At 36.7% G+C, this 244,024-nt stretch overlaps 5 protein-coding genes across 16 annotated transcripts; all 5 read left to right on the forward strand.

Annotated features, from left to right (window-relative positions):
- The first annotated feature begins 6,396 nt into the window (after positions 1 to 6,396).
- On the forward strand, positions 6,397 to 23,860 carry stk17al (serine/threonine kinase 17a like). Its single transcript, XM_051887994.1, has 8 exons — positions 6,397 to 6,540; positions 6,757 to 6,911; positions 13,035 to 13,247; positions 19,115 to 19,259; positions 20,001 to 20,127; positions 20,454 to 20,502; positions 21,407 to 21,586; positions 22,326 to 23,860. Exons 1-8 carry the CDS (start codon positions 6,439 to 6,441, stop codon positions 22,579 to 22,581), a joined length of 1,227 nt encoding a protein of 408 aa, XP_051743954.1. The 5' UTR covers positions 6,397 to 6,438; the 3' UTR covers positions 22,582 to 23,860.
- A 15,721-nt stretch (positions 23,861 to 39,581) lies between these two features.
- Positions 39,582 to 74,269, forward strand: atp6v0a1a (ATPase H+ transporting V0 subunit a1a). Of its 4 annotated transcripts, XM_051886757.1 has the most exons (23): positions 39,582 to 39,748; positions 42,229 to 42,385; positions 46,762 to 46,840; positions 46,998 to 47,095; positions 47,626 to 47,754; positions 48,476 to 48,562; positions 50,951 to 51,033; positions 53,376 to 53,502; positions 53,665 to 53,747; positions 54,471 to 54,564; positions 61,215 to 61,427; positions 64,749 to 64,899; positions 65,043 to 65,182; positions 66,401 to 66,564; positions 66,845 to 66,935; positions 67,022 to 67,140; positions 67,223 to 67,439; positions 67,542 to 67,649; positions 68,686 to 68,793; positions 71,080 to 71,097; positions 71,546 to 71,663; positions 71,985 to 72,156; positions 73,135 to 74,269. In XM_051886757.1, exons 2-23 carry the CDS (start codon positions 42,269 to 42,271, stop codon positions 73,226 to 73,228), a joined length of 2,610 nt encoding a protein of 869 aa, XP_051742717.1. In that variant the 5' UTR covers positions 39,582 to 39,748; positions 42,229 to 42,268; the 3' UTR covers positions 73,229 to 74,269. The 4 variants fall into 4 exon arrangements, with proteins under 4 accessions (XP_051742717.1, XP_051742718.1, XP_051742719.1 ...); XM_051886758.1 differs by lacking the exon at positions 71,080 to 71,097; XM_051886759.1 differs by lacking the exon at positions 48,476 to 48,562.
- Positions 74,270 to 75,069: 800 nt separating this feature from the next.
- Positions 75,070 to 97,088, forward strand: cavin1a (caveolae associated protein 1a). The gene is made up of 2 exons (XM_051886761.1): positions 75,070 to 76,050; positions 94,613 to 97,088. The coding sequence occupies exons 1-2, from the start codon at positions 75,481 to 75,483 to the stop codon at positions 95,357 to 95,359; spliced, it is 1,317 nt and encodes a 438-aa protein (XP_051742721.1). The 5' UTR covers positions 75,070 to 75,480; the 3' UTR covers positions 95,360 to 97,088.
- Positions 97,089 to 103,888: 6,800 nt separating this feature from the next.
- Positions 103,889 to 136,335, forward strand: stat3 (signal transducer and activator of transcription 3 (acute-phase response factor)). Of its 6 annotated transcripts, XM_051889618.1 has the most exons (25): positions 103,899 to 104,115; positions 105,213 to 105,313; positions 118,947 to 119,080; positions 122,676 to 122,919; positions 123,150 to 123,242; positions 124,081 to 124,162; positions 124,263 to 124,363; positions 124,491 to 124,642; positions 124,723 to 124,881; positions 124,975 to 125,067; positions 125,149 to 125,208; positions 125,304 to 125,333; positions 125,629 to 125,722; positions 126,214 to 126,261; positions 126,367 to 126,450; positions 127,094 to 127,192; positions 127,274 to 127,409; positions 128,566 to 128,618; positions 128,738 to 128,832; positions 128,936 to 129,075; positions 129,176 to 129,394; positions 129,998 to 130,040; positions 130,972 to 131,031; positions 134,544 to 134,644; positions 135,032 to 136,335. In XM_051889618.1, the coding sequence occupies exons 2-25, from the start codon at positions 105,257 to 105,259 to the stop codon at positions 135,136 to 135,138; spliced, it is 2,484 nt and encodes an 827-aa protein (XP_051745578.1). In that variant the 5' UTR covers positions 103,899 to 104,115; positions 105,213 to 105,256; the 3' UTR covers positions 135,139 to 136,335. The 6 variants fall into 6 exon arrangements, with proteins under 6 accessions (XP_051745581.1, XP_051745578.1, XP_051745580.1 ...); XM_051889621.1 differs by lacking the exon at positions 105,213 to 105,313 and having other exon boundaries at positions 103,889 to 104,115; XM_051889620.1 differs by lacking the exon at positions 130,972 to 131,031.
- Positions 136,336 to 141,122: 4,787 nt separating this feature from the next.
- Positions 141,123 to 227,342, forward strand: stat5a (signal transducer and activator of transcription 5a). 4 transcript variants are annotated; one of them, XM_051889625.1, is made up of 21 exons: positions 141,123 to 141,347; positions 187,621 to 187,685; positions 187,879 to 188,006; positions 201,967 to 202,101; positions 202,198 to 202,354; positions 203,496 to 203,585; positions 205,452 to 205,626; positions 205,861 to 205,991; positions 207,230 to 207,381; positions 207,762 to 207,917; positions 211,104 to 211,283; positions 211,556 to 211,643; positions 212,004 to 212,126; positions 212,721 to 212,813; positions 215,262 to 215,468; positions 219,523 to 219,617; positions 220,646 to 220,788; positions 221,135 to 221,290; positions 222,225 to 222,276; positions 223,494 to 223,598; positions 225,397 to 227,342. In XM_051889625.1, exons 4-21 carry the CDS (start codon positions 201,974 to 201,976, stop codon positions 225,518 to 225,520), a joined length of 2,355 nt encoding a protein of 784 aa, XP_051745585.1. In that variant the 5' UTR covers positions 141,123 to 141,347; positions 187,621 to 187,685; positions 187,879 to 188,006; positions 201,967 to 201,973; the 3' UTR covers positions 225,521 to 227,342. The 4 variants fall into 4 exon arrangements, with proteins under 4 accessions (XP_051745585.1, XP_051745588.1, XP_051745584.1 ...); XM_051889628.1 differs by lacking the exon at positions 187,879 to 188,006 and adding an exon at positions 225,259 to 225,310 and having other exon boundaries at positions 225,397 to 225,578; XM_051889624.1 differs by lacking the exon at positions 187,879 to 188,006.
- The last annotated feature ends 16,682 nt before the right edge of the window (positions 227,343 to 244,024 follow it).

Genomic DNA, 244,024 nt, shown 5'->3' on the forward strand with positions numbered 1-244,024 from the left:
GTCTTTAAAGAGCTACCAAAAAGCCCAGATGTCTCCGAGGCAAAAACACACGCTCAAAGTCACATTTAGAGTGTTTTATGACTCTATTTAAATGCAGACAACTGTTATATTCTTGAAGTGTATTTCTCATTGGGGAAATCCCTTATTTTTTCATATGTGAGCCAGTTTATGTGGAGCCGTTACCTTTGAACCCTGCTGTCTGGTTGGATGCCTTTACAAATGAGGTTTTAAGCTGAAGGAACATTATACTTGAAGGTTTTCCCTCTCTCGATTTCAGACGAGACCCTTAGGAGCAGGCGCAGAGCATGGGAGCACTGTTTAGCTCCCTGTCAGAGTCTGCACAGGAAATCTAGGAAATTCCTGACAGAGATGCGGAAATCCGTCCGCTGTTTGGGGAGTTGTGTTATGCACACAGCACACACACACTTACACACACTCAAATACAAATACTTCTGTGTGAGGTGGGACACAGATCCAGTAGGATTTTTAAGGATTTTGCTATTGTGTGTGTGTACTGTGTACTGAACTTGAAAGTTATTCAGCTAAATAAAGGTTCTTTATCAGATCAAGTCATTCCGAGAAACTCGTTGAATGCCAGTGACTGCCTATATTTCAGTTTGTCGTGTGAACAGTAGTTTTTCCATATGTGCCCATGCCTCAATTCTTTTACAATTCAGCATTTAATCACATTTTTTACAGCTTAAATAATTCAGAAATCTAAACTCCAAACGTTGGAAGTACTGCTGTGTCCAAACCACAAAACCCTGTCCGGAAAATGTGGAGTTCACTGGCAGCCTCTTTAACCCCAGAAATCATGTGAGCCCTTTTAATTCTTTTTCGCCTGAGCTTTAAAAGTCTAACGTCACTTAAAATGTTATGGGAACAACCGTTTTTTAGCTAAATTGTTGCTAAAAAAGCTGCTGTTCAGAGGTTTGAAGTTGGTAAGAATCTTTAATGCTTTTGAAAGAATTGCTCACCAGAAGAATTTGCATTTTCAAAGAAATGCAGCCTTGCATTACTCCAGTTACTCCAGTGTCACATGATCCTTCAAAAATCATTCTAATATGACGATTTGCTGCTTAAGAAGCATTTATCATTACTATTATGTTGAAAACAGTTGTGCTGCTTCATATTTTTGTGGAAACCCTGATACTTTTTTCAGTATTCCTTGATGAATAAAAAGTTCAGCATTTATTTATTAAAAGTCCTTAATGTGTTATTAATCTTACTGACCCCAGACATTTGAATGGCATAGTGTATACAGAAACTGTTACTGGTTAAACAAAGTGGGCTGAGCTTGAACCAGGTGGAATCTGAAATTTTTTCTGAAAACACTGCAACCAATCAGTCACCAGTGTTGTAGTAAATAAAGGAAAAGATAATTATGAAATAAAGTTAAAATGAATACGATATATTATCTTACAATACAATATAAAGATAAATATGATTTAAAATTTCAATTATGACAAATAAAGTCACAATATTAAGTCGCAATTGTGAGAAATAGTCAAAATTGTGAGAAATAAAGGCACAAATAGCTTTTTATTTTTTGTTTACTAGGTGTAAATGGGCTTCAACACTATGTAAAGCGTTACAAAACATGATTACAGTCGTCATTATAATACTACATATTTTGGCTTTATATGGAAGAACTGATGCTGAATGACATACAGTGGAATCTTTTTTAAAGAATGTACACGTGTTTCAAAACACTGTTCCTCCTCTGTTGTATGAATCTTTTGTATCTGTTCTAATTACATTCTTAACTTGGCAACTAATACAATACTGGTGATTGTGCAACCATAAACACGCAAGAGCTTTTTGTCTGACCTAGTGTGACATTTATACTTTCCGTGTATCCAGAGTGTTTAGCTGCATATAAGCATGTGCATGTGCTCATCTTGGTAAACGTTGCACGCAACAGCAGGATGTGGACAAATCTGTCTCATGCTGCTACCTGTAACTGTTTCATCTTTTTTCTTTACACAATCACTTGCGTCCAACTTCTCTGTGTTTTTTTATGTTTCCTCCCACACAGCGGTGAGCTTCTGGCTGACTGCTCTCAGATGAACCTATGAAACAGGAAGTTGAGCGCTCTGTTGTCACTAACTCTTATCATTAAGAGAGATAACTAGGATTTTATAATTCTGAGCTATGATGTCATTTGCCTTACAATTCCAAACTTGATAAAAATAAAAATAAAAACTCCCATGATTTGTCATGAGCTGTTTCTGGAGATTCAAATTAAAACATAAATGTTGCTTACATGTGCAGTATGAGATTTTAAGTCCCATACACAGAGCAGGCAAAGTTGCAATGTCAAATAAAAACACATTTGGCCTTTCATCAAGATCAGAATACATGGACCATTAAATACGTTTCTGTTCAGAGAACTACTTTTAATGGCATCATTGCATTTTAACAACTGGCAGTGATGCTGTGTTTGCACATTCATTTAATAACTAAAGAAAAAGGTTTAGTGTCAACCTTGTGAAACAGTTCCAGTGAAAGCTTGTGTGCATAATGGGGGTGTAGGTTGGCTTTAAACAGTAGGCTTTTGTGGTTACCACTTTTACTGCAGAGACACTGCAGAAGTAGGTACATGAAAGGTGTAGCTGTAGAAATTGAAATAATAAACAAAAAATCCTCACTATGGAAAATGGAATTTTCCAAATTCTGATTGACACCGCAATGTGCATATAAACAATAGAGTGTAAATTGCTTCTGTATGTGCACCTATGACCTGAAGTGTCCTTTATATTATACACACACCAAAGTCCAAATGTTCTGAGAATCAATGATTTGATTCACAATTTAAACTTGAAAATAAACATTTTTAAGTTTGAAAATGTAAATAAATAAATAAATAAATAAATATTATTATATAAAATTTTCATGATAATTTAAAAGGGTTAGTTCACCCAAAAATGAAAATTAAATCATTAATTACTTGTTCCAAACCCGTAAGACCTTTGTTCATGTTTGGAACACAAATTAAGATATTTTTGATGAAATCCGATGGCTCAGTGAGGCCTCCATTGCCAGCAAGTTCACTTCCTTTTTCAATGCCCAGAAAGCTACTAAAAACATATTTAAAACAGTTCATGTGACTACAGTGGTTCAACCTTAATATTATAAAGCGACGAGAATACTTTTTGTGCTCCAAAAAAACAAAATAACAACTTTATTCAACAATATTTAGTGATGGCCGATTTCAAAACACTGCTTTATGAATCTTTTGTTTCGAATCAGTAATTATGATTGCCAAAGTCATGTGATTTCAGTAAACCAGGCTTCATTACATCATAAGTGTTTTGAAATTTCAATGGATCACATGACTTTGGCAGTTTGATACGCGCTCCGAACCACTGATTCGAAACAAAAGACTTGAAGCTTCATGAAGCAGTGTTTTGAAATCGGCCATCACTAGATAATGTTGAATACAAATTCATCTGTCACTAAGTGTTTTTTTTTTTTTTAAATAAGTGATTCCCTGGAGATTCGAGATTTCAACGTCCATGTCAACCTTTCTCACTCGTTGTGACAACTAACCTATGCCACTCACACCATACATGCGTCAAAGTAGCTGGAGCAACTTTTCTCTATTTACGGATATGACGAGACACACACATATGGAGCCCCTAAATGTACATGGTGAAAGAAAAAAAATAAGTCAATGCTTTTGCGTTCTCTCGCAAATGTTTTGTGTTTCCCCAAGAAACTTCGTGGTCCCCTGAGAAACTTTGAAAGCGAACGCAAAGTTTCTCAGCGAGGGAACGCAAAACATTTGCGAGAGAACGCAAAAGCATTGACAAATATTTTGTCCTCCATATCGTATTATTTTTCCTTCACCATGTCCATTTGGGGGCTCCGTACACACAGACGAGTGACGTATTACCTGAGAAAACCATCAAAATATAAATAGTTGTTACCATGAATCACTAAGACACATTTTGGAAGAAGGATTGATGATGGATTGACTCATTATTTCATTTTTTTTTCATTTAGAACAAAAAAGATTACATAGTGTACATTTAACATCAATGTTAACATTAATGTTCATGTTAATTTTAATAATATTTATATTAATATTGATGTTAATATTTAAGATTCTTTGTAATATTTAACATGAATCAAATAAGTTCATTCATAGGTAAATTCGTGGCATAGATCATGAGAACTCTTTGTACACAAGGTCAGTTCTATTGAAGCACAAGATGGATCATTCTCAGATCATGCTGGAGAACATGACCAACAAAATAATTAAATCAAAATGATTTTCTCCCCAAGAATCTTGCATGTTTTCTCACATGCTTAATCTTATGACTGAGCAGTGCTGATTAAACCTCAGTTCTCTCTCACATTCTGATTCCTTTTGTTTCCTGTTCCTTTGTCTTCATGTGTTCCAGCCAATGGATTAATTGAAAAACGATAGGCCTGTTGCGAATGTCTAGCGCCCGTCTTCTTTAATGCACTATAAGTTAGACCTCCACGTCATATAGCAACACACAGCCTGGTCTCCCCACAAACAGATGCACACATGCATGACAAAAGGTGCTTGCTCAGCTCAGACGTCACAAATTTGTGTCCCCTTGTGACCTTTCTAACTAATGTGCACACACACATGAATAGATAGCAAGGCCAAAAACGCAGCTGGAATCTCCCTGTTTTGCCAAAGCAGCCAGTGGATAGAAAGAGAAAGACATGCAATGAGTGCTCAGTCAAGGTACATTGGTCCTGCATGTGGAGCAAAACAAAGCAGCTGAGATTCCATCAGGCATTTCCCGGAGTATATAACCATTTAAGCAGTCAGATGTACCAGCAGATCAGACAGAGGTCTGTGCTCTGCTGGCACAGGACCCGCATCTTTACTTCTACAGCTAAACAATTTCTGAATTGGGCAAGAAACATAAGTTTAATTCAATTTGTATACTCCCTGAAAGCTGACCTTATTATCTTACACAATTTTAATTCTCAAGTAGGTTTATCTTGTTTTAAGGATGTTTACACGTTTTAAACAAAGAAAAGACTTGAATTGAAACTTGAAGGAACAACTTTAGGTCAAGCAAAACAGCCTTACATAAGCTATTGAGGCAGACAAACAAATGCAGGAATGCCCTTTTCTCATTAAACTCAATCTTCTCCCCATTCCATTCCCTTCTTGCTCTCCCACTTCTATTTATTCTGTCACACGGACACTTGGCTCTTTGGTTTTAATCTGATCATCACACATTTCTTGTTTGAAGAAACACAATCTGGACTACAGCGCATAAATACACTGACACAGAAAACAGAAATGAAATAAATGTGTTCTGTCTGTCTGTAAAAATATTTGATCACTAGTCTGCTCTGTACCACCTGATTACCAAAACTGTTTATGAAAGTTATTTACTACACACAGACACACACACCCAGTGAATAACCTTGATATGAAGCAATATCAAGGTTGAATGTGGCAACATCAATTATATCTGTTTTTTAATTGACTGAATTGGGTGTTAGACTACCAAGTAACAAGCAAGTCACCTAGAAACACAGGGGGAGAAAGTATGAAACCAAAAACACAGAGATTAGTGGCAGCAGGGAGTGAGAGAGGGTGTTGTCTGAAGCCAGCTGGTATGACAGGAATCCTGACACTCATTAGGTAATTGGTTTTGGCAGATACCAAAAGTGTGAGTGTGTGTGTGTGTGTATGTGTGTGTGTGTGTGTGTGTGATATGATTTAGCAAAGTATGAGGTAAGTCAAGGTAGGGCACGGTCTGTTTGGTTGCCATGTGACAACAAGGGAATCAACAAACTTCGAGTTGAAAAGAAAGTTTTTTTTTTTTTTTTTTTTTAAAGTGCGCCATGACAGATGAGGGACAAAATATTTTTTAGTGCTAATTTTCTCACGTAGCAATAAATTGGCTAAATAAATCTGGGGCCAAAATATATTTGAATCATATTAGGCCTACTATTTGTTGTAAATATAATAAAAAAGTGATATAAAAGAAATATGTTTTCCATATGTTGTTGAAACCAACCGTTAAATGTCAAAATATATTACAAAATAAATAAAGCTAGGCCCATTTTTTTATTTTTATGCCGAAATATGTTTATCTGGAAAAAATAATAAACTAAAATATTCTAAATACATACATATTAATGTATTTTCCATATATGTGTTTTGCTAAATGGCCGCATTTATTTTGTATGTAGTCTATGTAGTATTTTCCAGATTCGTGCTTTGAATGTAGTACAAAGTTGTTGTTTGTATGTGTGTGTTTTGAGGTACTTTTTCGTTTATCTGATGATTTCAGAGGGCTGCACATTTGAATTCGCTTTCTAAACTGGAGCCTATAAACTGAATTGCCAAGATACAAATTTGTCTATGAATTACCATGTCATTTCACAAATTCTACGCTCTCATTGGCCGCCTCTTTAAGGGCGGGGTTTGCGATGAGCCTTGTGCTTGGTAATGTTTGTCCGCATTCTCAAACTGAGTTACCGCTGCTTGGACGTAGGTGTACGGGTGATCTGTTGCGGTTCTCAACAAGTTCTGTGAGTTTCTTGGAAACCATACTGTAGTTTTACAACATTTGCACCACGTCGAACGCTGTGATAAACTTGTGGTTGCAAGGGAATATTTCGCTTTTAAAATTTTGCCTCTGCAACAGTTAATTTCTCTAAGCATCATCATTTTCCCCCATCGCAATCGGCTTGAATAGCGCTCTATGATATTGACCTGATGGACTGAACTTTTATATTTCTACTCAGTACTTCAGAGAACGCAAGGCACTATCCCGCAGCAGGACTGTAACGGCAGACAACACAATGATGAACAGGAACGGAGTGGTCACAAAGATTCGCACGCGGATAAGGAACGACCCCTTCAAGAACAACTATGACCTGGTCGGCAGAGAGCTTGGCAGGTAAAAACACTGTAGATTATCTGCCGTATGAACAAATTAGTGCGTTTAAATTGTCAAAATATGCACAAGACATGTAGTCATATGCCCGCAGGCAGTTTTACAAACTTGGGAACCGGTGTGAGATTTAATTGGGGGAGTGAATCACCGCCCGCTGGAAGCCAAAGAGATTTGTTTGGCTCCCGCACGTGTAATCTGAGGATCAGCTGGATGCATTTTAGCCCTTATTGTAGCTTGTCAATACTGCAAACGAACTACATAGATACAATAAACCAAATGTGTATCGCGCATTTGTGTTTATTAATAAGGGACCGTTCTAATTCGCTTCGTTCCCTTGCAGGTGATGCAATCAGGTGAATTAGTAGGCTATTGTTTTTCCTAAACGAATCGTTGTCGTTTATGCATATTTTCTTTCACCAAGTTTTGTGAAGCCCATAACTGCTTTACTGGCTTTTCCTCTCTGCAAAAACTGATTATAACGCAAATCATTATTGTTACTGAGCGAGTCGTGTTTTGAAATTTTATAATTACAGTATAGCTTGATGCCATGCATGGTAGTTGAAAAACTGACATCTCATTGTTGTCATTTGTGAGGGAAAAGTTTATGATGTTTGTTTTAGTCAGACTCATTTCGGTCATGAACGAATAGGTTGATTAAAAGATTCAATGACTCGATAATTACACACAAATTGGCTTGTCGCCACCTACTGGTAACACGTAGAAAAGGGACACTGAATGAATCATACCGATTCATTTAGTGAATGGATTCAAAACATTTGGTTCACTGTCATGATTCAAAAGTGAACTCTGGACCACCTAACATTCTTATTGGCATTTCCCAGGGGCGCCCCTCATGCCTGAGTATAAAGACTTAGATCCTTTCAGTGTATTTTCTCAAGTAAACGAAGAATTTGAAACATGTTAATTCAGAGCCGCGCAGGGCTCATGCGTGATGGATATAGCGCTGCTTGCCGTGACATTGTTCTCTAACGCTCCGCTGACTAATTATAGACAAGATGGTATCGTTTGACCACTCAAACTTGTTTTCTCTTGGACAGATGTGTTCATTTAGAGTTAAACATTCATGCTGTGCTTGTTGACAGTTGCATGGTCTGTTACTGCTGCCTTTAGGTGAACTTTTTCCAAATTTCTGGATTTTTAATTCTCATTGCCATTCCACATCATTTAACCCAATTTGATGGGTAATTTGTGGATTGGGTTGTAAAATGTCTCGATTTGGACTGGATTCAGTTGGTATTTGGTTCTCTCTTTTATTTTTGCCCCACACTACACAAGATGTGAGGATTCTAAGGCATGAGTAAATCCCAAGTTTTTCCTATAATTAAAGTGCCCAAAAACGCCACATGCGTGAGTCACAAGGCAAATCTCAAAGGCTTTTTTTTAAATAATGCAGTCTATCTGATTTGCTTACCGTAGTGGTGAATTGAATGAGCATTGGAGGAATGCAGATGTTGGTGGATATTGATGTTGAGATTAGGTAGGCAGGAGGCAGCGGTCACACAAATATCTTGCATTCCTTCAGCGTAACCTAATCTGATTTCATCCCTTCACATCTTTCTCTTTATCATATATTGACATATGTTGCTTTCATGTAAACATGTGACAGTAGCTTTGCAGCAAAGATATTTACACTGAGCTCAGCTTGTCTTGTGATTTTCTCTGAGTTTAAACGAAAATCTTTTTTTAGTGATAGGTCAGCTTTTAAATTCATTCTTTAGCTCTCCCGATGACCATAACACATCTGTTGGCCTAGATTTTTCTTTTAGTATGTGCACACTTCCACTCATCCCACTGGAGTCGATGGAGTTAGAATGTAGACTGTAGAATGTACCTTCCTTGTGTATGTGTGTGAGGCTGAACGCACTCGTCTTGCTGAATGGCCAAACCATCTGGCCCTGTTGTCAGCACTCCATTCATTTGATACAAAGCACCAACAGCAATTTCCGTATTATTCAGCTAGATCAAATCCAAAGTTTATTCCCAGACAACTTGTGTGTTTATTTGATGGAAGATCAGTTTAGTTATCAGTCGTGTTTAGGTCAGTTTCCATTTCCTTTCATTTTCTGCCCCATATTTTTGAATTATTCTGATTTATAACAATAGTACTTGTTCTCATTAATGTTTTGATTACCAAAAGTCGTCACTGGTGTGGAAATGGACAGTGTGAAAAAACAAAATGTGAAATGCTGAAATCTACCAAATAAACTTGTGTCCGTTCCACTTGAATATCTGCCGGTTACTTGTGGGTAGTGGATGTCCCAGTTTATTAAAGTTCTTATGGGTTGTGTCCCAATTCGGTGAGATTAGACGGTATTTTTAAGCATATCATCTTTGGAGCTCCCCCAGAGTATCCAAAAATGGCTTTAACCCCAACCTTCAAAATCCCATCTCAGATCATGCACCAAAATATAATCCATTTGAGGAACTACATCCACAGACACCTTCATATACAGCATCATCTGTCCTAGCATTTTTTCAGAAGCTTTCCGTTGACTTCATTCATGTTTTCAGCCTTTTTTTTTTTTCTTTTTCGTGAAACTCAACACTTTTTTTTTTTTTTTTCTCTTGCTGTGTGGCTGTTTTGGTAATCTGCACTTTTTATCCTCAGGAAGCCAATAAAGCTCATGAGTTCAGTTGAGAATTTAGTGATCCTCTATCCGAGGTGGTCTGAAGTGAGGAATGTTCTACTGCAGAATTCTGGGATGCTGACTGAGCCTTCTGCCATACCAGTAGCAGACAGGCCAGCTGTGCATGTGTTGCAGTCTTTCACTTAATAATGGGGTTGTACGATTTCCCTTTAATATTGGATTGAGATTGTATATCTTAGTGTCTAAATGGTCTTGTGTTTGTGTCTTCATGCACACGTGCATGCTCTTGGTTTTTAAATGTTTATACATTCTTTGACCCTCAAAGTAGACATGTTTCTACCATCTGGGCATGAGAATGAAACTGAGAGATGGAGGCAGATAGACAGTGAAAGAAGACGGTGTGATTTTTACACAGGAAGTTTAACCACCACAGTATCTGGGTCATCTTTAAAAATGAATGTTCGAGAGCCGTCGTTTTAGATGACTGACTGCATTCAGAAGTAGAAAAAAAACAGATGTTTCAAAGTGTTGTGGGAAATTTACTGGTTCTCATTCATCTTTGCTTTGTGGAGTGTTGAACAAAGTTATTTAATTGTGAGGGGTAAAACCGCAAAAATGTTTTTTTTTGTTTTAAATAGTTTATTCGATTTCTTCTTTTTTTTTTTTTTTTTTATATATATATATATATAATATTTATTTTTTTTATTTTTATAGTTTGATAACTCCCAACACTTTGGAGTCCGTCTGACCCTTCAAATCTGCTCTTTTACACCCCTCTGAGAAAGAGGGCATGAGAAATGTGAGCTTGGCAGAATTATGGCAGCTATGCGATGCCCTTTGACCTTGTCACCTCTCAATCTAACGCTTTTTTGGTTGTTTTTGCAATTCAGAAATGTGTACACTATTTAATGTCTGCACCTTTCAAAACAATTTTTTTTTTTTTTTTTGTTCACAATTTCCTCACGTGCTGAACATCAGGGTTGTTCTGAGAGTTGGCATCATCACATGCGGTTCTTGTACTCCATGTGAACTATGTATTCTGACTGTGTTTTGAGTCCATAGAGAGCTCAGACACTGGAACGTGCTCGCTTCACCTCGACCCTGCCAACCACACTCAAGTTTAGCGGGAAAACCACTCCAACGCTGGCAATGAATGCATTTTGGCTTGTATCCTTGGAAATTTTCAGAGGATTTTAAGAGGTCTACAATCATGGGGATTGTTAACACCAAGACCAAACAACAAAAGCATTTAAACACCCCATGAAATTAAAGTTAATGTTCTGTGGCCACAACAATATAATGTGTATTTAGTAGATATAGATATTAAAAGTCTTCTTTTTTTTTTTTTTTTTTTTTTTTTTTTTCTTATAGAAAAGTTGGCCAATATATTGCATTTTATGAATCTACAACAGTGTGCTCCCTGCCTGTTTGTTTGTCATTTATTTAATTTATGCGCATATTTTAGTTTTGATTTAGTTCATTTATATGGAAGCTTGTTTCTGCCACTAAATAAAAATTTAAAAAGGTAATTGCAACTTCTCACAATTCTGACTTTTTTTTCCTCAGAATTGAGAGATTTAAACTCGCAATTGCGTCTTATAAAGGTAGAGTTGCTCGATATATACTTTATATCATGCAATTCTGACTTTATAACTCATAATTGTGAGTTTATCTCTCAATTCTGAGAAAGTCAGAATTGCATAATATAAAGTATATTAAATTGCAATTCTGACTTTATAACTCAATTGTGAGTTTATATCGCGATTGCAAGCGGGAAAAAAGTCAGAATTGTGAGATTTAAAAAGTCCCAATTACCTTTTTTATTTTTATTTCATGGCGGAAACACATTTTAGTTTTTCCCCTATTAATTTTAGTGTATTTTAGAGGGTTAACCCCTTCATAAGTCCTTCCCTACTTTGTTCAACAGCATGTCAACACAGGAAGGAACGCTTGGCCATTTCATTAGGTCTTAGAGATGATAACTGGAAGCTCAGTCCTAAATCTTTTATTTTCCCCCTGTGTTTTAGTGTGTTCGTGTCAAACTTTTAAGTAGGGTGTTAATGGAGATGTAGATGGGAAGAGACAAGCAGTGGACAGAGGAGAGGTCACCCGGGGGCTGTATTTTGTTTGTAAGTGCCATGTTTGGTCATTGGCTGAACTAGACGGTGGCAGGAGTGGACACCATTGACTCTCAATAGAGGAGTGTTGGAAAAGTGGGTGGTCTGTCTGTTAGGGTCCCTACCGCACACACAAACTGGTGTTTCTTTATGATATGGCCTGAAGAGGAGGTGTGGTTAAGAGCCATTTGTCCCTCTCGCAGTCAAACAAGAGAATGCCTACGCTGACAGGCCTGTTCTTTCTGTGTGTGCAGCGCCCCGTGTGTCTTTTGACTGATAAATGAGGCGTTGGGAGGTCAGATGAGGGAGGCAGCAGGAAATCAGTGTGAATGAGCCTGTGTATGTGTGAGCAGCCTCGGATGGCTCCAACTGTCAGTCTTATCATTTAGGTGTCAGGCTCTCATTGAAAACGAAGAAGAGAGGGAGGGAATGATCATGAAAACTGTCAAATTGACGGGTTAAGAAAGAATACAAGGATGTTCAAATTTCATCATAGTAGGTGTCAACATCATCATTACATCATAAGCCTAATAATGAAATAATAAAGTTTTTCTTTGCATGTAGACATAAATGATAGGAATCACTTATTTGTTGCTCCCTTATCTTGTTTTAAACCTTTATGCTGTTATTTTTCAATAGAAAAGGAAGAATCTTCTATCTTGCAGCTTTTTGACCACAGCTGTTAAGCTCCAAAAAAGACCAAAAAACATGCTAAAAGAAAGCATCGTAAAAGTATGTGCCTATGACTTGCACATTAACATTATGCAATTGAAAATCATTTTTCATTTTTGTTGAAGACTTCCTTGTAAAAGGGGATTGATGACTAACTCATTCTGTGTGTCAAAGATGAAGCATTTTTTAAAAATAACAGATCAGTTGGCTTATCAGTCTGCAACACTCTGCAACCACGTCTTTATCACCATGTTAACTTTATGAACCAGTTTTACAAGTTTAGTACCCTCTGATATTTAATGAATGAAGAAACTCAAATTATTATATACTTTTATATTTAATATTTTTAAATTTATTAAACTAAATGTTTTGTTACCTTTTTTATTTTTATTAAATTTATTTTAATAAAATTAAATACAATTAAAATAAATTTTATAAATTATATTAATGCAATTAAATATAATATGAATATTAAATATACAAATGTGAAATTGTTTTATTTTTTTTTACTGTTTATTTATTTATTTTTATGAATATACCGCAGAATGCCTAATCAGAACAGATTATTCTGGAGAGCTGTGTAATAAAAGTTGTTTGTAATGTTTAATAGAACAACGTGAATGTCATTATTCAAAGTGTTTATATTTTGATTTCCTCATTCTCATCCCCTAAACATTCCCCACACAGTTTATTTAATCACTCTTGTGTGTATGTTTGTGTGCACGCAGGGGCAAGTTTGCAGTAGTGAAGAAGTGTGTGGAGAAAACTACTGGCAAGGAGCATGCTGCTAAGTTTCTGAGGAAAAGGCGAAAGGGTCAGGACTGCCGCAGCGACATTCTGAACGAGATCGCGGTGCTGGAGTCAGCTGAGGCGAATCCCTATGTGGTGGCACTGCACGAGGTCTACGAGACTACCACGGAGATCATCCTCGTATTAGAGTGGTAAGACACACTCGCAATTATGTAATGACATGCCCTGACCATGAAAGCTAAGCATAATGCGGAGTGTTTTATGATGACTTGGATGTTGCGCACCGTAATTTTGTTATTCCAAGTCACCGGCTTTTGAAGATTAGAATTACAGGCACAAAGAAATGGCACAGCGGGCAAATCAAAACAGGAATTTTTCATAACTTAGTTGTTTGAAATCACTTATATTTGGAGCTTGTGTTTGTCTGTACCTTTCTGTACCGCAGGCCACACTGAACTAGTTGTTCTTTTAACTGAGTGAGCTGAATGTTCCATTACAATAACCAAAAAGAAACGCATGTATAATTTCCCAAGTGAGAATGTGGTTGGTGTTTTGTTCGCCTCTCGTGAAATGTCAATTCTGAATGCTTCTCAGAAAGCACCCCAAAGCAAGTGCACTTTTTCTGACCATGCTGCAACTGCCAAAATAAGACAAAAGCGGTTTCCTTTGCCTTGTCATTTTCTGCTGAAGTTTAGCAGGCCTGACCAATAAATGTCAAGCTATGCGAGTTTCGCAGCTTTTAATTTAAAGCATTGATGACCTAAATTCACTGCATTACTAATCTACAGGATTACTTTAGCCAAAAATAAAAAGTCATAATTTACTCTGCCTTACATTGCTCCAAACCCTTATGGCTTTCATTGTGGAACACAAAATGAAGTTTTTAAAGCTTAATCTTCATTTATTGTAATTTAAATGGAAAAGAGCAACCAGCGCGTTCTTCTAAATTTTTGCTTTTGTGTAAAAATAGACTTAAAGGGTTAGTTCACCCAAAAATGAAAATTCTGTCATTAATTACTCACCCTCATGTCATTCCACACCCGTAAAGGTTGATTTATACTTCTGTGTCGAGTGTACGGCGTAGGCTGTTTGTACCACACGTAGCCTGACGTGCACCTCTTCGAAAATGTAACAACGCGTCAATTCTACGCGGACCGCAAGCGCTGTGATTGGTCTGCTAGAACCCCTCCCTCAGGTCAAAAAACTGGCACGGAACACTCGGAGAAGAGCGAGCGTTTCAGGGGACACATGCAGTCAAACTGCAACAAAAGTCATTACCTATTTGTCGCTTCTCTGCCGTTTCTATTTGTAAGCTTTTCTGACAACGTACATGACAAGCTGCTTCTTCTTCGACTTTTGCCTTGATACTCAACATGACCGTGGACACTGCCTACTAGTGGTCTGCATGCATGTCGACGCGGACAACGTCGCAGAAGTATAAATGAAAAAAGACGCATAGCCTATGGCGCAGAGGCTCCGGCGTAGGTCAGACGCAGAAGTGTAAATCAGCCTTAAGACCTTCGTTCATCTTCAGAACACAAATTAAGATATTTTTGATGAAATCCAATGGCTCAGTGAGGCCTGCATCACCAGCAATCACCATCACCTTTTTCAATGACCAGAAAGCTACTAAAAACATATTTAAAACAGTTCATGTGACTACAGTGGTTCAACCTTTATATTATAAATACTTTGTGTGGCAAAAATAACAAAATACCGGCTTTATTCAACAATATCTAGTGATGGGCGATTTCAAAACACTGCTTCATGAAGCTTCGAAGCTTTACGAATCTTTTGTTTCGAATCAGTGGTTTAGAGCACCAAAATCACGTGATTTCAGTAAACGAGGCTTTGTTACGTCATAAGTGTTTTGAAACTTCAATAGATCACGTGACTTTGGCAGTTTGAAACACGTTCCGAACCACTGATTCAAAACAAAAGATTCGTAAAGCTTCAAAGCTTCATGAAGCAGTGTTTTGAAATCACCCATCACTAGATATTGTTGAATAAAGTCGCTATTTTGTTATTTTTGATGCATAAAAAGTATTCTCGTCACTTTATAATATAAAGGTTGAACAACTGTAGTCACATGAACTGTTTTAAATATGTTTTTAGTAGCTTTCTGGGCATTGAAAAAGGGAGTGTTATTGCTGGCAATGGAGGCCTCACTGAGCCATCGGATTTTATCAAAAATATCTTAATTTGTGTTCTGAAGATAAACGAAGGTCTTACGGGTGTGGAACGACATGAGGGTGAGTAATAATGACATAATTTTCATTTTTGGGTAAACTAACCCTTTAATATGGGTTTCGAATAACATTTTTTTTTTTTTTTTTTTTTCTTCCCAAATGAATTATTAACGTTTAGGAATTCACCACATATTTGAGAAAATGGCTTACTGTATATTGTCAGCTGAAGTGTAATCACACTATTTTTAGTTTTTCCAGTAACACAGTAGCTGATAAGTCACTAATGAGGAGGAAATGACAGGTCGTTAAGTTTTAAATGCTTTTTCGTAAGCTCTGTGTATCTATCAGTTGAATCTCCTTTTTTTTTTTTTTTTTTTTTTTTTTTTTTTCCCTTAATCTGTTGAAGGAATTTCATGGTTTTTTCCCCCTACTGTCTGTTACTGCAAATTCTGCATAATATCAACAGCCTGTTTTTTTTTTTTTTTTTTTAAACGTGTCGTGTGCGTCAGTCTGTATGGCGAGGCAGGATGCTGACTGGTTGAATGACGGAGGTTTTGAGAATTGGTAGATTGCATCTGCTCTCTGTCTCAAAGGTAACTTGCCACAAAAAATATTCAGCCCACTTGCTCCACACCGCTAAGCCACTTCCTCTGTAGAGACAGCTGTATGTCAATCTGTCACATGTAAGCACGCACATTGGTATGCTTGCAGAGAACTAGTGGAGTAAGTTTACCTTATAAGGAAGGTAACGCTTCTTGTCTTTTGTTAATTGTTGTGCAGGTTCAGTTAAGATCTGTGTGAAGTCATGGTCTGGTTGATCTGTTTACACATTATATAAAGGCCTATATTATATTATCTATTATAGTATTATAAATAAATAAATATATAAATCCTGTTTATATAATAATTTATTCAAATAGAAATATATGTAATTATAAAATATTGTAATAAAAAAAATCCCGACTTTTTTGTTTGTTTTGCAAATTTGCATGTGTGTGTTAGAACAGTATGTCTGGTTTGGTAGGGAGTAATGCCTCTAATTGTTTTTGCTCTTGTTTTCTGTTGTTCGTTAAATCCTTAAACTTTATGTGGGAAGGTTTAGCAGTAGAAACCAGTTAAACCGAAGAGACACAGACAGAAAGAGACGCTTCAATTTCCATTTCCTGTGGCTTTTCTTCTAAAAGCAGAGCTGCGACTTACTCGCGCTTGCATGTGCAATATATCGCCACATCCTCTGTTGTCAGAAAACAAACCAAATTCTCTGCCATTTAAAGTTAAAACCCAAGCTATCGTAAGACTGAAAATAAAAAGGTCATAATTACATTTACCAAACATACAGACACCCCAGACAAACACCAGCATCGACTCTTACATAATCGCAGTAGCCACTGCTTTTACTAAAGCCACATGTTATGTGTTTTAGGTGTAAATTGGGATTATTTTAGGATGTTTTTGGGATTGGCTGGTGAATTAAAATGGGTCAGATCAAGTAACAGGCCTAACTATAAGTTGAGCAGCCAGGAAGAGGATATAATGCAGTGTTTATAGATCCTTCTTGTTTTAACTATTGTTTGTACTTTTAAGCAGTCTACATTTACACACTGAAGGATCTAGTGACCAGAAGAGAGACTTTAGGTGATGTCTTCTTATTTTGAGGCATAAGAACACGCTATCAACCATCCACAACACCACAGCACAGTTTATCACACACAAGTGATGGTCCTTGGAAAATATGAAACATTAGTTGAGTTACTCTATCTGTGGTAATCTGTTTTTCATTCCTTAAATGAAATGAGGCCCTCCCTTGCTCCGGAGTTTGACATTTATCTTTCTAGGAAAGCTCATGTAAGTGTCTTTGTTGCAAGTGTTCATTTTTATCACCTGCTTGATCAAACACCCTCAGAAGTCTGAAATGGACCATTCAGTGGCAGCTTAAGTCCTTTTGACAGATGCAGATGTACAGTGTCCAACTGCCTCTGGTTCAGCCTATTGTTAATCCCCCTACAATAAATCCAGAGAGACAAGACCTCTGGCACTTATGGAAATTTGACAGTTTTTGCTTTTTAAGACAGATTTTGAGCAACTTGGACTTTTTTTTTTTTTTTTTTTTTTTTTTAAGACATTGAGCACATGTTTCATTTGCTGTATGAATTTTCTGATGTTCCAAAACAATCATAATTATTAGCACCAATACCTGATACTCCATGAATTAAGGGATTATCAAGGGATATCAACCTTAAAACCCCTTAATTTATGGTGTATCTGGTATTGGTGCTAATAATTTTGTTTATATCCCTGTTACTAAACTAAAGGAGCTTTCTCACTAGAGCTTTTGGACCGGAATTTGTTTATCGAGTTTGTTTCCATTTGGTTGGTGCATAGGTATGTATGCAAGCCATCCTAAATCATGGAAGTGAATCACTATTTACTACAAATATGTTTCTTAGTTACTTGTCTTCAGATAAATTGCCTTTGGAGAGCATTCTTCTCATCTTTTGCAAGGCGCAAGGTTCTCATCTTCTCATAAAAAGGGAACTGCGCTCTTGGTGGTCTTTGTAGCGGATGAGCATATTTTTGTCCCCACTTTCTGTTCCAGAAAATGAAGTTTATTTGAGCAACAAATCTTTGCCTTTGCTCCACATTCTCATGGCTTAAATCCACTAAGTAAACTTGAAATTCATCTATCAAGCGTTCGGTTTTGGTTTTCATCGTCTGGATTACCAGAGCAGCAGTAGTTTGATCAGGTGAAGTGGATGAACATGGGACGTCAACATCACCAGCTTGTAAGCGTGCGATTTACGCAACCACTGCTCTTCTTGAGTCAGTCATAAATCTAAGTCAGTCCACGGAACCACTTTATAGATGCTTCAAATTTTCAGTCTCGCACGCACAACGAAACCAAAACGTGTGGGTTTTTTTTTTTTGGTTTTTTTTTTTTTTTTTTTGTGTCCATGAAAGGCTGTGAGGATTTGACCCTGCACATGTCTGAGCATTAACAGACCTCTTTGGGTTATGTTTTGCTGATGTTACGTTAGAAGATGGTGACTTCGGGGAATTGAGAGTGGAGGGTTTATTCCATTAGAGTGAAGAGCTTGAGTTGTTGTGATGTGTTTGATTAAAGGGGGCTGAAAGGTTCCCAATATCCCAGTGTCCTTACTTTATAAGCCTCCAGTGGCTCATCTGATTAGCGATACCTAGAATCCCCTATTTATACAGCTGGATTCAACTGTTATGTAATAGACACTACACACACAAATACATACAGACTCTCCACTGTAGATGAAAAGCATGTACATGAGTGTCTATGGGGGAGAGCATTTGTGTGCGGCCTGAAATTCACTACACATGGTCCTGATTTTCCCAGTCTTTCATTGCCCAAAGGAGTATCCGCCTGCAAATCCTCATCCTCATGGTCATGGTAACCCTCGCCACGGTTATGCAAGATGAAGTTCCACCCCCCTCAGCCATTACCCAAAAGTCTCCTCTAATTTAATAATTAGCAATCTTGTTGGAGAGGCCCAATTATAATGTGTAGAAATGAGCACAAACACCTGGCATAATTCAAACCACTCTGTGGGTGGTGTACCTATGTAACCTGTGTATTTTTATTATTATTTATTTTTTTTTTTTAATGAGGTTTTTTTTTTTTTTTTTTTTTTTTTGGCATCACACCTGCTTAGTTAGATGCCTGATATGAGATCACACCGCACCGTCATGTTTTTAGGATGTCTCTAACCATAGATGTATTTAATAGGATTTCTTTTTTTCGAGGTAAAACAACTGGAATCATCAATCAGGGCATGTTACATGTGAGAACGTAATATTTGAGATCTAAATTGTAACGCACTCGTGCTCTTTCTGTCTTTCAGTGCTGCCGGAGGTGAAATTTTTAACCAGTGTGTTGCCGATAACGACGAGGCCTTCACAGAGAAAGACGTCATCCGATTGGCCAGGCAGATTCTGATGGGCGTGGCCTGTCTCCATCAAAACAACGTAGTTCATTTAGACCTTAAGGTGAGTGTTGGGAATTGTACTATGTGCATGTTCGTGTCTTGAATGACATAGACTGCCTTACTTGAGGTCTAAAATGTGATTGCTGCCCATTTATTGTCATTTGAAGGTGTGTTAATTCAAATGTATTAATGTCCACAGTAATTAATTAACTTGCTGTATAATGTACAAATTGTATTCTGTTTTGTGCTACAGGAGCACACCCTGGATTTTTATTTATTTATTATTTATTTTTTTTGGTTTAACATTTATTGCGTAATAACATCAGGTGGAGGTCAGCGAAAATGTTAGATAACATCAGTAATGTGACTAAATTACTTTTTTTAAGATGACTAACCAGACCTGTTTAAACACACTCTGTTGTAATGATGGCACACACTGGTTCAAAATTAATTTCATCAAGTATGCCCATTCTGGTGACTAAAAGCTTTGAATGGCTCTAATCTGGCATCACACCTGCTAGTTTTGTGCCTCGGGATGTTAGACTGAATTAAACTCTTTGTCTGATTTTAGTGAACTTATTGGGTGTGTGCTTAAGGTTGAAACGGTTTGATAAATTGTATTAATGGGGCGTTAAAGAAGGGTACTGTTCACATGTAGCTATTAGATTAATTTTAATAGCAATTAAATGAAAGATTAGTGCCAGTCATTTTTCTTATGGCTTTTTTTTTTTTTTTTCTTTTTTTCTTCCTGTCTGAAGTGTAATTCAGTGTTTCCTTTCTCTCACACTCTTGTCTTCTCCAGCCTCAGAACATCCTGTTGACGAGCGCTCAGCCTCTGGGTGACATCCGTATTGTCGATTTCGGTTTATCTCGGCGGGTGGACAGTGTGACGGAGGTACGGGAGATCCTAGGCACTCCCGAGTATGTGGGTGAGTCGGACATCTCTCATTTGCAAACCTCAAACCCTCCCATGCATAGCATAACTGCTGCTGCAAAATAAAACGGATAGAGAGTAAAGGTGAAGACTTGTCAGCTCCGTATAGTGAAGAGGAGGTGTAAAGTGAAAGCTTGTGTAGGAAACCTCAGTAATAGAAAATCTGTAGAAAGATCAAACATGAAACGGTGTGTGAGCAGGATGTTTTTGACACTTGTATGGGAGCGCTGAGATACTGAATAATTATTTTTTTTGTGTGTGTAGCTGTGATGTGAAAGGTTATGAGACGTTTTTTTTTTTTTGTTTTTTTTTTCCCTTCAGCTCCTGAGATCCTGGACTATGAGCCCATCAGCACAGCTACTGACATGTGGTAAGTTGAACTTATTGAGTGTCCAGAGTTCAGACATGTGTGCGAGTATCTGTTCGTGGTATTTGACACACACATGAATGTTATATAAAGGCCATTTAACGTTGTGACGACATCTAGATAAATGGACCTATAAAAGCAGATACAAGTTGCATTAAGCATTTCTGTAATCTAGTAGTACAATAAGCGTCAGTGTTTATCAGCAAAGTCAGCGTGTGCAATCCCTTTACAATCCATTGATAATTTAGAACAGTCCCTAGAACATTTACACGCATTTACTGGATGGAAATGGTGGTCGCCTCGCACGCATTGTCTATATTTTTTGCATCATTCTGCTCTGCTTAAACAACATGCAGTTTCCTGTCTTTGATAATTAGAGGCAATCACTATTACTTTTGGTCATTAATTATTTAGAACAAACATCTAACTTCAAGTATGAGCAAAAATCTGAATGTAAAGATAAATAAAAATGATTTTTGCCTTAGTTTAGTCACAATGTAAATGAGCTAGACAGATCTTTTCTTCCGTATTGTGACACTGATTATCGAAAAGAAAATAAAGGACGGGACCTGGTTCTATCTTATTGGTTGTTGATTGGATGGAGGCAGATGTGACGCAAGTTCGCAGTTGATTGTAAGAAAGGGGCGGGGTTTAAAGAAAACATGCTTAAACCAGCCCAAACTTTGCTGGTCTTGGCTGTTTTAAGCTGGTCTCCAAGCCTGACCAGCTGGAGAAATGCCTAAAATCTATCTAAAACCAGGCTGGGAGACCAGCTTGGGGTGGTTTATTTTTTTTAAATTTACTTTTAGGTTTATGTTTACTCTCTGGTGATGAAACGGGTGATAAGTCACATTTGAAAGTGTGTTTATCCTCTATACTGATCTGTGTTGCTGCTTTTCCCCTACAGGAGCATTGGGGTACTGACTTACGTGATGCTGACAGGCGAGTCACCTTTTCAAGGAGAAGAAAAGCAGGAGACTTTCCTGAACATCTCCCAGGTCAACGTGGACTACTCGCAGGACGTCTTTCAGGGCATCTCTGACCTCGCTGTGGATTTCATCCAGTCACTGCTCATCAAAAACCCTAGGTAGGGGAAGTTGGCTGTTGTTCGTGAGGGTGGATGTGAAATGACTGTCCCACAGTTTTGTTTAGGCAAACTTGCATAACCTGATTGATGTAGTTTGCTCTGCCCCAGACATGTAATCTCACACTTCAATCTCTCATTAAAGCATAATGACCTCTTGGTTTAGAATATACAGTGAAATGATCCTTGCAGTCTTACTGGTTTCCCACATCCCCGGGCTCTTTTGCTGCAACTGACGAATGGCGAAAGCATTTTTGGGTCTGTTGGTGTAACTAATGGCAGTCCAGACCTGCCGCCATCACTGCTCTGTGGGAACTGATAGTAGCACAGTCTCTGATCCAGGACCATAATCTGCACCCCATAAAACTTAATGCTTGTAGATCATCTGCACTGAGAAAGCACGAGAGGGAAAAATGAGAGCTTAAAGCTATGTGGAAAAATTCCTTGGTGTGTGAGTAATTGGGGAAGGAAAAATCCTGGGAAACTAAACGACAGAATCCTCCATATTTGCAGAACTGATGAAGAAACCAAATGAGAACTTCAATGTGCTTTAATCATTGTACAAATAAGCACATTCTTTAATATGTTTCCACCACAGGGCTAAATCTGCAGTTTTTGCTCAGTGAACAAAGTGCTTGTATATTTCATTTTATTTTTATATTTAATTTTTTTTCATCGTCTTTTTATTTTTTAAGTATTTGTAGTGTTTAACACTTTTTGTCTTTCTTTTTTTCCTCTCTAGAAAACGAGCAACTGTGGAACAGTGTTTAAATCATCCCTGGTTAAGGGTTGACACTCATCACCACACTGTTGATGAGCAAGAAGCCAGCCAATCCGAATCAGAGCCTGAGAGTCCCGTCCCTTCCCCAGAACTTGTCGTCATCCCTTCGTATCCCACCTTCCCAGGTCAGGGAGAGCTGAAGACAGGTCGGGACACTTTCATTTTCACAGAACCGTTCCAATCCCGTCCAGAGATACAACAAGAGCTCATCTGTTAAGCGATGGACATAATCGCCCAATCAGAGGGCCTGTGTGTTAGCGACCGAAAGACTCATTCTACCGAACTGGTGCAGCCTAGTTTGGACTGGACAGCGGCGGTCTACTCGGGTGTTTGCAGCACCTTTGTATGTGCATGTGAAGTCTTTGTGTTGTCTTGTGTAGGATACGTAGCCGTCCGGGTCTGTGAATGCGAGTCAACCTCCCTTATGACCACAGAGGTGTGCGCGTGTGTCTACAACAGATCTAAATGAGATTTTATAAGCCCTTAATAAAGCATACTTAAGCTCTTGGTCAAGGTTCTTAACTCCTCAGTGCACAGCAATGAACTGTTTATATGTTGAGAGCGAATTGAAACTTCTCTGCTGTCTGTACTTGGTCCAAATCTCAAGTCAGAGTCTCCGCAGGAAGTGCCTGCTGCATTGTAGGAAGGAAATGGAAAGCTCTGATGAATCGACTGATGTTTTATTCACCATCTCTGTTCATTGGATCAACATTTTATGAAATATTATGAAGAACTGGCGCTGCTGCTTTCTTCAGAACAGTAGATTTGACATTATGCTTAAGAAGTGGCATCTGCATTTTAAAGAACTGATTCACAGACTACTTTTGTTCTAGCACTTTTGGTGGGAAAAAAAAAATGTATAGTCAAATTTCTCAACAAGCACATTTAAGTAGTTCAAGATGGCATGGTCGTACATATCTGCAACCACTGTTTGTTTGGTTTCTCACACCATTTCTGTATCACTTTTTCTGTTCTTATTCATGACAAGTTTGCTATAATTGCACAAATGTCTTTTTACCGTTGTTTTGTTTTCGAAGGGCATTTTTGCCTTGTTATAATATATTCTGTATGTTATTATGTCTGGTAGGGCAACATGGGTATCAGGAGGTAAATTTTCCAAGTCGTCAGTGATGGAGTGGGGCTTATAACTGAGGGCCTCTCAGAAGGTTTTCTGGGATTTGTGCGTTTCTGACAGTTGTGGGAGATGTTTGCATTTTGAGAAGAACTGAGCACAACATGACAAAAGGCTTTGATAAATGTGTATATTTTTTATTTTAAAAAAAGAATGTAAAAAAAAAAGTATTTTTCTACAGTTGTGGTATTTTATGATTAATATGAGAAAATTAAATTGTAATATTAATTTTTTTTTTTTTAACCAGTTGTGCTTATAAAACCTTTGCACTTGTGTCCAGTTGGACTACTTATATGTATTATTGGCATGCCTGGCAAGATATTGAAGAAAATAAATGATCATTTTGTATTAAACTTATAAAGAATCTTGTTTGCTTAACTTCTTATATACACTGTTCAAATGTTTGTGGTTGGTAAGATTTTGTTTTTAAAATAAGTCCCTTATGCTCACTAAGGCTAGATGTATTTGATCAAAAATGCAGTAAAAATGTTAATATTGTGAAATATTACATTTTAAAATAACTGTTTTCTATTTTAATATACTATAAGATGTATTGTAAAGCTGAATTTTCAGCAACATTACTCCAGTTTTCAGTGTCACATGATCCTTCAGAAATCACTCTGATAAATTGGTGCTCAAGAAACATTTCTTATCAGTTGAAAACAGTTGTGCTGCTTTTTATTAAAACTGTGGACAGCATTTATTTGAAAAATAACAATGTAAGAGTGTACTGTCCCTTTTGATCAATATAATGTGTCCTTGAGTAAGTATTAATTTCTATAAAAAAAAAAAAAACCTTTGTGCTTTCAGTACTTTAAATGTGTATATTTATTTATTAGATAAACCCAGCCATATCAATAGTTTAATCGATTTAATTTTGTAATGTAATAAGTTTTCAAGATTTTAGTTATTTTTAGAAATTTATATGATAAATTCTTGAGATTAACAAAAGAAAATGCACAAAATGATTCTTCATTGGACTAAGGCATCAAGTTTCCACATTCCAACCAGTAAGGTTTCAGGAAAATATGAAATATTGCTCTTCCTTGCAGTTTTCATAACCTTGCAAGGCTGAGGTAACCACTTGAAATGACTTTGTGAGAAAAATCCATCATTTTCTTTGAAAGGTGGGATTCTCTTTGCCAGTGTTCCTTTAGAACGATGCAGTAGATTCTGCATTTGGATGCCAAACTTACCATCACTATTAGTTGAGACATGAACTCCTCTTACCCTGAAGCATCTGGCATGCTTTAAACAATTGTTGGAAAGTGAAAACTAACTGGAAAATATTACATATTTTTATTTCAGTAAATTTGCTCTGACATGAAACTCATTCTGCCTGTCATTGAGAATGAACTCACTCTTATGCGCATCTCTCAGTTGCAGGCTGTGCACGATGGGAGCTTTGGAAGTACGTGCTGTCATGGAAAAAAATGGTGCATTTTACTCTGTGACATCCTACCGGACTCTCAAGAAAGTTGTTTTTGATAGCTAGCTTTTCATTACAATAACATGTGCCTTTTACTCTGAATATTCAAACATGCAAACAGGAAATGCCAGTCTGTGTTTAAGAAGAGAGCATGTTCCTGCATTCCTCTACACACACACACACACACACACACACACAGGTAGGACAACATTGACATCTGCCAATAATTCTTGTTTTAATGTGTTTTTCCTCTGCATGTTAGCATTCTTCCTGCACACACACACACACACGCACACACACACACACTTCCACCCTGGTCTCTGGAGTTCCCGTTTCCCAGGGGAATTAGAGGAACGCACTGCTGTTTTTCAGATCAGCTGATTCTCTTTCCTGTCCTTTCTTTTCGCATTCCTTCTGTCTTCACCTTCTAACAATGCTGCATTACTTCTGCTCACTCCCAATATAATATAATATTGATGTACATAATATAATGACAGTATGCATTATATTACGCAGATACATACAGATATGCATATAGAATTGTTGAAATGACATGCTGAAATGTACTGCTTTTTCATTATAAAAATGTTTAGTTATTAAAAAACACACTTAGAAAACAAAAAGTTCAATGGGGTTCAATTTTAAAGAACACTTTATGACAAAAAAAAAAGGTTCCATATGTCACGTTTAAAGGGTTATTTCAATTTTTTCTACTGATAAAGTGTTTATGAGCTGTTTAATTCATAAAATGTTATTAAAATTGATCATTAAAATAAATTAAAAAACTAAATCCATACACAGTAAAACCTCCAGTGTTAAATGAACACTGTTAGTGTTAAATTAACATTGCCAGTGTTTATATAATCCACACCGGATTATATAAACACTGGGTGACACTGGAAGTGTTCATTTAACACTGGATGTTTTGCTGTGTAAAATGATCCCATAATGGGAACCCCTTAAAGGTTCTGTATGATGTGGCTGACAGAACACTTTAAGGTTCTATATAGAACCTTTTCTTCTAAGAGAGTGTTTTCTCCATTTTTTGTAGGTACTTAAAGGAACTGTATATCTTTGATATGATGAAACGAGCCGCACTGCAACGATTGGCCGCTCTGTGTTTGTTTAATCTCTGAACCTTTCCTCAGTTTCTCTGCCCTCCCTCATACTGTGACATTATGGTGCAACTGAAACTCATTCTGAAATGTCATCTCTAATCTCATCCTCCAATTCCCCACAGCAGAGGGCCGCAGTAACAAGGAAAATTCCGGAAAGGGATCAGGAATTCAAAACATATGGGAACAAAGAGGAATGTCATAATATCCATTAGATCAGTGGTCTGAGCCACTCACCTCTGGAGTTACATAACCTGTGGATGCCAGAGGTGCATTATGAAGCTGATGAAGCATAACCTTTTTTACAAGTTCTGAAACATAGACAAAATAGTCTGTCGGTTTGGCAGGTAATGTTTTCAATCGCAGGTTTAAATAATATGGCATAAACAAAACTTTAGAGCTTTATTTTATTTGATTATATAATAATAATAATAATAAGGTGTCAAACCTGTCAGGAATAATTCATTCAAAAATACATATTCTCTCATCATTTATAAGAACATGGAACACAAACTGAGATGTTTTTAAAAAAATGTATCACTCTTTTCCATGCAATAACAATGACTGAATGATTGTGGAATGGAGCTTCAAACTTGAGCTTCAAACTTGAGCATCAAAAATGCAAAAAGCACTATGAAAATATCATAAAAGAGGTCCACACAACAAAGTTTTCTGAAGTCATATAATAATTTTAGATGAGAAACAGAATGAAATTTCATTATTCTCTGATAAACTGTTAACCCGAGAACTACTGCACCAGAAAAATCTTTGAGTCATTTTCTAGATGATGGTCAGTTCAATTTGTGAATAATCAGAATAAATTTGTGATTAGATCAACTAAAACATTTAAAATATTCATCAAAAGAATTATTTGTTCACTAATCGAACATCGCTACTTCTTTCATTAATGCACCAAAGAGAGTTAAAGCTTGTTCACACCTAGAACAATAATACAGTGCATCCGGAAAGTATTCACAGCGCTTCACCTTTTCCACATTTTGTTATGTTACAGCCTTATTCCAAAAGGGATTAAATTCATTATTTTCCTCAAAATTCTACAAACAATACCCCATAATGACAATGTGAAAGAAGTTTGTTTGAAATCTTTGCACATTTATTAAACATAAAAAAACGAAAAAATCACATGTACATAAGTATTTACATCCTTTGCCATGACACTCAAAATTGAGCTCAGGTGCATCCTGTTTCCACTGATCGTACTTTAGATGTTTTTACAACTTGATTGGAGTTACCTGTGGTAAATTCAGGCTACGTCCACACGAAGCCAGAGCTTACCCTATCCGATCTTTTTTTTTTCTCGTCTCAAGAAATACATGTAATTAAGAATGTAATTCTGCAATAGAGATACACTAAAAACAAAGAATAAGACTTGGAGCATGTGCATAAACCTTGCGCACTGTATACAAACTTTAGTAAAGCTTTAGGCTCGGTAGCTTCTGCAGCAGGAACACAAGCATTTAGTACGCTATTATTTTTGTTGTTGCTGTTTTGTGCTGTTAGCGGTGACTGACTAGGGTCGACACGTGGGGTAATGACATCATCGTTTCACAAAATATACGGATTGGCTGTACGCACGAAAACGCAAAGGGCGTCGTTTTCAGATTTATCCACTCTGGGACCCGGTTTCAAAAAATAGCGGTTTCACCTTCTGAAAACGCCGGATCCGTTTGGATGAAATGCCTATATGATACAAAATTTTTGCGTATACAGCTAAACTCTCCGTGTCTCAGTGTGGACGGGGCCTCAGTTGATTGGACATGATTTGGAAAGGCACACACCTGTCTATATAAGGTCCCACAGTTAACAGTGCATGTCAGAGCACAAACCAAGCCATTAAGTCCAAGGAATTGTCTGTAGACCTCCGAGACAGCATTGTATCGAGGCACAGATCTGGGGAGGGGTACAGAAAATTTTCTGCAGCATTGAAGGTCCCAATGAGCACAGTGTACATCATCCATAAATGGAAGAAGTTTGGAACCACCAGGACTCTTCCTAGAGCGAGCCGCCTGGCCAAACTCAGCGACTGGGGGAGAAGGGCCTTAGTCAGGGAGGTGACCAAGAACCCGATGGTCACTCTGACAGAGCTCCAGCATTTCTCTGTGGAGAGAGGAGAACCTTCCAGAAGAACAACCATCTCTGCAGCACTCCACCAATCAGGCCTGTATGGTAGAGTGGCCAGACGGAAGCCACTCCTCAGTAAAAGGCACATGACAGCCCGCCTGGAGTTTGCCAAAAGGTACCTGAAGGACTCTCAGACTATGAGAAACAAAATTCTCTGGTCTGATGAAACAAAAATTGAACTCTTTGGCCTGAAAAGCAAGCATCATGTCTGGAGGAAACCAGGCACTGCTCATCACCTGGCCAATACCATCACTATAGTGAAGCATGGGGGTGGCAGCATCATGCTGTGGGGATGTTTTTCAGCGGCAGGAACTGGGAGACTAGTCAGGATTGAGGGAAGGATGAATGCAACAATGTACAGAGACATTCTTGATGAAAACCTGCTCCAGAGCACTCTGGACCTCAGACTGGGGCGAAGGTTCATCTTCCAACAGGACAATGACCGTAAGCACACAGCCAAGATAACAAAGGAGTGGCTACGGGACAACTCTGTGAATGTCCTTGAGTGGCCCAGCCAGAGCCCAGACTTGAACCCGATTGAACATCTCTGGAGAGATCTAAAAATGGCTGTGCACCGACGCTCCCCATCCAACCTGATGGAGGTTGAAAGGCCCTGCAAAGAAGAATGGGAGAAACTGCCCAAAAATAGGTGTGCCAAGCTTGTAGCATCATACTCAAAAAGACGTGAGGCTGTAGTTGGTGCCAAAGGGGCTTCAACAAAGTATTGAGCAAAGGCTGTGAATACTTATGTACATGTGAGTTTTTTTTTATTTTTTTTTTTATAAATTTGCAAAGATTTCAAACAAACTTCTTTCATGTTGTCATTATGGAGTATTGTTTGTAGAATTTTAAGGAAAATAATTAATTTAATCCCTTTAGGAATAAGGCTGTAACATAAAATGTGGAAAAAGTGAAGCGCTGTGAATACTTTCCGGATGCACTGTATGTTTGGAAAAGTTACTTTTAATCATTACAATATTGTGTAATTGAGTTACTTAGTTACTTTTTATGGATAGTAATGTGTTACATTACTTTTGCATTACTTTTTCTTACCTGGGATGGGCTTGCTTGTTTTTTTTTTTTTTTTTTTTTTTTTTTTTTAATAATAATAATTCAAAAAAACAAAAACAAAGGCTCTTTCACATCAAAAGTGAAATGAATAATCCTCAGGCTGAAGGAAATGCAAGTTCACGCCTGTACAGTAGATGACGCAGCAAAACAAACCTTTCAGCTGTGCAGCCATTCTGGAAAGTTCATCACTCTTATACTTCAGCAATAAAAACAAAAAAATTAAACACAATGAGATGTTTATCTAAAGTCATTTTTGCTTATTAGTATGGTCAAATTGGATCTTCAATAAATGTATTTGTGTTATTTAACATATTTAATTATTGCAGGTTTGTGTATTATTCTGAGTTTGCATTTCAGTTTTTAATTTTGAAGAATACTGAATCTGTTTTTGTGCAAGTGAGATGAGTAAATGCAAACTTATATTTAGACTAGAACTACAATAACCATCATGTTTACACAGCGCACGCTTGCATTACTTTGTTGTAATGTTTCTTTACTAGTTTCTTTAAAAAGTAATCTGATTACGTAGTTGTTATAACACTGACGATAAGTGTCCACACCAACGAACAATAGTGTTTTGTTTTTTAAAAGCTGTGTTTATTGTTGTCTGCTACTTGAAATGCTTGAGTTCTTTAAAGTTGTGTGGATTCTGATTGGCTGTCAATGTTTTTTTGTCATTCATCCGTCAGAAAACGTCGTTCTGAAAGTGATTCCAATGAAATTGTTCCAATGTGTCATTATCATTACAGCTGGTGGATCGAGGGTGAGTAAATAATCACAGAATTGTCCTTTTCTATGTTATTAAAATTAATGAAGCGATTATTCGATGCAAATTTGCTTAGGCAACCTCCTGCTTTCTCTTTGTCTCCCCTGACTTTCTGTGACTGTGACAAGCCTCCTTTCTCACCGTCTCATTTTTAACCTCTGTGACTTTCCCTGGAGGCAGAGGCGAACTCTTACATAACCAGGACATTCCTTTACGCTTCTGACCCCATTAGAGCTCATTAAGGTGAGACACACAGTGGAAAAGGAACAAGAGCGAGAAGTGATCATGGCGATGATCACATTAATGAGCACTGAAAGATAAAAGGTGGGAGCCATCTTTGCTTCAAGTGTTCATGATGTATGTGTGTGTGTAAGTTTCCGTTGTCATGCATGAGGCAATGAATGTTTCAAATTACTTTTCACAGGGTAAAATATCGTATATCTTGATGGAATATGAGTTTGTTTTCTGAAACCACTGCCTTAAGTTCATCGGTTTTGACATATCCTCCCTTTCAGATCAATATCACTGTAAACCCTAACACTCAAAATAATTAATTGGTTAGAGTAGGACAAACTTAAATTAAACAAATTAGTTCAGTTAAATTAACTGCTGTTAGTATTTAGAACTTTCTTTTTCTTTCAAGTTCACAGAACTGATATATTTTAAGTAAACTGAAATGTTTCATTGTTTTGAGTTTTATGAACTTATTTCTTTTAATTTAGACGAACTTAAGTTTAACTGAAACTGGGCTGGGATTTCTATTTCCCAGCATGCTTTGCCCATGGCACTCGAAAGGGAGAGTAAATGCTAAAATTAAGTGTTAAGTAATGTTTTTTGTGCTAGCTAATTTTACACTAATAAAAATGTTTACATTGGGGTTACATAATAATAAGTTAAATGTATGAGTGTACTCAAACATTTCAAGTTAAGAACAATTAAAATGTATGAGTAGTACAAAATAAAAATGTGCCAGTTCTGCTTACTTAAACTTTGTATTTCTTAACTTAAAATATTTAAGGCAATTAATTTTTTTTGAGTTTTGCCAACTTATTTGGGTTTACAGTGATTCTAAAAGCAGATGTTTGCTGTATACTACATGTCCTTTCATAACAGTGAATATTCTTGCCATCCAAACTATCAACTTATTTCATGCTCTGTTTATGAAGTATTTAATGCATCGAGTGCAGAAAACAACTTCATGCAGGGCTCAACAATAATAATATATTTTTTTTCTGATGGCCTGTTGGGACCAGTTCAGATTTGCAGTTGCATTGAAGTTTTTCGTTTGCTCACCCACACAAAAGCAAAATATTATGTGTTATATTGTTATACTGTACATGTATATAGTATATTTTCCATTAAATTTTCAGGATTTAATTTGCATAATAGCAAGAAAGTATACAGCTATTACTGCATGGCAGAAAATGCAATTGGTAGTTTCATATGGTCATATATCATTTTATTATATCAATCATTAAATGTCAAATGAATGTATTATGTAAGAAAGAAATTTGTTGAGTTGTTTCTGCCATATCTGTTTTGACTAATGGTTTAGTAATTTGCTGTACGGTTGCCCACATAAACAGGTTCCTTTCCAGATCTGTTTCAAATTAAACAGTGAAAACTATTGATAACACTTGGGAGTGGAAAGAGGTGTGTTTACTTATTGTTTGCTATATTTTGAGCTGTAAAAGTGCTGTAAAAATAGTTTAATGACTTATATGTCATGCTTTTTTTTGAAAAATAACATTGAAAAGTAAAGCTTTCGACATCATCAATCTTCAAAGCTTTTAACATCATCATTTTTTATTATCAGCAAAACGGTTTGTGTGAAGTTTAATTGAAAAAATATAATGAATGTCATATTTAGTATGACCTTTTTTGCTTGAATGACAAAACTGATGATCATGTTCTCCAGCATGATCCAGAGAACATCTTGTTATTCAAAGGGAGCAAGAACATCTGACCTTCAAAGGAATTCACATGCTCAGTCATACATTCTTTTACTAGTTTAAAATAGAAATAGTTTCATGATTTTCATGACATATTTCTTATTCAGTTTACATCATAATCTTACTTTGTTTTTAAAACACAAAACTTTGTGTATTTTTTGTTTAGGTTGCGTTAATTGTATTTTGTCCCCTGTGGTACAACCACACTTTCCCACAAAACACAGCTATTTTTGTTCTCACTCGGCTATTTATTCTACATTCTACAAAAATGTCTAAAAGATCAAAACACACTTGAACTATAGACTTTCTGCCTGATTTTTCCTTGCCATTTTCTTTATCTCAAAGTAATATTTGTTTTTCTTCCTTTGTAAGGGCGAGCAGATGTGACATCGAAATCTAGATAATCATTCCAGGATCATGCCTGAGAGAATCTGTGTGTGTGTTTATGTTCCGTTATATCTGATCTATTTTATATGGGATCATGCTGTGTCTGCATGCAGCATGAAGAATTATAAAGGTATGATCACTGTTTTGCAGCTGCTTTATGGAAAATGGATCTGAATTACTCCTGCAATTCTGAGTGCCAGAGAGAATTCATTTGAAGCCATTCGGCTTTGTGCCTTGCCTGTACTTCAAGCTTCCTTAAGATTATGCAATTCATTCTATGGTTCATTGATGTGTGTGCGCTTGTGTTTGTCTGTGTTTATGAAGAATGGGTGGATTTGAGAGTTTCTGCCAGTTTTTCACATTTCTTTGAATACTTCTCGCTGTAATCAACTAAATCTTTCACCATCGAAAATAAACGGACATGTACATATTATGAGAACAATGGAAAGGGGATGGCAGGTCATAATGATGTGTGTGAGAAACAATGTTATCACTGAGGCAGGGCCACTCACAAGGCAGATAGGAAAAGGTGTAACACAATTGATTACCTTAGACCACCTTTTATTCAGAATTACCTTGAGTAGCATTTGTACAGCTGTACAGCATGAATCATGACCACACCCTCTCAAATATAAGTCATGTTGGAAGGCCACGCCCACTCATTTTCTTTTAGGGTTTTTTTTTTTTCCCCCTCACATTTTTACTTGTAGCCTACATAAGAATGATCACCCATTTGGGTCTATTTTGTACCAGCTGACTGTACATTATCCATTTTACTAATAATATTGTTTTGAACTGAAATTATTTAGCCTACATGTACAAAACCGCCTAGCAACAAGATGAACGCGGCAAAAAATTCACAGTCATGTGAATACAGAAGTCCTTGAGTCTATTTTACAATTAATGATAACTGATAGCGCACAGAAGAATCATGTTTAGAAGTGGCATTCCTGGTGAAAACTACATTTCTGCAAAGAAATCTCGAACAAATAGAGAATCATGACAAGCAAATTCACCAAAAGAACACTTTAGCGCCCATCCACTCCTGACGTATTTTGCAATAAATGTCAGATATATTGTTTATATATCAACATCTTTAATTGTCATTCGCAATGCTTCAAAAATCATGCGATTGTCTTGTTGGGGAGTCTTACCTTAGCCTTTTTGTCCGATTTTCAAATACTTTTTTTGCTACAAATCAAATTTTGTAATGTGATTTACCTTGTAGTTGGTTGGTTTGGTTAGTGGCTTATAACTCTTAAACAAAGACTTTTTTTTTTATAAATACCTATGGGGAAAATGAATGGGAAAACAGCCTACTTTCAGAACCAAGGCCACTGAAATAGTGGGACTGTTGCATAATGAATGTGCATATGTATTGTGATAATCTGATCGTGATAAAAGCCTGTCTGAACAAGGCTGGTTGGAGCTCTGAACTAGAGAACTGCTTTTGGCCATAAAATACTGGATGTCTATGATTTAAGTGACAATCTCTGTCAAGCGGAATGGATAGGCTACTTTATAATAAATAATTATTTTTATACTACACTTTTAAAAACGTTTTTCTTCGATTAATTTCCTTGAAAACAAGGCCTATATTGATTAAGAAAATTATTTTGCAGTGTAGTTTGACAAGACCACAATTACATTTTCTATGCTTCAAAGTATTATTAAGTACATTATGAAGTAGTCATATGTAACGGATGCCAGCTAGTAGTCGCTGTGCGAGTAAACCTCACTCCTCTGATCTCAAAAGATGCCCTAGCGACTGACGCTAGGGGTTGCAGCCTTTAGCCTCCTTGTTAGAGCGTCCGACTCCCACGCCGGAGACCCAGATTCGAGACCCGCGCAGAGCGGGGCAAGTAGGACCTGGATAGAGGGGTTACGCATATATAGGCTACTACTTATATTAGGCTATAAGTATAGTAATGACTTGACCAGTTTTTCCTGTAACCATTTACAAAGTCGACAAATGTATGATGCCTAGTGTTTTAAAATCATTTCAGATTTTAAAAGATGTGTAATGTGTTCCAGTTTTAAGAAGCAGCAAATAACATCAATATTTGCATAGACGAAATAGGTCACAAGCAACTAAAAATGAGGGAACACAAACTTCCCACATTCTCTCAGGCTCTCGTCTCGTGCCATCCGTCTGGAGAATTTCACATTAATGGAGTTTATTTATTTAAAGCTCTTGAAAGGGAGCCCGTAGAATTCAATACTGCTTTATCGGACGGGTGATCATCTGAGCTCTGTTCCAGCCCACAGAAATCATGACAATCACCAGAAAATTCTTGTGTGTGTGTCCATAAATAAAAGTATTATCGTGTCTTTTTCAGTTTATCAATCCTTTGATTAAATTAGTAGTGGTTCCGTTGAAATATGAGCGACCTAGGTGACGCAGGATACAGCTCTTAGACTAAACTCGTCTCCAGTGGGTACTAAATCACGACGAAGTTTGAAAAACAGATCGATGGAATTCTGAGCCTTCGAGCGAAGAATGTGAGAAGGAAGCACGTTTTCTCAAACGCGCGCTCTCGCGCTCGCTCTCGCTCTTGGCCTGTCAATCATAAGGATGTTGAAGAACAGCATGTACAATCCAGTTGATGAATGTACTGAATGTAATGAATGTTATAGACTTTTTTTTGTTATAGACATAGCTGGGCATGTTGTCACTATAACCTGCCATTAAACAGGCTTATCAACAAAACTGTAAAAAAATTACACAATACAAAAACAATTCAATAAAGAGCAAAAACGTAAAAGACAACTTTCCCGTGTGACAACTTGCCCCAGCAAGTCTGGCTCTCTAATAAACTAGATTCATATTATCTGAAATGTTTAAGGAATGCATAACAGATCAAGTGCAAAAGTGTTCGTTTTACAATTTAGCATATTATAAGCAAGGAAATAGAGATATACAATGAACCTTTCAGTAATCAGTTCTTAAAATAACCTTTTTAAAATGAATATTTTTAAAATGTAAAGAATCATTTTCCACTATAAAGAGCCATTTGTGGAATGGAAAGGTTCCCTGTATGTTAAAGGTTCTTTATGGAACCATAGATGCCAATATATGTATAGTATGAGTATCAGACTAACTAGAATATATGAGACTGATACACATTAAAATAATGTTTTTTTTTTATTATTATTATTTTTTATTGCCATCTATGGTTCCTTGAAGAACCTTTAACATTCATGCAACTTTCTATTACACAAAAGGTTTTTATATAGGTTTTTTGGATTATTAAACTGTTTTTTCACACTAAAGGTGATGATACACAGGGCAACTTTTTGAGCAATGTTGCCAGCGATGTTGATTGGGCACTTTCCCATTGAGAATGGCCAACAAATTTCGATCTAAAGTATCCAGAAATTTGTTGCCCATTCTGAATGGGAAAGTGCCCAAGCAACATTGCTCAAAAAGTTGCCTTAAGAAAACCTTAAGAAACCTTAAGAAAATAATGGTTCTTTAAAATAAGTGTTCACGGAGAGGTTCTTTGTGAACCAAAAATGGTTCATATATGGCATTGGTGTGAAAACCCCCTTTTGGAATCTTTTAAGAGAGATACTGAAATTCTAGGAGACTGATAGGTAACTCTACAACAACAAAATGTGCAACTCTTACACAAACCAGCTGTACCTCATGCTTCTGTCACATGGGAACCATCAAATTAGATCAAAAAGCCTGAGGTAATGTTATGAAACCTGAGGCTTCTGCAATAAGAAGTGCATGCAGTCTCTTGTGGGACAGCACATTGACACATTTCTTAAACCCATGCAACTAAAAAGCCACACAATTTAAGTTTTTAGCCCTAAAAAACCAGTAGGACATTATTTTTTAACCTTATTAGGTCTTCTTCCACGTGTTATTATGCTTCCTGTGGCATTCTTACTTCACAAATAAACACCACAGCACACGCTTGCTTAAGTTCCTCTGAGGTTTATTGAGCTATATTAACCTCCTGAGTCCTGTACCCTTTTTTGTGTTTATATTATTGCTCATTTATAAGATAACTCAAAGTCATGCTCATATTTTTTTTTCATAAAAAGGATTTTATAACTGTGCAAAAAGTCATAAAAATCTTCGTAATAATAAGAAATTTATAAGAAAACATAAAACAGGCTAAAAAGTTGGCAAGAGAGTAGAGCTTCTGGCAGTTTGGGAAATTATATCTCACCATATTTCAAAGACAAAATAATCTCACTGTCAGTTAAGTGAAATATAACATGAAAAACCTCACAGACAGGAAGCCTGGTTCGTGCAGCCTGAAGCTGTTTTTGCACGGTTCATTTCCCTAGTGCCGGCTAGGTGTTTTCTTTGCACTTCATATAGGCTATTTCATTTTTAATGGACTTCAAAATTTCACATTATACTCTGTATCTTGGGAAATATCTGATAAGTCCTGGGCCCATCTTATAAAATGCTTTATTTCAGGCATCACAGTTAAATTTGTATAGTTCTAGGCCAGTGAGATAGCATCAAACCAGAACTCAAGTGTCCTCCTTTTAAAAGTGTTGTTAGCAACACTAGTGTTGAGCAATTATTCCTGATAACCAATGAGTCTTTAAAACATCTAGGTATGTTTTTATTTTTCACAGCACCTCAGGTAGGGTAAGGTTGAAGTTTATTGACCTGTGCTAATGTGTTGTTCTTTAGTGCCTCCTGGTGGTTGAGGGTGTAGTGCATGTGCCATCACGAGCCTCTAGAGGGAGCGCTTTCTCACTTTATCTGTTAGAGGCACATGGGCATGCGCACTCTCCGCACTCGAAATGAAAAAGGCGCAGTCAGTTTATGTAATAGATTTAGAAAGCATTTAACAAAAGATAATCATGGTAATAAATAATAATACTTTATAACTGTTCACACTCTGTTCACGTGTCTCTGACACGCTTTAACTCAAAACAGTTAATAAGACTCGCAAAGAATGGTATCAAGTGCTCCAGCATATGTACAGTTCAAACACATCAATATGTGGGCTAAAACAGTAAGAATACCCACACATGCTGCAGATCTACAAACACTTAATAGAAGAGTAATTTCCACATAGCTCTTCCATATAAGCCCTCAAAGCTGACGAACAGGACAGTAATCCATATAGGTGAATGCCATTTTTTTTTAAATCTGAGACTGAGAGTAATTTTTGCAACTTATTCATAGCCTGCCCTGCACTAACACATTTAGGCCTCAAGTTACATGTTGAGGAGGACCATGGCTACTATGAAATTATCTGTAGCCCTATATATACTTGTAAGATGCCCTTTCATCATTTATCATTCAACTCTTGAATGTGCTTGTTGCTCTTTTCTAAGCAGTTACAATTAATGAGGGTTTGGAACTTCAAAAAGGATACAAAAGCACCATTAAAGTACCCTAAAAATAATCCATACTACTTGAGATCTGTATATTTTTATGTATATGTGTGCTTTGGAAGAGAAAGAGACTGACATATAACCCTGATATAACCCAGAAACTGTTGAGACAGTAAGTTATTGAATCATATTGGCTTTGTGAACCAGATAAACATATAATATAATATAATATAATATTTAAATTATATTAAAAGAAGTTTAAAGAATAGATGGATATTATATTTTTTCTCTTTTTGTGCTATAAGCAAGAAAGAATGTTGTATAGGTTTGGAATGACATGAGAGTGAGTAAATGTTGACAGAATTTTATTTATTTATTTGTTGTTTTGGGTGAGTTACTCCTTTAAAGGGATAGTTCACACAAAAATGAAAAGTCTGTCATCATTTATTCACCCTCAAGTTGTTCCAAACCTGTATGAATTTATTTCTTCTGTTGAACACAAATGAAGATATTTTGAAGAACGTTTGTAACTAGGCTGCTTTGGGGCACCATTGACTTCCATAGTAGAAAAAAAAAAATACTATGGAAGTCAATGGTGCCCCAAAACTGATCAGTTTCCCACATTCTTCAAAATATCTTCCTTTGTGTTCAGTAGAAGAAATAAATTTGTACAGGTTTGGAACAACCTGAGGGTGAGTAAATGATGACAGAATTTTCATTTTTGGGTGAACTATCCCTTTAATGATATGTCCAGGAAGAACAAGCCTTATTTATTTTCATTTAATATGATTTTTATTGTGAATTTAGGTAAATTGGGCCACTTTTTTTCAAATTGAGATTTTATCACATTGAGTTAACCTTCTTTTAAATCTAAAACATTCCTTAATAGCTTCCATAACCCATTTTTGCCTCAGGCCATATTATCGGGTTAAATGATTTGAACTCTCTGATTTGTGATTTGTTAGCTCACAGCACTTTGTAGTAGTCCCGTCAACCTTGTGACTCTAAATTTTCACAATGGTGCTAGTTTACCAATCCTCCTCTGTGTAGTTCTTCTCTCATTAAAGATGCAGTGATAGATTCTACAGACAGTGACCTCTTGACATTAGAGCTCTCAAGATCAAGCCAATGTTTGAGAATCTCTGCTGTTGAAAAATTAATATTGGTCACTTTTAAATTAAAAACGTAAAAAGGTTTCTATTTTGAAACTTCAACAGTTTTCTGGGTTTGTGAGGACAAAAAGACTTCTATTCTATTCTATTCTATTTATTTGCTCTGGCATCAATTTAAGTCCTGGAATCATAAGCACACCATGTTGGTTTGTTTGGCCAGAGGAGTACTGGTCCCCTGACTGAGCCTGGTTTCTCCCACGTTTTTTTCTTCTTCTCCATTTCAGTTACCAATGGAGTTTGCTTGCCACTTGCTTTGTTTGGGGACATAATATTCAGCAATATTATTGATTTGAGTGTATACTGACACTATTGGATGAGAACTGAACTGAGCTAGACTATGACAACACTATTTTCCACAGAGCTGCTTTATTTAGTGACTAGTCCTGGAGGATCAAAGGCCCAGAATATGGTCAATGTTACTGAGACAGGCACAGGAAGTGGGCTTACCAAGGTAACCACCGTCATACAAAAAGCAAACCACAGATACCAAAAATGGAGTGAGGAACAGTGAAAATAGTGAGAAAAAAAAGGACACAGATTAAAGTATACAAAATGTTTAACCCTTGAGAAAGTCTTCACTGTAGCACTAAAGTAAACAAAGGGATAATACCTATAATTTACAATTCAACAGTGTTGCTGGGTAAAAGTTAATATTTAACGACATAATAAGAATTATGCCAAGTAAAGAAATAAAAGCACTAGTTCACAAACAGATACCCTCCCATTTCCACCTTCACTGTTCTCGGAACCACCCTTCTCCTCTGTCCAGGTAGCCTCGATCACGTGACCAGGTCTGGGCTGTTCATGACGTCATGTTCGCTCTGCCTCGTTCTGGTCAGCTGATGCTTACGACGCAGAGGATTCAGAGACTGCAGCACTCCAATTTCAACCGTTTAAACTCAGTAAGTTACATTGTTCTTACTAAAATAACTTTAAACTCATTTATTAAGTATTTTGAAACGCTCAGTGTGTTTTATTTAGTACAGAATAGCGTGTTTTCTTTCAGGTTTTTGTGATGCGTTGTTGAGTGTTTAAGTTCTCTGAGGTAACAACCTGTCGAGGAGGATCATTAGCATTAGCGCTTTAACTCTTTAATATTGCCGCTTACGTTTTTTTAATGTTTAATTTGGAACTTAATAGAAGACCCCTGGCATCTTTCACAGCATAATACAGAAGTGAATAAAGTGCAACTTTGCCCCACTACTTGTTGACGCATAAGCTTGGGTTGACAGCTACACTAATGTCCTCTGTCAGGCTAGTTAATAAGCCGGTGTCTGTGTTTACCCCCTTCTTACAGTTCAACGATAAAAAAAGAAACGTTTTTGCACCGTGGGAAGTCATTTCCGCTGGGTATTTTGTGTAGTACAAGTCTAAAAACAAGGGTACAGAAAATTTTGATCGTTCACCATTTAGCAAAGCTGCTAATATACAGCTAATATAATCTCTATTTATAAATGTCATCTATTTATGACATTCTGTTGTGTAGGGAAAAACAGTAAAACCAATGTGAAAATAAATAAGTTTAAACATAATAAATAGCCAATATTAAAATAAAACATTGTATTTAAAAAGATAATACATCAAACATTGTATATGTAACGTAATAGGCTTTTTAAGTCTTAGGGTGGGTGTTTCTTTAGCGAGGATGATCATAATTGGGGGTCTGAGGCATCTAAAATATTGAACCCCTGTTGTGCTGATATATCAACATTAAACTGAATTGAGCTGAATATTGACACTATTATCTTGATTACTTTCCTGTTTATTACTGTGAAGCTGCTTTGAAACCATTTCTATTGTATAAAGAGCTATATAAATAAAGATGACTTGACTTATGTTGGACAACTGTACCTTCAACATGGTTTGTGTAGACTTCTGTTTTATTCTGTTGCTCTGGCGGCTTTGATTCAGTCAGTCAGATAGCAGTACAAGTTACTCAAATATAAACCTGATTAGACGTCCTCCCGCAGGTGTTCACATTATTAATATGCGGTCTCAATGTAGGATCTGTTTTTGAAAGACTGCTTTGGTCCACTGCACTGATACCTGATGATGCTGGTACAGCTGTATGTCGTTGTACTGGAGAGTGGAAAAAAGAGAAGGATACACAGAGACAGCTGAAAGAGTATCTGCATCTTGATAATTCCCCAAAGTGCTGCATTATTCAGCACGTGTGGAATTACCCATGAAACCAAGACTGCTTTTGACCATTTGGAGCACTTAAAAGTTGTAAAATGGGCCTAACAACGGCATTACATGGCTTTTTGTGCTCTATCGATTTTATTTGTATCTTAACATGCCACAAAGTGCCTCTCTGTTGGTAATGTTTAGTACAGAGAGTCACATGGCGCAGCTTAATCCTTAATCCGCTCCCTGTGAGTGGAGTCCATCATACAATCGTTCTTAATGAATCGTAAACTGAGGGACTGCTTTGAAGAATGTGCTACAATTTACAATTCACTCCATTGAGTGGACCAGATGCATTGCACTGAGAAGATAAGGATCTGCCCTAGGAGAGCGCATTCCATGCAGTTGTAGCAGTAGGTCCAGTAAAGTAAAGTTCATCAGGTTATTCAGTGTAATCGCTGAATGCTCCTGTGTTTTCCCTCATTCCTCTGAGATTGCATGTGCTTATTCCCACAGCTGTTTCGAGCATCACATGCCATGAGAATGATGAAGTATAACATTCCTCGGGTGTCCTCTAGGCACAAGATTGTGGAAGCTTTTTACTGGATTGTTTTATTGTTTCTGAGCAATCATTAGTTCATAGTCTAGATGGAAATGGATGATGCATTTGGTGATATGAAATGAGGCAGAAGTTTTGCCTTCAAAGTATTTGGAGTAGGGATTTGTTAAAAAAAAAAAAAGCTCATTATGCCACATTATGTTCTATGATGCATAATGATGATGGATTATATTTATCTAATTTTTTATTTGTTTTTAAGTTGAATTATATTTAAAGAACAGTTCTGTCCGATGACCATTGAATATCAAGGCCTTGAAAACAACATTCACATGATTATGACTTTGTAATCCATCTGCCATATCAAATGAGGTTTAGCTCACAGTCACAGAGCATTTAGCTGTGGCAGTGTCATCAAGTCTGGAAGCTTCACAAAATTTGCACAAAATGAGTAAAGAGATTAAAATGGTTTGTGTTCAGTGGGCCAACTAAGGTTAAACATGCTGATGTGCTGTTTTAAGGGCTTGTCTTCCTTCCTCTTGGTCAAAGATTCTGCAGCTGCACAGCAAATGTGGCTTAACCAATTGCCTGCTGTCAAACAGAAATATTCTACATTCGTTTACATTAAGCCTCTTTTTCTTTTCCTTTTTGTCTTTATAGTATTATAATTTGTCATTTTTTCTCCTTCTCCTCCCCTAGACATTCTCCCCTTAGTGCATTGAGTAGAGAGCAGTGCATTATGGGGGAGTTGTTCCGCAGTGAGGAGATGACCCTGGCCCAGCTCTTCCTTCAGTCTGAGTCTGCCTACTGCTGTGTCAGTGAGCTGGGGGAGATCGGCATGGTGCAGTTCAGAGACGTAAGTACAGACCATTACATATTGATATTCACTGGATAATTGTTCCTGGAACATTTCTGATTCATTGTCAAACAACAACAGTGGGAGAGGCTTCATTCATAGTAACATTGACATCATTGTCAGCAAATGTCAGCATTGTGTAACATGCCATTCAGTGGCTCAATGCTCCCAGGATGAGTTAGTTCAAATAATTTTTTTTTCTGATTAGGTAATAATAACATAATGTTGTTCCCGACCACAACACAAATTACATTCAAAACAGTTCAATGAACACAATTTAAACAGTAAAGATTTTATTGTACAAAAAACGGCAAACAAATTATAGGCTACTAGATGTTTTACACGAACTAAACCACTGATAATGGTTTATCGAGACAGAACGGTAGCACTATTTTACTGTTTCTAGTTGAAGTGAGCAGCGCGTCAAAACAGCAGTGTGGATCACACTACAAGCACTCAGGATCGTTTGTGGTAATGATATTTCAGCGCTATATCCTCTAGTAGTTTTATCTAAAGCCAACACGGTTCATTCAAGCCCTTTCAGCTCCATGTGCATTCTCTCTTTCTCCAGACGCGCAACACATTAATAGTGCATGTCCACTGGCACGGAGCAGAGCGAGCGTTTTTAATTCATTTCAATGGAAGTTGAGCTTAATGCTCAAACGTGAACGTGAAGCCCCCTATGTCATCGTCCATCACAATGTTTCACTGTAGATATTGTCTGGTGCCAATTTGGTAGACATCGTCCAACCCTAGTAGTTATAGGAACTAGTCACCATAGTGGTCCTAAGAGAACCACATTTTTCCTGGTTGCATTCATACCGCCAGTAGGAACTCTGAAGTGACGTGAACCGGCCGACAACCTCGTCATTTAAGCGCTGCATTCAACAACGTCAACAACTGGAGGATGGAGGACTGTGTTTTTGTTGTGTGTCATGGGTTTCATGATAACTGAGATGGAATTTAGATGTATGAGTTATGTGATTGAAAGAGCAAAAAGAAGGGCTAAGAGACAAAAACTTCTATGACAACTACATATCGAGCCTGAGGAAAAAAAGGCAATGCCGCAGACAGAGGTGACGGGTAAATGCCATCTATTGCTGTTTTCCATGTTCATGGAGTAAGTATATGTAAACTGTGTGTTTACACTGCTTTTTAATAATGGCGGGTGTCTGTGTTTCATACGGCTTACTTTCGGCCAATCAGCATACAATTGCGTCACTGGTAGTTCCTATAGTGTTGAAGTAGGAGCTAATTTAGTCCCCCCAAAAGGCGTTCCTATAACTAAAATAGTTCCCAGCTCCTTCAAAGTTATAGGAACTATGAAAACGTTCCTCACGTGCGAAAGCCCCTTTTGTCTCCAACAGGGGAACTAAATTTTGTCAACTAATTGTTATTTTTATAGGTAGAGTCTAGTTAAGTCAGAATATTTCTTTACGGGCTCTAAATGTTAGATTGCTGCAATTGTAATGAATGAAGTTACAAAAGTTACTCGCTTGCAGTGTTATCTTCATTAATAATAATGGGCACGATTAAATATTACTGAATGTTCCGCTGATAAAATAAGCATCTAAACTATGACACGCTTTCATCGCCTTTCTTGTATAGACAAGCTCAGTGTCTACAAGACAATGCTACCCATCTGCATTAGTGACACATATGGTAAACATTGTCCTTTGAGAAAAGTTTTTGTCTTATTGAAAGATCCGGTAATGACACTGCGTTGTTTATTTTCATTTTTTGCATTTGTTGTATTTGTTCTGTTTTAGCTAGACTTAAAGAGCTTGCATTGCTCATTTTGTTGGACAGTTCTGGTTTGTAAAAATGCTACTATCAGAAATGCTTCAGGACCAGACATGCGTGGTGGTGTTGTAATTCCTTCCTTATTGTTAATCTCCCTGCAGCATTGCAGACAGTGGGTGATTCTCATTTCTTATTTGTGCATCCTAGTTTCCTTGCCTCACTTCCTTTCCTAGCGCTCGAGCATCACTTAAGTGTCATCATTGCACTCAACGGATCTGCCCTTATGTTGTTGAAGTTCGGTTATTTAAGAAATTCATAATAAGTAATAATAAAGCAAGATGCCCTGTTGAAATATGTGAGATGAATGGTTTGTTTAAACTGCAAAGGTAAAGTCTAGTTGGAGTAATGGAGAATGTATTTATTACAATTATAAATTGCAATTATTTATAGATGTGAAGAGGGAGGAGATTTTATGTGTGCGTCAGGTTTTTCGACAAGAAAGACTTCCGTATAGGATACACCTGTGCATCCTCACTCATAGCTCCTCAGGAAGCTTCCGCACTCCTCATTCCTCACCTCCTCTTGGTACAACTAGAGAATTGAGATGTCCTTCAACTTCACTTTGATCAGTTTCCAGGTCACAGGCTGGAGGACGGAGTGAGGAAACGTGGAGACATCAATATGAGTATTGAGAAGTAGAGGTCTGCATTCCCGTTGCTTTTCCACGGGAACCGTGGGACCCGATCAGATTTCTTGTAGTGCGGGATTATATTTCTGTACGAAAGATGGTAGTGGTCGGTAACTCTGATGTACTTTTGGCGGGAGCGGGCAATCTGACAATAGCCCGGCCACTCCTGACATCCTTTGACAGTAGCGCATCCGTGCTTGAAGTAAACAAGCTTTCTGCAAGATATGTTCTTTACGTCCCGGACACGAGAGCACCTTCAAAGAGAACGTTCAGCCTTTGTGGTCGGATTTTGGAGGAGAGACATTCGGTATTGAAACCGTCATCAGTCAGCGACATTATGTTCTTGCATGGATGTTAAAAAAAGATTTAATTTTGGAGTATAACTAGTAAGCCAACAGTTTTCGTTTATTCGTACTTTTGGCTTATAGTTTGGAATGACAGATGTCATATTTAATTTAGCCCTTTTTTTCTTTGTGACATTTTTTACTGACAGACAGTATCATGATAAGACAAATAACGAATAAAAATCTTGTATAGGCAGCATTTTATATTTGTTATCAACAATCACTCTCTCTTTCTTTAGGGTAAATTTGAATGTGAGATTCTGGAAACGAGATCTATATTTTGTGGGATTGGTTGGGTTGGAAAGAAAATCATTCTAAGCAGATAGCAGGTGAACACTAAACAGGACCGGGTGTGTGCGGAATAGAAACTAGTGGGAGCGGGACGAAAAAAAAAACAGTCCCACGCAGACCTCTATTGAGAAGCACCCAGTGTGATTAGTAATTTTAAACATTGCTTTACAGTGGGAACTTGATTTTACTTCTATTAAACTATAAAAATTTGCAGTAGAGTGTAGTGGTTCAACAGATCACAAAACTCACGGTTTGGATCATATTTAGGGTTTTGAGTCATGGATCGGATCATTTTTCAGATCAGCGAGAAAAACAAATTATTAAATAAGGAGGGTGTCAGTAAAAAAAAATAAGAACAAATACACTAATTACAAGCATAGAAATTAATACAATATAACAAGTAAAAAGTAAGGTCTAACTGTTGTATTCAGGTACTAAAATGTAATAATTAGGCCTAGATGTAAAATAACACTAGTGTATAAATTAAATATAGATTAATCTTTGTTAAAGCTGTGTTTTGTTGTTTGATTAACACTAATGACATAGACAGCAGCGGGTATGTATAGGCTGCTGTCACTTTAAAAGCGAATGCACGAATCCATGATACACATCAGATTTTTCTAAACTGTTTACGTTCACTTAAGTCATAACTGACTGTTTTTTCGAGAATATTTGCTGAGATGGGTATTTTGACAATCTTGTGCGTATGTGTCCTTTCAAGTGCAAGGAGATGCGAAAGAGAAATCAATTTGGTGTTTGAAACCCGCCTCTCTGTGTGTGCGTGGGTGTGTGTGACTGTGCACACAGATAACAGCGTGCAAGTACTAAATTGGTGAGACAAAACACGTGCAAATGATAAACTTTTACTCTCTGATGGTTAAACTTTGCTATTAATCCACACATCACATGTGTGCCACACTGTGGGGCTTTTCCGTATGGATCATGGATCAGCTACGATCTGTTTTACCCCTATCAGAGTGTGAGACTAAGACCTAATGAAATTGAATTGGGGAAGATTTAAATGGCAAACAGATACACGGATGTTATGGCATAATCTAGGAAGTGATTGTGAAACTATGCTCATAGTAACCTAAGAGTTCTTACTCATCCTTGAACCCTCATCTAGTTATTTACAGCCAACACCATTGTCTTTATTTTATGTGGATTCATTTTTCCAATGTGAATAAAACTTCTTTGCTGTTTTTCCCTACACTCCTAGCTGTGAATGTGGCTTCCTTTATTGTTGTCTTTGAGAGTATGGTAGTTGTGTATTAATAGGTCAATTACTTTTTCTCCCTTTTGAATTGCAGTTGAACCCAGATGTGAACGTTTTCCAGAGGAAGTTTGTGAACGAAGTTCGTCGCTGTGAGGAGATGGACCGCAAACTAAGTAAGTTATTGAGTCAGCATTGCTGACATAGTGGGCTAGAAATCATTGCTTACACAGCATCATGTGTTCTGATTAAATTCAGTGGAAAGAAGTACATTTTTTTTTTTCTGGATCTGTTTTCTGTGCTGTATCTCAGTTATTTTCTTTTCTTTTCAAGGATTTGTTGAGAAGGAAATCAAAAAGGCGAACATACCTGTTGTAGACACAGGGGAGAACCCAGAGGTCCCTTTTCCACGAGACATGATTGACTTGGAGGTACAAAAACCTCATGCACAACTCAAAATAGAAGAAGAAATAAGCAGAACCCATAATTAAAACTGCTCTGTTTCAAAACATAGCGAGCTACCTACAGAGACAATATTTTAAGGGATGGTTTGAAGGTTGTTCCAAATATTACATTTTAAAGTATATTACAATGGAACACAGTTACATTCTAATAATTTTTCACAATATTTTGTACTGTATTTTAGATCAAATGAATGCAGCCTTGGCGAGCATAAGATACTTAATTCAAAAAATCATTTTAAAAATATGTGTACATTTACGTGTGTATATATATATATATATATATATATATATATATATATATATATAAATACATTTATATTTATATATATAAATACATTTATATATATACATATAAATACACTTTGATTATTTTGCCTCTATTTGTGCTTATTAGCTAATTAGGTTTTGGAACAGTAAAGCTAATATGTGTGAATTTGACAGCTGTAAACAGTTTTGAGTGCAGTTTTGAGTACATTTATCCTTTTGACCTTTTGTAGGCCACTTTTGAAAAGCTGGAGAATGAGCTGAAGGAGATCAACACCAACCAAGAAGCCCTGAAGAAGAACTTCCTGGAGCTAACTGAGCTCAAGCACATCCTCAGACGAACACAGCAGTTCTTTGATGAGGTCTGCAATATCTCATCTCTTACAAAACATTTTGCCTGTAGAGTTTCCTGTGGTCTTAGAGGCATTTTACACGGTATGTGTCAGGCGGGGAGCTTTGCTTGTGATCTTGCAGTCTCTCTTGTGCAGAGGCGTTTTCCACACACTCAAGTGGCAGTGTGAAACATGTTAGTGCAACCACAATTTCTGTTACTGTTTCAGCTCAAGCAAAACTATGCTGCAACTCAATGTGGCGATTACTGTAATGTTGTGTTCTGTGTTTCATGCAAGTAATGGCTAATAAAGCCATAAAATGCTGTCATAAACTTATCCTGTTGTTCTTTGACCAAATAAAAGCTAAATAATATTTAATTAGTTATGAATAAAATCACATCTGATGTGTCAATGGCATGCTACATCTGTGAAAAGATGGCATTGCTAGCAGTTGGTTATAAGAATCTTTTTTATGCTCAAGCTTGCAGTGGTGCTGTTGTCCTTGACAACTTTTGTTCTACCACTTCTTTTCCATTTAAAATGAACTGGGAACTTACTGTTTCCCTTTACCGTGTAAAATGGCCTTTTCTCAGAAATGGTTGTATTTAAATACCAAACATGATCTGAATAATCAACACCATTCAGTAGTCAAATAAAGCAGCACAATAATACAAACAGAGGAACCAAAACATGTTTTTCCCTATGTCTGTGATAATGTTCACACTGACAAAGGCAGATGCATGTCTGACAGATTGAAAGGCCATTCTCTGAATTCCTGGCCACATCTCAGCCGCTGATGATGATGTCAAACTGCCCTTCCCAAGACCAGTTCTGCAAGGTGTTCGACTCCCTATTCACAAGTTTCTTGAAAATGTAAAAAACAGCCTTTTGTGCCCGTGATAAATAGCTCCTACCATGGTGTTTCTTTTCTACCTTTCAGAGATCTTTGATCATGCATTTCTGTGCTTCCTGAACACTGATCTGAACTTTAACATGTTCTTGTGATAAATTTCTTTTACAAGTTGTAAAAGATCATTTGAGAGCATGTAGTTAAGTTGTCTTTTAATCATTCACTTTACTCTTACACAAACTTGGGTTCTCAGACTGGTGGTGGGTGGTGTGAGGATGGTGTGGCTAAGTGGTTAAACATCGAAAAAAAATAACCGTTTCAAACCCTAGAAAGACTAGTTCATGTGCTACCATCCCTGTGCCCTTAAGTTAGGCATGTCACCTCCAGTCATTGTATGTCGCTGAAACTTTTTTTTTATTTTTTTTTATTCATCTTAATTTAAAAATTAAGATGACATAAGGCCACAGAAATTTGTTCTTTACATATAATATGAAATAAGTATTTTGCCTGTTAATGTAATTGCAGCATCTAACAATATTAAAGAGTTAGTTCACCCAAAAAAAAAAGAAATTTCTCTCAAGTACTCGCCCTCATGTCGTTCCAAACCCGTAAGACCTTCGTTCATCTTCACAAATTATTGAATCACAAATTATTGAATATTGCATCATTGCACCTTTCAAGGCCCAGAAAGGTAGTAAAGACATTGTTAAAATAGTGCACGTGACTACAGTGGTTGACTACGTTATACACACAGTGCAGCGCTTTCGTGTTCTATGTCAGGACGCCGGCTCAGTATTGGTCAACGCTGTTCACATGAGCAGCACGACACATGCGTGTGATGCTGACACAGGAGTCTGCCAATAATGAGCCGCCGTTTTGACATAGAACCCGGAAGCCTGCACTGCGTGACTGACTGACATGGAAGAGAAGAAATTGTCAAATAAAGTCGTTTATTTTTTTTTTGCGCACAAAAAGTATTCTCGTCGCTTCATAACATTAAGGTTGAATCACTGTAGTGACGTTGACTATTTTAACGATGTCTTTACAAACTTTCTGGACTTTGAATGTGGTAATTATATTGCTTTTTATGGGGGATAAAAAAAAACTTTTGGATTTCATCAAAAATATCTTAATTTGTGTTCCAAAGATGAATGAAGGTCTTACGGGTTGGGAACGACATGAGGGTGAGTAATTGATGATAGAAATGTCATTTTTGGGTAAACTAACCCTTTAAGTTAAAGGGATATTTCACCTAAAAATGAAAATTATCCCAAGATTTACTCACCCTCAAGCCATCCTAGGTGTATATGACTATCTTCTTTCAGACGAACACAATCAGAGATATATTTAAAAATATCCTTAGTCCTCCAAGGTTTATAACGGTTGTGAATGGTAGGCCAAATTCTGAAGACAGAAAAAATGCATCCATCCATAAAAAAAAATTAATCCATACGACTCCCGAGGGTTAATAAAGGCCTTTTGAAGCGAAGGGATGCGTTTTTGTAAGAAAAATATCCATATTTAAAACTTTATATATTCAAACAACTAGCTTCCGGCGAAAGACCGCACGCAGAATGTGCAAGTCGACTTGCGCCAAATGAGTAACCCGTGATGCGATGTATGACGCAGGATGTAGGAGTATCATAAGCTTAGACGTTTCTCACAGTTCAAACAAATATGGCTGGGGAACAAACTCGAGCTCCTCTTCTCTTATATCGAAGTCCTCCGACATTTCTCTTTAAAATTTCTCATTTTAAACTTCTAATTCATGACTAGTGTTTTGTTTTGGTCTCTTGTCTGCGCCTCCGCGTGCATCATTGCATCATCACGTCAGGTCAAAAGTTGCTCTTCTGCCCAAATTGACGTGCGCAGTATGCATACAGTCGTCCGCCGGAAGCTCGTTATTTGAATTTATGAAGTTTTAAATATGGATATTTTTCTAACAAAAACACATCCATTCGCTTCAAAAGGCCTTTATTAACCCTCCTGAGTCGTATGGATTACTTTTTTTTATGGATGATGCATTTTTTCTGTCTTCAGATTTTGGCCTACCATTCACAACCATTATAAACCTTGGGGGACAAAGGATATTTTTAAATATATCTCGGATTGTGTTCATCTGAAAGAAGATTGTCATATACACCTAGGATGGCTTGAGGGTGAGTAAATCATGGGATAAATTTCATTTTTGGGTGAACCATCCCTTTAACTACAACAGCTTGATACCTCATAAATCTACCTTTGTATGAAAAGGGCCCTTTATTGGAAAAAAATTCCCTGAAACAACACTAGAATGATAATTCTAGTGTTAATAAGATAATTTTTACAGGAAGAGATGAATAAATTAACAAATTGTTCTCTTTCTCTGTTTGTTAGATGGAAGATCCTTCACTTTTGGAAGAGTCGTCAACTCTACTGGAGCCGAACGAGGTTGGACGCCCCCCTCCTCTGAGGCTTGGGTGAGTATGTCATTGGGTTTGGATCTGTGTCTTATTGAGCTATGTTAAATGAACAGCTGAAACATGGAGGTTCGTTGTTCAAGATATTACAGTGAAGCCTGAACTCATTCTGAAATGCTTTCGATGTATTTCCACATCATTTTACTGCGTAAGTTGCATCCCTTAAAGATAAGAGTTCACTGTCACTGCTTGAACTCTAGAAATTCTGTTTAAATATGTGTGCATATGACTGGATGAAACATAAACTTTAATGGGGGTTGTGCAGTTTGTGATTTTTTTTTTTTCTGATTTGCCTGTATATTTTGTTTTTGCCATAACTCTAAATGAATGCAGAACAAGTCTTTTGAACGGCTTTACATTTAAGGGTGTTTGGATAGTAAATACATCAAACGATTCAGTGGTAGTCATGGTCGTATGGTACTGGATTGAGCTGTAAAAATCACAGTACAATAGGGGAGGTTGCCTTTTAATAGGTTTATGCTAGTGAGATTAAAGTTATAAAAGAGAAATTTAACACACATTCTTATGTAACTGCAGCCAATGCCAGCGGGTTTTTGTCATTGATCTGTGATCAATGATGCTGGTATGCCTTTAATGCGTAACATGAAACATATTTGTTCCATTCAGAGCACTGAATGAAAGGAAAGCACCATGAGGAGAGTTTAAAGTCACCATGAAACGAAAATTGCGATAGTCTTTTTTCTCCCATTATGATTGTATATCCAAGTGAAATGGCTTCACAACAGCAATAAAAAATGTAGAGCGGGGCTTGATTTTGTCCATGGGGAATTGATTGGATCGCTGTGGTTTGCTATTGCTGTGATTTCATTTGAGTAGAGGTGTGAATCTTCACTTGCCTCATGATTGAATTTGATTCAATCAGACGATTCAATTCTAAAACGATTCTCGATGCATCACGATGCATCTTTTCCTCCAGTTCTTTTATTCATAATAATTACTATATTAATAATCACAGTATGGTTCTTTTTGTTACTTTATCTTTGTTGTTAACTCTATCCCCGCCATTGACACAATTTTCTAGCAATACATGTTTTCACTGTTATACGGTTGGGGGCACCATTACGCATCTTCTGAAAGAGTACAGAATCTCTGGATCAAAACAGGTGAAGAAGCAGCAGAAGGAAACATTGCTTATAGACGTTGTAGTCTTTGACAAAAACACACTTTTTCTCAGTTTTCTGTTCAAAATGTAGCTTTTTTTTATGAAACTTACCCATATTCGAGTGTTGATAAAAAAGAATGGATGAAGCTAGAAAAGCTTTGAAGCTTTTTTTTTTTAAACAAAGAAATGAATGAATATTTGAACATGCAATGTATCAAAAGAAAGAATTCTTTTGAGATATTGCATGTTTAGATGTTCATACAACAAAATATTCTGCAGGCCATGAAAGTTTTGTGAAAATGATCAAAAATGATTTAGGTGGGTGGCAACTTTAAAAAAAAAAAAACTGACATGGAAAGAATTAAAGATAAGAACAAAGATGCAAATAACAAACAGAACAAATACAATATAAGAAAGAAACTAATTAAATTAACAGTGCTTTACTTTTTTTTTTTTTTTTTTTACATCTATTTAACAGAAACATTCAGGTAAGAAATACAGAAATTGAATAATCAAATGTAAAAATAATCACTGCATAGTCTTTAGTGTTTTAATTACAAATAAATTGATTATTATTAAATCTACAAAACTTATTTAGTCAAGAGCAGTGAGTGACTCCCTCTTTTGTTTTGTTGCTTGATTAACATTAATGATAGACAGCAGCAGGTTTATATTTTTATACTTTATATTGAGACCTAATGCATGGATCTAATATAATGTTACACATCAGATTTTCCCCAACTTTTGTTCACTTAAGACATAACCAACTGTTTACGTGAATACATGCCAAGTCAGATATTTTGAAATACTTCTGTGTATATCTGACCGTTCTAACGCAATATGCGACTAAGGAGAACTAAATTTAGTATTGCATGCTGTCTTAGAGTCTGCTTTCTGTGTGCACACTTCAGGTGTGTGTGACGGTGCGAGTAACACATTAAGATCTTTTTCATGGCTTATTGCACTTGACTCCTTTTCATTAAAGTTTACATTTAATCTCTAGCTAAGATTTCAATCTAGGTTTAAAGTTACAGTATTATTAAATAAAACTTGATTAAATCCAGTAATTTTATATCAACAAATTTGCAAAATAAGGATTAATATTAAACCTTTTGAAGTACAGCAAAGGTTTGGTGTTTTTGAATTTCAGTTTCATTGTCCAGATGTCTGCTGTTGGAGGATACTGATATAATTCACTCACCTTTGACACTGGTTGCAGGTTTGTTGCAGGGGTGATAGGCAGAGAGAGGATTCCCACCTTCGAGAGGATGCTGTGGAGAGTTTGCCGTGGAAACGTCTTTCTGCGGCAGGCAGACATTGAGGAGCCACTTGAGGACCCCGCCACAGTAAGTTTGCCCTGTGAGAGAGAAAAATAAATAGTTTTTAGGTAACTTTGCAAGCTAAAAATTTCATAATTTGTCTATATAGTATTCATTTTGGATTATTAGTTAAGTAAACTGCATATTTAATGGGAACTTCCTCTTTTTCCCCACTTTTTTTTTTTTCAGGGAGACCATGTGCATAAGTCAGTTTTCATCATTTTCTTCCAGGGAGACCAGCTGAAGAACAGAGTCAAAAAGATTTGCGAAGGGTATGAGAGCATCACTGCCAATAAGTCACAATACAGAGTGACTGAAATGTAAAAAGTATTTACATGAGATTTTGAAAACATGAGGTTGTTGTTCATTTTTGCAGACTTGTTCCATACTCTACTCTTCAAAAGTTTGGGGTTGATAAGTTTTTTTTTTTTTTTTTTAAAGAAGTCTCTTATGCTCACCAAGACCTTATTTATTTAATTAAAAATACAGTAAAACAGTAATATTTTGAAATATCATTACAATTTAAAATACAAGATTTAAAATACAAGTTTTCAATTTGATTATATTTTAAAATGTAACTTATTCTTGTGATGGCAACATTGAATTTTCAGCATCATTACTCCAGTCTTCAGTGTCACATGATCTTTTAAAAATCATTTCAATATGCTGATTTGCTGCTCAAGAAACATTTCTTATTATTATCAAACAGTTGTTCTGCTTATTTAGGGATCTTTGTTAAATAGAAAGTTCAAAAGAACAACATGTATTTGAAATAGAAATCTTTTGTAACATTATTTTTATTGTACCTTTTGATCTAAAACTCCAAACTTTTAGATGGTATATGTACCTGACATAGTCTCATAAAATATTCCATGTTCATATATATTGCCTTATGTGTTATTTGTACTCTGCACAATCACAATTAAGATCTAAAGCAATCTTTTACTATATGTAATAAATAAATTACTATAATAAATATAATATATTTATTTTAGGTTTCGGGCATCTCTGTACCCCTGTCCCGAGACCCCACAAGAGAGGAAAGAAATGGCAGCCGGAGTCAACTCTCGAATTGATGACCTCCAGATGGTAAGACATGAGGACAGACAAACACACACATTCTCTAAAATAAAACAAGTGGATGTAGACAGTCTTTTTTCTAAAGTTCATCTTTTTCTTGTATGAGGTGAAAGACTGATCAGGGTTCAATCTTGATTTAGAGATTAATCTGGATTCCAGACCTGGTCTAGTGCTGTTAGGATTGTTATCTCTATTGCTTTGTTCGCTCTGTCCACATTCTGATTTAGTTTTCAAGTCCTGCAGGACTGACTGTTTGCACTGTCATTTTGCAAATGATGAAATCTGATCTGCTCTTTCAGACAGTATTGTCAATAACTGCTGTATCTGTGTTGGTTGCTATAGTAATGATATAAGCACCAGCACAGTGACTAAGACAAGATGATAATAAGGCCATTAAACGATAACTGTGACTATATCAACATGCAATATTGTTGATAAAAAAAGCCGAGACTAAAATGTAGTTAAAAGAAATGTCGTTTTTTATTTTTGTTTTATTTTTGCTTTTCTGGTAAATGGATACGTGCCTGACTTTTTGCTTTAAGCAATCGGGCAACCATTCGCACGCGCTCTCTGCGGAGGTGCCATGATCTAAAAACACCGGCATACAGTACTATACAAGTAAGCCAGAGTTCAGCGATCTTCATTTGAGATATTCTGCTTAAATGAAAGTGTCATTCAGTCAGTCTGTGTTCTGTCATGGATCTCGACTGTATTTTTGCGATTGTGGTTGCTGATTTGCACAACCTCTGAGTGGCAATATGTACGGTCTTTTTTACCATTGTTTTAATAGAGAAACAATAATGCAACTTGGAATTATTGGAATTACTATTAGGAATTTCTCTGTTATAATATTTGAGAGTATATTTTTGTTTTACCAGTTTTCATAATGTAGACAGGGCGAGTGTAGGCTATATCGAGCTTATAAGAGAGCCTTTAATAAATATGTACACTAGATGAGGTAAAATAAACCATGCATATGAATAGATATTCTGTTGATTTGTGCTTATTGGTGAAAGAGCAACTTCTAACGAAATGTAAAAATAAATTTCCCAAACGACAACAGTGTAATTAAAATTGAGCAAAATAATAATTTTTATAATTTTAACTATTATACAGTATGACAAAAATGTGTAAGTTTCCATTCCACTATCTCTCATCTTTTTTGTGTTTGTGTTGAGTGGTATGGGAATGAACAGTCGCTAACTCGATCTTGGGCCTGATTAAAACGCATGGTAGCAGCATCGATAAATGTGTAATGTAATTAAGTAAAGTTTTATTTATATAGCACCTTTTAAAACAGTGTTACAGAATAGAAATACACAAAGAAAACAAAACATACATACACATATAGAAATAAGATAATACAGTGAATAGAATTAAGATAATAAAATTAAATACAGACCAAAAAATAAAATCACATAATAGAAATAAGATAATAAAATACAACAATAAAATGAGTCAAGGAAAGGCCCTTGTGTTTTAAGATACTTTTTAAAAGTGCACAGTGAGTCGATGGCTTGTAGGTTGTCAGGAAGAGAGTTCCATAGCTTGGGACCGAAACAACTAATGGCTGACTCGCCAATTTTTAGCCGTGTCTTAGGCACAACCAACAAATTAATATTTGATGTTCGGAGTGAGGAGCTTTACAAATCTTTTGTTTTGAATCAGTGGTTCAGAGCGTGAAAGTCACTTGATTTCAGTAAACGAGGCTACGTTACATCATAAGTGTTTAGAAATTTCAATGGTTCACCACTGGGGGGCGTGACTTTGGCAGTTTGATTCATGCTCCGAACCACTGATTCGAAACAAAAGATTCGTAAAGCTTCGAAGCTTCATGAAGCGGTGTTTTGAGATCACCCATCACTAGATATTGTTGAATAAAGTCGTTATTTTGTTTTTTTTTGGCTCACAAAAAGTATCCTTGTCGCTTCATAACATTAAGGTTGAACCACTGTTGCACTGTTTTAAATGCGCCTTTAGTACCTTTCTACGCTTTCTTCCTAAGTTGAATACGGAAGGCGGTCTGGCGGAAGCGAGATATTTTACTTTATAACTTGTTAAATATGGATATTTTTCTATTTATTAATATAACTCCGATTGTGTTCATCAGAAAGAAGAAAGTCATACACCTAGGATGGCTTGGGGTAATTTTCATTTTAAAGTGAACTAATTCTTTTAAGTCAGGGATTATAAAATGAGTTAGGAAAACATAGCATAGCTGTTTAAAGAGGGATTCAAACATGTTTCCAGAGCCAATAAACTTATGAATGCATGTTAGTATTTAAGTGATATGATATGACTGAATATGATTTGACAGTACATCAGTTGATGTAATTTGCTTCATAAACTTCAGCTGAGTGTCATAATTGGATTACATGAGATGAGAGTGTGATCAGAAACCCAGTGCTGTACTGACTCAGATTAGATTAGAGAAGGGCAGATTTTATTACAAGTAAAATAAATAATTAAACTAAAGGGAAATGTCAATATTTTATTTAATTTAATTTTTATTACAAATTTCACTAAAATACAGCAGAATTCTACATTTATGCATTTGGCCGTGCTTTTATACATAGAAACTTAAATGATTGCGTTCTAGTTTTTTTCCCATGTCAGTGACATTATTTAGCTGTTTTTTTCCTTGTATATTAGTAATGGTTAGTGCAGATCACATGAAGAGACAGCATGATTTTTGTTTTGGATATTTTCATTGGTGGCTTATTGTGAGGAATATCCCACATATGTGTCAGCACATGAAGTTCTGGAGGAACAAAAACGTTAGGCATCCTAGATACATTTTGCACAAGGGTCGTGATATGTTTTCTTTGAACTGTGCACATCAGCAAGAAACATATTATCTATTTGACAATTCAGTTTACGCTGTAGATTTTAATTAATGCATATATTTATTTTAATTTTTTACTTGCTGATTTGATCATTCTTTTTGCCTTCCCTAAAATACTGTGGCGGCCCCTGGAGGTCTATGCATAACTTTGAATAACATCTGAATTAGACTTTCATTCTCAAAACTCTGCACAGCTGTGTTTGTCTTTTTCTTCTTTCCTGAGCTGAGATTAAATTAAGAGATTTATATATATTCACAGAATAATTTGACTGAATTATCCACTGGCTGCATCAGCACACACACTCTGTCGATCCATACGGCAGAGGGAATCTCCCTCAGTGAGTCATTAGGGGCTACTACTAGGTTTAATGGGGGACTGCTGGATGGTGTTACAGCTCTGGGTCTTTGAGGGAATCTCTCAAACCTCTGCCTTATTTGGGAAGGAAAACTTTGGATGAGTGTGTCCTCGCACACTTACATAGTACCCATACCTTCCCGCCCACACAGATGCCCACACAGTTTGGACCTTCAGCACATGGCAGGGCAGTTTATCACCGCCACTTGCTTCTCACGTTAGATTTTTTTTTTTCTTCAGTATCTGCACAGTGGCACGTACAAGTTTGTAGTGTCATGTAATTTTTCAACACTTGCTGAAAGCAATATACTACATTAAACAAAAAATCTACAAGTAGAGTGCGCTCAGTGGATTGTACTGTTGTTTAACAACATGCCGATTGTTTGCAATCTAACCTGATAGACAGCTATGTGAAGAAAGATTTTGGGTTTATCTGTAGGCTGAGCTACCCCTAAAACGTGACAACATAGAAATCGATCAACAAAAATCTGATTTGGCTCAAAAAACTCAAATTGTCATCACATCACAACCGTTAAGGTGCCTTTCACAGCGGCTGTCTCATAGTGAGCGTTCCTGTCTGTGCATACCCACATACTAAGGGAGTTTGTTCTTCATGTTCGCCACACTTATTTGCTGATTCGCTCTCATCCCACACCCTCTGAAAACCCACATACATATCCGTTTGCGCTCTGACTATTCAAAAGAAATGAAGGAACACATCCAAGCACAAGAGTGCTGACAGGGCTGGGACGGCGCGCACACTCGAGTTCCATGTCACTGACTCACTTCGAGCTATTAACGGGCCTGTTTGTCCCTGAGGTGAGAGAGAAATGCTCACTATGCTTGTGTGTGTGTGTCTGTCTGTCAGGTATGAATCGTTAATGTCCCTGTGCTCTTCTCTCAGCTTTAGAGAGAATTGGGTATCCTTTAGTCTGATGCACATGTCTTGTTTGTGTTTCTGTTACTGTTTGAGCAAGACAGAAGGTCTTCTCGGCACATTATTGAGGATTACATAAATCCCAGAGTGAGCAAGTTTGTCTTATTAGTCAGTGTGGGTGAGTCTCCGTATGTTTCCAGCGTGGGTGAGCATGTGGGTTATTCTAGTGTGGGTGAGTGTGTCTGATTTCAGAGTGGGTGTATGTCCCACCCATGTGAGTGAGAATGCACATTTGGACATTAATGTTGCCACTCTATCTGTCTAACATGCTGACCAGATGCTGGCGCACTTCCCTGGCCACTCCTGAATGATTGAGAAATTCTGTTTACCTAAATAGAAGATACATAGGCTATGTTCAAGCGACAGTTTGGGATTCATAAACATCTTTACCAGCAGGTGTGTCTGTTCATACAACAACAAACAGGAGTGGCTTGCATACGTTCTGTATGGACAAATAACTAAAGTCAAGCTCCTATTCTCTATTCTTGCAATAGCTGTGAATTACACTTGTAACTGTTGAGGCTAGTGAGGTGACGTTGGTTCATTACTTCTATGCATTTCTTGTTCCATGCAACATTGAACACAGCTTGCGGTGATGTTCGATTGGCAAACAAATAACTCTTTTGATATGGTCATTCAAAAAGTTTCACAAGATTATGAGCGTGAGAACAGTTTGAATCAGATTTAATTCATGGCCTGTCCCAATACCCACACTTGCATTATTTGCACTAGACCACTTGACGTATTTCCTGTATTTGGCCAAAGTGTTTAAGTGAGAGTGAAAATCGCACTTGTGTGTAGAACTTTTGATTACTCGATGAAACACACTACATCATAGTGCATTAAAAATGCAGTAGTAATGTAAAGTAACGGGGTTTTTTACATTTACACATTTTGATCATTTGTTGCATGATTCTGTGTGTTTCTAATCATTATAACCTGTGTTTTTAAATAGTTGTGCCTGATGAAGACCTGATTGGTCAAAATGTTTGGCACATTTTTTGGAGTTACATTTTTTTTCTTTGTTCATTTATTGATATTTTGTTCTACACCAATTAGGTTTTTGATGTGCACAACTTTTTTGATATTGTGACCCTGGACCACAAAACCAGTCATAAGTCGCACTGGTGTATTTGTAGCAATAGCCAACAATACACTGTATGGGTCAAAATTATCGATTTTTCTTTTATGCCAAAAATCATTAGGATATTAAGTAGAGATCATGTTCCATGAAGTTTTTTTGTAAATTTCCTACCATAAATATATAAAAAATGTATTTTTGTGAGTGGATATACATTGCTAAGGACTCCATTTGGACAACTTTAAAGGCGATTTTCTCAATATTTAGATTTTTTTGCACCCTCAGATTCCAGATTTTCAAATAGTTGTATCTTGGCCAAATTTTGTCCTATCCTAGTAAAGCATACATCAATGGAAAGCTGTTTTGTGGTCCAGGGTCACACATTTTTTGGCTGTAGCACTTCTTTTTTGACTCCATCATGGCAGATGAAGAACTTTTCTCTTTAAGTAAGACACTTGAGTTTAGTGAAGTATTCTTGGATCCTGCTAAAAGACAATACTTTTTTTTTTTTTTTGACAACAATGAGGCTTTGGAGATGATAGATGTTGAATCTCGTATGGGAAAATTACAGCAATTAAGGAGTGCCTAAAACAGTATACAATACTGTTGCACTGTTTGGCAAATGCAATTTTAGTGTGCAAACATTATTTTTCTTTTTTCATTTATTGTTTTGCACCTGAGCCCAATTGGGGTTTTGGATGTGCAAACCTTTTCTTTTTCTTTTTTTTCTTTTTTATACTTTGCACTTTAAAATAAATGTCTAAATGTCTGTTCAGTAGTTTCTGTGTAACAGAAGGCACACTTTATTAATTGTGGTGCTTCTAGTTAAGTGATAAAAAGCTGTTGCAAATGCTTTTTACGAAATACACACTGATGTTTACACCAATACAAGTGCAACCCTTCACATTTTAGTAACAAATTAAATGTACTACCTTTTTCTCAGCATCTCACAATATTTGGTCATGTGAGTTCCTGAACATGGTGAATGATGGGATATGTTTAGCTTAAAATACTGCTCCAAAGTTGTATTAGAGATAGTGTGGATTTAGTGAGCATCGAGGGCACTGAGCTCTAGCATTTTGAGACCTGGGATGGTCTTGCAGACTTACTTCCTGTCACATAGACACTCTCAAGGCCACATGTGTGGGTATTGGGACAGTCTGATTCAAACTGAACGGAGAACAGTTACTGTGTGTACTGTGCCTGACTTAATATATATTCACAACCTATATATTCACAGAATATATATTCACATTTTTTCCACACCCTCTAGGGTGGTTCGGGGCATTTATTTAATGGAAAACACTGAATCAGATGTCTGAAAGGGATACAGGTTTCAACCACTGCTCTTTTAGCTCTAATTGTGATCAAATCACCTCTGTCCAGTGATCTCACATTTCCTGTTTTGACCCCTGCTCTTCCTCTGTGCTTTGTGTTCCAGGTGCTGAATCAGACAGAGGATCACAGGCAGCGTGTTTTACAGGCGGCTGCCAAAACTGTCCGAGTGTGGTTCATCAAGGTCCGGAAGATGAAAGCCATTTATCACACTCTGAACCTCTGCAACATCGATGTCACTCAGAAGTGTCTGATTGCTGAGATCTGGTGCCCTGTGTCAGATCTAGACTCCATTCAGTTTGCGCTCCGTCGGGGCACGGTGAGGACACACACGCACACATTGTTTGATGTTTTTATAAACATCCTGAGATCTTTAGCCAGAGGAGGTTGTCATCTTATTCTTCAGGCTGTTACCCTGTATAACTGAATCTAGCAAATCAAATCGCAACGTAACTTTCCCTCGATATAATTACATTTACGCTGTCATGAGCACATCACTGATTCAGGGGCCTGATAAATGAATTGAATTCCCTTTACAGTAAGACATTTATCATTTTAGTATGATATCTGATCTCAAATCAGCATCGTAATTGTTACAATTGACCTGTGTCATTGTCGTTTGAACTCTATACTGTATTTATATATTATATACTATAAGGGCTCTGTAAGTAATATGAAATACGCATTTAGGCTAATTTGAGTAATAATATACAGTAGGCTTATTACTGTTGTAGTTTATGAATATTTTATAGACCCCATGATATGGCTTGATGGGTTATTGTTGACACATATCCTGTTAAAAGAGAACATTGTTGTGGGACATATTGATGCGATAGGCCCTGTATTTATTTATTTATTTATTTTTTATTTATTTATTTTTAACAGTAGCCAGCAGCTCTCTGAGCCACCCTGTCACAGGAAGAACATTAACACATCCAGTATATAGATTTTACTAGTAGCAGCACAATAATCTGTTTATTGCTTTTCTTTAAGCATATTATTATATCAGCAAACTCCAATATTGATTGACCTCTAATGTATGTATTGATATATTAATATATAAACTAATTTCGAGACTAATTTACCCTGTTTTGCACTTGTTAATAAGTACAAAAATCTAAGATGCATGATTTATTTTGAGATTGTATGGGTTTGTTCTGTATGGACATACAGTATTCATTTTATTTGTGCAGGTCTTAAAGTCTTACATTTGATTTTTAAAAACTCTGCAGATACCCTGATATAAGATGGAGCTGTATTTAGTACATTTAACATTGGTATGTTAAGATCACATATATTATCATCACACACGTGTTGTCTCTAAGGAGTAGCCTATTTGTTCTTGTCATCACATTCAGTGACTCACACTTTGTAAACATGACTTTAGCTTCTATTATCCCTGGACACAGACACATGCACACAGGGGACTGAGTGTTAGGACGGAATGCTCAGATGCTTTTACATTGAGTCATGAGACCCCTCAGATCAAAGTTTGAATTTTCCTGTGGTCAAGAGCAGCTGAAACCTGATCCTCCTCTCACAGTGCCACAAATGGACTTTGTCCATCACTTCTGCTCTGCTCTGGTGTAAAAATGGATAAAATGGTGGATGAGTTTTTTTATTGTGTTACAAATGCAAAAGAAAGAGAGAATGTTTTTTTATAGCAGTAGTGAATAGTAAATAATAAAAGAGTTTTTATTAAAAAAACATTTTTAATATAAATAATAAATAAAGAATATTTTTCTGGTTTTCATGAAGTTAAAAGCACAATATGTAAGAACAGTGTTATATATTTTGTGTACTTAAATTATCCCAGATGTTTCCAAGAATGTTTAAATCCAGAGAAATAAGCAATTTTAACCAGGACACGGACCGTGTCCATGTGTCGCCATCATACCCTCGATTTCCAATTTTTTTATTAGACAAGGAAACAAATGTTTGGATACATTTATAGACAGAAATCTAATCATTGTTATATACAGTAGCTCAACATGTTTAGTCTTACTGTGTGAATCTTGTTTCCTTGATGATATTATGATATTCTAATATCGATCTAGCTTAAGTGTCTCACAGCAGCCGCCGAGTGAACGCACAGAGTAATGTTATAGCATCAATTTCAACACACTCAAATGTATCTAATATGATAGACAGTGCTGTGTTACCCCACATACGCTTGACCAGAAGAAGCGGAAGCGGCGACTGTGCCATAATAAAAGTTCCGCTGCTCTCGAGCCGTGTGTCGCGCTCGTCTCTCATCAGCAGTCGTTCCAGTGGCCTCGTTCAGCTCCAACATCACTCGCCCCTGCTCTGCTTCATACTACAGTAACGTTAATAATCTCATGCATGAACATGATTTCTGCCCGAGTCCCGTCGGATTCTTTTCTACAGGCTGTGAGGTGAAGACGACATCTCCCATGATTCCGCGGCATCATCAAGCTACGCCTTTGTTTTGAATAGGCGACCTCTAGCGGTGGAAAATTACATATTGTGCCTTTAATTGTAAAATACATCTTTTTCATTAAAACGTTAAAATATGCATTTAAAAGACTATTTATATCGTCTTTTGAATGCATACTAGTAGTGCTTTCATTTAATAGATATTGAGTCAGATTGATTTTGTCAGCACTGTCTGAACTGAATCTGAAATCTGAACTTCCACTAAACCTACATGAACCAAACTTGCTTATGATTTATGCTGATTTATTATACAGTTTGTGTAAACAGGCAAAAAAGCACTCGAATATGCATGTTACGCATGACCTACAGTGAATTGGTTGGTCTCAGGATGATATAGTATGTGTGCTGAAGATCCCTTGAGCGATAGATTCTAGATTCTCATAGCTTACTCACAGCAGAAGGTGTGTGCGAGTTAAGGATGCCTCTGTGAGGTTTGGATTCTCACGCCTTACAGCAGGACAGTGAGGGCGGAGTAGGTGTAATGTCTGTAATCCCTGCGGTGAGAGGTTGTAGTGTAAGGGTCAGAGGTCAATGGAATGTTACCCTCGTAATAGTCACATCGTAAGAGGATTAACTGCTCACACAAATTCACCTTCTGTTCTTCTGTGTCTGCATCTGTCTTTATAGGGTTAAAATAGGTTATACATAGTGGCAGCAACCTACAGATGGGTTCTTACAGCCAACAGAGGACCAATTTGTAAATCCATGCAAACCATTGTTTGGTAACAAAAATGTAGCTTCCATCTGAACCTAAACTAGAAGTGTAATAGTGTTAAGTCCATGTAGGCAGTGCGTTGAAATGTGAGGGATTGCGCTTGCGTGCTAGTTCAAAGCCTGTCCTTACACATGGCATTCTTCCTCATGCCTTATTTAACTAGCAGCTATTAATATCAGCTGTCTTACACATTGCCTGCACACACACTTACATGCTGTAGACTTCACCTAATACTCAAGTTCAGTTCACGATACGCAGAATCTTTTTAAAATTTAAGCAAACGAGTGACACTGTTTCCACAGATAAATTAAAATGTACATAAATACAATGTAGAGTTGCAAAGATGAGTGAAACATTTATAAATGTGGTCATGCATACAACTGCACTCCACTGTTTACTGGGAAGCAAACTGGAGCATTTATTTTCACGCATGGCTGTTTGTGTTCAATTCCGCTCTATTTCATGCAGGAGAAAAGTGGATCCACTGTTCCCTCCATCCTGAACAGAATGCAGACCAAACAGACCCCACCCACCTACAACAAAACCAACAAGTTCACCTCTGGCTTTCAGAACATCGTTGATGCCTACGGTATCGGCAACTACCGGGAGATCAACCCAGGTAACCCTGAACTCTAACCTTTAGTCACAGAGCAAGTCCCAAAAGTCCCTCCGCAGTGACTAAAATGTGCTTCAGATTAGCATACAGATTTTCTGTAGGTGTCACAACATTGTTTGCATTCATGTTTGTGCTCATGTGCTCAGCTCCATACACCATCATCACCTTCCCCTTCCTGTTTGCGGTCATGTTTGGCGACCTGGGTCACGGTGTACTCATGACATGCGCTGCACTTTATCTGGTACTGCGAGAGAGCCGATTAATTGCCCAGAAAAATGACAATGAGGTATCCATCCACCCATCCATCTATGCACCCATCTCATTATTAATGTTTGTCCTTATTCAAATCAAATATATTTCATGTCATAGAGCCTTTATGTATATATAGATCCTGAATATAGAAAACATTGATCATAATTGTGTTTAACTAGTGATTTTTGTTAATTTAGCATGAAAATTAAAGCTTCGACTTGAAGAATAAAACAGACAGCTCTCATTATGGGTTATTTCACAGGCAAAGCTAAATGTGACATTTATTATAATGGGTTAGTGAGAAGATTGTTTCATTAATTACTCACCCTCATGTCGTTCCACACCCGTAAGTCCTTCATTCATCTTTGTAACACAAATTAAGATTTTTTGATGAAATCCGAGAGGTTTTTGATCCCCCATAGAAAGCAACGTAATTACTGTCATTCAAGGTTCAGAAAGGTAGTAAAGTCATCGTTAAAATAGTTCATGTGACTACAGTGATTCAGCCTAAGCGACGAGAATGCTTTTTGTGCGCAAAAACAAAACAAAAATAACGACTGAAGCGTTGCACTGTGTACAACATCAGCTGCCTAGGAGAATGACAGGGAAGAGAAGAAATTGTTGAATAAAGTCGTTATTTTTGTTTTTGCGCACAAAAAGTATTCTCGTCGCTTCATAGCATTAAGGTTGAACCACTGCAGTCACGTGGATTATTTTAACGATGTCTTTAGTACCTTTCTGGACCTTGAATGTGGTAATTATGTTGCTTTCTATGGGGGATCAGAAACCTTTAGGATTTCATCAGAAATTAATTTGTGTTCCGAAGATGAATGAAGGTCTTACAGGTTTGGAACAACATGAGGGTGAGTAATTAATGACAGAAATTTAATTTTTGGGTGAACTAACTCTTTAAGTTAAAGGTTGTTATAAGATTATTTTCTTATTTAATGAATAAAAAATATATTCTGATCATTTACAGTTTAGGCCTAAATTGTGGCTATTAAATGGCTATAATTATTCAATTATAATATATATTTATAAATATAAAAACTTAATTTTAAATATAATTATATTAAAAAATATAATTTTATATATTATTAAATAATATAATACAGGTGTCTCTATTTATATCAGCCAAAAAATATGCCATTTAACAAACATTATTTAAAATCTAGTTTCTTTTTGTTGATTATACATTCATTTGACAATTTGGACCATCACAAATCACAGTGTTCTTTCTCTCTCTCTCTAGATGTTTAGCATGATATTTGCTGGCCGTTACATTATTCTCCTGATGGGACTATTTTCAGTGTACACTGGGATTATCTACAACGACTGTTTCTCCAAATCTCTCAATGTCTTTGGCTCAGGATGGAGTGTCAGACCCATGTTTGAACCAAAAGGAGACAACTGGACGTGAGTTGTTCGTTCCAACCCTTTGATTTTACATAGAGCCAAACTTATCTCACTCAGCTCTGAGGTTTTTTTGTTGTTGTTGTTGTTGTTGTTGTTGTTGTTGTTGTTGTTGTTGTTGTTTTTATTTTGAGGCCATCAAAGACCTGATGTTTGATTTAGTTCTCATAATCAGCCACTTGTTTGAGTTTGAAGGGATCAGTTTCATCATTCAGATCAGATCTTCATGCATAGCTATTAATTTATGACTTTTTAACATGGAATTTTCCATCAACTCAATCAGGTTTGAGACACTGAAGGAAAACCGGCTATTACAGCTGAACCCTGCTGTGCCAAAGGTGTTTAATGGGCCCTATCCAATTGGCATTGATCCAGTAAGCACCTAGTTTCTAAACTCTTCTGTAGCAAAGATAATCTAACATCAGTCCTTTAATATGTGTTTTACTTTCTCCTCTCACAGATCTGGAACATTGCAACCAACAAGCTGACGTTTCTGAACTCCTTCAAGATGAAGATGTCAATAATTCTGGGAGTCATCCACATGACGTTTGGAGTGATTCTCAGTCTTTTTAATCACCTGTATGCACTTGTCCATTGTTACTCTCAATAGATCTGTATTCATATTTTATGCTAATTTAAGTCTCTTTGTCTATGTGTGAAGGTACTTCAACAAACCTCTTAACATCTTCCTGGGTTTTATCCCTGAGATCGTCTTCATGATCAGTCTGTTTGGCTACCTGACTCTGCTCATTTTTTACAAGTGGTTGGCCTATGATGCCACAACCTCAAAAGATGCCCCCAGTCTTCTAATAGCTTTTATCAACATGTGCCTCTTCAGCTACAACGATCCCACTAACAAACCATTATACAAGGGACAGGTACACATACCGAGAGTGTGATTTCATCAGTATATGTGGCAAGTGAGACAGCAACTGATGTTTTGTCTCTCTCTCTCTCTCTCTCTCTCTCTCTCTCTGTAGATGGTGGTTCAGTGTCTGCTAGTTGTTATAGCAATCTGCTGTGTACCATGTATGCTTATAGTAAAGACCCTAGTAATGCGCAGGCAATACCTCTGGAGAAAACACTTGGTAAGGACCTGTTTGAGACACACATACCACATTCGGGATTCTTACATGCCCGGTTTATTTAGGGTTTTATGTTTTTATTTTGTAGTTTCCGTATCCAGAATGAGACATATGTGGGATGTGGAGTGTTTAGATTGTAAACATGAAATATCGTTGCTCCATCTCTAGGGAAGTTCTTCAAAATAATGTCCACACAGATGCTTCGGAAGTTTCATAAGTGTGATTTCCAGGCCTAAAATGCAATTTATTCCTGTGATTGTAAAGCTAAATTTTCAGCATCATTACTCCAGTCTTCAGTGTCACATGATCCTTCCAAAATCATTCTAATATGATGATTTTATGCTCAAGGAACATTTATTCTTATCAATATTAATCGCGATTAATCGTTTGCAAACTAAAAGTCATTGTTTACGTAATATATGTGTGTTCTGTGTATAATAATTATGTATATATAAATACACACACATACATGTATATATTTAAGAAAAATGTTATATTTATAAAATATTTATATTTATATGTAATATAAAATATATATAAATATATATTTATTTATACATGCATATATTTCTTAAAGTTATACATGTGTGTGTATTTATATATACATAATTATTATACACAGAACACACACACATATTATGTAAACACAGACTTTTATTTTGCAAACGATTAATCGTTGTGCAGCCCAATTTGAAATAGACATTTTTGTAAAGTGTCTTTACTGTCACTTTAGATCAATCATAGCTCAATAAAAGTTTTTTTTTTTTTTTTTTTTTTTTTTAGGAAAAAAAAGCTTTAGAGCTGTACTGTAATTTTTTTAATTATGCTCAGTTCTAAAGTATTTCTTCAGCTAAAACGTCTTTTTGAGTGCGATCTCTATAAAATCTATCATAAACTACTGAATAACTCATGTAAATGTAATGAGAAAATCATGGAAATTCCTTGGTCAGCTAGCGTGGGAACCCTGATAACCTGAAAACCGATATGCTAGATTAATATATAATGGCTCAGCTATGACCTAGTGTGACTTTTGCCACAGGGAACGCAAAACTTTGGGGGAATCCGTGTGGGTAATGGCCCCACAGAGGATGAAGCTGAGATCATCCAACATGACCAGCTTTCCCAAAACTTAGAAGATGAGCCTGAGGTAAGGGAAAGATTCTCTTTTTTCATCTGTTTGTCTGTCACTCTCTTGACTAGGCTATAGAATAAAATAGAATTAATACTTTTTGTCTTACTAATTAAATAGATTGCCCATGCTTGTTTCCTTTTTGTTTTACCAAGATGCTTTGATATAGCATTAGATTGTGAAGTCTTAACAATAGTCTTTCTATAGCCAAAGAATGACATCTGTTCTGCCGACCCAAGAGCATATTTATCTATGTGTGAATTGTTTGGGTCTGTTTTTTCTGTTCTACACTCCATGTGATGATGTCTTTTGATCCTGAGAATAGCCTATTTTACTATAACAGTAATTAAAGTGAACTTCATAATAGTCTGTGTGCAACTTGTTACCACCCACACGGTGACATGCTATACCAGGGTACCAAAAACTGTTGCAGTTGGCAGTGGGGTCGGCAGCCTGCAGTGGGCATTCCATTCTGTGACTCACTGGATCTGTGATATGCATACCAGTGCTGGTCTAAACTGGGTCAGCCCCTTTTAAAAGTACTATCTCTCCCCCCAACCACTGTATCCCAGGGCAACCAGTCTCAAAACACTAAACAAACACCCACCCAACTAATTGGGCTTCTCTTCTCTGGAAATAAAAATGGAGGCAGATAATAAACCATTTATACTGTTACCTGCTATATTTTAAAGGGTTAATTCACCCAGAAATGAAAATTCTGTCATTAATTACTCACCCTCATGTCGTTCCACACCTGTAAGACCTTCGTTCATTTTCAGAACACAAATTAAGATATTTTTGATGAAATCCAAGGTTTTTTAATCCCCCATAGAAAGCAACGTAATTATTGTCATTCAAAGGTGCCAGAAAGGTAGTAAAGACATCATTAAAATACTCAATGTGACTGCAGTGGTTCAACCTTAATGTTATGAAGCAATGAGAGTACTTTTTGTGCACAAAAATAAAACAAAAATAACGACTTTATTTAACAATTTCTTCTCTTCCCTGTCAGTCTCATACGCAGTTGACGCAGTGAACGCAGTTCAGCGCTTCCAGGTTCTACGTCAGAATGGCGGCTCGGTATTGGCAAGCTCTGTTCACGTGAGAACCACAACACGTGTGTGATGCTGACGCAGGAGCCTGCCATTACTGAGCCGGGGCTCGGACATAAACACGGAAGCACTGCGTCAACTGCGTACGAGTCTGACAGGGCAGAGAAGAAATTGTTGAATAAAGTCGTTATTTTTGTTTGTTTTTTGCACACAAAAATTATTCTCGTCGCTTCACAACATTAGGGTTGAACCACTGCAGTCACGTCGACTGCTTTAACTGTCTTTAATACCTTTCTGAACTTTGAATGACGGTAATTACGTTGCTTTCTGTGGGGAATTAAAAAAAATTGGATTTCATCAAAAATATCTTAATTTGCGTTCCGAAGATGAACGAAGGTCTTACAGGTTTGGAACGACATGAGGGGGTGAGTAATTAATGACAGAAATTTCATTTTTGGGTGAACTAACCCTTTAAGGTTTGAGATGCAGTCATTTCAGTACATTAGTGCCAAATAATCTTCCTCTTTCTGCTCTAAACAGGCCTGTCAGTAAAACGCAGTCAGCCATTAATTCAATTTACTGAACCTGAAGTCAAATCTCCAGGATTGTTTATCTCTCTCTCATTTTGGCATATACAGTGACCCTACATAAGTATTTGGTTACTGAAGCCGCGCTTAAAAATGTATGAATTTACAAAAACCAAGTGGAATCTGCAAACAAATGATGCTAGACCTTTTCTCGTAAATAGCTTAAATTTCTCAGCTATTTTGCAATTATTACAGTATCAATATGATTTTAGTGGATGTATGAATTCAGTCCCCCTCTAATTCACAAAGGTGTCCTAGCAGTGGTTGTTCGTCACATTATGTGCCAATTTTAACAAACAGAAAATGTCCAGACAATTGTCTTTTTTAAAACATCAACTCTATTTTATAATTTCAAACCTAACAAATTTTTTTCTGATATGTTATACTTGAAATGTGTTTCTTTGAAAAATAAATGCCATTTATTTTGTTGTATTGTATTTAAGGCATTCATGCATTTGTAGGTATGGCTTAAGTGTCTGAATACTTTTTGGGGCCACTGTAATTTGCTGTGACTGACAATAATTGTGTTGGTCATTAGATCTTTGCATTTTCTGTGAACTTAACAGTTTTTCCCTTCACTGTCTCTTCATCAGATTCTAACTCTGTCATTAACCCTATTTTAACCCTTTGTGTCTGTCTGTGCATGTCTCTGATTATATTTCAAGCAGTCAGAGGAAGAAGTGGTAAGAGCAGACAGCCTTCTCGTCATTGTGTAGATGTTTTCTATCATTTTTTACATTTGTGTGTGTGTGTGTGTGTGTGTGTGTGTGTGTGTATGTGCGCCATCACCCGTATGATCCTCTTGTTCTGTGGCTTGTGTGTATTCCTGCAGGCTTCAGTGTTGGTAGTTTCCTGTAGTTGGTGTTCGGTTCTTTTCCAGTACATTCTTTTCTAGACATCCATTTTCCTTATTTTTAGCCGCCACCATTACATGGGAACGATCTAGTGAGCCGATTCTGATTTATATCAAACCAAATGATGCTGATTATCTGAAAGGCCTGTGATTCTGTTCTTATGCCCGTGAGATTCAGGGCTGCTAATCATGCTGTGATTGAGCTGGGAGTGGGATTAGATTCATGCATTTTCATCAGTCTGAACACCTCTTATTGCTCTCTTTCTCTCTCTCTTTAGTTTAATTTTGCAGATGAAGCAGTGCATCAGGCCATTCACACAATAGAATACTGCTTAGGCTGCATCTCAAACACTGCCTCTTATCTACGACTTTGGGCGTTGAGTCTCGCCCATGCCCGTAAGTAATGCACACACACACACGCTTGCACATTTATTGTATCGAATACAAACCTGAAAACTGGTCATACCTGGGCCTGGGAAATAAATGGAAATTTCTGCAGTTAATGTAAGATTTTTTGGTTATGCTCAGCTCTACTTTATAGACTTTGGTAATGTAAGCCCCTGTAAAAGAAGTAAAATCCTTCCTCCAATCATGAATTAATTAATAAAATTCCATTCCAACAAGTAATCCATGAATGGGAACCCTGTACAAATGTAATGACATGCAGATATAAGTAATTGTTTAGGTGTTTCTTAAAATGTTTCTTTTTTCTTACAGAGCTCTCTGAGGTCTTGTGGTCAATGGTGATGCACATGGGCCTTGCTTCTAGAAATTTTGGTGGATTCTTTGCCCTGTCAATTATCTTTGCCTTCTTCGCTACACTGACAGTATTTATTCTGTTGATCATGGAAGGACTGTCTGCCTTCCTTCATGCTCTTAGATTGCACTGGTAAGTACACACACTCTATTAAATTACAGTTAAACAGTTTAACGAGCTGATTGCCCCTTATCAATGGCTACATACAGACTGCAGAAAAAAAGGTTGATTCTTTTAATTGCTTAAAGCAGCAGTTTGTAACTTTTGGAGCTCTAGTGGTTAATAAACAAAACTGCATGCGTCTTGCGGAAGGACATTGTAGCCGGAGCTACTTCTCTCTGTTTATGTCTATGGCCCTGTCCCAAATGGTACACTTCATGTGCATTTTCGGGCTTGTGGACTTACAATGGCTGCTGCGTGCGCATCCGTTAAGTCCACGAGACCGTAGGGTGTCCCATTCGTCGTTTTAGCTTTCAGAAGAGTGTTTGCGAGCACCCCCTTTAAGGCCGCTATGTGCCCTCGATGCACATTTCTGCTGAGCCCACAAGTCTGCGAGCTACACAGAGGACTTCTACCTGGCAGTCAAAGCGGCATTATGTCACGAAAGTGCAGACCGTGAAGGTTTAGGGTGCCATTTGGGACAGGGCCTATGACAAGTCACGCAGGTACTGGGCTACTCTGCAGCGTTACGACGCGAGCCAGTCTAAAATAGTCCGAATATAAACACGTATTATAGGTGCACCGTAGTGATTCAGGATAAGACAAAAATATGGTTTGGAAAATGGATTCATGATGTACTCGCTCAGTATATACATTTTGCAAATTTTGAACACAAAAAAAGTTACGCACCTTTAATCTTATTCTGTACACATAAAGTGTAATTATTTGCATGTGTGGGAATGGCATTCTACAATCAAATTTACTCCCTGACAAGTTGCCAAACCAAAAGTCCATGTTTTAACACCAAACTGAATAAGTACTCTCTTTTGGACAGTGACAGCTCAATTTAAATGTGCTGCTAGAGATAACCACAAACAGTAACCACCATTTAATTTTGTTTTATTTCCAAGCTGTAAATCACTGACTTTGTTTCCTACTTCATTTATGCAGGGTGGAGTTTCAGAATAAATTCTATACTGGACAAGGCTTCAAGTTCATGCCTTTCACTTTTGACAGCATTCTGGAGGGCAAGTCTGAAGACTAAACCGCACCCACATTCTCTCCTTTCCCAACTGCCACACCTCTAAACTACAGGAGCCAATCAGATTACGTGTGAGATTTTATGATTTGTGTGAACACTGTGACTTTGTAAGGCTCTAAATTTCTCAGGTGTTCTACATCAGGACATTAATGGAATAATTTTCAAGAAAGTAAACTAAAAGTAATTAGTAGAAGCTGAGCTGAAAATAATCTGGGCTAGAACTGCATAACATATTCGCAATGTTTCATAACTCTTACTTGATATGTAATAATACACACTTAAGTGGTGTTACCATACAGCACACAGGAGAATGAACAGCTTGTTTTTTGTCATAAAAGCCTCATACATTTGTACATACTCTTTAATCAAGGCACAATATCATTACAGTTTCCCATACCATTATAGTACAGGTGGAGATTCTGTCTATTTCTGATATTTTTTCCCAGTATCTTAAATTATTAGAGTTTGTTTTTTATGTATCTTTTATCCTTTGTTGAACACATTTATAAAATAGTTCTCATGCAAAGGGACCTCATTTCAAATGCAGCAAAGCAAGCTTCATTTTATGCCATTTTACAAGCTTCTGTCATGCAGATGATGATTTCCTCATCAAGCATATCAGAATAATAGTTGCAGATAATCCTCCAGATTTAATGCAGATCTTTTCACTCCTTTGCAAACACAAGTAAAGAGTAGTTATATTTTAGTTGGTCTTGAACTGTTTCTGTTTTGTTTTTTTTAGGTTTTTTTGCTGTTGTCTTTGGACAATTAAAGGCAAATACACATCTAAGCTATGTTAACCTTATGAATCTGTTTGCTGCAGTGCCCAGTTCCAGGTTTTTTGATTGTTGTTTATAATTGAGTTTACAACATGTATATGCAATGGCTCTTGAAGAAAACGTGTTTGCTTGCTACAGTAGATGTCCGATGCAGTACATTTAGTCTTGGAGAAATTAACTATACCAAGTAAAAGCAGCCAGTGAAGCTGAGTGATTTATGTCTGTTTAGTTTGTCAATAAAGAAGGACTGGATATGAACTCATAATTTTGTTTTTCCTTTTTTGTATGTGATGATAAATGTTGATAAATCATGTCTAAAAGTATAGTAAAATAAATATAATAATCATTCTTAATATATAGCATGATTATATAACACCTAAAATATAAATTTTTTAAAAAAATATTAAATAATATACATTTTTAAGTGTCATTGCTGCGCTCTGATTGTGATATTTGACCAGTTTTGTTTTGTCTGTTTTTTTTTTCTCTGCAAACAAAAATACTTAAAAAAAATAAATAAAAATAAATAAAAACTAGCTTTATGTGTGAGTGGAGCAACAGCAGTTTCCCCTCTCCCTTCTTAAAGCATTCTGTAATCACTCCCACTTATTACAGAGGGAAATCCCATTCCAAGTGATGCTGGAGTGAAAAGCAAGCGTCAAACTTTCAAAAAAACAGCCCCTCGCTCCAGTCAAATTTAGTCCAACGTCTCACTGCTGTTGGACTAAATATCAACACTCTTGGGACACAAAGTTTAAAACATAGTTGTTCTACAATTACAAGTACGTCCTATCTACCTCATTTATTGTAATTACTATGGTGTTTCCAATAACACGTGTCTTAATCGTAATTTTCAGGATCAGGTTTTACGCTTTAATGACTCATAAATCGATTTGAGCTGTTTGTCTCATACCCTTGCGTAAGTGAGTGAGTCGGTGGGTGGGTATGTGTCCGTGTGTCCCTTGCCAGACTCTAGGGAGGGTGGAGACTCCCCTTAAAGGGTCAGCGTGGGTGTGACCTTACAGTAAGTGATCCTGGTAGGGGGCTGGACTGAAGAGGGAAAGGGAAGACCTGACGGGCGGGCTTCACAGGGAGCTGTGGTCACACACACCTTGGAGGGAGAGTCGTCTTCCACCGACTGGCTGACATCCCGGAGTAGACTTGAGGGAAAGAGGAAGGAAGGAAAAGTTTGAGGAATTATAGCAAACCTAGAGAGTAGTACGTAGTGGTAGTACAGGTGTAAGACTTGTTGAAAGACTGGTTCAAAGTAGCCAAGGAAAGTTGCCGAGGGTTGTTGCCTGCAAGTTGGAGTCATTCCGCTCTGATCGTTGGGTGTCATTCAAGTCTTTTTATAGTGCTTTATTTTTACCCTAGGACTGCGTTCTTGCAGACTGGGCCACGTGTGTGCGTGCTTCTGCTCTCTGTCTGCAAGTAAGCTTGTGTGTGTATTCATCAGAGTGTATTTGAAACCGAGCCATGGCCGACACAGACTTCAAACTGGAGCGCGCCGTCTTTGCCGAAATCTCTGATGATGACGATGAGGAGGTCGCCTTGGTGCCGGCTTCCACCAAACCTGCCACGACAAGCAAAGTGTTCAAATCAAGACGAGGCGATGATGATGATGATGATGATGGCGACCCAGCGAAGGAGGTGGATCTGGTGTTGGGGCCAGGACTCGATGGAGGTGGCAGTGGTGACCCTGAGAAGTCTGAGGCCCAGGCTACCGGCATGATGGTCTTGGCACTCCTAGACAAAATCATAGGTGTGGTGGACCAGATCCAACACACTCAAACAGGTCTCGAGGCCAAGCAGGAGACCATGGAGAAGAACATGAGCAGCATCCAGACGGAGCTGGCCAAGCTGGCGAAGAGTCACGTTGGAACATCTGGGACAGTCAACAAGCTCCTGGACAAGGTTCGAAAGGTGAACGTCAATGTGAAGAGCGTGCGCACGGACCTGGAGAAGCAAGCAGGACAGATAAAAAAACTAGAGAACAATGAACATGAGCTCCTCAAGAGGAAGAACTTCAAAGTGCTCATCTTCCAGGTGAGTAATGAGTGCATGACAGAGCGTACGATTGCAAGGTCTTTGATATCCAGACATGGCATTCCATCTCCTTTCAGTTGTCCTAACTAATAGCTACTAATTAGTCTTTTAGCACATACTTCCTTTCAAAGTGACTTAAAGGAAAGCTTTGAGCAACCTGGAGTAATTTACTTACTCAACTGCATGAATCACTTCTTGCAGGGTTTGAACTTTAAGTATTTTGGTTACCATTCCCAACTCTAACCAAGGAACTACACCACCTTCTGATTTTGGAACTGGAACTAATTCTGGTTGGTTATGCAAGCTTGATCTGTGGTCTTTTCCTCACCATTCTAGTATAGGTCATTCGTTTTTTTTTATTTTTTAGAACGGCTGTGGAAAACTGCAAGTTATATGTGGCCAGATCTGATTTTTCATTGTTTTCATTAATTTATTGTTTGACTGCAGTCATTTTTGCTTGCATGGGCACTTTGTTTGTCATAGTAAAAAAACAAAAATGGCAGCGCCCAAGACCACTATATGTTCCTTAATCTATATCTTGACTTTAAATTGTTACCTTTGAGTTAGCTTTTTATAATACAATTAAACAGTGAAATGAGGCGTTTTAGCATGTTCATGTTGCGCAGGGTCTGCTGCGTGAGTATGTATTTGCAATCCTCCTTCTCAGGTCTCTTTTGGAGTACACATGGATTCCTCTGCAGGGCTTGGCCTTGAATTCCCCACTCAGTATCATAAAGTGTCAATTCACTCCTGTGTGAACCTTCAAAGGTTCCTGTCTCATCTCACAGCAACCTCTGAACAATGCTGGATCAGCACATTCCATTCTATACTGCAAATATTGCATCCATGTCAAAAATTAGCTAGGTTTTTAGCTGAAGTCTGTAGAAATATATGAAATACAGCTCAAAAGAGCCCAAACACCACACGGCAGAGTGATAAAGTATGTTTCCGAGAGACAGATTTCTGTGTAAAATAGTCTATGATTTACATTCCTGCAAAGCAGTGGATCTAGATATGAAGTAGTTGATGGTTCCCTCAGGAATTAGGTCACTTATCTCTTTTTCCTGCACCAAATCTACTGCAGAGACATCATCCGATGTGTGCACTTTCATCTGAAAGATTTCTCTGTCAGATGTTAGAGTAATATCCAGTAAATACTTTTGTAATAAATTTATAATTTATCATGTGCTCTATGGTTAAAAATTTGAGGTTGCATCAGTAAGATTTATTAATATCTATAAAGAAGTCTCTTATGCTCGCTAAGACTGCATTTATTTGCATTTATTTATTTATTAGTAAAATAGTAATATTTTGAAATATTATTACAGTTTAAATAACTGTTTTCTATTTTAATATTTATTAAAATGTAATTTATTCCTGTGATGGCAAAGCTGTATTTTCAGCATCATTACTCCAGTCCTCAGTCACATGATCCTTCAGAAATCACTCTAATATGATGATTTGCTGCTCAAGAAACATTTCTTACAGCATTTATTTGACAATTTTTGTAACTATGTAAAAGTTTTTAATGTTACTTTTGATTAATTTAATGCAGTATTCATTTCTTATTCACTTTTACTGACCCCAAAGTTTTGAACAATAGTCTATTTGAATAAAGATGTTTATAAGATTATTATAGATTAATTAGTGTGTTTATTCACAAATATGATGCTTAAAATAGACCGCAATGCTTTCCAAATGTTGCACTGCACTCTTTCACAGATGTCTTAGCAACGTACATGTGCTTTCTGGGAAATAAGGTAATTGTACACTGCCTGCACAAAGAGAAGGCCTATACTTTTTCCTTAATGTGTCTCTCACTCTCTCTGTGATGTGTGAGATGGTTGTCTGTGGCAGATAGTTGGCAGGTGTTTGAGGGTATAGAATGAAGACATTAAGATGTCTTCTGCATAATTACTGTGTACCCGTCTATAGAATTATAATCCTCCTGTAATTTAAAATAGATTAGTTGATTTCTGTAGATTCGAGTATTATCATACAGCCCAGTCACTATATGGTTTATTGGTCCACTCACACTATTTATCATGACTGAACTTACTGTACTTCAATAGAATATGAAGGAGTTTTACATGAACATCTCTAAGTTTAGTTTAGTCAGGATGGGAATAGGAAGAACTATATCGCATCATTTATTTGTTTTAGCTACTGATTCACTAAAGGAATTATACAAATCAGGTATCTGCACAATTTTCATTTTTTTTTTATTTGAAAGTTGTAAATAACATACATATAGATTTTTTTTTTTTTTTTGCATTATGGTTGTGTAAGTTTAATTTACAATGACAGGAGGTGCGTTTAAGCTGAAAAGAATAGCCATGTCATAATTTAAATAATCATGGAACTGCTATTTTGTGACATTTAGGCAAGGTTTCACAGACAGGGCTTAGAATAAGCCAGGATAGGCCTTAGTTCAATTAGGACATTTAAGTAGCTGTTAAAAGACAAAACAATGGCAGTGATAATGCCAAGTTGCTTTCAGTTAAAACAGCTAAACATGCATTTTAGTCTGGGACTAGGCTTAAAGGGATAGTTCATCAAAAAATGAAAATTCTGTCATCATTTACTCATCCTCAAGTAGTTCCAAACCTGTATGAATTTCTTTGTTCTGCTGAACACAAAGGAAGATATTTGGAAGAATGTCAGTAACCAAACAGATCTCGTCCCCCCTTTTACTACCATAGTATTTATTTTCCTTCTATGGTAGTCAATGGGGGACGAGATCTGTTTGGTTACTGACATTCTTCCAAATATCTTCCTTTGTGTTCAGCAGAACAAAGAAATTCATACAGGTTTGGAACTACTTGAGGGTGAGTAAATGATGACAATTTTCATTTTTGGGTGAACTATCCCTTTAAGCCTTGTCTATGAAACCGGAGGATAGTGTTTGGTTAAACCAAATTGTGGAACTAAGGTTCTTGTAACGATTAGTAAATAAGGTTAGCAAATGTTTATATGCTGAAAAGCTGCAAACAGTGTTTAGTTACCCTGAAAATAACACCAGACACTTCATATGTAGAGACACTTTCTTTAGTGTTTTACTGGATCAGTGTGTAGGGTGTAGCATGCTGCTGTGTGGATCGCAGGTGTGAAGAGAGTCAAGCAATCTTGTTGGAGTCGTATTAAGTGTGTTTAGAGCGTGCTGGATCGCAGTATGGACGAAGGCTCACTCTGAGACCCCCATCCCCCTTGAAACTTTCCCTTACATTCTAATTATAGTGCAGAATGCGGTAATGTCTGCAAGGCTACCATAATGACACTACTGTCAGTCGAGAGAGAAAGAGAACCTTTCAGCTTTAGAAGTACCGCTGGAAATTTGCAACTAGCTTTGTCAGAGATCCAACGATAAGTCATTTGTTAATATAGAATAAATATATTCTAAATAAAATAGATTTAAAAATACTTATTTAATATGAATTACATTTTACAGCATTAAATACTAGGGGTGTAACGGTACATGTATTCGTCACGGTTCGGTGCATACAGTCAGGCCCTGTTTACACTTGGTTTTAAGATGCGCTTTAGTCGATCAGATCACAATATATAACACTAAATACAGGTGTAAATGGGGTGTAAGACGTTTTGAGCTTATCCACTTTTGACCACTTCCAGAGGTAGTTGAAAACGCATTCGACCAGATTGCTTTCTTAGTGTAGACCAGTGTTTCCCAATCCTGGTCCTGGAGAACCCCCAACACTGCACATTTTTGATATCTCTCTTATCTGACACATTCATTTGAGATCTTGGAGTCTTTACTAATGAGCAGATGGGTTCAATCAGGTGTTTGATTAGGGAGACATCAAAAATGTGCTGTGTTGGGGGTTCTCCAGGACCAGGATTGGGAAACACTGGTGTCGACAGTTGAATACGTTCGAACAGCTGCAAAAGACCTCCTACTCTCCGTCTACTGACCTAATGCATAGACATTATGGGAAGCGCTCTAGCCAGATGGGAATTAAACTTTGTCGGCTTAAGATCCAAGTTTGGTTTGAAGACAAAAAAAAATGTACCAAGCACAATGTTCTCGACTCTCACTATTCCTGATTTCTAAAGCCTGGAACACACCAAGTCGACGAAAGCAGACTGCGGGGTTGGCTCATGTCGGCAGCGTCTGGGTCCGACACACCAAACCGACGCTCAACACCCGACGGCCAATTAGCACGTCCGTGCTGCGCCTGCGTAAGAAGAAATGCCTTTCCGTACCAGCAGGTGGCAGTAGCTGAACAGCCAATCAGAATGATCAGATGGCCCGACGGACCGATGAGCTCCGACGCAGATTCAATCGGCTGAAAAAAAAAAAAAGCAGACGAGGACCAACTTCAGCCGACAATGCAGAACACACTGAGAAAACTTAGTCGGCCGACGAAGAAAAACTGCCAGACGGCAGACCGCCGGCTTGGTGTGTTCTGGGCTTTACACACACTCATCGCATTCAGTGTGGTCTTGCGACTGTCAGGGCAGAAACGAAAGCTGCTGCTCTCCGTGGTCAAAGATCACGTGATCCCAGATCAAAAGGTCTGGGGAAAAAGCATTTATCTGCCCATAGACCCTTCTCTCGAAGAAATCAGGACAGAAGTGGTTGAAAATGGAAAAAAGAGACGGATTAAAATACCAGGTGTAAACGGGTATGTGTCTCCCTCGTCCACTTGTCATCCGATCAACCAAAACGAGCCAGAAAGCGGCATCCTTTTTGTTTTCTTTATTTTACAAGCACAATGTTTTGTTTTTATTGTAGATTTACACAAATTAAAATAGACTTACTCTTATCTGTATGACCATAAATTGAGTATTTTAAGTTGTTTCTGCTGTTATAATGAGACAAAATCATTTCGCTGTGTGTTGTTGAAGTCTCACTATTACGTAGTTCTGGCATGAAACTCTAGATGGCGCAGACTGATAGGTCCTTAACACTTTTTCTCCTTCTCGCTCATCTTTCTGTGAGTTCTTGAAAAAAAACATAATATTGAACTTTGTACATCCGCCATTGTCATCGCATGTTAAAGGGTTAGTTCACCCAAAAATGAAAATTCTGTCATTAATTACTTACCCTCATGCCGTTTTACACCCGCAAGACCTTCGTTGATCTTCGGATTTTCAGCGTGTCGAATCATGATTCAGATTGCGTGTCAAACTGCCAAACTGCTGAAATCACCTGACTTTGGCGCTCCGAACTGCGGATTCAACACGCTGATTCATTATGCTCCGAAGCTTCCTGAAGCAGTGTTTTAAAATCGGCCATCACTAAATAATTTGTTATTTTGTTTTTTTTGGCGCACCAAAAATATTCTCGTCGCTTTATAATATTAATACTGAACCACTGTACTCACATGAACTGATTTAAATATGTTTTTAGTACCTTTATGGATGTTGAGAGAGGAAATGTCATTGCTCCCTATGTAGGCCTCACGGACCCATCAGATTTAAACAAAAATATCTCAATTTGCGTTCCGAAGATTAACGAAGGTCTTACGGGTGTGGAACGGCATGAGCGTGAGTAATAAATGACAGAATTTTCATTTTTGGGTGAACTAACCCTTAAAGGCAACACGTTATTCAAACCAATAGGTTTGAAAATAGCCGTTGCATTTTACCACGCAGCATTGGTCAATCTATCAACAGTAACAAATCAACAGTTCCTCAATTTTTTTTATTTTAAGCAATCAGGAATCTGAAACATATCAAATGACATCATCCAGATGTTCCAATCACAAAGAAATCTCTGCACAAGTTTTATTTTTCATTTTATTTAATTTTTCAGGGTTTGTACCTTTATTATACAAGAGATGCTTTTCAGTTTTGCAGCTGATTGTGAACGAATACCTTTTGTTTTTTATCATCCCTACAAAAAATATGACCTATGCAAGAGTGCATTCTGTTTACTGCTAAAGGAGGCTGTACTTGTACCAACTAACGTTACCTCAGGGGGGCTAAATGCCGCTAGGTGGAATAAACTGCAATTTGCATTACTGTCTGTTCAACTAGCATTGGGGATTTGTTCCTTTTACCTGTTGTACCGAACTCGATTAGAACCGTGACCCCAAAACCAATGTATGTACCGAACCGTGACTTCAGTGTATCGTTACACCCCTATTAAACACAATAAATTGCGTAGCATGATAAGCTATCAGTCATGGTCACTTAGATTGTAATATCTTTATAGCAGTGTGATTGACAGTACATAAAATACGTTTTTCCATTAATAAATTTGTTTAATGACTCCTTGAAATCCACAGATGTCATTTTGTGCCCGTAAATATGTTATTATGCCTTTCAATCAGTGATTTGACCTTATTGCACTTAAACAGAAGCATCTCATGTTAATGTAACATGCCGGATGAGGTTCGGTGTGTTCCAGCACTTTGCTGTTGTTTACTCTACAGCAGCGTTACTGCATTTAGCCTCACTAACGAGTCATTTCCTTCCAGCGCTGCTCTGAGAGGCTGGAGGGGAAAAACATTGGTGATGTAAATGGTCTCTAATGTTTTTAATGCAGATGGAACTGAAAGATGGAAGATGACAAGAGTGAGTGAGGTCATTTATTGGTGTATTTGCAAAGTGTTCTGTTGGCTTGTGCACCTATTTCCCATCATTTCTCCAGGCAGATGTTAATGAGGATCATTATGGTCTGTTAGAGATAATCAGAAGAGATCTACCAGAGGGATCGCATACAAAGAACACTTTCTGTGTAGCCTATCTTTCCTGGGAATGAGCAAACTCAGAAATGTACGTTAGCTGAAAAAACATTATATGCGCTGCAGATGTATTATATAGTGTGAATGTAAATATGCAGATATTATAATTGAGTGCAGGCATGCATGATTAGATATGAATATTTGTTTACCAGTATAGGCAAATGTGCCCTTGTCTGAAACCACATGTGAAACTGAAAATGCGTGTGTTGTAGTTTTCTAAATGAATATAAACAATTAAATTTATATTATCAGTATAACAACTGACATTGAATTTGTAAATCAAATAGAATTTATGCACTCAAACTGCATGAACTCCACAAGTGTAAAACCTGATGATCATGATTTGTGAATGATCTAAAGAGCATCTTGTGTTTTACTGTTACATTTATTTAATTATTAATTTATGTATCAATATTTATACCTTTTTAATATATCATTAATATCATGGATTTTTTAAATATTTATTATTAGTTTTACTACAATAGCATTATTTATTTCTAGGGTTAAAAATGATTTTCACTGTGATCACAGACTTTTAAATACAATTTACACTGTATACACTACCTTTTAAAAGTTTGAGATTTAAAAAAAAAAAAAAAAAAAAAAAAAAGAAAGAAATTAATACTTTGGATGCATTGAATTAAACATGGCAGTAAAGACATTTATAATGTTACTAAATGTTTCTGATTCATATAAATCAACATCAAAGCGTCATGAAAACAATTATTGCAGTTTCCACAAAAATATTAAGCAGCACAACTGTTTTGAACATTGATAATAATAATATTTTCTTTTAGTGTCATATTAGAATGATTTCTGAAGGATCATGTGGTACTGAAGAGTGTGTGTGTGTGTGTGTGTGTGTTTAATTGCTCATGAAGTCTCAGTTTCAGTCTTCTCTAATGGAATGTCCACTCAAGCTGCAGGTTACACTACTGGCATTTATCAGATATCTAATCACAGACCCCTGAGGTCTACATAAATTACCCCTGTAAAATTGGACTCCTGTAGGTGACAGGCCTGTGTGTGTGTGGGGGGGGGTTCAGGTGTACCCGACTTTATGGGGACAAAATGTCCACACAAAGATGGCAATATCCGAAATCCTTGTACTTGTGGGGACATTTTTGTCCCCATGAGGAAAACGACTTATAAATCGTACTAAATTATTATTTTTTTTTCACACGTTAATATTTCATATGGTATAAAATAGACAAAAAAAGTGGACATTTTAATTGATTTATTCAGAATTGACATTATTCTAAGAAATCTTGGAAGTCAGTACCAGAATATTTGAAATTACAGACACGAGTAGAACTCCATGAAGTTCTTTTTAGTTTATTGGGTGAAACTACGTCCACAGACCTCTTGGTCGTCTCAGTAGCAGTAGCTCATATAAAGCCATTTTCATTGCATTGTCTAAAATGTTATTTCCTTTTGCAGCTGTGCACCTGTGGTGAACATGCATGTCAAAACGTACTATTTTTGGGATCTAAATGCCATTAGCTTCCTTGTGCACACAGACAGGGATGTTGCAACAGTGGGTTATTTCTAGCGAAGCTCATTTCCACACCATAAAAAAAAAAAAAAAAAAAAAAAATCATGCTTTGGTAAATCTTAAAGGTGCGGTATGTAGGAATGACACCCAGTGGTCGAAATAGGTAGTGCAGTCCAAATTCAAAATATTGTTTGCCCCGCCCCCTCCTTCAAAGACACGGGTTGCCAGCTTGAGGACAGGCAACAAGAGATAGTGCAATTGACAACAAAAGCCAAAGAGACTTACACACTGTAAGTTGATGAGTTGATTTACCTGTGTTTTAATATGCTGTCGTTCATAGAGATTTTTAGATGGATGCAAAGGCTTTTTAGGTCGGGTAGAATCTGCGATTCTCTGACCCAGTTTGTTTGCTGGTTTCCATGGCTGCAATACGCTGTGTTTCCTGCCAACTGGCAACCTGTGATGTTGAAATACTATTGGATAAACTGGCAACATGCGGTTTCGCACAGACCAAAACAAAGACAGACATTCCGACACGGAACGCACATTTCAAAGTAGAATATCTGGCTGTATCATTGTTTTTCTGAGAAACAAGTAGGTGAACTTGGCATGTTTCCTAAATATCTGCAAACACATTGGGGTATTTTTATGCTTTATTAAAGTGAAAATCTTACATATAGCACCTTTAATTTAGACATACTAAGTCATAATTATGACATTAAAAATTCAAAATGATGACTTTCCATATGTCATAATTATGACTTTTAAGCCAGAATTGAGCTTTTTATGTCATAATAATTGATTTACAAAAGCATGATTTTTTTTTTTCCCTGGTGGGCTTCCATGCATTTTTCTATTGTAGTCTGGTAAGAAAATGCTAAGAGGTTGTTGGGTAGTGGTTTGCTAGGCAGAAGATGATGAGGTGTGGCTGTGACTTATAGGGGTTTGCGTGATATACTGTTGGCCTCTGCTCTATTTTTGTGCTGAATTCAGGGTATCATATTTACCCAGACAGCAGTGTGTGTTCAGTGTGAGCGTGTGTGTGTAGGTAGACTGCGTATTGCGTGTTAGTCCAGGCCAGAATGTGATGTTTGATGAATGGGCTGAGGATAAATGAGGCATGAGTTTCCACCCGTGTGTGTGTTTATTAAGCGTCAGAAGAAGTGGGCACTGGCCACTTTTATTTTTTTAACATGTTAGATAATATGTCAAATATGACATACAGGAAATGACACCTGAAAGTGTGTCACATCGATAGTGTATTACAGGTGTTTTCTCCCAGGTTCTGGAATTACTTCATACTTCCATATCGCTTGCATAGGGCAGGGCTGCAGATGAGTACGGAGCAACACTTGATACGGTTGAACCAGAGCCAGACACAGCAATGCAAATCTAAAATCTGAAGATAAGTTTCATCTTCACTTATAATAAACCTGGATTAGGAGTCATTCTACTCCAATTATACTGAATGGTGTCCATTTCAGTTCAACTTCTCTCACTCCCTAAGATGCAGTTCCATTTGAACTCTTGCATAAACAAAAGCATGTTTGGCTTGTTAAGAGCATCATGGTGGCAGCAAATGCAGTGAAAAAGTTTTTTAATAACAATGTAAAAGTCTTCACTGTCACTGTTGATCATATTTAATGTGTGTGTGGGCATATATGCATTATGATATGTACAAACAGGCTGGTAAAGGAGGTTATTGGGTGAAAAGCCTTTACCTCTTTGACATTATGAAGCTGTCAGATGCAGAAGCATGCAAACAGCGGCTGGCTCCTGTTTCAATCGTGGTAGTTTAATTTAGCCTTGAGCCAATGAGACAGAACCCATAGTGTGTTGCTGTGCCTGTTGGATTCATTTGATGCTGTCTTGGCCCCTAAAGTGCATGTGGTGTCCTGACTGACATAACGCAGGTCTTGTCTCTTATGCAAGAGAGAGATTGTGTTTTTTTAACGCCTGTCATGATGAAACCCATACTAAACTCATGATTAAAGTTGTTTCACGTTCTCAGTAGGAGTTCTCCTGTACAGCTGCTGTTCTGAATCCAACAGAACTCAACAGCTGCTCCGTGTCTCAACCTTAACATGCCTTTCAACATCACACACATACACAGCTGTTATCAACCCATCACCGGCTGATTTTGTTTTGCTGGATATGTCATGCAAACTACTGCACCAACTGTTTTTGCTGTTGTCTTGGTAACGGTTGTCATGGTGCATTTGTCCACAGATAGCTGGTAATCTGTGTAATTGTTTGCCTCTTTTAGGGGGTTAGGATAGGGATCCTTCTATATATACAGAGTGGGCTGACGGGTCTTTTTAGCACAGAGCTTTTGAGCAGGAGTTTCAGGGTATTATACAGCACCAGACACACTGGCAGCAGTGTTAATGTGCTGTTTATGGTTGCTGTATTTGTACTGCTCTACATAATTGCAACCTGGGGCCAGTTGTCTAAAATGTTTAATCTGGATCAGAATGATCTGGGTTTGGAAATCCTATGTTTTGCGATCCAGGTTCAGGTAATCCATCTTACTTTTGTGCCGGTTTTTCAAAGCAAAATTGGATTGGATCACCCTGATCCAGATACACACTTTTTCAGGGGGGCATTTCAATGCGTTTGCGTTCTCTCAGAAGAGCTTTACATAGTGTTCACCTGAGAAACGTTTTGCGTTCGCTCGCTAACTTTTGACTGGTTCATCTCTTTTGATTGTGCCAAGTTTACAAACAGTGCAGTGCTTCCCACACATAGACTTTACTTGGAGACACATTTTTGCTTTTATTATTTTATCCTCTTATACTTATATATCCGCCCAAGATAATAAAACCATCCGCGATCGATTAACTAGTGGAAAATCTCCCCTCGCCCTACGCGTTTCGTACCTGCTCGTTATGTGTGCGTCAGAACTGTTTACTTCCGCTGACATTCCCACGGGCGCTGCAGAGACGCGCTGGATATTTCACAAAGAGTGCTGCATGTTGCAAAGTTACAAGGCGGCGCAATAGCTCGCGCAACAGCGCAGATTTATGCCAAGCGATTGCTAATGAACTCAAGTTGATGAATTATGACATTGTCTACTTTATGGCCTTTATATAAAATGTTTTAGACGGTTGTAAGAATCTGAAGGATCAGCCTGCAATTGTGTAGACATTTCAAAATAAGAGTCCCGGTGTATTTCGGGCTTGTTTATAATTAAAAGTCACACGCTAAGTTTTTTCTTTTGGGCATTATTGGTATTTTGGTTACACATTGTATTTAATTTGATTTCCATTTAATTCATAGTAAATTACTGTAGTCTCCCCCACAGGAAGAAAAGACTAAGAACGTTATTTGACACACATATATTATTCATTATATAAATTTTTTGTTTGTATTATTGTTTGGTATTTACAGCTGTTTGGGGATGATTTAATGGTGCCAAAATCTCTTTTAAAAATCTTTTTTAACTTTACTGTAGGCTACTGAAAGGCTAAATATGTAGTAATGTCTAGTTCTAATTTATTTCTTTAACAGTTAAACTAATCAAAATAAAATAAAAATATGTAATAATTTGAATAATAATCAAAGCAAAATAAATATGTGTGTGTATATATTACTTGAAACAAATGTTGTATTTTTTAACCAGTTTTAAAGTTTTATTAAATTTTTGTTCCTGAAACCCACCCTTCTTCTGGGATTAGTATGATCCTGATTTTTTTGGATCAAAGCTATGCCAATATATTACTAAAAACCTGAGATCTAATCTGATTTCAGATTTTTTTTTTTTTATCCTTTTGAACAACCCATTTTCAAGATTTAATCCAATCCGATAGCTGAAATTCAATCAGATTACTTATGAAAACCTGGCCCTTGGTCCAAAATGACCTTTTTGGCTGCTAATGGTGAATGAATTGACCATTCGCAAAGACCCGCCCCCTTTAGTTACTGTTGCTATGCCAGGCCGTTCTCTTGCCACTCATGTTCTCACGCAGTGGAAAATACATCGCGGAGCAAAGAGGACACTGACAACGCGTCGACGGACAAGACACAGCAGGTTACTTTTGATATGAAACAAAGTCTCAAATTTCAAATTTTGTAATTTTTAAAGAAATTTAAACAATAAATACCGTTTTGTGGCTCTTTAATGTGTCGTTCCAGAACGCTGTAGCGCCTTAGATCAAGTGGCTCGTGAACCGAGCCACTTGATCTCTTCTTACTATTCATCAAATCAAATCATCAAATAAACATGAATGAACCACATTTCAACCACAGAAAGATGTCAGTACACATCATTTTTCAAGTTCAAGTCCACCAAAGTTAATCTACTAACTCCCCTGACTGCTTTGTCGGACAAAATGGCGGATTCGACGTTATGATTGGTTAGATCGCCTGTCAATCAAACTCCTGGCGAAGGGAGAAAATGGCCATAAATATTTTTTACCAGCCATGAAACCGCATTTTGCATTGTTTGTTTAGAGCCTTTATTTACATTTGTCCTTATGGCCTTGCATTGTAATGGAAAATAGTGCAGTTACTATATATACTATACTTTATATCCAAGGCACTGCATCTGTCACAAAAATATAAAAAAACAAATGTGATTAGCTGCCCACATGTTGTTTTAGTCGGAGAAAGGTACTCCACATGTGTAGTTTTGGAAAGTTACTCCCACTAAGGAAAAAGTTACATTTAAACCACGGGTTAAGTTAACAGCCAGCTGGCAAACATTTTATTTACACACCAAAGCCAAATTTAACTTGTATTTGGAACTTGGTAAGTGTTAATTTTAGCTTTATACCCACAGACTCCACTTCTAGGCATCTGACTTGCTAAAAGTGTTATATTTACAATAATTAAAATTGTTATTTTTTTACAAGAATCTGTCTAAAAGTGTAATTTACTGTGCGCATTAGTGTCGTTTTGGGCCCTTTTAGCCTTAGCATTTCACTTGTGTCCTTGGTATATGTTCCAGTAATATGCAGTATGCACTTTCATATTTCTTTTAGGTAAGAAACCATGTTATGATTTCAATTATTTTGAGAATGATTTGCTGCATTAAAAGGTGCCTGCTTAGCCGTTAATAAGGGGCCGTTTAATAAGGGGCCGTTTACACAACACCATTTTTAAACTAAAAACAGAAAACTTTTTATGCGTTTTGGCCGTTTATTTGCACCACAACGGCATTTTGGGGGCCTGAAAACGCAAACTTTTGAAAACAGGTTTCAAACGTTCAAGTTTTTAAAAACCATTATTGTTTCCATGTAAACAATAAAAATGCAAATTTGTGAAAACGGTGGCATCATGCTGATACGTGTTCAGTCTATTGGTGTGTAGTGTTTCTTTACAAAGTGACATTGCCAACTACTGGCCTGGCAGCATAATACAGCATTTTTAGTCATTATTGTGATCCGTGTGAACGGCATCGTTTTGACAACATGGCTGCTCAGTTTAATTTACAATAAGCAGAATTGTCAGATTTTTAGAATTGTCAGCATTTATGACAAACTAACTCTTTGACTTGAAAACACTCATGTAAATTTACTTTACAATTCACTTTCATGTTTACGGGTGGATGTTGACGCTTCTAATACAGTGGACATGCAGATGACAATAATTAGAAACAGCTTCTAATGTGCCATCTTAATAATAATATCTGTGATTCAAAAATATGATGTAATCCATGTGGTATTCCTTTAAAAATCTGAATCTGAATTGCTTGCCAACACGCATTACTGGAACTTGTTGAGGTCCGGCAATTTTTTATGGGGAAAAAAAAGTCTTTCCAGTAATGTGATTTCCTTCCCAGTGTTTCCATATATTCTCACTTGTTCTCTGTGTGTTTACACTGAGCTCTCTCTGTTGGCTTTGGCTGTTTGGATTGAGTGTTTGCGGTGTACAGGCATTGTGTAACACCTCAGACATCTCTGGTCCTCTATATTCTGGCTTGTGCTGGAGGTTTAGGCTGTTTATCGGACCGGGGTTCACATAAGGACAAACTTTTTGGATAGGAAAAAAAAAAAAAAACAGAAATGGTTTGTTTTGACATTGCAAATGACCGTAAGACAAACAGTAGTCACTAAACTCAGATGAAGGCGTCACCAAAGTCAGCCAAGGCATAAAGCTCTCATCTAAGATTGTGCAGTTCCTCTAGGATGTTTATTAGGTGTCTCTCACGCAGCACAATATCTGCAGATCTTCAGTCCAGCTCTTGTCTCTGAGCAGCCTGCGAGCCAGTCAATGGATACGTTTGCTATGGTGACAGCATCAGTATTAACTTGTTAGGACGCAGGAAGGAATAGTGATGGTTAAGGAGAGTATGAGTGAGCACTGTTCAGGGAATAAGGCAGATGGAATGAAAAGAGAAGAAAGGTCGGACTAAAATAAGCACACACACATCTTCAGCCTTCACAACCAGATAAAGAAACACATGCAAGTTTACGAGGACTTCTATTAGCACACTGAATTCAGTCCAGACTAAAAAAAGTCTAGCAATTTTTTTTTTTTTTTTAAACTGTATAGTGCAAAAAGTGCAAAGTGCCTTTGAATTAAAAGCTAGACAAGCACAAGCAGACGTTTCAGCACATTGCTTTCTTCAGTGCTCACATTACAACAAACATTCACCCTTTTCTTTGTAGATTAACAATTAGGGATAATCAGCTGGAATCAATTATCAAGAGTAGAACTTGAGAGAGTATGGCAGTAAACATGTATGGCACAGAATATTACAGATATGGAATATCTATGAACTACAGCAAATAAAGTATGCAAACAATACATTACAAACATTACAAAGAAACCCTATTACAAAAAAAAAGAAAAAAGGAATGTTCTAATTCTACATACAAGTATAATGATAAAAAAAAAACAAAAAAAAAACAGGAAAGTTCCAATTCTTTATTCATTTCAGGTCAATTCTGCTTTTGACCACCAGAGGGTGTGTTGTACTTTTAGATACTGCCATTATGTGTGTGTGTGTGTGTGTATAATATATATATATATATATATATATATATATATATATATATATATATATATATATATTATACAGTATCTCACAAAAGTGAGTACACCCCTCACATTTCAGCAACCATTTTATTATATGTTCTCAAGGGACAATACTATAGAAATGAAACTTGGATATACTTTAGAGTAGTCAATGTGCAGCTTGTATAGCAGTATAGATTTACTGTCCTCTAAAAATAACTCAACATACAGCCATTATTGTCAAAATAACTGGCAACAAAAGTGAGTACACCCTAAGTGAACATGTCAAAACTGTGTCCAAAGTGTCAATATTTTGTGTGAGCACCATTGTTGTCTAGCACTGCCTTAATCCTCCTGGGCATGGGTTCACCAGAGCTGCACAGGTTGTTGCGGGATCCTCTTCCACTTCTCCATAATGACATCAGGGAGCTGCTGGATGTTAGACACATGGCACTTCTCCACCTTCCGCTTGAGGATGCCCCACAGGTGCTCAATAGGGTTCAAGTCTGGAGTCATACTTGGCCACTCCAAACAGCACATTGACTACTCTAAAATATACCCAAGTTTCATTTCTATAGTATTGTCCCTTGAGAAGATATACTAAAATGGTTGCTGAAATGTGAGGGGTGTACTCACTTTTGTGAGATACTGTATATAAAAACCCTTTCAGTAAGCAAATGCTTTAATAACACATATTGGGACCATTTCAATATGCTTAGCATCTTTTTATGGGTAGAACACATTCAGTTCACTTTGTTGTGCAATGCTGTTATTTTTGCCCAAATGTATTGAAATATCATTTTGCTTTTTCAAGTTTAGTTTTGTTTTGTTGACCTGTTCAAGTATCCACTGACGTCCCCCCTTTAAAGATGTACTTTATGTGGTTAAGATATGTTTTATTGTATCACTCAAATGTAGATGGCTTTGCAAGGTGTGTGTGTGTGTGTGTGTGTGCTTGAATGAGTGCATTTATTTGCAAGCAGTTCTTTTCTGATGCAAATCCCATAATTGTCTTGGGTTACTTACACAGTCGCAGTCCTAGTTAAATGTGCAAATAATACTGAATCAGTACTTTTTATTATTTCAATCCTTCAGAGGACTTTGGTACTTTGCTTCAGGTGAACCAATGCTGTTTACCACTAGGCCTACAAGAGTTTAAAGGGATAGTTCACCCAGAAATGAAAATTTTGTAATCATTTACTCAGCCTCAGGTTGTTCCAAACAGGTATAAGTTTCTTTCTTCTGTTGAACACAAAAGAAGATATTTTAAAGAATGTTGGTAGCCAGACAGTTGATGGTACCCATTGACTTCCATAGTATTTCCTTCCCTACTATGGTGGCTAACCTCAACTGTTTGTTTTTTTTACCAACATTCTTTAAAATATCATCTTTTGTGTTCAACCGGAGAAACTTATACAGGATTGTAACAACTTGAGGCTGAGTATGTGATAATGATTTTAATGTACTGGGTGTACTCTCCCTTTAAAGGGTTAGTTCACCAAAAAATTACAAATTCAGTCATTAATTACTCACCCTCATGTCGTTCTACATCCGTAAGACCTTCGTTCATCTTTGGAACACAAATTAAGATATTTTTGATGAAATCCGATGGCTCAGTGAGGCCTCCATTGAGAGCAAAGCCACTGAACCTCTCAAGATCCATAAAGGTACTAAAAACATATTTAAAACAGTTCATGTGACTACAGTGGTTCAACCTTAATATTATAAAGCGACGATAATACTGTTTGTGCACCAAAACAACAAAATTCCGATTTCAAAAGGCCGATTTCAAAACACTGCTTCATGAAGCTTTATGAATCTTTTGTTTCAAATTAGTGATTCGGATCTCCTATCAAATGGCTAAACTGCTGAAATCACGTGACTTTGGCACTCCGAACCACTGATTCGATTCGTAAAGCTTCGAAGCAGAGTTTTGAAATCGCCCATCACTAGATATTGTTGAAAAGTCGTTATTTTGATTTTTTGTTTTTAGTACCTTTATGGACCTTGAGAGGTTCAGTGGCTTTGCTCTCAATGCAGGCCTCACTGAGCCATCGGATTTCATCAAAAATATTTTAATTTGTGTTCCGAAGATGAACGAAGGTCTTACGGGTGTGGAACGACATGAGGGTGAGTAATTAATGACAGAAATTTTCATTTTTGAATGAACTAACCCTTTAAACTCATGTAGGCCTAGTAGTGGTAAACAGCATTGGTGAAGTAAAGTCCTCTGACAGACTGAAAAAATAAAAAGTACTGATTCGGTCTCAAAATATTTAAAAACGTGTTGTTTTGTTTTAAATAATAGAACTATGTATGCGTTATGTTTATATTATTTTAGACATTGTTCAAAATATATATGTATAGGCCTATATATATATGAAACTAAACTGAAACCAAACAAACTTTGTAACATGTTTGCTTTAAAAATGTTTTTCTTAGTTTACATGTAAACCACCACATTTACAGTGCCCTCTAGAGGGAGTGCTGCACTCGTACTCTGTATCATTTCAGTTATGGTCCAGTGTTGAAATTAATCTCATTGACATTTTCTCATCCTTGTTGCATAGAAATCAGTTCATTATCTTATTATAAAGCTCCTCCACCCGTGTAATCATGATGATTATCTATCCCAGCGCTTAAACGAGTCATAGCATGCCCTGAATTCCAAATGTCAGTCTGTCTGCATGAGGCAAACAAGGATTGAATGACTCAATGTGAACGTTTTAAGAACAGGCTTTGGGGTGACAAAGTAGAGTGATTACAAGTCTTGAGACGAATGAAGTCCAACTGGTTATGAAGCCAGAATACAATTATTAAGCTGTTGATTAGTTTCTCACAAGGAATTCAGTGTTCAGAGTTAAGTCAGAGTAGGGATTATGTACAGTCCAGCCACTTTATTGCAAAATATACCCTCAACAGGATACATGGACATATTGATTTGGGTTAAAATTGTTTCATAAAATAAAACAAACCCAAATCACAGGCATACAAGATAATATAGGCCTACATGTATTATCTTAAAACTTTCGCTACGAATAAATAGTCCAAAGCAGTCGGTCTAACAACAAAACTACAGTAACATTAATACTTGATCGATTTGTTTTGCCATTGTTTAAAAGGGTCACAAAACCCCTGAGAATTATGGAAAGAAACAAATTCTGCTGAGTACACTGCTGAAACAAAAACATCTGCACATACTTACTTTTACACATCAGTACTGTTTAGTAATACTGAAAGTGAAAATTACAGTTCTCTGATTCCCTTATAAAATGGTGCTATTCATGCCCACTTTAATACCAGCTTCTTAGATTCAGATCTGGAAGCTTAAGAATATTCTGATTTGCCTGGTCTAATCTAATCTTAGTTCCTTAATTTTTCTCACCTCTTACCTCAGGACAAGGTGAAACCTGTGAAGGTCTCTAAGAAGCCAGTGGCTGCAGGAGAAGAAGGAGAGCAGGTCCTGAGTGAAGGAGGTGAAGAAGAACATGGCTCTGAAGAGGAAGTGGAGGTTGAGGAGATCATTGAGGAATCTCGTGCTGAGCGCATCAAGCGCAGCGGCCTCCAGAAGGTGGACGAGCTGAAAAAGGCCTTCAGCAAGGAGCAGATGGAGAAGACCAGGCAGAAAACCAAGGAGAACCTGGAAAAAACCCGACAGAGAACGAAAGAGAACCTGGAGAAGACACGTCAGAGAACCCGAGAGAACCTTGAGAAGACCAAGAAGAGCCTGAGCAAGAAGATGGATAAGCTGGGAACAAAGATGACCCCTAACACCCAGCGCCGTGAAAAGATCCGTAGCTCCAGAGAGAAGATGAAGAAGTCACTCACACCCGACCACACCGTCTACGCCCGCTCCAAATCGACCACCTACCGTGTACCGCCCTTCACCTTCCACGTCAAGAAGGTCCGTGGGGGTGAGATTGAACCCACACCAGAGCCTGAGGAAGAGGAGGAGCAGGTGGAGCAGGATGAGGAGCTCCAGGAGGGGCTTGTGGTGCAGGAAGGAGGCCTAGTGTCAAAGGTGGAGGAAGGTGAACTGGTCAGTATTGACAGCCCAGAGATGGAGGCCTTGCTAGAGGCAGCTGATCACTCACGGCTGGCGTTCCAGGAGACGGTGAGACCAAGGGAGAAGGCTGGCCAGTAAGTTCAGTATGTTAAGTCCTGGAAAAATCTCAACACCGAGAAAAAAAAAAGTGTGGAGGTCTGGAGATAAATCAGGATAATGGGATGTAGGGAACTGAGATGTGCTTGATGGCGGATTAAAGAGCAAATGAATATGGAGTCGCCTGGACCTATGGCTGAACGTTTGGTTTGCTTTATTTCTTGTTATCTACTCAACCCAAAGGTTGCTTTTTTATTATTATTATTATTTTGTTTTCTTCAATTGTCAGTTTTTAAAATTGACTAATGGTCACTTTTTATTGTGTGAAGATACTAAAAAAGATAAAAGAATTTTTAATTTGATTACTAAGACTTAATGTACATTTAAAATCTTAAAAAAACAAATGAATGTGATAGTATTGGAAGTGAGGAGGTTTGCGCTCCGGAAGAATATTTTCATAAACACTCTCATGGCATTTAGATCCTATTAGATGACATATGTTGTTAACTTATTAATTTGCTATCAAGGCTACCCGGTTGCAGCCAATATATGTTTATATTGAAGTGCCCATATTTAATGAACACCCTGTGTTCTTTGTACTATCATGTGATGTGATGGCTGCTGATTTCAACAGTATAAATTAATAGCAAGCCCTTTGCGTCTTGCTGAATGTCTGGCCTTTGATTTAATGCCGTGAATGAACTGTTGGAAGCAGTTGAAAGTGAAATCTTTGAGGTGCTAGAGAGTATGTTGTTAGTTGGAAATATTGTTTTGAGGGGAAGTGAATGATAAAATAGTCTAATTATTTTGAAAATATATAAAAAAAAAAAAAAAAAGGACAGGAAAGAAAGTACTGCAAATAACTACTGTCTTTTGAAATGGAAGATTTTAACATTGGTGAGATTTTTTTCTGGTCTAGTCACTGACGTGAATGTGATCCAAACTCCAAATGTTTCAAACGCTTCACTCTCTGATTCAGACTTGATGTAAAAGACTTGTAATCACTGCTTTTGACATCTAGCAATAGTATAATTTAATCTTTGATCTTTAATCTAAATAAGTAAATGTCAATAGAAGCTCTTAGAAACCTGTAAAATCAAGCAGAATATCAGTCTCTGAAAAGTTTGCTTTTTATAATTCACTTTTATTCATTCTGAGGTGAATTCATTTGACTGTTTACCCTATTTGTACATATACACTTTGACATGCTCAAAGCAAGACTGGTTTGTCTATTGTCTTTCGTATACAGGTACACACATAAATACAGTATTAGGTAAACAGGGGCTTATTCTGTGGAAAAGGTTGTTGATAGTAGACTACTGATATGATCTATCCAAGTCATTGTGTAATTCAGCTCACTGAAGTAAAGTGAAATATATCATATTTCTATCCTATTTGAATATTCAGCTCAGTCACTGATCTTTCATTGTACTTTAAGTGCCTTCATGTCAGATAATCAACCTACATTATCGCATAAGTAGTCTAATTTTTTACAACCAATACACTGAAAGCAAGCATTTTGTATCATGCTTTTTATGATCTTATGTTATGAAAATACACAGTTTTCATGGCACACATGGGCAATAGTTTTCTAGGTGTGATGTCTGAATGAAGCTACTTATTGGCTATTCTGTTGTCCTCGTGAGATTTGTGGCTGTATAAATGGATTGGGTGTAGGTTGCTTTTAATAAACAAATAAAAGTGTCCATCTTTGTGCTGTGAGAACTGAGGCTTGATTATTGGTGAATAAACATACTACAATGTAAACAAACTCTCTTTTTCTCTTCTCTTTTTTTAAAGACACTTTCTCTCCTTTTCATTCTGTATCTACCAAGCTATTTACAGTTATCAGAGAGTGCAGAAGCTACGCACTGTAGATCATTGGCGCCTGTGTTATTGCTCTGGTGAGCGGTGATGAAAAGCTGCATTGTGGTGAAGCAGACACAGGCCACTGACTGCACACACAGCAATATCAAGCTGTACCAGCAAGGAATCTGCAGTGCCATTAGGACATTGTCTTTCAAATTCAGTGTTAGTGCTTTGAAAAAGACATGAAAATATGTATGTGCAAATATAGGACAGGAACATAGCAAAAGCCAAACTAAAGGCCAATCACACTGAAACGACACAGACCAACGCCAGCAGTCACCAGATTATAGCACGTCACTTCTCAGACATTCTAACGCCAATTCAGAATGTTCAAAAGACAAGCTCCGACAGACCCCAACAGAGGGGTAACGCACTGACACAACAAAACCTGAAGAAGTGTCTGACGTCGTCTGTTGGTGCGGTGTGAATTGACCTTAAAAGAGTACATATTAATGTAAGCAGGTAAAATAATGAGCGATCGAATTTCCCTGACCTTTCAAGATACATTAACCCTGTAAAAAAGTTAAATAAAATCTAATCCTGGAAATCTAATAAACAAAGTTTGCATATGTGTGTATGATATTTAGGTTTTTATGGCCCATACAGTATCATACAGTGAGAATATGGAGCTCACACTTGAGGAGAAATAAAACATTTCAGCTTCTAATGAAAATCAGTGAGATCTTTATAACAGTATAGCAGACTACGTACATAAAATGCATATAAATATCAGTTATTCTATATCTCCCAATAGTATGTCTTAGTAAGATGATATTTAAATGCTTAGTTTTATGATCAAACCTCTCTAGTTTCAATGGCGGGGGCAAAACATACACTGATCAGGCATAGCATTATGAGCACCTTCCTAATATTGTGTTGGTCCCCCTTTTGCTGCCAAAACAGCCCTGACCTGTCGAGGCATGGACTCCACTAGAGCCCTGAAGGTGTGCAGTGGTATCTGCACCAAGATGTTAGCAGCAGATCCTTTAGGTCCTGTAAGTTGTGAGGTGGAGCCTCCATGGATCGGACTTGTTTGTTCAGCACATCCCACAGATGCTCGATTGGATTGAGATCTGGGGAATTTGGAGGCCAAGTCAACACCTCAAACTCGTTGTTGTGCTCCTCAAACCGTTCCTAAACCATTTTTGCTTTGTGGCAGGGTGCATTATCCTGCTGAAAGAGGCCACAGCCACCAGGGAATACCGTTTCCATGAAAGGGTGTACATGGTCTGCAACAATGCTTAGGTAGGTGGTACGTGTCAAAGTAACATCCACATGGATGGCAGGACCCAAGGTTTCCCAGCAGAACATTGCCCAAAGCATCACACTGCCTCCACCAGCTTGCCTTCTTCCCATAGTGCATCCTTGGTGCCATGTGTTCCCCAGGTATCCGGCCATCCACGTGATGTAAAAGAAAAGGTGATTCATCATGCTCCGTGGTCCAGTTCTGATGCTCACGTGCCCACTGTTGGCACTTTCGGTGGTGGACAGGGGTCAGCATGGGCACCCTGACTGGTCTGCGGCTATGCAGCCCCATACGCAACAAACTGCGATGCACTGTGTATTCTGACACCTTTCTATCAGAACCAGCATTAACTTCTTGAGCAATTTGAGCTACAGTAGCTCGTCGGTTGGATCGGACCACACGGGCCAGCCTTCTCTCCCCACGTGCATCAGTGAGCCTTGGCCACCCACGACCCTGTCGTCGGTTCACCACTGTTCCTTCCTTGGACCACTTTTGATAGATACTGACCACTGCAGACCGGGAACACCCCACAAGAGCTGCTCTGGAGATGCTCTGACCCAGTCGTCTAGCCATCACAATTTGACCATTGTCAAACTCGCTCAAATTCTTACATTTGTCCATTTTTTCCTGCTTCTAACACATCAACTTTGAGAACCAAATGTTCACTTGCTGCCTAATATATCCCACCCACTAACAGGTGCCATGATGAAGAGATAATCTGTGTTATTCACTTCACCTGTCAGTGGTCATAATGTTATGCCTGATCAGTGTGTATAATGCAATGCAGTACAAAAATGATTGTGACATGTACAAATGAACATTCCTCAAAAGCCTGTATCATATTTAATACTCACATTTTAAAATGATTTTTCTAAAAATGATGTATGGATAATCAAACAAACCTATGTTGCTTCCCGTAAGTGTTTATCTTGAAATATTACTAACAATATAATAGAAATTCTTAGGTTTACTTTATAAAAATCAGCAAAAAGACACATGTACAATGACCTGAAGGTGAAAAGTTTTAGAATTATATTTAAAGGCCTTTTACTTGCATTGTGTAAACAGGTTTCTCTTCTTTTTTCCTCAGATTTGATCATGTTGAAAATTTAGAAGCCTTAGAAATTTGCATAGCAAATATGATACAGTGGGCTTTGTAGCGTTAAAATAGTAAAATCAACAGACAGTGTTCCACCCTGAATACAGCTGGACACTGCAGTTAATTTGATTAAATCATTGTATGATTTGACCCTTTAAAATACAACACAACAAAAAAAGGTGGCTTTTCAGATGTTTCACGAGGTCAGTTATATAATATTTATACTATATATGTAAGCAATAAGGTACTCGAGGCTGTGCTGTATTGTGAATTAGTCACCGCTAAAGGGCGTTGTTAGGCACAACGCAAAGCAGAGTGCCTGCAACCCCTTCAGCCGTGACTCATTCACGATACAACACTAGCCTCGAGTACCTTATTGCTTTTATAAAACGGTTACCACACAATACAAATATTAAAGCCAAAAAATATCTATCAATACAACTTTCATGTAAAATCACTAAAAGCCTTCCTTCCACCAGAAAAAAATAGTCCCTGACTGTGAACAGCAACAGAAGTTACATTATTACGGCATTAGATGGTGGCAAAGACTGTCTTTATGAAGGAAACACTCAGTAGCGAAGACTTTTATATTGAAAAGACTCAATTGTTGTGAACACGGAACAAGACGCAACTGACAAATGCTTTGACTAGTGCTGTCAGTCACGGGAAAACCCTTTAACTGTTAAAAGGACAAGATAATACATCGGACATTTAAAAAGATTTTTTATTATGAACATAGGACTGACCTGAAGGAAAATGCTAAATCTGAATACAGGTAATAAACTTGCTCACTCTATCTCTTTCTCACAATACTCTTCTACATAATACAGTAAGCATCAATGAACAATATCAATTGAGAACATGCAGTTTACATTGCTAAGAGTGGTTGCTAAGGGTGTTGTGTAGTGATACACAGAACCATTGGATGAAGAAGTCATAGCCGTGTTTTATCGTGAATAAAACACAACTATTAACCAATCAGAGTCAAGGACAGGAACTAACCATTTTATAAAATATCATTTAGACCAGAGATTAAATAAGTTTATAAGTGAATCCATAATTAAACTCAAAGGTTTTAAAAGCATCCAAATACATTCTTATGAATGTAATGAAGTACTACGCTAAAAGTAAAAGCTTGCTTTCTGAAGTTAGATGTACCAGTTTGGACAGGGATACTGCATAATGCATTACCGTATAGACTGCTTTTTTTAGATGTTGCTACACAGGCTGGTCTCTTTCTGTGCTGTCTTTCTCTCTCTCTTATCCCCTCATGTTCTCTCTGTCTCTTCTCTGCCCTTGGTGGTGTCGTGTTGGTTGTAGAGGGAATACATTAAATAATCAATGAGAGGAATCCGATTAAGGAGAGTGCTTTCCAAAAGGGGGGCAGAAGACAGCAGAACAAAAAGAAAGAGGCAGAGGAAGAGATATATCATATGGAATGGTATATCATAATAATGGAACGGATATAATCAGTGATCACTGAAATAAATAATATGAGATATGAGATAGATCTGAGATATATCAGATATATTGTTAATTGCAAAAAAAGAAAAAGAAAAAAGTATGCAATATCTATGATGCATGAGATGCAGTATAGATTGGTCCAAGCACCACACAATCATATGGCCCGTACATACACCACTGCACATCTGTGTTTTCCATCAGAGTCTCAGGGGAACGGTTGTGTGTTTGCAGAAAGCAGCAGGAAGAACAAACTGGAACCCGAGCTGATGTTTATCTGGATTTTCTCTTTATAAGCTGTATGTGTGAACTTCCTACCAGGACAAATGTGCATGGAGACAAAAATAAGTGAGGTTTGTAGTGACAGGGAGGATTGTGTGCATGTTTTTTCTCTTGTATGAATAAATAAAATTATTGAATATGTGGGAAGCGCACATGGTTATTAATCACATGTGTGACATTCCGAATGACTTCACATATCCATAATAAATGCAGCCAAATATGTTACATCATTCATATTTTGTTTCAATACTCACTTTGTTTATGTAAGTTTGCATTCTGGCTTATTTTCATCTTTGACTCTAAAATGACTCTAATGCACATACATATATCATTATGTATAAAATATGCATGAGACAATGGCTAATTTTTGCATGTAATCAGAACAGATGTACAGGTAAATAAACAGATGAAGGGTGAGACGTGACTTACATGAGAATACTTAAAATGCGGCAGTGACACACAGATGTCTGTGACAGCAAGTCCATGATAACATGTTCATTATTTCCTTGTTCTGTATTCCTCTTCCATCATCATTGTCATCACGTAGCATAACAAAACATAACTTTGCATTTTCTAAATAAAATTTGAGGAAATGCTATTCTCAGTAAGACTGTTTGAAGCAGATCTCTTGAGCCTCTGAGATCTTTACAAGCTAACAGATCTGTCCAAAAGTGCAGTCCTTGTATTTTGTTAAAGGAATAGTTCATCCAAAAATGAAATTTCTGTCATTATTTAGTGAAAGAGTGACATTTTCCACATTATTCACTGTATCGAAACATTTTCAGCTGGTTAAACTTGGAAATGAAAGTTCACCTGCTGCCTTAAAAATGTGAGTTAACTCAACTAAACATAAGTTAACTCAACTTGAAGATAACCTTTGTTTCAACTCACAAATAGTCAAAACAATGGATTACTTTAAGTTAAAAATTAAACTTTCATTTCTAAGTTTAACCAGCTGTAAACGTTTTACATATTCTCATATTCTTAACCCAAGTGAGATTTTCATGTGACAAACAGACACTAAAGAACATGCATGGTGCATATGAGACCTTTATTTCGTTATTAATACAATGCACGTGATGTGTAATTTCCAGAATCATTTCTCGACACAGCATCAGATATGAATGTTTTTCGTCAGCGTCAGTTTCTCTTAGACACAGCACTGAGAGACCAGTTGTGAAGGAAAAAACACTAGAGCCTATTGGACTTGGACCAGAACTACTGGACAGTAGAAAACATCCTCTGAAGTTTCCTTAGAAGCTACTGTAAGTATGACCTGGTAACACCCAGTTTTTATACTTCAAGGAAATATAGGCTAGGAAGGGCCTGTTATACGAGGAAGGGCCTGTTTAATGAAACAATGCAATCCAATAATGTTATAAACACAATGGATCATCCAAAGGTTATTTTGAACCAAACAAGGACATGGTTCAGTCAAAATGAGTGGGAAAAACAGATCAACCTGAATTTGATATAAACACATCAGAGTTGCTCAGTCATGATGTCAATTAGTAGGCTAACCCAAAAAGTTAATTTGGCATGGGTTTCCTTTGGGATTTTCAGAGGGTTTTCTAAAGTAGTTTGCGATTTCTGAGTAAGAAAGGACTGTGGTTAAAATTACTTGAAGAGACTTTTGTTTGTTCTACAATATAAATTGCAGACTCACCTGAAACATGAATTTTAAGACCATTGATAAAATATAAAAACAAACAAACAAAAATGTATATTATAAAAAATGCATATATACATATATACATATATATACTTAAATACATATATACACACATACTTAAATAAAAAATTGCTAATTCTAAAAACCCATTAGAAATTCCTAAGGGATATTATACTGTGTATATATACAGTCAAACCAAAATTTATTTGGACACCTTGAACATTTCATTCATTAATACAGGTATAATATGTCACAGTTTACTTTATTTTGCAGTCCTCACTTACATAAATGAACTATAGTGTCCTGCACCAACGAGTAAAAATATATCAAAAAAATCTAAAATGTCTGAATCATTTTTGGTTTGACTGTATGTCTATATATATATATATATATATATATATATATATATATAAAGCTAATACTATTCCAGGTTTTACAAATAGTCCAGTCAAGAACCTTTATTGATTTGTTAGCTTTATATTTTGCCATTTTTGAAAATGATGTTTTAAACAGGACTATCCATTATTTCGTAAGTCTCAGTTTTCTGTAAAATAATGTTAAAATGCACTTTGAGTTCATATTAATTTAGTTTCTCTCTGAGATTTGTGCTCACACTTAAACATACACAGTGTTATAAAAAAAGGGGGGATGATTGATTTGGGCAAACGTCACGACAGTGCACTTTTCACATCCACTGAATTAAAAGTTGCTATGACGTAGACACTGCCAGTAATTCAGATGACTTCCAGCCGCGCTGTTCTAGAAACTCGCTCTCCCCCCGCCGCGCTGCGTCTCACAGCTGCGCGTTACGAGGGAGGACAGAGTCGGAACAGCCTGCCGAGCCAGGGCAATAAACACAGGCGGTCTCTAGCGCGCTTGCTCTATGACCCGCCTCATTTGCGTCATTCGAGTTCAGTGATTGGTCAAAATTCTGATCTCGTTCACGAGAGCGTCAAAGACCTGTCAATCAAAGAGAAACTGGAAATGTGCAGCCTGTTTTCGCATAGACCACTTTAGCTTGCGTGCTTGTAGAGACGAAAAAGTTGAAAATATCTGTTTAGAATAGCGTATAATCTCTTAAACGGCAGTTATTAAAGTCAGTAACGTGTTGACTGCGCTTATATCGGCGGGGGACATTTTCTCAGAAACCTTGAGCGACACATAGAGGGGTAAGTTGTCCAGCCACGTCGCTTTTTAAGGTAGTGAAGTACCGCACTTTGACGCTATTCTGTGGATGTTTCTCTGTGAAGATTTGTACATCAGTTTGTGTGTCATATTATGCTCTGCAGTGCTGCTGTAGCTCAAGCTGTGCTGGTGTATCGATCACAGTCTAAACCGCTATATTCTGTGAACGGGATGCGCTCGTGACGGAAATAATGTACACATTGTTTCATATGAGCCGTTACATGAAGTTGGAAGAATGTTACTGTTGTGACTAGTTACTTGGAGCTTACATGGACTTAAGTTTCACAAACACGTCTTTGTATGTTGCCAAGTACATAACCAAAACAAAGAAACATAAAGTTTTCCGTTTGCTTGAACACATGCTTTGTAACCTGATGTCAGAGGGATTTTTTCAGCTGCTTTGCTGCATATCTTCGTTTCCTCATAAATGCAGATTCTTGCTTATGCCATGGTGCTTTTATAGATAGATATCGTTTCTTGTCAGTGGAGCCCACTCCCCTTTATCTCTTCTTCTCACAGTCAGTCGATAAAGCCGTATTTGTCAAAATGTACAATGCTAAAGTGTGCTTATAGGACCAAATAGACAACGCTGAAATTAAATTAAGTAAATTAAGAAACACAAGTGAAAGTGAGAAAGGGACAAGTGTAAAATAAACAGGCCTTGATACTCAGAGCCAGAATCAGAGCTTTACTGGCATGATTGCCATCATTTACACAGTATTGCAAAACCGTACGTAAATTTCTGAATTAGAATAAATAGGGTGACGTAAATAAAGATATAATAGAAAAGAGACGAGGTTAAAAATACACACATTTAAATATATAGCTACATTTAGCTCTTTGGGTACTAAAAAAGCCCATTATAAATAAAACGTATTATTATTATTATTAATAATAATAATAGAGTAGCCTAGCCTAGAAAACGTCTCGCGATTTCACTTCTCATTATTGTTGCATTCAGTGGATTAGGCCAAATAAAACAGCTTTTTATCCTGTTCTGGCAGCTTTCGTGCTTTAGGCTTTCTTTCTATCAGTTGCATTGGTTTTAAGATTATCTTTTTTTCACACGCGCTTTCTCCAGGGGGATTCCCCACCTCTGCGCCATGACGTCACCTCTTCCAGTATATGGCTAAGGGAATCCTCGTGTGGGATGGAGAACGGCGGCATCGTCTTTTGCCTCTAGTTGGTCACCGCATTTTCGCTTCAGTCTTTCGTGTCGTTTTGCTTTTTACACGCCATATGAGACCAGTTTCAAAAACGTGTACTCTGCACGATGCTCCCGAAAGATAAACACTTTAGAAATGAGAGATTAGGAGATCCGCCCTTTGCATACACTGGATATTCACTTAAAGGGATAGTTTAAAGCAGAAATTCTGCTATCAAACCTGTATGAATTTCTTTCTTCTTCTGAACACAAAAGAAGATATTTTGAAGGATGTTGGTAACCAAACAGTTTCTGGTCCCCTTTGACTTCCATAGTATTTTTTTTTCTTCCCATACTATGGAAGTCAGTGGGGTCCCTGTTTGGTTACCGACATTCTTCAAAACATCTTTTTTTGTGTGTGTGTTCAGCAGAAGAAATTCATACAGGTTTGGAACAACTTGAGGGTGAGTAAATGATGACAGAATTTTCATTTTTGGGTGAACTACCCCTTTAAGTAACTTCATGAGGTGCATTTCCCATGTGTGGTGCACACTTGATGACTGCTTTCCCTGTACTATCTGGTCAAAAAAAAAAAAAAAAAAAAAGAGAGAGAGAAAGAAATAACATGAAATTAAAATTTGTACCGAATTTTATAAGGTCACAAGAAACATACTATATATTCAGTCAAATGCGTCCAAACTTTTGACTGGTTCTTAAAGGTGTTACTGTCTGAAAACATGATGGTATCACATGGTACCGCATCACTTCTTTTCTGCAAGGGTAGGAGTTTACTGTTATACGTTTATGTCATGTTTGCAATAATTAGTGCTCCATACCTTCATCCTATGTTTTTTTTTAGTCATGTGCAGCTTCCTCTTTTGTTTTCCTGTTTAAAATGTTCAATACCAGGAAGCACTTTACACTGTAAAAAATGATAATCATCTTGTAATTTACAGTAAAAAACTGTAAAGACATTGACATTCCTAGAACTGTCTGTGTGACGCCTCACCTTCGGTGTTTTTTCATTGAAATAACTATATGTTTCTTATTAGTTAGAGTTTTATGTTACATTATTGCATTATTTTAGAGTTAAATCATGTGTATTATTGTGATGTTGTTTTGTGTTTGTATGCTGCACCTTCTATATGTTCGTGCTTAATGCAGCTTGTGGAAAAACATTGTGATGATGAGCTTTGATTCATCATGTGGCTTTCTCTTTACCGCCTGTGTTTTTAAGGTGTTTGTCAGCATTATAAAGTAAAAAAAAAAAAATCTTTTAATTGTAAAATATAAGGTATATTCACAGTTAATGTCATTTATACAGCTGACGAAACACACAGGTGTTTTTTACTGTAAATTTAAGGCCTATATGTTATATTTCTGTAATAATAACCCGTAGATTATCGTCTGCTTGTGAGTGTACAAGTCTGTATCAGTTCAAGACAAGCCAATTAGATGATAATATCTCCCTTGCTATATCAGGCAGTGAGTCTCTTCTCACTTCAGAGAAGGGCGTAGAGTTTGTTTTTCCAGGGACTCAGACCGCAACATTAGACAACTTGTATGCACATCTTGTTTTTTATCTGGGTGACCCTAATGACTCACACCATTATCACTGAGAGAACTGATGAAATGATGGTAATTTGTACCTTTTTCTGGTAGAGGAAAATCATATTATTCAGTTATACTATTTTAGGGGGAAATAGCTTTATCTAAATAGATATGTAGGGTGAATTCAGGTTGATTGGGACACTTTTTCCAATTCATCTCAATGGCAAAAAGTGTCCTAATCACCCTGAATTCACCCTACTGATAGATGACTGTCATAGATATGTAAGGATTTTTGACTATTTTCCATTGATTCCTCCTTTGCAGCTGTAAAACTGCTTGTAGGTTTATGTTGTTTCTGTAGGTTTCTTATTTACACCCACATACCAAAAAAAAAAAAAAAAAAAAAAAGTCCTGGATCTGCTCTTTGCCATAGTGCTTCCAGCATCTGTGTTATTTGGTCATACTGTTTGTATCAGGGTGATATGAGGATGTGTCATCTCTGAGTATTAGCGTAACATTATCTTCCATGCATCATGAAATTCCTAGTTAGTTTTCCAGTAGGTTAAAACGAAAAAGGGAACTTAATTTTATTGGCATCACATTGTTGTCACATTAGCAACAATCAGCATGACAGATATTTCAAACTAACACTGGGGAAACTGCGGTCGAAGACAAGCCTTCACAGTTGAAAATATGTGGGTGGGGAAGTTATTGAATTATAGCAGTTATTGTTGGAACCATTGAGAGGTCTCACAGCAGTTGTTTGTTGAACCTTTGAAGCCAATTCCGTCAAGAAGGAAATAGTCCTTCAGAAAATGATTTGCGTTAATAACCCTCCAGATTGACTCCTTATTATAGAGCAAAAGTGTCCAATAATTGGGGTGTAATCAAGATGTGTAAAACTTTTTAATGCAGGAAAAAACCTGTGTAAATGTGCGGGTGTCTCTCTTAATGTGACGGATGTTCTCCTGGTCCGTGGATTAGCATGTGGGTGTTATTGAGTTTCTCTAAGCTGTGCTGATGAGAGTTAAAGGTCAGTGGGGTCAGACCTTATTTGCATAGGAATAAGTTATTAGCTTGAGAAATTTCAACCATTCTAACTGGTAAGCATTAGGGGTGTAAGAAAATATCGATACACGTGAATATCGCGATATTATGTTTGGCGATACTGTATCGATTCTCAAAAACACTGTATCGATATTTATTTATTTACACCCAAGATTTGTGGCTTTATGTTCGGTTTAAACCAGAGACTGTATAAAACCGAACCGCTAGATGTCAGTGTTATCTCAGAACGTAAATTGACGCGGAGCCGGAGAAGCGCAAGGTGCATCGCTAGCGTTAGCATTAGCAAACCCAGCTCACAACACGATACAATTATTCTGCTCCTGCGGTATACAGAGCTGAAGTGTGGACTCATTTTGGCTTCAACTATAAAGAAACCACTAAGGAGATCGACAATAGTTTATTGTTTGCAAAATAGGCCATGTTAAAATCCAAAACTCGGGAAACGCATTGAATCTGAGAGCTCACTTAATATTCCGACGCCTGCTGAGAGAGGCGTTCGATAGAATATGTAATATGTACTGCGTGCTTTCCTCTCAATAACAAAATAAATACACAACAAAAATGACAGCGGTGACAGCAGAAAGAAAGCATCTGATCATAGCGATGTAAATATGTTTGCACCAGCTCTGCAGTTCAGCACTTCAGTGAAGGCACGTTTATTTAAATAACACTTTATACATTAGACTGCTAAAGCAAGCAGCTTTACAGTATTAAATATAAAACAAACAGACATTCAGTCATGAAATGGACTATGCACTTTCTGTTGTTAAAGTTTAGAAATTAAAAACTGCTATACTGTGAACCTTTAAAACATATACACCTAAGGAATCCTGCAGTCACTTTACTATTTTCCCTTAAATTGCACAAAATAGTGATTAGTGATATAAATGAAAATGATACTGTATTGATTAAATAAAATAAAGTTGTTTGTCAGGTTTTATGTGCATGGTGGTGTTCTTTATGACAGTTTTTTCTAAAAAAAACAAGAAATATCGCAATATATCGCCTTTCTTACACTATCGCAATATGTCACAATATATCGTATCATAACCCCTGTATCGTGATACGTATCGTATCGTCAGATTCTGGCCAATACACAGCCCTAGTAAGCAAGTAATTCTGGTCAGCATGTTGTCATCCTGGCTGTTCAGCTGCCCTCACTAAATATATACAGTGAGTATATACTGATGATTTTTTTCAGTAGTGTTAACAATTATACAATTAATATATATATTAAAATTTTGCAATGGAAAACTTACTGCAGACAAGATCTTTGAGAGAGAGATCTTTGACAGTTTCTCAGTCTAGTTTCCTCTTACTATTTTTGTTCTTTTAGCTGGATCTAAATGACATTTTTTGTGATGTTTAAGACCAGTCAGATATCTTTTTTTTTTTTTTTTTGCAAACTCCTGATTTAAAGAGGCTCATATGTCAGTGTTAAAATGCCTTACTGCACAAGGAAGGCATTTCGGGTAAGGCCATTATCATTTTGACTTGATGTAAGATGAAAGTCAGAATATGACATGCTTTTGCCACCTCAAAAGCATATGATACATCTGGCATACTTTCCTTTCATTGTGATCGTCATATTATATAGGCTCCATGTTTCACTTGGCAAAGGTATGCAGTTTTGCATGCTTATGTGAAAGCCCTGTTAGTTTCATTGAAATGCAGGCAACAGCTGTCAGCTGTTCCTGATATTACTTATTTATGTCCTGAGCTTGCTTTTCACCAGACTGCCTGGAGACCTTGATTCACTCCTGCTTAAGAGACTAAAAGGTTGTGTTCATACTGCAGCAGATAAACTTATTTCTAAACCTGATGTTTACACATGGCCAAGTCAGTCAGACACAGGTCACATACTGAATATTGAAATAGGACTGATTAGATGTCCGACTTCATCAGCTGTTTCTACAGACTAACTAAATTGATTCAATTTGATTTGTTACTAATTGGTTATTTATTTTGAGATAATTTAAATAAGTTGGACCATATTGCATTCATTTTTCAGATTAGTTACATACCGTGTACCATTGTTATGAACCAGGAACTTTGGATTTATTTATTTATTTATTTATTTTTTAAGATTTCCTTATGACTTTTGTTTATGATTTCTTCATACTTTGACATGTCTTTCATAATGTTTATGATCTTGGGATCAGGATGAAATGCATTCCAACTTGGCCAGAAAGCATGATTTTGTTTCCAGCATAAGTGATAAACAACAACCAGACAAATATTCAGGAGAAATTAAAAGGGAAATTACTTTGGATTAAAGTTGGTTAAAGGGCCCAACAGTAAGGATTGTCAGAATGATAAAGGATGAGGGTTTTGGGCCAGTTGACAGAACAATCATTTTCATTGATCTGGTATAACCTTTTTTTATGCCTTGCAAACATAAACGTTTGGTTTTCTGTGATGTATTCTACATTGCTGTTGCAAATTCTGCTGATTTGTGACCAAGATAATGTTATCTGCATAACATAGATGGGTTTTGTCAAAATTGCAAAAATGACTTGATAATGATAGTTTTGAAAGCATCAGTAATGTGTTAAACTACAAAACAATTAGTAATGTTTTGTATCATTTATCATTGTTTTCCAGCAAAAATATTTACAGGATTAAGGATTACATTACAGCTGTATTGTTTTACAGCTTTACAGTTTGTTTTGTAAAGAAAAAATGTTCCAGTGAACAAAAGAAAAATTTAATATTTAATGAAAAATATAAATATATCTAGCAAATATAAGTTACATTGCTAAAAATAAACATTGGTCTTTGTTTTTTTTTCTGTCGGGGCCATTGAAAATGTTTGGCAAGCAACATTAAAATTAAATGCAATAAAGTTAATGCAAGACAGCAGCTTTTATATAGATGTCGCAAAGTTCCAGCTTCAGTAGATTTCATGACTTTGCTAAATTGTTGTGTTGAAAACTTGTAAGGGGTGCTACATAGGGTGCTAATGAGGAAGACTTTTGGTTACATTTTGTCATCCGCCTTGTTTTAAACTAATTAGTTGGTCCATGAGGTGTGAACACTGAAGTCACTTCTAGAAAGGAATAATGTAGATACTAGACATAGATTTGGATGCAGGCATATGGTAAGCATTTGCAACAAAACTGAAGTATACTTCGGGTTATTAAGCAAAGATCTTCTCCCGGTAGATTCGTTGGAAGTATACTGTACGGCACTTTGGATAAAAGTTGCATTGTCCTGTCTGATGGTGTTTGTAAATTGTATGTTTTGAATATGATCCTGTACTGTGTTTACGGTAAGTTCAGACATGTGGGAATTTATCGGAATAACAAAGAATCAGTGTCATGCAATGGAAACAGAGGAAATGGCACTTAAGTAAATTGTGCACCTCTTCATAGGTACCCCATAAGATTGAAAGAGTGTGTTGTAGGAGGCAGGTAGGAGGTGAGAGACATTGTTAAAGACAGAGAACGACAGATCAAAACACAGCTCGCTCCTTCCTCAACCTTCATGGAAATGGAAAGTTCAAACATCAGTCTAAAGCCAGGTCTGGGTTTTTTATTTATTGTTTGAATATTGGCCACATTCATTAGTGTCACATCCATTGAGCTCCAAAATGCTACTGTACTATAAACAAGTGGCTAATTCATTCAGTAGAGAGTACTGCAGTGGTTCCTTTGACAAAAACCCATAGGATTTTTCTGTTGGCTTTTGGATAATTGCAGAAAATAAGTTCTGTGACCTGACCAACAAAAGTTTGATTCTTGCGTGTTTTGTTCCTCATGATATTTTTCACAAATGAACACAACTTTTATGTATTTTGAAGCCTAAATGCAATCCCCAGAATTAAAAAGGTAAGCATAGGCTATAAACAAACTAAACCACAATCCTTTGACTGGTTTCACATTCACTTAATTCTTTTGAACCCTGGTGCTTTTAAGCACATCTTAAGTTATCACAAAAGTGCACGGTGCATGATAGAAAACAGAATGCTGGTCAATATATTGTGTGTTTTTTATTAATTTGTTGCTATTATGCACTTGCGTCTACTGTATGTGCGTCACATGAAGGCGGCATTCTGCTGCTTGCAAACAGACTCTTTTGAGGAAACAACTGATTGCGAGCCATTCGTTTGCCACTAGTGACTGCGCTCACTACTATGCACAATTACACTGCACACTCACTCTTGCTTGTATCCGAGGTAATCACCACTGTCATCCCTTACATGTGTTTTCCTTACTAATGACATCGTCGTCCTCGCCTAAAATGTATGATTAGTTTACTTCCTGAACAAGTGCGCACCAGAGTCCAAGTTGCTTTCACATTCACGTGAATCGCCCCTGGACTCAGGCCGCCTCATACAGGTAGTCTCGGGTTCAGTAACCAGGTCCGCATGACTGCTTGCACATTACTAATTTTTTCATGCGAAACATGCCCTGTTTCGAACTAAACTAAGCACCCTGAATGTCCCCAGCAACCTCTATAGTCACATTTAGCCACTTGTTAGCAACCACCTTTTTCAAGAAAAGTAAAAGCTTTGAAATGGTGACTTCAAGCCAAGCTATTATTATTATTATTTTTTTTTTAATAAAACATCAACATCTTAACCTTTGTTAATTCTTAATCTCATTAATTCTTGAAGGGATAGTTCACCCAAAAATGAAAATGATTTACTCACCCCCAAGCCATCCTAGGTGTATATGTCTATCTTCTTTCAGACAAACACAATCAGAGATATATTTAAAAATATCCTTGCTCCTCAAAGCTTTATAATGGCTGTGAATGGGGGGCCACATTTTGAAGCAAAAATAAAATGCATCCATCCATCATAAATATAATCCATATGGCTCCAGTGGGTTAATAAAGGCCTTTTATAATGTGATATGTTTTTGTAAGAGAAATATCTATATTTAAAACTTTATAAATTCAAATAACTAGCTTCCGGCGGACGACCGCATGTAGAATGCGCAAGTCGACTTGCGCCAAATGAGTAATCCTCTGATGCGATGTATGACACAGGATGTAGGAGTATTGTAAGCTTAGACGCCTCTCACAGTTTAAACGAATAGGGCTGTGCAACAAACTCAAGCTCCTCTTCTCTTATACCAGATTCCTCTGACATTAATATTTAAAAATTATCATTTTAGACTAATTCATGACTGGTGTTTTGTTTTGCTCTATCCTCTGGTCAGAGGTTGCTCTTCTGCCGCAAATTGAGGCGTACGGCCGTCTATTGGAAGCTAGTTATTATAGTTAATAAAGTTTTAAATATGGATATTTGTCTTACAAAAACCCATCTCTTCACTTCAGAAGGTTACACATTGCATGACTTTACAATAGGAAGAATCGCAGACAACTCTGTCTGGTCTGCAAACTACGTTTCACAACCAAACACATGTGAGAAGTGATAAGGAAATAAGGTAAGGTCACGCTTAAGACCAGAATTGTTATCAGCTCTGATGAAAGATCAAATAGACATGGGTGCTCCTGCCAAAGTTCGACTAAACTTTCCTCCATTTCTTGAGTCCAAATAGACAGAGAAGGAGCCTTTTTTGAACCAATGCTTGCTGATATTCTGGTCTATAACTCCTCCCCGAACTTCCCGCTGCCCTTTATCTTGCTCTCTCATTTGCTGTAGGTCATCGCCGATGTAATTTTCAGTCAGAACACATTTCACACAGCAGGATTTTGATTTTCGCAGACAGGTCCAGATATTTTGCATATCAAATATCTCACGGGCATCGGCGACACATTGTCGATTCTCTCAGATCGCGTCTTTGATAATTCACACTGCGTGATACTCACTCGTGTGAACGAGCACCGTTTGCCTCTGATTTCAGGCATTTGTCAGCGATTTCGCAAAATCTGTCGGCGAGTGAAAAGCTGGGCTAAAATTGTGCAGTGTGAACTCGGCATAAGGCTGGGGCTGCAAGTCAGTTGTAGTTAGGGCTGCAAAATAAAAATATAAAAAATCTATCTGAAAACTGTCTGTTTTTCTACAACATTAAACCTCAAATGTCAACTATATATTGGTTTGGTTTCTTCTTTAAATAATAATAAAAAAAAGTCAACATATGCATGGTATAATAATAGGGCCACCAGTGTGGTTCCCCAAGAACTAATGTTCCCCTAGGGCCTGAAGTGGCGTAAACTGCGCTGCTTGTTGTTACTTTTATTTTGACGGCGCTGAGAACAGTTCAGACAGATCCTGAGCACACAGTGCTCGCATTCTCCGTCTTCATTAGTTTATGATCTGTTTAACAGTCCTGTCTAATACGTTATTAGATAGAACTGTTATACAAAGAAAGTAGACAGTATATGAAACAGTATTTGCTTTTGCCGTGCCCGTGTGGTTGATGCCAAATGTCGCTAGCTTAGCAGAAATACATAATCATGTTTTGCTTGGTCTGCTCAAAGTCGCGCTGGATTTTCTCCTTAGCATACGGTTGAGAGGTCCATCTATCACTGTTTTCCATGTTTGTAGAGTTCGTTCATGGAGTAAATATTTTTTAAAAATGGCGGGTGCTGGTGTTTCGCATGCGTTCGACATATCAGCGTACACCTACGTCACTGGTAGCGCCTTTTATGCTGGGTTAGACCTTTTACATCTTGAAGTAGTCGTGATTCGCCTCTCGCAACGTAACATGCTCTAAACACACCTCTTAAACACGCAGAATAATGTAAGTGAATATTTTTCCTTGTAATCTCGCCTTTGAACGATTACGAAATCGTGGCATCTGTAATCGTAATTGCGATTAGAAATTCAATTAATTGTGCAGCCCTAGTTGTAGTTCTTGTGTTTCTTTTTTTTTCTTCAGTTATTCTGCTTGTTATCATTAGGTGTTTTCATTAATGCATAATCATCACTCATTTAATGACTTAATTGTCTAATTAACTCTAGCGCTGCTTTAGTGTTACTTTTAACACCCTGCTGATGGTTCTCATATAAACACAGAGCAGTGTTAATTTAACACCGGGGACAGATCCAGTATACTGATACAATATTCTATTTTCTCCCAACTGTTTATGTTCACCTAAGACATAAATGACTGGGTTTATGTGAATTCTCATCAAGCTCGACATTTTGACATATATTTTTGTGTATACAGCATTTGGCTGTTCAGGCGCACACCTGAAGCTCAAAGTTCACTTTGCTTTGTCCGTATTCCGCTCCATCTCAGAGGGTTTCTCTTTTGCACTTTTAACAACTCTTTTTAATATCAAGCACATCCCATTTTACAAAATGTTACATTAGTTTACCGATTTGCACTTTAAGTTTGGGATTTTAAGGAGGAGCAAAAGCTCGGTAAGGAAAGAAACAGAATGAGGCACAATAATCATTTTATCTCATATCATATTTTCATAATAGTTGGAAGCCAAAATCAAAATCGAAACTCAATTTCGATTTAATCGCACAGCCATACAAAATACTCACAAAATCTGCAAGTGTAGCCAAAGTTGCAAGTGAGGTCGACCAGAAAGTTGTTTGACATAACAGGAAGATTAATTTTAATACATCTTTACACCTCTAGACTCCAGGCTTTTGATCTCACTGGGTGAACTTGAAGTGTACCTTCCGTGGTTTTGGGTTGTTTGCATACACTAGTTTATGGTAACTCATTTGAGAGCTGGAAAATAAACTTCCTCCAAACTTTACCCGAAATCCCTCCCATCTCTGAGCCTATTGTTCTCCATCAGCTCTCCACTGGGGCTGCTGGATTCTTCTGAGAGAACTTTTTACAACCTCGATAACTTGCTGATCTTAAGCTCACTATGACTCATCCTCTGTGTCTGTGACATTTTCTCTTTGCACTTTGAGCCACAAACCCAGCCAACATCATTTAAGCTCACACTAGCTCTGAGAAAATCATCTAGTTACTCAGCACTTCAAGGAAGGAAGGCTAACCAAAATTGAGCCCCAGGGTATTGTTTTGAGCCTCTCCTAGGTTAAGTAAGTAATCAGCAGACATTTAGGTTGCAGTGTGAGAGCTAATACAGGAACTATGTGCGTTGATCTAAAGTCATCTGACTGCTGTTTGTTTCTCAGGAGATGATTTGGGATGTCATCACTAATATTCCTGGGAATATTTAATCTTATTATTGGGAGTATTGTCTAGCTGTAACTGAAAACGGATGCCAGGTGGTGGGAGAACACCAAATCTTCCCTCAGGGAGCACATAGATCATAAGCTTTGTGGTTTCCTCCTCTACTGTTAAAATTCTTGGCAATATGATCCAAGATATGTATCATCTAAAATGCAGTGTTCCTGATACACTGAATGCCTTTTGTGAGCCACGAGTTATGTAAATTGTGCAACAGAAACATCCTTTCCTGTTTGTATGCTCAATTTCGGTTTTAAAACAGATTAGGAGCATTTGGATTTATATTGGTTGTTTCTTCAGAAAGAATATATTCACCCATGTTTTTTTGTTTGTTTGTTTTTTACATGCTCTGCCACAAAAAATGTGATAATTCTTTTAACAAAACATACTTTTTATCATATGTATTTTATATATTATATATAAATATTTTGGTATTTTTTTTTTTTAATAAAGTTTTTTTTTTCTTTTTTTTATAAGAAGAAAATATGCAACAAGTTGAATATTATACAGTAATAATGTACCTTCATAAATTAATAAACACACTTTTGCTGGAAAATGGTGGCATATAATACAAAACATTAATAGTAATAAATAATATTAATACAGTTTATTTATAGCGTGCCACTCAAAGACTCTTTCAAAACAGTAACTTTAAAAGTCATATTTGAAATTTTGACAAAACCAACCCCTTTTGTTAACCAACTAGATAAAATAATGTGGGTGAAAAATCAACAGATTTTGCAATAACAGTGTAGAATACAACACCGGAAACCAAATGTTTGTTTACGAGGCATAAAAATGAATGTACAGTATGAAAGAATGCTAATTTTTCAGTGGCAACTCAGAACTGACCCGAAAGGACAAGTGACAGTCCTGCCAACTGGCCCTAAACACTCCCATCCCAGTCCTGTACCAGTATCCATGGCATAGCAGTAATGTCATATGATGTTCTTGAACTAAAAGCCAGACCAAGATTTCTGGTTTCACCTTTTGTCTTACCAGTGTGTACCTAATGAGGGGGTGGCATCACGTCGTTAATTGGTCTGAGAATTGGTCTGCTGCATTGGTGTCACTAGCTGTGTTTATATGAACCCTAATAATTCGATTGCAATCAGACAAGTAGCACAATAAAGTCGCATGTAACCACATCAGTCAGAATGAATTGGCCAAATCAGATTAAAATTTCATTCAGATTGTAAGGGGTAGTTCAAACCTTTTCTAATCTGTTCGAAAAAACAAACACTTGATCGGATTGAAAACCGAAACTGGAAAGTTCTGAGCATGTGCAATGACATAGAAATGGCGTAATGACATATGACGCACAGTATTTTGTTATTGTTGGATTAAGTGTCATAAATGACTGTGCACATGTCTAAAAATTAATTCAGATTTGAAGCTTGACAAATAAACATGCACATCAACTCAATCTCTGTATTTAGCGGTCACTACGTTCAGACTCATCAGTCGGTATGAATTAATTGCAATTGAAACACAAGGTGTTCATGATGTGAAGAGAGTTTTAACCAGAATAACAAACAGTGTTTATGAAAAAAAAGAAAAAAAACCTACCTTTTAACTTTATGGTTTAATTATTGTACACAGATAGTAAAATGACCTTATAATGGTGAAAAATCCAACAGGTAACAGAGAAGTTAAAGCATAAAGTAGTCTATCCAGCCAAAATAACATTTAAATAACATTTATAACGGACTATATTGTAAATACAATGGATTATTTGACCATTATTAAGTAGTCTGCACAAGTATTATATACTTTCCAAGATGGCAGTGCTTTCAACGTATCAGGCATTTTTAATTTATAAGTCCAAGTCCAACCCTCCACCTCATACTCTTCTAGTTTCACCTGTGCATAGTTCACTTCCTCATTGCACACACAGCAGGTAGATATGGCGAGTGAAGTTGCAGTGCGTTTTGTGGATAACAATGTAAGTTTGCTTTATTTTAGTTATGTTTTAGACATATTTACCCTTTTTTATTGTTATAAGGCTATCTAATGAAAATCTGTTAATAGTCTCTTTAGTAATTTATATTAAACATACTCTGTAAAGAATGAGTTTGGTTATGTTCTGATAAATTATAAATAAATTGTATACATTTAAAAAAGAGATTAGGATTTTTTTTTTATATTTATTGTTTTTATATATTTTATGTAAATTATACATTAAAATATATATATATATTTTTATAAGGAAAGTTCTTGTTTGGCAAATTTACAGCTCAGTATTTGGATGAGTTTAGTCAAAAGAGAAGTGAAATAAAGAAAAGCAGTCAAGTTTCGTGCATGAGGTCTTTTTTTTAAACACAGACTTGAGGATGCATTTCCCTTTTCTTGTGTCCTTTTTCTTTCTGTCCTTCTTCAGTGTACAAACCTGAGAGATAGTGTGTAAAGAAAACATGTTGTGTGCCAGCACTGGTCTTTTTTAGTCTGTTTGTCAGCACAAACCTCTGAGTGGGTGTGGATGTGGTAAACTCTTGAGTGTGTGTTCCACAGCATATTGAGGTAATGTAAAGAGAACGGTGTCCATGGGCTTTTGAGGTTTTCCTCTTTGAACGGATGCTCTTGCTGTTTTACGATCAACAGCCACTGATTTCTGTGGCCTTGACACGCTGGTAACAGGCACTTCCTTGACTTCTCTGATGTTTTTCTGTTTTGTTGATAAGACTAGGTTGCTAGCAAAGACCAGACATTTATCTACTAGGTATTCCTTTTGTGAATTTATCTGCAAATAGAAGCAATATTCAATATTGTAGACCTTGATATGTGCTATTTATGTCTGTTTTCAACAGCCGTTGAGGTACTTTCACTCTTTGAGTTCGCCTCTGTTTTTAACTGTTTATGAGGAAGGAACAAGGAAGAGAAAAAAAAAAAATCTTGACAAGCTGAACGGACCCGTTTTTTTTGTCTGTCTTGTTTCAAATGATTTCTCAGTTCCTTCTCTCTTTCTGTCCTGCAGGTCAACATGGCCCAGTGGAATCAGTTACAGCAGTTAGAGACACGGTATCTGGAGCAGCTGTATCACTTGTACAGTGACAGTTTCCCCATGGAGCTGCGGCAGTTCCTGGCCCCATGGATCGAGAGCCAGGACTGGTGAGTTGCCAGCAGTAGACAGGATATGACATAAGAGATAAGGACCTCTGCATTCTGGAGGTCTGCTTTTTTAAGCCACAAGATTTAACATTTGTTTAGAATATTTTCCGGTATTTTGCGTGATGTTGTGATGAAACTTTGCGACGGATCTTTTCTTCCATTTTGTGACATACATGCAAGTGTAACAGATTATTGAGGGGGAAAAAAAGTAGCACGGGGGACTTGGTTGTATGCATCAATTGCTGATTGATGATAGATTGATTGATGATGATAGAGTTTCCAGTGAGGGGGTTCTGCCAGTCTTTGGTCTTACTATTGAGAGTCAATCTATGTGTGAATGTTAACATAAGTTTAGTTCCATTTGATAGTGTCACTATGATTTGGTTTAGGTCTACTGGAGTTTATATTTGGGGGTAACTTCCTGCATTCTTACTTTGACCTAAGGATGTTACCCCTGAGTATTGTCAAAATCTTTAAGGAAAGCCCATTGAATGCCTATAAAATACAGTGTATAGCTCTCTTAGTTAGACTTGATAACTGCAAGGCCAAACAGCATGTTCTCAATAAAGAATCTTGCCGAAGATACACTCGAGCCTCCTGGTTTCCTACAACTTCCTTATTCTTAGAATGTCGGTCATCTGTGGTGATGTCACGCCTCTGCCCGTAAAGCGATCCTGGAAAGTCTGCTGTGAACAATAACACGAACCAGTGCCATTTTTGTTATCTGAGTTTTTTTTTCTCTCTCACTGCATCAGTGTGAATGGCTTCTTTATGATTCTGTTGTGGACTATAAAATGTCACTCTGAAATGACTCATGTCCAGTTTCATCTCCTCATTAGTCTCACAGCATGCATCTATAAATAAAGAGGTAAATATTGTAAAGAAAATTAAATTGTGTTAGTATATAATTTAGTTTAGTTATTAACTAGTGAAGTATTCTCTGGCCCCTTTCTATACCTCTGAGCATTACACTTAGAGAACCTTTGAGTTGTGGTATATTAAAGGGATAGTTCACCCCAAAATGAGTTCTTTCTTCTGCTGAACACAAAAGATATTTTGATGAGAATGGGTAACGGGTGATTGCACCCATTAGTATGGAAAAAAAAATTCTATGGAAGTCAGTGGGGCCCATCAACTCTTTTGTGTTCAGCAGAAGAAAGAAATTCATACAGGTTTGGAACAACTTGAGGATGAGTAAATGTTGACAAAATGATTTCATTTTTGGGTAAACTAACCCTTTAAGTGTTAGTGATATAATTTTGAAGCTGAGATATATCTCTTTAAAGTCACCTTAAAATCAAAATGGTCTTTTTTTTTTTTTTTTTTTATGGATTATTGTTATAAAGGATTTATCCGTGCACATAATTATTTTAAGTCATGTTCCCTCGTAATCTTTCAACTTCTCCTCCATCTTGCAGTGACATCCCTTGTCTTCTCTGAAGATGTGTTTACTGGCGCGGGGGCGGGAAAACCTGTCACTCACATGAGATAGCTGCAATACGACAATGACAATGACTCGGTCAATTCCCAGGGGACAAAATTAAGTCCTGCCCTACATATTTTTTTTCTTGCTCGAGAAACCGTTTCACTTGAATATACATCACAATAGGGAAGACAAGAAGATCGCACCTTGGTAAATCGTGCATATCCTTCTCACCCAACACATGACCTACCAGTTCCGTAATTTAATGTTACTTTTTGTTCATTTCATGACTTAATAATTGATAACGTAATGTTGCAGGTTCGTAATTTTATTTGCTCTTTATATAGTGAAGTGATGTACAGCACGCGCCTTCACATTTGTGAGTGCAAATGAAGAGCACAGTAAACCATCTGACAGGACAGGAAAGTTTGTTTTTCTGAAGTGAGACTTTTATTTTGTAACAAGTTGTGAAAATAATGTCAAAATAATGACACTGACATATAGCCTGACAACATTTCATTTGACCGCATAAACTGAAGTAGGACAACACGTTTTCTCAGGCACGCTTTACTTACAAACTGCGTCTGACAGAAGAGTCAACAGCATTCATCCGCGTCTTTTAAAATAAAAGCCTCGCATCAGAAAATTTTTTAGAATTACGTTGTTGTTGTTGATGACCCACTCAAAACAGTCCTGCAACCCACTTTTGGGTCGTGACCCATCAGTTGAGAAACACTTATTTTAATAGATCAATAATGTTGTCTCTTTCCCTTTTCTGTTGAATTTTTCTAAACGGAATATTGCTATTTTTTTGTGGAAAATTTTAGTGCTTTTGGTTGGAAAGTCCAAAGTCATTGTCCTTCACATGGCCATCTCATGCACTCAGTTTCTTTAGTTAGTGTTATTGAAGTAAACACACAACAATGCAAATAGCCCTCGGTATGTTTGGATTGTGTCATTACTGGCATTACTGTCATAGAACTTTCTGAATGGATCATTTGTTTGAGCGCACAAAGGAACAAATGTCAGTAGTATAATGAAGTCAGTAATTTATTGATAAAAGCACTTTATAGCTTCAAGTCAAAGACTGGTGGTGATTGTTGTGCTTGTAAACCAACCATTGTTTATGTAGATAAACAGTCCTCAACCGTTATGTGATCTCATTTAATTTGCAGTTGTCAAAGAAATTGTTAAGAGATGCTAAAATAAGAGAGACATATATGGCTGGGTGGTATGACACTACTGTTTGACAGTAGAGAACCAATAGATTTTGATGTATCTTTTATACCAGAGTATATAGAAACCCGTGGAAAAGACTGTTTATGTTATTTACGCAAGAGTAATGAAATATAAACCTTTTTTGCACTGATTCCAACTTTATTTATTTGTTATGAATAATCTTAACTGTTTTAGTTTGTGCACATCAAGAGGAAAAAATTAAGTAAAGCAACATGCAAAAATAAATAAATAAATGAATAAATAAAATAAAAATGACCGCATATATTTAATATATAGTATGTTTTCATTACATTTCCAGCATCACAACATATACCAATAGTTTGATATCAAATTACTCAAACCGTCATATTGCTTACCTTAGGCACATAATTAGATATTATGCAGGCATATGTGTATAATGAACTAGCCAATTGACATTATACATCTAAAATTTCAGTCTGCCCTGCAAAAGTATTGCTTTTTTGGTTATTGGATATTATCCTTATCTTTTTGAATTCCTTGCTAATGCATGATGGATAGAGCGATTACTTTCTTTCGCTGCTGGATGAGGTCAGCAATTTGGAATTTTTGCTGAGTAACAGCAGAAGTGAGATCATGTGTCTGATGATGACAGCGAGCAGCACCGCCACATACCAGCACAAGACTATATAATACTTTCAAAATACTCACTATTTGTCAGTTTTTGCACTTTGACTACTTTTTTTCTTTTTTTTTTTTTTTAGCATTTAGACAAATACAAAGGTCTGAATAAAGCTTTGGTTATCATAGGGTTGGAATGATATATAAATATACTGTACATTTAAACCTGTTTTGTATTTATTATTTACTGGAACATACCGTGCTAGATAATGTTGCTAATTATCAAGTGCATGAATGGAATGGAGGAAGCTGTGCATTACCTATCACATGAGCCATTTCTTCTGTCCACCACAGGGCGTATGCAGCCAACAAGGAATCTCACGCAACGCTCGTGTTCCATAACCTGCTGGGTGAGATTGATCAGCAGTACAGCCGCTTCCTGCAGGAGAACAACGTCCTGTACCAACACAACCTGCGGCGCATCAAACAGCACCTGCAGAGCAAGTATCTGGAGAAGCCCATGGAGATCGCTCGCATTGTGGCCCGCTGCCTGTGGGAAGAGCAGCGTCTGCTTCAGACGGCCACCACTGTGCAGCAGGTAGACACACACACTTTTAAAGCAAAGAGTGAAAACTAATCCATCTGGATTTCATTTATAAATAAATTCATAATTAAAATACACACAGTATCCATATATTTTTATTCACCAGAACAGTTTTCGGGTCCTTTCTAGTTAAACACCCAGTAATAGTATACATAAAGTGCTTGGAAATGAATTCTGCTTTGTAAGGACATATTGAGATTCTCCAATTTCTTTCTCTTCCATAGGATGGCCAGGTTGCCCATCCCACGGGTACTGTGGTGACAGAAAAACAGCAGATACTGGAACACAACCTGCAGGACATCAGGAAGAGAGTACAGGTTGGTACATAAAATCACACTTTAATTGAAAATCATTAGTTTGTTTTGTTCAGTTACACTTACAATACATCCCTTTATCATCTCTCCAAAAGGTGCTGTTTTGAAGACACAAATCTTTTGTCTAACAGCATTTAGTTTGACATGTATGAGTAATAATTTTGCAAAGGGGTTTTCAAACAAACCTTCAAATATGTTGATCCCCTTGCAAGGGAAAATAACAAGGCATATAAATATTTTTATGTATAAATACTGATTTATATTTTGTCACACTTTATTTTAAGGTGACGTAGTTGCATTGTACTTAAATAAGTACTGAGTAATGTTAATTAACTACATGTACTTACTATAGAGTTAAGGTTTGGATTAGGGTTAGTTACTTGTAATTATGCATAATTTACTGTTATTACTATGGTAAGTACATGTAGTAACGTGTAACTACATCACCTTAAAATGAAGTGTTGCCATATTTTCTGTTTATTTTCTATTAAGTTGACAATGTAGTTTTTGTTTACCATCAGAGTACTGTTGTATGTATAAACTTGAAAAGATACAACTAGGGTTGTCAATAGAATAAAATAATTATGATTTAATCTCACTGATTTCCAACCAATCTTTAGAAAGCATAATGAAACTGATGATTTTAAAATTATTATTATTATTATTATTATTATTATTTTTTTTTATTTTTTTTAACAAACCCTCTAGCACCCCCTTGTTGCCCCAGTTTGAAAGGCACTTATTTAACATTTTGCCCTGAGCACAAAATGAGGGTCTCATATTTTGTCCCTTATGAGGTACAACCTCTCGCTCATTCAGATGCCTTACTCCTTCTATACAGGACATGGAGCAGAAGATGAAGATGTTGGAAAATCTGCAAGATGACTTTGACTTCAACTACAAAACTCTTAAGAGTGCTGGAGGTATGATGAGTACATGTTGCTATCTTTTTTTTTTGTCCAAAATCTCTTAACTAGCCTTGATCACTGATAAAAATCGTTTAAAATCTATGTCACCCTGTAGAGTTGTCCCAGGACCTGAATGGAAACAGCCAGGCAGCAGCCACCAGGCAGAAGATGTCTCAGCTGGAGCAGATGCTGAGCGCTCTGGATCAGCTGAGGAGGGTGAGATACAGTAAATCCTTATCCTGAATGACCACAAGACACAAAATACAGTTGATTTCTGCAATCTTGAAAGCAACTTTTTCATAACATTTACAAATGTGTCAAAAGTTTGCTCTCTGTTTTGCAGCAAATAGTGACTGAGATGGCAGGGCTGCTGTCTGCCATGGACTTTGTGCAGAAGAATCTGACAGATGAAGAACTGGCCGACTGGAAGAGGAGACAGCAGATCGCTTGCATCGGAGGACCACCGAACATCTGCCTGGACCGCTTAGAGACATGGTACACAGTCTGTTCACAAACAAACCTGCTTTTGAATCCCACCTTTTTTCGATTCCTTCTTCTCAATCTCTGTCTTTTAGGATCACCTCTTTGGCTGAGTCACAGTTGCAGATAAGACAGCAGATCAAGAAACTGGAGGAGCTTCAACAAAAAGTCTCGTACAAAGGAGATCCAATTATTCAGCACCGCCCTGCTCTGGAGGAGAAAATCGTAGACCTGTTCCGCAACCTTATGAAGAGGTTTGAAATCACCCACTCATGTGTTAGACTTTAAAACGAAAGAAACAGGAACTGATCAATGATGTTTCCTGTGGTGCGCTTGTCTGATTGCAGTGCATTTGTTGTCGAGAGGCAGCCTTGTATGCCCATGCATCCTGACCGACCCCTTGTCATCAAAACAGGAGTTCAGTTCACCACCAAAGTCAGGTGGGTAAATGCAGAGGTGAGTCATGAAGGAAGGACATCAAAGACACAAATTCTGAATTTTTTCCCCCTCCTCTCTTTCAGGTTGCTTGTGAAATTCCCAGAGTTGAATTACCAGCTGAAAATCAAAGTTTGTATTGACAAGTACGTCCCGCTTCCTGTCTTTGACATCAGAATGAAATGACTCTGAGTTGTATTTTGACAGGCCAATTTTAATTTTTTCCTCCTATGTTCTGCAGAGAGTCAGGTGACGTGGCAGCCATTAGAGGGTGAGTTCTGAGGTTAAAAAAAAGATGCCATTTTGACCATTGTCACATGGTTATTTGTATTTATAGACCAATTTTATTTTTTGGCCATTATTCATGAATAATTCATGTATTATTATTAGCTTGTTTTAAGTAAACAGTTGTATAAAATAAATATTTCAGCTATTTTCTAGAACTTTCATTTTTTATCATTAAGTTATACAGTACAGTTACAGGGAAATGTGGTGAAATGAAGTATCTCTCTTGCTTCTACCTGTAAGTTGTTGCTTTACAGAGTCCTCTGTTTCTTTTCCACCAGTTCACGCAAGTTCAACATCCTTGGCACCAATACTAAGGTGATGAACATGGAGGAATCCAACAATGGCAGCCTGTCAGCAGAGTTCAAACATCTGGTAAGCTCGGCCAATACACTCAGTCCAAAACCGAATGTTCTCTGGATTTGTGAGTTTCTTCAACTGTGGCCCTCTGAACCAAAATTAAATTCCCTTAAAACACACTTAAATTTACTTATTAATGTATTAAGAATGTCCAGCATTAAATATCTTTCATCTCAAGGTCTACACTGTTGTTTTTTGCTTAGTAAATTAGTACAATAAATTTTGAAACAACTTTATTAGAGGCAAAATTGATGGTTGACTGTGAGACCATCAAGAAAAAAAACATTTTTACAATCAATAAATGGATTATTTCACTCTTTCTTTAAATAATCGTAGTTAAAAATATAAGAATCAACTCCTGGGACATAAAGTGCCTCAACAAAATTACTTAGTTTAAAATATAATTCATTGAATATACCATACAAGCTTCAAGAAGACTAGATCAGCTATTGACTGTATGTTGCTTGAAATGCATTATAGTCCTGACTTGTTCTTCTGTCTTTCAGACCCTACGAGAGCAGAGATGTGGCAACGGAGGCCGAACCAACAGTGACGTAAGGCTTTGTATAATTAGCATTATGTCACAGTTTTTCATTTTATTTAGGGCTTCTGTTGAAGAAGTCATTTTAAGCACCTAACCTTTGCCCTCTGAACTACAGGCGTCTCTGATAGTGACTGAAGAACTTCACCTGATCACATTCGAGACAGAGGTCTACCATCAAGGACTAAAGATCGACCTCGAGGTGAAAAACTACACATAAACACTCCTGGCAGCAACAGCACTGGATTAATTCATCTAAAAATTATTCTTTAATTTTTATCAAGAATTTAGAGTAAAATAAAATGTCAAACATGTCTGATCGTGACAGGATTACTGTCACCAAGATGCTGTCCTGTTGAGCTGTATATCAAATCATAGATGAGAATATTATTAAACCCTCATTACCAATTAAGTCCATCACACTGCTACTGGTGATTGGTTCAGCGTATTGAAAGCCACTAAGGTCATTGTAATAGGCTGTCGCCATGGTACCAGCAGTAGGAGGATATGAATATGTAACCAGGCAGCGTGTCCTTGGGTAATCTGTCACTTATTAAACCCATAACCACACACAGCACTGCATAGATGCCTATTATGAGCTGATAAGAGTACATGCAAAATCATTCCTTTTCTGAGGATGGACACAACAGGGTCACGTAAAATACCAACACACACACAGCAGGTTAATTAAACGAGATAATTAAGTCGTTCAGCTCTGGTTGCTTAATAATTATTCAACCTCAGGTCTCTGTTTGTGCTAATAAGATTTCTACCAGAGCATGCTGTTCAAAAATAGGAGGGTTTGCTATTCTAAATTATAAATAAATGTCTTTATCTCTGTCCAGACACACTCTCTCCCAGTAGTGGTCATCTCTAATATCTGTCAAATGCCAAATGCATGGGCGTCCATCCTGTGGTACAACATGCTGACCAACCATCCAAAGGTTTGAAATGGATCCACATACTTACTGTTAGCACAAGAGCTTATACAGTATATGTTACTAAGAATTTTTTTTTTTTGACAGAATGTGAACTTCTTCACCAAACCTCCAGTGGGAACGTGGGATCAGGTGGCTGAGGTGCTCAGCTGGCAATTTTCATCCACAACCAAAAGAGGACTTACCATTGAGCAGCTCACCACACTTGCAGAGAAACTTTTGGGTATGTATGTGTGTTATTTAATTTATAGTAGAGATCAAAATTATTGAATATCTGAGATTTTTTTTATTTTTTTATTTAAACCTGGAAAATAAACAATAAATAGAGGAACTTCATGACACAAAATATATAAACTTTTCTCTCAAATTGTTATGCTTATAATATAATTTGTAATTTGAAAAAAGCCCATTTTCAGTACTGATCAGTGGTTTCTCTATTATTGATCACATAGTTTTAAATTGGTGAAATTTGCCTCTGAACATACACTGCGGTTCAAAAGTTTGGGGTTGGCATGATTTGTTAATGTTTTTGAAAGAAGTTTCTTATGCACAACAAGGCTGCATTTATTTGATCAAAAATACAGTTAAATAGTAATATTGAAATATTATTAAAATTTAAAATAAATGTTTTCTATTTTAATATATTTAAAATGTAATGTTTACCTGTGATGTCAAAGCTGAATTTCAGCATCATTACTCCAGTCTTCAGTGTCACATGATCCTTCAGAAATCATTCTAATATGATTTTAGAAACATTCAGAAACATTATTATTATTATCAATGTTGAAAACAGCTGTGCTGCTTCGTATTTTTGTGAAAACATACATTTTCATTCAAATTAACATATAAATATATATAAATATGTTTATATAAATATATATAAAACATCAATTAATGCTGTTAATTTAAATGAAAATGTATGTTTACACACACACACACACAAAACAAAAATATATATATATATATATATATATATAGCCAACTTACCTCTAGTATCCCACAATGGTTTTCCAGCATCCCTCCACCACCCTAACTCCTCACTCTTTACTATTTCCTATCCTAACCAGAGATGGGGGGGTGTACTCTGGGTTTGGGCCAAATTCTGAGCTCGGACCCCTCCCCTTGGACAGCAAGCCAAATATGCATACTTTTTACTATATCCGATTATTTTTAAGAGTGAACTTGTGAATTTGAAATAATCTTTACAGTCATCATTTGCATCTAAATAAAAGTATGAATTTCTTAAAAAAAAAATTACCACAAAACTGTCTCTCTCTCTATCTCTCTATCTATCTATCTATCTGTATATAATATTATAACATTAAAGTTAACAATGTTTGTGCATCTCTGTTTAATTGTGCATTTCTGATTTTGTGTAGGTCCGTGTGTAAACTACTCCGGTTGCCAAATCACATGGGCCAAGTTCTGCAAAGTATGTTTCTGAAACAACTTTTTGTTCCCTGTCCTGTATTAATGTTAGTGCAAATCAGAACAGTTGATCCAGTTTGTATCAGTTTCTGTAAAAATTGTTGTTCTGTTTGTGGTTTGCAGGAGAACATGGCAGGAAAAGGTTTCTCATTCTGGGTGTGGCTAGACAACATTATTGACCTAGTGAAGAAATACATTTTGGCTCTATGGAATGAAGGGTGAGAAGTCCTGCAGCACTCATTGTGTGCATCCATGCAGTATTTATAGTTCATTACATCAATCACTGCTTGGGTGGTTACATCAAGCTCTTGTGTGTGTCAGGTATATTATGGGCTTCATCAGTAAAGAAAGAGAGAGGGCAATCCTGAGCCCAAAGCCTCCTGGGACATTCCTGCTGCGCTTCAGTGAAAGCAGCAAAGAGGGAGGAATTACCTTCACCTGGGTTGAGAAGGACATCAATGGTAAATGCATTTCCATGTACATCATATTGTGTGTGTGTGTGTTAAAATAAAAATATAGTTTTATTTATAAATTTTATTTTTGTGTCGTAAATATGTGCAGGTAAGACCCAGATCCAGTCAGTTGAACCGTACACTAAGCAGCAGCTCAACAGCATGTCTTTCGCTGAGATCATTATGGGCTACAAGATCATGGATGCCACCAACATCCTCGTGTCGCCACTGGTCTACCTCTACCCCGATATTCCCAAAGAGGAGGCGTTTGGCAAGTACTGCCGCCCCGAGGCCCAGCCCGACACTGAATTCCCTGACCCTGGATGTGGTGAGTGTCCTTTGCAGGAATAGAATTCATTCCGGCTTAGAATAACATCTATCTGTTGCTTGGCAAAGTGTCTCTCATTTCATTCTCATCTATTTTGGAGACTATTTTTGTATTGGAAGTGGTGTGGTTTACCAGAAACGTTCTCCGTCGGAGGAAATTGTCTAAGAATGCAAAAAAGGTTTTGCCTGCTAAGTATTTTTGTCTTGTTTCCAGTCCAGATATCCAAAAAATAAATCAAGAAGCAATGGCTAGATATTTTTTTCTTTTTCTTTCAGAAAACAAGATATAATATATTGTGTCATTTTACTTTTCTAGTAAATGCTTCTTGATTTATGAATTTTTAGATATTTGGACTGGAAACAAGACAAAAATACCAAGTAAGAAAAGCATTTTTTTGCAGTGCAAAAGCATGATTTTAATCTTTGGTTATGTTGATCCCAAATTTTTATGGTAGTGTACGATTTTTTTTTTTTTTTTTGTAAAGAAATTAATACTTTTATTAAGAAGGACATGTAAAATTGATCATTACAAATAAATAAACTTCCATCAAAAAATCATATTCACTCTCCTTGTTTAATAACACAGCGATTGTTTTTCTTTCAGTAATTCAGCCCTACCTGAAGACCAAGTTCATCTGTGTCACCCCGTAAGTAGCTTTCCTTTCTTCCTCAGTATGTGTGTGAATGATTGATCTTGCTTTAGTCTCTGTTTTCTCTCTCTGTCCTCTTGTAAACTTTGAAATCTCTGGTGACTCTTCAGGCAGGAGCACATGCAAAGTACTCCTCTCAGTTTTCTTTACAACATGGATCAGGGATGTAGCCACTACTGAATCCTCCAAGGACCCTTCACACCATCCTTTAAACCACAATCATGCACAAGAAGACAGAAAGAGACAGAAACCATGCTTTAAAAACATGATCAACACAACACCTAATTAAAAGAGGTTCAGGCTTACTTTTGTCATTTACATGTATTGAGCACACATAACTTGAGGTGAACTGTTGTGTAAACACTTTGTAGCCATGTGATTTCTTAACTTAGTTTTTAAAATTAATAAATTTAAAAAAAAGAAAAAAGTCAAATCTAATTTAAAAAATCAAAATGTAAAAATAAATTTCCACTGTTAACATGACGTAATTTGACGCTATTTAACGTAATGTGCATTCCTGAACCATAGTTTGAACAATTCCTTGTTTTCAGTGCAGATTATTCCAAAAAATGTTTGTCTTTTGTAATCTTTCATATATTTATATTCATATTAGACTTTCCAAATATAACTTGCTCTGCCTCTGAAACAGCACCAGATTTTTGAATGTCTTTTCATGTTGACTTAATAATGAGAATAATGGTTAATGGATGTGGTATATAAACTGTAAAACATCAAACTGTACATGACATATTAGGTAACATGCTTGGCTACAAGAAAAACATTTGGATGGAATAAAAGCTGCTTCAAACTCAGTCTTACTTGAATCACAAATGCTTTCTGTCTTTGTAGAGGGGTTGGATTTACTGGAGGTCATGTATGTACGCGTGTGTGTGTGTTAGGCAGGCTATAAACTGACCTCTCTCCATAGGTGTCCTTCTGTCTTCATGGACTTCCCGGACAGTGAGCTGCTTGGGAACGGCTTCCCTGGGTAGGCACTAGGGAGCTGCTCTATATGTGTGAATGAGACGTGAACGTTTGTGGTCAAACACACTCTTGTAGTTGTCTGCTAACGTAGATCATTCCTTTTAACATCTCTAGAGCTTGAACCAAGGGTTTCTGTTTACTCACTTCATTCCTTTTTAACAAGAGGTCTGGATGTCACTGGAACTTTTGTAAAAGATAAAAGGCTGGATTTGCTGTTGTTCATGTCTCTGAATCTTTTATGTAGGTGAACTAGTTCTTCTGTGGACATGGGATTTTTGTTTTGTTTTCATTTCTAAGCTTGCAAGATAACTTTCAGTATATAAAATATTTTCACACTTAAGGAAGAAAATGTTACCTTCTTTCTCCTGTTCATTTCTTTTCCCCATCTTCCAGTTTTCTCTTTTTTCCCCCCTTAGAGGAGAGTGTTGCATTTTATGTGATGTATACATGATTTGGTTCCTCATTATGTTAAACAATGTGGAGTAAGTTTTTCTGATGAAAACCGAGACTCATGTCACACATGTGACTCTTATTACGGCCCTGTTTAGGGTGAGGAAGCGGTGTCCACAGAAAATATGATGTTGAAAACACTATTTCAACCCAAAATATTGGTAATAGTAACAGCAAGGCTGTTGATAGACGTTGAGAACTCTCCTAGGAATTGCCCAACTTGGATGGGGCAAGATAAGGGGGAGAGAGAAGACAAGAATACTAAGCAACAACCACACAAATAACCTCACTAGATGTAGCACATCCACTCATAACTGTTGTCACTGTTTATACACTCATCACACTATATTTTTTAACCAATGAGCTCTATAATACATGTGACTCCTATCCACCATCTGGATAGTTTTATCATATTATTCAACATTAATTATATAGTTTGTGATTTATGTTTTGCTTGGTTCCGAATACACTGCTACTTCTGAATGGCTGTCAGTGGAGAAAGACTTTTTGCAGATGGTGTAGTTGTGACATCTACTAACAGATGCTAACTGGACCATGCTAACCAAGCATCAGCAAGAGTATTTTCTGACAGATGGGTTACAGCTGTTTTACCAAATTCACATTTTGCGAGACTCCAAGTTAAACTACCAGCCAAAATTTGAATAAATAAAGTGTAAAATTTAGAGATGTTCTTTTCTCTTGTGGTAATAAATGACCACATCACCCAGTGTTTGCTCAAGATGCTGTAAGGTAGCCAGGGTTTTTGATGATCCAGGAAGAAAAACAAGTTCTTGGCTTAAACTTTTATTGGCAATCTTATCAAAGTGCTCTTTTATCTTGGACAGTGAGTTCTCCAGATTATGGTAATGTTATTGGCATGAGAAAGTGTTTAGGATAAACGCTTACAACGTCTAAAATGGTTTAGTGCTTTCCCAAACTATTCCCTAACAACTCTTATACCCTTTCTCATACTTGCAACATGAGCAGAAAGCAGTTCTTTTTTATATAATATGTGCCTAATGTTTTTTAAAGGGTTAGTTCACCCAAAAATGAAAATTCTGTCATTAATTATTCACCCTCATGTCTTTCCACACCCGTAAGACTTTCGTTCATCTTCAGAACACAAATGAAGATATTTTTGATGACAGAATGCTGTCAGATTTCCTTCCTGCCTCTGCAACTACAACTTTGACGCTTCAAAAACTTCATAAAGAGATTGTAAAACTAATCCATACAAATCAAGTGGTTTAGTCCAAATTTTCTGAAGAGAATCGATCGCTTGTTATGACGAACAGATTTAATTTAGGCTTTTACTCGCATGTAAACATTGATCAGAGAACATAAGCAGAAGCTCACCCTGCCCTGCTACGCGCGAGAACAAACCTCTTTTGGAAGCTCAAACGTGACATTTGACATTTGAGCTTCCAGAAGAGGTGCGTTATTCAGGTTAGGTTGAGCTTCTGCTTATGTTCACTGATCAATGTTTACATGCGAGTAAAAATAAAATTAAATCTGTTCGTCATAACAAGTGATTGATTCTCTTCAGAAAATTTGGACTAAACCGCTTGATTCATATGGATTAGTTTGGTAGTGGTAGTTACAAAGGCAATCAATGGAAGGAAATCTGACAGGATTCTGTCATCAAAAAGATCTTCATTTGTGTTCTGAAGATGAACGAAGGTCTTACGGCTGTGGAACGACATGAGGGTGAGTAATGACAGAATTTTCATTTTGGGGTGAACTAACCCTTTAAGAGTAAAAATATTGTTCTTGGGCAGCCTGCAACTCAAAGCCTGTCAAAGCCAAACCATTTTACCTTCTACTGTTTTGAATTACACTGGTTAAACTAAAATTAAAGCAAAAAAAGTGATTTTATTATAACTTTTGTTTGATATCTTAACATCTAGACAACAAATAAATACATACATCAAGTATAGATCACATTAAATCAACAAAGCCTGGATTAATTTACTATGAACCTGACATACTAGACATAATCAGCAACTAAATGTCTTGATTAATCTGCAAATACTACAGTTTGACACATTTGTATCATGTAATTAGTTTGATGTATCGTTTTTGAGTTTATGACCATTTACCCACAAATATGAACACTTTTTGGATCAGACTTCAGGTTCAGAGGTTTTGTGCTTGTTCTCTTGTCTCAACACAAGTAATAAATAGTGTAGAAATACAGATTTACCAAAACAAACTGCCCATATGAGCTGTTTAGAGTGTTAACAAATAGGCATGGGTGAACTTTGCCCTCTGGTAAATCATTCCCCAGGTCAAGACTTAATTCTTCAATGGGTAGCCAAGCAAAACACCATAGACGAGGTCAGATTTTAAGTAGGCTATGCTATACAGTATGTCAGTATTTATTCAGTAAATTCAGCCAACTATAAAAAAACGAAAAAGCATGTTCCTCTATCAATGGCCCTTCTAAAGTAGCCATGTATTCTCACAAATATTTTTTTTGTAAACATATGAATGGCAAAAATGTGATTGACAAGGAAATTAAACTGGACGAGCAACAACTACAACTCCAGATCACATTACATCACTGCATGTCAACTATGTAGTAATTATACATTTTCAGTGTTGAATCCACTGCCTCTAACATCTGACTGTTATCTTAAAAAGTATAGTTCACCCCAAAATGAAAATTTCATCATTTGCATACCCTTATGTGGTTCCAAACCCATGATAACATTGGAGCCCATTGGCTTCCACTGGATGGACAAAAAGACACTGAGACATTTCTCAAATTATTTTTCAAAGTATTAAAACAGTTATTCAGGTTTGGAACGACATGTTTTATTTTTGGGTGAACTCCCTTTAAGTCACCCATTATGCAAGTGATGTTCATGTGTATGACTTTGAGTGTGGGTATGTGTGTGTTTTGGTAAGTCTTGTGTTTATGATACATGTGCTTAACTCATGATGTGGTGAATGAACTTTCAGGTCTTTCTAAATCATGTCGTCTATATGTGATGGTAGAAGTAATGATTGCTTGTTCGTTTTTAGCTTGTGTCATGTTTAATGCTCGCTGTCTTTCTTTTGCAGGACTAACTCCGGCAACACGAGTGATTTGTTCCCAATGTCCCCTCGTACACTCGACTCTCTCATGCACAATGAAGCCGCGGAGGCCAATCCGGGACCTCTCGGTGAGTCACACGACTAATTTCAACAGCTTTCTCAATATGTGCTGCATTGATGCTGTGTTGTAATTACCATAATTTCAAGATGACAACATGTGATGTTCTACTTGGAGCTGTTCATGTCCTCAGGCTGGGAATTATGCCTTTTAAAGGCAACACTATTAACACCTAAATGAATCTGCAGTGGTCACATGGTACAAGTAGGATCTCTCAGAAAATTCCCAGCTTACGAGTCTACAAGGATGTGAACACTTTTTACAAGTTAAAATTTTGTAATTACAACATGGCTTGAATGCACCTATGCATACAGTATGAAGAAGTCTTCATTTTTTTTCAGACACTTTAGGGTCTCATAACACCTCTGTTTAACAGTGTTTCCATTTCCCCCCCCAGAATCCCTCACTCTGGACATGGAGTTGAGCTCCGATCATCCCTCACCCATGAGAGAAGGGTTTGCAGCCACAACAGTCTCAGATATGGACACCTGCCGAAATGCTTAGTTTTCCAACATGTTCGTTTTTTTAGTTATTTACATAGGGAAAAGTAATTGTCATGTACATAATGTGCTTAGGTGCTAGAGCCTTTTCTCTCTCCGAGCCAATTCTTTTTTTTTTTTTTTTTTTCAGTTTAGCTTTTCATCCTCATATCAACATTGATAATACTGAATTGAACTTTTTCTTTTTTAAATGGTTAAGATGCAAGCTTTTTTCACTTTTATTACAAAAGCATGAGGTATTCAAGATCATTAACAGGAGTTTTTAGCTTTCTTGACCAGAAGTGTGAATATAAAGGTTGTTATTAAAGGTTTTTTTTTAATGTTTAATTGCAGACATTTGACCATGACTGTATAGTATATCATTTTTTTTTTTTTTTTTTTTTTTTTAGGAATAGGAAGAGCCTTTCACTTGTATTGCAGTGAGCGTCCACTGATATGTTGGCAAACATGAAACATATTTTAAGCTGTTAGCATAGCATTCTTCAGTCTTTATGCTGATCTTTTGAAATGAGTGTGAAGGGAAGTAAACTTTACAGTAGTATTGACAAGCAGTACTTGCCAAAACTCGGCATGCTCTCGTACCGCGTTGAAACTTAACTTTAAATCTGGAGTTAACATTTATGTTCAAATTATAAGTTGTAAAGCAAGTTTGTGCATGCAGGTCTATAATGTCCCTTTTAGTTTCTGTTTTATATGAACATACTGTATTTTAATGTTGCTGAAAACTATGTTACTCTTTTATTGGATGTCTTCGGAAAAAGTGAATGGAAGAAGATAAATATATATATAAATATAAATTACGCAGATGAGCAAATGTGATATTTCCACCATATTACAGTGTCCTCGATATGTTTATTATGCTTAGATAGCAAGCAAATCTTGCACAGAGCCAGCAGGACTATTGTAACAATTAATATGTCGAGAGACACATTCATACATGCACATATATACAGATATTTATAATTTTGCTCAATTCACTGATCTGTTGTGTCGTCATGTAAGGTAGTGCTTCAAACAGAAATATGATGGAAAATGATGTTTCTTCATTGTGTAACTAATTTTTAAATGTCTGTCAGTCTGATTTTGTTTCTCACTCTGTGTATCTGTCCTTCCACTCTCACTTGATAGTGCAGTGTATATATAATAGTATACACACTATGTATATTCTCTTGATTGTACAATGAATTCTTGATGAAAGAAACGGTTATCAGCTCTTTGTGTCCTTGATGCGGTTCTTCAGTTATCTGGGATAGACACTACTGCTCCAAAGTTTGAGATCTGTAAGACTTTTTTTTTTTTTTTTTTTTTTTAAAGAAATTAATACTTTTATTCAGCAAGTGTGCATTAAATTGATCAAAAGATTTATAATGTTACAAAAGATTTCTATACAATGAACCCTGAAAAAATACATCACAGTTTCCACAAAAAGCAGCACAACTGTTTTTTAACATTGATAATAATTCTTGAGCATCAAATCATCGTATTAGGATTACTGAAGGATCATGTGACCTGAAGACTGGAGTAATGATGCTGAAAATTCAGTTGTGCCATCACAGGAATAAATTACATTTTAAAACATTAAAATAGAAATAAAATTCAAATAATGTAATAATATTTCACAATATTTCAGTTTGAACTGTATTTTTGATCAAATAAATGCAGTTTTTCTCAAAAATGTTTAAAAATCACACTGACCCCAAACTTTTGAACAGTAGTGTATGTCACGTTCAGCTACCACAACATCTGACCACATATTTGAATGTGAAAATAAAACATAGAGCCTGAACTAATAATAAAAATGACAAGAACTACAGTTAGGGAAATCGGGACTGGCATTTACAAGGTATCCCTGTAATAAATGCCCCCATATACTTGCTCTGTAGGGGCATTTTATCTCAGACCTAGTGGAACAAAATTAATTGATTATGTTTCAGTGGCTATTTAAAGGTCATTCTTCCTAAATGTTTCTTATTCGCCTTTACGCAAATGGTAATTACTGAGCGTTTATCTCTCTCTGTCTAGCTGTCATTACCCCAGCCATTCTGCTCTAAAGGTTAAAAAGAGATAGATAGAGAGAGACCCCGCATTGGACGATGGGCATTGACCTTTCGTCAAGGTTCTTTGATTAGACGTCCAGCTGTTTGTTAGGTTTGCAGTAATGATGTTTATGCTTTCAAATGTTTGCACTTGTTTGGAGACCGGTGACTCAGGAGGACTCAGTTTAATTTGTGTTCTCTGTAAGAGGCAAAAACAGATTTTTTTTATTTGCATTTTGTTACTTTTTTTCTTTGTTCCAATTCCATAATAACAGCATTATGGTCTTTGTAGTTCAATTATAAGTCATCGCTGACAAGCTGTGCTGATTCTGAAATGTAATTAAAAAAAAATCTGTTTCCATAACCTCTGTTAAAGCAGCAAAAACATGAATCTGCTTTCTACACGTTCCCACAGCTTGTGCCATTAATAACAATCTTCACTCTATTGTTTTTAAAGATCTTGATTCTGTTTTATTCATCTAATTTTCCATGATAGCTCTGAAATAATGGAGTAACTGTATAATTGTAAATGTTACAGTATTTTTTTTTTTCTCTACAATTATTCATCATGATTACACTGTAGGAACAAATCATTTAATATGTTTAGCAGAAACAAATACCATCTGAAATAAGGCTGTTATATTAGTTACTCTGAGAAACTGAATGTTTGATTGTAAAGCGATGAGAATTATTTAAAGAGCAAGTTCATGAGCCCCGTCATACGTGGCATTAAATATAGTGCTACTGAATTAACTGCTTTTTAATGAGAGAGTGGAGGTGCAAATTCATGCCACACGCTTAATATCACGATTGAAAGAGATTGCTGCATTTGAGAATTTCAAATAATGGAAAACAGATGCAAAGTATACTCCTTTATATATAAATATGGCTTGTATTAATACACTCTGGATGAAGGAGACTAAATCTATGCCTTCTGATTCTATGGATCCCCCGCTCTCAGCTCTGCCTCTGGGAGAGAGAATATGCTGAATCTGTGTTTTCATCTTGCCAGGATGGAGTTCTGCCAGTGTAGGTTGAGCTGCGCAGGGAAACTGTTTGAGCCCTTTGCTCTTCTTCTCAGTATTTTTCTTGCAAAAAGAGAAAGTATTTTCTACACAATAATATTGGCCAGCATTCACTCATACACATACTGCAGCTGATATTTGTATTATTAAACTCAAATACTGGCGTGTTTGCTATTTGATTCTCTTTACCTTGAAATGTAATTTAAAATGTAACTATATGCCATGTGCTTATTTATAGTAGTATGTCAACTAACTGAGACAAGAATAATCAAAGTTTGATCAACCCTTAATGCCTGTGAATGTAGTTAAATAGTTTAACCAGCAGGGGGCAATAATGACCTACTGAATGCGACTGCATTGAACACTCATTTAATTAGCGTGTGCTTGGGCGCTAATGCAACTGCGATTTTAATTAAAGCCCATAAAGAATGAGCCTGGCAATAGAATAGGCAGAAATAGCAATGAAAGGGCGAAACCTTTTATGCTCATTTTCTTATTTGTAATATAAGCTTTTGAGTTCTTCCAAAGTACTACTACCAGTAATAAACCTATTTTATTCAGATATCATGCTCTTTATCATCTCGCCTAACCCGTAAAACATGCTTTGACCTTAGTCGTGCGATTTTCTGGCATCTCGAAAACAAAGTGCCTTTTGATCACAGCTTGCGTCCATTTGCTGCGTGCGTGTCCAACCTGGATCCGTTTTTCACGCCCGGCTGTCCGCTCGTCTCACATGTCGACTAGGTCATATTTTTCTCCGTCTCCGAAGGACAGAGGACAGGAGAAATAGGGGTCGCTCATTCAAGATCTGGCCGTTTCCCAGAGCCGCACTCTCCTGAGTCGGGTAAAAGTGCTGAGCTCGCAGCTGAAGCCAGTTTGTTTAATGGCAAACGCCTACGTGCTATACGTAAACAACATATACAACAACACTGGATTTACCTCTTGCCACTATTGTAGTATAAGTACACGCCCACAGAACATCCAAGTTTTTAAAACGCGCTACTGAGGAAGTGAAACTCATATTATATGAGTGTATATACAGACAAAACTGATTTAAAGGATTAGTTCACTTTCAAATGAAAATTAGCCCAAGCTTTACTCACCCTCAAGCCATCCTAGGTGTATATGACTTTCTTCTTTCTGATGAACACAATCGGAGATATATTAATAAATATCCTGACGCATCCGAGCTTTGTGAACAGGACCAACGAGTATGAGCTGAAGAAAGGGCTTCCATACATCCATCCATCATAAACGTACTCCACACGGCTTCAGGGGGTTAATAAAGACCTATGAAGCGAAGCGATGCATTTGTGTAAAAAATATCCATATTTAGCAAGTTATGAAGTAAAATCTCTATATTCTTCCATATAACCGCCTTCCATATTCTACTTACGAAGAAAGTGTGAAACCCTCACAGTTACGCTATACGTCCTACGCCTTCCCTATTTAACGGAAAAAGCTTAACTGACGCAACGCGTCAGTTTACACTTACAGAAGGCGGTCTGGCAGAAGCTTTACACAAACGCATCGCTTCGCTTCAGAAGGACTTTATTAAACGCCCGGAGCTGTGCGGAGTACACGTTTATGTTGGATGTGGATGGAGACACTTTCTTCAGCTCTTAGTTGGTATCACTCACTGCCATTATAAAGCTCGAATGCGTCAGGATATTTATTAATATATCTCTGACTGTGTTCATCAGAAAGAAGAAAATCATATACACCTAGGATGGCTTGAGGGTGAGTAAAGCTTGGGCTAATTTTCATTCAAGTGAACTAATCCTTTTAGTAGAGAATTATAAAAAAATTGCCCATTCAATAAATAGCCTAAATGTCCATGTTTATATTACTTTTAAGATTTGATGGATTTGCAAGTCTTATCAGAGCACAATTTCCCCTTATATTCAGAGGTTTTCTATGACCGTGGGAGCCCACAACAATACAGAACAACTGTACTCATAATACCCCGTATGCGCGCTTCGGCAGCTCAAAGTAAACAGTTTTTTTCCGCGTTATATCCCTCAGCCTAAGACAAGACAGCTCGACTCAAGTCACGCGTAACCGCTCATGCCCAATCAGCTGTCCTCGCGCTCCGCTAACCGTCTTTATATTTTATAGCCCCACCCCCGTCCCGCAGCGCTCATATAAGACCTTTTGCATATCTAAAATAATAATTTGCCTATCAGTGTTCGCACTGGCCTTTTACACGACTATAGCGAACTACTTCATATTTACTTTACTTACATTTCCTAACAAACGACTCTCTAACCAGTGAAATAACACCGGAAGCGGCGGTTAGAAGTGCGAGAGAGTAGTTGCTGGGAAGTCCGACTCATTTCCTCGAATCGGTTCTTTCGAACAGTTCGTTTAAAAGAACAGATTCAGAGCACAATGATTCTTTACGTCGTGACGTAATTGCAGCACCATCACGCGGTCCTTGATCATGCCCCAGGCATATTACGTGCTAAAACGTTCCAGTACAGGCTATGTTGTTTACCTCAGCTGAGCTTTATAAAGGGGGTTCAGTTAAATTTCATGTGTCCCAGCTCAGTTTGTTGCAGGCTTGAAAACAAAGTAATTTAGAAACTAAATATAATTTTCAGTTACATAAAACAATGCTAACATCTTTTGGCAAAAAAGTTTTGCATGTTTTGATTAAAAAAAACACATATTTATTAAAACGTGTTTCATATGCATGTTGATTAAAATGTCATTCAAATTGTAAACATTTCTATTAGGCTACGTTTTTACGTTTTCGGTCCCAAAGCTCACTCATCTAATGTTTATTACGAATCGGATATACAAAGAGACAGTCCAGTGATTTGTTGACACGAGAACCGCTCGGACCCATTCAGTCCGATTCATTGAAGAATCGTTTAGAGAGATTTTGTGAAACAGTTCAGCCGATTCATTACAGCGATTCGACTCAAACGAACGACTCGTTCACGAATCTTACATTGCCAAAGAGAGCGAGAGAGAGAGAGAGAGAGAGAGAGAGGGAGAGGAGGGGTAGAAGCACATGAAAAACTGCTTAACCCACTGCTGGTTGAGATAGACGGGGCAGAAAGGTTGCCTTTCTGGGTCGTAGGCGCTATCTGGAGCTTTGCTGTACTTTTATGCGAAACGACAGCGGATTTAGAAGACCTGCCGAGGTACGTGAAATGCATCTGTGCGCATTTAGTGCGTCTTAAATGTTGTTTGTCGATGCCAAATGCTGTTGTTTTAACAGCATAGTTGTTTATAAACAAATGTCCACGGCTGTTCTTGTTGAGGCTTCACTAGGCTGCACTTTTCACGCTGAATTAAAGCTGTTTACCTTGCTCTTATTGTTTCCGAAATATGTGACATTTATGATAGAATCTAATTTAAAAGGTTCCTGTTTAGTTCAGATAGTGCGTGTTTGGCACCGGTGTTTCGCAAGCCCCAAGCTCTTGCACCCTGTTTTTTTTATCGGATCAACAGGCAGAGAGTCCAGCCCCCCTCCAGCACGCCTGTCAAGTCTGGACAGTCCAGCTCACATTTCCAGCTCCATTCCAGTCCAGCGAATGCAGCTCCATAATTCTGCTCGTTCGACCAGTTCGCGTTTAAAGTTAATTCTGACATATATTAAGCGCTCAGCGGAAAACAAGCGCACGCTCCTGGCCAAAGTTTTCATCGGGCTGTTGAATTTACCGTTATGAGGAAAAAACTTGAGCGCTAGTGCGGAGCTGTCACTTCTTTTGGGCTCGTGGTTGAAGAGCCAAATGGGTTTCAGTGGCTGAAAGTTAATTATGTTACGAAGAGTTAATGATTGAAACATTGAGACAGTTCTGTCGCCATGCATGATGCATTGGGGTTGTGACTGGAGATTTAAATAAAGCAGGGGTGTGTTATTAAAGTCATACATCTTGCCGAACTGTAAACTGTCCTTTCGTTTTAAAGTGTCACATTCATTTGGCAATGCGACAGGCAAGTCGATTACAAGAAAGGCGTGCGTACTCGCATTCAGATGAGCTTTAACCGTTATGTGAAGGCCATTGGGTATTTTTTAATCGCACTTTGTTAACATGTGAATCTGAGTTTATTAGTTCCTGACAGTTGCAGTTGCCCTTGTGTGAAAGTTGAAGCCATGCTCTCTGTTTTCCCCTTTGATATTATCTTCCACAGCAGATTCTTTTATCTCCCATCATGCAATTTGTTTAGTTTCCGTTCAGCAGTCAAAGTGTGTGCGTGCGTGCGCTTTTGTACATTCACACCGACTGTATGTAGCCTACACATATGCGTTGAATGTATTGTTTTAATGAGACTTGTGGACACATTGCGTTTAATTATGCAGTGTAAAGAACACATTTATTTGATTTAATGTATCTGTTAGCTTTATTGTATACTAGAGCATTATAAACCTTGTAGCCAACCGGGAAATATCTTTTGGACAGTTTATTTTAGTGAATGTGAGGCAGGATTATTGAGAACTAAATCTTAAAGTCAAGATTGTAAGCTTAATTTAAGAGCATGTTGACCAGAGTACTCTCTATTGTAAATGCTAAAATCGCCATGAAATCAAACATATATATATATATATATATATATATATATATATTTATTTATTTATTTTTATTTTATTTTTTTTAACGAATGTATCCATGCACATCATTAAAATATAATGTGCCCATGTAATTTTTAATCAAAATAACTTCTCCTCCCCAGGGATGGATTGTGACTTGAAAAGGCCCCTGAGCCAATTATCTCCAAGGACCCCTCTCCCCCACAGACCTCCCATTTTTTCAGTTCATTCCTTTAACTGTAATAGAGAGTGGAAGTTATGATGATCATGAATATTCCAACTCACTAAATTCTTACTCTGAGGTGTCAAATCCACCCACAGCTTCAAAAGAATTTAATTATTATAACTTCCCATCTTCCTAAGGTTGAAGTTAGAATACATGCATGGAAGAAAGAAAGATAGAAAGAAAGATAGAAAGATGGAGACGCTGTGCCCACCACCCCAATTTTTCTTCTTCTTCTGCCTCTATTAACTATTCTAAATGACCCAGCAAAATAGGCCTAGAGAGATCTATAAAGTATGTTTCTGATTTTAAATTTTAGCTGTCAAAACTTGCACCCTTTACTCTAATACAGTTGGTTGAATGACTGAAAAAGACCTTCAAATATAAAAGTATAATCAATTACATTAATTAATCAATTAACCAGTGTGTATATTTGACATTACAGATTTTCTTTTTTTTTTTTTACTGGTCCAATCAAATTTTAGTGGCTAAGGCGTTCGAAACGACCGCTTGACTAGTGACGTCGAAATGCTCACATCAAATTGGTTTGCTAATTAATGCTGAACAATGGATCCAGTGTTTCCCACAGGATTTTGTGGGTGGACCTCAGTCCCTCTAGGGAAGCCCGGCGGAAAGAATATTTTTGTACATTATAAAGTTAAATGCATCAATCTGGTGCACTTTGACAGATCAAAATTTAGAGCTCAAACTCACATTCATTGTCCAAATGGAACAGTAAAAAGTCTTTGCATTGATTTGTACCTGGACTTTAAACCTCTTTTTGTTTGTTATATAGAAAATAATACTAACAATAATGTTGTTGTTTTTATTATCCGTATAAGACAGTAATATATATTGTAAAACAAATGCACTGTAAAATAAATGTAAATGAAAAAGTATATTATTTTACTTCACAGTAAAGAAAAAAAACAACACTTTTGCCTTTATTTTTGCACTCGCAAGAGATAAACACTTGAGCATTTATTTTGGCAGAAAGCTGCAGTTTCTGTGAAAACAGGTTTACAAAAGCGTCATTACAAATCTAGTGAAATGCTTGTAAATTATGCAAATGTGAAAATAAAGCATAACTGGTGCCCACCGTGTTCCCAAATGCACTCTAAACTCACAGCACATGCAGAGATAGCGTTTACTGTGAACCGAGCTGCTCTGAAAACACTGGATCACAAGCTGATCGTGAGAGCAAAGTGCATGCTTCTGTATGCAATTTAAAACAGGATTGGACAGTAGATTTATAAGAGGTTTGGGCGCATTCATTTAGGGCGCATAGTTACAGTACTACAATCACCAGGGATCCCTCATAGTAGCCATAATAGCATCTTAAAAGGCTCTTGGACCCATATATTCAAGCATAATTGAACATTTGTTTTCATTATTGATGGGTTCTCTGTAGATCACTACAATGAGAATCTAGAAGGACATTAAGGTATCTTGAATACTTTTAGAGTTACAGGCTTAGGAAAAGGAATATTTATGGCACTCAGACAGGTATGTTCTATGCAATTGAGTTGATAGAAAAACACAAGATACATTTCTAGTTTCAACATTATTTGTTCTTTAGATATTCCCTTATTAAAAGAAAAAAAAGTATGTATGCAAAGTGACCCACATTTGGTTTTTGACCACTGAAAATGTGTACAATTTACCAGTTTACTCATGAAGCCGCATTAAGATCTCCATATCTCTGGGACTGAACCATTGAGGGCCTTTAAACTGAAGATACCAAAAGGAAAGTTTGTTAAGAACCAGAATCTAAAGGGATATTAAGATATCTTTAATACTTCTTGAGTTACAGGCATGCAAACTTTAGGCAAAAAAAAAAAAAAAAAAACTTTGTGTGCTTTTTGCTATCACTGTTAGCATATATCCATTAGATATGAATCATTATATGAAGCTCGGGAGGGACTAAAAGGAAAGATATTTGATGCATGATTTCCCATTCCTGTGTGTATATTAATAAATGAGAAGAAACGGCCTATCTGCCCAGTCACATTTTGTTGCGATAAATCACTCCCTTCTGGAAATGGATAATACATTACCGATCGTGTCACGTTTGGTAAAAATGTCACTAGTGTTACAGTGCTTCAGACTATGATGTTGTAATTTGATTAGATTTGATTTTTAGCCTAGTTTATTATATTATAAGTGTGCCTTGGTTTCATAATGTGTCGCGTGTTCTGTATTAGCTCAACTGGAGGAGGCTTATGAAGTTTGTGTTTGCACTTCAAGCTGGAGAAATATGGTTCTTGATGAGCACTTAAGAGCCGCTTAAGTTGAGTGTTTATGTACTTGTCCAGTGCAGTCATTCATTGATCTTGCCTTGTACTAGCTGTACTTTAAGATGTGTTTTCAGTTGGCAGTAATTTAGCAATGGAGGTGATTATTTAAGACCACACAAGCTTTGAAACAGCTGGCATGTCATGACAACAAAGAGTAAACAAACAAATTGGTGGGCAAACATACAATTTGGTGGGTGTTTGCAACAACAACAACAAAAAATCTGTATATGGTTAAGGCTGATTCTTGCCTTAACCATATACAGATTCATATTCTTCAAATGTATTATTTAAATGTATTGCCTTGATTGTTTCTAACTGCTAATTGTCAACACTTACATTTACATACTGTATAATTATCTCTGTCATGCTAGAAATGACCTTTAATGTTTGTTTTGCTATTTGTCCACTTGTAGAAAAAAGAGACCGATCTCTTTCTCTCTCTCTCTTAACTTAGTTTGGTCAAGTGTCTCTTCCCACCACTGTAAGTGAACGTGAAATGCATTTTTAGCGAAACTGTTTGGCCAACCCCGCCTGTGAGAAATCAGGAATGTAGAGGATCTGCTGGGGGATTAGAAGTGAAACTCTGGTCTGGTCTGTTGAAATATTATATTTCATAAATAATTGAACTGGAGGTGCATTTGAACATTTAACTCTGTTGGCACACCGTGCGTTTGTTTAGCTGGACTATACAACCTAGTTTGACCTGTGCTGCCAAAGTTTGTGCGGTTGATGCCCTCTTGTCAGAGTCGACACACGACTTTTAAGAGAGTTTACTGGGACGAGATTGCTGTACAGGGAATACGTTCAACGTGTTGACCAACACTCTGTGTACTTAAAGAAAAGTAAAAGATAGAAAGGCAGAGGGAGGTGAGAGAAGGTCGGTGACCGAAGTAGAGGGCAGAGTTGTGTTTTTTTATTTGGTTACACATATATTTGTGCTTTTTCTTGGAAAGATTTTCTTTAACGATCACCTGGAAATGCGAGAGCGAATCAAATTCCTGTGCAGCAAGATCAGCACATTTTTCTTGTTTAATGGTTAGCATCTTTTTAACTAACATCAGTGTTCATGTACTTATGTTGTGATGCAAGAAAGAAAGTTAAGCATATTGTATTGATGATAAAATTAATAAAGGTTGCCATTTGCTTCATTACAGCTTTTCCAAAGAAGGCCTTACACTTACATTTACAAGGACATCCAAATAAGCGAAAGGACGTTAGATTCCCTTGATACAAGGCCAACTAGTCCTGGCCTGAACCCATTCTGTATTCCAGCTTTTGGGATGACAGTTGTTGCAAAGCCTTTGTGCCTGTTGATTGTCTGTTGTGGGATTTACAAATACCAGAATCAAATGATGTTTGAAAGACTCTTATGAGCTGGTTCATTTTAGTGAATCAAACAGCTTAAGTCAGTGTAGTTAATGATTGTCTGTTCATTTGACACCTAGCTAAAGATACACATCATATGTTTTGTCAGTAGTATTTTAGAAGCATTAATGAGTGGAAAAACACTACCATTGAAATATTTGAAATATTTAATCACCAAGGATGCATTTATTTGATCAAAAAACAGTGATATTGTGAAACATTATTACATTTTATTGAATATATTTTACAGTGTGTAATTTATTTCTGTTATGCTGAATTTTCAGCATCATTACTCCAGTCTTCAGTGTCACATGATCCTTCAGAAATCAATCTAATATGATGATTTGCTGCTCAAGAAACATTTCATATTATTGTCAATGGTATTACTCTTATTATAACAATATTATTGTCAACCTGGATAATTTTTTAATGAATAGAAAGTTCATTAGAATAGAAAATCATTTATTAGAAATAGAAATCTTTTCTAGCATTATAAATGCATTTACTGTCGCTTTTGATCAGTTTATTGCTCCTTGCTGAATAAAAGTATTCATTTCTTTAAAAAACAAAAATTCTTACTGACCCCAAAGTTTTGAACAATAGTGTGTGTTACCACATTTTTGCTGGTCTAGTATTGTTGTTTAGTAATTAGTTATGGTACACCTTTTAAATGAATTGTTTTAAAGGTAACACTTTACAATAAGGTTAATTTGTTAACATTAGTTAATGTATTAACTAACATGAACTAACCATGAGTAATACATTTGTTACTGTATTTATTAATCTTTGTTAATGTTCGTTGATAAAAATACAGCTGTTCATTGTTTGTTCATGTTAGTTACAGTGCATTAACTAATGTTAACAAATACAACTCTTGATTTTAATAATGTATTAGTAAATGATGAAATTAACATTAACAAAGATTAATAAATGCTGTGTAAGTGCAGTTCATTATTAGTTCATGTTAACTAATGTTGTTAACTAATGTTAACTAATGAACCTTATTTTAAAGTGTTAAATATATTTGTTATTGAAATTATCTTATCATGTGACAATGGAATTGCATTTTCCCCCTAAATATTTATTCCTTGTGAATGCTAAAAGAATTGTTAATGGAACCCGTTAGAACCAGAATCATATGTGTGGTGTTAATTTGATATTTAATTTCTAATAATTCAAATAGTCCTTTCAAAGTCCTTCCACTTTTTTGAGAAGACTTTCCACTAGATATTTTATCATGGCCGAGGGTATTTGCTCTCATTCAGACACGGCCATCAGTAAGGGCAAGGCACCAATTTTGGGTGATAAGATCTGGCTCACAGTCAGAGTTTCAGTCCATCCCAAAGGTGTTTATTGGGAGGGCGTTATGGATGCCAGTCCAGTTTTTCACATCAAACTCACTAAATCTTTTCTTTATAAAAGAATCTTTGTGCACAGGGACATTGTCGTGCAGAACAGAAAAGGGCCGTCCACAAAGATGGAAGCGAGTCATTGTATCCTGTAGCATTAAGTTTCATAGGGCCTTGCCAAACCTATTATTTAGATGTTTGTACCCACATCCTTTTGGCCATGTGGTGTGTATATGCATGTTCGTGCCATTTCAAACACTTCATGAATCAAACGTCAGAGAGTTTGAGGAAATGAAAGTAAGGGACATTTAGTGAGTGATGGAATGATTTCCTCAATCCTTGTTCATTCAGAAACTAGTGCTGACATGGTTTTGTGCAGTTTTAGAGCAGCTTTACAAGATACTTTGTGTTGTATGGGAAATTAATTCCAAGTGCATCGACTAGTCTGTAAGCTCTTGAAATCTCTGAGAACTGAGAACAGCCAAACAGAATATTTACAATTGAGCAACATCAGACCATTGCAAGTTTGTGTTCTACTTTTTAGTTTCCTCTAAATCTATATTTAACTAGCTCTTTTATGCGCTTTCGCTTTCTGTTTGCACTCTCTTTGCTGGTGTCTTCCTCCTCCTCTACTTACTTTACACATAATCTGTTTGTTTTGGGTTTTTCACGATCTGCTAAGTGAGCTTGACTGCCATCCACACATCCAGCGCTCATCTCGCTCTTTGCCGGGCTTGTGTAGACAGAAAGATAACAGAGCATCAGATGGGGAAGAGATAAGCTGCTGTGTATGCTTATTGATGCCTGTTAGCAGTCACTCCCAATGAGCTGGTGTTTATTGTAAAAGAGAAAAGTCTGTGATCTTTAGTTCTAATGCTCATGCCTCTGGAGTCGCCCCTACCCATCACATCTCTCATCAATTCAGCGACCTATCAGAAGTAGCCATAGCATATGGTAAAAAAGCGGTTAGTTGAAGTCAGAAAATGTGGTTATGTTCAGTGGTAGCTACATACTATAATGAAGTGGCTACCTACAAATTTCAGAAACTGCAACCTAATTTTAGGTTGATATGAGCAGAACGCAGATGACGTCAAGTTGTGTGTCACGTCGTTGTACATTTGATGAAAAAATCATGTGAAGAATTGCACGTTTACACTTTTAAAAATAAAGGTTCCAAAAGGGGATGATGCCATATAAGAAACATTTTTGGTTCCCCAAAGAACATCTCAGTAAACAGTTCTTAATAGAACTTTTTTTTTCTTAGTGGGAGGAACATTTAAAAAATCAAAAGAACTTTTTCCACAATAAAGAGCCTTTTGTGGAATGGAAATATTCCATGGATGTTAAAGGTTCTTCATGGAACCATTGATGCCAATGAAGAACATTTATTTTTAAGAGTGTATGTTGTTATTATGTAAACTATTTTCATTGTGTAGTCAGAGAGTAAGACAATCACCTGTTAAATGTATTTTAGAAAGAAAAAAAGAAAAGAAAAAACCTAGCAAAACTGAGTTTCAGCCTAATATCTCAGAGGATGAAAGCAACAGATTTTGTCTATAATGCAAAAAAAGCTAAAGGAAAAGCACATTTTTAAAGATGCAATGCAAGTCTTGATATTTAGCCTACTATTCAAGCCATTCCTGTCTGCTTTTACATGTACAGGATAATTTGAGAGTCACCTGTTGTTAAAAACAGTTGTTAATCCCCACGGTGTTTGATGACTGATGTGTTTTTATTATTTTGCATTTTATTCCTTTGTTTTGTTTTGTTTTAAACTCTTGCTGTTCACTTACGCACACAGGCAATTCATACCTAAATATAGACATAATTGAATTCAGTAATTACCTGCCATTTTTCCTGTGTTTAAGTGGTTCATCTGAAAATTTGGAGGTTTATTTTTTATTTTTTGCATTTATATTTGCCTTAAGACAATGTTTTAATTCATTATAGACCACCAACATGCTCATTAATGTTTTATTTTCTCTTCTAATAAACAATAGTAACAGAAAGTACTTTAAAGGTAGGGTAGGTAATTTCAGAGAGGCTAGCAGTAGCAAGCTAGCTTTAAAAGCCTGAGATCCCACCCTCCCTTCAGAGCGTCTCCAAAGCCACACCTCCTTCAAAACACATGATCGCACACAGCAGAGTCTGCAAAGCGGCACAAGAGATGGCATTAAATTACCTTATGTCTCAAAGCATAGAACATTAATATTAATGAACGTAAACAACTTAAACAAAGTAAACTAAAGTAAACAAAGCTCTTACTTGTACCAACTGACTGCTGCAGATTCATTTCGGCATTGATAGTTTTGACACAGAAACTGAGGACGTGAACAGCTTCGGGTAGAACGTTACGGGTTGCCATCTCAAAATTATGTTTACGACATGGCATGAACACAGCAAAATCTTGTTGTTTTGTTTCTGGAGGAACTGTAAAAGGCAACTACTGTTTGTTTTTAGCGCTCGGTGGCTGTGTGTCTACAACTCGTGTCTACAGATCATTAACGGCAGGTCCTTGTGGTAATTACAGTAGGTCGTGCGCCTATCATCCGCCGACCTCAAATATGGCTTATCATTTGAAACATGTTAGTAATAGCAACTCTACATGGCTGCTTGCTGTAACATGAAATATTAGTGCGCCTACTGCAAGACATGGTGTTTTTTTTCACTTGCATTTTTTCTGATAATTTTTGGTCATACAGATAAGAGTAATACATACTTTCTACTTTTAAACGAACCAATTCAAATCGAAAAGAAATACTCTCTGCTTATGTAATCCGTATAAAAGCTGCATTTCTGTATACAGGCGCATTCAATATACTGCGAAGGCAGCATCGTCAACTTCATCTTTGCAGCCGACACTGACTCAGAAAGCCCTAGTTTACAGGCCCTAGTAAGTCTCCTTGCTATTTTTTTTTTTTTTCCAAACACATTCACTACTTTTGCCGGTGCTTTGTGGCAAGCTTTATGCGTGCACTTGAGCGCGGAATAGGCTATATTACGCATATATATATTAAACGCTCATTATTTAAGTAATTAAATTAATATAAATGTGTAATTAGTCAGTTGAATCGCTTAAATGAACGACTAATAGTCGACTAGAAAAATCAGGGGCAGCCCTAATGGAAATGCAGATGTTGACAGACAGGTAGGACCGAATGCAATGATTGGATGAACATTTTTTGGTCCTCAGACTTCCACAGAAGATATATGCACATTTTAATATTTAGACCACTTCTATTATTGATTTCTATCAGAATGTGAAGATATACATGTGCTGAAATGTAGGATGTAGATTGAAAAGTTTGGGGTTGGTAAGATATTTTTGTAAGTGTTTTTGAAAGAAGCCTCTTACATTTATTTGATCATTTATTTGATTATAAACATTCAGCATCATTACTCCAGTCTTCAATGTCACATGATCCTTCAGAAATCATTCTAATATGCTGATTTGATGCTCAAGAAACATTTAATATTTTTATCAGTCAGCTGTGCTGCTTAATATTTTTGTGGAAACTGTGATACTTTTTTCAGGATTTTTTGATAAATAGAAAGTTCAAGAGAACAGCATTGAAATAGAAATCTTTTGTAACATTATAAATGTCTTTACTGTCACTTTTGATCTAATGCATCCTTGCTGCTGAATAAAAGTACTGACCCCAAACATTTGAACGGTTGTGTTTGTAAGGGAATATATTGCATTGTAAAAGAGAAAAGCATGCATTGATGCATTAATGCATTGATTCTATATGGATTCATTTTATACACTAATTATGCACACTAAAATTCAATCTTTAATACTCATTAAATCATTTTACTATGCTTGTTGCATATTGTTAAATCTTCCTTTGAAAATGACATTCATTCACCTTCAAAGAGCAAGTCCAGAGGACAAGTGACATTAGGCAGAATTGAAGTTCAGATGACTAAAGAGCAGGAGACCTTCTGGGAGCTTCCCATAGGAACAAACGATTGATTGACTGAATGACCAGCCTGAATCAGTGAAGTGAAAGTAAGTTTTGACTGACAAGACTGTTGTGGACTGAGTGTATTTAAAGATCTAGGTGACTGGATTTAAATGTGGCCTGGATATGTATGAATATGAACTCAGTACATGTAGAGATATACAGGTGCTGGTCATATAATTAGAATATCATCAAAAAGTTCATTTTTTTATTATAAATTATTTTAAAAAATGAAACTTTCATATATTCTAGATTCCCTACATGTAAAGTAAAACATTTCAAAAGTTTTTTTTTTAAAAATTGATGATTAGAGCGTACAGCTCATGAAAGTCCAAAATCCAGTATTTCAAAATATTAGAATATTTCCTAAGATCAATCAAAAAATGGATTTGCAAAACAGAAAAGTTCAAGTTCTTTAAAGTATGTTCTTTTGTGCACTCAATACTTGATCGGCAGGACATATTACAGCAAATGACTTGCTCCTAGCACAAATTACTGCATCAGTGAAGTGTGGCATGGAAGTGATCAGCCTGTGGCACTGCTGAGGCACTATTGAGCCTTCAGATCATCTGTATATTGTTGGATCGACTGTTTCTCATCTTTCTCTTGAAAATATCCCATAGATTCAGGTCAGGCATGTTGGCTGGCCAATAAAGCACAGTAATATCATGGTCAGCAAACCACTTGGAAGTGGTTTTTGCACTGTGGGCAGGTGCTAAAGTCCTGCTGGAAAAGGAAATCAGCATCTCCATAAAGCTTGTCAGCAGATGGAAGCATAAAGTGCTCCAAAATCTCCTGGAAGATGGCTGCATTGACTTTGCACTTGATAAAACACAATGGACCAACACCAGCAGACGTCACGGCCCCCCCAAATCATTATTGACTTCAGAAACTTCACACTAGACTTCAAGCAGCTTGGATTCTGTGCCTCTCCAGTCTTCCTTCAGACTCTGGGACCATGATTTCAACATGAAATGCAAAATTTACTTTTATCTGAAAAGAGGACTTTCGACCACTGTTCACTGTCCAGTTCTTTTTCTCCTTAGCCCAGGTAAGATGCTTCTGACGTTGTCTCTGGTTCAGAAGTGGCTTGGTAGTCCTTTTCCTGAAGATGTCTGAGTGTGGTGACTCTTGATGCGCTGACTCCGGCTTCATTCTACTCATTGTGAAGCTCTCCCAATTGTTTGAATTGGCTTTACTTGACAGTATTCTCAAGCTTGCGGTCATCCCTGTTGCTTGTGCACCTTTGCCTACCCAATTTCTTCCTTCCAGTCAACTTTGCATTTAATATGCTTTGATATACACTCTGTAAACAGCCACCCCATTCAGTAATGACCTTCTGTGACTTACTCTCTTTGTGGAGGGTGTCAATGATTGTCTCCTGGACCATTGCCAAGTCAGCAGTCTTCCCCATTAGTGTGGTTTCAAAGAACAAAAGATACCCGGAATTTATACTGTAGGGATGGTCATTTAATGAAACTCAAATGTAAATATTCTAATATTTTGAGATACTGGATTTTGGACTTTCATTAGCTGTACGCTCTAATCAACAAATTTAAAAAAAAAAAACTTTTGAAATGTTTTACTTTACATGTAGGGAATCTAGAATATATGAAAGTTTCATTTTTTAAAATAATTTACAATAAAAAAATGAACTTTTTCACGATATTCTAATTATATGACCAGCACCTGTAGATGTGTATTTCTATGGCTTTAGAAGAATTATGGTAGAATATTTCCTAACAATAAATATTGCTCATTCTGTACTTGTATCTGTATTTTATGCCTTATTTCCATGTCATGGTTGTGAAATGAGCATTTTTTTGGAATCGTTTGTGAGACGGTGGTGACTGGGGGAGGGGCGACTGATGTCTAAGTTCAGGGCAGAGTCCTGAGTCAGATAGACTATTAGTTCATAGAGCAGTCAGTTTAACTAAACTGCAGATGACCTAATGCAGAATATTTTCCTGTCATCCATTTATCTATCTATCTATCTATCTATCTATCTATCTATCTGTCTGTCTGTCTGTCTGCACACTTTTATCTGCTCGTTTTGTTTCCGCCGCTGTATGCATCAGTGTGCATGTGGCCAACTTTTTAGATCTGTTCCAGTTGACTTGAATGAATAAATCTCTACTGACTGCTCACTGTCCACCATGCTGTGTCTGTTTGTCTCTCTCTCTCATTCTCTCTCTCTCTTTCTGTTTTCTCCCTGAGAATAAATCACTGATAGAGAGGCTGGCCATAAAGCTAGTGTGAGAGCAGAGAGGACAGTGTTTCTGTCCTGCTTAAGCCTATTACAGGCTTACCAAACCAAGCAGTGCCCCTTAAGCACATAGAAATAGAGAACGTAAGACAGCGAGAGACAGATGTTTAGTTATTCATCTGAGAGTATTAAAAAGGTAAAAACACTCCATTAAGCTGACAGCTCAGAGCTCAGTATAATTATCAGATATAAACAACACTATATAATACCTTATATTTTAATATGATATGTTTGTGTGATGGACAGACAGAAAGTTGTTATTAACAATAATCATCTGGGATTCGAAAACGTAAAATCATTCAGACATCAAAGAATCATTTAGACAAACAAGTTATTCAGCGTTTTGTGTACTGGATCAAGAATACATTGAAAAGATCCAGCACACAAGATTTGTTCATGAACCGGACATTGCTCATGAACTACCACAGAGTGTGAATCTCAGTCTGTTCCTCACATAGCTATAATATGACTTTTGACACTTTAAAGGATTAGTTCACTTTAAAATGAAAATTACCCCAAGCCTTCTGAAGCGAAGCAATGCGTTTGTGTAAGAAAAATATCCATATTTAACAAGTTATAAAGTAAAATATCTAGCTTCCGCCAGACCGCTTTCTGTATTCAACTTACGAAAAAAGCTAGATATTTTACATCATAACTTGTTAAATATGGATATTTTTCTTACACAAATGCATCTCTTAACTTCAGAAGGCCTTTATTAACCCCCCGGAGCCGTGTGGAGTATGTTTATGATGGATGGAGACACTTTCTTCAGCTCATACACGTTGGTCCCGTTCACTGCCATTATAAAGCTCGGATGCATCAGGATATTTATTAATATAACTCTGATTGTGTTCATCAGAAAGAAGAAAGTCATATACACCTAGGATGGCTTGAGGGTGAGTAAAGCTTGGGGTAATTTTCATTTGAAAGTGAACTAATCCTTTAATGGTGCTCTTTTTTTCTTCTCATTTTGGAGCATCACAGCCCCAGTCCTCGTCCATTATATTGAAAAGAGTGGCTTAAGATATATTTTTATATAAGCAAATTTATGTTCCTCAGTGAGATCTGACACTGATTTTGGGCCTTTCAGTTCATGCCAAAGGTGTTGAATGGAGTAATTAGGGTTGCTGAAATAACAGAAATGGTGACCTTGGTACTGAAAGTTTGCTGTATTCCTGTACCATGCATGGTATTGACAAGATTCTCCTGGTACTTAAAAGAAAGGCATGATAATACCAAAGTATATTTTTTGTTAGAAAAATCATTGAAGAATAAGAGGTAAGGACAATGAGCTTTTGAGACATGTGTTGATGTTCCCTTCACTAACCTTATACGTACTACATATTTTTTCAATAAATATATTCTAAATAAATTTTCAATAATTTTTGTTGAATCCATCAACATTAGAACATATCAACATTTTTCTGTGTGTACATGTAAATAAGACTTTTTTTGGAGTTTGTTTTTTGGAGTCAGACATCTAATTAAGGTCATGGTGTTTGCCCTTTGGACCGAGGGGATTGTGGAAGGCCTTCAGGAGATTAACTTACCGCAAGACAATCTTACAACAGCTCTAAGGATAATAATGAAAGCGGTACATGATCCATAAGCTTTTGTGATTAGCGCTAGCTGTCCAGACGTGTTGCTGGTCTTCTAATCTGCCACCAGACATCAGCAGGCTGTTATGCAGATTGATTGTAATGCCCATATGACAAGATCCTTTCCACTTCTAATGATCTCTTCACTCCTCTCTTTTGGTCTTCTGTGTTCTGTTAGATGTTAACTGATTTAAGCCTCAGTGGGTATTAAAGTTGAATGGTTATGAATGGCTAGTACAGAGACTGTAACATTATGCAGTGTAAAACATGTAGGATGCAACCAGCCACAGTCTTGACAGAATTACCTCATAGCTTTTTTTAACGCCCAACTTACAGAGATTAAAAATGTTTTGTGATGAGAGTGTGTGCTCAGGGACCGGAAAAAAAGTTTTATTAAGGAGATTTAAACTTTTTTGAACTGTTTTGAAGATGTTTAAAATGCGTTTAATATGCAGACAAAAAAGCATGACTTTTTAAAGCTTACATATACTTAATTTGTAGTCACATTCATAGGATAGCTTGGCTCCGCTAATGCTAGTAGCCCTAGCTGGTGCATTCACTTCAAACCAAACAGGCCTATTATTTATCAAATGCACAATATGCAACATAAATCATGTACGCTGTGGAATCTTATGTCTGTGACCCCCCCCCCCAAAAAAAATAGAAATCACAAAGTTATGCTACAAAGTGCAGTACGAGCGAATGTCAAATTGTGTGCCATTTGCTGCTCCGTTTGGATTGGACGCTATTATTGTATAACTACAGCAACACCAGAAGCACTTGATGTTTTGAAATGCATCAACTTTCCTTTGATTATATATATGCACGTGGTCCGCTTAAGGGCTCTTTTAGTCCTCTTACCCCAAGCTCATAAAATGCATTTTGTTTAATCCCCCTCTACATATTTTTTTCCCCTCCCTTTCTCTCTCTGTCTCTTTCGTTATCTCTCTCTTTTGGCTTGCTGTAAACAGGTCAACACTAGAGCTCAGTCCTGTGCGGCGGCAGCCCATCAATTCTTTGTTGGTACTGGTGACTGTGCAGCTCAGCCAATCAGCTCTCTCGCACTGACATTCCCCTGCACAGATTCTGATTGGCTGGAAGACGGAACAAACTCTGGTTTGAGAGGTGGTCTCGGTGCTCTCTCTCATTTAGATTAAAAGTGTGAATTAAAAATTAATGTTAAGGCATGAGAAGGAGTAGAACGAGTGCCTGCAGCATCAAGCATCAATGATTTATCACAGTAAAGTATCTCATGTCTTACTGCAAGAGCAGAATTGAAGCTGTTTTCCAGCGATGAGGACTAGAGAATGATTTGGACAGCAGGTCCAATTTTTGGTATGTGTTTGTATAAGAGTAAGAGAGATTGCATGTATATATGATTGCACCTGATCCTATAGATATATCTTTAAAATGGGCTACAACCACTGTGTAACTTTGCATAATACATAGCGTATCACCCACCAATTAAAAATGTAATGCTCTCTAAGTCTTGGCACAGTCTGGGGAGGGTGGGGAACTGAGGGGATCTCATTTTTCTTGCTTGTCAGTGTGTGTGTCGGGTAATTTAAGTGCATTGAAAATGTTTAAATGGAAATAATATTAACTACCTTTCAAATGTTTGGAGTCTGCAAGATTTTTGACTTTTAAAAGAAGTCTCTTATGCTCAACAAGGCTGCATTTATTGGTTACATTTATTTATTAAATACAGTAAAAACAGTAATATATATATTATAAATGTATTTATATTTTTTTCTGATGTTTCTATGATTATTGCACTGTTTTACTTTGTTTACTGGAAAACTAGACAAAATATTGATTTAAAAAATGGTTAATTAGCAGTGCAGAATCTGATCTGACCAGACATCAGTGGTGTTACACAAGGACACTTTGCTGTTTGTTTGCTCTGATAGTTTTCACTCTCTTGTCCCTGTCCTCAGTTCTGATTACAGCTCTTTACAGCTGACCTTGTGCTTTCAGAAGCACTGTCGAGTGGAGTCCATCTGTACTTGTTTTTTGTCTGATGACTTGTATTATTAACTCCCTAGTAAGGGAGTGAAGGTGTTTATGTGACATAAGGGTGACAGTGAATAGGAATATGAATGGTAATTTCAAAAATTCAATATACTAGTTATTTACTCTAAATTGTATGCTGTACACAGATACACATAAAACAGAGGTCTGGCTAGTTGTCAGTGGCCCTTATTGTATGTTTGTATTGATTAATTCCTCTTATTGATTAATTCCTCGGACGTCATAGCAACTAGTCTTGCTGTTTAAACTATAACAGTGGAGAGCCGTTTAAAGAAGTGAAGATGTGCCACTTCCTCAGCACTTTCTCTAACTGCAGCACACAAACACATAATGCTGGACAGACTGTTAATTCTCACTAAGGCTAATGCTAGTCTTTCCTGAATGTTGGGAGCATTAGCTGAGATTACCTGGCTACATGTATTGTTGGCTAAGCTAATGCTTTAGTAGCTAATCATGTGACTGATGTAAACGTTGATTCACCTGCCTTTGTTGTCACAATAGTCTCACATTGTTTGCCCAATTGAATTAACCTCTGCTCTTTGGCATCATAACAGTCAAATCAATGACCAGGTCATATACAGTACGTCACTAAGCACTCCAAGATTTTACAAATAAAGTATTTATATTATATATATATTTTATATATTTAAAATGCATTGTATGTTTTTATACGTTAAAATATTTATCTGTACATATACTGAATATTAAATTTTTTTTAAATAAATTTAAATTATATTTTTATTTATATATATATATTATGTACAAAAATATATATTTTCACTTTAAAATGCTGGCTCAAAATCCTTATAATTTACATGTGAGCAAAACCCTGTTAGATTTGCCTTTTGTAGGTGACCATCAGACTGTTAGCAGTATTTTAGAGCACTGTTCCATTGATGGACACATTTCCGCAGGATTAGTCCTAATCTGCTCCGGGTGTGTTGACACGAAGGTGGTTTGATCTAATGCTGGTGCCGTTTGTTACTTATTTGACACAGTGACTGGCATTGCTGAAACATTCAAAAAGGATAAGCAGAAATGAAACAACCTCTGTACTGAAAGTATGTAACAGTAAAACCTGTTGGGACCCAATAATCTGGAGTGTGTGTGTGTGTGTGTAAGAAGAAGATATATGATCCAGTGACGATGCAAGACAGTGTGGGTAACTGAGAATCAGCAGCTATTTGACCCCTGGCACATCACAAACTGCTAAAGGTTAAAGTTCATGGTCGAAAATGCCTGTATGTTTATCTGAAGCAGAGAGAAGAGAATGAAGGAAACCGTAAAGAAAAATACTGGTCATGTATCTAAACCAAATGAAGAACACAGTCACATACGTGTCCATAATGAAGTAGAAGGTTCACTGTGGGCTAGAGATTCACTTTCAGTTGTTTGACCCGCACAGACCTAGTGACACAGACATTAGATCATTATTCTCTTGGTGTGTATTTATTAGGGGTGTAACGATTCCCTTGTTTTCTCGATGCAACGATTACAAATCCTGACGCTGCACTGATTTTGAAACATGGATTTTTGATTGTGAATTGTTTGTTTAGGTCAATAATCAATTTAAAATGCTAAGAATATATCCTAATGAATCACGATTTGATAGTGATTCAATGCTTTAAAATATATAAGCATTCAAATATTACATGCGTGAATTAATAGAGACGTTGTGTGGCGTCCTTCGTGCCCTCACAGATACACGCTGTGCTCTTTCCTGCCTTTTGTCTGTAGCTTTTAAAGAAATTTTTTTCAGCAGCCCATGTTTGATCTTTCCTCAGTACAGCCACTGTCATCACATGAGCAGATGACAGCTCTCTCATAATAGCGCTATAGTCTATATCCTTTAGTCTCGGGTAGTCTTTCCATTGGAAGCATTAATGCCTCTGGGACACTATAATAAGGTTGTGTAGCGCATGCATTAACACTGTCCTACACAATAGTTAACATGAACTAACAATACTTTTAAAGCTTTTTTAAATCTTGGTTTATGTGAATTTCTACATATAGCAATTTTTATAGGCTATTAAATACAGTGATAGCATCATTGAGAACTAACATCAACTAACATCTAACAATGAACAAAAGGGTTTTTTTTTTTTTTTTTGCCCTCACTCTAGGACATCATGAATGACTTAATACAGAATCAAATCGAATTGAATCTCATTGTGAATTGTCTCAAATTGAATTGTTCTGAATTTGCAAGGAAAAGTTTCTTTAAGTTTCATAGCTCTCTTTATTCTATTGCATTTATTTGTGCTGTTGTTTGCAATTTGTTTATTTGTTCTTATTTTATTTACTTTTTACTTGTGTTTTTTTTTTTATGAAAATAAAACTTTGCGTTGAAGAAAAGTAGATTTTTGTTTGTATATGCTGTCAATTATAGAAAATGTGAATTGGCAAAAATCGGCATTGGCAGAGCACAAAAAAAAAAAGCAGAAATCGGCATTGGCCAAGAAATTTGCAATCGGTGCATCTCTAATTATAATCAGTGTTATCCCACTTCCTGACTTCAGCAGTTGTGTGGGTGCATAGAAGATACACGGTGTGCTCCGTTCAGAAGTGTTCATTCCTATGCAGTGTTCTTTCTGAGGGCTTCATCTTCCACAGTGGGAGCTTCAGGGGTCAGAAATAACAGGCATTCAGAACGCAAGACAAAGGAGCCGCTGTTATTGTCGCACAAAGGCTGATGCTAATGAACACTGGTTGTAGGCTATTTATCTTGAAATCTTTATACATGATTTGGACTCACTAAATAATTTTTAAATGCAAACCAAAAAGAAATGCTTTAAAACTTTCAGACTTCATATACAGTAGGTTTGGGACGAAATGATGATTGGAGCGACACTAAAGCAATGTCCTACGAAAATTAACCATGGTTTTATTATAGTAAAAGTATAGTAATTTTTTTGGCAGATTGATTACCATTTGTTGGTTAGTGTAGCAAAACCATGGTTAATTTGTGGTTACCATGGTTTAATTTTCATAAGGGTGAAGTGCCCTATGTACAGTAAAAAGATGGAGATCAGCATGCATTGTGCTTTTGTAATTACTGTACATGTGTGTGCGTGTTTTTAATGCCCACATGTTGTGTGTTTGAAAAGAGACAGTATCTAGATGGATTCTAAATGAACACAGATTAAGCTGTTTGTGAAAATGCATAGATTCACTTGTACTCAGTCAAACCTGAAGAACCAGTACTGCATGTGTGGGGGCTTATAATAATACGGGTATGTTTATTTTTTATGTATGTGTGCTTGATATTCTGTATGATATATATTTTTACTGATTTCACACCAGATTAAATTCTGAAGGGATATTCATATTATGCTGCTGTGAAACCCGTCTAGAGCTGTCAGATAAACCTGAATAACCAGTGCTGACTTTTTATCTTTGTATCAGTGCTTACACGTTTGTGTGAATGCATGTGTTTGAAAACAGGCAACTGTTTTGTTCTAATTCTTTTTTGTTGGACTTTTTGAAATAGCGGAGTTTTATTGATTTCACTATGTTGAATGAGCACAAATTATTCCTTGTCAGAATGTTATTGAGTTTTCACTCTTAATATTGTAATCAGAATAACCTGTGCTACTATATTGAACCCATGCAGTGACTGTTACATGGACATAATTGATCACAACATTTGCTCCAGAGAGACTTAATTACATCTTAAAGTATAATGTTAAAGGGATAGTTCACCCAAAAATGAAAATTATTCCATGATTTACTCACCCTCAAGCCATCCTAGGTGTATATGGCTATCTTCTTTCAGATGAACACAATCAGAAATATATTTAAAATATCCTTAGTCCTCCAAGGTTTATAATGTTTGTGAATGGGGGCACAAATTCTGAAGACAAAAAAAATGCATGGGATAATTTTTGGGTGAACTATCCCTTTAAATTTGTGTGATTTCACTAGTTTTATTTAGCACAATAATAATGCATTAACATGCCTAAATGTGAAGCTTAGTTTGATAATGCACCTCATGCACAACTGATTTGAATATTTTCTTAGAAATTTTCACCTCAGGTGATAAAAATGCACCTACGATCTCAATTTAATGTGCAAAGTGAACTATAAATAAGCGGAATGTAAGCACAATGGCTCTGTGGTGTTTGCTTGAGGCCAGTGGCATGAGTTTGGGATAGAACAACATGTTTGACAAAGGGAGGACCTACCTGAAATCATTTCTAATTTTTCTAATGTTTGGTGCCATTAGTGAAGCAAAATTACATTTTTTAATAGACTAAAATAGGATTGTAGTATCAACCACCAGTGCAAGTTACAACAAGACATTATCAATAACGGGATGACAGACAGAAGCTAAAGGATCTGTTGGAGTTCAGCTATTCAAGGCCTGACAGATCACTTTCACTTCAGAAATCTTTAGACACATCTGTAGTAGAATTTTTTAGTGAATATTAAAACTCCACTTTTCATTTATTAATGAAAAGTAAGTTTTTTTTTTCCATTACCTTTTATTTTTTAATTAACAATACAGAGATCGAATATGTAGTCCAGCTCATCTATTAGATGCCACAATAGATGAATATTGCAATATTAAAATCATATTGAAATCATGTTCACTATTTAACAAGATAAAACATACTATATATATGGAAATGTAGTAGGTTTACAGATCAGTGTTCAGATCTGACTGTAAGTTTGGGGCAAAAAGACAGGCTTTTACCTGTTTGAAATAATATCAGGGGCTAAAACTAAAGAGAGTTATGAGAAATGTGTATTTAATGTGAGCTCTCTCAAGACAAATGAGGTGCAGAGAGCGTAAAAAACCAGTGCATTTATTGGTAATAGATTGAGAGTCTGTTGACCTCTGCATAGGATTATACTTGAGTTGCCGTCTGTTCAGGGCTCCCAGGCAAGAAACCCGACAGCATTGTTCATTAGTCTTAATTAGGTCTTCCTCTGTTAGCTCTGCCTCCTCTCTGGCACTTCAACCTCACGGGTCCTTGTTACCACACGCATTGGTGTGTAAGAGAGAGCAAAGACTTAAAGGATAATCTTGAAGGTCCTAGTTGGCCTATTTGTATAAGCATGTAAAGTTTGACAGGATTTGAGTCCTATGGGCCCTTGTTACTATCATGTCCTCTGGGCCTTTTTTCAGTGCACCTGAAAGTCACCTAAAGGTCAGTGTACTCTCTTGTGTGTGTGTGTGTTTCCAGGTAATGTCTCCAGTTCACTGTTGATACATAAACTGATCTACTGGTCACAGTTGGAAGAATATTTGCAAATATATTCACATTATTTTGGGCTACCTTAGTGCTTAATCCTATTTTGGTTTTTATGCAGACAGTAATACAGTCAAAATACAGTCGTTAAAATTCATCAAAGTCTTTTAGCTGTCAAAGGCCGGTATATTGAATCACTGCTAACTTGAACAGTGTCATTATGCTGTTATTTTTGTAGTATGTTAATTTTGTTATTGAGAGCAAAGTGCGCAGCACATATTTACATATTCGTCTAAACGGCACTCTCAACAGGGATGTCGGGATGATTGTTAACAGTATAAGCGCTGCAAAGGTATTTCGAACTTCTTTTTATCCATAAGCAAAAAACAAAAAAGAACTTCGCCGTTAGTATATCACAAAATGAGTCTTTGCTAACTAATTTTCTCCACACTCCCTTTCAATTTCTTCTTCGTCATTCTTAACTTTGATGTTTACTGTGCATTTATGCTATGTATAAGGTTTGCAGCTTCATTAAAACAATATCTGAACTCCGTAACCTTACACCTATTGCTTATTTCACATGAACCAGCATATCACAAAGAGCATTCTAGATTGAGCGTGCAGCCCTGAGCAGGCTGAGCGAGTGGAGCACTGCAGTATCTCAAGTATTCTCCGCTCCAGAGGAAATATTACTTCTACGCTTACATGCTCTGTTCCAGTTATGACGTTATGAATTGTTCACAATAAGGTCTAATCAGAGGCTTGATTTTAGTGAACTTGAATGAGTGAAAAAAATAAATGTTTCCTTTTTGATAAACAAGGGATTTGAGCGTCTTCCAGACTGTGGTTTGCTGGCCATGTAACCTCTTGTAAACTCACACTGAATCCCTGCATGCCGAGATAACCAAGGAGAGGAAAATAGAGATTATACTCTTTTTTTTTTTTTTCTCAGATCTTGCTTGTTTGCAGCATGATTGTGTGTTTTCAAGTTGTTTTGCAAACCAGGCCTACCAGAGAACCTTATTGAAATTCAATAGGCCTTGAAAATGACATCTATGAGGAGATGGGGCCCTTGTGAACCAGCCCTTTCCAAAGTGATTTGTGTTCATGTGACTGCATTTGTGTGTGTGTGTGTGTGTGTGTGTGTGTGTGTGTGTGTGTGTGTGTGTGTGTGTGTAAGCATACATACTAGCGTGCTCAAGCATTGAACAGTAAACCCTTTTTATATGTGAGATGGGTAAAATAGAAGAATAATAAATAGAGATTAGTTCCTATTCACTTACATTTCAATCATTGAGAAATGTATTCTCTTTTGATTATGTTTCTTTGCATATAGCCTATATACTGCTGAAAAATATGTTTACGCATACAGAGGCTGATTTAGAAATCAAATGCTGCTTTGTAATACTGTCAGAGTGTTAAAGTATAACTTCTACAATATCAAAAAATATATACAAAATTTATTTAAAAAAATTAGAATAAAATGAATCATTTTGTATTTAATTTTTGTTTGTGTGCATGTGTGTGCATTTTGAGTAAGCATGGGTTATGATAATCACCTAACTGACTAATAAATTAATTACTGTAGTTGACTATCATGACTCATTTCTTCTCAAAACACACACATGCATGCACAAAAACAAAATATATATGCAACCTGTTCCAAAAATTCACTTCAACATTCATAGCCTGAGGACAAAAAAACAAATCGTGTTCATTATATGCACACGCTAAAAGGCTTGGACAGTCTTTTAGCACCAGAACCTCAGCTGTCTCTCTATCTGTGTTTCTAGAGGCAATTTGTGTGTGCGTGTGTGTATGTGTGTGTGTCATTGGCCCCTCTGCTTTTTTGTTATATAAGAAGATTAACACACTGCTCCCTCCCTCTCTTGTGGCACACACTCGCTCACACACAAATCACTCATGCGCTTGTTGGTACTGTTCCCCTGCCTCTTCTAATGAAGTTCATGTCAGGTGACAAGGGGAAAATCAAAAGAATCCGGGACCCCCTTCTCAACAGGGATGTGCACTGTAAAGAAGTGAATTAAGAATGTCTTTTAAATTCCTATTCAGTTCCAGAATTTAAATTGAATTTGAGTTGATGCATCAATCAGGATGCTGAATTGTAATTTGATTTTGATGAGCTGCAAGAATGAAAATGAACTAAAATTCTAAGAAATTATATATGATTGCCCTTCTGTAGTTTTAAATAATATATTTCATGTTCCAGTATGAATTGTTCATAATATTATTAGAATTTTAGTCTAATCAATCATACAATAACAGGAAATTAAACATGGAGAATTAATGGGGCATAGTTAGTTCAAACTAATTCTGGAATTATTTATGTTTTATCTGAAAACAGTTTCCAGTTTAGAATCCAGTTTAACATGCTGTGGGTCAATTCAAATTCCAGCTCATGAACTGAAAAGGAGCCAATTTTTCCATATATAATCAATTCATAATTTGAATAAAACTTGGATCAGTGAAAAAGCAAATTAGCCCCACCTCCATTCACTCGCACAAGCTCAGAGATCCACTCGGTCAACTTACTGAGGTAAAGGCTGCACAATGGTATCGCTCTTTACAACATCGGACACATAACGGTAATTAATATGATTAGCCTTTTACTTGACTATGTTATCAAACGGCTAATAATGTGTAGCTAATGTTAAAGTGTTGCTAATGGTCAAGCATGAAAAACTTGGCCACTGGTCAAGTGGCCACATACCCTCTGAAAAGTTTCAGGAGTGACTTCTTTATTGATTATATATGATAAGATATTATCATATATCTACCTTTTCTTTACATTCTTAATATGGTAAATGTTGTTTGTTTGTGTTAGCCGGCATCTCACTGTTGCTCTTTGGATATTAGCTTAAATAGGCATTTACTAGTGTAATAATCTGTTTTGTGAGGGAGTGTTTGTTTTCTAACTGTTCTGTTGATGTTCCAGGACATGGTGAGCTGTTTTCCAGTATAAATTCCTGGGAACAGTAGCCTGGCCAGATGGTCTTTGAAGTCAGTATCCTGACATAAACTCTCAGAAACCTTAACAAGGTGTGCACGTGTGTGTGAGGGGAGATTTAAATGGGAATCAGGTCAAATCACAGAAAAGGGTTAAATCCAGTTTATCCAAGCAGATCAGCCCAGTTTCCTGTCGCACTGTGAATATGCTTTATGTATCAAATTCATGTGTTTATGTCAGTGTTCTATTTAGGCCTCCTTATAGGAACCACACACACAAAACAAACAAACAAAAAACAGGCTATTTTATTGACAAAGTTATAATTATGTAGTGAATGATTAGGTTAAAGTGAAGCTGTCTTAGAAATGGTTCAATGCTTTCAGGTTAGTTTAGTCAAGTCAGGGAAATAACTAACTGAAATGGAACCAGTTTAGACCCTCTCCTACATCCACTGGGATAGAATTTCAGTTTTTAATGTTGTTTATATGTCTGTGTGGTGTTTTTAATATACAAACCGTGCGCAAATTAATGTCAAACACCATTGCTTAGTATTTTCTCCTTAAAAAAGACAGTCTCAAACCCGCGGTTTGAAATCACTGATGTCTGTGGTGTCACAAACTACCTTGTAACCAATCACATCAACATGCCGTCGGGCTTTAGCGTATAATTAACACAGAACTAGCAGTGGAGTCTTGAGAGAAGCCAGGTTATCCCAGTATATTTTTCTGATGATATGAAAAATCGTGTAGATTTAGCAATATGGTGGGTGTATGATGTAGATTACGATGCTATTATGAATTATATGCCTATATCTCCACCGATGTTCTGAGTTGTTCAAATCGTTTGAATGATTGTTAGAAGGCAGCTGTCTGACTCTGAGATGGCAAACGGGAACATGGTTTGTGTAACATTAGCAACACACTATTAGCTGTTTGATAACATAGTCAAGTAAAAGGCTAATCATATTAATTACCGTTATGTGTCCGATGTTGTAAAGAGCGATACCATTGTGCAGCGTTTACCTCAGTAAGTTGACCGAGTGGGTCTCTGAGCTTGTGCGAGTGAGTGGAGGGCTAGTTTGCATACTCATTGATCCATGTATATTAAATGAGGCAAGGGTGTAGAGTTACATTCAAGCTATTTTAAGGGATGAAGGAAAAAATATTTGAAAAATTCTTCTTTAAGCAAAAATCAATATTTAGTGTGACCTCCCGAACTTTCAGTTTGTCAAAGAAAAAACTGAGAAACTTCTCATTTAGATTTTAAAAGTTTTCTTGGCCTTCCAGTCCTTTTCGATTCCATTCATGTTTAAGAGAGCCGGTTCCTGCTATTGCTCAAGTGAAAGGGAGGTCACTAAATACTTGCCACTTTAGCCTATAGAAGATGTTTTTTTTCTGTGTTTTTTTTGTTTGTTTTGTTTTGTTTAGTTTTTTATACTGCATACAAATTTCCTGTATTTTCTGGTTATAGTCTAATAAAGATACTGAGAAATAATTATATATGGTCATTATACCATTGCTAAAACAACATCTAATGGTGGCCTAAGACTTTTGCACAGTACTGTATTTATGTAATCTTTTCTTGCCCCTTAGCAGCATTGTTTACAACATTTGTTTACCATACATTTGAATATATATATATCATATCTTAGTGCCTTCTTATTGGCTAAACAACAGTGTCTCATGGTCAGATTTTTGTCGCTCAGACCACCTCATGCTCTAAAACGTTTCTCACATTCATCTCACTTGAGGAAAAAAAGAAGCGTGGAACATAACCTTATGCTCCTGTTGTGTGACCTCTGTGTTGTTTTACTGTAAATCATTCAGTGATCCATTAATATAAGAGTCCTTTGCAGTGGACAAACTGCACACAGACACATGCTCACTCTATCAAATGGAGTGTAAACTTTGTTTGCTCACGCTCCTGGCTGTTTAGCACTTTTGCTTGTCTCTCTAGCCCTTCTGTGCTTAACATTCATTCAGATCAGAGAGCAACACCACTCTTTTCCCACAAAAAAGGGGCTTTTTGATTTCCAGTGAGCAGTGTCATGTGAAATTAAGAATCTGCCCTGTTGTGCAAGTTGTTTTGAGAATGCCTCATCTCTTTGACATGCTCCCTCAGGACAGATTTTTATGCATGTTAGGGATTTTTGTTAGGAATACACTTCATCACAGATTTTCTCTTTTACAATAATCATAGTTTAAGGAATGCTTGTAGTTGCTAAATTTTTTTTTTGAAAAAGATGCATGTGGTCATCTCTTGCAACAGTGAAGTCCTTATGAAAGGATAAATAAGGTATAATGACATACATTACAACTCGATTTTGACATTTGAAGAAAATATCAAGGGTGCCTGCCAATGCAAAACCTTGAAGGCAAGTCAGTTCAATTTATATTTTTAAGTAGGTATTGTTAGCATTCAATTACAGCTTTAATGTATTTGAATAGGGAAAGTCCAAAACTCTCCAAAATCTGTTAAGATTAAGTGTTAATAACATGACATCAATACATTTAGTGATGCAGAGATTAGAAAATACCACTTAAATGCTTATGAATTCATTTGATTTGCCAAAAAAATTGACATAGGGCAGAGTGAGACTTTAGTGCTTAACAAGAAGATCACATCAGAATCTCAGCAGAAGATAAACCAAAATCCAGTACCTTATGAAACACTATATTCTGATATTTGCACATGGAAAATCTCAACAAATGATCTATCAGGAAGTTATTGGGAAATGCAGGATCATTTGCATAATGACTACTGCCTAAAGGAAATTGGGCAACTTGTTTGGCCAAGCTGTACTGTTACTCAGTCCCCCTCTGATACTGTTTTTCTGATTACACAGCAACCAGATGTTATAAAAAATGTGTGTTCAGTATTGACTCACTCCTTATAGATGTGTATTTTTTTACAGGGTACACTTTGACCGAGCAAAACATTTTTTTTTTTTTTTTTTTTGTTCTTTTTTTTTATGTGAATGATGTAACCAGGGTCCAAGGTCTAAAAATTAGTTTTAAACTATCTGGTTTAAGTTCTGATGAAGACTCAAACTCCAGCATTGCACCAGGTGCAAAGAGCTTTTGATGTTTATTTTTCTGGGTTTGCTGTGAGGGATTCTTGATGGGTCTGGTGACTGCATGACTGTTTTGTAATAAATGTGGTCATAATTTCCAAATGCTGTCTCCCTACTATCACACTAAGGGATTCCTAAAACTTCAACAATCAGTTTGTGGATTACCGAAATCACATCCCAAAAACAGCAGAAGATGACTCAGTAGATGCCATTGAAAGGTGATGTATGTTTGTAAAGTGCCAACATTTCTGTGTCACAACTCGTAGCCTTGACCTTCTCAGTATCGTTTCAGGAGTTTATGAGAACATTCACAACCCGAATGAGAAATGGGAAGGGGTTTTCATTGGGTGATTTTTGTGTCAGTTTAGGTTTTCAGCATTAAATATTTTAAGGGAACGGCACTCATAAAAATGTTTTCTAACTAAGGAAAAAATAGTCCTTGTTGGAAAGCATTAGATAATGTATTGCCAAGGTTAACAGCGGTAGATTGTCTATTTCATCACAGCTTCTGGCACAACTGTAGCCTGTAAAAAAAAGTACTGGAACTAATATCACAGAATGACAACTGCATTGCACAATAACTGGCCACGATCAAAGTTTTACACAACTCTGACAAACATTGTAACACCAAACGTATGAAATTGTATGAAACTAAGCCAGTTTCAATCTGATTGGGAAGTGCATTAATCTATATACACTGCATCCGGAAAGTATTCACAGCGCTTCACTTTTTTCACATTTTGTTATGTTACAGCCTTATTCCAAAAGGGATTAAATTCATTATTTTTCTCAAAATTCTACAAACAATACCCCATAATGACAACATGAAAGAAGTTTGTTTGAAATCTTCGCAAATTTATAAAAAAAAAAAAAAAAAAAAAAAAAATCACAAAAAAAAATCACATATACTTAAGTATTCACAGCCTTTGCTCAATACTTTGTTGAAGCACCTTTGGCACCCATTACAGCCTCAAGTCTTTTTGAGTATGATGCTACAAGCTTGGCACACCTATTTTTAGGCAGTTTCTCCCATTCTTCTTTGCAAGACCTCTCAAACTCCATCAGGTTGGATGGGGAGCATCGGTGCACAGCCATTTTCAGAGCTCTCCAGAGATGTTCAATCGGGTTCAAGTCTGGGCTCTGGCTGGGCCACTCACGGACATTCACAGGGTTGTCCCGTAGCCACTCCTTTGTTATCTTGGCTGTGTGCTTACGGTCATTGTCCTGTTGGAAGATGAACCTTCGTCCCAGTCTGAGGTCCAGAGCGCTCTGGAGCAGGTTCTCATCAAGAATGCCTCTGTACATTGCTGCATTCATCTTTCCCTCGATCCTGACTAGTCTCCCAGTTTCTGCCGCTGAAAAACATCTCCACAGCATGATGCTGCCACCACCATGCTTCACTGTAGGGATGGTATTGGCCAGGTGATGAGCGGTGCCTGGTTTCCTCCAGACATGACTCTTGCTATTCAGGCCTAAGAGTTCAATCTTTGTTTCATCAGACCAGAGAATTTTGTTTCTCATGGTCTGAGAGTCCTCTAGGCGGGCTGTCATGTGCCTTTTACTGAGGAGTGGCTTCTGTCTGGCCACTCTACCATACAGGCCTGATTGGTGGAGTGCTGCAGAGATGGTTGTTCTTCTGGAAGGTTCTCCTCTCTCCACAGAGAAATGCTGGAGCTCTGTCAGTGTGACCATGGGGTTCTTGGTCACCTCCCTGACTAAGGCCCTTCTCCCCCGATCGATCAGTTTGGCCAGGCAACCCGCTCTAGGAAGAGTCCTGGTGGTTCCAAACTTCTTCCATTTATGGATGATGTACACTGTGCTCATTGGGACCTTCAATGCTGCAGAAATTTTTCTGTACCCTTCCCCAGATCTGTGCCTCGATACAATGCTGTCTTGGAGGTCTACAGACAATTCCTTGGACTTCATGGCTTGGTTTGTGCTCTGACATGCACTGTTAACTGTGGCACCTTATATAGACAGGTGTGTGCCTTTCCAAATCATGTCCAATCAACTGAATTTACCACAGGTGGACTCCTAGCATGTTGTAGAAACATCTCAAGGACGATCAGTGGAAACAGGATGCACCTGAGCTCAATTTTGAGTGTCATGGCAAAGGCTATAAATACTTATGTACATATGTTTTGTTCGTGTTTTATTTTTAATAAATTTGCAAAGATTTCAAACAAACTTCTTTCACGTTGTCATTATGGGGTATTGTTTGTAGAATTTTGAGGAAAATAATGAATGTAATCCTTTTTGGAATAAGGCTGTAACATAACAAAATGTGGAAAAAGTGAAGCACTGTGAATACTTTCCGGATGCAGTGTACGGTAAATAATATTTTATCATGGTTTCATTAGTCAATATTTAGTTGATACTTCTAAGCAAGTATTCCTGTAACCGCACCTTACTTTTCACTACCCTTCTGGGTGAGTGCTATAGTGGGCACTCACCCAGCACAAGTTTTCTTTTTCAGTTTGCATGTTTTTAGCAGGCTAGGTGAATAATAACACATTTGGTTTGATGACGCGAACATTTCAAGATAACTTTGTCACCCCCTTGAGCTCAGTGCTTTGTTACTGTTACAGTAACTCAAGAATGCACATAAAATAGTAAATAGTAAATACAAAACCACTCCAATGCAATGCATTGGGTAATGCTAACATTTGCTTTCTGTTTTGTGTAATTCCAGAGCCACTAGTGGCACCAAACGGAACTGCAATCTGTTTGTTTGACTTAGCAATATGTGCTCAACCAACAGTGTTAGTTTGGTGAATGACTGCCTGTTTGTCTGAACAGTGGCATGAACTTGTTTGAAAACAGACATTATTTTTGCAGTTCTGCTTGGTGTCAGTGGTGTTGCTAGAAAAAAAGTGATGCGTAATCTAATTCACCTGTACATTTGATCATATGTAAAAGATTCCTCAATTGTATAAGTTTAATTTTTTACACTCTATAGTAAGGATGCACAGCATGCAGTCTAAGTTATAGCCTGCTTCGCCTGTGGATTCTATAGACTGTCATCAGTCAGGGCTGTTGCATTCTGGGTGATTTACAGGGTGACAGACCTTTAATGGATCATGGGTCTCGGTCTGGCTGGATTAAAGTGCGGCTGGAATTTGATGACTTAGCATATGGTGGCAGGCGCTCCCTGCTTCAAGGCAGTTGTTTAATACATGGCCTCATGTTAAACTGGTCAGGATTTTGCCCTGGGATGTTTCTGTCAGTTAATTTTGCTGCAAGGTGTCTTTCTCTACTTCAGCCTGTTTAAAGAGAATGAAGAAGAGTGGGAAAACAACAACCTACAAAATGCTGGATTTTGACATTTCCTATAATTAAAGGCTTTTGTGTAATTTTACAGTTTCAACCAGAAATGATTTAAAAGGGAAGTGTATTTTTCCTATATCCCTAAATGAAATTGCAAATACAATGACTGTTTTCAAACAGGTTTTGAACACTTTCTTTCTGCCATTTTTCAAACAGACATATTATCCCACTCCACGATCTCACATCATTGGTTGAGACCATGCAGGCCAGGACTCAAGTAGTGATTGAATGCTGTAAAAAGTTATTGTTATAAGTAGCTGAATGGTTAAAGATGCCTTACATCAAATGGATTTAGATATAGTGTGTATTTATATACTTTTTTGCACTTTCTATTTAGGTTGAAATCACATCAGAATCACATAATTAATTTCATAGCTGACTCATAGTGACCAAGAAAAGTACATACTGTGTTGTGAAAATGTGTGCTACCTAAAATCCTAATTAATAATACACTGCTAAAAAGGTGTCTAATTAAAAAGTATGCCCTTTTTGTAATGAAATTTTTCAATTACATTTGTTATATTGGGTAGATACCATCTAAAGCAACCTATAAATGAGGAAAAGTATGATTGTAATTGCTGCTTTGCAAAATTTCAAATGTTGACCTAAAAGTTCACCTACTACACAGCTTAATTAACTTGACTTAATTATCTCTTTAGTCAGACACCTTTATATAACTATATTAGTTCATCAGCAACCGCTGTACACTTAGTAGTGCACTTTTATAGCAGTGCACTTATAGTAGGACAGACTGTACTATAAAAAGTACACTAATATAAAAAGCGGTCCTGATTTTCCTGTATGGCAAAACATTACATAAATATATTTTTAAAGTATAAGTGTTAATTACTTATATTTACTAATATATTTTGCTGCCCTTTTTAAAAGGAAATGTTTTCATTCTAAATTTCAAACCCAAATTGACTTTAAGATTGGTAATGTATTTTCTTGCCCCTTATTTTGCCATTTGAAGGTTTAAACAAAATATACTTTCAATTAAAAAAAAATCTTGAAATATATATTTGGCCAGAATATGGTTTGCTTCTACTTTTAATCTTTTTCTTGGTGCAAAATGTTGTCACTATTCAAGCATGCTGATGGCTATATCATTATTTAAATGTACATAGTATCATATAGCAAAAAAAAGTGGAGAAGTATCAGTGGTACTGTACTACTGAATGATCCTTCAGCTTATAATCAGTTCAAGCTATTGCTGCCAGCATGCTATATTGATCCTCTTACAGTATTAGCTGGTGCACATCTAGGAACTCTCTTTTAGATTGACCTCTTTTTGACGATACTCTTCTTACAGTGGCAGCGGTCACAGGTGGTAGCATTCATCAGCAGATGACATGTGGTTCACAGCACTAGCACTGACCTGCCCTGAGCCTTGAACCTGCGATTTGTTAGCAGGCCGGCCACACTCTCACACCTTTACTTTACAAGCACTGCACCTTCCTCTGCAAGTGTCAAGTTGCAAGCTGTTAGTCCTTGATTGTAAATTTAGGTGCACTGATGAGTTGCCTGAACCTGCATTCTCCCTCATTATGCTGAAACTCATCAAACTCAAACGTTTGTAACCCATATTTAAGTGAATGAAACCCATAATTACTGATGTTTTACAAGCACCTTCCAAGCATTTCATACTGATGTAATGGTGTTATGCCTGGTCTAAAGATGTATCTTTACAAGTGTTGGGTTACTAGGTTAAAATAGGCTTGTGGTCTGCGAAAAGAAACTGTCTGTCTGATTTGTGTGTGTGTTTGTGTGTTCTTGTGTACATGGTTTATGAGGACACAAATGTGTATAATGACATGGGTATTACAACATAAACATGGTTTATGAGGACACTTCCGGTGAAATGGCTTAAAAAAACATACTAAACGGTGTTTTTTTGAAATTCAAAAAATGCAGACAGTTTCCTGTGATGGGTAGGTTTAGAGGTAGGGGTAGTGTAGGGGGATAGAAAATACAGTTTGTACAATATAAAAACATTACGCCTATGGAATGTCCTCACTTTGATAGCAAAACAAACCTGTGTGTGTGTGTGCGTGCATGTGTGTGTGAAATGAGATGTATCACTATTATTACTATTATTTGTACAAAAAATCCATAACTATTAAACTTACACTACAGTTCAAAGGTTTGCTGTTGGTAAGATTTTTTTAATGGTTTTAAAAGAGGTTTCTTATGCTGGCCCAAAACTGTATTTATCAGTAAAACACACACACACACACACACACACACACATATATACATACATATATATATATAGTATATATTATTTTGAAATATTATTTGAAATGTTTTATATATATGCTCTATTTTCAGCATCATTACTCCAGTCTTCAGTGTCACATGATCCTTCAGAAATTATTCTAAAATTATGATTTTCTGCTCAAGAAACATTTCTTCTTATTATTAATGTTGAAAACAGTTGTGCTGCTTAATATTTTTGTGGAAACTGAAGTACATCAATTCAGGATTCAAAAGAACAGCGTTTATTTGAAATAGAAATTATGTGTAACAATATAAGAATCTTTACTATCACTTTTGATCAGATTAATGCAGCTTAACGTTAGCGTATCACATCCTGCATCATTTGTGCTAAGAACATGAATAATAATAACACAAATGTTGTGCTATTATATTGCTAAGTTTTTGGTTTTCACATGGTGTAAGATAAAACATTCAAAAAAAAAAAATCCTTTGACTTTTAAAAGAACTTAAAACATATCTAGAGACTAGAATATCATAAGTATGTGCTCTTTTGACTTAAGCCAGTAAGGAAGCACATAGTAACCACCGAAAACACCATAGCAACTGATCAGCCACATGATAACAACCACCCAGAAGACCCTATAGCATTGTGAAAGTGAGCTTTACATACTCAAGCACGACACACCACCTTTTCCTCTCACAAATGTAAATTTGTTTAGTATCTTTTCAACATGTTTGCATATACAGTTGCAAATGCTTGTAAAGTCAGTGCCTTTCTTTGCTTCTTGCTGACTAAAATGATTGTGGTCTGGGAGCCTCAAATCTAGATTTGCTTTGTTCCTCCTTTACATAACAACAATCCATGAAACTGTAAGAAAAAAATACAATGTCATAGACAGTAATACTGAAAAAGACATACCATTTCATGATCTATCAGTTATGCAAATCAGTTGTTATGTGCAGTTCCTGTTGACTATGGGTGTATAATAACAACACATATGGTGAAAAGTTTAAATTAAAAAATGTATCTCAGATTGTATTAGTATTTGGTTTGACCTCTTTTGCAGCACTTGGCTGCATGAACTCCATGTTTGTGTCAAACCTGACACAACGCATCTTCTCAAACCTGATTTGAGAAGATGCAAAGAGCATCTTGAGCTTCAGTGGAAGCGAGAATGTCTGAGCGTCTGTACAATCTTGATCAAGTTACTTTCTCTTTAAGTTCTGTTATTTATTTTAGATTTTCATTGTGGTCTCAGACGTTTGGATCCCATGTGTCCTTTTTAGCCTTAACTGAAAGTTGGTTATCAGTCTTACGAATGTGTAGTACTGTAAGTGTTCTCTTCCTTTTAACACACTCTCAAAAGCTTTCTTTTTTTTTTTTTTTTTCACACACCAAAGTTGAAGGAGGATGTGGAAGATACTAAGACTGCTAAGATACTGCTTCTTTCAGTTATTCTGCAGAGATTTGATTGGATGGAATGAATGGGTTTTGCCACTACGGTTGGAAGTATATTGTGGTGCATGTGCATTTCTCATTTTTCAATAAAAATTCAGACTCATTTGGCTTGCCTATAGGCTAATCAATAGCTAGCATTTTATGTATGGTAAATACAATTAAATGATATTTTGACAAAATTGACAAAATATCAGACATGCTCTTCACTAACACAGATGTCTGTTTAATAAACAAGTACAGTAACTTTTAATAGAGCTATTAAATAATTTAAATTGTTCATTTTAGCAGAAAAAATGCCACAACTGTGTGACAGTCGTAATTTAAATTTTTTTTTTGAAGGCTCTTCGGAGTTTAAGATTAAAATTCTGGGAAATTTGCTTAAGAAGTAGGAAAAATAAATCATGAAATCTGTTAGTTTTAATAAAATTCAAGCCCTGAAACATAAAAGTGGCCAACACTAAAGATATCTCTCTCTATATGTGTGTGTGTCTCCGGCACACTTTATAGAGTTTTCTATGGCAACCAGTAGTTTTGAAGTTACTTATTGATCATTTCGTCTTAACAGCTCTCATTCCTCTCATTCCACCAATGTTCAGCCTGTTTCTACACCTCACATGTCCAGACAGCACAATTTCAGCTCTCTTCTCTATTTTTAACATCCATTTGCTACAACCTTCCCCAGTCTGTCTTTGTATGTTCTTTTCGAAAGTACACTTAACTTGAGTTTTTATCATTCAAGGAAAAATGGGCTTTTAAATGGTTGGACCGTCTGTCCATAGTTCAATACCGTTGCTCTGGAATGAAACACTGTAAAATCCTCAGTTTGTCTTGAATATATTTATAAGATGCTTTACTAATAGGTTGCTACACATGCAGACTGATCTAGTTCGATGGAAGTTCAGTACCATACACATCTACTTGTCCCCCTCACACATAACACCCAGAAACATGATCTGATGTCGTGCATTTAAAAAGTGTGTGAGGTTTAAAATAAGCTTCACAAAGGACCTGTTAATAGATCAGCAGACACAAATGCACAGAGACACACACCACATACCAGTCTTGCTAAATATCTGTCGTTGTTGTCCCACCCAGAACAATAAATTTAGAGCTAATGAAGATAATTTGGCTATTAAGCACTGAAGTTCCAAAGCTTTTGGCACAGTCAGTCTCAGCATCCCAATTAACAGTATGATGGGTCTCATAAACGCCACTGGAATGCTGCTCATTTGGCCGAGGCCCTTCCTGCTAGACAGATAACAGCTTGCTTCAAGTTGCTCATCCACATTCATTGACATTTTCTGAATTTACAGAATGCAGTTACATTCTTGACCTGATGCCTAAAACATATCAGCAATTTAAAAATCCAAAAATCTTCTGTTTAAAAAGAATTTCAAATATTGAGTAAAAGGCAATATAAGAATAATAGTGAATTATTTTTATTTTATATTTGTATTTTATTTTATTATCATAAATTATTTTTAGTCGAAGTATTAATAAGCATGTGAATTATTTAGTGACTTTCACTAGGTAACTAATCTTCAGCTTGCTTAAAGACATTCTAAACTAAGAACTAAAGGGTTTTGATACATTTTTGATATTTAAAATGACAAAGCTGTAAATAATGACAGTACTTATGTTTTCTTGAATTCATTTTATTGATCCTAACAGAAAGTGCTAGAGTAGCCTACCGTTTCTATGGTTACCTCCTCAGGCGAATGCTACTTCTCTTTGCTGTGTTTCGTGCACTCTTATTAGTAGTAGTAGTAGTAGTGTGTGTATATATATATATATATATATATATATATATATATATATATATATATGGGTCAATGACGTGACGCGTCATTTTTTTTGTCCAAAGGCCTTAATAATAATAAAAAAACAAAGATATGACATCCAAAGTAGGTAAGGTAGTACAACTAGATCTCTTTTATTTAATCCAGAAGGTTTTAATTATATTTTGCTACATATTTGCCACATCATGTGGTCAATATCATGTGACAGGATGTGACATCATTCAGACACCTGAAAAGAACCACACGGTCGTGAAGCAAAGTAACTAACTCTCTTTTAAATGTTGTAATATTTTAAAAACTTGTACTAAATATAAAATGTTTGATTGTCCTTTTGTTAGCTAGATATCAGCCTGTTAGCATTGTTTGAAAATATCGATAACCAAAAGTGTCATTCGATAAAACCGAAATTTTGGTTAAACCGAATGACTTTTTTTGTGACAAATTTTGTCCATCTTCTAAAAAAATACAAAAGCAGTGTTAATTGATTTATTAAAAACACAATCTCATTGTTAACACTTAATAAAACTTCAAAATTATATCTACATTGTTTATTTACACTATTAAAAACCTTATTCGTCGATGACCCATATATATATATATATATATATAATGGAAGAGCAGTAATATATATATACATATAAACATCACTTAAAAAAATTCAGCAGCTTTTTCAAAATGTAAATAAAATACAAAGTTCTCTCATGAAACTCTAGATGGCAAAAGCTAATAGGTCCTTTAACTCAACCTGCTCGTAATCACATCGTTATCACATCTAAAGGGCACAGCTGATTGGTTCAGTAGCCAGTGAGCTTGCGTGCTCAACCTTCAAAATACTTTGGTAGCATTGCCTTAGCAGAAACCCTCCACCTTCCCCAGCTCCACCTGTACAGATCTGCTATGGGTAATTCATGTACGCTATATTGTACAGCAGCAGCATGTCTTACTTGCTCACAGTAGTGTGTCGTGTATGTATTGGCAATAGCAAGTCCCGTACTTGCTCAACAGCAGCAGCAGCAGCAGTAGCAGATCTATTCCGCCAAGACCAAACATATCAACATTGTCATACCATGCCAAACTCTCTGAGAGTTGTCATGACAGAAATATTTTTAATCTGTATTTTGTTTAGTAATGTGCTGAAAAATGCAAAAGTTTGTTGTTGTTCAGTTTGCTGTTTGCAGATGCTGGGATGAGTGTACTAGGTCTGTCATGTTGGTGGTTTGTGTTATTAATGGTGATAATGAGACAGATACTATATGAAAGATATTTGTGTCCACCCAGTTTCAAGCACTGTGATGTTGATGTCCACCTAGTCTCAAGAAAACAATCCATTCGCTAGACTAATTACATGAATGAATGAGCATCCCTATTACAGTCATTTTGGCCTTGGTCTTAATAGGGCCCAAGAGAGCCCTTATTGTACACGTTCTCTTTAAAGCTTTACAGATGAACTGGGGAATAGCGCAGTGGAATCAATGTATCAACGTACAAATCTCTGAATAACTTTGCTTAGCTAGATAGCCATTAATCATTGATCATTTAGAATATCCTTTTTTGTGAGTTGTGTGAATTTAGTATTTTTTCATGTCATTACATTGTTTGTGACATGAAAAATTTTTTGATAAATGATATTTTATTCATATGTTATGCTTTGTCCTCTCTAGAGGACACCAGGACTCAATTTAAAAAAAAAAATAAAAAGACGTGAGTAGACATGAATAGGCAAAAACAATGGGATTTAAATCACCAATCAATTTTTATGTTTCAGGATATTTTATAACAAGCTTTGTATAAAGATGATTGTCAACTATGTTATGAAAGATATAACAGAATGATTTGATAGACCATTTTGCTTTATGCAATATGTGTGTAAAATTGCCAAAAACGTGTTTTCCCATTATATACAATGCATCTATACGCTGTATCTAATTTGCATATTAATGTGTTCTTGGGGCAACATGTAATGAAAAAAAGAAGTGTAATAATGGGAGTAATAATTGGCAAGATTTTCAGAATAATATCTAATATTTCATATGAATATTGAAATATAATTTCTTTGGTAACACTTTAGTATAGGGAACACATATTCACTATCAACTATGATTTTTCTCTCAATAAACTCCTAATTTACTGCTTATTAATAATTAGTAAGGTAGTTGTTAAGTTTAGGTATTGGGTAGGGTTAAGAATGTAGAATAAGGTCATGCAGAATAATATGTGCTTAATAAGTACTAATAAACAGCCAATATTCTAGTAATATGCATGATAATAAGCAACTAGCAACAAGACCCTAAAATAAAGTGTTACCTTTTTTTTCCCCTATTCACTTGTTGTGTCTCCCAAAATGCCTAATAAACATGTTGTAAGTCCTGATGTCTTCTACAGTGGACATGTATGAAATCAATGTCCTGTTTCGTAACAGAAAGTCATATTTTGATTAGAAACCCCATAACATTTGAACAGATGTTGATTTATGACAAACAATTTAAAAAAGTAGTCAGATTTAAATGATAATTGCAAAATATTATTATATTTCCATAAGAAAATGAATGTCAGTCATTTTTAAAAACCAAGGAGAGGAAATTGTCCGAACATTTGAAATCTCTAAAAAAAAAATAAAGCCCTGAATGTGCACTTTACAGGACATTATGTTGTCAGAGAAATTCACAAAAATATAATGTCCACTGCAGAGGACGAAAGTCTATTCCTGGTTCCCAGGAGGATAATAGGCTAATATTTCCCCCATTTTGGCTATATTTCATGTGTTTCTGTGTTGATTACAGGGAATGAATAACCGTGATGCTCTTTAGATTCAGTAAAAGAGTGAATGAGACATCTGTTGTTTTGTGTTCCTCCTGTGCTTTAATGTAATCACTTCACAGAACACTTCAAGCCATTCATACTGTGTTGTGTGTGCGTCTGTCTGTCTATCTGGGGATCACTGAGTTTAAACACTTAACCTTCGGACTTCCATGTTCTCTGTCATTTTCCCAGTTAATTATCCATCCATCCATCCATCCATCCATCCATCCATGCATCCATCCATCCATCCGTCCATCCATCCATCCATCCATCCGTCCATCCATCCATCCATCCATCCATCCGTCCGTCCATCCATCCATCCATCCATCCATGAAGCACAAATGTGCGTTTTTCACCACAGATGGAAAATTTTTCCTCTCAGTCCTTCTCTGCACTCATAGCGACTCTAAGCATTTGCATAAAAATGTGAAAAGCAGATTCCATACTGTGTGCTAATGGATATAAGATCAGGTAATCAGGGCAGGTTCATTAAAACATGATAATATGCATTTTTTTTTTCATTCGCATCCTAGAAGCAAACTGCCTGCAAGTGTTCATGTTTTCTTGTGTGTGTGTTGTTTTCTTAGCGAGTTAGTGTGACCGGCTGATAGCCTCTAGGCCTAATGCACCTTTCACAAGCGCTACATCGTCATGGCAACCGGAGGTTAGTGTTAGGCGTGGCGATTACAGCGGTTGAGTCATTTGCCATTGTTACCTGCACAGGAAGTTTGATGCTTGTATTATCTTGTCGCAGATTAATCTGCATCAGATGTGTGACATATGCATTCCTGTGTGTTAATTTTCTCACTTTTTCTTTTCAATCTTGGAAATAATCTTGCTTGTATATTGTTTAGGGTGTTTTAGAGACCAAGGTATTTATAGATGTCATGAGGGCCTCTCTGGAGGGTTTGTCTAACTTGATCAGATCTGCAATGGCAGATGGTATGCAAACACACACACACACACACACACACACACACACACACATCAGCTCACACACAGGCATGAGTCACTGCCTGTGTTCGCTCAGATAGACTGACCTTTTAATCAGGATTTAGACTAATGATACTGAACACACACAAACAGACACAGATTCTGTTCTGACGAGTTTTATAAATTGTAACAAGTAAATAAACTGTCTTCATATCTTCCACAGGGAATTTCTGGTTGATTAAATTTTATAGTAGCTCAACTTTTCCTTTGTCTGGTTGTGTCGTGATCTTACTTTCTAACGATTTCAACATAGCAATCTTGTTTTACTGCTTTGTTCTGCTTTTCACTTTAACCTGTTTAACGTGGAAGAAGTCTGCATGAAGTCAGATAAACAGTAGTGCTTGAGCACATTCATATAAATTGTTTTGTTTCTATGGTCATTTTCCTTCCTGGCAACCTGACTTGTAATGGAGGGCTGTGAGGCCGAGGCTTTCGGTTCATTTGGTTATTCTCATAATCCTTCTCCCATTCAAAAAGCTCAGTTTATTTAAATAAAATAAAAGCTGAAACAACACAAATCTTTAGTTTTTTACTTAAATTGTCATTTGCACTAAATTGTTAAATTAAATTAAATGTTTAAAATGTTAATTTAACTCAAACCATTTGTGTTGGGACTACATGAATCATTTCTGTTGCATTGACTGAAACTGGGCAGTGGATTTCTAGTTCCCAGCATGCTTTGCATAGGGATAGATCAGGAGATTAAATGTTGAAATGAAGTGCTGTTTAATGTGTTTGGGGTTTTTTTAGTAAAGGGAAAGGCTTGTTAGTCTTTAATGTTCAGTTATGCTGGACATGTAAAAGATTTTTGTAGTTACCACTGTGCTGAAGAGTAGAGCTTGTTGTTAGGTTGTGTGCGGCGACATTAAACTATTGTGCATGTTGATTTACTCATTGAGCCATAGCTTTGTTGGCATCAATGCAGTGAAAGGTAACTTCTTGTTCATTATATTCACATGCTATAGCTATAAAAAGTTATGTATGAACATGTTCCAGACTAGCTATTTATTGTAACTTGAAGTAAGATTAGTTGATTACAGTGCTGCTCTTCTTCATATGCAGATTAAGCCATCTGTGTACAGTCTGTGGCCCCGCCCCCCATCAAACAATCATGGATCTCTCATGTGCACAACAGCTTCCCACAACCTAAGCACAAGCTTCACTCTTCACCACAATGGTAACCACAACAACTTGATGAATTTAAGTCCATACAACAAGACTACAATAAATTAGTCCAAACTAATTATTTTTTGTTGGAAAAATATAAATCAGTTTAATGGAAACGTGTTCCTTGCTTTAATTAAGTTCACTCAACAGATTCTTGAAAAGAACCTAAATTGATTAAGTTTGTTCAACTAACTATTATTTATTTAAATGGACTTGTTGTAGTCTTGTTGTATGAACCAGGGCCGTAACCACCATAGACATTGAGGGGACAAGTCCCCCCCAATAATTAGAGATGACCAAATTGTCCCCCCCAATATTTGATATTATTGATGCTGCTCTGCTGTACTCCATTATGCACCGCTCTCTTTGTTGTTAGGATGACAAAAAAAGTTTTAAAAGTTACATTTTTAGGCTGGTCTGCCTCAGCGGTCTAACAGTGCTCATCACTGTCAGAATGAGTGAGCTGGCCAATCACATCAAAGAAGGCGGGGCTTACTGTTCACTAGAGAAAGAGGAGTGTGAATTCCAATTTGATGCTTTCATTTTAGCAGTAAAAGAGAGCGTGGCGAGTAAGTAGCTAAACATTTAATATTTGACGATTGTTTTATGATTGAAATATTTAGCAACTGACAGTAATATCCAGTGATGCAAACAAATTTCGCCATTTTGAATTGAAAACATGCTATTATTTGATTAACATTATATGATTAATGTGATTCATAACTGAATGCGACAAGACAAGAAATGTTTCGCGTTTTTGACATATCAGAGATACAAATAACAGTGAATATTAAAAAAAACAAACAAACAACAAAAAAAAAAAACATTTGCAAATAGTTTAAATTGATTACTTAATAACTATAGACATGGAACTTTTACCGTTCTTATTTCTTTTTTGTTGTTCCCTTAAATCCCTTTTAATCCTTTGATTATTTAATTCCTTTTAATAAAGGAGCCGCCCCCCCTCCCCCAGAAAAAAATCATGGTTCCCCCCAATTTTCAAGACATGGTTACGGGCTTGGTATGAACATTCTTCTTAATTGTGTGGAAAAGTTTTCCTTAATTCAGTTACGTTCAGTAAACAAACAATATGTGGGACTGTAAGATTCAGTAGTTCAAGTACCACTTTTGATTGTTTTTTAGGATGAAGTCAAACAAAACGCTGTGATTCATATTCCATTTATTAGAGTAGAACTTGGGTGCTGAATTAATTGTACTGTGTTATTTTCGTGTCCATGTTTATTTATTACAGTGCTCTGTTGTCCCTTTAACTGGGATGGTTTGTTTTTATATGTGGTCAGTAGATTTTTCATTTAAAAAATTGGTTCAACCTGAAAATGAAATTCTTTCATCATTTACCCTCATGTCTCCGCAAAAGGAGATGGTTTGCAGAATGTTCACTCTACTCTTTTTCATATAATAAACATGAATGGTGACAAAAAGCACCAGAAAATTATCATAACAGTAGCTCATTTGTATTCAACGCAGTCAAAATTTAATTTAATTAATTATTCACTAATAAACACATCTCGCATATGCATAATTGATACTATTGAATACTATTAAGCTAATGTGGAAGGATTTTCAGTATGTTACATTTAATTTTAGCATGTTAGCTATCAAATTACTTAAAAAGATGACACCCTTTTATGCTATTTTTTTATGTTGCTTTTTTTTTGTTTTTTTGAAGCTTATAGCTGCTGGCCACTATTCACATTCATTGTATGGAAAAGATCTCCTTTGGTGGTCCATGGAAGAAGGAACATCAAATGGTTTCAGATATGAGTACATAACAGCTGAATTATTTCTTTAAAGAGAAAAGTACTCTTTTATTGATTCACTCTTTTTTTATTCTTTGCACCATTAGTTTAATTTCTGTCATCAGATCGAGAGGAAAAATGGCTCATTTACTCCCAGAATGCAAGAACTACATCTGAAGAGAACCGAGCTTGGAATGTGTGTATAATTTTTTGTTGTTGTTGTTGTTGCATAAGGTCAGCTGGCACCAGTCCCTCCCTGCTGTCAGGATTTCTATATCCTCACCGGCCATAAATATTCTTTTATTCATCCTCCCGTAGAGAAAGCGAGTGTTAGTCAGTGTGGAAATGGTGGCGGGTTCATTTGGTGTTGGTTCATCATATTAGCCTTTATAGCTGGAGGGATGGAAGAGCGTAAGAGAGAGAGAGGAATGCTCTTTTGGATATCAGCTTGAAAGTATTTGCGCAGTTTGAGTGACGCGACAGCTTCAGGGTTGTCTTTGTGCGGCCGTCAATAAACGCACACACAGATGGTGTGTGTGTGTATGTCTGTGTTTTTGGTAGTTTGAACATTGCCCGTTAAGAAAATTGCCCTTAGCCCCTCTAGCAGCCTGTGAAGTGTCGGATGAGTGTTTTTGTGTTAATATGTGTGACAGTTCACTCTGTATAAACTGGTCACCATATGACACTACATACAAATGCCACTTTTCCATCTGAAGCAGTGTTTGTATTATCTCCTGCTTATCTGTTCCTCCTCACAAGCACTCACACACACAAATGTTTATATTTGTTTTCTTCTCTCAGCGCTATCACATCAGATCACGCACAAACTTCCCCTCCTCGCCTCATTAACATCTGTCATACATGGTTTTCTACATGGATTCCCTCTTATCTTACCATGGCCTCTGTCACGAGAGAGTTTCTCTTTAAGATTACATAATCCTTCCCATGAGGTCTAGCCCTGGCTGGCTTTCTAAAGTCAGTTGTGTTGAAAATGTGCAAGAATCTGTACCTTTGGGTTTCATGCTTTGTGTCCAAAGGGATAGATGTTGACTGAGTTGTCGATAGCTGTTGATCAAAACATTATTGGAGTTATCTATAGATGAATGTCCTGAGAGATGAAACTGCACACAAACTTCATTGATTCTCACAGTGTCTCTCACTTGCAGTGTGTTTTTAACTGTATTTTGAATTATTTTTATATAATATATTTGAAATAGATTTTGACTGATTATGTAGATGTTTCCTTGTACTGTATATTAGTGACAAACCGCGCAGGTAATTGTGTCACTTGCAGCATTGTAAACAAGCTAGTGACAGCTCCATCTGTCAGTCAAACTGCACAAAAATGTGAAGAAGACACATTGTGATTTTATTCCTTTTCATTTTGAAAGTTGAATGTGAGGAATATTCCACGTATGCATAGCCACATGGAGCTCTGGAGAAAAAATGACTCAAGGCATCCTAGAAGAAGGCACATGTGTTTTCTTCAGAAGAGTGTTTCATTTGAATCAAGCATGTCTCTTACATAAGCGAGGATTGAATCTCATTCTTACCATGTGATTTAAACCATGCCATTTCAAATAAAGTTATCTGCCAATTGGCGAGCGACTTTATTTACTATTGGTGCTTGGCAAGTGTTCGTTTTGAACCCTGCTCTCATCTGGTGCAGTGCAGACAAAATGCTTGGCCAAAACTGACTGAAGCTGGTCATATTTTTGATTTAGAAGAGATAAGTCATAGTCTTAGTTCATGGACACTCAGGCGGTTTTCAGGGATCATTCCAGAATGCACTAAATCCTACACTGCTGTTTTTTTTTTTGTTTTTTTGTTGTTTTCTGGAAAAAGAACCACATTTTGCATTTATTCAAGTGATTCAATTTGAGTGTTCATTTTGCATATGTTCAGTTGTCCAGTCAGCTGATTAATCTCTTTCCAGAGGATGTGTGTGTCCTTCAGTTTCCCCCGTTCAGCGTCTGTGGGCTGTGAATGCACCCAGTAACCGTAGATCAAGATTTAATGCTTCACATTTAATGCTTCAACTGTCAGTGGACATATTCCTCTTTCTCTCTCTCTCTCTCTTCTCTCTCTCTGTCTCTCTCTCTTAGATTTTCTTTCCCTCTGAGAAAAGAGCAACACACTGAGAGGAAGTAACAGTCTTGCAGACCTTAAAGAGTTAGTTCACCCAAAAATGAAAATTCTGTCATTATTACTCATCCTCATGTTGTTCCACACCCGTAAGACCTTCGTTCATCTTCGGAACACAAATTAAGATATTTTTGATAAAATCCGATGGCTCAGTGAGGCCTGCACTGACAGCAAGATAATCAACACTTTCAGATGCCCAGAAAGGTACTAAAGATATATTTAAAACAGTTCATGTGAGTACAGTGGTTCAACCTTAATGTTATGAAGTGACGAGAATACTTTTTGTGCGCCAAAAAAAAACAAAATAACGACTTTATCAAACTGCCAAAGTCATGTGATCTCAGTAAACGAGGCTTCATTGTGTTATAAGTGTTTCGAAACGTTTTGAAATTTCAATGGTTCATGTGACTTTGTCAGTTTGATACACGCTTCGAACCACTGATTCAGAACAAAAGATTCATAAAGCTTCGAAGCTTCATGAAGCGGTGTTTTGAAATCGCCCATCACTAGATATTGTTGAATAAAGTCGTTATTTGTTTTTTTGGCACACAAGTATTCTCGTCGCAAATATCAAAAATATCTTAATTTGTGTTCTGAAGATGAACGAAGGTCTTACGGGTGTGGAACGACATGAGGGTGAGTAATTAATGACAGAAATTTTAATTTTTGGGTGAACTAAGCCTTTAAACTCTTATATTCTTACCTCACATGTTCAGTGTGTGTATCTCTGTTCGGTTAAATAGGACTGTTGCATTGTGAACTTCTTCATACAGACATGTGTGCTTCTCAAAGTTTTTTTTTTCTTTGCTCAAAACTGTACATGCTAAGACAAAAGGGTTCATACAGTTCTCTCCTTCTCTCTTTCTGTCTCTCTACCATGCAGGTTTTCCGGGTTTCCTCTCCAGAAGTTCCTGTTCTTAGATGGTAACAGAGAGCTTGAGATAAGAGGTAAAATAAATGTCTGCATATGGGTCAATGACATGACATGCATATTTTTGACATGAAGTGCATTATTTTTGTTTTAAAATAATTTGATAAATTCATGACATGTATCACTTTATTCCATAAAACCTATTTAGTTTGAATTAATTTCCAGTACGTTCAAATAATAAATATTTTTTTATGTTTTGGTATCTTAAAGCCCCAAAATGTCAGGGTGGCACAACTGCAAACATGGGTCTTTTAATATGAATTGACAAGGTAATAACAGTAAGCATGATAATGCAGCATCCAGAGGACCCCAATTGATCCTTGTTGCAGAGAGAAAAGGTTTGTAGATCTTTCTCAAATACTGATAAAAATAGCTACTTTCAAGTATGAGTAGGTTGGTATACTTTCCATGTCAGGTGGTACAACCAATGTAAAACTAGGAAAATGTTATAATATCATAAACTTTTTTTTATTGTATTTAGAAATTCTCTGTATGAACTTGCTAGCATAAGCAAAAGCTAATACAGGCATCCAAGTAGAAGCCTGTTCAGTAAAAAAACATTATTTAAGCTAAATAAATCATACATTTAAGCTAATATTGTCTATTATTCTATTTTTTTATTATTGCTCTAAAATGTTAGTTTAAATTAAAGATCTTTTACACTTTCAATTATTTTAAATTTTTAAATAACTTTAGATGCCACTATCATATCAAGTAAAGAAAAATTGGTCAGTTTATATTAGGATGTCTTTGACTGCTATGTACTCGCATAAAAAAGTTAGGTATGATGTATTTGTTCATGTTGTTTTGCAAAATACTTGTGCTGATATTGATATGGAATACGGGTAAGGTTAGGACGTGTTTAGTGATATGTGTAGGTATAAGGGGTAAGGGAAGGGTCAAAAGTGTAATTATAGACGTCATTACAGAAATTAATTAATTACAGATGTAATATGCAGGCATTTTTAAAAAAATATAAGTACAATGTTAAATGGATATGTACACAATAAGTGCACTGTATAAAATGATAAATTTAAATGTTAGTACATAGTAGCATTAGTACATGGCACATTAGATTTGATCCGACTGCAAGAGAAGCATATCTTGAAAAAAAGAGAGAAAAAAGAGAGGTGATGAATCTTGTTTAGTAGTTATTTTATAGTGTCCCATTAACGTTGCTATGCATTTAATGTTTTAAACATTTTGATGAATGTATTTTTTATTTTTTCTTTAAAATTCTTTCATTCAAATTCTCTCTGTATCAATATAAAACATGATGTTGTTGTTATTCAATCACAATCAATTATAGTGTTTATAACAAATCAGCCTATTCCAGTTCCTATGTTCTGAATGTGATGTCATGAGATTTATTCTGTTTTTGATCAATTTATTACTTTTACTTCAATAGACACTGTTGACTAAAACACTTTTTTTTGTATGTAATTGAAGTAGAAAAAAAAAAGAAAAAAAATCCAGTGTTCAGCATATTCCCTGTCATTACTAATGTGGTGCAACCATGTAAATGATTGATTTAAACCAACCAATAATAAGTCAAAGTGAAGAAATAGCTGAATTTTCTGTCCTTAAAAAGTAAAATCGCATGCTAAAGATACTACATAAATACCTGGTCATGAATGCAATAATTATAAATTAATATGAATAAAATACACAAACACAAAATAATAATGTGTTAGGCACTGTAGACACTCTAACTTTGAGGGTTACTTTGCTAAGATTTTACTTATAAATTAAATTAGGAATATTTACATATATTTGGTTATACCACCTGACAGTAAAACAGTCAAAAATGTAAACACTTTGAAACGTTATTTAACAACTGAAACTTGTTTAAACAAATTGTTCCTGACTCAAAAATATGCATTTAAATCCACTTTGAAAAGATTAAAAAAAAAAAAACTTTTGAAGCTTTATTTGTCAGTGACCCATACGTGAGTGTGATTGATTGTCTTGTTTATTTGTGATTATAATTGCAATGTGATTCCTATTGTGATGTGATTGCTATTGTTTTTTGTTGCTGTTATTATGATGTAATGATGCAGAAAACATATCTGGTTACTAAACACAACCTCAGTTCCTATGTCGGAAGCTGAAGAGAAAGGTGTTTCCCCATAGCGTCAGCTTCTGACGTAATGTCGAAGTGACCAAAATCGAAAGGGAAGTAAAACTGTTATCTTGAGTTAGTTGGAAGGGATAATGAGTTACTGCTCGCATAGCAGTGTACACGTTTTAATTCATTTTAACACTTTTAACAGACAATTACATTTCATATACATGTTATTGTGATTCAGGAACAAACTGTTTTTTTTTTTTTTTTTCATAAAATAATTATCTCAAAATGGCACTAAGTAGTAAGATTATTATGATGATACTTAAAGATTATATTAAATATAAATATATTAGTTATTAAATATATTTTTAATTCATTATTATGAATTATAAGATTATAAAAATTAAAGAATGCACCAATTTGGCCATGTTTAAAATAAAATAAAATAACACAAAACAAAACAAGTATCAGTATCAACCAAAAATGCCCAAATCGATGCATCATTTTAGATTATGGCTAAAAACCACAGGCTGATACAGATTCCAATATATTATATTATTATATTGTAAAATCAGTGTTGGGTAAGTTACTTCAAAAAAGTAATTAATTGCTAATTACTAATTACATCATCAATATTGTATTTAAAATACTTTTCTAATTACTCTGTCTGAAAAGTAATTTAATTACTCAATAAGTAACTTACTAATTACTTCTTAAAATCCCTATAAACCTTGACCGGATAGACAATAGAAAGGAAACTCTTTTAATAATTTAGTCAAACATGGAATAGTTTAGCCTTTTTTTGTAGTTTTTTAAAACATTTGAACTTTATTAAAACATATACTATAATACTTTAATTTACTTTATAATACTTACAAAACAAATAGGGATGTCACTATACCAAAAATCTAGTAGTCGGCACCGATACCACCAAGTGTGCACAATACTCGATACCACGATAAAAATATATAAAATACAAATAAAGCAATGCTATATTTTTTTCCAGGTAGGTCTAATAATAGTGAGTAAAAATACCACAGAAATTGAATAATCAAATATAAAATAACTCTGCATAGTCATAACTGTATAAATTAAATATAGATTAATCCTTATTTAAGCTTTTCTTTTGTTGTTTATCATTTATAATACAGACAGCCAATAGTAGACAGTAGCATGTTTTAAAGGCTGCTGTCACTAAGACCTAATGGAGGGAGACAATATGCTGTTACACATGCTGTTAACATTCACATAACCAACGTGATTATACACCAATACGGGCATTTTGACATAACTATTTGTGTATTTGAACGTTTATGTGTAATAAACCGCAAAAATTTGACACTCGCGAGAGGCGGCTATGTGTGTGCGCTTCGGTTGAGAGTGCACTGACTGAAGAGCGTCTCTCAGAGAAGGCGCGCGCAGTTTTTTCTCTCTAGGACATAGCTTAGATTTTACCGTAATGTTCTTGCCTACCTGTGTCAAAAAAGTGAAGTAATTGGAATATTTCCATTCTGCAAAACAGCCACTCGCTTTTGCCGACATCTTCAGACAGCGACTACACAGCCAACTGGTGCGAAGTTGCGAACTCACACGCAACTGCACTACAGCTAACGATTTTAAAGAGGACAAATTTAGATTTTAAATTCAATATTGATTTAAACAGAACTGTTGAACTAATTTACAGTATGTAACGCAAGTACATTATAAGTAACTGTAATTAAATTACCTAAAAATGAACAGTAATCCCTTACTTTACTTTTTCAGTGGATAAATAATTTAATTACAGTAACGCGTTACACCCAACACTGTGTAAAATGAAGTAAATGTTATCAATGTTATGATAAAATACAATACCGTTTACTGCCCATTGGCATTGGCACACATTATAACCCATAAGACACACACTAGACAAAGCATAATTAAGTATCATAGTCACAGAGCCTCATTAAATCAGGACTGACAATATGCACTCAGTTCCCCCATGGTGCACCTCCCCTCACAGAGACCGGCATTGTCCTTATTTAAAGGCTTACAGCTACAGGAATGAAAAAATGCTTTTGTAATTTGTTTTTACTGAGAGGAGGAATTATCTACCTCCTCCCTGAAGGTGGAGGTTCAAGGTATTTGAGAAGTGTACTGTTTGTGTATTTTATTTTCTTAGCCTCCTCCACAGCTAAGAGGTCGTAAAGGTAATGAAGCCAAGGAAGGCCACAGGGCTTGATACACAGCCTAACTTTTACTCGTAATTATTTAGTTACGGTTTATTTATTTATTTACTTACATTTTCACTCTGTTTGAGCCTTAAAAATGTGTTTTGTTTTGTTTTTGTTTGCTTGTTTTGTCTTCCTTGAGTGTAAGCTTTTTGAGACTAGTTTTTGGGACTTTTTGATTTGCTGTATACATTGTTCATGTTATAGATTTACAGATATTGGCATTTACCTGTATGTTTACTAGCACTGTTCCCTAACCAGAATTTACAGTGGCAAGCAATTTGTTTGTCCACAGTGAACATGAAACCTGTGTGATGCAACACAGTTGCAAGACAATCAGAATATATTTGATGTGTAATATACAGCTATGTGTTGTGGGACTTTCAGCCGATGAGATTTTACTGTAGACAGAGCTACCAAGTGTGATTCTGCAGAAATAGAAACCAAGAGGTCAATAAAAGGTCATTTCGGTTGCTGCTGCTTATCCAGGACTCTATGCTGTACGTTAACCACACTTTCTGTCTGCACCCTTCACCCCCCTGTTCTTTGGTTTCCAGAGGCCTGTTGCTGAAGCTAACAAACTCTTGAGTTTCAGAGTAGGTTTAGAGTTGACAAAACCATACAAATTCAACCTGGTTTAGATCAGGTTCAGTGGGCTCACAACGCTCAGTATAATCGTTCTGTCAACTCAGGGTTTGATCCAGAGTTTGTGATTAACTCTAGAGCACATGCACCTGAAAGTGTGACAAGCAGCGAACATGGAGAGCTTCAGCAAAGCCACTTGAAGGCAAGCCTGCAAGGTTAGCAAAAAATAGTGTAACACTGTGGTATGCAGGGAAGGAGACTAGAGGCCGTTCTTTTTAATGGATGTCAATGGAGGAGAGGCTTCACTACACTGAATAAACTGCTTTTGTGGGAAAATGGCTTATCATTTAATGAATCGACAGCACATCGGCTAAACTTCAACATGTTTGCTCTTAAACATTAGAGTTTACACCGAAAAAAAATGCTGTTTTATAAATGAAATCACAGACAATTGCATGACATGTAGGATTCAGTTTATGGTTCTTATTCATTTCTATGGTATCCGCAAACAGTGATTGACTATCACACAGCTCTGAATGAAATTCAGTGACATCAAGGCTGTAATGTGATTGGTTATCAAGGACATGTGATCCTAGTTAGCCACTACTCCAATTGTAGAGCCAAGGACCCTTGTATCTCCCAGTAATAAGACCATCTCTGACGTCACTTTGATTCACTTCTCGCGAGAGAGGCGTTGCAATTCACTTCTCTGTTGAAGGTTAAGAGATTGTTATAAAGAATATCAAGAATTTATAAATGTAAATACAAGTCATGAATAAACACTACTGCTGCAGCAAGAGTTTGAGAAGGCAGCTGAATGAAAATATAAATGCATGTATCAACTGAATTTAAATAATAATTTATATAGGTTCTCAATTTTAATTCATATAATATAAATAAAATAAAAATTAGCAGCAAAAGACAAGCAATTTTGTCTCTAGAATTTTTTTCACTATAAACTGCTTTAATTTGGAGGGAGGAGTGACTTTATTGCATTAGATATGTGTCACTTTGCTCAGAGTTGATTGGTCTAGTTTTGGTTTGTGATCTCTAACCCAGAATAATACCTGCTTAGCCCTTTTTAGCCTGAAAAAACCAACATGTCCTCCAACCAATACGCTCATATAGGTCATTTGTCACTTCCCTGAAATACGATCCATAGGACTGTTTACTAAAGTTGTGTCCCTATCGACAACAGGACACTTTCATTTTAATGCATTGTACCCTTTTTTCTGCGTCATATTTCAGGTTTCGCGTAGCTCAATTGGCAGAGCGTTGCAATATACAATGCGATCATGTGATCGTAGGTTTGATCCCAGGGAACGCATGTGCTCATAAAGTGTATATGCACTATAAATCACTAAAGGTAGGTTTGGGGTTGAGGTAGGTGTAGTCGTTAATAATTAAAAAAGAGTTTTGCTAAATGGAAATAGGACAAATGGCGGGTAAGGGGCCGTGTAAAAAGTCCACACATTGCATTTTGATTGGTAACGACAGTCATACGTCATTTCATGACGACAGACGTAACACGACACTGTTATTATTTTTACGCCAGCTAGAGGCCGCATGACTTTAAAATGTAAAGATAGGTTGTAATAAGGTGCTTGAAAAAACAACCTATAGGGTCGTTTTTTGGAGAAGGACAGTCTCGAAAAAACAGAGTTTGTTCAAATTAATCTCAAACTTACCTGGGGTACTTTTCCCAAAAGCATCATTAGTCAACTGTGGTTGCAAGTTTTATTGAATTGTGTCAGTAACGACAAAACTTGCTACCATAGTTGGCTTCTATCATCTATAATTTAATCGTTCTTATCTGAATTCCTCATATTATGTGTACTTATGGACAATAGCACTGGGAGGATCACAGTTCCTTGAGGAGCCCCAGTGGAAACAAACAAGCATGAGATGGTAGTTTCTGTTGATTTAAACATACTGCTCTCAGCTGGAGAGAAAGTCCAGAATTCACAATGTGATGGAATCACAGCTTGATCTGTGTTTAAGCCTCAAGGGAACAAGGTACTGTAGTTAAATGCAGATGAGAAGTGTAGAAGAGGATCTTCGTGTAAAATGGCTTCTTCAGATGTATTATGTATGATGTTCAGAGCTCCACTGAAAACCTTATTTGGTCCTTATAATCTCAAAGCTCTGACCTTAGGACTACATGTGTGGTCACATTCTGTGTGCGACACTGCGTTATGTGACACAATGATTAAAGGACATGCAGACACACATGGATTTATCCAATTAATTGTGATTAATTTGCATCTCTGTGAGGATTATTTTTAGTTTATTTGTCTTTTTGTTTGTTATTTTCCTTGGTTACTCATTAGTCACACCTGTGTCTCATTTAGTCCCCTTGTGTATATATACCAGTTCTTTGGCGGTTATTGTCTTTGATTTGCTGTGTGATTCTTGTAGATATTTCTCTTGCGTGTTTTCTTGGTTTATTTAAACCCACTGAAGTGCCTTGAGACACGCAGCTCTATTCAAAGTGTTTACGAAACAGGAAGACAGGGGCGGGACATATTGAACAGCTCCTCCCCTTTTTTAAAATAGCCAATAGCGTTTTGTTTATATCACAGCTTGGCCAGAGTCGTTGAGTTTGGTAAAGCCACAGTTTCCTCATAATCTCTAACTGTTTCTCCTACTAATCTCCTCCATATGGCTTTAAAATACAGCATTCTGTGCAGAATTCAAATGGGTTGTTTTCTGTTTTGCGCCGACTCACGCATACGATCCGCTCTGTGCTCTTGTGTCTCTAGACCGGAACAGGCTGTGTGTGCGCTGCAGCGGTTCGCGTGACACTAACGCGAAACCAGATTTCATTCGCCCCAATGGACAGCATATTTACACTGTCTAAATCATTCCCTATCCCCTATATTGTGCACTGTTTTAGCTGCAGCTTCATTGTCTATCTATAATGTATGGGGCGGGACGCTTTAAATTCTAGAGAGCATTTGATTGGACAGAAAATCTGATGAGAAGATGAAGTGCATTGTGATGTGTGAAGTTTTGAATGCTTCTAAATGCAAATTTTGTCATTGCTTTAGAGAACACTAGCTTATAGATAACAGTAAGGCTAACATTTTCATGCTAAAAGCCAAAAAACTTCCATTTTGATTTCATGGGGACTTTAAAGACTATTTAATAATATCGCCTTCTTAATGCAACAGATGTGACACAAACATGTAATTCAATCAAACTGATGAATCGATTGATATTCCAAATTAATACACAACAAGAAAAATACCTAAATTATTTACATGGCCTGACTTTACAAGAAAAATATCTAAAATACTGTATATACATGGCCTGATTTTATTAATAAATTTAATTACAATTAATTTACAATGATATAATGACTTGAAAAAGAATTGTAATTCATTTAATTAATTTGCACATCATGTTATTAATGCAATTAAACAACTTAATTTGCTTAATTTGACAAAGATGAAGAAGACTACCTTTTTCCCAAGAAACATACTAATATGAACTTTTTTATGCATTTTCTGCTAATGTTGAGCACAGCAACTCTCGCTGAAATGTACTCTGAAAGAGAAAGCACTTTTCTAAAGAGAGACCTCTAAAGGGTTTAATCTTTGCCATAATCTATTGCTATCTCTTTAGGTTAGTGCTAGAGGATAATGATCTAAATGCTAAAATGTGTGGAAACAATTCAACATCCATACACTCTTAAAGGGTTAGTTCACCCAAAAATGACAATTCTGTCATTAATTACTCACCCTCATGTCGTTCCACACCCACAAGACCTTCGTTCATCTTCGGAACACAAATTAAGATATTTTTGATGAAATCCAAGAGGTATCTGAACCACTCATAGGCAGCATCGACATTGCACCTTTTTACGTCCAGAAAGGTAGTTGAAAACATGGTTAAAATAGTCAATGTGACTACGGTGGTTTAATAATGTTATGAAGTGACAAGAATACTTTTTCTGCGCAAAAAACTAAAAAAAAATAACAACTTTATTCAACAATTTGAACAGTTGTCATATGTAGTGAATGAGCCGGCATTTGGATGTAAACAAGGGACCCTGCACTAAGTTCACTACATATGACAACAGTTGAACCACTGCAGTCACGTTGACTATTTTAACCATGTTTTCAACTACCTTTCTGGACGTCAAAAGGTGCAATGTTGTTGCTGCCTATGTGTGGATCAGATACCCTTGGATTTCATCAAAAAAATCTTAATTTGTGTTCTGAAGATGAACGAAGGTCTTACAGGTGTGGAACGACATGAGAGTGAGTAATTAATGACAGAAATTTCATTTTTGGGTGAACTAACCCTTTAAAATAAAGGGTCTTTACTGGCCATGATGGAACATTTCAATTGTCAAAAGGTTCTTCATAGTGTAATAGATCAGGGGTGTCCAAACTCGTTCCTGGAGGACCACTTTCCTGCAGAATTTAGCTCCAACTAGCCTAGAAGTTTCTAGTTCGCCTTGATTAGCTGGTTCAGGTGTGTTTAATTGGTGTTGGAGCTGAACTTTGCAGCTCAGTGGCCCTCCAGGAGCAGGATTGGACACCCCTGCTTTAGATTATTAAAATGTTCTTCACACTAAGAAAAAAAAGTTTATTTCAAGAACTGTTCACTGCAAGATTCTTTGGGAGAAGCAAAAATTGTTCTTCTACGGCTTCGCTGTGAAAACCTCCTTTTGCAACCTGTGTTTTTAAGAGTGTATCAGCAACCAACAAATATTCAATAGGATTGATAGAGTGGTGAAGAGAGCAGGTGTGAGAGGAAGTGTTAATGTGTACAGTAAGCTGTCATGGTCAAGAATGCTTCATAAGATCAGAGAGACATCTGACCTGATTTCAGCAGAAGCAACCATCCAAATTACATCAAACATCAGTCTCCTTAATCCATCACATCAACCGGAATCAAATGTTTGTCTTTGTGGTTAGTTGACTGGCAATGAGTGGCTTTTGTGTCTGCCTTCTTTATAAGTGTAGTGTTCGTGTGTGTGGTAAGCTGACTGGAAATCAGTGGTTTTTGTGTCTCTGTGTAGGTGTGCAGCTTTCAATTCATGTACATGTCTGTGTGGTTGCACTGCTTGGAAACACACACATGCTCACGCGAATGTGAACACACACACAACGAGTGGGACAGGAAGAGGCGGGAGAACTCTCTTCTCTTACAAGTTTCTTCCGTTTTGAGTGAAAGCTCATATGCTTATAGGTGACAGCTCAAGCGAATGAAATGCAAAGGTTTCTCACATGGCTCATTTTAATTACTGCTTTGTCTTACACGTTTATGTTCTTTGAAGACACTTTCTTACCACAGCGATTTCCGAGCAGGGGTTTTCAAACTGAAGTCCAAAGACCCAACCAATTTTGATACGATTACAGTTTCATTTTCACTTTTTTCAAAAAAAATTAGATAAACATCAATAAAAACACAATACTTATTTAATTAGTAATTTTTATTAATTAAATAAGATTATTAAAATCTAATATTAATATTAAGATGATTAAAATCTAGATTATATTACTAATTATATCAAGGTTAACACTCACAATAATTGCATAATTAATGGGCATTAATAATTCATAACCCGAATGAAATAACCAAGATTAATAATCAGGATTAAACTCAAAATAAATTTATTTAAAAATGTAATCTGATCAAATGAACACATATTTATAGATTAATATAGATTATTATAGATTAATATAGATTTCTAATTTATTTTGTTATTAATTATGTATGATTATTAATAATTAAATAATTATGATTATTGATCTTCTTATATTTTATATTTTATTTTGATATTAATCTTGTGAATTTCTATTGAAAATTACTTTATTTACAGCCATGTGTGTGTGTGTGTGTGTGTGTGTGTGTGTATATATATATATATATATATATACACAAACACACATGTGAACTTTAGCGGAAAAAATAAAATGCTACTGAAGTGTAAAATATGTCCCCTTTAACGAATTATGCTTCAGTCTAACATCACTGGTTGTTTTCAGCCTGTGCAGTCATCACCATAAAACTGTCAGCGGACTCATCAGATGACCCTGCCAGGAGGGATGGTTGAATATGTAGTTTTGAGTGTGTTTATGCGCACAGAATTTGATGTTTTATTCAGTGCCTGTATTTGAAACACAAGCAAGTCATGCGGGGATGTTATATTGATGGCGTAAACAAATTATATTAACACAGAGACAAGCCAGCACTTCTGCACACACACAAATGACTGGTGGTCAACCAATATATGAACCAATTTATGAAGATTAATAATCATGTTAATATTATAGTACTTTATCAAATAGCATATTCTTTCTCTTTGCTTCTCAGTTTTTTGTTCCTCTCATCTCTCACTTAATGCTCAGTGAAGCTTTCTTATTTTCCCTGTTTTTTTTTTTGTTTTTGTTTTTTGTTTTTTTTGTGGTACTTTAAATATAAAGAAGTATAAATTAGTGAGTATGGGCATCTTAGTGTGTCTGTGTCTATCTGAGGATGGCACAAGATTCATTTTAACATTCATTTCCTTCCTCTTCATGCTTTCTTCTTGGCAGCAAACTGTCTTTGTTGACACAACACATGCATTAAATGTGTAGAGAAAGTTAAACTGTGAAACTTCAAGAGTTTTCCCCTTAAAATGTTTTCCATCAAACATGTTCCTGTCAGTGTTAGAATCATGACCTAATCGTCACTGCCTAGGCTTCAACATGTTGATCATGTCACAATTAGTAAAATGGGTGGAGCTTTTTTTTTTTTTTGAATTGGCATTTTATTTTTATTACAATTAATCTCACATTTTATGTCACACTCTCATTATGACAATGGATCTGGATTTTGTACATATGAGCTTTTTTTTTTATAATTTTTTATTTTTTTTTTAATTTATAATTATTCACACACACACACACACACACACACACACACACACACACACACAAAATCAGCTTTACCATTACAGGAATAAATACATTTTAAAGCTGCAGTCTGTAACTTTTTTTTTTTGGTTAAAAATTATCCAAAATCAATTTTTGAGCATGTACATAACCAGCCAGTGTTCAAATCTATCTCCTTACCTTAGCCCGATTTACAACGGTAAGCTTGTAATAATGTTTTATAATTCAAGTGGTACTGGTGGGTTTCCGTGGGAAATTCGTGGATGCAGCCGTTCGTCTTTGCGTCATTATGTCACGTCTGTAAACAGAAAAAAGGATTCCCAGCTAGTAGGCTATATGGCATGTGAGGATGCTGCAGGCGGCAGATCATTTATAGCGTTTTCTCACAGCAAATGAACGCCAGGACCTATGGTGAGATGATGTATGACTATTCGTTGATGACTTGCTCTGTCATATCCGAATGTATTTTCCCATGTAACATCACAAATCCCACAATATACAAATAAGATGTTTTTGGTAGGGCTGTGCGATTTATTACACAACCTGAAAAATAACATTCTTAGTGCGATTATGAAATCTCAAAGGCTGCGATTATTATTTTTTTTATGCTCAGATTGTTAATGAAGTATGGCTTCAAATGCTGATCCATCTGAAAGCACTGCGAGTTTGAGTCGCTTATAATGTACATTTGAAAAAGCAACACGCATCAAACATCTTTCCAGGCATGAGAAGCATTTATTAACATCTTGTCCAACAAAAGACAACATTTATTAACATGTTTGTACTCCAAACTCACTTCATAACGACAGTTGAGCGTCCTTCTGTGAGATGATGTGGCTTCTTACACAGAATAAGGCAGTCATGTGTTTATTATAGGGATGTGCAACAGCGACCAAGTACTCGAGTACTCGACCGTGACAGCGACAATCGATCATGTAAACAATGATCGAAATGTATTTTTTATTTTTTCTCCTGATTGGTTACAGCAGCACTTTGGGCGGCGCCCTGAGCTCTGATTGTTTAGCTTTCCACAGCATGCGTCAAAAGACATGAGAAGAGAGAGAGAATGGCCTAGAAGTCACGTAGTGATGTCTAGTTTCACTTTGACAAGATAGATGAAAATACAGTTCAGTGCAAGCTGTGCAGCGCCAAGCTTTTATCTTGTGCTGAAAATATCCTTTAAATTCTATTCATAATTAATTTAGCAATAATCATCAGTGATTTTCATACTGTAAAATAACATTTTGGTTGATCAGAAAGTGCAAATTAAATCCAAAATAATGCTGAAATATTAGTGACACTTTTTAAAGCACAATCGGAGTTACACTTTCGGTCAAACTCACGTTTGCATTCGCAAACCTTTTGCAGATGAAAGTTGTAATAGCTACATCTGATTAATCTAATATAGGATGCGTTGGGCGTTGGGATATTAACATTTATTAAGATGCTGAATGTGCTGCATATCAGTGTTTAGTTTCATGCTCAAATGCAATGCCCGATATTGACTGAGTTATTTGAGACGGTCATATTGCTTTTAGATGTTTCTTTAAAAAAAATAAAAATACTATTGTTATAATAAGGCAGCAGTGCATTTTTCGTCATATTTTGTTCAGTGGCATAATTCGCATGGCTTCGAAAATGCGCAGGCGATTTATGGAATCACTTAATAATGTGATTAAAATAAAGCACAGATCTGCCATAAACATGGCATTATAATGAGAACTTTATAGAAATCTACAGTAAATTCTGTCCCTACCGGTTATTCAGCGCGCTGTCGTGAAAGCGCATCACGGCGCAAGCTCGCTCTCTCTCTCTCTCACTCTCGCTATAGCGCGTAACTTAAAGTTCACTGGCATTTGCATCCTTTTGTGCCGATACAAGTTGTAATGTTACGTCTATATTATGTATCTAAGTTATCTGATTAATATCATAGGATGTGTCATAGAACGGGCTTCAGTTTATTGGCGTCACTCACCTCAGGCTATTCCTTTTAAATGCTTCCTTATTAATAACATTGCTGCAGCGATAGAATGACGTCCATAGGAATTCCCTGGAATGGCGCGTGTTATTTCTGCGGCAGAGCATATTTGGAGTTTCTGTGTGAGAGCGCCCTCAGTAATAATCGCAGCCTTTGCCAAATCATGTGCGATAAAATTTGTGATAGATCGCGATATAAAAAATATATTATATGTAAAATATAATAAAATATAAAAACAATATAGAAAAATGTTTTTATTATAATATAAAAATCTAATAATAATTTTAAGCATTAATGACAAATTGGTTGGTGAGGGGTTGCTTAATTATCATTATAATAATGTCACAATATATATATATATATATATATATATATATATACAATCCAAAAAGTACTTAATTTTTTTATTTTGATTTCGGTGTGAAATGTGACATAAACATGTTCATGGTAATGTGAGCATCTCTTTGGTTTTCCCTGTTAACCTTTTTCAGCATTTCTCATGTTCCCCAACTCTCACCTGTTTCTTGTACTGTACCTGACACTGATGTCCCACTGTTTCTCTGTCAGAGTGAAAATGGCAGTGTGGATCCAGGCCCAGCAGCTGCAGGGAGATGCTCTGCACCAGATGCAGTCTCTCTACGGGCAACACTTCCCCATAGAGGTGCGACACTACCTGTCCCAGTGGATCGAGGGACAACCCTGGTATGTGAAGAGCTAATTTGAGCTAATTTGAACTGCAACTACCATTTTGTCTTTTTTTTTTAATATATCAAACTGTGTCTGTGTGTCCTCTGTCAGGGATGCGATAGATTTAGAGAACCCTCAAGAGGAAATTAAAGCCAAACGTTTATTGGACAGCCTGATCCAGGAACTACAGAAGAAAGCAGAGCATCAAGTGGGAGAGGATGGCTTCTTACTCAAGATCAAATTAGGACATTATGCTTCACAGCTGAAGGTTCGGCTAGTTCTTTGTTTGCAAGTACAGTTCAGGAAGGATGAGTTAAAATAAAGTGATTGCCTGATAAACAGATCAGAGTTTTGATTTTCACACATATTCAAAAGCTCCCGTATAAATGTTTGTACTCACACACTGAAACAGACATACGCAGACCATGAAATCTCCATGAAACGATTATTTGAGATGTTTCTCTTAAAATATTCTAAGAGAAATAAAAATAGAGAATATGGATAGAGAAATAAAAACTTAATGAGACAGTTGTTGACATAGAGTGCATGATAATAATCAATTATCAATTACAGACAAAATTCTGTCATTAATTACTCTCCCTCATGCCGTTCCATACCCGTAAGACCTTCGTTAATCTTCAGAACACAAATTAAGATATTTTTGTTGAAATCCGATGGCTCAGTGAGGCCTCCATAGCCAGCAATGACATTTCCTCTCTCAAGATCCATTAATGTACTAAAAACATATAAATCAGTTCATGTAAGTACAGTGGTTCAATATTAATATTAACATTAATATTAAGATTTCAAAACACTGCTTCCTGAAGCTTCGGAGCGTTATGAATCAGCCTGTCGAATCAGTGGTTCGGAGCGCCAAAGTCACGTGATTTCAGCAGTTTGGCGGTTTGACATGCGATCCAAATCATAATTCGACACGCTGATTCATAACGCTGCGAAGCTTCCTGAAGCAGTGTTTTGAAATCGGCCATCACTATATAAGTCGTTATTTTGTTTTTTTGGCCCACCAAAAATATTCTCGTCGCTTTATAATATTAATATTGAACCACTGTACTCACAGGAACTGATTTAAATATGTTTTTAGTACATTAATGGATCTTGAGAGAGGAAATGTCATTGCTGGCTATGGAGGTCTCACTGAGCCATCGGATTTCAACAAAAATATCTTAGTTTGTGTTCCGAAGATGAACGAAGGTCTTACGGGTCTGGAACGACATGAGTAATAAATGACATTATTTTCATTTTTGGGTGAACTAGCCCTTTAAAGTAAAACATGACAGAGTAGGTGGAGGTGTGTGTGTGTGTGTGTGTGTGTGTGTGTGTGTGTGTGTGTGTGTGTGTGTGTGTGTGTGTGTGTTTTCCTCTAATTCTGATTCTGGATGTGTTTTCAGAGCACATATGACCGCTGTCCCCTGGAGCTGGTGAGATGCATCAAACACATCCTGTACACGGAGCAAAGACTCGTCAGAGAGGCGACTAATGTGAGTGGACACAGAGTAGGCAGTCGCTTCATTAGCATAGTTCATTTGTAATAATGCTTGATTTGAAATTAATTTGTATGTGTGTTCATTTTTAGAAGTGAAATGTTTTTCTGGTTAAATTCTGCTGTTTGTCATTATGTTTTTCAAATGAGTTATATATGGGGTTTCCACAGTCATGGAAAAATTTTGATTTCTAGCCCTGGAAATCTAAAATGATTAGATAACAAGTCTCTTGTGCTCAGCAATGCTGCATTTATTTAATACAAAATACAGTAAAAACAGTAATATTATGAAATATAATTACAATTTAAAACAACTGTTTTATATTTGAATATATTTTAAAATGTAATTTATTCCTGTGATGCAAAGCTGTATTTTCAGCATCATTACCCCAGTCTTCAGAGTCACATGATCCTTCAGAAATCATTCTAATATGATGATTTGGTGCTCAAGAAATATTTATTCTTATCAATGTTGAAAACTGTTGCTCTGCTTTATATTGAGTGGAACATTTTTTCAGGATTCTTTAATGAATAGAAAGTTCAAAAGAACAGGATTTATTTGAAATAGATTTTTTGTAACAATATAAAAGATTTTACTGTCATTTTTTTAATCAATTTAATGCATCCTTTCTGAATAAAAGTAATAATTTCTTTAAAATTATTGTTCTAAAACTTTTGAACAGTAGTCTATATATTGTCTTTTTGTTACACAGATTAATGTAAAAGTTATTAATAAATCATTTAATTCCAAGAATTGATACCCAACATGAAAACTGAAAACTGCCCCGAGATGTCTATAAAATAATGTCTATAGATTAGATTTTTTAAAAAATGTATAATATTAATCATGAAGACTGGAAATGTCGTGGAAAAATCACAGAATTTCATTGGTCAATATGTGTGGTAACCCAGATGTGCGAATTGTTCCATTGCATATGATTCCAACATTTTACAGACCTCATAATTTTACCCCCAGAGTTCTCTCTATGTTTGACTGATTTATAAACACTTCATTTGAACAAACCATTAAAAACAGTTTGTACCATCTCTTTATCTCTTTATAAAAAGAGAGAACTACAGTATGTTGTGTTCTTGGTTTAAATCAAGGGCATTGAGTTCAGTGAGTTCAATCAACTCTAAAAAGCATTATGGGTAATAAACAGGGCTGTTGTACATGACTGACTTTTACAATCTTCAAAAATAAAATTTGTGTGTTTGCTTTGTGCATGCGTAGATGAACATGCATAGCTAAATATATACACACTACGCACAAATTCATGATACCTGCCAAGTGAGTGCTCAGTTTTATGAGAGTAAAAGAGGAAATTTTAGATTTTATTAACTGAACTAACATCCAATAAAGTCATAAACAAAGACGATATCAGTAACTCTAGAAGCTCACATACACATTAAAAAAATGCCCACTCATACCTTATTTTCTTACACCTGTACTGTACATCCACTCAATGCATAACATTTATGTTCAGATACCATGTATGCACTACACAAACAATATTTAGTTTGCTTAATCACACATACATGTGCACCCAGTCTTACGTGGGCATAGAGGAATAACCTGTTATTCATATACAATGGGCCAGAGATGAAAATGACTTACAGTACATATTGAAACTTTGGTTTGTGGGATTTTAGTAGAAGAACCGTTGATAAAAAGAACCTACAAACCCCAATCTTTCTTCATCTTGCTAGTTTATCAAAGCTAAAAATTAAAAACAAAATAAAAAAAGTACTTTATTAATAATGATATCATATTTCCATTCTTTTCTGAAATATTCAGATTGTAATTTTAGTGAAACTGAACATTGAACCATGGTTGTCACTCATGTGTGTCTGTGATTGGCAGTCAAGCTCACCGGTGGGCGGGTTGATGGACAGCATGTCGCAGAAGTACCATCAGATAAACCAGGCATTTGAGGAGCTCAGAATATTGACTCAGGACACAGAGAACGACCTCAGAAAACTACAGCATAACCAGGAGTACTTCATTATACAATACCAGGAGAGCCTCAGAATACAGGGTATACGTCCACACACATTTACATTTATACATGGGGCAAAGTATACTTTTCATTAGTTCATGTATTCCCTGACAATCAAACTTTGCCATTGCTAGCACCATGCTCTGCTCTGCTGAGCTACAGGACATACAAACACATAACCATACAGTCATATACACAGACTATTTTATCATTCATTTTTTTCTTTTCAAAGATTATGTTTGTGGACTAAATCTTCCTCTCTGTTTTGTGCAGCTCAGTTATCAAGTCTGGCCACGCTGCCACCAGCAGACCGACAGCTACGAGAGCCCAGCCTGCTCAGCAAGAGAGCCACTGTAGAGGCCTGGCTGACCCGAGAGGCCAACACCCTGCAGAAATACAGACTGGTACTCACACACACACGCTCGAGATGAATAGTGTGCATAGAATTAGCATAACACAACACTCAAACTGTAACATTCATAGCACATGCTTTGAAGAGACATGTCTTAAACATTTATAGCATTATACACTACTGTTCAAAAATTTGGGGTCAGAAAGTTTTTTTTTTTTTTTTTTTTTTAAGAAATTAATAAATATTATTACAAATTAAAATAACTACTTTCTAGTTTAATATATATCAAAATGAAATTTATTCCTGTGATCAAAGCTGAATTTTCAGCATCATTACTCCAGTCTTCAGTGTCACATGATAATTCAGAAATCATTCTTACATGGTGATTTGCTGCTCAAGAAACATTTCCTATTATTATCAATGTTGAAAACAGTTAAAAAAATAGTAATTGTACACAAATGTTTTCAACATTGATAATAATCAGAAATGTTTCCTGAGCATCAAATCATCATATTAAGAATGATTTCTGAAGGATCATGTGACACTGAAGACTGGAGTAAAGAAAACAGTTACTTTAAATTGAATGAATGAAAGTGAAAGTGAAGTGCTCTGCATTTCACCCATCCAAGTGCAAACACAGCAGTGAGTTGTGAACACACACCCGGAGCAGTGGGCAGCCATTTTTGCTGCGGCTCCCAGGGAGTGATTGGGGGTTAGGTGCCTTGCTCAAGGGCACATCAGTTGTGGGTAATGAGAGTGAAAGAAATTGTAATAATGTTTCACAATATTACTGTTTTTGTTTTTTGTTTTTATCAAATAAATGCAGCCTTGGTGAGCAGAAGAAACTTTTAAAAACATAAAAAATCTTACCGATCCCAAACTTTTGAACGGCACCGTATATGTAAATGAACTCTGTTTTGATTAGCTAACCTCTTTTCGGGTAAAATGAGGTACACATTCATTTCAAAAGATACTGTTTTCCATTATATGTCTTCTTTAAAATGAAAGTAACACTTTCATTTCATGTTACCCATTCGTTATATGTAAATGAACTCTGTTTTGATTAGCTAACCTCTTTTCGGGTAAAATGAGGAACACGGAACACATTAATTTCAAAAGATACTGTTTTCCATTATATGTCTTCTTTAAAATGAAAGTAACACTTTCATTTCATGTTACCCATTCGTTTTCAAGTACAGTACTAAACTTGAGGGCCGTTGTTATTTACATGAGTACAGTTCACATCTGTTCGTGTGTCATATGAGCTTGTGTGTGTGTGTGTGTTCTCAGGGCTTGGCAGAGAAACACCAGAAGACACTGGCATTGCTACGGAAACAGCAGACGGTGATTCTTGACGATGAGTTGATTCAGTGGAAGAGACGTCAGCAGCTGGCTGGCAACGGTGGACCGCCTGAGGGAGGACTGGACATACTACAGTCATGGTGCGCACACACGTTTACTAAGGACGTATCAAATAATGTGTGTGTGTGTATATATATATATATATCATGACATAAACATGACTGACCAAAGTGCTGAACAAAACAGAAAGCGAAGAAAAAAGAAAAAGAAAATACAAAGCAAACCATACATTCATACCAGAGGCTCACAATGAATGGGAAAAAATTTAGCTAACTTCTGGGGGCAAATTTGCCCACACTATACACATATAATACTAAGACAGTTATGTAAATAATCAGAGGCATGTGCTTTTGCACAAAACATTTGTGTTTACATTACACATACACAACTTGTTCACACAACAGATCTTTAATTTATGCTTTCGTTACGCATTTCTGCTTGTGTGTGTGCTTGTGCACAGGTGTGAGAAGCTAGCGGAAACCATTTGGCAGAATCGTCAGCAGATCCGGAGGGCGGAGCATCTGAGACAGCAGCTGCCCATTCCTGGCCCCATCGAAGAGCTGCTGACCGAACTCAACAGCACCATCACGGACATCATCTCAGCTTTAGTCACCAGGTGTGTGTGTGAGAGAGAGAGCAGCAGTGCAGTTAAGCTTAAGTGATTGTAAAGTGGAGCAACACAACCAATATCCTCACTGTAATCAACATCATGCATTTTTATTAGATGCACTCTTTCTAGGCGTTGCTACAGTTTTAGTGTTGTCTTCACAATGCATTTGAAGGCATCATATTAGCTGCCATGACGACATTGCACCATATTCAAAGACATACATAAGCTTTCTTCCAGTTTTCTATATGTGTGTGTGTATTTTTTCCACTAAGTATAGAGCCCTACAAGTCTAAGTAGCTAAAAATGAAAGGGTTCTTAAAGGGTTAGTTCACCCAAAAATGAAATTTCTGTCATTAATTACCCACCCTCATGTCGTTCCACACCTGTAAGACCTTCGTTCATCTTCAGAACACAAATTAAACTATTTTTGATGAAATCCGAGAGGTATCTGAACCACACAAAGGCAGCAACGTCATTGCATCTTTCAAGGTTCAGAAAGGTAGCAAAGACATTGTTAAAATAGTCCACTTGTGTACAGTGGTTCAACCTTAATGTTATGAAGTGGCGAGAATAAAAATAACGACTTTATTCAACAATTGCTTCTCTTCCGTGTCAGTCTCTGATGTTGTTTACGTTATATAGACAGTTCAGCGCTTCCAGGTTCTACGTCAGAACGCCGGCTCAGTATTGGCTCAGTTGCTGCCTATGCATGCTTCAGAAACCTCTCGGATTTCATTAAAAATATCTTAATTTTGGTTCTGAAGATGAACGAAGGTCTTACGGGTTTGGAATGACATGAGGGTGAGTAATAAATGACAGAAATTTCATTTTTGGGTGAACTAACCCTTTAATAAATAATCTAGCCATTTCAAACCATATGACTTTCTTTCATACATGTAACACAAAATGTGCTGGTCACTTTTTCAATGAAATGACAATAAATGGGCATCAGAAAGAATACAAAAGCATTATAAACGTATCAAAGTGGTCCAGAAAATTCATGAGCTATAAGTTTTCTGAAGCCATACAGTACAGTAGCTTTTCGTGTGAAACAGACAGAAATCATTATTCATAGAAAATATCTCCCCTAGTTCATGAAAGTTCATAGGAGAAGTATCATTAAGTGATCTGGATCAACTCATTCATTGAAAAGATCTGACTCAAAAGACATGATTCATTAATGAATTGGTCATTGCTACTTCTATAATGAACCATCATTTATGCACCTTGGAAAAATAAGTGTTTTCTGTTTTATTATATTTTACACTGAATTTTCAGCAGCCAAGTCATATGTACCACTTTATGATACTTTTATCATGCTTTTGCATCCTTTTTGAAGCTCGAAATCCCCAGTCCTTTTCTCTTCCAGAGGGAAAGATAGACAACACATGTGTATCAGTATCAGTATTTTGGTTCCGTACATTATTTCTTAATATGGGTTTGCAATGGCATGGGGGTGAGTACACGATGACGCAATTTTCCTTTCGGGTGAACTATCCATTCACATCGTTCATTCTCACATTTTATGAAATCATAAGATGAACATCTCAGTGCCAAATTAATGAGTCTTTATGTATTACTCACCCTGCATGTGGTTATGTGAATCTGTGAGAAATCAACAGAGGCCGTTTGTCAGAGACATTCAGTCGTCACTTTTGAGGCACACTAAGGATGTCTGCAAACTTCTGCTCCCCTTCACTCTCTTCCTCGTAATGTTTCATGCTGTCAGTGTTCACACCTACCACAGGGGATGAATGTGGGGGTTCATTCATGTGTGTGTATTTGGTGCCTCAGGTCAAGCAGTCATTGAGTCAACTGAGCTTAATGGGAACTGTGCTTTTAAAAACCATCGATGTCTGAATGGATCTCCATCAAGTGCGACAAAATGGCTGTGTAGCTATCTAACATGCAAACCATAACCACATTTCAAAATGAATCCAATTTGAATTACCACAAACTAGTCGGAGATGCGGCCTGGTGAGTAGTGCACATGCTCTGATATTGCTCAGTGGCACTTGTGCAAATGACTACTGACTAATCTTAACCTTACGCTTAAAACTTTTCATTTTTTAAAAAAAAATAATAATAAATGTATTTATTTATTGTTCCTAAATAAAATAAACAATTTATGAACCATTATGTATTTTATTTGTTTAAAAGGGTTCCATCATATTCATCATACACCTGCGTCTTGTGGGTTTCCCCACAAGTTTCTAAATAATGTTCTATTGCACTTTTCCAAATTTAATTTCAGACTTTTTAATTTGAATGGAATGCAGCAAAAATGCTCATATGGGTGACATTAGTTTGAATCCCGCTTGTGACATTTCCCGATCCAGTTCCCCCCTCTTCTCCTCATCATTCCATGTCCTCTCTTTACTAGACTATTAATTGAAAAAGGTATGCACATATTTTAATATTCTTTAAGATTGTTTAATGTTTTTGAAGGAAGTCTCTTATGCTCACCAAGGCTGCATTTACTTGATCAAAATACAGTAAAAACAGCAACAGTGTGCAATATTATTACAATCTATAATATATATATATAAATATATATATATATATATATATATATTTTTTTTTTTTTTTTTTTTTTTTTTACTTTTTTTGTAGCAATGTAAATGTCTTTACTGTAGAGCTGCACGATTCTGGATAAAATGGGAATCACAATTTTTTTGGTTTCAAATAGAGATCACGATTCTCGCACGATTCTCAATATAAACAAAAAATAACGCAATTTACTAGAGGTTCTAACTGTAAATGCTGGAATAATGTTTAATTAATTTGCATGAATAATTTGGGAAAATAAAAAACTTGGTTACACTTTATTTTACAGTGCCGTAGTTACATTGTAATTACTCAAATAAGTACTGAGTACTACTAATTAACTACATGTACTTACTATAGAGTTACAGTTAGGGTTAGGGTTTGGTTTAGGGTTAGTTAACAGTAAATTATGCATAATTACAAGTATTACTATAGTAAGTACATGTAGTAACATGTAACTACGGCACTTTTTTTTATCAATTTAATGCATCTTTGATGAATAAAGATATTAATTTCTTTTAAAAAAACAAACCTCAGACTTTAGAACGATGGTGTACATGCGTTTCTTTCTGTTGATATATAGTATTTTTTTTTTGGATAAGGATGTACAGTAAATATATGTGTGGGTGTGTGTTTTCTCCGCAGTACCTTTATCATCGAAAAGCAGCCTCCTCAGGTGCTGAAAACACAAACTAAATTTGCTGCGACAGTGCGTTTGCTGGTAGGTGGGAAACTCAACGTGCACATGAACCCACCGCAGGTCAAAGCCACCATCATCAGTGAACAACAGGCCAAGGCCCTGCTCAAGAATGAAAACACCAGAAAGTGAGCACAAACACAACACAATGTATTTAGTAACTCCTTTGAGTGTGTTGATTACTCATTGTGAATTGGCCCAATATGCCTGGAGCTGCTAAAACGAAGCATCAGGCATCCCGATACACCATCCTACATGAGCACACACAAATTTTTATGCACAAACCCAGTTTTTACCTGCATTTGCCGATTAATGGACTCTGAACTTTGTTAAAATGCTTATGTCCATTTTTATATCTACACGGAGAATAATATTCTCTGTATATGTGTCTGTCTAACAGTGACAGCAGTGGCGAGATCTTGAATAACAACTGTGTGATGGAGTACCACCAGACCACAGGCACCCTCAGCGCACACTTTAGAAACATGGTGAGTGCACTATGGCCGTCTAAGGGCTAACTTTAGAGAAAACTTCTGTAAGAGTGTGTGAACCTTTGTTACAGTAAGGGGTTTCAGTGTATGCTATAATCCACCATTTAAGTTTATTTGTAATTTACTCTGCCTATCTACTCTCGGCTACGCATTAACCATGACAAACAATAACAAAATAATAATATTTCTGTACATATGTATACTATAATTTATTTAAATCTCACATTTGTACACTATATTTTATTTGTTTATAATAAAATGAAGTTTAAATGAAAATGTTTTCTTCAAGTTTATTAAAACTTTCTTTATAATAAACACTTGGTATATTTCTCTCTCTCTTTCTCATTTATCCTGTAGTCTCTGAAGCGGATCAGGCGTTCAGATCGCCGAGGGGCGGAGTCTGTTACAGAGGAGAAGTTCACCATTTTGTTTGAATCACAGTTCAGTGTTGGGGGAAATGAGCTGGTATTTCAGGTTAAGGTGAGACTGAGAAGTCTCTTTAGTAAATTAGAATGGTTACGAACCGCATATAGGGATTTATCAATAATTATAACTTACACATGTTAGTCACAAAGATTGTCATTCATTTTTAAACATCCATGCCTTAGTGAATGACTATGTAAATTTTAGACCAGAGTTGCTTTTTGGTTCATTGATTGAAAATGAATGTTTTAGTATATTTAGCAGTACAAAGCAAACAATTATAGTTGTTTTATTTATGCTATGCATTACCGTTCAAAAGTTTTTAAAACTTTTCTATTCTTTACTTCTTTAATGGCAGCCATTACTCCAGTCTTTGGTGTCACATGATCTTTCAGAAATCATTCTGATATGCTGATTTGCTGTGCAAGAAACATTTATTATTATTATCAGTGTTAAAAACACCACTTTTGATCAATTTAATGCATTCCTGCTGAACAAATGTATAATTTATTTCATTCAAAAGAAAAAATCTTACCAACCTCAACCTTTTGAACGGTATTGTACAATGAATATTATTAGAGTAATTATATATAATAAAGTCAGTTACAACTGGCTTCATTCATTTTTTCTCATCCACACATTTTTCCCCAGACTCTCTCTTTGCCTGTGGTGGTAATTGTCCATGGAAGTCAAGACAACAATGCTACAGCCACAGTTCTGTGGGACAATGCATTTGCTGAACCGGTTAGTTCCAGATAACATCAGTGCATCTTTGGGTGGGTGGTGTGGTGGTTAAAGTTCAGGCCATCATTATTGTGCCCTTGAGCAAAGTACTCAAAATACCAGGGAGGTTGTCCCTGTAATAAGCTCATGAGGCCTTTGTATGGCGACATCACATGAAAGTAGTGGAAATAAATTCCCAGGTCATGTGGCGATAAATAAAGATCCTATAACTTAACCGTATTAAACATCAAAGATCAGCCCTGACTTGACAACACACAAGACTAATTCTTCAAACCATACATAATGTAATTTCTCTCCCACTCTCCAGGATCTCAAACTCCCCACAACAAACAAACAAAACTGTCATGTTTCATAGCGTGGGTGTTGATTGGATGGCTGATGGCATATGACTAACGTTCCTTTACTGTACCCTTATTCTCCTTTAAGGAAATGGAATTCCTGTCATCATTTATTCACCCTCATGTCATTCCAAACCTGTATTTCTTTTGGAGAAGTGAGTGAATGGTGACCAGTGGCTGTCAAACTATAAAAAAGCACAATAAAAGCAAGTGTCCATATTAGTCCATACAGGTTTTGCAGGAGATATCTAGTATCAGATCATCATGAGCAGTGTTGGGGAAAGTTACTTTTGAAAGAAATGCATTACAATATTGCGTTACTCACTAAAAAATTAACTAACTGAGTTAGTTACTTTTTATGGAAAGTAATGCGTTTCGTTACTTTTGCGTTATTTTTTCTCACCTGGGCTGGGCTTGCTTGTTTGTTTTTTAATAACAACAAAAAAAGTTCTATTTTTGGCAAATGTAAAGGCCCTTTCACGCCAAAAGCGAAATGAATAAGCCTCAGGCTGAAGGAAATGCATATTTACAGCTGTACAGTAGAGGGCGCACCTTTCAGCTGTGCGGCCATTTTGGATTAAAGAAGAATAGGACGCAAAGAAAGTTCAAAACTCTTATTTCTAAATCTAATCTAAAGTAATTTCTGCTTATTAGTATGGTTGATTTGTATCATTGAAGGTCAGCAGCAAAGACACTTAATAATAAAGTGAGAATAAATACATAAAGTATATCTGTGTAATTTAATATTTTTAATTACAGGTTTGTGTAAAATTCTGAGATTGCATTTCACTGTTTTTATTTATTTTGAGGAACACTGACTCTGTTTTAGTGCAAGTGAGATGAATAAATGCATGTTCACATTTAGTCTTGAACTACAATAACCATCATGTTTACACAGCGCACACAACACCTCTGAACTTACCCTATTTCTCTCAACATGGGGAGGTCAGTCAATAAATGTAAAAAACAAAGTAACTTGCGTTACTTGTTTGAAAAAGTAACTTAGAAATTAAAAAAAGTAATGCATTGCTTTACTAGTTAATTGAAAAAGTAATCTGTAACTCAAGTTACTTGTAATGCGTTACACCCAACACTGATCATGAGTCACTAATAAAGTTTTCTTCAGGGCAGCAACATGCATACAGAGCATGTCAGATTGACTTATGCAAATCAAGCAGGATATGATGAGTGAAGGAGTTGATGTACTATATCCCTCCGATAATAATCCCTTTCCTAAGAAACATCCTTAAGACCAAGGACATAGGTTTGATTTTGACATTGGTCGGGACATTTTTGCACCTTTGACTGCAATTTCAATTTCATCTAAAGCCTTGTAAACCAACAACATTACAATTTAGCTTTCTGTACTTTGATAGAATATCGGTAACACTTTAGTATGGGGAACAATTCTCACTTTTAACTAGTTGCTTATTAGATTGCATGTTGGCTGTTTATTAGTACTTATATAGCACATATTAATGCCTTATTCTGCATGACCATATTCTACATCTGTAAATCCTACCCCATACCTAAACTTAAACGCTACAACAATTACCTTACTAACTGTTAATAAGCAGTAAATTAAGACTTTATTGAGGCAAAAGTTGTAGTTAATAGTGAATATGTTTTCCCCATACCAAAGTGTTACCAGAATATCTAAACAAGCATACATTCATAACAGAAAAACAAAAAAACAAACAGTTAAAAGTCAGTAATGATGTCAAGGACGCCGTTTAACAGATACTTAACTACTTAACTTTAATTTTACTCTGTCCATATAGTGCAATCGTCAACATACGGTACATCAGCATCAGAGTACATATACATAATGTATGTAGAGCACTTGAATTACAGTGTTTTTAGGGGTCGGAGCGCTCTTATTGATGATGTATTGTACATTGTTTTAATATCAAAAATAATACTTCAGTGTTGTTTTTAATTTTGTGGATATTTCAGTTTGTTATGTGCATTCAGTTTAACAACATTAAGTTAAAGAGGGTAAACTTTAGCATTCAACTGAACTGTGCACATTTTAAACACTTATTTAAACATTTTTCAAATTAAAAACATTAAATAAAGTTTTTGATAAGTTTTTTTTATTCTCTCTCAGGGAAGGGTGCCCTTCATTGTGCCTGACAAGGTATTATGGCCGCAGTTGTGTGAGGCTCTGAATATGAAGTACAAGGCTGAAGTGCAGTCGAATCGTGGTCTGTCCGAGGAGAATCTCGTCTTCCTCGCTCAAAAAGCCTTCAGCAGCTCCAGCGTCAACCCGGAGGACTACCGCAACATGACCATGACCTGGTCACAGTTTAACAGGGTAAATACGCTACTCACTCTCAGCCACGGTAATAGACTGAATTTCTGTGTTTAGCAGGTCAACACTCTTCTGTAACATTTGTTTTTCCTTGTCCATCTCTACCAGGAAAAAAATACATAGAAGGAAATACCTAATGAAATGAAAACACCAAAAAATAAGTGGATAAACAGATAAACAACCTATTTATACCACAGCCATAATGATAACGGCACAGAAAAACAATATCGCTGGAATCACTTTCAGAACAATTTTATCCAGCTGATGAATGATAAAAACAATGACTGCCAATCACAATCCATCCTGCTGTAATTTAACGATATCGTCCGCTGGCATGGATGCTAATATAGTTAAATTTATACAACAAAGCAAAACAGTGCCAAAGAAGTGCTACTATAGTTACTATAGTTAAATTTATAGTTATCTTTATAGTTATTTATATCTTTATAGTATCTTTATCATTCTTGGAGTGAACGGGGCTTAAGTCTTTTCTGTCACTCAAATTAATACATCCTTGCTGAATAAAAGTATTAATTGTAAAAGTATTATTGTTATAAAAAGTATTATCTGACCCCAAACTTTTGAACTATTTTCATTGGCGAAGCAAAAATAGACCAATTGACTGCCAATATTGGGTCCAAAATGTAAGTTGCGATTTTAAATCATCCGTTAATCAGTCATAATGATGTGTCCCATGCTGATTTTAAAACCCATATCGAAATTTCTGCATCCACTGAATACAGTTGCACTCCGTCTAGCTGTTCTTGAATACAAGTAGTTTTGTACTTCCCTATTGTTCATGAAATTACCGTTTTGACAGCTTTATATGAGCTTCAGTTAAGCCGAAAGCAACATGGCCTGTTCTTTTGTAACAAATTCTGACCATGACTGTGACCTGCTGCCTGTTACCCAACAGCACTGCCATAATAGAGCAATGTTCTCACAGACGGTTTAATCCTAAACTAGTCTCTCATCATTCTGACTTTGTTTTCTTCATTTTAAGTGGTTATCCGCCGACCCGGGGCAGCATGTTAGCCGATCTGATTGACATTGCTCTCGTCCATTGCAATAGTTAATGGTTATTCAGGAAGTAAGGTTTGATCGGAGAGCTTTTGATGTGCAGGCAGGCCTAAGGCTGTGGCTGCCTTTGAAAATGGCCATGTGCTGATCTGCTACATTAAGCGGGCAGTGTTCCCAACAGAGGCCTTTGGAATTCAGGCATCGTTTGTGTTTATGGCTTTGTTTATTTATGCATAAGTCACTGATACAATACTCGCTATGCACACACTTGCACAGATAGACAACAAGTAATCTTCAAAGCATGCAAATGATTGATGCTTTCATGCAGTGGGGTCCAAAAGTCATTAGTGGAAAAGCTTGAATCAAAAGTTAAATGTATATGAAAAAGTTAGTTAACGTTAGTTTATGTATTAACTAACATGAACTAACAATGAGCAATACATTTCTTATGGTATTTATACATTTTTGTTGAATTAAATTGTTAATTGTTTGAGCATGTTAGCTCAGGACTATTACATAATATTAATAGATACAATTTTTGATTTTAATAATGTATTAGTAAATGTTGGAATTAACATTTACTGTACTAAAGCATAAAATACCATTATATGTTTGCAGATATTTAGGAATATGCTAAGTTCACATATTTGTTTCTCTGAAAAACAACTTTGAAATGTGTTCCGTGTCGGAATGTCTGTTTTTGTTTTGGTCTGTGTGATCCCACCCACTGACAAGTTACCTAATAGTATTTTGACACCCCGGGTTGGCAGTTGGTGGAAAACACAGCATATTGCAGCCATGGAAGCCAGCAAACGAACAGGTTCAGAGATCGCAGATTCCACCCGACCTAAAAACCTGTGATACTATTACAATTAGCTAATTATCATATTAGTTAAAGGGTTAGTTCACCCAAAAATTAAAATAATGTCATTTATTACTCACCCTCTCAATACAAGAGGCCTGCATTCAAAGCAATGACATTTCCTCTTTCAAGATCCATAAAGGTACTAAAAACACCCTCATGTCTTTCCAAACCCGTAAGACCTTCGTTCATCTTCAGAACACAAATTAAGATATTTTTGATGAATCCGAGATGTTTTTTATCCCCCATAGAAAGCAGTGTAATTGCCGTCATTCAAGGTCCAGAAAAGTATTAAAGACATTGTTAAAATATCAACGTGACTGCAGTGATTCAACCTTAATTTTATGAAGTGACGTGAATACTTTCTGTGTGCAAAAACAAAACAAAAATAACGACTTTATTTAACAATTTCTTCTCTACCCTGTCAGACTCGTACGCAGTTGACGCAGTGAACGCAGTTCAGCACTTCCATGTTTACATCCGAATACCGGCTCAGTATTGGCCGGCTCCTGTCTCAGCATCACACGCATGCGTCGTGGTGCTCACGTGATTTTTTTTCACTTTTTTTTTTTTTTTCAGAACACACACTGAACATACATCTAGCAAATATTCACAAAATTGTCTGTTTGGGTGTTGATTTCAATTTTCAAATGCGTTTCTCAGAAATCACTTACTGCACCTTTAACAAATGGAATCTTATTGTAAAATGTTACCAAATATTCTATTTCCATGTTTCAATTAGATTCTAAATTCCAAATTTTCACATCTGAACCACATTGTTCGTGTGCATCCATTTGTTTATGTGTCTCTGTGTGGTCTGCCATTCTAACTGCTGAAACAGTCTGGACATGGGACACCATGTTCTAAGAAATAGAGTGATTAAAGTGAAAGAGATGGAGACAAAGAGACAAACGCTTCCTGTCATCAGTCCTAAGTAATGTGACTTTGCTTGTGGATCACTGATTAAAAACAGAATGAACATGAGGCTGAGGATTATGCTGTCATTTAGGCAGTCATGCCTGCATTTCTTAAACCCTGAACATTCACTGTAGCACACGCTCTTCTGTTTACTGTCTGATTCATGTCAACTCCATGTCCATTTCCAATGAACACATCACTTGTGAGGAACACGTACCAGAAATTCAACAGATTGTTTTTTCATACTTTCATAAATTTTTTCATGTGTGAGAAAACAAGCTTCATACAGTACATGCTTTAAAGAGGTTCTAGTCTACAACATGCTACAAAGTCTTATTTAATACTGTATATTTACACACTTTGTAGATTTAGTCCTACAAAAATAGATGTGGCAAAAAAAAAATGAAAAAAAATTAAGGCAACAGTTTGCATGGCCTTTTTTCAATCATGTTCAATTACATAATTATTTTAAGTTAATATTGTGAGTGAACTCACCCTCATGACGTTCCAAACCTGAACAAAACACAAAGATATTTTAAACCAAACAGTTTTGACTCCAAACCAATGACTTCCGTTGTATGGACAAAATTTCTCAAAATGTTCCAAGAAAGAATTTCATACAAGTTTGGAACAACATGAGGATGAGTAAATGATGACAGAATTGCCATATTTAGGTGAATTATCCCTTTAAAAATGTTGAGTTGATATGATTTAAAATCTACAGTCATTGTAACAATTAACTATCTATATTAAGTTACTGTAAGAAAATTTCTTAAGTTGTATCAGCTCTATACAAAGTGTTCCCTTTATTTTAATCTCACATTTCTCAAGCTACTAAATGTGACAACAAAATCAGCAATAGCAATGTAAAAAATGCTGGCAAAACAGTGAAACTAATAATTAATCATGCCCCAGTTCTTGCTGGGAAGAGGTCAAAATGGACTGAACTTCATACACACATACAAAGAGAGAGAGAGAGAGAGAGAGAGAGAGAGAGAGAGAGAGAGAGAGAGAGAGAGAAAGATGGTCCTCACTGCAGAACAAGAGATCCAGGGGGTGAGGTTGGATCCAGATCCAACTCCTCCCACTTTACATATCCCTAAACCTACCCGTCTCCACCCCTGGATCTCGTGTTCTGCTGTGAGGGGCTACTGGGGAAAGGGGGTATCAGTGTATATATATATATATATTTTTTTTTTTTTTTTTTTTTTTTTTTAATTATATATTTAAAACCGGATTTTCTTCTTGTCACTGTAGGAGAGTTTACCAGGAAGGAACTTCACATTTTGGCAGTGGTTTGATGGTGTCATGGAGCTTACTAAAAAACACCTGAAGCCTCACTGGAATGATGGGTAAGAAATGACTTCTGTGAGAACACGCACAAATATAAACATCACACTCCTACAGATTTAACGTTACTGATAACAATTCATCCATGTGTAAAACCTAAAAAACTCTTGTCTTAGTTGCTGCTCAGTCAAAGAACAAACAGACAGAAAAAGAATAAATGCTGTTGCTCCTCAATGCCCTCACAACAATGACATCTCTTACACTGAGAAATGTGCCATTTACGCTGTCTGACTTAGCAGGGTGAATCTCACAAAGAAATAACAGTGACATTTCTTCGTCTTTCCATTATATTCGACTTTCAATGGAAAGTGTACTTAATTGACAGGCAAGAAAATGCCACAATTATTTATGATTTTTGGATGAAATATAAATTTAATATAAATTATTGAAATATAAACTGGGCGCTTCTGATGGTTTTGGTATGTTTTACCTGGCTGCGCTACTAGAAGATAGTAGTCATAATGCAGGGGTGTCCAATCCTGCTCCTGCAGGCCACTCTAACCCCAATTAAACACACCTGAACCAGCTAATCAAGGTCTAGGCATACTAGAAACTTCAAGGCAGGCGTATTGAGGCAAGTGGCCCTCCAGGAATGAGTTTGGAGACCCCTGTCATAATTTATCACATTCTAGTTGCATTCTGGTTCTTTTGTTCCTTTTTTATATATATATATATATAATGGATATATTCATTATGAAGTGCTTCTTTGCCATGGCAACTGGCTGATTGAGAGATAGTGCTGGTTAAGACTATACATTAAGGTATTAAACCATGGATGGATTAACAAAGGAGTAAGATCTGAGAGACCTCTTGAGGGGTTGATAAGATCTAGCTCGCTCGCTCTCTCTTTATTTTCTTATTTTTTTCCTGCGCAATCCCCAGTTGCCCATAACTTGTAATCCTTTGTATGCAAATCATGATAAAACTGAATGGTACACACACGATAACAGCCTCTCTGCCTCTCTGTGTGGAAATGCCCTTTTCTGCATGCATTTGTGTTCACATGTGTTTGTGTGCTTGTACTTCCCAGGGCAATTCTTGGCTTTGTGAATAAACAGCAAGCTCAGGACATGCTGATGTCCAAACCCAACGGAACCTTCCTGTTGCGCTTCAGTGACTCGGAAATTGGTGGCATCACCATAGCCTGGGTGGCAGAGAACCCTAACAAAGCAGGTAAAACCATTACTTTTTAATATTCTGATTTATAATACACTCTTAAAAATAAAAGGTTCTTTATTGGCATCAATGGTTCCATAAAGAACATATGACATCTTTCCATTCCACAAAAGATTCTTTATAGTGGAAAAAGGTTCTTTAGGTTTTTAAAATGTTTTTCACTCTGAAAAAAAACAATGGTTCTTTTGAGAACTGATCACTGAAAGGTTCTTTTGGAACCCCTTTTTTAAGAGTGTAGGGACATTTTATGTGCTGTATTCCAAAAAAATCCCATACAGTGGCTTTAAATGCCCTTACAATATATTTTAAAGCTTCTCCAAAAGAGTATGTGTGTTCTTCACAGGGGAAAGGATGGTGTGGAACCTCATGCCATACACAACCAAAGACTTCTCTATCCGCTCCCTGGCAGATCGCATCAGTGACCTGAATCATCTCCTGTACCTCTATCCCGACCGGCCCAAAGATGAGGTCTTCTCCAAATACTACACCCCTCCTCTTTGTAAGCTTGATCTTTAATTACCTAAAGACTGTTTTCAACATTGATGATAATAAGAACTGTTTTTGAGCATAAGAAACTTCTTTCAAAAACATGAAAACATTTTACCAGTCCCAAACTTTTGAACAGTAGTGTATATTTACTTATTTATTTATTAATATATTTATTCAAAATGACTTATATGCACCACTATTGCATTACATACTGCAAAAACTATATTTTAAAACATTAAGAGAATTTTGAAGAAGATTAAAAGGGTTGAGATTTTTTTAAAAGATTCATTTAAAAGGACAAACTGAAATGATTCATGAAAATGAATTAAACGTACCAACTTGAATACTGTTTTGCAAGTTCAAATCAGAGATACTATTAAAAAATCTGTCGTAACACCTTTATTCTCACAAGTCACAAGACAAGGAAGGATTGTGAAATTAGTATAATGACCCAGACTATAGGAAACTTAATGATCATATTAAAAGCACATTCAATTTCTCACAATATGCACAATGCTGCTTAATACACTGCCTGTGTGGGTGTGTGTGTGGTGTGTGTGTGTGTTATGGGGACAATTTTTGGGTCCCCATGAAGAAAACAGCTCATAAATCATACTAAGTTATGTTTTGAATTTATGAAAATGTAAAATGTAAAAAAATTTAAAAAAATTCTGTGATGGGTAGGTTTAGGGGTAGGGGATAGAATATACAATTCATACAGTATAAAAATCATTATGTCTATGGAATGTCACCAAAAATGTGTGTGTTTGTGTGTGTGTGTGTTTATATTATGGGGTTTAAATGAAAGTGTATCACTCTGGGTAATCTAGTCTGTTTGTCTGTGTGTGTTCTCATTCACATTTGTATTCATGTGTACACAGCAGTGTGAGCCAGTGTTATGTTATGGTTTAGGAATAATCTGTTTATCTTTTCCACCTCTCTAGCTAAAGCTGTGGACGGATACGTCAAACCACAGATCAAACAAGTAGTGCCAGAGTAAGTACACACACACATACACACACCTCTGTGCATGTGTGTTTTTCTGACCTCTCAGTACAGGTCTTTACATCTCTGATATTCAGGAGCTAACCTGTCATCTCAGAGCGGTAAACCTAATTGCACACTTGTATATTAGCACTGGCCTGGCTCAGCGGGCAGTTACAGGTTGCCACGGATACTTGAGACTCTGCTCTCATTCCACTCTTCAGAATATACTTAGCTCAGTTAGCCTCATTAGCAGCATTATTTGTCCATAGGAGGATGACCCCGTCTATCTTGTTAGCAAGCCTTCCACTTCGGTCAAACTCAACAGGGAGTAATACACCATCAGACTTGGATAATTCAGTTCTTCTCATTAGCATTCTGAAGGAGTGATTTAATAAACAAGCTCTTACTTTTTACAAGGGTTACCCTCTGACCGCTAGCACTCAGCTGGAGTCTGTAGCAAGCTGTGAACTAGAGCTGAACAGAATGAATGTCTTTTGTTAATTATTTCTGGAGCTTTCTGACATTTTATTGAGGAAGAGAGTACAAAGATGACAGGAAATGTTACAGGAAGCTGTATCAGTACATATTGTAACACGGACTGGATTCAAACTTGTTTCTCAACATTAGATTAAAAACTTAAACTTTAAAAACGCTATAAATATTTCATGAGTTCAATTGCCCATATCATTTTTAAGCTATTAAGGTTAAATAAATTTGGCTTGTGTCCGCAGTGGAGGGGCTCGAGGAAGCGGCTTCAACTCAAGTTTAGATATACCCCACAGTGGGACTACTAATGCTTGGAAGATGAGCATGGTAGAAAGATGCCTAAATTATGTTGGTGGAGTTGGGGAAATGCCAAAACAGCTGATGCTGGAGCAAGGTGCTGCTTAAATGCTCCAGAAATTAATTGAAAGATTAAATGGGTTCACTCCTCCCAAAATTATGTCTAGGAACTTCACTAAAACATTACAAACGTTGCTTTATCAACTAACTGAAATAAAATCATTTTAAGTCGACATACTAAAATGACGAAAACTAATACTGACATAAAATTAAATAGAAATATAAAAAAAAAAAAAAACTGACAAAACTGAAATGAAAACTGAAAATATAAAAATAAAATAATTCAAAATGTTAATAAATACAATAATAGTATATAAATAATGCTAAAATAACGTGTTATGTTAAATAATTGACTATTTGTGTGTGCATTTCTGTTGACGCAGGTTTGCGACACCTAACCCTGACCCTACAGCAAACCCCACCTACATGGACCATGCGGCTTCTCCAGCTGTCAATCCCCAACATACTTATGGACTCTATCCTCCCATGTGAGTAGTGCACTGATATATGTGTGTTTCTGTCTGTCTCTATGTTTCTGCATCAATGTTGGTATTGTTAAAGTGCCCCTATTATGCTATTTTAAAGCTTCCTAATTTTGTTTTGAAGGTCTCCTACAATAGATTTACATGCATCCGAGGTCAAAAAACACTTGAATTTTTCTCATAATATACATTGCAGCATCACATCTTTTCTCTAAGTGTCTGAAACACTTCGAGCCTGCTCTGATTGGTCAGATGGCCCAGTCTGTTGTGATTGGTCCACCACTTACAGTGTGTGTCAGAAACGTAATGGCCATTACCATATCTGATTTTCAGCTCTGGAGGCTTCCTCAGCACTTGTGATATGAACAGTAATGATGCCGTCGGTTTTGTCGTATCAATTCGAGCCCGAGTCCTGCAAAGTAGATTTGCTTCCGCAGTGCAGAAAACAACGCCTACTCGACATGTCGACAACATGAACCAAACTCTTCCAGGCCTCAGTGTTTGAGGACGGGTCAAAGTAGAGGTTGTTTGCGGGCAGCCAATGAAAACCATTAGCTGGTATTATGCAAATGTGTTACAAACCTACTTAGGTTTGTGCAGGAAGTAAGACTGGAATTAATGACTACTCGTTTAATGCTAAATTGACCCTTTGCCAGGACTTTGATTGACAAGCGATCTAACCAGTCATAACGCCAAATCCACCATTTTGTCCGACAAAGCAGTCAGGGGTGTTAGTAGATTAATGTAGGTGGACTTGAACTTGAAAAATGGTGTGTACTGACATCTTTCCGCGATTGAAACAACATTCCTTCTGATGTTAATTCATGTTTATTTGATGCTATAAATTAACTAGTAGGAAGAGATGATCGGTTCACGAGCCGCTTGATCTGAGGTGCTACAGCGATCTGTCACGACACATTAAAAAGTCACAAAACGGTATTTATTGTTTACATTTCTTTAAAAATTACAAAATTTGAAATTTGAGACTTTGTTTCATATCAAAAGTAACCTGCTCTGTCTTGTCTGTCGACACGTTGTCAGTGTCCTCTTTGCTCTGCGATGTATTTTTCACTGCGTGAGAACATGATGTGTGGCGAGAGAACGGCCTGGCTTGTCGCATGTAGCAACAGTAACTAAAAGGGGCGGGTCTTTGCGAACTGTCAATTTATCATACATTTAGATCTTTGAAACTTTGCAGACCTTCTACATTCACAAACAGCTATATTATAACACTGCATTTTTTTTATAACACTGCACTGAAATTTCTGAAAAAGTGTAATATGGGCACTTTAAGTAAAACTATTAAAAATTGTTTTCATTAATTGAAATAAAGCTGAAATAAAATAAAATATAAATATTAGATGAAAAACTTGCAAATTATTGTCTTGGAAACTAAAGTAAAAAAAAAAATTTGAAGTACTAAAATTGCTAAAACTAAAGCTGAAATAAACTAAAACTAAATATAAATATTCAAAAGCAATAAAAATGACAAAAGCACAAAACAAAATGACTAAAATGAAAACTGAAAATAAAAGCTTATTCAAAATATTACTAAATACTATTAGTTAATTTAATATTTTTGTTAGTTAAGTAATTATGATTTCAGTATGTGTTTAGCACTTTAAAACATTTAAATCAATTCTTCATTTTTTTTCCTTCAAACCAGCACAGAAAATATCTATTGATGTCACCTGGACTAGATAATAACAGCTAATATAGTAAATATTTAATATAATTACCTTCTATAATGTGCTGTATACCATGGAATTGTGTGCGAGTTACCAAGATTCTCTCTCTCTCTCAGTGGTGATCCTATGCTGGACCCTGATGGCGATTTCGATCTGGATGACACCATGGATGTAGCGAGGCATGTAGAGGAACTGCTCCGTCGACCGATGGAGGGCCAGTGGAGCGGCCAGCAGTCATGACCTCTTAACCTTCGTCATCTGTGACTTTTCTCACTTAATAATGTTTTTTTTTTTTTTTAATCACATTTTCTTCTCCTCCTTTGTTTCTGAGTGTGGGTCTTTATGACTTTCGGTTCTTTATCTCTTATTTTTTCCTATCATCATACCTCTTATTTTCCCATCCCTTGTTTCTATAGAAAAGAAAGGAGCTAATGGAAGGAAAAAAATACTATGAGCCTTCCTCTAATAAAATACCACCAAACAGTATTGTAGAAAAAAAGAGAGAGATGCATGCTATCTCTTTTCCTTTGTGCGTGTGTTGTTTTTGTTGTTGTTGTTGTTGTTATTTTTCAAATTGACTTTTCACAGAACAAAAGGTCTGTGAAACCCTTAAACCGAAATGTACTACTGTAAGAATCATTTTAATTTTTTTTTCCTTTCAAACTGTTTTATGGTTGTCATTTTATTTTGGGGGTGTTCAGATATCTATTGCATCTGAAGTAAATGCATATTGTCCTTTGCACTCTTAAACGAATGCTTTCTTGCCGACGACGACAACATTATTGTTACCATGGCAATTGCAATGTATTGCTTCTGTACACTAAAGAGTGTTTAGGTTGCAAGGCTGTTCAGTGCACCTACATGAGCACCGACAGGCTGAATGGGTCTTATCATCCCTTTACCGTCTGTATTTAATCTGAACCGTGTTACACCCGCATCCAACCCAGCAGCACACAACCTGTCACTCACTTCATTGAAACTGAGGCACATGTTGGAAACGCACATACACCCGCTCTCATCCGTCCCACGAAAACTGATGGAAACACATTGGGGAGAGAGAGGTCAGCTGACCATCTCGGCTCACACTACACTACACAGGCCATCACCGCCTCTCTCTGTCTCTCTCCAGCGCAACAGGTGATGACCTCATCTGTTCTCATGCTTTCCTCCCAGAACGTGCAAAACAAGAGAACCTGTTGTCATGGTTACACATGCTGCTCGTATGCTCTTAACTGGCCATCCTATAGGTTAGCTTGTTCCCAACCGGCACCTTTTTTCTCTCATACTCGTACGCCTGCACAAAAGCCTTGCCCACTCAGGACATTGACGTTGAGTTGATGTAAAACACAAATAATAAATAAATAAGAAACCAACGAATTGAAAAGAAAGTACCTATATCCAGAATATATGAATTTATTTTTTTGTTAACATATTTCTATTTTATTACTGTAGGACGCTAGATGGCTCCGTCCGTCTGTGTAGTGCAAAATGCTGTGTCCCATTCTCAGTAAAAGCCCTGACGTACTGATCCAAAATCAGTTTCTGCCATCCCCAAAACCTTTATTGGCATAAAGGGGCTGGTCGCTGTCATTTCTGTAGTTTCACTTCAAATCTCAGCTGAGTTTTCGCATGGAAGAAAAAGCCAAACAGCGAAGTTAACGTGAAGAGACTGTGTGCTTACTGTATGTTAATTGCAAACCTGACTTATGACGCCCACTTTTAGATGCCTGTATCTTGTTCATTCTCAAATGATGGTTTGTTTCTTCTCAGTGAATGTTTTTTATTTTTTAAGTTTTGCTTTTTCTTCCCACCTCTATTTCTCTGACATGGCAGAGCCGCATAAGAAGTTGTGATTTTTCTTCATCTTTTTTTATTGTCTTTGTTTTCAAAGTGATCTGTCATGTTGTTGTTTCACACTGTAGGTGTCAATGTGTGTGTGTGTGTGTGTGTGTGTGTGAGAGAGTGTGTGTGTGGGCATGTTCAGCTCTGCTCTGTGTTCGTCATATGTTTGTGGTTTGGCTGTAGAGAAGAGGAATTGAATTGACAATAAAGTTTTTTTTTTTAATACTTTGGGCTCCAGCACAAGTGGTGTGAGCACTTTTTTTGTGAGAATGAAATGAACTTGGGTTCATAATTGGTGCGATTATCATTTGGTGCACCCTGACATTTTAAAATTATAAACCATTTTTTTGCCTTTCAGTCTGGATCTTTCAGCGCTTTCTGAAAGACTGACTTGGGAGCACATTAATCATTGTGTACTTTGCAACCACTCTTCCTAACAGAATGTTTCTGAGGAAAATGCATTTTTAGAGTTTGTCTTTTTCTTTATAAACTAAAAACAGGCCATCCCTTTTATGGGCTCCAGTTGTGGGACTCTTCAAGCTGGGAAGTGGTTTTCTGCAAGAATATAATAAAATATTCAACATTCAGCGGACCAAGCATAAAAGTTATAGAATCTGTCAGTGAAAACAAATTTGATTGACTTCAAATATGTAAATGGAAAAGACATTACAACCCTGATTTTTAGAGATGTTTTCCTGACTTTGAAGGTTCCCATAATGGTGTGTCATGATGCTGCATCAATGTCCCACTGCAAGAATGGATGTCGAGTGTGAACATGAATCAACATGCAACATCTGCACTGTCAATTTTGCCAAATCTGAGCCATTCTCTCACACTCAGCATGAAGGTCATCATGTGTATGCATGAAAGAACGCACGCAATGACACACAATGAAAATAGTCTTACCTATTATCTATTTTATTATCTGACAGTGAAACACAAGGTTGTCTCTGGTTTTGGCAGTTGGGGTCCTAATATGAATTGTAGCCTACAATATAAATACAAAAGAGTTTACAAGTTTCGGTACTGATAAAAGTTAAATTAAGTTAGTTGGTATGTATAAATATATAGTGTAGCCTATAAATAAAACTTTAAATGCAATAGCTAGCAATCAAAAGTAGCTTTCGTCGGGGAGGTAGGTAACATATAACAGCAGCGCCATCTTTGCTTTTTAAAGGTGCAATATGTAAAATTTTCTGTCCGCTAGAGGTCGCTAGAGGCCTATTCAACAGCTTGATGACGGCAAGTTTGAGCGCGGAATCTTGGGACATGTGGTCTTCACCTCACAGCCGGTGGAAAACAATTGGGATAGGACTCGGGCAGAAATCATGTTCATGGATGCGATTATTAACGTTACTGTAGTATGAAGCAGAGCAGGACCGAGTGTTGTGGGAGCTGAACGAGGCCACTGGAGCGATTGCAGTCGCCGGTGCCGCTTCCGCTTTTCCGGTCATGAGTATGAGGTATCACAGCTCTGTTTATCATATTAGATACATTTAAGTGTGTTGAAAATGATGTTATACAACGTTACTCTCTGCGTTCGCTCGGTGGCTGCTGTGAGACACTTGTTGCACACTGCAGTAAGCTAGATTCGTATTAGAATATCATATTAAATGCTGGATGGCTTGTGTTGATAAATGGCGTGCAATTAATTTTAAAACGTACTGTATGATGGAGAAAATTCTGTATTACTGTTGCTAAAAATAAAGCTGCATCTGATTATGCTATGTTAGCTACTTCACAAAATAGTGTTTTTCTCTGAGGCATGGTAAAGCATGGTACTCGCAAAAAATCAAGAAAATTAGATTTAAACAATAAGACTAAACGTGTTGAACTATATAACAATAATTAGTTTTTCTGTCTATAAATATATCAAAACAGTTGCTTCCTTGTCTATCTTTTGTGTTTCCATGGTTTCTACAAAATAAAACCGGAACCGAGGGCAACGTGTATGACGCGATTCACAGGCGACTCCTCACACGTCCCGGAGCCTTGGTTAAAATTGCAATTTTCTAACGATTTACAAATAGTTGCAAACATTTGGGATATTTTAAGTACTCAAGTGAACAAAATATATAACACTGGCCTAGTGGTTTTTGGATATTTTACTGCAAAATTATTACATATTGCACCTTTAATTTAACGGAATGAAAGCGAGGCTGAGGACTAGGCCTACAGTACATCTCTTCAGTGTACTGTAGTAGAATACCATTATTTAATGTGTTTTTGGATTGTTCTGCTGACGAAACACTGCGAAAAAATATATTTCAAAGAAATTTCCGGAGACAAAATACAACATGAGCTGTGGAAAATTATAAGTGATATAATTTAGGAGCTTTTTACAGCTTTTTACAGCGGATGCCATTGAAAACACGGTAAGTCCCAGAGCCTCGCTTTCATTCATACATGTCATGGCGCTGTTTCGTGAAACGTCGACAAAACAATAGTGTCATACTCATCCTTTATCACTTTTTTCTATTTTTTTTGTTTTTGTTTTACATAACAATAACGGAAGTGTTTTGTTTAAAAAGTCTTGAAGCTTCGCTAACTTAACTAACGTCGTCGGATCACGCACAAATCATATTTACATTTAATCGTTTAAAATATATCTATATAAGCCGAAATTCCTTTAAAAATAACAGTCAGCCCCAAATGAAAGCGAATAAATCCCACGATACATGCAACATTAATGGTCTTTACAAGTGCTTATAGCCTACGGTAAGTGCAAATATTTTCTATTAATTTTATAAATTGTTGTATAGCCTACACATTTGCCTTTCCTTCTATGTAATTCACAGGATAACACAAATGCAGATTTGCAATTTATTCATTGAGTCGGACTCACGTTCCCTTGAAATGAAGTAAACTTGCCCCCTCTTTTGGTCAAAGTGGATACAAACAATTCTAATGAAAAGCCCTCAACCGCAGCGAGAGAACGAATCAACAAACTTAAATGAGCGTATAAGCTCAAACCTTCTCTCCTCTCAGGGAAATGGTTACCCTTTCAGGCATGGTTTATAAAAACAATATGTAAGTTTGCCGTCAGGCAGTAGCACTTGTTTTATGTTCTAATTGCAAAGAGAATATTGCTTGAAGAAAGAGCTCATCTGTTGCTTGGATACGGAAATCTGTGCTTAATAGAGCCATAAATAGAACCTGAACCATAAGTTAGATCAGAGTCAACTGATCCGTTTGACCTGATGGAGAATCCGGTATTGTGAATCAAATAAATTCAAGCACGCAGAAAAGGCATTTAACTATGATTGGGTTAAATATTAAAGTACTTTCTGAAACAATTAGTGCCACTATATTATCTGCATTAAATATATTTGATACATCAATTACCATTACATCTTGAATGATTTTAAACAATCTGAAATAGGACATAGCTACCGTGGACATATTAACTTTATATCAAGCTAAATATAATTATACTGACTAACCCAAATGTTATCCCTGAAAGCAAATTTCTTGCATTTTCAGAATTTTACCTGACTTGAGAATCATTGTTTTTTATTAGTTTTCAAATCTCAACTTCTATCATATGAAATGGAAATTTATTACCAACAAACACGTTTTCTTAGCAATATTGTTTTAATTAGTAATCAATTTCTACATTTCAATTTCTATCATGTCTTTTTAAATATAACAAACGTCAGTTCCTTATCATGCAGCAAGAAGTGACATAATTTTTTGAGGGAAAACAAGTGTCAATATTAGTATTAGCAATGGATTCTCTGAATTCTGTGATGTTTTGTGGCATAGGTTGGTTTGTTTAAAATAATATAAAAATTTATAATAATATAAAGTATATTTATAATAATATCAAAATATCAAAAATAGCTAATGTAAGCTACAACTCTCAAACCCTTACTGAGCAATGACAAACTATAGCTCTTTATCTCAATCCTTTGGTCTAAAACCTGTTCATTTACTTGTTCTTGTGTAAATAATCAACTAATAATCAATAAAGTTTATCAGCTTTACCAGACCATAATCCGTATATATAATACATATAATATTCATTTTTAGAAATGACAGACTTATAAAAGGATACTACATAATATGAATAACCCTCATACCATTTGAGAAATAATTTATTTTTATCTACCGTGGCGCGATATATTGCCTGTAAGCCCCAAATTATTCATACCCAGGCAAAATTTTGCGTTAAAGTGAATTTTAATTTGGTGTTCCATGTCTAAAATTATACATATCCCAGATCTTATCGCAAAATTCATCATTCTAAATGCTCCTGGTAACTTCTAGCATGTTGTAGAGCATTCTGATCAGAACAGCTGATACATCTGTTTGCAGTCAGTTTCTGGTCAATTGAAAGTCATGGTTTAAACCAAGGAGCTTTGTGAGGACCTCCTGTTGTTCATTGTGGATGCTCAGAAGAAAGGGAAAGGCTACAAAGGTATTTCCATGTTTTCAATAACCAGTGGCCACTGTGCAAAGCATTATTAGAAAGTTCACGGATACATAATGCTTTGGGGGGTGTTTTTCAGCAAATGGGCCAGGCAACCTTGTAAAAATAAATGGCATCATTAAAAAAGAAGACTACATTAAGATTCTGGAGCAAAACATCAAACAGTCTGCAGAAAAACCTGGCCCTCAGGATGCAGTGGACCTTCCAAACAAGATAACGATCCAAAACACACAAAAAAGGTCAAGAAATGGTTGGCAGAGAACAATATCAATGTTTTGGAGTGTCCAAGCCAGAGTCCAGATCTGAATCCAATTGAGAATTTGTGGAGGGAACCGAAGACCAGAGTGATGGCAGAGAAGACTTCCAACATCGAGGACCTGGAGATCTATGCAAAAGAGGAGTGGTCCCTCAGTGGAAATGTGCAAAAAACTTGTCACCAATTATAAAAACCGTTTGACAACTGTGATGAAAAATAAAGGTTTTGCCACTGATTATTGAGAAAGGGTATGGATAACTGTGGACATGGAATGTTTTGTCAAAATGAAAGCTAATATTCTTCGTTAATATCTCTAACACAGTGTCTTACTTTCTTTTGTCACATTTTTGTGTCATTTCCAGCCAGAAGATGCCTATTTGTCAAATAAAAATTCACCATAATTAAAAATTTGGCTTGGGTATGAATAATACTAGTATATATGAACAATAATATAGGCTATATAATATGCCACACGATGATATTGTGGACAATGGTAAGAAATTAATAGCCTATAAAGATTTGCTAAAAGAGATTAAAGTGACTTTCTCTCTTTATTTTTTCCTATCTGCCTTATTCAAATGGGTGAATGCTGTGCATATACGCCTTTTTACCACCAGATGTCGCTGAAACATTACTTGAGTGTGAACTGATAATATTCGTTAAATTTCATGAGCTGTAGCCGTTCAGCGTCTACCAGCAAAAGAATGATCGCATATTCTTGTACCAATCAAATTAATATCTAAATATAAAATATTTGAAGATTGCTTAGGGTTATAAAGTTTCTTTGTTATTCTGACGTCTCCTCGTTTATTTATTTTTCCTCTCAGAGTTTTGCTAGATTTCCAAGGACAGATTTGTGAAAGATTGTGTTGCTTTCGATTCCTCATTCTGTGATGAGCAGATGACACTAACAGGAAATTACAGTTTCTCTCACAACGTTCTTTCTTTTCCACTTTTGCTTTTCAGTAGTACAGTTCATTTGATCAGTTAAAGGCACAATATGTATGATTTTTGGATTAAAATATCCAAAAACCATTAGAACGATGTTATATAATTGTTGACTTGTGTACTTACATTATCCCAAATTTTTTCCAAAATGTTTAAATCCAGAGAAGTAAGCAATTTTAACTAGGACACGGACCCATACCCGTGTTACCCTCGATTTTTTTATTTTGTCAAAACCATGGAAACACCAAAGACGCTTTAATATATTATGTGTTTTATTAAACAGGTGAGCAACTGTTTGGACACATTCATTGACAGAAAACTAATAATTGTTATATAACTCAACACCGTAGGCCTAAGTCTTATTGTTTAAATCTCATTTTCTTGATTTACCACAAGTACCATGTTTTACCATGCCTAATATAGATCTAGCCTACTGCAGTGTGCAGTAAGTGTCTCGTAGTAGCCACTGAGCGAACGCAGAGTAGCACTATAACAACACACAAATGTATCTAATATGATAAAACAGCTATGTGTGTTACCCCACATACACATTAGGGCTGGGACAATAAATCGATTCATCTCGATTCGTGGATCAATTCTGAGATTTTCCGAATGCGTCGCGATTCTCTCTTGAATTAATTCTGAGCTTAGTTTTAAACAACAGATGGCGCTCTAGGCTAGTTTTTAACTGCACGCTCAAATGCTTACGAAGAAGAGTGCTTATGCCTTTGGCCATGTACTTGTACCTCAGAATGCTTTTGTGACGCAAGATTAATGTAAGTTGTAAACAACTTATTATTTTTATTAAAGATACACTATGTAAAATTTTGGCCTTCTAGCGGTTAAAAAACAAAACATTTTGTGAAAGAACATTCCACTTTCAAGGGCCAGAAAGGTTGTAAAGACATTGTTAAAATAGTCCATGTGACTACAGTTGTTCAACCTTAATGTTTTGAAGCGACGAGAATACTTTTTGTGTGCAAAAAAAACAAACAAAAATAATGACTTTATTCAACAATTGCTTCTCTTCCATGTCAGTCTCCTACGCTGTTTACATGGTATAGACAGTGCAGCGCTTCCGGGTTCAACGTCAGAGCGCTCTCTCAGTATTTGCCGGCTCCTGCATCAACATCACACGCATGCATCGTGCTGCTCACGTGAACAGCGTCGGCCAATACTGAGCCGGCGTCCTGACTTAAAATGGGAACCGCTGGACTGTGTGTACAACATAAATAGCGTAGGAAACTGACATGGAAGAGAAGAAATTGTTGAATAAAGTCATTATTTTTGTTTGTCACATGGACTATTTTAACAATGTCTTTACTACCTTTCTGGGCCTTGAAAGTGGCAATAACGTTGCGGTCTGTTGAAGGCCAAAAAGCTCACAGATTTCATCAAAAATATCTTAATTTGTGTTCTAAAGTTGAACCATAGATTGTAAAAAAAAAAGATGGATGACGCACCTTCACTCTCTTCCATTACAGAAAAGTGAAGCCGCCAGTGTCCCAATATGGCACTGACATCTTGCGCTGAATCAGGGCAGCTGAGTCACACTCCTGTTTTTATAGGATCAAAGTAACTAACAAAAACAAAACTTATTTAAAAAAATGAACACTTGAACTTACATCAGCGTGGTAAAAACTACCTAAAACGACAGAAACCATCTTTGGAAAAAAATTTATTTGAAGTGTAATTTATTTGTTTAGTTTGTCTCACGTCCTATAAAGATTACATGGAGAGGGCGGGTTTATGACCTATACTGGGAACAGCCACGTGGGGGCGATGGAAACGTTTTGGCAAATTTGTCTTCACTTTTCAGGACTTGTGCGGCACACTTGAGATGAACGAAGGTCTTACATGTTTGGAACACATGAGGGTGAGTAATTAATGATGCGTTTTCGCTCAAACTGACCTTTTGTATTTGCGCATCACTTTCTGTTTGTTTGCGAGTCGAGTTTTCCTTTGCAAAGCAGATCGTGTTTGTTTGCAAAATGCTGGATTTGTTTGTTTAATTTTGGTACAATATTAACTCCATAGATTTTTCATTTTTGGGTGAACTAACCCTTTAAGAGAAATAACCAGTTTAGATGGAAAGGATCTCAAGCCTTGAAATAAATTCCAGAACAGCGCTAAAACAACCATAATGAAATGGCCCTTCACAGTAGACCATGTTTTACAATCTTAGAGTGCTACATGTGGCAATTTATCTGTTCAATAAAATAGCTTACTCACCCGCTTTTACAACATTTCAAATCCCCCAGTTCTCGCCATCTCCCAAAAGCCAAGCCGATCTTGATTCTCATTTTATGTCAACTTTAAGCCACTTTTCTCTTTCTACGGATATGAGGAAGCACTCATGGGAGTGTGATGTACACAATTTTGCGTGAAAATCATCCCGCTGGGTATAAAATATAAACACTTACAATAGGCTTACCATAGTAAATTAGGGTCAGACAAAAACACATTTTGGAATTAAGATTGATGGTGTATTGACTCATTATTTAACTTTTGTTAATTTTGAAGAAAAAAAAAGTTATATAGTGCACCTTTAATATTAGGCTTTATGTATATGTTGTGCATTTTAGACTTAAATTGACTCATTGATGTGTAGTTGTAGTTTATCAATCTGTGGATTTTTTTTTTTTTTGATCATATGATTTTCATACGTAAATGTTTAGTGTTGTATTTGAATGAGTCTTTGCATGACAGGTTCAGGGTGGCATTTATCAGCACATTTCAGCCCTTTACCACCTCCTCTCCATCAAAAAACAATCATTTCAGTTACGCAGACACTTTTAAATAACCTTTTTAAAATGAAGAGTCTTCTTGTGTCATTGTTCATTTTATAGTTTACATTTTTTTAGCAACAATTCAAATTTCATCACATTTTAAACAGCAATACCCCTTGCAAAGTTAAGTGTTTTAGGTCTGATTTTGTATCAGTTGCATGAGGTTGTGGAAAAGGGATTTAGATTTGTACATTTTTTACTTTGAAAAGTGGATTTTTGTTGTGTACATTATGTATTTTCCACATTAAAGGCCCTGTCCCAAATAGAACCTTAAGCATGAGCTTGCAGCCTGTCGTTTTCACAGGAAGATCCAGCTATGGCATTTTGATTAAATATTACAAGGTCAAAACTAGAGTTGTCAAAAGTACCGACTTCGGTACCAATCAGTACTGAGATTTTAAAAATGTGACGCTTTGAGCGGTGTTGAGCGGATTCGTAAACACCTCTGATTGGCCATTGTGTTCACGCGCTCATCGGATATGTCTGTGATTGGCTACAATGATCAACGCACGGGAGTGTTTGAATTTGAAAGCAGGAGCATTTGAAAGCAGGCATCTATCAGCGGACTGGTCCGCGATAGACACCTGCTTTCAAACGCTCCCGTGTGTATCTGTATAAGTGCTCAATGAAGAGTGTCACTGATTATTTACAACGTTTTTGAAGCGCTGATCATTGAAGCCAATCACATACATATCCAATGAGCGCATCAACACAATGGCCAATCAGAGGTGTTTATGAATCCGCACAACAGCGCTCAAAGTGTCACAATTTTTAAATTTCAGTACTGACTTGGTACTGAAGACAGTACTTTTGACAACCGCAATAAGATTCATAACATGCATTTAAAAAAAAAAAAGATAGGGTGAATTTTCATTTTATGCCGACTTTAACTTGTTGTCCTCACTTGCTGTGTGATTACAAATAGCCTGATGTCACTATTAAATGGCACCTATTATGCAAAATTCACTTTTGCATGATGTTTGAACATAAATATGTGTTGGCAGTGTGTACACAACCACCCAATAATGAAAAAATCCACCCACTCATTTTTTTTATCCTCATAAATTATAAGAACCCTGACCCCACCCTGAGTTGTACACTGTCCGCCATTTTCTCCAGGCCATAGCAGCTGTAGCGACAACAAGGTCTCGTAAACAACTAAGGTGTTTTGTTGTTGGATATAAGAGTGAACATATGACTTCATGTACTCTCGACATCAGAGCCACAGTGGATTCGTTTTGTTTTTGAAGAGAATGCGCCCCCACATACCTAAATTCATTTACGTCTGCGCAAATCATTTTACACCAGACTGCCTTGTGAACGAGGGTTAATACAAAGGCACGATAGAAAACAGGTTGTGCTAAAAAGTTGTTACTCAATGATGGAGCTGTACCAACTGTTCGTGATCCAGCTTATAGTCTCCGGAGCGATACAGCAATAATGAAAGGGATAGGGCACACTTTATTACAGTTGTTTTATGGATAAAAAGTTTACAAGTTTATTAAGAACCCCCGGAAAAGGCATAAGATCTGAATATATTTGTTTACTGTTAGTTGTAAAGTGTTTTTGTGTAATTCGCCGTGTATGTTGATGATAATGCAAGGGAGAGAGAGAGTTTATGCGTACTTCTTGTACTGCATTTTATTCAGCTCTTACTGTGATTTTCTGGAGTGAAAATGGACGCTTTATCTTTTGTGTGATGTACAATAAATTATATAAAACTCATCAGTAAAGGGTCCACTACAACAGGCTTGTACTAATATGGATAAAAGCAAGATGACAACATAATTTATAACCGTAATTAAACTAAACTATACCTGTTCTATCTCCATGCAGCATATATTCTCTTGCTCTGTAGGCATCATTGTCCGACTGACAATGAACACCGCTGCCGACAGTTTCGGACATTTTCAGTGCATGAGATTGTCCTGTTTGTTTGTTGCATGAGCTCTTGAGGCCCCACCCTCTTCTTAAAAGGGGGCCGGTAGCAGCAGCTCATTTGCATTTAAAGGGACACACACAAAAACAGCGTGTTTTTGCTCACCCCAAAAAGTGGCAATTTTAACATACTATAAAAAATTATCTGTGATTTAATTAACACAGGAAATCACTGCTATTGTATCAAAGATGTGTGAGATAACATTTAAAGGTTCAGACTAAACATTTTCCGAGGCAAATGGAGAAAAATTGTAGTGTTATCTCTGCTCTGTCCCTACCCGACATCTCTACTCTCTATCTAAAGTTATGCTTAAGAGCAAAATCCCTTCAGACCATACTGTGGCCTGCTGGAGGCAAATCTATACTACGAGATGTTTTCTTTCATTCTCCTCAATCAAAAACGAGTGTGGTTCTGTCTGTCTGTCTGTCTGTCATAAACTTCCTGGTTTTCTCTCTCCAGTCTCCCTTCATCAGTCCCTCTTCAGTATTCTCACACCAAGACATCCACATCATTCAATAAATCACTGCATTTCTTAGATAACTCCTAATGAATCTGTACACTGAATGATGGTGGGGGTGGAGTGTCATCTGCAAGGACGTTTTGGGGTCATGGCAAGGCTGGTGTCCTCATTCAGCACTAGAGAAAGAAAAAAAATGGATGAAACCAAAGAATTTTTCAGCCTTATTAGAACAGAAGGGCTTCATTGTGAAAGGAAACATGACGTCAAACCCTGGCCAGAAAATAGTTTCTCAGAAGATATGGATTCCAGGCAGTGTTTTGATGGCATCAACTGATTGTGCTGAGGGAATTATGGGCTTTTGTTCTTGAGGCAATTCCTCATCCATCACCCCAATGTCTTAGTCTGACAATAAATAAATGATACACTTGTCTTTCATCATCTTCCAAAGCACAAGAACATCAGATCTCCTGTATGCTAAAAGCTGATGTTATACATTCCTCAACTCCAACAGTTGATGACTTTGCCACATTCTTCATAAATAAAGCAACAGCCTTCAGCGGCCAGTTCTTCACACCACAGCAAACACACTCTCCCCTCCTTCTCTCCACTCTTGGAGGCAGAAGTCTCCAAACTCATCCTTTCCAATCACCCTACTACATGTCCGCTTGATCCTATCCCCACTCATCTCCTTCAAGCCATTTCTTCTTTAGTTGTATCTGCACTCGCTCAAATCATCAACACCTCTCTTCACACTGGTTTTCCCCCAGCATTTAAGCAGGCTCGGATAACCCCACTGCTTAAGAAACCCACTCTAAATCGAGCACTTTTAGAAAACTACCTTCCATTTATTGCTAAGACACTTGAGTGAGTCATGTTTAACAAAGTCTCTACCTTTCTCACACAGAACAAACTCCCGAACAACCAGTCTGGCTTCAAAAGTGTTCACTCAACCAAGACTGCCTTGTTATTGAAGCTCTAAGACTGGCAAGAGAAGCTTCCAAAACATTAGTACTTATCTTGCCGGATTTGTCTGATGCTTTTGACATGGTTAACAACCAGATCCTCCTGTTAACCCTTATGACAATGGGCATCTCAGGGACTGCACTCCAGTGGTTCAAGTTGTACCTATCATAGAGGTTCTTCAGGGTGTCTTGGAAGGGTGAAGTGTTTAAGTCGCAACATCTAGCTACTAGGGTGCCTCAGGGCTCAGTGCTTGGACCACTTCTCTTCTCCATCTACATGACATCACTAGGATCTGTCATTCAGAAAAATTTTCCCATCACTGCTATCCTGATATCACACAACTCTACCTCTCATACCAGCCAGATGATTCGATGGTAGCTGCTCCCATCTCAGCCTGCCTGACAGACATTTCGTACTGGGTGAAGGATCACCACCTTCAACTCAACCTTGCAAAGACAGAAGTGCTTGTGATCTCGGCCAACCCAACACAACTTCTCCATTCAGCTAGGTTTGTCATCCATAACCCCTTCCAGGACAGCTAGGAACCTCTAAGTTGTGATTGATGATCAGTTAAACTTCAACGACCACATTGCTAGAATGCAGATTTGCCTTATACAACATTAGGAAGATCAGTCCCTTCCTATCGAAGCATGCTACACAACTCCTTGACCAAGCTCTTGTTCTATCCAGACTGGACTATTGTAATGCTCTCTTGGCAGGCCGTCCACCATGTACTGTTAAACCTCTACAACTGATCCAGAATGCAGCTGGTCTTTAATGAGCTGAAGAGAGTGCACGTCACACCTCGCTTCATCAATTTGCACTGGTAGCCAGTAGCCGCTTGCATCAAATTCAAAGCAGTGCTGTTTGCCTACAGAACGACTACTGGCTCTGTGCCCCCATACCTAAACTCACTACTTCTTATGTGCCCTCCAGAAGCTTGCGTTCTGCAAGTGAACGAAAAGAGGCACAAAATCACTTTCACTGACCTTTACATGGACTGTTCCCTGCTGATGGAATGACCTACCTAACTCAACCCAAGCAGCTTTAGCCACTTTCAAGAAATGGCTAATGACGCAACTTTTTCGTCAACACCTGACCACTACCACTATTCTATTATATTTCCATTCTATAAATTAAAAAAATCAAAAAAAAAACCTTCACTGTAAAATGTTTATTGTCAAATTAACAGTAACTTACTGGCAACAATTATCCAGTAGTTACTGTATTTCATACCACAGTAAAATTAACTGTAAAAAATAACTACAGTAGTTTTAATCATACTGTAAAATAAAGTACAGCATTAAGTATATGCTTAAAACTACTGTGGTTATTTTTACAGTTAATTTTTGTTATTATTTATTTATTATAATTTTACTGTTATATATTCAATAACACTTCAACAAGTTATTACTTCACATCAACTTTATTTAGGCCCAATCCCAATTCTCTTTTATAACCCTTCGCCCTTTCCCTTGCCCCTTCAAACAGAGTGGCAAGGTGGAGGGGTGAAAATATTCCCCTAAGAAATGGGACACCACTACTACACCATTACACACATCATCATACCTAGTTTCTTTTATTAGTGTCCTGTAACATTTAACCAGTATGAACAGCAATAAAGTGCGCATATCAACAGAAATCAGGTGCGAGCACATTTAACAGATTACTCACTCCCTACGTTTTGCGCTGTATTTTGGACTTAAGAAAACAGCGCTCGGTTTCAGTTCGAAAACGTATGAGCCTTCAGTTTCTCAAGACGATACAGAATGATACAGAATGTACAAGACTGGTGGAGCCGCTCTTCCATTGGGCCAAGTTTCATTTCATTCCAAGCCGGCCGGTATGGATATGGTTTCGTTTTCTACTGTGGTGCTGCGATAACGGAGCTCTTTGCAATGTAATACAAACGAGTCAGTTGTTTCCTTGGTAACGCAAGAGTTTACAGACGATACAATATGTAAATAGTGACTGCGCTATGAAGGATGACAGATATTTTTTTTAACTGTATTATTCATTTGTGTTCACATCATTCAAATAGCGCTTTTAGCAAGCTACGGAGAAACTGGCAGCCAGGTAACACACAAGTGATCGATCCTGTGTGGAAACATCACTTCCATGATCACTACACGCATTCTAGCAGCACGGTAGTCGGTGTATGCAGGAAAATTTCTCATACCCTTCGTTCGAAGTGTGGTCCCGAAAAATCTTCGTTTGAAGGGCTATCTGGCCCTTCCCCTTACCCCTACCACTCCAGCCAAAAGAGAATCGAGACACCCCTACCCCTTCACGTGAACGCGCAAAACGAAGGGGTAGAATTGGGATTGGGCCTTACTGTATGTTTCATCTTTTACATTTCATAGCTGAACTTCAGTACAGATTTACCAGCATATTAATTTCATCAATTAACAAAATACAATTAAAGTGATACCATGAAAATCACAGTAACACATTGTACCAGTGGAAAATAAATGTTGGAAATATAAAAATAAAAGTTTGAAGAGTTAAAGTACTTAATTAGTAGCAGTGTACAACAATAACCAGCTAATACATATCATCTTACATCTTAAAACCACATGCTATAAAGAAAAGGGTCTTCTTTATTGCGACGACTCTCCCCCCGTCTCATGATGGTTCAGCCGGTCTCTGCCAGCGCGGCTTAACAGGGAAATGAGCACCTGCTTCGATTGTTCTTACGGACATTTATAAACTCAAACGTATTTATACCTTGCAAACAATATTGGTACAAAACAAAACAAGGCGATTACATGCGTTTTTTCACGTAGTAGGCTTTTTGTCTTTACAACGGCTCTTCCCGCCTGTCTCAAGTTGGTTCAGCCGGTCTCTGCCAGCGCTGGCGCCGCTGCAGGAGGAAAGAGCTACTTAGTGCGGCTTAACAGGGAAATGAGCACCCGCTTCGATGTTCTTACGGACATTTATAAACTCAAACAAATTTACGCCTTGCAAACAATATTGGTACAAAACAAAACAAAACAAGGTGATTACATGCGTTTTAAAGCTGACCTACCAATTTCACGTAGTAGGCTTTTTGTCTTCACAACGGCTCGCGATGGTCCAGCCGGTCTGCCAGCGCTGCTGCAGGAGCAAAACGTCTCAGGTTACGCATGTAACCATGGTTCCCTGAGAACAGGGAACGAGACGCTGCATCCAAAGTGCTAGGGGAACGCCTTCGTGTGAACCTGTGTCTGAAACACATATCCAATCTCGGGCAATATCATATTGACCGGCGACAGCCCATGACATCATAACAATGCAACCCGCGTATATAAGGGGTGCCCAAACAACATGTCATCCTCTTATCGTCTGAAGGGACTGTAAGCAGGCGGGCCCCGAGGCATGGCTAAGAGACGCAGCGTCTCGTTCCCTGTTCTCAGGGAACCATGGTTACATGCGTAACCTGAGACGTTCCCTTTCGAAAGGGAACTCGCGCTGTGTCCAAAGCGCTATGGGAACAATATACCAACGCCGCCATGCTGAGGGGAGTGCATGCCACGCATGGCAGTGACAACTGTCAGAATCCAGCAAATTCAAATGAAATGCCAGACCCCCTCACCCTACGGGTCACAAATGAACTGTCAGTGACAGCGCTCCCAGCGGTCAAAGCCTCAGCTACAAGCCTCAAAGCGGCCTCCATATATTACACATGAAGGCCTGCCAAGGCCGCACAAAGGAACCAACCACTTCAAAGGAAAGGGGTCCCTTTAAGGAACCCCAGCCAGTCACTTCTCAGGGGAACACAATCAACCCCGAATGCCACCAGGGAGGCTGACCTGGCTTCTAGCTGAACTAGTAACCTAGTCTGCCAACAACCTGTCTGTTTCCTCAGAAACAGAGTCTCTAGACACAGAAGTCTCACGAAGGGACATCCAGAAAGAGGGACTGCAGAAAGGGCAGTAGACCATCTCAGACTGGATCTTAGAGACGGGCGTCCTGGAGAGCAGGACTCAGCGAAGTGCTATCGACCCTTGCAAGCGAGGGGAGTCACTCTGCTCGATCCTAGGATCTACAAAGCACCTATGTTTCAAGGCGCTAAGGAGGCCGTGCACTCTAAAAAGGAACCCTCGCGAGGGGAATGCTCACAGCCTAAGGGCTGATCTAACTGGGAGGGTTCGAGGGAAAGGCACGCATCTCAATGGCAAACGTTCACTGGCTGACTGTGGCCACTGCTAGCTGCCATACACCTACTTATTAGTGGCTGGCTCTCAGAGAGGCCTGTTAAGGCCTGCTGCCCGAAACTAGCTGCTAAGGCCAGCATCCTGATAGCAAATAGCTAGCTAGCTGTCCAAAGCCTACACCTTGGGCTCACCCACAGGGAGGCCTGCTGTCTTCCAGAGCGGCCTGCTAAGGCCAACAAGCTGAAAACAAGCAACAGCTGGATGCCAGACCTGCTAAGGCCTGCCATCTGAAGCAATTCCACTTCTAAGTGGATAAAACGTTCTAAAAATACCCGCACAAAAGGGAGCTCGCTCACAGGGAGGCCTCTTAAGGCCTACTCATTCAAAAGCAAAGTATTGCTAGCTGAGCTTTCACATACTAAACTGCTGGGGACTCGCTCACAGGGAGGCCTGTTAAGGCCAGCTACCCGGAGCGTGTCTTGGTGCTACAACATCCACACTAATGGGGCTGACCACAGAGAAGCCTGCTAAGGCTTACTATCTGATGGCATAAGAAATAGCTACCAGAAAACCCATTTACTGGGGCTGCTAACAGGGAGGCCTGCTAAGGCCAGCTACCTGACAGCACATGTGCTGGCTGCTAGGGGCCCAACATGGTGGGATCTCACACAGGCCTCCTCTCACAGTGAGATAACAACAGAGCTATAAGCGAAGCACTCAGAAAACACCTTGTTTACAAGGGAGTACTATCCGCCTAACCCTGAGAAAAAACTACAGGGTGGAGGCCAACCACAAAGACTCCATCATGACAGAAATAATATCTGTACTCAGCCCCAGGGGAATAGGGGCTTTTCATAGAAAAACCACCCACACTCAACCCAATGCTTGAATGCTACTTCAGCGGGCTTAAGAGGAGCCTAGCGAGGACCTACCTGAACTCAACTTCCAAAATGCAGGCCGCAGCAAGCATCACTAATCA

This window comes from Ctenopharyngodon idella, chromosome 3 (genome assembly GCF_019924925.1).
Source record: "Ctenopharyngodon idella isolate HZGC_01 chromosome 3, HZGC01, whole genome shotgun sequence".
NCBI classification, from domain to species: Eukaryota; Metazoa; Chordata; class Actinopteri; order Cypriniformes; family Xenocyprididae; genus Ctenopharyngodon; species Ctenopharyngodon idella.

Bases quoted from the DNA above. Each gene is read 5' to 3' on its own strand.
- atp6v0a1a (XM_051886757.1), top strand. From the start codon at position 42,269: ATGGGGGAGTTGTTCCGCAGTGAGGAGATGACCCTGGCCCAGCTCTTC. The intron at 54,565-61,214 runs GTAAGACATGAG...TTTGTGTTCCAG, and splicing joins GAATTGATGACCTCCAGATG to GTGCTGAATCAGACAGAGGA. The intron at 67,141-67,222 runs GTATGCACTTGT...CTATGTGTGAAG, and splicing joins CTCAGTCTTTTTAATCACCT to GTACTTCAACAAACCTCTTA.
- stk17al (XM_051887994.1), top strand. From the start codon at position 6,439: ATGAGCCTTGTGCTTGGTAATGTTTGTCCGCATTCTCAAACTGAGTTA. The intron at 6,912-13,034 runs GTAAAAACACTG...GTGTGCACGCAG, and splicing joins GTCGGCAGAGAGCTTGGCAG to GGGCAAGTTTGCAGTAGTGA. The intron at 19,260-20,000 runs GTGAGTGTTGGG...TGTCTTCTCCAG, and splicing joins TAGTTCATTTAGACCTTAAG to CCTCAGAACATCCTGTTGAC.
- stat5a (XM_051889625.1), top strand. From the start codon at position 201,974: ATGGCAGTGTGGATCCAGGCCCAGCAGCTGCAGGGAGATGCTCTGCAC. The intron at 205,992-207,229 runs GTACTCACACAC...GTGTGTTCTCAG, and splicing joins CCCTGCAGAAATACAGACTG to GGCTTGGCAGAGAAACACCA. The intron at 221,291-222,224 runs GTAAGCTTGATC...CCACCTCTCTAG, and splicing joins ATACTACACCCCTCCTCTTT to CTAAAGCTGTGGACGGATAC.
- cavin1a (XM_051886761.1), top strand. From the start codon at position 75,481: ATGGCCGACACAGACTTCAAACTGGAGCGCGCCGTCTTTGCCGAAATC. The intron at 76,051-94,612 runs GTGAGTAATGAG...CTCTTACCTCAG, and splicing joins TCAAAGTGCTCATCTTCCAG to GACAAGGTGAAACCTGTGAA.
- stat3 (XM_051889618.1), top strand. From the start codon at position 105,257: ATGGCTAAGGGAATCCTCGTGTGGGATGGAGAACGGCGGCATCGTCTT. The intron at 126,262-126,366 runs GTAAGGCTTTGT...TCTGAACTACAG, and splicing joins GAGGCCGAACCAACAGTGAC to GCGTCTCTGATAGTGACTGA. The intron at 127,410-128,565 runs GTATGTATGTGT...GATTTTGTGTAG, and splicing joins ACTTGCAGAGAAACTTTTGG to GTCCGTGTGTAAACTACTCC.